The 271,818-nt window shown below is 54.9% G+C and overlaps 21 protein-coding genes across 40 annotated transcripts; 10 read left to right on the forward strand and 11 right to left on the reverse strand.

The window, feature by feature from the left end:
• Nucleotides 1–1,847: 1,847 nt before the first annotated feature.
• On the reverse strand, nt 1,848–52,265 carry NRTN (neurturin). 8 transcript variants are annotated; one of them, XM_085040341.1, is made up of 7 exons: nt 52,138–52,265; nt 34,288–34,669; nt 33,435–33,532; nt 27,947–28,115; nt 26,838–26,996; nt 3,838–4,096; nt 1,848–2,788 (listed from the first exon to the last, which is right to left on the reverse strand). In XM_085040341.1, the coding sequence occupies exons 6-7, from the start codon at nt 4,067–4,069 to the stop codon at nt 2,340–2,342; spliced, it is 681 nt and encodes a 226-aa protein (XP_084896467.1). In that variant the 5' UTR covers nt 4,070–4,096; nt 26,838–26,996; nt 27,947–28,115; nt 33,435–33,532; nt 34,288–34,669; nt 52,138–52,265; the 3' UTR covers nt 1,848–2,339. The 8 variants fall into 8 exon arrangements, 7 of the variants coding, with proteins under 7 accessions (XP_084896467.1, XP_084896468.1, XP_084896466.1 ...); XM_085040342.1 differs by lacking the exon at nt 52,138–52,265 and adding an exon at nt 49,307–49,434; XM_085040340.1 differs by lacking the exon at nt 52,138–52,265 and adding an exon at nt 47,781–48,166.
• DUS3L (dihydrouridine synthase 3 like) lies at nt 48,271–53,431 on the forward strand. Its single transcript, XM_085040315.1, has 13 exons — nt 48,271–48,332; nt 48,637–48,928; nt 49,386–49,976; nt 50,133–50,174; nt 50,273–50,425; nt 50,517–50,633; nt 50,968–51,033; nt 51,106–51,216; nt 51,666–51,762; nt 52,195–52,270; nt 52,567–52,755; nt 52,838–52,966; nt 53,249–53,431. The coding sequence occupies exons 1-13, from the start codon at nt 48,289–48,291 to the stop codon at nt 53,319–53,321; spliced, it is 1,980 nt and encodes a 659-aa protein (XP_084896441.1). The 5' UTR covers nt 48,271–48,288; the 3' UTR covers nt 53,322–53,431.
• Nucleotides 53,432–54,155: 724 nt separating this feature from the next.
• On the forward strand, nt 54,156–57,674 carry MPV17L2 (MPV17 mitochondrial inner membrane protein like 2). Its single transcript, XM_085040348.1, has 6 exons — nt 54,156–54,323; nt 54,572–54,750; nt 54,963–55,133; nt 55,567–55,643; nt 55,722–55,850; nt 55,928–57,674. Exons 2-6 carry the CDS (start codon nt 54,594–54,596, stop codon nt 55,967–55,969), a joined length of 576 nt encoding a protein of 191 aa, XP_084896474.1. The 5' UTR covers nt 54,156–54,323; nt 54,572–54,593; the 3' UTR covers nt 55,970–57,674.
• RAB3A (RAB3A, member RAS oncogene family) lies at nt 57,102–61,030 on the reverse strand. Its single transcript, XM_085040346.1, has 5 exons — nt 60,945–61,030; nt 59,542–59,769; nt 59,154–59,272; nt 58,953–59,077; nt 57,102–58,585 (listed from the first exon to the last, which is right to left on the reverse strand). Exons 2-5 carry the CDS (start codon nt 59,767–59,769, stop codon nt 58,395–58,397), a joined length of 663 nt encoding a protein of 220 aa, XP_084896472.1. The 5' UTR covers nt 60,945–61,030; the 3' UTR covers nt 57,102–58,394.
• A 1,437-nt stretch (nt 61,031–62,467) lies between these two features.
• PDE4C (phosphodiesterase 4C) lies at nt 62,468–72,104 on the reverse strand. Of its 6 annotated transcripts, XM_085040311.1 has the most exons (17): nt 71,996–72,104; nt 71,455–71,504; nt 70,716–70,930; nt 67,100–67,288; nt 66,980–67,016; nt 66,806–66,870; nt 66,655–66,704; nt 65,996–66,111; nt 65,786–65,879; nt 65,196–65,374; nt 65,014–65,112; nt 64,772–64,936; nt 64,589–64,688; nt 64,352–64,506; nt 64,146–64,268; nt 63,787–63,969; nt 62,468–63,715 (listed from the first exon to the last, which is right to left on the reverse strand). In XM_085040311.1, the coding sequence occupies exons 1-17, from the start codon at nt 72,087–72,089 to the stop codon at nt 63,200–63,202; spliced, it is 2,430 nt and encodes an 809-aa protein (XP_084896437.1). In that variant the 5' UTR covers nt 72,090–72,104; the 3' UTR covers nt 62,468–63,199. The 6 variants fall into 6 exon arrangements, with proteins under 6 accessions (XP_084896437.1, XP_084896436.1, XP_084896434.1 ...); XM_085040310.1 differs by lacking the exons at nt 70,716–70,930; nt 71,455–71,504; nt 71,996–72,104 and adding an exon at nt 68,950–69,156 and having other exon boundaries at nt 65,996–66,108; XM_085040308.1 differs by lacking the exons at nt 70,716–70,930; nt 71,455–71,504; nt 71,996–72,104 and adding an exon at nt 68,950–69,156.
• Nucleotides 72,105–72,290: 186 nt separating this feature from the next.
• Nucleotides 72,291–74,822, reverse strand: LOC146426073 (uncharacterized). Its single transcript, XM_085040336.1, has 4 exons — nt 74,708–74,822; nt 72,854–73,675; nt 72,494–72,642; nt 72,291–72,396 (listed from the first exon to the last, which is right to left on the reverse strand). Exons 1-4 carry the CDS (start codon nt 74,763–74,765, stop codon nt 72,349–72,351), a joined length of 1,077 nt encoding a protein of 358 aa, XP_084896462.1. The 5' UTR covers nt 74,766–74,822; the 3' UTR covers nt 72,291–72,348.
• Nucleotides 74,823–76,254: 1,432 nt separating this feature from the next.
• Nucleotides 76,255–77,868, reverse strand: JUND (JunD proto-oncogene, AP-1 transcription factor subunit). Its single transcript, XM_085040338.1, has one exon. The coding sequence runs from the start codon at nt 77,721–77,723 to the stop codon at nt 76,779–76,781; it is 945 nt and encodes a 314-aa protein (XP_084896464.1). The 5' UTR covers nt 77,724–77,868; the 3' UTR covers nt 76,255–76,778.
• Nucleotides 77,869–82,119: 4,251 nt separating this feature from the next.
• LSM4 (LSM4 homolog, U6 small nuclear RNA and mRNA degradation associated) lies at nt 82,120–89,397 on the reverse strand. The gene is made up of 5 exons (XM_085040350.1): nt 88,928–89,397; nt 88,693–88,734; nt 88,446–88,544; nt 85,696–85,879; nt 82,120–83,532 (listed from the first exon to the last, which is right to left on the reverse strand). The coding sequence occupies exons 1-5, from the start codon at nt 88,928–88,930 to the stop codon at nt 83,444–83,446; spliced, it is 417 nt and encodes a 138-aa protein (XP_084896476.1). The 5' UTR covers nt 88,931–89,397; the 3' UTR covers nt 82,120–83,443.
• Nucleotides 89,398–89,432: 35 nt separating this feature from the next.
• On the forward strand, nt 89,433–105,181 carry PGPEP1 (pyroglutamyl-peptidase I). The gene is made up of 5 exons (XM_085040347.1): nt 89,433–89,535; nt 92,444–92,496; nt 96,925–97,041; nt 97,824–98,056; nt 99,063–105,181. Exons 1-5 carry the CDS (start codon nt 89,502–89,504, stop codon nt 99,253–99,255), a joined length of 630 nt encoding a protein of 209 aa, XP_084896473.1. The 5' UTR covers nt 89,433–89,501; the 3' UTR covers nt 99,256–105,181.
• Nucleotides 105,182–109,314: 4,133 nt separating this feature from the next.
• Nucleotides 109,315–114,203, forward strand: GDF15 (growth differentiation factor 15). Its single transcript, XM_085040322.1, has 3 exons — nt 109,315–111,354; nt 111,631–112,041; nt 112,663–114,203. The coding sequence occupies exons 1-3, from the start codon at nt 111,270–111,272 to the stop codon at nt 113,439–113,441; spliced, it is 1,275 nt and encodes a 424-aa protein (XP_084896448.1). The 5' UTR covers nt 109,315–111,269; the 3' UTR covers nt 113,442–114,203.
• A 739-nt stretch (nt 114,204–114,942) lies between these two features.
• Nucleotides 114,943–118,026, reverse strand: LOC146426078 (uncharacterized). Its single transcript, XM_085040337.1, has 3 exons — nt 117,144–118,026; nt 116,035–116,968; nt 114,943–115,715 (listed from the first exon to the last, which is right to left on the reverse strand). The coding sequence occupies exons 2-3, from the start codon at nt 116,943–116,945 to the stop codon at nt 115,595–115,597; spliced, it is 1,032 nt and encodes a 343-aa protein (XP_084896463.1). The 5' UTR covers nt 116,946–116,968; nt 117,144–118,026; the 3' UTR covers nt 114,943–115,594.
• A 638-nt stretch (nt 118,027–118,664) lies between these two features.
• On the forward strand, nt 118,665–130,016 carry SSBP4 (single stranded DNA binding protein 4). The gene is made up of 17 exons (XM_085040335.1): nt 118,665–118,820; nt 120,370–120,442; nt 120,550–120,611; nt 121,382–121,466; nt 124,432–124,521; nt 124,992–125,051; nt 125,145–125,214; nt 125,319–125,389; nt 126,322–126,389; nt 126,471–126,516; nt 126,619–126,654; nt 126,748–126,802; nt 127,122–127,192; nt 127,300–127,378; nt 127,803–127,831; nt 129,224–129,325; nt 129,646–130,016. The coding sequence occupies exons 1-17, from the start codon at nt 118,765–118,767 to the stop codon at nt 129,673–129,675; spliced, it is 1,083 nt and encodes a 360-aa protein (XP_084896461.1). The 5' UTR covers nt 118,665–118,764; the 3' UTR covers nt 129,676–130,016.
• A 2,082-nt stretch (nt 130,017–132,098) lies between these two features.
• ISYNA1 (inositol-3-phosphate synthase 1) lies at nt 132,099–136,947 on the reverse strand. The gene is made up of 11 exons (XM_085040320.1): nt 136,643–136,947; nt 135,673–135,797; nt 135,432–135,593; nt 134,674–134,803; nt 134,407–134,600; nt 134,174–134,323; nt 133,879–134,094; nt 133,643–133,807; nt 133,453–133,566; nt 133,125–133,342; nt 132,099–132,458 (listed from the first exon to the last, which is right to left on the reverse strand). Exons 2-11 carry the CDS (start codon nt 135,784–135,786, stop codon nt 132,248–132,250), a joined length of 1,674 nt encoding a protein of 557 aa, XP_084896446.1. The 5' UTR covers nt 135,787–135,797; nt 136,643–136,947; the 3' UTR covers nt 132,099–132,247.
• A 3,388-nt stretch (nt 136,948–140,335) lies between these two features.
• Nucleotides 140,336–208,654, reverse strand: ELL (elongation factor for RNA polymerase II). 3 transcript variants are annotated; one of them, XM_085040317.1, is made up of 13 exons: nt 208,472–208,654; nt 176,170–176,217; nt 166,934–167,055; nt 166,201–166,364; nt 163,433–163,686; nt 159,371–159,495; nt 156,705–156,801; nt 151,946–152,444; nt 148,611–148,677; nt 145,377–145,548; nt 144,501–144,545; nt 143,252–143,379; nt 140,336–141,911 (listed from the first exon to the last, which is right to left on the reverse strand). In XM_085040317.1, the coding sequence occupies exons 1-12, from the start codon at nt 208,604–208,606 to the stop codon at nt 143,275–143,277; spliced, it is 1,833 nt and encodes a 610-aa protein (XP_084896443.1). In that variant the 5' UTR covers nt 208,607–208,654; the 3' UTR covers nt 140,336–141,911; nt 143,252–143,274. The 3 variants fall into 3 exon arrangements, with proteins under 3 accessions (XP_084896443.1, XP_084896442.1, XP_084896444.1); XM_085040316.1 differs by having other exon boundaries at nt 140,336–143,379; XM_085040318.1 differs by lacking the exon at nt 208,472–208,654 and adding an exon at nt 207,291–207,489 and having other exon boundaries at nt 140,336–143,379.
• Nucleotides 208,655–209,712: 1,058 nt separating this feature from the next.
• Nucleotides 209,713–215,507, reverse strand: FKBP8 (FKBP prolyl isomerase 8). 2 transcript variants are annotated; one of them, XM_085040897.1, is made up of 9 exons: nt 215,402–215,507; nt 214,635–214,925; nt 214,301–214,470; nt 213,961–214,049; nt 213,519–213,736; nt 213,276–213,448; nt 213,107–213,184; nt 211,004–211,141; nt 209,713–210,539 (listed from the first exon to the last, which is right to left on the reverse strand). In XM_085040897.1, exons 2-9 carry the CDS (start codon nt 214,909–214,911, stop codon nt 210,453–210,455), a joined length of 1,230 nt encoding a protein of 409 aa, XP_084897023.1. In that variant the 5' UTR covers nt 214,912–214,925; nt 215,402–215,507; the 3' UTR covers nt 209,713–210,452. The 2 variants fall into 2 exon arrangements, with proteins under 2 accessions (XP_084897023.1, XP_084897022.1); XM_085040896.1 differs by lacking the exon at nt 215,402–215,507 and adding an exon at nt 215,211–215,309.
• Nucleotides 215,456–217,517, forward strand: KXD1 (KxDL motif containing 1). Its single transcript, XM_085040898.1, has 5 exons — nt 215,456–215,593; nt 215,883–215,991; nt 216,089–216,241; nt 216,505–216,551; nt 217,072–217,517. Exons 2-5 carry the CDS (start codon nt 215,897–215,899, stop codon nt 217,305–217,307), a joined length of 531 nt encoding a protein of 176 aa, XP_084897024.1. The 5' UTR covers nt 215,456–215,593; nt 215,883–215,896; the 3' UTR covers nt 217,308–217,517.
• A 1,110-nt stretch (nt 217,518–218,627) lies between these two features.
• UBA52 (ubiquitin A-52 residue ribosomal protein fusion product 1) lies at nt 218,628–219,827 on the forward strand. Its single transcript, XM_085040899.1, has 5 exons — nt 218,628–218,767; nt 219,113–219,231; nt 219,311–219,397; nt 219,486–219,588; nt 219,687–219,827. The coding sequence occupies exons 2-5, from the start codon at nt 219,129–219,131 to the stop codon at nt 219,778–219,780; spliced, it is 387 nt and encodes a 128-aa protein (XP_084897025.1). The 5' UTR covers nt 218,628–218,767; nt 219,113–219,128; the 3' UTR covers nt 219,781–219,827.
• A 573-nt stretch (nt 219,828–220,400) lies between these two features.
• REX1BD (required for excision 1-B domain containing) lies at nt 220,401–222,792 on the forward strand. The gene is made up of 5 exons (XM_085040370.1): nt 220,401–220,453; nt 221,004–221,086; nt 221,580–221,784; nt 221,864–221,952; nt 222,293–222,792. The coding sequence occupies exons 1-5, from the start codon at nt 220,451–220,453 to the stop codon at nt 222,363–222,365; spliced, it is 453 nt and encodes a 150-aa protein (XP_084896496.1). The 5' UTR covers nt 220,401–220,450; the 3' UTR covers nt 222,366–222,792.
• A 587-nt stretch (nt 222,793–223,379) lies between these two features.
• Nucleotides 223,380–232,013, reverse strand: CRLF1 (cytokine receptor like factor 1). 2 transcript variants are annotated; one of them, XM_085040369.1, is made up of 8 exons: nt 231,788–232,013; nt 226,760–227,038; nt 225,188–225,317; nt 224,720–224,889; nt 224,356–224,513; nt 224,106–224,274; nt 223,682–223,858; nt 223,380–223,546 (listed from the first exon to the last, which is right to left on the reverse strand). In XM_085040369.1, the coding sequence occupies exons 1-8, from the start codon at nt 231,867–231,869 to the stop codon at nt 223,530–223,532; spliced, it is 1,182 nt and encodes a 393-aa protein (XP_084896495.1). In that variant the 5' UTR covers nt 231,870–232,013; the 3' UTR covers nt 223,380–223,529. The 2 variants fall into 2 exon arrangements, with proteins under 2 accessions (XP_084896495.1, XP_084896493.1); XM_085040367.1 differs by having other exon boundaries at nt 223,686–223,858; nt 231,788–232,012.
• A 4,249-nt stretch (nt 232,014–236,262) lies between these two features.
• Nucleotides 236,263–241,904, forward strand: TMEM59L (transmembrane protein 59 like). 2 transcript variants are annotated; one of them, XM_085040295.1, is made up of 8 exons: nt 236,263–236,503; nt 237,923–238,028; nt 238,275–238,372; nt 239,646–239,792; nt 239,885–240,002; nt 240,303–240,414; nt 240,511–240,652; nt 240,856–241,904. In XM_085040295.1, exons 1-8 carry the CDS (start codon nt 236,336–236,338, stop codon nt 241,015–241,017), a joined length of 1,053 nt encoding a protein of 350 aa, XP_084896421.1. In that variant the 5' UTR covers nt 236,263–236,335; the 3' UTR covers nt 241,018–241,904. The 2 variants fall into 2 exon arrangements, with proteins under 2 accessions (XP_084896421.1, XP_084896423.1); XM_085040297.1 differs by having other exon boundaries at nt 236,264–236,503; nt 240,535–240,652.
• An 8,595-nt stretch (nt 241,905–250,499) lies between these two features.
• On the forward strand, nt 250,500–268,414 carry KLHL26 (kelch like family member 26). 3 transcript variants are annotated; one of them, XM_085040195.1, is made up of 3 exons: nt 250,502–250,834; nt 262,296–262,478; nt 265,602–268,414. In XM_085040195.1, exons 1-3 carry the CDS (start codon nt 250,788–250,790, stop codon nt 267,181–267,183), a joined length of 1,812 nt encoding a protein of 603 aa, XP_084896321.1. In that variant the 5' UTR covers nt 250,502–250,787; the 3' UTR covers nt 267,184–268,414. The 3 variants fall into 3 exon arrangements, with proteins under 3 accessions (XP_084896323.1, XP_084896321.1, XP_084896322.1); XM_085040196.1 differs by lacking the exon at nt 250,502–250,834 and adding an exon at nt 255,897–257,774; XM_085040197.1 differs by lacking the exon at nt 262,296–262,478 and having other exon boundaries at nt 250,500–250,834.
• Nucleotides 268,415–271,818: the final 3,404 nt, after the last annotated feature.

Below are 271,818 nucleotides of genomic sequence, written 5' to 3' on the forward strand. Positions count from 1 at the left end.
TTCTGAGCTGGATTTACACTGGGAATGGGGGGTTTGGCAATGGGAGATGTCCCAGCTGAGCCCCAACCCTGCTGCTCCCATGTCCTCTCATCTTCCTGCTGCTCCCACCACCACCCTGCAGAGAGGAGATCCCTCGGGCCAGGTGGCTGCCAATCAAGGCACCCTAAATCCCTGGATTCTGCCAAAAAATGTCCCAAACCAGGGTGCAACCTCTCCCTGTGAACAGAGGCAGCTCCTGCTCCAAATCCTCCTCCAGGCGCCAGGTCCTGCTCTGCTCCCACAACTCCTTCCCTGCCTTCATTGCTCTGCTTCCATTTCTTTTTTTTTACTGCAACAAAACGAATTTCAGTTTTATAGCAGCGAGCCCTGGAAAGCACCCAAGCCCTTGAGAGGACAGTTATTATTATTATTATCATTATTATTATTAGATTTGGGTGCTTTTTTTTCTCAAACTCGAGTGAGCCGCTTATCCACCACGAGCCCGGCGAGGCTCCCGCTGCCCATCTGCCGTTCCCTTCCTCCAGCTGATTATTTTGGGTCACTTTTCCCATTTCCAGCCAAAAACCAGGGCTGCAAGCTCACACCTTGGTTCGGGAGCTGCACCTGCAGAGTGGAGTTTATCCTCTCTCTGTTCCCATTTCCCAGGGCAGGTTTCACACCCCAAACCCACGGCTGCCTCCTGCCTCTCCCAAAATGCAGGGAAAACTCCATGTTACAGAGTCCAGGCTGCCTTCCCGGGACGCCAGCCCTGCTGAGGGATGGTGTTTATATTCCTCCACTACATCCTGGCTCCACTCAGCCAAGAGCTGCGTTTGGATAAAAAGCAAAGAAAAAAAATCCCCACCAGCCTGGCCCTGTGTGGAGGTCGGGAATGTGGCTGGCCACACTCTGGAGATGCTGTCCCATCCCATCCCATCCCATCCCATCCCATCCCAACCTGCTCAAACCCCAAATCCTGCACCGCTGGGATCACCAGCACAGCCCTCCTCCTCCTCCTCCTCCTCGGGATGAAGGCACACTGGGATTTTCCCCCGTTCAGGGGTGGCACACAGAGTGTTTTCCCTCACGTTGGTTAATGCCCAGGACATGACACCAATATTCTCCTTCTGTTTATGATTTGCTTTTTCTGGGAAGGGAGCCAAGGGGAGAAAACCCATCAATCCCAGGCAGCAAATCGAGCCTGCCCAGGGAATGTGAGAGGCTGTGGGCTCATTTATTTCCCCGCAGAGTAAACAGCAGTGACACTGCTGTAAATGCGAGCAGAGCCAAGGCCAGGCCTGAGCCTCCTCTCCTGCAGGATTCCAGCCCTGACCAGGGGATGGGGGATACACCCGGGAGAGCTGGGGGGATTTTGGGAGACCAAAACCAGGGATGCTCCTGCCCATGCCGCTCTGCTGGTGGCCTGCAGAGGTTGTGTCACCTCCCTGGAGGTGGCCAAGCTCCAGCCCAGCTGCCCGAGGCAGGGCGCAGGAGGTTAATCCAGTTACTTCAGCTTATCCCGAGTTTTAAGAAGCAAAGCCCCAGGGCTGCAGGAATGAGACGACAGCAAAAGGGGTATGAGCCAGAGGGAGTCAGAGCCACTCACAAAGCACTGCTGCTGCTTCTGTGCCCCCAAACACGGGGATTTTGGGGGGTTGAGTGTCCCCCAGCAGAGCAGGGTGGTCACAAATCCCGGGAAACTCCAAAGCTACAGAGAGAAGGACTGAGCTCTCACCCTGGGGCAGCACAGGGCACCTGCAGCTGCCTGACACACCCCAAACCTGTAACACACCCCAAAACACACCCGAGTGTGATACACACCCCAATACACACTCTCAGTGTGCAGCTCACCCCAAATCACACCCAAGTGTGCAGCACAGCCCAAATCACACCCGAGTGTGCTGCACACCCTGTCTGATACCACACAGCACCAGCACCACTCACAACACGCCCTGCACTCCATCACACCCCAGCCTGTGCCACACCCGTGTGCCACACCCTGACACGGAACCCCTGGCACATGTGGGTCCCCCCATGCCAGGGACACCTGCCCTGCACTACCCACCATGTGGGTAGCACAGCCCGTGACACATGTGACACGTGTGACACGCATGACACACAGTGCAGCTGGTGCACACTGAGGGCTGGACACACCCTGCACACGCTGCACACCCACTGTCACCTCGGCAGCGCTGGCAGGGACCCCCCGAGCCACCCACGGAGGTGACACCAGCCTCGAGCAGCCATCACCGCTCCAGCCACCTCCGCCACAGCACCAGCCACTTCTCTAGTCCTCGGTGGCACCGAGCCTCTCCTCCTCCATCACGGTCCCCGTGCCACACGCAGCCGGGGTGGCCCCGTCACACGCAGCCACACTCCTTGGCCGACAGCTCGTTGACGGTGTAGTAGCGATTGTAGGCGTCCAGGAAGGACACGTCGTCGTCGTAAGCCAGCGGCCTGCAGCACGGCCTGGCCCTGATCTTCTCCTTGCGGATCTTCCTGCGGCTCCGCATGGACTTGAGCGAGAGGTCGTAGCTGCGCACGGCAGCCTCGCAGGTGCCGCTGCAGTAGCGGAACAGAACCGTCTCGTCCGACTCGTAGCCCAGCCCCAGCTCGCTGACGCTGACCTCCAGCTCGCGCAGCTCGCAGGGTTTGTGGCGAGCTCTGGCGCGCTTCCTGCGGCTGCCGGCGCGCGGGAACAGCGGCAGCTCGTGTCCTCCCGAGTTCATGGCCTGCCGGTAACGCTCCACCAGCGCCGCGATCAGCTGCCGCAGCTCCCCCTCCGTGTAGCTCTCCAGCAAGGCGCTGTCTGCAAGAGGAGGGAATGGGGTTAGGGGTGTGCGGGTGGCTGGGGTGGGGGGATGGCCGGTGGGATGGAGGTGGCCTGAGGTGGGAGATCCTCTGGGGATGAGGGTCCTGGGATCCTCCAGGATGGAGGAACTCGGGGTGGGTGGGTGAGCCCTGAGATGGAGATGCCCTGGGGTAGGTGGATGTCCACCCAGATGGAGATTCCCTGGGGTGGAAAGATATCCACCAGGATGGAGATTCCATGGGGTGGAAAGATATCCACCAGGAAGAAGAAGGTTCCTTGGGGTGGATGACTCCCACGATGGAGATTGCCTGGAGTGGGTTAACCTCCACCTGGATGGAGGTCTACCTGGGATGGGAGATCCTCCATGGATGAGGATCTCAGGATCCTCCGGGATGGAGGTCCTTGGGGCAGGTGGATTTGGGGAGAAACACCAATAAATTCCACATTAGCACTGTTTCACTATGGCCTGAGGGCCCCAAGACCCTAAAGGCTACACCCAAAACCCACAAACTGTGCCCAGCCGCCTCTGGCAACATCCACATCCCTTTGTTCCAACCCTAAATCCAGGGTTGTTCCAGCTCAGCTCCGTGGGAGGCACAGGAAAGACAGAGGAAAGCATGATTTGACAGCTTGTCATCCATTTCCAAATTTCCACCCAAAAAAAGCAGTTCCTCCGGTTTGGAATCAAAACAAACACGTGGGGATTTCCAGCCCTCAGGGAGCACCAGGGGAGCTGCTGCTGTGCCCTCCTCTTCAGCTCCCGTTTGACATTTTCCATTTGTAAAAAATAGCACGGAACTTAAAAAAGTTACCAAAAAAAAAGACGTTTGGAGGGAAAAATAAAAGCAGCTTCTTTGCAGTAAATGAGTAACAAACTTCTCTCTCTGTGGAGAGCTGCTGCGTTCACACCAAGGTCTGGCACCCAGAGCCCCCAAGTTTTTCTTCAAATCCTCCTAAATGGGATGTTGGGGTGCAGGAGAGGGCAGGGAGTGACCCCGCAGGGATTTGGGGGGACAGTGACCCCGGGCTGGAGGAGCAGAGCTTACACTGGGCCAGCAGAGAGCCGCGGCGTTGCAGGGCCCTTGGGGATCTCCGCCGAGCCGCCGGCAGCGAGGAGGAGGAGGAGGAGGAAGAGGAGGAGGAGGAATCCCGTGAAGAAGGTGAGGAAGGCAAGGGGCTGAACTCCTGGCTCCCGCTGAACATGTCTCTACAAACCAAAATGGATAACACGGAACTGAGGAGCATCGATGCAATGGCTGCAAACTTCCATACCTTCATCTTAGAGCAAGTCAGAACATTGGAACTCTGCAAAACAGGCAAAACAAACATCCTTAATGCACCTTAATGCGTCCTTCATGCACACCTTGCACCCCACAGCTCCTGCCCTCCATCCCTCCCACCCTCCCCACGGCTCGGGATGTGGGGATTCTCCCCATGGGATCACCCCTTGGCTCCAGCTCCTCCCCTCCCAACACCAGCCCGGTGCTGAGATGGGGAAACTGAGGCACGAGGGATGTGCTGGAGTGGGAGATTGGCCACGGAAAAGGGGGTTTGGGGCTGGAGGTGGCAGGGGGGGCGAGGTGACAGCAATGGGGACGAGGTGGAGGAGGATGGAGGATGATGGAAAATGTTGGAGGATGGATTGAAGATGATGAAGGAGGATGGAGGATGATGGAGGAAGATGGAAGAGGATGGAAGATGATGGAGGAGGATGGGGATGTTTGGTGTGTTCACATTCATGTTCATTATCACGACAGGACAGAGTGGGAACGGTGATGGGACACAGGGAATGGCTTCCCACTGCCAGAGGGCAGGAGTGGATGGGATTTTGGGAAGGAATTCCTCCCTGTGAGGGTGCTGAAGCTGTGGAATGGAACTCCCAGAGAAGCTGTGGCTGCCCCTGGATCCCTAGAAGTGTCCAAGGCCAGGTTGGACAGGGCTTGGAGCAACCTGGGACAGTGGAAGGTGTCCCTGCCCATGGCAAGGGGTGGGAATGGATATTGAAGTTCCCATTCTGGGATTCCATGACAATACCAAGCCTTAAGTTCAGATTTTGCTCTGGAAACAAGAGCAGGAGCAGGGAACAGGCACTGAAAACTCCCTGGCACCCAAACCCTTCCCAGCAAGGCATCAGGATCAGTGCAGGACCAAGGAAATCCCAGTTTGTTCCCAGACAGGTTCCAAAACCCCTGGAAATTAAGGATTTGGGAAGAACCAGCAGCCCCAGGGGAGGGGGTTGGCAGGAAAGGACACTTAGGTCGACTCTCCAGGAGGACAAACAGCTTTTAACAGATTTTTTTGGGGTTTTTTGGGGGTGAATTCCACGGTGAACAATTCCATGGGATCACACCAAACCCTGAGCTGAACCTTCACCATCCAGAGGGGCTCAACCCTCTTTGTCCTGCTCTGGGGAGGAAAAGGAGCAGGGCTGTGACACTCGATCCCCCACCTGAGAAAGGGCCTCTGGCTTCTTCCAGGCCCATAAAATTTTAGGAGAGCAGTTCCAGTCCCATAAAACAGCCTCCCATTCCGGCAGCCAGAAATTCTGGCCCCCACCCACTCGCCTGTGACCTTTCAAAAGGCTCAAATCCCAGCTCCAGTGCGGAAAACAATAACAACAAAGTTATTTCCAGGCCTTGCCGTTGGTTTCTTTTCTCCAAAAAAGCCCCAAGCCGCCCAGACCAGCCCCGTCCAACCTGGCCTTGGACACTCCCAGGGATGTCGGCGTTTCCACTTGTTTTTCCTGATAAATCAAAAATCCAGCAATTCCATCCCCACAGACGTTTTTCGCCCACAAAAAATGGAGCATTTGGGGTTCTCTGAAATCCCTCACTTTTCACGCTCTTGTTTTTTCCCACTGCTCTTGTTTTCCAGCCCCACTCCCAGTTTTTCCAGCACACTCTTGGGATTTGTTTCCGATATCCACCAACTCCTTAAAGCTCCCGGAGTCATGAGATGAGGGAGGAAAAGCGAATTTTTTTTTTCCCCCTAAATCCTCCTCACTGAAGGGTTGAAAAAGGAGAAGCCAAAACTTTCAGTGCCGATGCTTCAAAGCAGAGCACCCAAAAAGACATTATATCGTAAGTGCGCCATAAATTTCCCGTCGATTCATGTTTCCGGGCATTGATTCATTATTTTCCAGAGCTCAGCCTCAAGAATGGATGAAGCCACGGTGTGGCCGAGGGATTTTTGGCAACACAAAACACTTGGAAAGACGGAGGCCTTGGGACATCAGAGAGAGCTTCCACCTGCCACACTCTGTTTATTTGAGGGCCTTACATGGGAGCCAAGCGGCTTTGAAATCGCGGCTCCTCATGACTCATCCCGCAGGAATTAAACAATTTCCATCCAGGCAGCAGCTCTGGAGTTTGCTCCTCCAGCAGCAGCTCCGGCTCAACGCCTGGTCCTGTGCACAGGATGGGCCTGGATTGTCCTGGAGGGAGAGACTGGTCCCAAAACTTCCTCAGACCTTCCCCAAAATGTCCTCAGATTTTCCCCAAAACTCCCTCAGACCATAAGAAAAACTCCCTCAGATTTCCCCCAAAACTTCCTCAGACCTTCCCCAAAATGTCCTCAGATTTTCCCCAAAACTCCCTCAAACCGTAAGAAAAACTCCCTCAGATTTCCCCCAAAACTTCTTCAGATTTTCCCCAAATCTCCCTCAGACCATAGGAAAAGCTCCCTCAGACTGTCCCCAAAACTTCTTCAGATTTCCCCCAAAAACTTCCTCAGACTTTTCCCAAAGTGAGGGAACAGAGAGGGAGATGGGATGGGGAGAGGGAGATGGGATGGGGAGAGGGAGATGGGGTGGGGAGAGGGAGATGGGATGGGGAGAGGGAGGAAGGAGCTCCAGCATTCCCAGAGCCCCAGGGCTGCGCCGTTCCCACGCTGCCATGACATTTATGTTTGGGCTGAATTATGGCAGGTTTGGTTTACATCTCTCCCAACAGCTGGAGAGCAAAAAACCCACCCCAAACCCCCTCAACGTGGTGAAAATAATAATGAGAAGCATCCCTCACTGAGGCTGTGGGAGGTGGATGGATGAGCCAAGTGCATCCCATGGTGTCAGGGGCAATGCTAGGGGTGGCAGCTCCAGGAGAAGGAAGCCTGGAGAAGTTCCATCCAACAGAGCAGCTCTTGTGGTGTCCTCATCCACATTCCTAGAATTTCATGGAATGATGGAATGGCTGGGTTGGGTTGGAAGGGACCTTAAAGCTCATCCAGTGCCACCCTGCCATGGCAGGGACACCTCCCACTGTCCCAGGGTGCTCCAAGCCCTGTCCAACCTGGTTGAAATTTCCCCCCATTTCAGATTTGGCAGAGCCAAACCAGCTCCAAGGGCTGAGGGCTGGAGGTGGCACCAGGACAAGGCAGGAATTTTGGGATATCAGCTCCATATCCACATCCTGGACACAGAAGGGCATCACCTCTGGAATGAGCAGGCACAGAACCCCCAGAGCCCCCTCAGCACAGGCAGACCCATCCTGAGGAGGAGATGTGCTGTGATCCTGAGCTGGGAAAGCCCAGGGTGCCAATGGGAATGGAGCAAATCCTGCCCGAGAGGGCTCTGGGAGCTCTTCCAGGAGGAACAACAGCACAGGAGAGGAAAATCCCAGTTTGAGACAGGGCCGAGGGGCACCTTGAGCCATCCCTGCCTGGCAGGGACAGCATCCTGTGCTGTCCATTCCCCCGAGATGGAAACCCAGCACCAGTACAGCCCCAGTGCCCCCCAACCCAGAGACCCCTCCGGCCGCACCCTCGAGTCTCTCCCCACGCCCTGGACCCATTTTGGGGCTGGATTTGTGCAAGGAATCCTCAGGACAGAGCCCGGGGTGCTGCTGAGCCGTCTCACCGTGTCCCGTGCCTCCCTCGGGCTCGCCGTTCCCTCCATCCCCCCGCACGGCTGCGACCCGCCGGCATCAATCCGTGCCCCGGGAAGCTGCGCCGCAGCCTTTGATTCCTTCCCCGGAGGTCTCGCGTGGGCTTTCATGTCATTAATTAACGCATCCGCAGCGGGCGCCCGGCGGGGAGGAATCCCGCTGGATGCCGAGCCGAGCGCGGGGATTTCCGCCGCTGGGACCAGTCTGGGACCAGTTCAGTCCCAGTTCAGTCCCAGTTCAGTCCCAGTTCAGCCCCGGCTGGGTTTAGCTCGTCCAGAGCTGCTTCCCCTCCAGCCTCGGCTTCCCTCGGTTCCCCCATCGCCGTCCCCGGGACACGCCGGAGGCTGGGAATGCGGCTGCAATATAAATCAGCAGGAAATAAAAGATGGTTTGATGCCGCACAGCTCCCGCAGTGCCACCCAGCCCGGCTCGGGGACACCCGCGGTGTCTGTGCAGAGCCTGGGGACACCTGGCCGAGAGCTGCCCCGCCACCCGCAGCTCTGAGAAACATCATTACAGCCGCACGTTTCGGGGAGATTTATTCCTCTTACAGCTAAAAAGCAGCTAAAGCGTTTAAAAGTCCTTGCGGGGTGGACATGGGCGGTGTGGTCTGAGCCTGGGATCCCAGTTTGTGGTCCCAGTTTGAGGTCCCAGTTCGAGGTCCCAGTTTGCGGTCCCAGCCCAGTGTCCCCACCGACGCCGACAAGGTGTGACAGCTCCGCCAAGGTCACCACGGCTGCAGCAACCCAGAAACCTCCCTAAGCCGATTCCGCCAGGTCTAAGCAGCAGCAAGAGCCGCCCTTTATGGGAAGAGGTGAGTAATTAGAGATTAATTGCTGATAAAATCCCTCGCGGTGCTGCCCGGCGCCGCAGCGGGAGCGGAGCGTGGCTCGATGTAACACCGAAACGGGAATGAGGAGGGAATATCTGCAGGAAAACTCCCTGTTTGCTGAAGGGCAGAGAAAATCAAAATATATCTCTGAAATCCCACCAAATTCGGGATGGTTTGTGCAGCCATGGAAGAAATTAGGGATAGAAAACACCAATCAAGGACTCCCCACCCACTGCTGAGCGCCCTTGGGTGCTGCTGTGACGACCTCCTGCACCCCTGATGCTGCTTTTCCAGCCTAAATTTTCCCTCTCGTGCCAAAACCTGAATGTCAATTATTTTTGAATCCGGAGCGACGCTCCCACTCCCCGGAATCCCCCCGGAATTAATAACCCTCCCGATGCCAAAAAGGGGCGGTTTGTCAGAGGAAACTAATTACTGTGGCTTGTTTGAACAATCCCAGTGCCTCGGGAAAGAGGGTTAAAAGCTCAGATTTTGGCAGCGAGACGGAGCCCAGGCCCCAGATGTGCTTTGCTCTGGGCCCGTTTCGACACCGCTGGTATCTGAGAGCTGCCACGGCGGCGCTGGGGGCAAAATCTCCCTTTTTCCCAAGAAAGGAAAAGTCGTCGGTGGGATCAAGGGGAGAAAAATACCCCAGAGGCAGGAGGGCTGCCGTGACAGCGTCACCTCCCACAGCACAGCGTGGCCACTTTCCCCTTGCCTGTTTTGTAGGGTTTTTCTCCTTCGTGGATTCCCCAAACCCCTTGGGGGGACGGGGTGATGTTATTGTTCTGCTGAGTGCCTCAGTTTCCCCTTTGGAAAAACACCCAGGAAGCACCATGAAGGACTCCAGGCATTAACTCCTGATTTTCCCAGGGTTCCACCTCTGCCTTTTCCACGTGTCTCAGGTGTGCTGGCGCGATCCCTTCGGCTGTCAAATTGGTAATTCCCACCCTCATCCCCAGGGAAACAGATCCAGGAAGGAGCGGTGGGGTCGGGGAGCTCCATCCCTGCGGGATGAGCATCCATCCACCTGCATCCCACAGCAGCATCCCGAGCGAGCAGCACGGGTGATGCCGGTGCCTCCTCCGGCACGGAGATGGGAATTCCCCCGTTATTCCCGGGATCCATCCCGGATTCCCGGCTGCACAGAAGGAGCTGGTTTGTCCCGGCGCCCGCCGGGGATTAGGGCGCTTTGCTGAGGGCACCGAGACCTGAGCGAGGTTTGCAAATCCAATTTGCGCTAAAACCCTTCCAGTGGGTTTTGGCCGGAGCGCGGACTGGGATCCCATTAGGATTTACTGTCCGACTCCAGCGGCAACTGCCAACATATTGAACCACTTAGTGCTGCTCCGGAGCGAGCAGATGAGGAATTCCGCCCGGGGCAGCAGCGGCAGAGCACTGGGAATGGGGATTTAGCCGGAGGGAGTTCAGAACCGGGAGATGCTGGGGAGAAAGGGAGCTGGAGGTGATGGGAAGAGCTGATAAAATCCCTCAGGAAGAGTCTCCGAAGGGCAGCAGGTCAGGTCAGCTGGACATCTGCACATGGAGATGCTGATCCCGTGGAGATGGACACATCCCTGAGCTCTGTCCCTGCAGGGAAAACCTGCTGGGATCCCTCAGGGACCTTCCGCTGGGAAGAGCCACACGGTCTCCAAAAAAGCAGTTTTCCCTCCACTCCAAAAAAGCAGTTTTCCCTCTGCTCCCAGCCAGGACAAGGTGTGCAGGGAGAGCTGTGGCCACACTGCCCTTCCCACCCCACTGCCATCTCCCACGGCTCCAGGTCAGACCCGGCCAAGCTGTGGGTAAAAGATTGGGATCGTTTCTCCTGCTGCCATAAAAACACTGATTGCCATCGGAACACAGCCACCCAAATCCTGCCCACATTCCTGCAGAAGAGCTGCCACCAGCAGCGAGGGGAGGGCAGGTGACACAGACAGGGACAATCTGCACCTTTGCTGCCTGTTTTCTGCCTTTTCCAGACCAGAGGATGCTCAGAGCAACAGGGAATTAAGGAAAGTGCTGCTGGAAGATCATGGCATGGCTGAAGAGCTCCGGAAAAAAGATGGATTGGGGCATTTCTCTCTTGCTGCCCGTGGGAATGGGGTTGGCAGCTGGTCCTGTGGGAATGGGAGACCTGCTCTTGGAGATGATGGAATCAGAGCATTCACACCACCCAAATTCCATCTGGATCCTTCCAACCTCTCCTTTTCCCCTCCCCAAACTCTCCTGGGTCCCAAACAGGTGGGATTTTCCCCCAGTTCAGGGCGATGCTGTCCATGCCCAGCCAAGCTCAGCAGAGCTTCACTGCCAGCAGCCACCTCCAGCGTCCTTCCCCACGTGCAGTGGCTCCAGAGCTGGCACTGTCCCTCCCCGATGGCTCCGAGGAGCTGCTAAGCCTCAAAAATGTGTTTTTAATAAGCCAACACCACTTAACAAAGCCAGCGGCTGCCCTGGGGAATCACAGGCGAGCTCTTCCTCGAGGAAGGACGGGATGGGTGTTCCCAACTGCGACCTTCAGGGTGAGGAGTTTTGGTTCATACCCGAGGTTTTGGGTGGTTTTGGGGTCCCCCTGTGCGGCACGAGGATACAGCATTGGTGGCTGTCTGGGGAAAGTTGCAGAGAGGGAAAAACCCAGGGAAAACCAAAAAGCCACTGCAGCAGCTCACTGGGAACGTTCCCTGCCTGTTCCTCCCAGCTTGGGGAACACAACCACTGGGATGGACCCCACAAGGATTTGGGATTTTGGCCTGCAGACCCTGCTCTGCTCCAAGGCAGCAGGACTGGGGGCTCTGCCCTCTGTCACTGTGCCTTCGGCCACCAGATGCCATCACCAAATCCCAGAGCCCTGGTGGGAGTGACAACAGAAGCAATAAACACACCCCGAGCTCCCAGGCAGCTCCTTCAGCCAAAACCAACATTATTAAAATCAAAAAGGCCCCACAAGCCACAGGGCTTGGTCAGCTCTGCATCGCTGCCATCGCCAGCAAGACCCAGACACAGCAATGATGGAGCAAAGTCGTTTTCTCCCTGGGAAGGACCAGGGCTGGGTTTACAACCACCTCTAAACCAGGCCAAGATTTAATTGAGGGATTCCTAAAAAGCCTGGAGCCACAAAAGCAGGACCCTGCTCCTGAATTAGCTCTGTTCTCAGTGTCTGGGAGAGCACCGGGATGCCATTCATCGCCCTGCCCCAAGCACCACAGGTCCCTGCGCTGCAAAAAAAGCTGCTGAAACGGAGCAAAATGCAACTCCTGCTTCGGATTATTGCAGCCTGGGAGTGATGCTAAAGGAGGAACTTCACCTCCTGGGATATCTCCTGCTGCGGGGTGGTTGAGTCCTCGGAGAGCTGCGAGAGCCGGGCAGGGCTGCCCTGCCTCCCTCCCCTCCAACACGGGGCTTGGAGGCAGTTCAAAGGGAACCTTTTTGAGGGAAAACAAATTAAATGTGGTTACATGCAAAGGGAAACACTCCAGAAAGCTGGCGCTGGCGCGAGTGGCATCGCCTGACACGGCGCTGATGCAGCCTTTGAGCAGCGGCAGGAGGAAACGCTTTTTGGAGAACAACGCGGTGGCAAAGAGATTGTTTCAATTTAGCTCTGGGCTGGTGAGCTACGAAGTGAGCCTGTTTTGGGTTTTGTGAGGGAGAAGTGAGGGGAATGGAGCTGCTCGTGGCATTTCCCTTCCCAGGGTGGCTGCAGAGGGGGAGGCTTTGCTCCGATGCACTCGGGATGCTCGAGAGCAATGCTGCACCACAGCTGGCACTGCCAGGAGGGAGCTTCTCCTCCTCCCCTTCAAGTTTCATGGGGCAACTCCACTCCAAACTGGGCAGTTCCTAGAAAAATCTGAATGGGATTTGTCCAGTCCAACCAGTTAACGGTGCTGGAGCAGATGGCTCAGCTTGACCGAGGGGCTGCACTCCTGGGATGCCCAACGACCCCAGGCAAGGTGGGAGCAAGGAAATCACCCCTGGCACAGGGGGAAAACCCTACACTTGTGAAACCCTCACCAGTAAAACCCACACCAGTAAAACCCTCACCAGTAAAACCCACACCAGTAAAACCCTCACCAGTAAAACCCTCACCAGTAAAACCCTCACCAGTAAAACCCACAATAGTAAAGCTCACACCAGTAAAACCCTCACCAGTAAAACCCTCACCAGTCTGACACTACTGCACCTCCTGATGGAACCCACACAGGGCAGCCTCCCCGTGCTGCACTGGGGACAGCCAAGGTGACACCTGCTCTGGCCACACGACCGGTTGAGCTGTTTTCAGAGCACGCGAGATGTACCTTGACCGCAAAAAGGGGATACTGCAAATATTCAATCCATCCCTGAAGACCCCCAAAGCGCATCCTGGAGCCCCCGCGCCCTGCACGGCCCGAGGGAGCTCCGGAGGGAGGTGGCAGAGTGTGATGTGATTCATGGCGGTGCCGTGGGAGGGCACCGAGTGCCACCAGAGCCGGGCCGGTGCCACCCGCCCTTGGCACGGCCACCCGGGGATGCCCACCCACCAAAACCTCGTGTCCCCCCGGCTCTGCCACCACAAACCGGACCAGCTCCCTTCATTTCCAGCCCACCCGCGAGGCCTGGAAGGTGCAAATCGCGGGGGAGCCTGGCCCTGGTGCCGCATCCTGCTGGGAAGTCGCTGCAGGCGAAGCGGGAGGGAAGCTCGGCATTCCCGGGATGCGCCACACCTCCCGTGCGCCTTCCAACGGCCAGGACGAGCTGGACCAGGGCTGAGCCAGCTCTCCGAGACCCAGCGCTGCTTAAAAACTTGGGATGTGGGAGCAGGAAAGGCTAATCCTTGTCCCCAGCCCCGGAGCTGCTGGGGATGGAGGCGCTGGACGGAGCCTGTGGTGACACGGAGGACACTCACAGCGGGGCACTGCCACAGCTCGGAGCAAATCCGAGGTGTCGCATCTGCAACCTGGAGCCAGCGCCGCAGCGGGCAGATTGGGGTCGGAACCAAAGGGTTAAACCCAAACCCAAGCGCTCACACCTCCTAAATTTTGGCACAGAGAAGCCACTTCCCTGCTCGGTTTCTCTGCCCTGTGCCAGGCAGAGGCTCGGCTGCTTCTGCCATCAAATCCAGCAGTACCACGGGAGGATGAATTTGGGATCCGCTGCGATCCCGGCTTTAGATCTGGGATGTCAGCACACATCCAGGACTCGCACGCCACTTCCAACAGGCAGCAGCCCCTTCCCCCGCCGGGATAAGCCGTGCCCTTCACGCAGCGCCTGATTGCGGATCGGCTCCCGGAGCGAGGATGGGATTTAAATCAGTGCTGGCTACAAGCTACCATATATGTGCAATAAAGACACCCGAGGTCTGCCTTGTTTTGTTAAAGCCTTCGGAGAGACCGCAGCGAGAGGGGGAAATTCCCTCCCTCGAGAATGGGGGGAAATTCACCCCCCAGCCCCTGCCGAGCTCTGGACATGGTCAGCACTGCGGCGCGGCCGGAGCCGGGAGAAGGTGACGGGGCTGGAGATGCCGGCTGGAGATCCTTCCGTTCCTTAAACTAATATTTAGACAGGACCCATCTCCTCCCTCCTGCGAGCGCTGCGCGCCCGGAGCCGTCCCGCGCCGTGTTTGTGTTCCTGCGTGGCGGGACGGGCTCCAAGTATGAAGCAAAGTCCTGCGGCGGCCGCACAGGCCGCCCCGACCCCGGGACGGTGCTGGGCACCGGGGCTGGGATCCCCCCGCTTCTCCCATCCCCCGGGGAGCCCGAAGGCTCCGGTTCTGCCCCGTTCGGCCGTGGCAGCATCCGATCCGCGGGGAGCGGGCGGCGGGGAATGAACAGCGGCGAAGCCCTGGGGCTGAGAGCGGGCACGGCGCGGGTCCCCCCGGGGGAAGGAGGCTCCACCGGGACCCCCGGAGCCGCAGCGCCGGCGCGGGGCAGGAGCGTCCCGGGCGCGGGCAGGTGTCCGGGGCAGGCGCTGCCGAGCCGGGGCCGCCCGCGGCGCTTACCTGGACGCCGGGCCGGTGCCGGTGCGCAGCGCTCAGCGGCGGCTCCGTGCCGGGGCCGGGGCACGCGTGGGGCCGGGGGTCGCCATGGGCGAGCGGCGCGGGTCTGGCGCGGGTCTGGCTCGGCTGGAGCGCGGCGGGGGGGCTCGGCCACCGCCTCCTCCCGCGCCGGGGGGCGGGTTTGGAGCCGGCCGGTTCCCCCGCCCCGCCCGGTCCCGAGCCGGGCTGCGCTCCGGTGCCGCTGCCGGTGCCGCTGCCCGCGTCGCCCCGGTGCCGCTGCCGCTGCCGCCCGCGCCCCGCAGCCAGGCGAGTCCGCGGCTCCCCCGGAGGAGGCACCGGCTGCTTCTCGCAGCGGAGCCGACGGGGCCGCCCGGCCCCGCCCCGGTCCCTCCCGGTGCCGCCCCGGTCCCTCCCGGTGCCGGTCCCGCCCCGCCCGGGCTCAGCCAGACGCGCCGACACTGCCCCGGTGCTACCAGCCCCAAGCCCCGGTTCTGCCCACGGCATCGCCCCGGTGCCCAAACCTCCCCTGGCAACGCTGCCCAACGCCCCCGGCCATGGGCACATCCTTTCCACGCTAATTGGGGTCGTTTTTCAGCCGCCCCTCGAGCCGGGCTGGGCACGCCGGGGCTGTCAGCAGCTTCCCGGCACAGCCATCGCTCCGTTTCCATCGGGGCTTTCCCCACACGCTGGGAGCACAACAGGGTCACCCCCTGGCATGGGACCGGCTGGAGATCGATGCCAGCCAGGAGAGACTGATACATGCACGGAATGAGTTGTCTGGAGATGGGGAGTGATTCTGTACTTTCTGTGTGAGAATCAAACTGTTTGATTGGATTCATGGAATCATTGAGTTTTTTAGGTTGGAAAAGCCCTCTCAGATTATCAGGTTAAGCCACTGCTCCACCCATGTCCCCAAGCCACTTCTGCACATCCTTTAAATCCCCAAAGGGTGGTGACTCCACCACTGCCCTGGACAATCCTTTCAGTGAAGAAATGGTCTTTAAGGCCACTTCCAACCCAACCTTCCGAGTCAAACCATTCCAGGATTCCATGCTTATGAGAGGCTCAGCTGAGCCGCCGATCCTGCAGCATCTCCCACTGCCATGCCATGTCTCCTGTGGCTTTGGCTCCTCTCCTCACTGTCCTGTCCAAGCAGAACTTCACCCTCCTGGAATTCAGGATGCTGCTTTGCATTGTGAGCGCTGGAGATGCTGAAGAGACCCCGCAAAAAAGGCAAATCTGGCCTTGGGAGGGGTGTGGGTGCCCCTTGAAATGAAGCCAGGCTGGGACAGACCTGCTTGGGGACATTTCCAGAGGCTGCTCCTGGCACGGGGACGTTCAGGGAGCCAATGGCTGAAGGAAACAGAGGGATCAGAGTTTAGAGAGGAGAGACCTAGCGCTCCCTAAATGCCTGGCTCCTTCCTTCTCCCATCTTCGCGGTGTTTGTTTTTGCAAGTATTAATATGCTGGGACTGTTTTCTTTAGCACACGTCGGGGCTGCAGGGGGTCATGGGGGCTCTGGGATCTGAGTGACCTCGGCCCAGCGGGACACCTTCCCAGGAGGGGTCCAGGGAGCCTGACTCGTGGTCCCCACGGCCCTGGGGGAGCCACAAAGACCCCTGGCCTGAGCCCCAGGGCGCTGCTGGTGGGGCAGTGGGTGCTGTGGCTCTTCTCTCTGGCGTGAGGAGGATTCACCCGGACGTGTCCAGCAGCTCTGGGACAGCACTGCAGGACCCCTCCTGCTCCACAGCCCCACGAGGGAACAGCTGTCCTGCCAAAAACCCCAGTAGCTGCTAAACAAACAACTTAATGCAAAGCAGCCTCGGTGGAGAAGGAGCAAACGTGCCCAAGGAAGCGTCGAAGCCATTAAGGAGCCGCAGCAAAGGCAGCACAGCCTGGTACAATTTGCATCTTTTGTTTTAATTAACGTTTCACTAATGACTTGTGTAACATGGCTGGTGATAGGCAGCTTCCATCTATCCCCTGGTGCTTGCTCAGAGCCCAGAATGTCAGCCTGCCTGGTTGTCATGGTGGGATTGTCGGGGTTGTCCTGACTCGATGATCCCGGCGGGATCCAGGGAATATTCCACGATTCCCTGCTGTCTCTAGCTGAGTGAGCATCAACACCAAAATCACAAAACCCAGAGTGTAACTGGGAGCCTCTGGCTCGTGGAGGAGGTTTGGGAGTCGCTCCTGTTTGGCTTGGCTGCCTCTCCTTGACCAGTCAAGCCACCCTTGATCCACGCGGATTTAAAGCGTCTCCAGGCTGGATGTTTGCAGGCTGATCCTGGAGATTCCCCTTTGCTCTCCCAGTGTTTTCTGCTCTCAGGCACTGTGCAGTGACATCTCGGACATCTTCCTTGTGCAGCATCCCAAAAAATCCCTGAAGAGCCCTGGATTCCCGTGATCCTGGCACGGGGAGGGATGAACTGCAGGCTGGTGGGACTCCCAACACTCAGGATGAGTGGGATTGGATGCAGCATCCAGAGGGGATGTTGTGAACCACCAGGATGGAGTGAGAAATTGGAACCAGGCGGAAAATCCATGGTACAGAATGTCACACACAAAATCCACGAGGAACAAGTGTCCGTAAACACTGAGGGGGAAAATCTAAGCAATTAAGTCATTTGAAAAGTCAAATAGCCCATGGACCCCACATTTGGACATGACAGATGAACGAAAACACAGACATTAAAAATTCCTGAAAACTAACAAAGGAACTATGATTAATTTCCCTCTGTTCCAGGGCAATCGCATTATATACACACAAAGGAGTCATAAAAATTCCAGGATGACGGAACAAAATCCTTACAAGAGCTCCACAGATAAAATACAACCATACTGGAGGGAGCTGGAATGGTGCAGGGAAGGAGCATGGCTGGGGTTGGCTCCTACACATCCCTTTGGATAAAAGACCTTTCCCAGAGGATGAGACCACGAGGTGACACCTGCTGAAAGTGCTGCTGGACATGGATGTTGTGTCCCAGCTGGAGAAGGGACAAATCCTTCTTGGGGACAGCAGCAGGTCCCTTGTGGCCCCTGCAAAGGGACACACGTGGGATGAGCTGGGCTTTGAGAAACCCCACGGAATTTGGGATGTTGATGCATCAGTGCCACAAACAAGGATGGTGCAAGGATGGGCAGGAAGGAGGCAGGGAAAAGACTCAACATCCTTCCCTGCCACGGCCAATTTCAAACTCCTGTTGAGTCCCAAGTGTCGGAACTGAGCATTTAGGAACGAGGGAAAATGAAGGGATAAAGTCAAATCGTTGCAGTCCAAGAGGCAGGCGGCTTCCTTCAGTTCAGAGGGAGATATTCCAAACCAAAACCACAAAGAAAATATCATTAGAAGAGGCCGCAGTGTTGCTTGGTGAGTTGTTCATTGGCTGTTTGTGGGATGTTTTTCATCAAATCCGGCTGTGGAGTCTGCAGAATTAATTAAGGAGGGGCTGAGCTGTGCCAGGGGTTTAGGGGCTGCCCCTGTGTGAGGAGAAAAACCCTCTGAGGTCAGCAAATCCCCACTGCAGCTCTGCATTTTGGGACAGGCAGCAGCCAGGGATGGAATCCTAATATCCCAACATCCCAAGGAATGCTGATCCCGAGCAATCCCATCCTCGCTGGAGACTCCAGCCCAGCCCGGGGCTGCTCATAATTCACTCCCCTCTGCTCGGCAGCCCCGAGCGGTGACCCGGCCATGGGGACGTCATTCCCACATCCTAATGGGCCGTGAAACTCCAGCGCGCTTGGGACAGCCGGAGTCCTGCCTGGGAAAAGCCGGAGGGGGAAAAAAAAATGTGGGGATTGTGGCAAAATGGTGAGAAATACCAAAAAAGCAAAGAGATGACAGGGTTTGAGGGAGGGATGGCGGAGGGAGTGGCACTGCCGGGTGTCCCCGCGCTGTCCCCGTGTCCCCGCCTGGCCCTGGCAGGTGATGGCAGCAGCCCTGCTCTGTGCTTTCCCCACTCCAAACCCCGATTTTCCAGCCAGGAGAGGTGTGGAAAACAAAAGATGCAAATTGTACCAACTCTTCCAGCCAGGAGAGGTGTGCCGGGCGAGAGCCATGGCAACTCTTACACAGAGCGTCAACAAAAATCAGCTAAATAATGGCTTTCTCCTTGAAATCCCCGGGGATGGGGGAGGCTCCGGGCCAGCTCTGCCGGCCATAAAAAACGTTTTAAAATTTTTCAGTGGATGCTGGAGCGGAGCTGAGGAGAGACCCTGCTCCAGCTCAGCCACAGCCCAGCCTGCCGGGAGCGAGGATGTCTGGGACAACACAAATCCGTGGATGTCCCATTCCCTGTCCTTGAGCTGCCTCATCCCCTCTGCATCAGCCTCAAAACAGCTGGATCTTGGAATCTGGCCTGGATAGGTGGGAGAAGGACACCTTGGATTAATCCTATTTTTTTGTTTGACGTACATATTAAAAAATTTCATTTTAAACCCAAATCCAGCCGTTTCCAAAAAAACCCTTTTTTTTTTTCCCTTTGATAATGGAAAAATTCAGCTCGAAGGCAGCTCTCTGAGCTGGATGGGAAATTCTCCTGTGGGGAACTGTCCTCCACCTTCCTCCCAGCAAAGACAACCCTCCCGCCTCGCCACTCAGCAGGGACTCAATTACACATATGAGGCTGACCCAGCAAAAAGAAGAGTTTGACACAAAATTGGGAAGCTGCCAAAAAATTCCTAATTGAAAGTGGTTCCTGCCGTGGGGTCTGCGCCCGGCGACCCCTCCTCTGTCACCGTGAGTTACGAGCGCGCTCCGGCTCGAAACGAGGCAGAGGAAATATTTTTATGAGCCTCTTTTCCTCCTGCCTTTTCCTCCTGCCTTTTTCCAGATCCATCTCTTTCCTTGGAGCGACACGACACGCTGGATCGTGAACAGATTAAAAGTTCAAGCTCTAATAAACTGAGTCCCCAAAAGCGAGTTTAGAGGAACAGATGGGATTTCCAGAATCGTGGATGTGTCCTGCACTTTCTCCCGCTGAGCTGGTCCTGATGGGATGTTTGGGATGGATTGGGATATGGAGATTTTGGGAGATTTTGGGGGGCTAGAGCCACGAGGGGCTGAGAGGAGTGAGGTGAGAAGAGAGGTGTTGTCACATCGCCGCTGCTCCCGTGGGATCTGTCCCAGCGTTGTCCCACACATCTGCATTTCTCCCTGTTCCACCTGAACCCCCAAATTCCGGGGATTTTGCCCCAGGCTGTGCTCCGGAGCTGTAACAGCCACTGTTCAGCATCCTGCCTGCTGCCGGGATATCTCCGCAGGGTCGTTTCACACCTCCTCGGGCGCCGAGGTCACGAACCAGATGTTCCCCATCAGCGGCACATCCAAGGACATTTTACACCGGATTTGAACAGCCAAATTGCCTTCATTTTCTCCGAGGCAAGTGATACTTGTTCTTGGAGCAGCGTTTGGCTGGGAGAGGGATGAATGCTGATGCTCAGGGAGGAGGATCCATGGAATACAGAGCAGAGCCTGCCTTCCTGAGAAGTGCTTTTTCCAAAAGAACCGCTGGCAGCTGGAGGTGCTAGCAGGAAGGAGGCTGACATCCAGGACACTCTGCTGACCCCCAGGACACTCTGCTGACCCCCAGGTGCCCAAACCCCTTCCACTGCCCACCCTGGCAGAGCAGGGATGCCCAGAGGGGCAGCTGAGCTCTCCTGATTCCACGAGGAATGTCCCAGCTGCTCGTGGGCTCCTTCTGGAAGTCTCCCATGGGGAACAATCCTTGTTCTGCCACCCACAACCAAGAGGGATTTGCTCTTCCAGCCTCATCCCTGTGCTGCAGCCACAGGAGAGCACGGATCTGTGACCCACAGGCACATCCAGGGGAAAAGAACTTTGGATAAAATCCTTGGGAACTGATGTCATTCCTCCTGGCAAAGCAGGGTGGGAGGACCCACCTGGGGGCTCAGGAGGGCTCAGCCCAGGAGCTCTGCTGTCTCCTCCCTCTCCATCCCATCCCAGCCAGGTAAAATCCTATTAAAAGCTGAACTTTGAGTGAGGCCATCCCACCTTATGGATCACATCCCGACTCCAGCTGAAGGTTTGCAGCTGGAGCTGCTGGCACAGTTCAGCTTCCGACTGCTGCCGGTGCAGGGAGAGCTGCTGGGGCTTCACTTCAAAGCTGTTTCGCCTTTTATAAAAACCTCTGCCACGGAAATGGGGATGCCTGGAACTTCCAGATGCCTGGCAGGGCTGCAGATAAAACATTTGGGTCGCTTGGCTGGCTGGGGGGTGAGGGAAGTATGGAAATTTGGTAACATATGGAAGCACCAGCCCAGAGCAGAGCCTTGACTGCTCACAGGGCTGGTTTTGCACCAGAGGGATGGGAAGGAGCTGGAGAGAAAGACCTGGAGCATCAGGATAGAGGAATTAGGGACATCTCCCATTATCCCAGGGTGCTCCAAGCCCTGTCCAGCCTGGCTTTGGACACTTCCAGGGATGCAGGGGCAGCCACAGCTTCTCTGGGCAGCCTGTGCCAGGGCTTTGCCACCCTCATTGTGCAAAGCTTCTTCCTCACATCCAACCTAACTGGGCCCTTGGAGGCACAGGAATGAGCTGCTCCCAGTCAACAGGAACACCAAACACAATGGATCCCCTGAAATCCCCCACAGGACCACAGCCAAAGCCAGCTGCCCTAAGGCCCCATCAGCAGGAGCTGTTCTCCCCCTCCTGAATGTGCCTCTGTTCCCAGCACAGCCTTCCCTGGAGCCCACGAATCCCAGCACAGCCAGCCCTGCCCAGGGTTGGCACAAAGAGTCCACGCCATTCCTGCTCCTGGGGTTTTGGAGATGTTTAGCAGCACTCTGGGAATGCTGGTGCTGGAGCAGGGATAGGTGAACATCCCCAGGGTCACCTCTGGAGGGGATTTACCCTCGTGATTCACCCTCTGGACACAATGCATTTTAATCCACACATTTCCACTAAAAAGGATCCACCCAGAAAGGCAACTGAAACCAGTAGGGAAAGTGATTTGCTCCATATTTATACCTCAAAAAAAAACAAGGGGATTTAAGATCCAGCCTTTTCTATCCCACTGGGCTGGCATCCACCTCCCTCTCCTGCCAGGCAGCCCTGCACACCAACTCCCCAGCCAATAAATCCTCTTCCTCATTAAACATTGCGGGTCTCAATTAATTAAATGAGCACAACAACCACGGTCCCTTCAGCAATTAGAGAAGTGGCTGAGTAATTAGATGGAATGTTAATTTAATTTCCAGGAGGGGGGAAGAAAAAGGAAGAAAGGAGAAGGAGCAAATGAGATTACGTTTGATGAGAGGGAAATCAAAAGTCACTTAATCATGGGGCAATTAAAGTTCCCCAAACTGTGCAGCTGGAAAACAAACCCTGGAAGGACAGGACCACCACTGTGTGTTGGGAATGATGCTCATCCAGGTGAAATTCCAGCAGAATCCATGCTCACATGGATTTGTGTAACACCCATCCCAGCCTGGCCTTGCCTTTTCCCTTCATTAGGGAGCAAGAAGGATATTGCCTTGCAAACAACAGCTTCATCCTGCCCATACCTCGGGATAATGCTCTTATCAGCCTCCCTCAGCTCGGGCAGATCCTCCTCTGCCAGGAGAAGCTGTGAAGGGAGAGCTCCCTGCAGCTCTGGGCCGCAGGGAAAGCAGGACTAGCATTGCAGGGCACGGGCAGCACGGTCACTCAGCGCTGCCAGGCCCCATCCTGGCAGGCTGGCTCCTCTCTGAGGGGTTTTTACATCCCTTTCTGGTTTAAATATTGCTTTCCAGGTGTTTGGGGCATCAACAGGTGCCAGGTTTCAGCCAGGACCTTCCCATGAGTGTGATGCCCAAAGCACATCCAAGGGTTTTCTCCAGGGATCATGGAAAATCTCCCTTTGGGCATAAAATGTGGGCAAGGGGGAATTTTCCACTTCATTCCCCAATCCCTCCGTATTATGGGGATATTCAGCACCAAATTGGCCTGAGATCTGCCCAAATCCCCCCAAATCTGGTGCTCTCAGAGGGGCTGGAGCCCCCCAACCCCTTTCCCTTGCCAGACCTGCCTTTCAGGGCGTGGGATCCACATTCCCAACCCTCTCCGTGCTCTGCCAGGCTCTGGGCACGATGAACTCAGCCTGAGCTCAGCTCCCCGTGGCCTCCTGCCTTATCCCAGCCCGCGGCAGGGTTTGCAGATAAAGGTAGGTTTTGTTGGGTTTAATTAGCGCTGGCGTGGCAGAGCTGCCGCCTGCCAAGGGCTGACAGGCAGCTTAATTAATCCGCTCACCGCTGTCACCGGGAGACGGGGAAACGGGGGGAGAGCCCTGGAGAGGAGCAGGGAGCCTCGGCAGCGCGGAAAAGCCGGTGGGGAGAGGGGATGGAGGGAGATGTTTTCTCCCTGATGATGTTTTTCCCCTTTCCCCCCCTCCCTGGCATCAAATCTCCTCCTGCTCCGGAGCTACGCTGATCTTCAAACGGGAGAATTCCTCGAGCTGCAGAGCTGGAGGATTCCAACCCTGCACCATGAAACCTGGAGGGACCATGGCAGGGGTTTTTGGGAGGGTGAATCAGGGAGTCAATGGCCCTGCAGCGCTTTGCAGATGCTCTGCCAGCACCACAAGGCTGATTTTATTCCAGCCAAGGCGTGTGAAATAAAGCAGAGCAGGAGTCTGGTGCGGGCAAAAACCCCAACGAATTCCACTCCCCACAACTCACTGGCTTTTAATTAGGATGCGCTGCGTTCACAGCAATCCAGGAAGGGGAAAAAGATCCTTATTTCCCACCAAACAGCTGGGCTGGAATGATCTAAGGCTGGAAGCAGGCAGTGAGTGGAGGTGGCAGGAGTTTGGAGCACTGGGCTGTCACTTGGGGACAGTGAGATGTCCCCAGATGTTTCCAGATGTTCCCAGCCTGGGCCATGGCACAGACAGGGTTTGCTGCTTCCCATGCCGATGGAGGCAGGTGTGCAGGAAGGATCGTTGGCTGGGCAGGTATGGACTTGCTCATGGAAACAGAGCATCAGGAGAGCTGGGAGTGAGCCTTGGGAAGGCTCAGGGGAGCAGCAGGGGTCAGGAAAAATAAAGGGAAACTGAGATGGATGGAGAGAAAATGGGAATCAAAAGAAAGAATGGCCAGCTGGGCTTTTAGCCTGGAAACCATGGAGTGAGGAGGAGGGATGGAGACATCACCATTCCCTTTTGCTCCACAGATCCCTCTCTGAAGATTATTCCTCATAATCCTGGGGACAGCAAGAGCCAGACCTCTGCTCCTGCCCTCCCAGGTCTCCTATCTCCACACCAGGTCCAAAAATCCCACCTGAATTTGGTGCTAACTCTCCCCATGCATCAGGAAAGCTCACGGAGAAGGTTGTCTCTGGGAATTCCAGTCACTCCCAAAACTTTGCTGGGACATATATAAAATCAGGGATGTGTCACACGAGCCAACACCATGTCAGGGATGAGACAGCTTAATTAAAAGTAAGTAAACAAACTGTATAAGCTGTGGATCTCCTAAGGGAGGTTTGGGTGGGATGGGATATTGGGAAGGAATTCCTCCCAGGGAGAGTGGGGAGGGCTGGGATGGAATTCCCACAGAAGCTGTGGCTGTCCCTGGATCCCTGGGAGTGTCCAAGGCCAGGCTGGAGCACCCTGGGACAGTAGAAGGTGTCCCTGCCCATGGCAGGGGATGGAATAGGATGAGCTTTAGAATCCCTTCCAACCCAAACCATCCCATGATTCCACGATATTCCACAAAACTCACAGATCCCTCCAGCAGATCCACTTGGATTCAAACACCCCAAAATGACATCTTTCCACTTTTTCCTAGGGAGAAGCCATCCTAGCTGTGCAGAACACACCCAGAAAACCCCACTCCCTTCTCCCCGGGCTGCTCCCGTGTCCCAGGGCAGGACACCGTAAAATTAATCATTTTCCCAAGTGTGTCCATCCTCCAGGAGCCCGGGGGCACACACGGGATGCTCTCCGGGGTTCTGCAGGGGTTGCATAATCCCCTCGTGCCCCCGGGATGCTGCTGCCCTTCATTGTTTATTTGCTTAGCAGCAATTAGAGCAGCGTAATTACAATCAGCGCTCGTTTACATAAAGAATCACTTCATTTGGCTTCTGGGCGCCCCTGCGCTCCGAGCCACGTGCCAAGACAAACCTCGGGGAGCGAGGAGAACCTTGGGAGAGCGAAAACGACCGTGACAATGGGTCCGGGGGATGGAAAACAGGAGGGAGGAGGGCGAGGGCCTCCTGGCTCAGGTTTCCCCGGGGATGAGTGGCTGGATGGGGATGTGGGAATGCCGTGGGAACGCTGGGGTGTTTACCGGCGCTGCCAAGGGGACGGGAGGGATACAATCCACCTTTTTATTGGGATTTCAGAGCCAGCCAGGCCCATCCCAGCAATGAATGGGTTTGTACAGGTGGGGATCCTGTGATTGCTCCTTGCTGCCTTCGAACCAAACGTGCTGGTGAGGGATGGGTTTTGGGCAGGGTCACAACTCACTCAGCGGCTGGAGGTGTTGGTTAAGGATAAGGTTAAATAACAGTGCAGAGACACCAATTCAAGCCCAGTTTTCCTCCTTCCCTGCAGCAGCCTGGCTTGGCTTTACTCCCGAGAAATCAAAGGCAAGGCTGTAAGTATTAGGTTGATTTTCTAAACAATTCCCCTCTGAGCTTTTAAATAAGACCCAGGTTTTCGAGTAAGTGCAGTGCAGGGCAGCTGAAGACAGCAGCAAGGGGGAAAAAAAACCACTTTTCATCCACAAAATCACTGAGATGAAAATATTTACATTTTCTTCCTCTGTGTTTTTGAGGCTTGATCGAAAAAAAAAGTTTTTCGTTTGGGAAAGCAGCTTCTCTGCAATTCTAGGGGGGAGAAAAGCAAAACAAAAGTCGATTGACCTTTTCCAAAATTCAATAGGTGAAATGAGGCCAGTAACCAAAAGAATTTTGTTCTTAAAATCAGGTGCTTTGAGAAGCATTTGGGGAGAAAAGCAGCTATACTTGGAGGTTTTACAATGCACACCCTCGTGCCAGTCAGTTCTTGCCTTTCTGATAAAAAATTAATCTGATTTTTTTGGCAGATCTACGAAAGTCAGGAGCACGTGGACTAATTATTATTTGGGCTAATTATTAATATTACTGGAGAGGGCTAAACCTGCCTCTTCAGTCCTCTCTCTTCTTCCTTTCCCTCAAGATTCTCAGATTGTTTCCCCACTGCTTATTCCAAACTCCTTGTGCCACTCCAAGGATCCTAAGCAGAGGATCTGGGGCGCTGGAAAAGACCCCCAGCAGCAGCTCTGCTCCATCCTGTCCTGCCAAACATTCCCTGCTTCCCTCTGCCATTTGGGGACCTAAATGCTGGGAAAAATCCCTGCTGCCTTCATCCTTTCCCCTGGATCCCAGGAGCTCCTTGGTTTTCCTCCTCCAGCAGCCAGAGAGTCAGGGGTTGTTGTTCCCAGGGCTTTTTTTGGGGATGTAAATAGGATCAAGGAGGCAGGAAGAGCTGGTCTCCAGGGAGAGGATGTGTGTGAGTGGCTGCCTCAGGAGAACACTTGTCTGGCCTTCCTGGCTGCTCTGGGATCTGTTCTGTGTCTGCAGAGGTGGTGACAAGTTGTGCCTCGCTGCTGGCAGCCACAGCAGGGAGGAGGATTTGCTCCCAGCTCGGGGGAGATGAGGATGGTTTCACAGGGTTGTGGAATTACTGAATGGTTGGGGTTGGAAGGACCTTAAATCCCATCCTATTCCACCCCTGCCATGGGCAGGGACACCTACTGTCCCAGGGTGCTCCAACCTGGCTTTGGACACTCCCAGGGATCCAGGTGCAGCCAGAGATTCTCTGGGAATTCAATGCCAGCCCTCCCCACCCTTCCAGGGAGGAATTCCTTCCCAAAATCCCATCCAACCCTGCCCTGTGGCAGTGGGAAGCCATTCCCCTTGTCCTGTCACTCCACACTCTTACAAAAATCCCTAAAAACAGTTGCCTAAAAGTCACATCATTGTGTTTTAAGAGAAGACATTCCCAAACCCCACTCCTCCTCCCTCTCCAGAGCCACCTCTACCCTTCCTGGCCCAACCTGATGTGCTGTTTACACCTTGGAGCACAGAGCAGCACCCAGCCAGCCGCTCTGAGTCCCACAGGCGTTCCCTTGGAGCTGGCAGGGATCAGGGTGGGATAACAGGGATTTGATGAGGTGTTTACATGCCAGGAATGTCATCCATCAGCCCGAGACAGCCGGCGTGCGTGCGAGGCTGGCGGGAGGAGGAGGAGGAGGTGCCTGAGGATGAGGTGCAGAGCTCAGTCCCAGGTGATGAGCCACCCCGAGGCTTTTGTTTCGTCGGTTGTGTGTGAGCCTGAAGGCAACAACAGTCGGGAAATAAATCAGGAGAACTCATCCTACCTGGAATTCTCAGGCAGCAGAACCAGTTGGAGGTGATCAGTAGTGGCAATTGGAGCTGGTTTGGGGAAGGGTTGGAGAAAGGCAAGGATAAAACTCTGTGAGGACGCTGTGAGGGTGCTGAGGCACAGGTTGTCCATGGAAACTGTGGCTGTCCCATCCCTGGAAATGTCCAAGGGATCCAGGTTGGATGGAACAACCTGGGAGAGTGGAAAGTGTCCCTAACCCATGGCTGGGGGTTGGAATGAGATGAGGTTTAACATCCCTCCTAATCCAAACACTCTGGGATTCTCTGATTCCATGTCTCCTGCCTCAAAAGCCTTGGACTCCCTAGACACCTCAGGGATTTCAGTGGCCTCACCTGCAGCAGCAGAGAATCCTCTTTCCTGTAAATTTTACTCCTCACACAGCACTTCCCGAATCCCTGGGGCAATTAGCCAAAACCATGCAGGGTTAATGAAATAAAATCATTTCACCCCAGCTCAGAGGCAGCAGCTCCATCCCGAGCTGTGGGGTGTCCCAGGCAGAGGGACAGAGCCAGGATGCTCCCAGTGCCCCATCCCTTCCTCCCTCTCCCTTTCATTAGCATGGCTCATTCCCTCAGGCTCAGAGCCAGAGCCAAAGCTCATCTCCGGAGGATACATTTTTAGACAGTTTACAGAATCTGGCTTCCTGCTTTTAAATATCTGGGGCTCTTTTGTTTTCCATCACCTGGAAGGTAGGTGTGAGAGGAGTCAGTGTCCCCGTGTGACTCTGGGGGAGATCCATAAACAGCCATGGATTCATGGCTTTGGAAAGAGACAGAAGCCAAACACCCTGAGGGCATCTCAGCCCTCTTTTGGGATGAGACACAACCTTCCCCCTGCACGGCAGGAGAGGAGCAGGGACACAAAGCTGGAATAACAAACACTGCAAGGACCCACCTGAGGCTCCACCCCGGCTGCTGTGACATCCTGGGACAATCCCAAGGGCCAGGATGGACTCAGCACTGCTGAGGTGGTGGCAGACCCCAGCCAGTTCCTGCCGGGCTCCTCCTGCCAGGCAAGCCCGGGCCAGGCAGGACACAAAGCGCACACCCTCCCCAGCTGGGCACGCTGGGGGGACTCGCTTACCTCAGGGCAGGAGTCACAGGGGCTTGGCTGTGCTTGGCTTCTCTTCAAAACTGCTGGTGGGAGAAGTCTGGGAGGTGACACTGTGCCTGGACTGTCCCCTGTCCATGATGTTCCTCAGAACTGCGGCGAGTGGTTTTCCCGGTGGTGATTTTATAGAAACTGGTGTTTGCTGCAGCAGGGAAAAAGAAAAAAAAAGGTATTATTTCCACACAGGAATCCTATCAAACCCTCTGGAAATGTGAATACTCTCTATTTACTGGTGCTGGCAGCTTGTCATTGGACTTATCTTCAACTCTGAGCTCAGAAACCCAAGCAGGTTGGCAACAGCCCCTGTGGCAGCTCTTTGGGCAAGCCCAGGCCAGCCAAAGGGGGTAAATCCTGGGGTGCCCAGGCCCCTCCCAGCCCCTGCATTAGGGGGATGCCCCTCTCTGCAGCAGGATCGTGGAGCCGTGGGAATAAGAGAAGTGGGACAGCAGCAGTGGCTTTGTGACCAGGGGGACACTGACTATGGACATCTCTCCTCAAGCCCCAGCTCAGCAGCAGCTTCCACACCACCAAGGGTTAAGCAGCGACTGAACCCAAGGACAACATTTTGGGAGAAAAGTTATTCAGGACCTGGGATTTGTGTGAAGGTGCCTGAGCATCCCTGCTAGATCCCACACAGAATGGGGGTCCCCTTGCCAGGACCCCCAGCACGATGACAAGCCCTGCGAGGGGCCAGAGCTGCCCTGGGCCATGGAGCTGCATCCTGGCCCTTTGTCGTGCAGAGGGAGCGTGCAGGGAGTTGGGTGAGAGCCACGAGAGCTTGTGCTGTGCCTGCTTCCTCCCCTGGCATGCAGCAGGGCTGGGCGCCACTGGCCAATTCTGGGTTGCGTAAACAGCTGAGTAACGAAGATAAACGAGGCTGAGTGGCAGGGAATGCTGCATGGCTGCCTGGGAACCAGGGAATGCTGCATGGCTGCCTGGGAACCAGGGAATGCTGCATGGCTGCCTGGGAATCAGGGAATGCTGCAGGGCTCTGGGGCTGTGCTCTGGGTCAGGGAGGGCAGCATCCCACGAGGTGCTCCCTGAGATGCCTTGGGCAGGCTCCCTCAAAGCACTGAGCGTTTGGTTTAAGAGCTTGGGGTTAAAGGGGTTTTTTTCAGACTGGAGGAGAAGTTTGTGGAGAAACACATAATCCAACTCATCCTGGAGAATACTGAAGGAAGATCTCATTGCAGTTTACAACTTCCTCGTGATGGGAAGTGGAGAGGCAGTTCCACTGGGAGCAGGGACAGGACGCAGGGAATGGCTGGAGCTGTGCCAGGGAGATTTAAGTTGGATATTAGGGAAAAGTTCTTCCCCCAGAGGGTGCTGGGGCACTGAACAGGGAATGGTCCTGGCCTTGAGGCTGCCAGAGCTCCACGACAACACTCCCAGGGATGCACAGGGTGGGATTTTTGGGGTATCTCTGCAGTGCCAGAAATTCCTGATCCCTGTGGTCCCTTCCACCTGGGGATATCCTACAATCCTATGCCCTCCTTGATCCCACCCTGGCAGTGATGCTGATGCTCCCCAGCGATGCAGAGCTCTGAGAGCTGTCCCAACCCCAGGCTCTGTGTCTGGGCTGCAGACTCCGAGGGACACAAGGGGTTAAAACCAACCCCCCCTGCCCTGAGCCCTGCTAATGCCTCTGCAGAACGGAGCACCCCTGCCAAGAGCTTATCTGAGGCTCTTTGTGAACAAAGTGAGCCCTGGAAGGTGGCGAGGCTCGGTGACAGGGAGCAGGGATGGGAGCCAAGATCTCTGCCTCTGGCCACGGGAGAAATTTCCATCTTAGAGAGAGAGGAGCCACCCCACTGATAACCCTGCTGTTCCCACCGCTGGGAAGGGCCTCAGGGGACAGGGACCTTCTTCCCTGGGAGCTGCCAGTGCCATCTCATGGACTGCACAGATGGGAACCTTGGCTGGAAAGCATCCTCAGGCAGGTGTCCAGCCTCTGAGCTCTGCCTTTCTGCTGGCGCCTGCACCTTCTAAACTGGGACAGAAAAGAGCCCTTTTTCCCAGCCTTTAACCCCTGCAGGGACACGGTGTCCAGCTCCTGCAGAAATCAGCAATCACCAGACAGATACCATGAGCTTTTCAACCCTTAAGACCTCTGGAAAAAAACTTGAATGAGCTGTAGGTCTAACGAAAATGTGGGAAAATCTCCGAGTGGCCAGAATTTCACAGAGGCCCAGGCTCAAACTTTCTGCTTCCCAAATCCTCCCGAGATTGGGAATGGAGAGTGACTCCAACCGAGCACTCTTTCCATCCCAAGGCCCAGCCAGGGCTGATAAAAATCAGCTGGGGCCTAGCACGGCCCATCTCTAGCTCTGTGTTTATTTTTAATCGGGTGGATCAAAACTGAGTCGGGCCCCACAAGTTCCTGGAAATTTAATCCACAGATCCCTTCTCTGGAGCTACCGTGCAGCAGCTCTGTGACCCCAGAGCCAGAGCCCTCTCTGTGCAGCTGGGACAGCCTTGGGATTTACTGCCTCTGCAGCTGGAAAACCTGCTGCAGCCCATGGGCAAAATCCAGGGGAAACCCTCTGTCTTTGCACGGAAAGGCAGAGAAAAGCACACACTCTGGGCAGAGATCCTGGGAAAGGATCACTGGGATGGGTTGGGGGTGTGAGAGTTGCATCCCAGTGCTCCAGGTGAGGACACAGCCCTTGTGTGAGATGCAGGTGAGCACTGAGATGCTCCCAAGGGCTCCTCTTCTCCACGGGAAGTGGGACGTGCTGTCCCAGGTTGGCTTTTCCTCTGAAATCAGTGCTGGAGATTCATGATGTGTTTGGTGCTCCCTGGGGCACGAGGGGAGGAACAGGTCTGTCTGTTCCTGGAGAGACTCCAGCAAAGGGGAGCTGGAGGGAGAAGATCCCAATTAGTCCTGGCAGGCAGCACGAGTGAAACTTCCTGTTCTCCTCGTGCCCTGCCGCGGGCAGAGCTCTCCTGCTGATCCTCCAGAGTGGCAGCAGGGTTTAATCTCCATGGAGATGATCTAAAACCTGCCCAGGATCCGACCCAGGTGCTGGCTTGGCCACTCACAGCTCCTGAGGAGCCAGGCCACCTCCTCTCTCCTGTTCTCCATCCCTTTTGGAAGCCAGGAAGTGCCAGGATGTCCAGCCAGGAAGTTCAAGTGCTCTCGGAGCCTCCAGCCTGTGGAGGCCACAGCTCAGAATTCGGCCAGCCTGGAGATGCCACAACTCCTCCTGAGCTGGGAGATGCTCCCCAAACCTCACAGCAGCTCCTGGAGCAGTGCTTGGCATTCCCAAAGGATTCGCCATTAGGGACAGATTTATCTTGGATTTTCCTTGGATTTTCCTTCCCTTCCTTTGCAAAAACCCTGTTTGGACAAGGCATGGCAACATCCTTGCTCAGCACAGACAGGGATTACAGCAGCAGATGCTTCTCTGCCTGCACTGACCAGGGAAACGGCTCTGAAACCTCCACCAGACCACAGTGAATCCCCAGTGCCCCTGGCAGCAGGGATTTGGCATTCCCAGCCCCACCACAGCTGGCTCCAGGACAGAGCCTGGCACAAGTGGCTGTGCCAGTGCCAGGCCAAGCCTGTCAGTGTGACAGATGTGTCCAACCCACTGTGCTCCAGCTCTCTCTGGCTGAGCCTCCTCAGGAAGCACTGGTGGGATAATGGTCGTGTCTGAAGGCATTATCCAAATTACTCGCTGCACTCTCTGTTTTCCTGGAGCCCCAGCCAGACCCCGGGAATATTTATCCTATTTATCTTGGCTGCAGAGCTCCCGCCCCTCTTGGAGCAGCAGGAGCTCGAAACCACAGAGATTTGTTAATAGAAACCAAAGCAGGAACCACCACTGAGCTCGCAGGCAAAGGGCCCTGGAATTGGTGTCATCTGCTGGGATCTCCAGACCTGCTGCTCCAAGGGCTTGGGGTCTCTGCCACCTCCAGCTCTGGGGTTGTTCCTCTGCTCCTGCCTTGCAGGAATGGGGTTGCAGCCAGCCCAGCAGTCAGAGATCTCATCTGTGCCCATTCCTGCCCAGGCTCTCCATGCCCTGCTCTCACTCCATGGCAGGATGATCCCAACAGAGCCCAAATCACTGAACACAACCCCACAGGGATTGCACTCCTACAAGTTAGTCCGGTCTGATTTTAAGCAGCTCAGACTCTGATGTTCCCTTTCTCCCCTGAGGAGGCTCTCAGGCCACGTCTCCATGGCAGATTTTACACAGCTTTTCCTCATCCTCTTGGACTTCGACCCAGCTGAGACCATCTGGTGTCGATGGCTGCGCTGAGGTTCCTGTTTCCCTTGAAACAAGATCTGAGCTTTGCTCAGCCCCTAACAAACATTAAACAGCAAACCCAGGGCAGGATCTGGTTTGAGGGTGAGGTTTTATCCACGAGAACCTCGTGCTGCTCATGGGCAGGGACAGGGAGCAGAGTTTGTGGAGGTTCCCTCCACTGAGGGTTGGGCTTCGTCACCCAGCCAGAATCACAGAATTACAGAATAGTTTGGGTTGGAAGGACCTTAAAGTGTCATCCCTGCCATGGCAGGGACACCTTCCACCACCCCAGGGTGCTCCAAGCCCTGTCCAGCCTGGCTTTGGACACTTCCAGGGATCCAGGGGCAGCCCCAGCCTCTTTGGGAAAGCTGTGCCAGGGCCTCACCACCCTCCCAGGATTTCTCCCAGATATCCCAAAACCTGCCCTCTGACAGTGGGAAGTCATTCCCTGTGTCCAAAGTCCCTTTCCTCAGCTCTGCATTCCTTCTGCCCTTCTCCCTTATCCAGAGGCCACTCGAATCCCACAGATCCACATCTCAGCAGGTTTCTGGAGCAAACAGCAGCCCAGCTGTTCCCTGAGCAGCCAGGTGAGCTGGAGTGAGACCTTCCTGCAGATCTGTGCATCCAGGGCTGATTCCCAGCAAGGCAAGGATCTGACATTCATTCCTCAAAAGTGAAGGAGATCTGCCTTGAATTTAAATGCAATAATCTCAGCCCAAACCCATAAACCACAATTGGAACTCTGCAGCGAAAGCCAGCGTGGTTTGAATAATCAATCCCTGAAGGTTTCCCAGTCCAGAACATTCCCAAGCCAGTGCAAAAGGCAGAGGGATCCATGAGAGGGAAGCACTGGGGCTGTTTTTCATTTAGAGCCAGGCTGGAATCCCTGCAGAGCAGGGCTGGAATGGGCTCCATCAGTTTTATCCTCTCCCAGGACAACAGCAGAGATCCTCAGCAGGTGGAGCTCAGCTGGAATCATGGAATCATTCAGGTTGGAAAAGCCCTCTGAGATCATCAAATCCAACCATCAACCCAGCACTGCCAAGGCCACCACTAGCTCATGTCCTCAAGTGCCAAATTCACATTTTTTTTTAACACTTCCAGGGATGGCAACTCCAGAGCCTTTCCCTGAAGGAATTTTCCTAATATCCAATCTAACCCTCCAGGGAAATCCTCTTTTTTACAGCCATTTTCTCAGCCATTCCTACCTGTTCCCAGAGCAGGGTCATGTTGCTGTTCCCAAGGTCAATGTTTTTCCCATTTCTGCCCAATCTTTCCTCAAATCTCACATGCTGAAATCTTGTGCCTGGAGTGAAATGGAAGAATTGTGTTAGATTTTCAGGAAAAAGGCAACGGGAATGCATGAAGGGAAGCAGAGAGCTCTGCACAGACAAGCTCAGAGACCCTTCAATGGTCAAACTCAGCCCAGCACCCAGGAAAACACCTCTAGGCTGGCTGAAAAACAGCTCTGCTGGCTTTGTTACAGTGTGAAATACAGTTTGGATTATGTTATACATTAAAGAATTCCTCCTGCTGCGCTGGGGCTTTGCACAAAGTGTTTTTCTCTCATGAACTGAAGCACCAGAGCAAGGTGAAAGTCTCTCAGTTGCTGGAGGGGTCACTGAGGAGATCAATACCTTGCCCAGGCCATCCCAGTTCTGATCCCTGCTGGAAAGTGGCATCCAGGAGCTTTGGAGCTTCCTTCTCCCACAGATTCCTCACTTCCCAACAGGGATGGAGCTGGTTCCTGTCACCCTGCAACTCTCACCAGTGAGGTCATTTTATTTCCTGAGCAAGAGTGGCCAAAGCCATCCCCACCCCCACCCTGCAGCAGCTCACAAACACCAATTTAATGAAAATTTTTGTTCAAAATGTAAGTCAGAGCTCATATCTGGCATGAAACACTCCAAAGAGAATGTGCAGATCCCAGCCCTGAGCAATGGAATAGGAGCTAATTTCCTTTTAGTCCATACCCACATGTTCACATATATATAAAATGTAAATATACAGATGTAGTCACACATATTCTTATATACAGAGCAAGAGAAATCTTCTACAAACCTGCTCAGACTCCTTAGATGTCCAAAGTCACCAGGACAGCAGGAATTCATGGGAAAAAAATCTTCCTTCAGCAATTTTCAGAGCTTCAAGAAGCTCCAAGGGGAAGCCCCTGGTGTTTGCCAGCCCCTCCAGAGAGAAGGGGCGAGGACATCAATCCTCATCCCAATTAGTGCTGGAAAAAATGTCTTAACTGCATTTCTGGTGGGGAGCAGCATCTCACAAGTTACGGGTTGTTTCCTCGGCCATAAATCTGTCAGCACCATGCAGCGTATCTGGGATGCTTGGTTTTCCTGAGCTGTGCTCACCAGGCGTTTCTGTAAGGTTCATCCAAACAGAGGAGCTCTCACTTGCTGCACACAGGGCTGGGAGCAGATTCAGCTTCCTACAGGGTGTAAGAGAGGAGTAAATCAGCACAGGGCGTGGAGGAGAGGAGGTTGAGCTCTGCAGGGTGCAGGGATGGAGGGATGGTGGAGCAGGGCCTGGGAACACCTCGTGGGGACACGCTGGTGTCAGTGCCACCCTGCCCTCCCCAGTCCCTGCCCCACAAATCCTCTCCCATGCCAGGACAGGGTTGGTTCACACGGTGCAGGGAGCTGGGACAGCTCTGCTCCCAGCCCTGGGGAGAGCTGCAAGCACGCTCTGCCCCTCAGCTCATTAAGCACATGACATTTCTAGCAGGAAAAAAATATTAAAAATAATAATTCAGGCTTGTTCCTAACCTTGGGTGGCTTCACTTTCTGCTTTTGCCATTCTCCTCTTAACGACTCCCAGAGCTGGGATGGCAGGGAAGGATTGATATCCAGACTTTGTTCAGGGAGATTGGGCTGATTTTTTTATTGGAGCCAGGAGTAAAGATTTCTATTTTTCCAAGACTAGGGAAAGCATGTTCAGGCTGATAAATATCTGTCAGCAAAAGCCATTAGCTGATGGAGTCAACTAGAGAGGGAAAATAAAAGACAACAAAGCCCTGCCATTCCCAGTGGAACAGCTCAATGGCCTTTTCCTCCATGCAGGATTTCTAATGGATTTCTTGGGGTGTTTGCTGCAGGTCTGCATATGTGCTGCTCTGGTAAATTATGGACTATCAGAATTTCATTTGAATGAACCTCATCCCTGGGAATCACAATTCAGGAGCTGCCCAGCAGCAGTTTCTCCTTTTGGCTCTTCCTCATGCCAGGACTGGGATCACCAGCATGAGAAACTGTCAGCATCCTGTCCAGCACAAGCAGTGGGGCAGTGTAAGGAGACCTTTTGGGCCAAACATCACACGAAATCACAGAAATCCTTACTTCCAGCAGTTCTGTGCCTAAGCTTCCTCCTCTGTAAAATAAAAACTGTGATAACTCTGTCCAAAGCATCATCCAAGGGATGGAGAGTCCCTTTAGCTGCTCCCTACATGTTTCAATCCCATGAGTTCTAGGGCCAATCTCAAAACCCCCATTCCAAAGTGATCACACGCCTCTTAGGGTCAGAGAAAAACCTCTGAAACATCACCCCAAAATCCCAAGAAATTAAAAAAAACCCCAAAACCAACAAAAACCCAACCCAGTGCAAAAGGCTGTTTGTTATTTCCTCTTTAACCTGGTTGGTTTTCCAGGCAGTGGAGCAGTTTATGGCAGGCCAGGGACAGGTGGTGGTTTATCACCCCGAAATAATTGGGGTCAGCAGTGCTGCCACGGGAAACGCCGGCTCCGCCGCCTCTCCTCCCTGCGTGGCTGGCAGCAGTGAAAAATGTGATTTACTGCAGCAGCAGAGGTTTATATCTAATCCTTTCTGTAATCCCTTACTCCAGGAAACTTCAGGATATGGTGGCTGGGAAGCTGGCTCGACCTGAGCCTCGGGATTTGCTCGAGAGCAACAGGTTCCAGCAGGATGGATCCTCCACGGATGTGGATTGAGCTCCTGCAGGATCACACCTGAGCCTGGGCTCTCTGCAGGCACCAGGGAGAGGGAGGATGGATGAAAAACTGGACTCAGCACCTCCTGCTTCCCTCCCTCCCTCCTTCCCAGATGTGGCTGGAGAACCAGCCCAGCCCCAGCCATGCCACGTTCCATGAGAAAAGCCAGGATGTCATAAAACCGAGAACTAATTGCCCCCAGATGCCTCATTAAGGCCGCAGGAAAATTCTTCCAGGGTCAGGAAAGCACTTGTGGAAAGCACCAGGAGGTCACACTGCCAAAGCTGCCCCGGGACTACAGCTTGGGGACACCTGAGCACGGAATGGCTCCATGAATCCACGGCTCACCAGGAGCAGCCTGCAAGTAGGAGAAGCTTCCCAATGAGCAAAGCAGCAGCTCCATTTGCTTCCTAGCGAGAATATATTTATTTTCACAGAAAATCACAGAAAATCCCAGACCTTATAGATGGCTTGGGACATTCCTGCTGACTTTTGCATTGCTGGAAGCAGGGTAGGTATTCCAGAGGGTCCAAAACTCTGCTCCCACTGCCAGCACCTTTCCAACAGCTTGAAACCCCTGCTAATCCTGCTGTCACCAAATCCAGGCCTCTCAATATCCCTCACCCCATGATTTCAGGCAGGTTTCCCCAAATTTCCCCCCAAATATTCCTGCTAAACCAGAGGCTGCTGTAACCCCACAGCAACCAACACCCCACAGGACAATGGCCCAAGGAAGCCTTGGAGTTTCTCCTGCAGTTTGCTCCATCTGCAACTCGTCCTGTGCCAGAACAGCAGCAGGAGATAAGGAGTCTCAAAGGTCTCACGGAAAACTCTGACAAGCAGGCTATTTTCAGCTGGCCTGGCTCGCCGGACGCTTCCCTGCTCCAGCCATGGGGTGAGCTGGACTTTGTGTCTCTGGAGGACAGGAGGGGACAGAGCTGTCCCCTTCAAGGATCCCTTTCCAGCAGCAGTGGGCTCTGATGTCTGTGGGAACACTTGAATCACAGAAAAGGATCCTGAGCCGGTGAGCAGCTGCCTGGAGCTCCAGGATCCCACTGGAATGACCAGCGGGAAAGACATCAAACAGTGCAGTGTCCTGGTGTCCATCTGCAGAATTATTTCAGTTCAGATGCTTTGCCTGGGGAAGGGGAGGAGGAGGACAGAGCCAGGGGCAGGAAAAGTGCAGCAGTGAGGAAATTTCAGCTCAGGAAAATGAAACTCTGGGTGTTCCTCTCCGGAGGGCCTGAGCTCACCCTGCCCACGCTCAGCCTCAGGGGCAGAGCTGTTCTCATCCAGAGCATGGGGATCTGTCCCCACAACCTCAGGCTCCACGACGTGCTCTGTCTCAGCCCAAGGCATCCCACATCCTCATCCCACATCCTTATCCCACTTATTTTCTGTCCATTTGCCCTCTGACTGCTTCAGTACTCACTGGTGCATGAGCATCAGCTTCACTTCTCTTGCTGGGACACAAAATGGGACTTGAAAATTCAGTTCAATAAAAACAACCCCAAAAAAATATTATATAAAAAACCCCACCCTGGTCCAGGAGCTCCTGGAGGGGAACAGAGCTGGGATGCAGCCAGCACTCGCTCCTCACCCCACCCCTGGCTAGATGGGAATCAGGGCATTTGTGCTTTAGACCTATTTTGGGAAGAGCTGAAGGGAAACCAGGAGCAAGGCTGATATGGAGAAGTGGACCCAAAGCAAGCTGATGGCATTTACTCGGTGCCAGGGAGATAAGCCCAGTGCCAGCATGTGCCAGCCAACACCTCCACGGCTCCCAGAGCAGGTGGGATGCCCACACCAGGAATATCCTGGGAATTTTACAGGTGACAGGGACATTCCTCAAGGCCGTGCTGAGCTTGGGAGGCTCGTGAGAGAGGCTGACTCCAGGGAAAGGAATTTTGAAGGGATGAGAAAGAGAAGGGTTTGCGACTGAGGCACTGCAGTGTCTGGGAACAGGATTCCTGGGATATGGGAACTATGCAGCAGCCAGCTGGGGACAGGGACTGTGATTCATCCTGGATACTCTGGAAGCAGGGAAAGGGCACAGGCAGCCAAGGCAGTTAAGTAGGGATATAAGAAGGAGAATAAGCAACGGGCCTGAGGCTTTATGAACTGTAAACACTGTGATGGAGGAGCTTTGTATTCAAAATAAGCAAAGGCAAATTAAAGGAGGGAATTAGGGGAAGGGAAAGGCAGAAGTGAGGAGAGAGAGAGAGAGAATGAGCAGAGATCTGTGCCCAGTGCCAGGTGAAGAGAAAGCTCTTCCCAGGTTCTTTCTGGGAAGGAGAAGCCTGAGAAAGTGTGTGGAGAAATGAGTGAAGGGTGGCAGAGGTGGTGTGAGAAAAGAGAGGTCCCCAGGAGAGTCCTGGGTGCTCAGGCAGAGGGGAAAGAACTGGCTTAAAGGAAAACTGGGACCAAGGAGACAACTTGAGAAGCTGGATCTTCCCTCCTGGCTGGAAAGCAGCCACTCCACGTGAAATTACTCAGTGCCCACATATTCCACAGAGTCCTCACCATGCTGATCCCAGCAGGCTTGGAGGAAGGATAGAAATCTCCTTGCCATGGTTGGCAGCCTCAGGAATCCAGGGAGCAGCCCAGCAGGGAAAGGACACTCCAGCCTCTCCTGCTCCTGAGGACAAACCCAGTTTTGTATCAATGACCAGGCTGCTGAAGCAAAATCCCCAAAAGTGCCAATGGATGGTTCTGTGCCCAGCAGGGACATTTGCTCCTTGCCCCCAGGAAGACAACAAGGTCACCTCCAAACCCTACCCTGAGCACATCCTTTCCTTCTGCCTACAAGGATAAGGAAAAAGAAGGATGCACCAGGAGCTTGGCAGCATTCAGGGGAAAAGCCATTCTCCTGGGATTGCTCCAGGTGCAGAAAAACCTGCTCCCACAAGACCTGTTTTCCACTCCCTTGGCAATCCCAGTGTCACACGGCTTGGAGAAGTTTCCAAACTCTGCATCCTGATTCCCAAAACAAACACCAGTGGTCCATTCCCGTTTCCTCCAGCTCCATCCCGAGCCCTCAGACAGTGACCAACAGGTCCCACACATCCCAGTTCACCTCAGGGAGGGGCAGAGTGGCTCCTTTGGATGCAGGAGGCACCGGCAAGGCTGTTGTGAAGCCTGGGAAAGTTTCATCAAGATATTCATCAGCACCAAAGAGCTGAGTCAGGAGAAGTGATGGATGTGCAGGAAGCCAAGTGTCAGATGCCTCCACATGTGCTCCACTTTCACCCAGCCCTCCAGGTTCCACGACCGCGGTGACACATTCCTGTGTCCCCAAACTCCCATTCCAGGGCAGCTCCTTCCCCCAGACCTGCCTCCATCCAATTACTCATCCCTGCAAGCTCTCAGTGATGCGTCTGTATTGATCCACCCCAGCTCCAGGGTTTCTATCTCCATTTATCAGGCCTGCACTTCTCTTAATCCCATCTCAGCCCTCCCCAAAGTAATGAGATAAGAGGCAGGCTGGAAAGGCTGATAAAAAGGAACTGAACAAATCCATTAATGCTGTTTCTGTGCCAGGAATTACAAATCCCAGCCCTTGGTAATTAGGGCTCTGCCAGCCAAAGTCCCAGCACAGCAAAGCCAGAGAGGAAAGTCAGGCTCGCTAAAATGTATCCTGAGAAAAAAGCAGGACCAGAACACCTTGGATAATGTGCCAGGTGTGGCACTGAGGTGCTGTTTGGGGACAGGGGTGGGACAAAGTGCTCCAACCTGAGCAGCTCCAGCCTAAAGCAGTGTGACCAGTGGCTATTCCTGCCCTCTGGCAGTGGGAAGCCATTCCCTGTGTCCTGTCCCTCCATTCCCTGTCCCCAGTCCCTCTCCAGTCAAATTCAGGACATTTTGTTGAGGTACTGAATCAGAGAGTGAGGAACAACCGCCCAGGATAACTGGGACACGTTTTGATGGTGACCTCTGGAAAAAACTTCCCTTGCATAAACAGAGATTAATGGACATTTCAAAAGACAGTTGCTTTAGCTTAACCCATCCCCTCCATGCTTTCCTTGGGATGGGACCTGAGGGATGCATCAGCAATGTACAAACTAACAAATACTAATAAAATAAATAAATCGAGACGCTCATCCAACCAACACCCTCTCTGGAACAGATTCAGATTCTATTTCAATTGACATCTTCTAAAAAACAAAGCCTTTCTCATGAAAAATAAACCATGGCCACTTCAGAGAAAAACACGGCAAGAGCTGCCCAGGATCTCCCAGTTTATGGGAGGCAGAGGCAGGAAAACAGGTCAGGAGCAGAGAACTGAGCAGGGAGTACCTGATTTCACCTAAAGCCAAGGATTTTCTGCTTTTTGAGCAGATTTTTTGGGCTCCTGATGTTTGTTGGGATTTCCCAACCCACCCTGGAGCCAACGCCAGCCCTGGGCAGGATCTGCTGGTCCTTCTCCCTCCTGGAAGTGCTGACAAGGTGCTCTGTCTTCCCTGAGCTGTCCAAAGGCTCGTTAGGAAATGACCCTAATTAAGTTTGATGGATGGGGACTGGGGATTATTCCTAATCTCCCTGCAGCAGCCAGACCAGAAAGGATATTTCACACAAGAATTCAACTGCAAATGCTGCAACTGCACAGCACGTGCATGGCCTGAGTCCACAGACCCAGAACCTGCTCCCAAGGCTTCCAATCCTGAGGAAAAAGCCATGAAATGAGGAGAGCTGGATTTTGATCCTGTGGATTGTTCCTCCCTGGAGTCATCCCTGCTATAAGGTGGTGTGTTGGATAAAAATAATTTGGTTTATGAAGGTACATAACAGGCCAAAGTCACAAAACGGAGTCCAAAATTTAAAGTCCGGTGAATGTTGAGGATTTTCCTCCTGAAAAAATAAGATGGAGGTTTTCTTTTCCACATTTCCTTCCCTCCTTCTCTGATGTGGGAGGGAATATTCCACACAGGAGGATATTCAAACATCCAAACCCTTCCTTGAGCATTTCAGTCTTTGCATGTGGGTATGAAACTGCAAAATAACGGAAGGGATCAAGAGAGAAAACACATAAACCAGAAAAAACTCCAGGTTTCTCAACTGCCAATCCGAGTTCAAGCTGAAATCAAACAATTTCTCCCAGCTTTCTGTACATGGATCTGCCTTGATGACCTGGAGATCACCCAGCAGGAGAAATCCAGGCTTTTGATGTCACAGCAAAGTACAAGAGAATAGCTGGGATAATTGAACAGCCAGGCTTGCTCAGACCCCAGGACACAACATGCTCAAGCAACACCTGGGAAAGAAATGTTTCTGACCTGGGAAAGGGGGGAAAAACAATTGGGATGAGCCAGATCAGCTCCTCAAACCGGTTTTCTGCAATCAGCACCACAAACAGTTGCATCAGTGCAAAAGGGAAAACGACAGAGGTCAGTGGGGACAGCTGATGGGGAAAACACCGATTATCCAAGGAAAATGATGCTTTAACCACACCAGAGAGCAGGAGGGCTGTGCACAGCATTCCCTGCCCAGATTGCAGCCGGGAAAATCCCTCCTGCTTTAGCTCTCCCACAGCCGGGAGCAAATCGCCGTGGGCTGAGCTCCTCCCTGCCCAGGTGAGCTCCCGGCGCCGATCACAGCCGAGCCGCTGCCAGCCCTGGCGACACGGGATGGAGCTGTGGCAGTGCCAGTGCCACCCCAGCGCCCACGGCTGGGTCCCGCGGGCTCATACCCCCCTCTCGTGGCAAACGCACGGCTCCCTGACCCCACACGGGAAAGGCTTTCCCAGCCCTGCATGCAGCTCCCGATTTCCAGAGCTCTTTCCAGAGGCTCTGCTGATGAAGCACATGAATATTGATGATCTGCGGAGATGCAGCACAAAAAGCAGCTGTGGGGAGAGGCTCTCCAAGTTCAGCAAGTGCTGTCGAGTGCAGAAACCTCCGGGGCAGGGGAAGAAGAGGGAGATTTTGTGGGGAGAAACAGGACAAGCTGTTCAATCATGCTTAGGAAACCATGATTCTATGTTTAACCAGGAAAGGGCAGCCCATTCCTCAGATTAAAGCTTTGGAAAAGTCTCCACCTGTTCTCAGAATGGAATGGAGCAGCAGTTTTAAGCTGGACAGCCCTGCATGGCTTCATCATGGAATATCCCATGTGGGAAAGGATCCACAAGAATCAGAATTCTGCTCCTGGCCCTACAGACACCCCAAAAATCCCTGGAAGCATTGTCCAAAGGCTCCTGGAGGTCTTGAAGGGTTGTTGCCATCCTGCCTTGTAGGTCAAAATGAGCACAGATGGCTCTGGCTGCCCTTCCCTGACCCAGTTTAGGGTGTTTTTTGGGGACATGGACGTGTTGGAGCAAATCCAGAGGAGCATTAGAGGGGTGGAGCACCTCTCCTACATGGAAAGGGTGGGTGATTTGGGATTGCTCGGTGTGTAGAAGAGAAGCTCTGGGGTGACCTCATTGTGGATTTCCAGAACCTGAAGGGGCTGACAAGAAACACGGAGAGAGACTTTGGACAAGGGCCTGGAGCGACAGGACAATTTGGAATATGGAATTTGTCCTCTGCTCAGCTGGAAGCAGGAAAACCCCTATGGAATGACAACCTATAGCTCCCACATCCTCACACGTCACTAATCACAGCTCCTTCCCAAGAACCCCCTCAGAGGGACACAAATTTGGGTACTCAACCAAACCACCACCCCCACGAATTCTGGAGGAATTCAATGGGTTTGAGACATTTCCTCCCTGTCAAAAACTGCTGGAATGAGTTGGGATTCAGCTGTGGTGAGCAGGGGGAGGGAGCTCGTGTAATCCCAGAGCAGAACTAAGCCAGCCTGGAGAGCAAGTGCATTAGTCCCTGCTGAGAAGGGATCTGGGGACAGAGGGGGAGAAAGAACCGGGAAGGAGTTTTCCAGCTCAGGAAGGGGAATGCCAGGACTCACCGCAGCCTCCTCACTTCCCTCCAGGACACAGAGTCCTGGTGGAGCTGCTCACGTCCAGGCTGCAGGACCAGCCAAAGCCTGTTTGCTTTCCCTGCACTTCCCACATCCAAGCACAGCCAAGGTCTGCTTGGAAAAAGCTGCTCCTTCGCCCTCCAAGAGCCCCAGCAAGGCTGCCAGAGCTGTGCAAGTGCAGCAGAGCCAGAGGGGACAGTCTGTCCTGCATTAACACCCTAAAGCTCCCTCAGGATCTTTATCAGGGCTGATAAACCCGAGCTGGGTCACTCCCTCCCTCGTGCCAGGTGACATCTTTCCATCTCCACAGCAACACGATTTTCCAGGGACAACACCACCGGTTTCCTTGCCTCTTTTCCCACTGATTCTCACAGAACCATGTCCACAGGAGATGGACAGCTGCCTTGCTGTCACAAGAGGGCTGAGTTAGGCTGAAGTGACAGATCCTGGCCAAGCTGATGCTCTGCTGTGTTGCTGAATGCAGGTCACTGCACAGCACAGCTCCCTGAGGCAGCAGGAGCAGCCTGGAGTGGCACAGCTACACAGGACACAAATTAAACCACCTGGATAAATCCTAAGGAAAAGGGAGCACCCCTCAGCAGCAAGGTCACAGCCCCAGGAGCTTCTCTCACTCAAGGCAGGGAAGGGCAAATCCTCCAGATCCGTTTTTAAGGCAATGGTGAGTCTTCCAGAACAAAGACAGGATGGAAAACTGGCACAGCCTCGTCCAGGGGAAATCTGGGGATGGTTCTCCTTTTGCAAAGCCTCCTCAGCTGCTGCAGCTCCAAGTTTAGATGACATTGCATCAGTCCTCTCCACCTCTCAGTCAGGAGGAGGAAGAGAAAAGCCATCTACCCTTAGTCTGCAAAAATCCGGTGTAAGGGAGGGCTGTGGATAAAAATAACACTGAGGTTTTCTTTTTCCAGAGCTAAATTTAATTGTGGGGTTTTTTTTCCTTGTGATTCTGCCCCTCTGCTCTGCTCAGGTGAGACTCCACCTGCACAGGAGGGATGTGGAGATGTTGAAGCAAATTCAGGGGAGGTCACCAGGATGATCACAGGGATGGAGCAGCTCTGCTGCAGGGAAAGGATGAGAGAATTGGGATTGTCCAGAAGAAAAGAAGACTCTGAGGTGACTTAATTGTGGCCTTGCAGGGCCTGAAGGAGCTGACAAAAAAGATGGAGAGAGATGATTTCCAAGGGCCTGGAGTGACAGCATGAGGGGGAATGGCTTCCCACTGCCACAGGGCAGGATGGGATATTGGGAAGGAATTCCTGGCTATGAGGGTGCTGAGGCCCTGGAATAGAATTCCCAGAGGAGCTGTGGCTGCCCCTGGATCCCTGGAAGTGCCCAAGGCCAGGCTGGAGCACCCTGGGACAGTGGAAGGTGTCCCTGCCATGGCACCAAAAGGCTCCATCCACCTGTAAGACACCCCAGAACACACCTGGAATGAACAGGAATGCAGGGCAGGGATCCAACTTACTCATCAACAACAGGAAAAGTCCCCAAAATAGCAGTTTTGGAAGGTTCCAAAGCTATTTGAGAAGCCAGGCCAGATTTGACAAATAGCTCCAGCCAAAATGGAGAAAATAATTAGAAAAACATTGAAACGTGTCATTTTTAGTCGTTGTTCTTATTTTTTTTTTTAACTGAAACATTTTACTTCGGAAATGATGAAACATTTTAGTCCCAGCAGGATCTTGGAGCCTTTGTCCCGGCGAAACAGGAATGTTTATTCGGTTTGTCACTGACTGACTGAGTTAAATGTCAGGAGGAAATTTCAGTGTTGCTTTTTCATGTAAAAATAAAAATTTTAAATGCACACAAGATTTTATCTGGTGGCACACAGGGCATTAGAAGAGGCCAGATAAAGGGTTGAAGGCAAGCACCTTTCCTGTCCAGATCCTCAACTCCCCTAATTCCCAACAGGCTGAGCCATCAGGGATTAGCCAACCTGCACGGAAAGGGAACAGGGTGACCTCAGGTGACAGCAGAGGCCAAAAGAAAAGGTTCCTTTTGGGAGCCTCCCATGGAAAATGCCCCAAAACAGCCCTGGGAACAGCAGGGCTGAGGGTGATGAAGGCTGGGAGGGACAAAGGCTGCTGAGAGATGCCCCCCAGGAGTTCCCAGAATGGAGAATTGGGAACTTTTCCATGCCCAGGGCACTGGGAAAAGCCACATCCTGCCTCCTCCATCAGCAGAGCAGCCTCTGCCAAGGAATCCGCCTCTCCCGTGACTGGGGCCTCTAATTTTAGGGTCTGATGAAAAGACTTGGGGTCTCCTCCAAGCTTTGCTAACAAAGGGCTGAGTGCCACAGCCAAGGGCCCCAGGATCCCACAGTGCTCCCAGCACTCCCACGTGAGCCCAGATGTCCTGAGCCTTTCCCTGCCCACACACCACGGCGACGCCGCAGATCCAAGGATTCATCACCATGGATAATCATCCCAGCTCCGGGAAGGATCATTCCAACATCCACACCAGACCCCCAGCTCCAGCCCACTCAGAGCTCATCCCAAACCCACAGGCCTTGCCCAGATAATGACATTTAGCTCCTCCAAACGCTAAGTCAGCTCTTAAACCAGCCAAGAGGGACCTGCAGCAGGAAGAGCTTTCCAAACTCCATGACACAAAGCCTGGCACGGCCGTTTCCGAGCATTTGAGGTGCACACCCCGATTCCAAATTGTCCCAGCACAGGTTTTCTGGAGCACAAAGGGCTTTTGGGGGCTTGGTGTGAGGCACAGAGACCCCAGTGTGCGTCCAGATGGAGGGGATGGAGTGGTGATTACGGCAGGGAGGGAATTGGGAGCTGGGACATGAAACCAGAGAGGGGAAACGTTTAAAGCTTTAATCTTGGAAACAGCTTCCTGATAGGAGATTTATGAGCGATGGGAATAGTCTCCTTTGCAGAAGGCTGGAAGCTGTGCTGCTGAAACAAGACCGGATAAAAGAGGAGACAACACATGAGGAATGGATTTGGTGTGAGCAGAGGACAGGAGCCGGAGGTTCACTCCCAGCCCCAGCCACCTTCCCACACATCCAACCCCACACCTGGGACAGGCACCCCATGAACCAGCAGAGCTTGTCACAACATTCAGCACCAAATCTCCCTCCTCGTGGCAGCTGTGGGGCTGCTCTTGGGGCTGCTACAGAACCTCATTTTCTGGCTAATTCCTGGTGTGGTAGCCAGACCCCAGGGCTTGACACATCCGACTTTTGTGTGGGAGCCTGTGGAAGGGGCAGGTTCATTAATACATGTTTAACTTGGACCTTGAAGGAGCTGAACTTTTCCTGACTTAGTTCTCCCTGTATCTATATCCCACTTTCCTGTAATCAACCTTTCCCTTTTTCCTGCCTTGGCCTTTCCCAGTGAGTTTGTGGGTATTAGTTTTCTCTAAAGCTGCTTTAGTGCTGCTGGAGGATGTGGGAGTGACAGCTCTGGCCTTCCAAACTCTGTATTCACCCCACATTTATCCAGCTCCTCGTTCCCCTGGCTCTTTTTCCAACCTCAGCATGACCTGAAGGGGTGGAAAGATGAAGGAGACAAGAGCAGCACCTCTCCACACCTAGCAGAGAGTCACGGAATGGTTTGGGTTGGAAGAAGCCTCAAAGCCCACCCATTCCCACCCCCTGCCATGGCCAGGGGCATCTTCCTCTAGACCAGGTTGCTCCAAGCCCTGTCCAATGTGGAAAAGGGTTTGTTGGGAAGCTCATCCAAGGCTCAGCCTCGTAAAGCTGCTGAGCCAGTGCCCCGAGCAGGGATTCAGTGCTGAAGTCTGACCTCAGCCGGGTGCAGCCAGCCCAAAGCACTCTGACTTCGGGCTTATTGCCCCACAAAAACAGCAGTGAAATCACTTCATTAATCCCCCGAGCCTCGTTTCCTTCCTTCCTTCCTCCAACCAAGCTGAAGCTTAAAATAGTATTTTGCATTCCTCATACTTCACTCCAAAACTAATTAACACCCAATCAGCCCAAAGCTCTTCCCACAGGCTCCACCGTGCAACCTGCCCACCCTTGGCAGCAGCAGGAGCAGGAGCACCCACCGGCCTTCCAGCTCCTCCCAAAAGCCAGTTCTGATGGAGGATCTGGGAAGAACCGTGCTAAAGCAGGAAAACACCGGAATTCAAGCCCCACGTGCAGTTTTACCTCCACCCCACAACCCTGCAGTGCCCATAAACAAGCACAGGGTGTGGGATTGGAAGGATGGAGCCCAGGTCGTGCTTCACTTGGATTTCACAGCCTTTTCTCACCCGAAAAGCCCCGGCCAAGCGTGAGTCAAACGGGGCTGTGGAGATGATGGAGCTGGAAAGGAAACGTCATCCAGGAGAGCTCCAAATACGTCACCCGTGAGACATCAGCCCCCTCACCCCAGCATCTCTCTTGGTCACACATCAGGCTGGGAGGGAGGACCACGGAGGGGTTGTGGATCAGGAGAACGTGTAAAGAGTGGCCCAAACACAGGGGAGACATGGCAGCTACAGGTGAGGGAGAAAAGGTCAAACACACGACGCTTGATGTGTTAATTTGGTTTTCAGCCCAAACTTCCACCACAGACCAAAGGCAAGGGCGGCTTGAACACTCCAGGAAGCTCATAAGCAAGAGCTGGTTCATCCCTTTAGCACTGTGCAGCCAGTCATTGTGTTTACTGCTTAAAAATAACCCTAAAAATAAAAGAAAACCCTTACCAAGTATCCTACACCTCTGCAGAGTTTCATCCTCTCCCTGACAGCTGTGAGGAGGCAGGAGAGCCAGACGTGCACCCCAAAACCAGGGAATCGTTCAAGGGAAGACAATGTGCCACTCTGTGTGTCTGCCTGACATGGTGCCGCTCAGTCACAAATGGAAGGCAGTGATCTCAGGATCATTCCAGCCATGCCCGCCCTCAGGGGCCAGGCCTGGGGCAGCAGCTCTGACCCCATTAACGTGGACCCCTAACACCCGCGCGTCCCCAAAGAGAAGCCTTAAGGAGCTTCTCCCTGGTACAAGGGCTGCGCCCTGGCCTTCTCGCCCTGCTTGGGCAGCCCTGACGGCCATGAGGGGCTGTGAACCCTTCAAAGGCCCAACCGCACTCATCCGCGGCTCCCGCCGTTGTGAGGGGAGCGCTCGGCGGCCGGGCTTTTTATACCTCCCGCCGCGCGCGCGCCGCGTCACGTGCCCCCGCCCCGCCACGACGTCATCGCCGCGCGCGGCAGCATGGCAGCGGTGGTGGCGCCCGGCGTGGCGCCGGTTCGAGCCCGGTGAGTGCGGGATTGCGGCCTCGGCGCTGCCCGGCCCCTCCTTAACACCCCCGGGACGTGCCCCAGCCCTCCATAACCTCCCCAGTACGGGCTTGGTCCCTTCAGGACCCTCTCCGGTACGTGCCCGATGTCTTCATAAACCCCCCGTACATTCGCGATCTCTCCATCTCCCACTCCGAGTACATTCCCGACCCCTCCAAAAATCCCCCCAGTACATTCCCGACCCCTCCATATTCCCCCTAGTCCATGCCCAGATCCCCTAAACACTCCCTCCTGACCCGTTTTTCCACTCCCCTTCCCCTAGGTTCCTCACCTCCAAGGAGCAGTTCCACGCCTACCTGCGGGCAGGGGGCGAGGAGAAGGAGGAGGAGGAAAAGGAGGAGAAGAAGGAAGAGGAACAGGTCTGCGACTCCCAGAGTGAACCCCCAGCCAAGCGCCTGAAGGCCGAGGAGCTCAGCCAGGATGGGGAAAGCCAAGCTGGAGAGGAGGAGAAGGAGCGTCCGGAGAAGAAGAGAGCCCGGGGGCAGAACAAGAGCCGCCCGTGTATGAAACCCAACCACTACGAGCAGAACAGGCTGTGCCCCTCGGTGACACAGGTGGGGCACAGGGCCCTGCTCTGGATGGGTTGGATGGGATATTGGGAAGGAATTCCTCCCTGGGAGGGTGGGGAGGCTCTTGCACAGGGTGCCCAGAGAAGCTGTGGCTGTCCAAACCCTGGAAGTGTCCAAGGCCAGGCTGGACAGGGCTTGGAGCACCCTGGGATAGTGGAAGGTGGGACAGGATGAGTTTTAAAGTCTTTTCCAACCCAAACCAGTCTGGGATCCCATAAAAACCAGCTGGGAGAGGATGACATGGGATGAGCTGGGTGGGACAAGTGAAGCATCACCTTCCCTGAAGCAGCAGCACTAAAACACCCCAAACATGTCCATCACTCCCCTCCTGCAGCACATTCCTGGCTGCATTCCCAACCTCACCTGGGGATCTCAGGTGCTCAGAACAGCTCTGGGCTCTGCTGGTCCATCTCCACCTTGCCCTGCTCCGTGTTGTCCCCAGGGCTGTGCCGGGCAGTGCCACTTCGGGTCACGCTGCCGCTTCCTGCACGACGTGTCTGAGTACCTGGCGGGGAAACCAGCTGACCTTGGCCAGCATTGTGTCCTCTTTGACACCTTCGGCCGCTGTCCCTACGGTGTCACCTGTCGCTTCGGCCAGGCCCACCTCGGGGACGGCCACCAGAACCTGGTCAACGCCGCCCTGGCCCAGCAGTGGGAAGGGAAGCTGCTGGTGAGGAACAGCCTCTCCAAGGAGCTCCAGCAGCAGTTGCGCAAGAGGAAGTTCAGCTTCCAGAAGGCTGAGGAGTTCCTCCGTGGGCTTCGTGGTGGGAAGGGAGGGAAAGCCACAGGGGGCTCCACAGAGGGGTCCAACTGCACTGCACCCCAGGAGGGCCTGGGAGACAGCCCTGTGCTGCAGGAGCAGGGAGAGGATCCCAAACCAGACACCCTGCAGAGCTCCCAAGGGGATGAGGATGCTCCCAAACCAGAAACCCTGCAGAACTCCCCAGGGGATGAGGATGCTCCCTCCATCCCAACCCTGGGCCCACTGACAGATGAAGATGTCACAAAGCTGCGGCCGTGTGAGAGGAAAAAGGTGAGATTCCCTTCTGTCCTGATTAGGTCCCATGGCAGGGGCGTGGAATTGGATGATCCTAAAAGTCCTTTCCATCCCAAACTATTGTATGATTCCATGATCTTAACCACTGCTGGTTCAGCTCTGCTAACCTGCTCCTCCATCCCTCTTTTCCAGTTGGAAATCCAAGGCAAGCTCTACTTGGCTCCACTGACCACAGTAGGTTAATAACTCCCTCCTTTTGCCAAAATTTGGTGCTGACACGGTGGGAACAGAGCAGATCTCCTGACAATCCGTGTCCCTCCCATCCCTGGCAGTGTGGAAACCTCCCTTTCCGACGGATCTGCAAACGCTTCGGGGCAGATGTCACCTGTGGGGAGATGGCTGTGTGCACCAACCTGCTGCAGGGCCAGTCCTCCGAGTGGGCTCTGCTCAAACGCCACCACACCGAGGACATTTTCGGGGTGCAGGTGAGCGTTGTCACCCCATAACCCACCAATAACTCGCTTCCCAGGGGAAAAGCTGCCTCTGGAACTCAGGGAAGCTGTTTCCCTCTGGCAGCTGGAGGGAGCCTTTCCAGACACGATGACCAAGTGTGCAGAGCTCCTGAACAGGACAATCGATGTGGATTTTGTTGACATCAACGTTGGCTGTCCCATCGACCTGGTCTACAAGAAGGTGAGAAATTCTGTTTTGTTTCCTTTCATGAATCCTCATCTTTTCCCTCATTCCCTGCTGCCTGATTGTTCCTTCCAGTCTGATCCAGAGCTCCCAGTTCATTATGGGCAGTAGATCTCAATGAGAAGGTGAATAAGGTGCTCAAGGAGGAGGGCATGGCTGTCTCTGCCTGGCAGGATTTGCGAGGGAAAGGCGCTGTGGGGTTTTCTTGTCAGTTGAAGGACCCACTTTCTCCAAGCTTTGAGATGCTCCAGGCCATACCTGAGCAACTCCAAGGACTCTCCACTGTGTGAGGAAGAGGAAAGTCCTGACTGTGCCATGTTTTGTCCCTCAGGGAGGAGGCTGTGCTTTGATGACTCGCTCCAACAAGTTTGAGCAGATTGTCCGTGGGATGAACTCGGTGAGTTGGGAGCACCTGGAGGTGAGCTGGTGGAGCCCAGTCTGGTCTGGCCTCATCTTCCAACCTCTGCAGGTGCTGGATGTCCCACTGACGGTGAAGATCCGGACTGGGGTGCAGGAAAAGATGAATGTGGCTCACAAAATCATCCCCAGGATCCGGGAGTGGGGAGCATCCATGGTCACGGTATGGGGACAGCTGTGTGGGATTAGTGGCTGGGGAATTCTGCCTGGAGACCAGGTGGGGGTGACCTTGCCCTGCCTTTTAGTGTCCTCTGCTGATAAAAGAGGAAAATCCAGGTGCAGAGGGTGTTTTCCTACCTGCTCCTGAGCCTTGAGTCCATGATGATGGAATCCCAGAATGGTTTGGGAAGGGACCTTAAAGCCCATCCTGTTCCACCCCTGCCATGGGCAGGGACACCTTCCACCATCCCAGGTTGCTCCAAGCCCAGTCCAACCTGTCAATACCCCTGGCTGTAAATCCAGAGGTAGATCCAGAGGTAGATCCCAAGGGATCCCTTACCCAGATGTGTCACAGATCCCAAGGCTGATCCCAAGGCTCTCTTCCCCCATCCCAGTGTCACTCCCCTGTCCCTCCCTGCCTCTCCAGCGAGGTGTCCCTGGCTCTCTCCCCAGCTCCACGGCCGATCCCGGGAGCAGAGGTACACCCGCAGTGCTGACTGGGAGTACATCGCTGAGTGTGCCCGCATCGCCAGCCCCATGCCTCTCTTCGGTACGTGGGGCTTCTTTTGGCACTCTTCTCACTTCAAATTCCTCTTAAAATGGGAAAAAAAACCAGCTCACCAGGCTGGGGGAAGGGTTGGAGCATCCCTGGTGATGTGGTGACAGAGGGAAGGGACAGGTAGGACACAAATCACTTGGGTTTTACCAGGTGTTTTCTTCCCTCTGGGGCACAGAATTCCCTAAACCTTCAGGGAAGGGAGCTGGGAGTGAAGGAGAGCAGAAGGCTCTTCTTTTCCTTGTAAGGGAACATCCATCAGAAACATCCCTGGGAATCCAAACCAGGAGCCCCAGAGCCTCTTTGGACCATCTGGCCCTTGGACACTGTGTCCATTTTGTATTTTATCCCATGCCTGGATTAACTCACTTTGACTTGTCCTCACGGATCACTTTGACCTCTGGCTTCTCCCTCCTTTCCGGGCAGGAAATGGGGATATTTTATCCTATGAAGATGCAAATCGAGCCATGCAGATGGGAGTTTCTGGAATCATGATTGCAAGGCAAGTGCCTGTGTATCTCTTCACTCCTGAGCTCTGTTGGTTCAAGAGCTAAAAAAAATTTTTAAAAAAGGGATTAAAAAACTCACTATAAACAAACCCAAAACGTGAGGTTTTCCTCTCAGTGAAACCACTCTGAAAATTGGTAAAATCTATTTGTATCATTGGGAGCTTCTTGGTGGAGTGGAAAAGGAGATTTAAAGCAGAGTTTGCTGGGAAATCAGTGCTGGGAAGTGTCTCAAATTTTCAGGAGCATCAGTGATGGGAATAACAATCCTGTTTTTTTATTTTGGCTGCAGAGGGGCACTCATCAAACCCTGGCTTTTCACGGAAATCAAGGAGCAGAGACACTGGGATATCTCCTCCAGTGAGAGATTCGACATCCTCAAGGACTTCACCAACTATGGCCTCGAGCACTGGGGGTCAGATACTCAGGGAGTGGAGAAAACCAGGAAATTCCTACTGGAATGGCTCTCCTTCCTGTGCAGGTAACTCTGCCCAGCCAGGAGGATCTTCAAACAATTAATTAAACCCCAGCCGTCACTGCTGTTACATTTAATTTCATGCCAGGTACATTCCAGTTGGATTATTGGAACATCTACCTCAGAAAATCAACGAGCGGCCACCCTACTACCTGGGGAGGGACTACCTGGAGACACTCATGGCCAGCCAGAACGTGGATGACTGGATCAAAATAAGGTAATAAAGCAGCAAATTTCATTTAAATTGCTAAAAAGGGACGTGGCAGAGCCCCTATAGAGCCATAGGGTTGTGTGACAGCTGAGGACAGAACACAGACCCCTCCTTGAGTTTGGGTTTGTTGTTGTCCTTGTCTTTCCTTTCCCTGGAAATGTCCAAGGCCGGGTTGGACAGGGCTTGGAGCAACCTGGGATAGTGGGAGGTGTCCCTGCCATGGCAGGGGTGCAATGGGATGAGTTTTAAAATCTCTGGATTGATTCTATGACTGAGTCTTTCTCCCAGTGAGCTGCTCCTGGGCCCCGTCCCGCCCAGCTTCACCTTCCTGCCAAAACACAAGGCCAATTCCTACAGATAGGGCTGGCCAAGCCCTGTCCCGCAGCATCAGGAGGCGTTTGGATGGGGTGTGAGGAGGAGCAGGGCTCCTCAGCTGCACTCCGAGTTGGAATAAAGCTGATGTTTTTAGAAGCTGGTGAGTTTCTTGCCTTCCTGCCCCACAACAATCCTGGCAGACAAACACCCATCAGTGAGCATGAGGGATCTCTGCCTCCAGTTCACAGCCAGAGCTGTCCCAAATGCCCCACATCACTGAGCAAGAGGCCTCAGATCCTGCCAGGATGCCCGTGAGAGTGACAAACACCCAGGACGAGGAGCAGCAATGTCCCCCGAGCCCTTCTGCTGCCCCTCACAACCCAGGTGACACAGAGTTGATGTTCAGGCTCCAAAGAGGAGCTTCTCAAAGAATTCTGAAAGCTCTGGGGGCAGCCTGGAGGGTCTCGGTGGTGTCCTCAGACTTGGGGGACCCCAGTGGCACCGGCAGAGTGGCGAGAGTGGTGATCCCAGCCCCCTCAGCACTGTTGATGCTCCTCACAGCCACCTCCACAAGCACATCCCAGGGCAGTGACAGCCCTCCAGCCACCCTGCTGCCCCAAAACCAGCGTGTCAGGGACAGGGCAGGGCTGTCCCACCGCGGGGACCCCCTGGATCATCACATCATCGCCATCTCCCCTCACCACAAGCACCTGGACGAGCAGCTACCTCAGTGGGTGTCATGGCGGCTGCCTGTGCCTCAGTGGGTGTCATGGCGGCCTCCCGTGCCTCGGTAGCTGTCATGGCTGCCTCCTGTGCCTCGGTAGCTGTCATGGCGGCCTCCTGTGCCTCGGTAGCTGTCATGGCGGCCTGCTGTGCCTCGGTAGCTGTCATGGCGGCAGCAGGAAGCGGAAGCAGCTGTCAGGTGACACGCCGTGAGGGTGGCGGTAACGCCCGGTGGTGGCGGGGGGAGTGCGGGGGGAACCGGGAGGGACCGGAGGCACCGGGAGCCGCGGTGCTGCCCTGGGAGGGGCGCTGGGGACCCGGCGGGGTGAGTAGAGGGGTGTAGAGATAACGGGGGGCACTGGGGTGGCGGCAGAGGGGAGCGGGAGGAGCAATGGGGGGACTGGGAGGGTGTGGGTGGGAGAACTGGGGGACGCTGAGGGGAGGACTGGGGGGCACTGGGAGACGAGGAGAGTACCCTAGCGCTAACCGGGGGGCACTGGGAGGGTACCCTAGCGCTAACCGGGGGCACAGGCTGGCTGTGACTGCGGTGCTGACCCCTCCGCCCTCGGGCAGGGCCGGGCGGTGTTCCCGCAGCATGCTCCGGCGCTCCTGGAAGTCGCTGTTCACCGGCCGGCTGCTGCTGCTGACCAACACCCTGAGCTGCGGGGGGCTGCTGGCCGCCGGGGACTCCCTGCAGCAGGAGTGGCACCGCCGCAAGCAGCCCGAGAGCCAGTACCAGCTGGGGCGAACTGGTGAGGACTGGGCAGGGTGGGCTGGTTAAATCCCATTGCCACAGGTTGCTCCCAGCTTGCTCCCAGCCCTGTCCAGCCTGGCTTTGGACACTTCCAGGGATCCAGTGACACTCTGTACCAGGGCATTCTCACCCTCACAGAGAAGAAATCCTTCCCAAAATCCGCCCTAACCCTGCCCTCCCCGTGTAAACCCTCCAATCTGTTGTTTCCAGGCCGGATGTTTGCCGTGGGCTGCAGCCTGGGGCCGCTGATGCACTACTGGTACCTCTGGCTGGACAGAGCCTTCCCAGCCCGGGGCGTGAGGAGCCTCAGGACAGTGCTGAAGAAAGTCCTGATCGACCAGCTGGTGGCATCGCCTGGCATGGGAGCTTGGTACTTCCTGGGTACGTGTGGCACTGGGCTGGGGTGGGATTTAGGGAGTTGTGGAATGTCCTGAGGTGGGAGGAACCCGCAGGGATCATCCAGCCCAGTGTCAGCCCCAAAAATCCCACCCTGGGAGCATTGTCCAAACTCTCCTGGAGCTCTGGCAGCCTCAGGGCTGTGCTCGTTCCCTATTCAGTGCCCCAGCACCCTCTGGGGGAAGAACCTTGCCCTGATCTCCATCCCAAATCCCTGACACAGCTCCAGCCGCTCCCTGACAGATCAGTGCCTTCCCTTTCACTTTCCACTTCCTGGAACTCCCTCCCTACGGCTGGTGCTGGCGCTGCCCTCCCCGCCCACACTGGGAGGGGTTTGGGGCATTTCCCGGCAATTCCCATCCACATTCCCAGCATGGAGCAGCCCTCCCATCCCCACTGACCCCGCCTGTCCCCGCAGGCATCGGCACCCTGGAGGGCCAGTCCCTCCAGGAGAGCTGGGACGAGCTGAAGGAGAAATTCTGGGAACTCTACAAGGTAACACCCATCCCAGCCTCTCCCCCTTCCCTGTTGGATCCAGCAGGACTCATCCAGCTGCTCCTCACTCCTTTCCAGGCTGACTGGTGCTTGTGGCCCGCGGCGCAGATCCTGAATTTCCTCTTCGTGCCTCCCACTTACCGCGTGGTTTACGTCAACGTGGTGACCCTGGGCTGGGATACATACCTGTCCTACCTCAAACACCGGGTGAGCCCCACACCTCAGCCCCCCTGCAGGCCCCGGGAGCGCCTGGCTCATCCCGATATTGTATCCCTGTTTTCCAGCCCCGCAGCACCGAGCAGAGCCAGCGCAGTGCCGGAGCCTAGAGAGGAGATGTGAGCTTTCCCGAGGCTCCTGCCTGCACCAAATGGATTTCTGGGCATTGTGGCCAGTGTGGATGGACCCAGCCAAGGGAGGGGACTGTCAGAGCCAGACCCCCCTGTGCCCGCTGCTGATTAACTCCTCTGCTAATTACAGCCATGGGTTGGGGTTGTAACAATCCCTTCTTGCAGGATAACCTGTAAAGTGATTTCTTCTGGGATTTGTCCACAGAGCCAGGGTGAGGAGGAGCTGCTGCAGCCCCTGGGAAGGGTCCTGGTGCTCCTCCTGCTGCTCCAGGCTGGATTTGTTCCCTCTCCAGAGCAAACCTTGCTCCACCTTCCTGCCACTTGGATCCCCATTAAATTGATACTGGGAAGAAATTCTTCCCAGTGTGAGAGTGGGGAGAATGGAATTCCCAAAGAAGCTGTGGCTGACCCTGGATCCCTGGAAGTGTCCAAGGCCAGGCTGGAGCACCCTGGGACAGTGGAAGGTGTCCCTGCCCAGGGCCAGGATGGCACTGGACCAGCTTTATCTCAACCATTCCAACCCAAACCACTCCACCATTCCCTCCAGCTGCCCCTCTGCTCTCCCTGCATCTCCTCCTTCCTTCCCCTCCTGCTTTTTCTCTTCCAGCTCAAGGATAAAATCACTCCACTCCCCCCCTCTCTGCCTCAGCTCCCATTTTCCCCCCCGGCGGGGGCTGCAGCCACCTGGATCCTCTATAAATAGGGCTGTGATTGCACCCGTCGGCTCTGCGGCGCTCAGGAGGCGGAAAGGGGGGGCTGCAGCCAAATTTTGGCAGAGTTTGGAGCATCACATCCCTCTGCTCCCAGCCCTGGGCAAGCTGGACACTCCCTGCAGAAGCCAAGAACTGAATTATTTCCACTGTCAATGAAAAATGCCTGAATGGGATTTTTTTTTTTTTTTCCTGATTTTTAATGTTGTGCCTTAATTTTCTGCACTGGTCCCTGCTGTCACATCCCCGGGGGGACAAAATTCCTCCCTCTGCAGCAGCAGGAGCCCTGTGGGGGATGATAATCAAAAAAATCAGATTAATTTTGCTCCTCTGAGGTCACGGACACGGAGCAGAGGGAGCATCCCAGTGTCCCCTCTGTGCCCACAACGACCCCGAGGAACTTCTGATCAGCATCGATTTATTTCTTCACAACATTTCTTTTAATACAGTGATTTTTAGGAAATTGTACTCTTTTTGACACTTTTGACATTTGTACAGTACAGTGTAACTCTTCCATAAGTAAACTTCACAAAAAAGAGAGGGGAAAAGGGGGAGGGAAGGAGATGGAATCATGGTGGGGGGAAGAGAGGGAAACCTGTAAAATAAAGACACAGCGCTCCAGGAAAAATAAATAAAGGGCAGCTCTGTCATGGCTACGGGAATATCCACTTATTCACAGTCTCCACAGAAGCACGGAACTACAGGAACACGAGATCCCAAATCCCTGGAGCAAACCAGCCACGCTCCCAGCCCTGCTTGCCCCCCACTAGCCCAACCCAGTCTCCCCCAAACCAGGGCCGATTCGCTCCAGTCGGCTCGGCCTCGCTGACGAATTGAATTAATTTTTCTTTTTTAAATCTTATTTAAATAATAAGAGTTTTGTTGTTTTGTTTTGTTTTGTTTGTCTTTTCTTTTTTTTAAAAGTGATATTCACAAGCAAGGTTACCACACTGAGAGAGAGAGAGAGAGAGAGAGAGAGAGAGAGAGAGAGAGAGAGAAAAAAAAAAATAAAAGAAAAATCCGAATATATATATATATAAATGCACCACCACGGCCACAGCACAGCAGGTCACGCGCACAGCGTCACTTCCTACGCCTATTTACAAGGAATTTCTGTATGTACAAGGAGGAAGACGGCGGGAGCATAAATTAGCATCTATTTATACAAATAAACAAGAGTCAGGAAATATCCATCCAGCTGGAGGGGCAGGAAAGCCGGGCAGAGAGAGCTCCCTCCGCCAGGAGCTCTCGGGGTAGAGGGGAGCTGAGGGTGGGATGGGGGGTTTTGAGGGTCCTGTCGCAGCACCCACACGCTGGGAGGGGGTCCCAGGGCAGGGGGATCCCCAGGACAGGGGTTCCAGAGCAGGGCAGGGGGTCCACAAAGCAGGGAAAAGGGTGAGGGGCACCAGGACAGGGGGTCACCAGGGGGAGATGGGGCTGGGGGTGATGGTTTCTTGACAGTGATTAAAAGCAGAATGGGGTGGGGGGGAGTTTTCTACCAGCCCAGGCTTAAAAATAAATTAAGGGGTGGGGGGCACAGCCTAATGAATTGGGGTTGGGGGGCTCCTAGAGGGGCCGCAGCCCTTTCGGAGGTATCAGCAGCAAAAGCCCCGGCGGGACCCCCAAGAGGAGGAGCTCGGGGGGGGGTTGGGGTGCACTGACCGGTTTTTGGGGGATTTTGGGGGGGCTGGCCCCTAGCAGGCACAGTCCTGGTGAGGGGGGGCCTGCTGGTCCGTGAGCTGGGGGCCCTGCTTGGCCCCGGTGACCGCGGGGTCGGCCGTGTCCAGCGACTCCGACATCTTCTCGCAGATGATGTCCACCAGCCGCTCGAAGGTCTGCTTCACGTTGATGTTGTCCTTGGCGCTGGCCTCGAAAAACTCAAACCCTGCGGTGGGGACACGCCGTGGGGGGGCACAGAGGGACAAGGGACACGCACACACATCAACGCTCCGGCCCTGCGACAGACCTCGTGCGGCTGCTCCTCCTCTCATTAAATATTTAAAGAGTTTGCAACCTTCCCCCACCCACAAAATCCCATTTTTCCCACCCACAGACCCCCCCAGTTCCTCCCTCAGAGGGTTTAAGGTGTGCAATAAACCCCCCCAATGCCTCGGTGACTCCGTGGTTTTCTCACTGGGTGCCAACTCAACACCGGTGTCGGAGCGGAGCGATTACAGGGAGGGAATTAAGCCCTTAATTAAATTAATTGTGGGCTGGCGGCCGTGGCGGGGTGTCCCCCCTCCCCAACTCACCCAGGTGCTCGGCGAGCTGGCGGCCCTTCTCCGAGGAGACCACGCGCTCGTCCTCCATGTCACACTTGTTCCCCACCAGCAGCACCTGGGCGTTGTCCCAGGAGTAGGTCTTGATCTGGGTGGACCTTGGGGAAGGAAAAGATGGATGAGAGGTGTGGGGAGGGGAGGTTTGGGGTGCCCAGAGCCCCTCGTGGTGCTCACCAGTCCTGCACGGCGTTGAAGGACTCCTCGTTGGTGATGTCGTACATGAGGATGAAGCCCATGGCCCCACGGTAGTAGGCGGTGGTGATGGTGCGGTATCGCTCCTGCCCGGCCGTGTCCTGCCCGGGGACAGGGGACAGCACAATGTCACCCCTGGGCATGCAGTGACACCCCCAGGGCCACCAGGTCCATGGGGGCACATCCACCCCCACCCTGGCATCACCCCGGTGGGACACCTCCACACTGACCACCACCCAACTGACCATCACCCCACAGCGACCATCACCCCCCACACCGCCAAACCATCATCCCACACCCTCACCCCTCACTGACCACCACCCCACTCCCCCACACCCCACAGGGGCACCCCGAGGGTCTCCCTCCTCACCCAGATCTGCAGCTTGATGCGTTTGTCGTTCCGGTAGATGGTCTTGACCTTGAAGTCGATGCCGACGGTGCTGACGAAGGCGGGCGTGAAGGAGTCGTCGGCGTACCGGAACAGGAAGGAGGTTTTCCCCACGCTGCTGTTGCCGATGATCAGGATCTTGAACATGTAGTCGAAGTTCTGGTCCGAGGATTCCTTCTGCCCATAGCGGGAGTCGGTAGCGGACGCCATCTGCAAGGTGGGGGACAGGCTGTGACAGCGGCCGCAGCTCAGCAGTGCCAGGCCTGGCTCAGAGCTGCTCCCCAGTGCCACAGGCACGGATCTGGTGTATTTTGGCTCAAGATGGGTGATGGTCACCCATCCATGGGTCACTCAGAGAGGCCACCTCCCGTCACCCCCAGCGCAGCGACCCCACGGCATGTCCACGGTAAATGTGGGGCACGTGGCTCCGGGGGTTTGCCACAGCTCCGGAGATTTGTCACGGCTCCCAGGCTTTGTCACGGCTCCCGGGATTTGCCGTGGCTCCCGGGATTTGCCGTGGCTCCCGGGATTTGCCGCGGCTCCCCGGATTTGCCGTGGCGCTGGGGGTGCGGCCGGGGCGCCGCAGCCTCTCCCGCATCTTCCCGACAAAATGGCACCGGCGGCGGTGCCCCCGCATGCCGCGGCCAGCGCGGTGACACGGAGCCGTGGGGTGGCACAGGGCGCCGTGGGGACAGTGACACCAGGCAGAGGGGCACAGAGGTGGCTGCTCGCCCAGGCAGAGGGTGGAGCGGGGGATGCGGGATGGAGCACAGGGATGCAGGGGGCTCCGGGGGGCGCAGGGCGCTGCAGGGAGGGGGTGCAGGGTGCTGCTGGGGGGCTCAGGGCGCTGATGGAGGGGAGGATGATGGGGGGGCTCATGGGGGGTGCAGGGCAATGCAGAGGAGGGACGCAGGGTGCTGACGGGGGTCAGCATGCTGGTTGGGGGGTGCAGTGTTGCAAGGAAGGGGTTCGGGGTGCTGGGGGGGTGCGGAGGGTGCTGATTGGGGGGTGCGGAGTGCTGCGGGGAGGGGGTCACGGTGCCGATGGGGGGGTCAGGGAGCCGATGGGGGGGTCAGGGCGCTGAACGGGGGTGCGCACGGTCATGATGGGGAGGGGGTCACCCCCTGCTCCACCCCGCAGGCCTTACCCCGCTGCACCCACTCGGTCCCCGCCGCACCGAGACCCCCCCGGGCCCTGCGCAGCCCCCCCCGCGCCGCATCCATCATCATCATCATCATCCCCCCCCCCGCCTCCCGCCTCCTCCGCTGCAGCCGCCCCTCCCCTCCCGGTGCCGGGGGGCTGCGGAGGGGGTGCTGGGGTGTCCCTGCGGGGGTGTCACCGTGGGGTGGTCTCGATGGGGGTCCCGGTGAAGGGGGGGGTCTCACCTCTGCCGCTCTCGCGCCGCCGCCTCCTCCCCGCAGCGACTGCAGCAGATGCGGAGCCCGGGTGACGTAGGCTGAGGGGCGGGGTTCTCTATGCAAATGAGCCCTGACGTCACGGGCGCGCCCCGGAGCGCGGCGCTGATTGGCTCGGCGGCGCGCTCTGACGGACAGCGGGTGGATGGGGGGGAGGAGACCCCCCTCCCGCCGCGGTGGTGGGCGCCGCCCCCTCCTCCGGCACGGCGCGGTGGTGCGGTCCGGCCGCGCGCTGCGGGGCGCGGGTTGAACCACCACCTGCGCGGCGGGGGTGTGGGGCGAACCATTCCCGCTCACACGGGGGGCGAGCTTTGACAGCCTCCCTGTCGCGACATGGCGCCCTGTCGCGACGCCTCCCGCAGGCCTGCAGTCGCGGGCAGCCTGCTCCTTCCCGTGACAGGGCGGCTGGCGCTGAGCTGGTGCGCAGGTGGGCGGCCATGTCCTCCCTCGCCCTGAGGCTCCAGCGGGGATTAGGGCCGGCAGCATATGGCGGCCCCGGGGCAGCGGCACCGCCCTGCCCTGCCTGCCCTGCCCGGGGCCCCGGGAGCCTCCTGGGCTCTGCCCTGCCCTGCCCCGCCCGGGGGGCTCCATGGACTCCGTCCCGGTGCAGCTGTTTGCCCTGCCCGGGCTCATCCCGGACCCACAGCCCCGGGAGGAGCGAGCCGGACGGGGTGGGCAGTGGCTGGGCAGTGGGGACACTGACCACTGACCACAGCAACAGCAGGGTGGCACGGACAGTCCGGCATTTGTGATCAGGGTGATCAGGGGGCAGGGATGGACCCAGCCATGGGGTCAGGGATGGATCCAGGATTTGGGATGGACCCAGCCGCGGGGATGGATTCTGGCTCCCCCAGGTCACTGCCCCACTGCCCTCCTCGTGCTGCAGCCCCTCGGCCAGGAATGGAGGGGGGGAAAGGGTTTTTTCCACCAATTCCTGTCCTGCTCCAGCCCGGCAGAGTCTGGGATGGATCTGCACTCGAGGGGTTCTGGAATCACAAAGCCTTGGCCGATCCCTACCAACACGGGGAGACATGGAATGACATCCAGCACCCACCAGGGATGGCACGGAGCCACCACCACCACCCTGTGCAGGGCCAAGCCCTGGAAAATGTCCGGTCTGGGAGAGAACCATCCATCCCCCGAGGCTGTGCTGCTGCCAGGGGAGCGCCGGGCGGGCAGGGGGTGAGCGCCCCACGTGCCAGGGCAGTGCCACGGGTGGGGACGTGTTTGTGGAGATAAATCACCGTTGGGAGCAATGCGGAAGAGCCGCGAACGGGCTCCACGCCGCGCCAAGCCGGCGATTAAATATTTACCTTAGCAGGTCGTGTTTGCCAGTGATGGATCGGCGTTTCCAGGGAGGAGCTCGCTTTTGTTCCAGCGCAGAGCCAAGCCCTGCCCGGTGCCCGGCGGGAGACAGGGCCACCAACCACGCCGCTCCCTGGGGACATTGGCTGCGGCTCCCGTGACACAAAGAGGCGCTTACAAGGCTCAGGTTTAGGGTGGAACAAACCGGGTTTAATCTCTGGAAGGTGAAGGGAGAATCCCAAAGGACCCTGCCCCGGGCGGGACACCGGAGACGTGGGGGGGTGACAGCACCCGCCAGGGTCCGAAATGTGAAATACAAATGGCATTTTGAGTGATCACTGAGTAGAAATGCAGCTTTCCGCCCCAAAAAATGCGTCTTTCCGCCCCTAAGACGTGTGGGAGCCTCGGAGAGGCTCGCAGTAAAAAGTGAGCTACAAAAGGCTTTAAAAAGTGAACCTATCCCCAAATAAATAACCCGCGGAGTCGTGCCCGTGCCGTGCCCGCTGCCTGGGGGTGCCTCATGCTGGGGGTGTCACCAGCACCCTTCGCCCACCTCGTGCCACCACGGGGCTGCTGTGCTGCGAGGGAACACCTGGAAAGGTGCTGGAATGCTCCTTCCTGGAGCCCTGCGGGGCGTGATGTCCCCAGGGCTGGGCTGGGGCCGGAGCACGGTGTCCCCACGCCCTGTCTGAAGGGAGCAAGGACCTTTCCCAGCAGCCGATGGGAGCAGGGAGAAGACAGCAGCGTCCTTGTGCCTGTCAGGACCTGCCCAGCTCCCGCACGGGGCACAACCTGGGTGCCTCGGTGTCCCTGCAGTGCCAGTGCTCCCCAGTGCCAGCTCCCCACTGTCCCCAGCACTGATCGGGGCAGTGCCCAGTCCCACATCCCCCGGCAGCGAGGGGACACGCAGGCCAGTGCCGCTACGTGCCCAGGGACAGAAATGTGACGTTGCCCTCGGTGTCCAGGCACAGCCCCTGGCTGCCCTCGGGCCCTGGCACGGAGCACCCGCTGCCACCGTCCTTTGGCAGCGTCCCCTCCAGCGCCCGCCGGTTATCCACGTCCCTGGGGCGGGGCACAGGCGAGTCCCGGTCCCCGGGGCCGGGGGACAGGCGCTTGGTGTCGGCCGACTCCGAGTCATCCGTGCCCGGCGTCTTGGAGCCGCTGTTGTCCTCGTCCAGGGGGCTCTCGGCTCCCTCCAGCTCCGTGTCCGACTCGCCCTCCTCCTCCTCCTCCAGCGTCAGCTCGAACTGGAACTTGTCGGTGGTGGCAGGGGACAGCGCGGGGCCCTCGGGCGGAGGGGAGGGGCTGCGCGGGATCATGCTCTGGTACCATTCCCGGTTGTCCTCCAGCGTGTCCAGCAGCTCCTGCGCGTCGGGGTGCACCAGGTCTGCCCACGTCTCCCACAGCGGGTGGGCGATGAAGTCGATGAATCCCACCTGGGGGGAGGCAGAGTTGAGTCCCCTGCCCTGTCCTGTGTCCCTGCCCTGTCCCCAGACTGCCACCCCACCTGGGACTTCTCCACGGAGGCCGTATGCTTGTCGCACATGGGGCTGATCTCCATGCCCTTCTCCCGTTCCCGGTCTCCCTGCTGGAAAAACTCCTCCATGATCCTCTCGGTCCACTGCCGGTAGAGCTCCAGCGGCTTCGTGGGGTTGCTGAGGTCAGCGCAGTGCACCATGTTCTGCAGGACCTGCGGACACAGACACCGTGCCCTCTGTCCCCCAGGGCCACCCACACTGTGCTGGGAACTCACTCGGTGCCCCAGTTGGGGTTGGGAGGGTGGTGGCACTAAATGGGACATCCCGGCAGGCCAGAGCCTGGATGGACACCTGCAGTGCCAGGAAGGATTCCCAGCCGTGTTCCCACCTGGATCCGGTCAGAGTAGTTGTCCAGCAGCAGCACCCCCAGGCTGGTGACCTTCTTGGTCTCCACCATGGTCTTCAGATCCGCCAGCAGGTTCATGTGCTTGGACATGTCTGTGGCCAACACCTGGGCAGGGTGAGGTGGGAATGGGGCTCAGCCTGACCCCTCAGCCCAGACCCCCACCCTGGGGTGGTCCAGCCCTGCCATACCATGTCGATGACCATTTTACGGAGCGTCTGCCTCTGCTTCCTGCTCAGGTTCTGGAAGATGTCGCAGTTCTCCTCCTGGAGGAGCTTGAAGCCCACAGCCAGGTGGTGATTCTCCAGCACCGAGGCGTCGTTGTACATCAGCGCCAGCTCCGAGTCTGTGAGATGGCACTGGTCACCCCGGGGTGACCTCTGGGGTCCCCCGTTATCCCCCAGCCACATCCCTGCACCCCAGCTCACTGGTGTTGATGAGGAACTGGTTGGACACCCCAGGGTGGTCAACATCATGGATGGCGCTGGCGAAGATGGCAGCCATGATCTCCAGATCCGTGAAGACAGCCTAGGAATGGTGGGAAAAGGTGTTGGGGACACGTTGTAGCCCTGCCAGGCACACCTAGGTGACCTCAGGTGACAAGGGATCACCTCCAGGGCAGGTGTGGAGAGGAGGACATGCGTGGACTGTGCCACGTCGGCGGCGTGCAGGTTGTTGTGGTAAGCCACGTCGGCGTGGTAGTGATCCTCCAGCGTCAGCATGTAGGTGATGAAGGTGTTGACGGGGATGCGGAAGGTCTTCATCAGGTCCCTCTCCTGCGGGGAGGGGGGAGGTGGCTCGTCCCCATCCGGGCTCGGGGACAGGGACAGGGACATCGCAGTGGGATGCTCACCTGGAAGATGCTGTACATGATGACGGTCAGCGGGTGGTTCCCTGAGTACTCGGCCACTTTGAACACGTTGAGCCCCCACTTGTTGGTGTCCTCCAGCTCCTGGGGACCAGAGGGACAGAGATCCATGGGGCACCGGCGCTGGGGACCCCGTGGTGGGGTGGTTCCCCCCTGCCAGGGCCCACCTTGGCCAGCAGCGCCTCGTGGTCTGTGCGCACCCCGAAACGGGGGATGCCGGCGGCGGCCAGGTTGGAGCTGTGCTTGAGCTTCCTGACGCCGCTGATCTGGGACATGGGGCGCTTCCTCCGCTCCTTCTCCTTGTCCTTGGCCAGTGCTGAGGGGATCTCCACCTCGTGCTGCTTGTCTGGGGTGACACGGGGACTGTGAGCAGGGTGGGATCCCAAATTCCACTGCCAGCATCCCCCCCGGTCACACTGATGACATGGCATAGGTCACTCTGCGACAATTTGGGGGGCTGCAGCGCTTTCCCTCACCCCCTCCACAGGCCACACATCTGCCAGGAGACCCCTGGACACTCCTCCAGGCACACCAGCACACACCAGTATACACCAGTATACACCAGCACTCCCAGCCAAGACAAAGGCTGTGACACCCTCAAGGCAGCAAACCCCACTGGGAAAACCCCCTGTGCCCCCATTCCATTCCTCCACAAAAAGCAGGTGTGACCCTCCCCTGGCATCATCCCTGTGGGCACCCCAGGTCCCTGGGGACACGAAGCCCACCCTGCTGCCACCCTGGGGTGGGGGGTCCTCACCCAGGAAGGTTCTGGAGATGTACTCGGACACCTGGTTCCCGGAGCGGCTGGTCTCCGACAAGTGCGACAGCTCTCGGTTCAGCATCCGCTTGAACTGTGGGCAGTGGGCAGCTCAGTGGTGTGGGGGGCTGGCAGGACCCCCAGCTGCCCAGCCTGGGGGGGTTCTGAGGTCCCCATGCCCTCCAGGCTGACCATGACAGCGACCCTTACCTTGTTGGAGGCCATCTCGCTGACCGAATGCCTGGTCTGCAGCGTCTCCAGCTGGTCCAAGCACCAGTCCAGCTCCTCCAGGGTCTCCCGCGAGAGCTTCTGGTGGGCATCTTCTGCTGGGGACACCCGCCAGCTTGGCAAGGGACCCGCCAGCAGCGCGGCCACCCGGCACGGGGGGGCTGATGCCACACCAAACCCCGGGGCTCGCCGGCGTGGGGGGTCACAGCACCCCCCGAGCGGGGCGGCCGGGGGCACGGGGGGACGCGGGGGTCGGGGTCAAGCATCCCTGGGCAGCGGGGCTCAGGCCCGTCGCAGTGTCCCCATGGTGTGGCAGCCCCGGCACGCGGCGTGCCACGCTGTCCCGTGGGGTGACAGCCAGCCCCGGGGGCAGCCGGGCTCCCGCGGGGCCCCGCTCACCGCCGGGCTTTTATTAATGGAAGGTTTGACGTCAACGGGAGCTTTTCCACCGCCGCGAAGGGCGGCCAGGCGGGAGGAGCTGCCGAAAACCAGACATGGATCCCAAAGGGCAAAGCCGCAGCTCTGCCTTGGCTTGGGGGGGGGGTTGCTGAACCCCCCGGGGCATGGCGGGACACACCCTGGGGACATGGGGACAGCCAGCTCGCCCCAGAGCCTCCCCACCGGCGTCCCCTGGCACTCACCAGAGAGGCTGGCCTTGCTTCCCGAGGGCAGGCTGCTGCTCGATCCTCGCCTGGCAAACACGGGGGGCTGAGCGGCAGGGACCCCACAGCGGGGGCAGGGTTGGGGTCCCCACCCGGGTGACATTCTCGCCATCCCACCCTCCCGACTCACTTGATGCCACCGCGCTCCTGGAGGTGGGTCAGGTTGCTGCGGACAGTACGGAGGCTGGCCAGGACCTGGGGGGCGACAGGAGGCTGGGGTCGGGCGGACCCCCCCGGGACACCCAGCCCGGTGCTGGGCGCAGGCAGTGTCCCCTCCCGGGCAGGGCACAGCGGTGGCACCTACCTGGGCGAAGGGTGTGACGATCATGTCTTCTCCATGCCTGCGGGAGCACAGGGAGGTGAGCCTCGGGAGGGGAGGGGAGGTGAGGGGGTCCCAGGGGATGTGGGCTGGGGGGACACTCACAGGTCGCTGGCGATGGAGGAGTTGCGGGACATGGCTTTTGGGGACAGGTCGTAGTCGCTGTCGGAGCGGTACAGGAAGGACTCGCGGCGCTGGCCGTGCGAGAAGGTGCCCTGCAGGACCAGCCCTGCGCCCGGGCTGGCCTGGGGGTCCAGCGCGCCCCGGCCGTGGGGGCCATTCTCCAGGTCAAAGCTGTGAGGGGACAGGGGACAAGGCTGGCACCGGGCGGGTGGCACAGGGACCTCAGCCCAGGGGATGTCAGGTTCTCTGTGCCACTGTCCCGCTCAGCCCAGCACACTCTGGCTTGGTGACCCCTGTGGTGACACTGCCACTGCCCAGCCTGGCCCTGCTGGCTCCTCCACCTGCAGCTGAGAACGGGCACAGCTCTGTGCACATGGACTCTCAGCTCCCTGCTGGCATAGCGGGTCTGGAATTTGGGACACTGACTGGCAGAGCCAGGCTGTCCCATGTCACCCAGCTGGGACAGGACCCTCTGCCCTGAAGCTCCCAGCTCCAGAGACCCCAGGAAGGGCTGGCTCCTGCCTGTCCCTTCCCCTACCTGTCACCAGCACGGTGGTCCCAAGTCCTCCAAAGCCCCAAAGCCTCCATCAGCCCCGTGTCGGGGTGCTGTGTCCCATGGAGGGGACAATATCCCAGCCACGGCACGGAGCCAGGGGACATCGAAGGACAGAAACCGACGCGAAAGCCAAGCCCTGGCCCCTGGGGACATGCTGGCGGCAGCCCAGGGGCACCCCGATCAGAGTCACCTGGCAGCCGTGTGCATCCACGGGGGGACAGGGGGCCGGGACGGTGACCCCGCAGTGTCCCCGAGCTGGCCGCGGCCGCCTCACCCCTCCTCCTGCACTGCTGGCCGCAGGGTCATGGGAAAGGCTGCACGCAAGAGGGACACAGCGAGGGCCATCCAGCTCGTGTCCCCTCCCGCAGCCGCCACCGCCGTGGGGAAGGGGACAAGGCACCCCAGAGCACCCGGAAAGCGCAGATGGCACTGTGGCCAGCGTGTCCCCTCGGGAGCGCAGCACCTACCCGATGCAGGAGTGCCTCCGGGACGGGCACCGGCTGCCCGGCAGCATCGTCCCCTCCGGCAGCCCCGCTCGCTGTGGCGCGGCCGTCCCCGGCAGTGGCAGTGCCAGCCGGCACCGCGTCATGCCATCCCGCAGCCCCTTGTTTTCCTGCCTCGCCTTCCCATCCCCGATGGTACCGGCGACACAAAGCCGCATTGTCCCTCCGACGGCCCCGCCGGGTGATGCCCGCGTCTGTTCCCGGCCCCGTGCCACCACCCCTGACCCCGCTGCCACCGCAGGGGACAGCCCCGGGGGACACGAGCCCCCGCCACGGGGCCGGTGCCCAATTAACCCCCGGCGTTTCGGCGTTAATGACCTCCGAGCGGTGTCCGGGGCCGGGGGGGGGGGTGGCCGGGGCGGCTATAAATAGTTGTTGTCGCTGCTCAGGAGGGATGTGCTGAGCCTCACGGTGCCCACGCAGGTACCCGGGAGACCCCAAAACCAACCCCACGGAGCTGCGAGGCGGGGCGGGCAGGGAGGAGCCGCGGTGGGGGGGTTGGTGTCCCCCTCCGTCCCCACCGGGCCACCCCCCGGGGGTCCCTGCTTGCCCATCGCTGCCGTGAGTGTGTCCGTGCTCAGCCCCGCTCGTCCAGCCGCTCCCCCTGCCCGCCTCAGCCTCTGGCCGTGTGAGGACACCCGCTGTCCCCTCCTCGTCCCCGTGGGCCCGCAGCCCTGAGGACGTGCCACAACTCCGGGGGGGCCACTGCCCCCATCCCGGCAGCACAGCCAGTGCCACCCCCCCGCGGGGACCCACCAGCGTCCCCCCCTTACCAGAGGGGATGCGCCACGGTGAAGCGCCGCTGCAGGCGGATGCTCTGGTTCATCAGGAGCTTCCTGAAGAGGACGGGGGAATTGCGGGGCGAACTGCGGGGGGACGCCGCCGGAGAAGCCCCCGGCGAGCAGTGCGCGGTGGGCAGCATGGCCCGGCTCAGGGACCCCCGGGCGGGCGGCGAGGCCCCGCTGCCCCCGGTGCGGAGCAGGAAGCGTGCGGCCGTCCCGGCCCCGGCAGCCCCGGGAAACTTTCCATCCCCCTCCCGCCCTGCGCCTGGGAAATTAAACAACTGTCTGGCTCCGGCAGCCGGCGCAGGGAGCGGGTCCCCCCCCGGTGTGCCTGGCGGCCCGGGCACGTGGCCCCTCGCTGGCCCGGTGCCACCGGCCACCCTGCTGTCCCCGAGGCGGCAGCTGCTCCTGAAAGGGCAGGGGTGCTCTGCCTGGACACGCGGAAAAATACCCCGCGGAGCCCCCAGGGACCCAGATGTACGGAGTGGATGTGCCGTGGTGGCACTGAGGGACATTGCTGAGCGTGGAGCATCCCGGGCACGCAGTGTGGACATGCCGTGGTGGCACTGAGGGGCACAGCTGAGCGTGGAGCATCCTGAGCTTGCAGCGTGGCTGTGCCATGGTGCCACCAAGGGGCACCGCTGAGCTTGAAGCATCCCAGACTCGTGGTGTGGACATGCCACGGTGCCCCTGAGCGACCTGTGAGAGCCAAACCCACCCCACACCGAGCCCCAGCCCCTCCCTGGTGCTGTCCCCTCCTGGAGCCACTCCCGAGCGGCACAGGGAGCAGCAGGATGAGGTCCAGCTGGTGACAGTGACACCGTGGGGGACCCACTGGGCTGGCCGTGGGAGCTGGCCTGTGCCCAGGCTGATGCAGCAGGATGTGGATACCTGCTGTTCCCGACGGTCACAGAAATATCCAGCAGCCGGCAGGGAGCCAGGAGGGACAGCAACAGGACCCTCCTGCCGTGACAGCACCGGCGGGGACCCCAAAACCCACCAGATGGGGGTCCTGGGGGTGTCACCTTTGCTTTCAAGGAATTGCCGAGCACGACCGTGGGGAATCGGGGCAGAAGGGTGCTGGGACAGAGGGACAGCAGGGAATGTGGGATAGAGGGAAGAGTCCCCCTGTGCTGGCTGGCAGCCAGTCCCTGTCCCAGGACAGCCAGTCCTTATCGCAGTGTCACTGTCCCCACGTGTCTGTGCAGGGGTGGGTGACAAGTGACACCAGAGCCATGTCCCTCAGCTGTGCCAACTCCTTGCTGTCCCCACAAGCCGGGCTGGGAGAGGCACGGGACAGGGGGAATGGCCCAAAAATAGCCCTGCAGCAGCACAGCCGGGCCCGAGCCACCGCGGGAGGGACGGAGGTCACCTCGGGCAGGGGCAGGCCAGCCATGTGGTGGCTCTGGCTGGGACACGGGATGGGGACAAGGAGGGGGTGAGCAGGATGGGGACAGGGATGGGTTGTGCTAACGGGGGTGATGGGGATGGCGGTGATGGGGACAGTGTGGTGGGGACAGTGGGGACTGGAGTGTTGGGGGGTGACAGGGACAGACAGCGATCAGAGCGGACATCCCGGGGCTGGAGCAGTGACAGAGGGGTTTGTCCCCAACCCACCGGGTGCTCTGCCCCGGTGCCGCTGTCCGGCCGCCGGTGCTGAACCCGGGAGTGTCCCCGCCGGTCGTCCCCTGCCCAGCAACCTCCTCCCGGTGCCACCGGGCCCGGCATCAGCTCCCCGCTCCCCGTCCCGCCCTTACCGGGGGGGCTCGGACTCATCGCCGCTGCTCGGGCCGCTCTCCTCGATGGTGAACACCACCCGGGTAGCCTCGGGCTCGGGGGCGCGGGCCGCCTCCGCCAACCGGCAGCCCAGCGGCGGCAGCAACGGGGTCCCGGAGAAACGCCGGCGCACGGCGCCCACCGCCGCTGCCGGGCCCGGTCCCGACGGGGCGGCCTCGGCGGGGTCGCGGCAGCGCTGCCGGGAAACGGAGCTGCCGTGAGGGGCGCGGGGAGCGGCCCCGGGAGGGTCCTTGCCCGACCCCGGCCCGAGGGTCCCTCCCGGGCAGCGCCCCCCCCCCCTGTACCGAGCGCCGGTAACGCGCTGGCGCCCCCTGCTGGACACGGTGCGGCGCTGCAGGCGGGGGTACCGGGGGGTTACCTGGGCGAGGGGGGCACGGGAAAGGCACAGCCGGGGCACCGGGAGCGCTCCGCCCGCAGCGCACGGAGCCACCGGGACTCCCCCCTTCCTCCTCCTCCTCCCGCCGCCACCGGAGCGGACACCCCTCCCTTTCCCCGGGACCCCGCCGGAAAAGCCCCCGGAGCCGGCGCGCGATTACGCAGAGGTGAATAATAATTAACCGCCCATTAAGAGGATAATTAACTCCCTCTCAGCGCCGCCAGCCCGGTTATTGCTGCCCGGGGGGCCGGCGCTGGGACGCTCAGACCGGGGACACCCCTCGCCCCCCGGGACACCCCGGTAACCCCCGGTGCCGCTCTCACCTCCGCGCCGAGGAAGGGCAGCGCTGTCCGGCTCCGTCTCATCGCCGTCCCTGCGGGGGGAGCTCCGGGAGCCGCGGCCGGGGGGGACTCGCCGGTGGGGATCCCCCTCCCGCCGCTGGGGACACCCCGGGGACAGCCCGGGGCCGCGACACGCGGGTTCCTCCCCCCCGGTGGTTTACCGGCGCCACGGCTCGGCCAGGCTCAGCCCCTACCTCGGGTTTCGGGGTGCCCCCGCCCCACTCCCGGTGCTCCCAAGGGCTGGATGGGGACAGGGACGTGGATCTGAGGCCACCGGGGTGGCGCCCAGCCGCAGCACCCACCGAGTCGTGAACCCACCGGCGCCACGTTAACGATCCACCACGGACCCCGAGGAACCGGGGCACACCGGGGCGCACGGCGACACCCGGAGCCCCCCAGGACCGACCCCCCCGCGCCTCGGCCGGCACTTGGAGCAGCCTCATCCCGATCCCAGGAGCTGCCGAGCCCCGCCACGAGGGTCCCCGCCGCCGCCAGCCCCCCGGCCTCGCCCGCAGCCCCTTACCGGTGCCCGGTCCTCGCGGCGAGCGCGGCCTCGGCCGAGTGCAGCGGAGCAGAAGGAAGGCGACGTGCGTGCCTGGCCGCTCGCTCCCTCCCATCCCACCTCGCCGGGGGGGCTGCGCGGCTCCCCCCAGCCCGGGCAGCACCGCCGCGCACCCCGCACCCACCCCGCCGGCCCCGGAACACCCCGGCGCCGCCAGCCCGGGCGGGGGGACCCCGAAAGCGGTTGGGGACTCCCCCGGGAGTTGGGGTTTTCCCCGGGCGGGCTGCAGAGCACATGGCAGACAGGAAAGCACAGCTAGGGCAGGAGGTTCTTTATTCAGCAGCGTGGGGAGCCCGGGGGGCTGCGGCAGGGGGTCACCTGGGGGTGGGGAGGGTGACGGGGGACACCTCCTTCACTTTGCTCTGGGGAAGAAGAGAGAGAGAGCGGGGTGAGAACCCACACCCTGCACCTGCTGGCCCCCCAAATCCTCCCCTCGCCACCCCCGGCCCCCCCACGCACCATGGGCACCTCATCCAGGCGCTGGAAGGGGGGAGTCCTCCCGCGCCGGCACAGCCGAACCAGCAGCACTGCCGCCCCACCCAGCAGCAGGCAGACCGACAGGGAGATGACAACGACGGCAGCAGGGCTCAGCTCAGTGGGGTGCAGCTCTGGGGGGGCGAGACAGGCACCCCGTTATTCCCCCTGCTATTCCCCCTGCTGAGATTCGTGCCCAGCCTCGGAGAAAGAGGTGGCTCCAGACTGGCTCCAGTCACCCGACTGCCACCACCCCACCCACCCCAGACCTGCCACCGAGCTCCTGTGTCACCTCCACGCCTGGGGGACCAGCGCAGCACCCTCCCACCCCAGCCTGGCTCTCACCGGGGTTGCCAGCCGTGCTGCCAGTGGCTGCTGTCGTTCTGGAGCTGTTGGTGACAGGGCTGGTGCTGTTGGTGACAGGGCTGGTGCTGTTGGTGACAGGGCTCATGGTGGGTGTGGGGGAGCTGGGAGGAGAAGCAGACCCAGAGGGCCTGGGTGAGGATGGAGTTGGTGCTGTGGTGGCGTTGGATGTCAAATGTGTTGTTGATCCTGATGTCCTGGCTGAAGATGGTGCCGTGGTGGTGGTGGATGGAGATGATGGAAGTGTTGTTGATCCTGAAGTCTTGGATGGAGTTGTTGCCATGGTGGTGTTGGATGGAGTTGGTGCCATGGTGCTGTTGGATGGAGTTGTTACTATGGTGGTGTTGGATGGAGTTATTGCCATGGTGGTGTTGGATGGAGTTGTTGTCGTGGTGGTGTTGGATGGAGTTGTTGTCGTGGTGGTGTTGGATGGAGTTGTTGCCGTGGTGGTGTTGGATGGAGTTGTTGTCGTGGTGGTGTTGGATGGAGTTGGTGTTGTGGTGTTGTCAGATGGAGATGGTGGAGGTGTTGCCACTGTGGTGGTGTTGGATGAGTGTGTCAAAGGTGCCATTGATCCCGAGGTGTTGGGTGGAGATGCTGAAGATGTTGTTGGCTGTGGAGTTTTGGATGGAGTTTTGGATGGAGATGCATTGACCGTTCCCAACTCAGAGCCAGCTAGGGTCACACTGGGAGTCTCCTGGCTGGTGGCTGTGGCTGAGCTGGATGGAGATGATGCCACAACTGTCCCTGAGCTGCTTACAGACACTCCAGTGGTGGCATCATTGCCACGTCCTGGCTCTGGACCTTGGAGGAGAGAGCTGGTCAGCGAGGACACGGCAGCAGCACCTGCCCCAGCTCCCGGCCCCACAGGGCTCATTTCCAGGTGGTTTTTATCACACACAGAAAACTGGGATTTAGCCAATATCAGATCCCAGAATCGCAGAGCCAGAAGTGATTCCCAAACTGTCACAGCATGGGCACAGCACTGCTGGGGACGAGCAGAGCAGCGTGGCAGCAGCGGGCAGTGCCACCGCACAGGGACATGTGCCAACCCAGCCCTTGTGGCACCCACCGGACACCCTCGGGGCCGGGCGTGGCCACGTGGGACAGAGCGGGTTTGCCGGGCAGCGCTGGCAGTGCCCCTTATCCGCCCAAGTCCTGTTTGCACAAGAGGAGGAGCAAGTCCAGACTGGCCCCAGGGGGACAGCGGAGACAAATGCCCCGTGGCAGAGGCAGCACTCAAGGGCACAGCGGGGGTGGGTGCTGGGGGTCCCCACAGCTGCCAGGCTCACCGGGATGGGCTGTCCCCAGCCAGCTGGCACCATTTGCCAGGGTGGCATTGATCGCTGGGCCAAACACCCGGTGAGCCGAGGCCCCTCGGGGTGCGGAGAGCCCGCGGGGAGCCCAGGCTGGAAACGAGGAGCCCACGGTGGCCCGGGATACCGGGGAGCCCTTTGGCCCGGGAGTGCCGAGGCGGTGCCAGGGCACCCATGCCGGATCGTGCGGGAGGGGAAGAGTGCTCAGGTCCAGCCTGGCACCGCCGGCGAGCAGGAGTAGCCCCGCCGTGAGTGGGACCCCAGCCCCGGGAGGGACACGGGACTCCCCCAGTGCCCCACCGGGCTGCCAGTGCAGAGCGCGGAGCAGCACATGGTCACTTCCCCGAACTTCCCCGGTGTCCCGGAGCACCTGGATGCCCCTCCCGCTACCGGGAATGGGCGGGGGAGGCGACAGACCCACCCGCCGGTGGCAGCGGGAAGCACCCAGCCCCCCGGTGCCGCAGATCCCATGTGCCGCCGGGACCCCGCGGACCCCCCGGTGCCCCCCGGTGCGCGGTACCTGCAGCAGCGAGCAGGGCAGCGGCGCAGCAGAGCAGGCGGAGCGCGCCCCGGGCCATCCCGCCCGGTGCCGGTGCCGGTCCCGCCGCCTTTATCCGCCCCGGGGAGGCGGGGCGCCCCCTCCCGCGGCGCCCCCTGTCGGTACCGGGCCGCGCCGCAGCGCCGCGACCCCGCGGGCACCGGGAGACACCCCCCCAAAAAAAACTCCCCCCACTCCGGGCCTCAGTTTCCCCCGCGCACCTCCCACCCAGAGACCCGCGCCCCACCGCGGCACCGGGAGCCAGCCCCGCCGGGAGCATCCCGCGGTCTCCGGGGACACGTGGGGACACAGGGATCTGGGGACATCGAGATGCGGGCACAAAGGGATCGGGGAATGTGGGGATTTGGGGACAAAGGGATCTGGGAAAGTGGAGGCATCGGGATACAGGGACATCGGACCGTGTGGATTCGGGGACAAAAGGACCTGAGGCTATCAAGATGCAGGGACAATGGGATCTGGGGCCATCAGGATGGGGGGACTTGGGGACACGGGGATCTGGTGACACAGGGCCACTGAGGCCACGGGGCCAGACAGGTGGCTGTCCCGTCCGTCTTTGTGCCGGAGCTGCACATCCGGGGCGCAGCACAACCGCGCCGGGACGGTGCCGCTTCCGCGCGGCGGGGAAGGCGCTTCCTCCGGCAAACCGCAGCCGGCTGGCACCGCGGAGCCACCCACGGCACGGTCCCGAGGGACGCCACGCTCCCCCACACTCCCCGCCACCCCCGGGCTCCCCGCCAGCCCCCGGGAGCGGGGAGATCCCGCTGCCGGAACGGGCTGGAGCTGCCGCCGGTAGCGTCCCCAAACGCTGCGGGGACACAGGGTCGGTCCCCTCGGGTGGGGATCCCCGGGATGGAGCAGGGACGGGGACAGGGAGGTGGGGACACGGAGGAGGAGCGATGGCAGTGCCGGGAAGCACAGGCTGTTGCCGAAGTCTGGGAGGAGCAGCGGAGGCTCGGCCTGGCTGGGGGCCGTGGGGTGACCCCGGGGGGCAGGACAGGGGGGTGTTGGTGAACCCCCCAACACGGAGAGGGTCTGGCAGGGCAGAGCCGCAGCCAGGACCAGCAGTGGGGTCCCCTCACCCACCTCCTCACACATGGGGATCCCTCAGCCTCAGGGGAGCCCAAATATACCCATATTCCCCCCAAGAGAGCCCAAATAACCCCAGAACCCCCGCAACATCCCAACCTTCCACTACCCCACTCCCCACAATACCCTCCATCCTTCCCAGCAACCCCAAAGCCCCCCACCCAAAAAACAATACCCCCACGGACCCCCTCGCCCTCCACCCTCTCCAGTGAGTCCCAGAGTCCCTTTGCCAGCCCCGGGAGGACCTCACTCCCCGCTCCCCGGCCTCCATCATCCCCTAAAACTCCCCAAACTCGCCCGGTCCCCGCTCCCCCCCCGCCCCAAGATGGCACCCGGCCGCGCCGCTTCCTGCCCGCGCCGCCCCTTCCCTTCCCGTCCCATCCCGTCCCTCCCCGGCGCAGCAAACAGCGAGAGGCCAATACTCCGTGTCGCGGGGTTTTACTGGGACCTGACTGGAATGTGTGGGGCGCGGAGGGGCCGGGGGGGGCGGCCCGGATCCCCCTCAGTCCGTGCGCGGAGGGAACCCCCGGCTTCTCCCTGCCCGCAGTCCGTGCGCGGGGAGCGGGGCGTGCTCGGTGCCCACCGTCCGCAGCCGGTGCCGATCCTCCCCTCAGACCCCTCAGTCCGTGTCCGGGGAGATGGAGGAGGGGGCGATCATCGCTCTTCTTCCTCCCCTCGGGACCCCTCAGTCGATGCCCGGGGCGGGCAGGGCGCTTCCCCCAGTCCCTACCCGGGACCCCTCGGTCCATGCCCGGGGCAGGGCGGGCGCTTCGCCCGCTCCCTTCAGTTCGTTCCCGGGACCCCTCGGTCCGTTCCCGGGGCGGGGTGGGCGCTCCCCCCGTTCCCCTCGGTCCATGCCCGGGGCAGGGCGGGTGCTCCCCCCGCGCTTCCCTGGGTCCTTGCCCGGGATCCCTCGGTCCGTGCCCGGGCTCGGGCCCGCCCGGGGTCAGTACGCCGGCACCTGGTGCTGGTGCTGGGGCAGGAGCTGGCAGCCGCTGTTGACGTGGCTGAGCACCTTCTGCTTGAGCTGGGCGACCTGCTCGCGGAGCAGGCTGGCGGTGGAGGCGAGCTCCGTGTTCTGGCTCTTGAGGCTCTTCACCTTCTCCTCCAGCCGGGAGATCCGCTCCAGCTTCCTCTTGCGGCACTTGGAGGCGGCGATGCGATTCCTCAGCCGTTTCCGTTCCGCCTTGATGCGCTCCTGCGTGTCCATGTCGATGGGGGACAGCGGCGGGCTCTCCCCGAAGCTCGGCACCTCCGGCACGATCTGCGGCTCGTCCTTTAGCGGCGGCGGGGGCGGCGGCGGAGGCAGCCGCGGCGGCGGCGCCGCGAACGGGCCGGGGTCGGCGGCGTAGCTGACGGCCGGGTAGGTGCTGAGGTTGGCGTAGACCGGCGGCTCCGGGGCCATCCCGGCGCTGGGCAGCTCGCCCGCGCCGCCGCTTCCTCCCCCGCCGCCGCCGCCCGCGCCGCCGCCGCTCCCCGCCGCGCCGCCGCCCAGCTGGTTCTGCTTGTGCAAGTCCTCCAGCGCCTTCACGAAACCCTCGGCGAACTCCTGCTCCTCGGAGGCGGCCGCTTTCGGGTAGAGGAACTGGCCGCTGGTCGGGGTGGTGGTGACCAGCCCGTTGGACTGGATGATGAGCCGCTCCAGCTCCGGGGACGCCAGCTTGAGCAGCCCCAACTCGGCAGAGCCCAGCAGCCCCGCCGCCTCGCCGCTGGCCGCGCCGGGGGCTTTCAGCGCCGCCGCCACCTGTTCCGGTAAGGCCATCCCGAGCGCGTCCTTCTTCATCATGCTGCCGCCGGGGAAAGGCAGGAGGAGCCCGCTGCTGCCGGAGGACGGGGCGAAGCCGCTGCCGAGGCCGCTCAACACATCATCATGGTAGAAGGGTGTTTCCATCCTCCTCCCCCGCCCGGCTGCGGGGGAAACGGCGCCGGGGCGGGGGGAGGACCGGGGCGAGCGCGGGGCGGGGAGGGCGGGGGAGGCGCCCGGTGCGCACCGGCCGCGGCCCCGCTCCTGCGCGCGCGCACACGCGTCTGCCGCCGCCGCGCGCCCCGCGCCGCCTTAAGTACGCGGCGCGGTCGCGGTGACCTCACCGCGTCGAACCGCCATTGGCTGCAGATGACGTCCTCGCCCGCCCTCGTTTGCATAAGGGGCGTGGCCTAGCCTCGCGGAGGCGGTGCCACGCCCCCTCCCGGCCACGCCCCCTGCCCGTCGCCGCGGCGACCGGCGGGTAAACGGGACAACAGCGCGCGGGGCCCTGGGATGACGTCAGCGCGGGGGAGGGGAGGTCACGTGGCCGCGCCCCGGCGGGGCTGATGGCACAAAGGGAGGGGCGGGAACCGGGAACGGCACCGGGAACGGCACCGGGAACCGGGCACGGGAACCGCGTACAGGGCACCGAGAACCGGAGCCGGCAACTGGGCCCGGGAACCAGACGCTGGGAGCTGGGATCGGGATAGGGAACTGGGAACTTGGCACGAGAACTGGCGACAGGGCGCCGGGAACTGGGCATGGGGACCAGGCACCGGGAATGGGAACCGGGACCGGGAATTGGCCAGTGGGAACCGGCACCGGGCACAGGGTACCGGTAACTGGCCACAGGGCAGAGGAACCGGCCGCCTGGCACTGGAGTCCACAACTGGCCCTGGCATGGGCACTGGGCACTGGGCACCAGCCCTGGACACTGGCACCGAGCTGGCCCCGGGCTGTAAAAGGGTGCGACAAAGAAATAAACAAACACACCGGGCCAGTCACCGCCACAGGGCCCCACGGGAACCTCCGGGGACAGCCAGGCCACCACCCATGTGGGTCACACCGGGACAGGCCACCGGTCAGTCCCCAGGCACGGCAGTTTGTCTGGGCTGTACCGAGCTGGGACAGAGCCACCACTCCTGCACGTCCCCACACCGCCGTTGTCACAGCCTGTCCCGTGCCACCGCCCCGATGTTTGTCACCGGCGCGTCCCGGTGGCACCGGGGTTTGCCCAGCCGCTCGCTCCGGCCAACCACGGGTCACCGGGGGGAGGTCACACCGTCACTGCGCGGTCACTCCGGCCGGGCGCAGCACGGTGGGTCAGCCAGGGGCACAGCGAGCCCCGTTCAGGCGGCACCGGGGAAGGAGTTAACGGCGGTGGCGGTGGCGGTGGCGGTGGCAGACGTCACGGCCGGCCAAGCCCGCGGGCGGCTGAGGGGGCGGATCGGCGTCAGCGCTTGACGTCACCGGCGGGGGGAGGCAGCGCCGGTGGCCGCCGATAACCCCCCCGCCACGGGCAGGATGCAGCCCCCGCTCCGCCGGCCCAGCGTCCCGGCACACGGTCGGGGCACACGCGGGACCCCGGGGACAGCGGGGCGGGTGACGCCGAGCTGGCCCTAATTGCGGCCAGATGCTCGCAGGCGTGCGCTAACGAGGGCGATAAATCAGCGGTGTCAGCGCCGGGGGCGTGGGGGGCTCGGGGGACTCGGTGCCGGTGCCGGGCTGACCCCGCGCCCTCGGCTCTCCCGGTGCCAGGAGCTCCCGCCCCGCCGTGTCCGTCCCGGCTGCTGCCCACAGCCGGCGGGGACGGTGTGGCACCGCGTGGGGCGTGGGGACACGACGTAGGGCACGGCACGGGGTGTGGGGACAGCGCGGCACGGGGGACAGCACGGCCCTGGCTTCAGGGGACACGGATGACACCCGGGACAGGGCTGGGGCAGCGCCCGGGGCTGGGACATGTGGTGCTGGCGCTGGGGAAACTGAGGCACGAGGGAACAACTGGGATCTACCCTCCCCCAACAGCTGCAGTTCATTAAATCCCGAATAAAAGCCGTTTATTAAATCTCAGCTAAAGCAGAGCAGACCCGGCCCTGTGTCCCGTGCTGTCCCCAGCGTCCTGACCCAGGGTGGGTGACAGTGGCGGTGCCAGGGCTGTGTCCCCAGGGGCTCGGCCGGGGAGCAGCTCCCAGGTGAAGCCACCGTCCGCGTTTCCGCTCCAAACCCGTCATTAGGGGCGCGGCCGCGGCCGGACCGGCAGGTTCAGACTTTCCATCCTGACCAAACCCGGCCGGACAGGGACAGGGACAGGGTGGGTGGTGAAGGCTCCCCTTCTCCCTGCCCCAGCCCTGCTTGGGGACCCCAGGCTGGGGACACACCTTGGGCACGGCCACCTGTGCCACACAGGCACGGGGTGACCCACACGTGTTCCCCACCGAAACTGGGACAAGCAGAACCAGCTTTGGCTGGAGGTGCTCTCAGCAGTTCCAGGGAGGAACCAGCAGGCCCTGGGGCTTCCCGGGAAGAGCGGCTGGCCAGTGGCCAGGGATGAGAGCCACGAGCCACGCGCTCCAGCTGAGCCCCACCAGCACAGCCCCACCATCCCCAGCACCCCACCCTGCCAGGGTCACAGCACCCCAGGGCTCGTCCTGCTGTGTCCCCCCACCTGCTCCCAGCCTGTCACCACTGCTGCTCGTCCCCAAACCAAGAACCCAATGCCTGCAGCGAGCCAGCAGCTTCATTTTCTTAATGAGCCTTTAATGAGGGGCATGAATCAGTGACCCCTTCCGCCTCCCGCCAGGGCAGACCCGTGGGGAGGTCCCCGTGCAGGGAGCTGGTGGCAGTGCCACCATCCCCAGGGTGGCTGGAGCTGCTATTCCCGGAGGCTTTGAGCGCCCACTGAGTCACAGTGTCCTGCCACCTGCCAGCCGGGCTATATTTACCCCGGAGCAGGCGGCGAGGATTTGGGATGAGAGGCACAGCAAGCCTCCAGCGAGGCCACGGCCACCAGAGCATCCTCACTGCTCCTGTTGTCCCCATCCCCTGGCACCACCAGGATCATTCCGTGTGCCACCAGCAGCCTGATCCTGCTCCTGAGCCAGCTGGACATTGAGAAGCTGGGCTGGACACAAGGTGCCCACGAGCTACCAGGGCTGATCCACACGCCAAACCCCCCCTGGAAAAGGGAACAAGCAGGGTTTGCACCCCAGGATTTGCACAATGGGCACGCAGGGGAAGCTGCCTGTTAGTCATTGCTACAGGGAGAGAGGAACCGAGCCGGGAAAACGAGAAGTCACAGCTGCCAGCGCCTGTCCCCAAACCTGCCCCCGTCCCCGAGGAACCCCCGAGGGCCTCCGACAATCAAAACCAAGAATTAAGCAAAAAAAAAAAAAAAACAAAAAAAAAAAAAACAAAACCACCAGAAAGAAAGAGAGAAAGAAAACAGATTTAAAAAGGAAAAAGGAGGAGGAGGAGGGTTTGACGTGTATTTTTAGTTGCTTAGCACAGCCCTGAAATATTTCGGCACCACTCCCTCCGCGTCGCTGGTGTGTAACTATTCCTGTGCTGCCTCCTCGGCGAGGCTCAGAAGTTATGAGTCACCGTGGGGCAGCCAGAGAGACACACAGAGACACCGAGAGGCAGTGCCACCACCTCCAGTGCCACCAAAATGTCCCGGGAAGGCTTTCCAGGGTGGCCTTTGCTGGGTCTTTCCGTGCAGGACGCGCTGGCCCTGCCAGGCTCTGCACCCACCCACGCCGGCAGCCAGGCTCAGACCTTTTTTTCCTCCTCTCTGGCTGTTGCTTTTATCTCGCTCCTCCCTGTTTTGTTTTTTTAGGGTTTTTTTTTTAATTATTTTTCAGCCTCCCTGCCCTGCCACGGGGCAGCGACAACCCCAGACACTCATTTTTTGGGGCTGAAAAGCCCCAAAATCCCAGCTGGGCGTCACATCAGTGCTCTTCCACAGAGCCATCTGCCACCCAGCTGCCCTTCAGGTGGGACAAAAATACTCCTACCGAGGTGGAAAAAAGGAGGGAGAAGCAGGCAAGGAACGCTGCTGAAACCCGTGGTGTAATTAAACAAATGCAGAACTTAACGAGCTCCATCACCTCAGCCCAGAGCTTGGCTGGGAGATAAGGAGCACTTGGAGGACTCTACCCCGAGCTGGAGCCAAAGGTCCCATTGTTGCAGTGAGGATTTCTCCAGCCAGAACAGACCTGGAGCTGTTCCCCTTTTCACCAGGGAGTCTCTGTGGCTGGAGGGATCCAAAGGGAGGGAGCAGGTTGGGAAGGGAAAGTCTGACACAGCCTGGGCTTTGTTAAAATGCCACAGGAGTTTTCCAGGAGGGAGGACACATCACCCCATTCCCTGGAATTGGCTCCTCGGGATGAGCAGGGAGTGCTGATTGTGGCCTCAACAAGCAGCTCGGCAGAGAACACGTGGCTGGTGCTGGGAGCTGGAAATTCAGGGATTTGTCCCCAATTCCAGGGCTCAGGGAAGGGTTCTGGGTCGGGCAGAGCCCAGCAGCATCACAGACACACACAGCTGGAAGAGGCTGGAGATTTATTCCCACTCACCACTGCGCCCAGGTCTACAAACATTAAAAAAATAAGTCTATAAAAGCATGTTCTTCACTCCTTTTCAGTGCAGTGGCGACAGCAGAGGCTCCAAGGCGAGAACCAATTGTACAAACCCAAAACCTGCTCAAAACGAGTCACAAAATCAGTTTTTCCCCCTAAAATTCAGCTGTTCCAGAGGGCTGAGGCACACCCAGAACTGTTCCTTCCCCCCATGGCCTCATGCTGATGCTCAATTCAGATATTCTCAGGGTGGATTTTGCTCGTGGGATGGAAGACTGGAGCAACCTGGCCTGGGAATTCCCAGGAGTTTTCTGAACCTGCAGGAGGGACACGTTCACACGCTGGCCTGTGTCCCCAAGGGAAGATAATTGGTGGCTAGGGGAGGAAGTGACAGGTCCAGCCAGTGAGGTCAGTCACCAGGTGCTGGAAGAAATTAGGTTGAGAAATATTGTCAGAGTTCAGTTCTGGGTGTCACAGAAGGGAGAGAGAGTTTTCAAAGCAGGAGGGGGAAATAAATCAGTGTAAATCAACTCAGTTATTAAAAAAAATTAAAATTAAAAAAAACCCTGTGAGGAATAAGGGGTGCACCAGCCTCATGCAAAAAAAAAAAAATACAGAAGAAAACCTGTTCCTTTGAAGGAAACTTCTAATCTGAAGTCAAATTAGCAATGAACTAATTGGGAAACGCTCATTTGTCACAAAGCTCTCTTGGGAACGTTGAAGTCCAACGTTCATCCCAAATTCTCCTTTAAGCCATTGGAAAAACAGAACTCACTGGCCAGGAGAAAGAGAAGAAGTTTGTTGGTTTTTAAAAAAAACCCCAAACCTTTAGGACTATTCATGTACAGAAAAAACATCCTCAAGTTCAGTGCTTTTAAACCAAAACACTCACATCTGTTACAAACAAAACAAGTTTCCCGAGTTTCAAGTATTAAAAAAAAAAAAATCCAAACAATCCAGAAAGTGTTTGTTTGCCTTCGTTCTGGTACCTCTGAACAGGAAAAGATTTTAAATTAAACCTGGTGACCCTGAAAAATCCACTCCTGGGAGAAGGCAGAACCTCGAGCCTTAACCACGAATGAATTTTTAAAAAAATAATTCCAATGATTTACTGACTGCAAGGAGCGAAAACTCCACTTCACCAGATTAAAGCACGCTGGGCTTCCAAAGGAACATGATTTGGGCTCTGATGCTGATGGAAAAGTGGGAAAGGGAACCTTTTTTTTTTTGGACACGTGGCAACCCTGAGGTGACAAAACCCAAACTGTCCCCTGCCCGGCTGCAGCCACCTCACTGCTTGGCTGCTTGTCTGCCTGGCTTCTTCTCCTGCTGGCCTCTGCCACTGCCTGGAATTCCTCTGCCGCGGCCACCAAACACACCTGTGGGGCAGAAAGGGAGAGGTGACAGCAGCTGAGCTTCGGTTCTTCGTGTTTCACCCAAAAATTTGGGTCTTTTTGAGCCTTGGAAGCAGAAATGGGACTTTTTGACTTCTGCCTTTCCACTCTCAGGAGGTGTGTGGATTCGTCTCCCCCTCGCAGCAGGTTCAGCAGTATCTCTGTGGTGTTTTAATTTCGTGTTTCATGCTAATCTCGTGGTAAACTGAAGTTTCTTCCCGAAAAATGGAAGCAGGGGAGCGATAAGTTTAAAATCCAGGTTGTGAAGTGTCCCCTGAGAGCTGTGGGGGCAAACTAAAAGCTTGGAGAGAGCAATCCTTGGCTCTGGAGAGGGCACTGGGCACAGCAGAGCAGGGATTTGGGAGGCTCTGGTGAGATGAGCATCCCCAGACCCTGCCAGGGGAGGTTTTGGGGGATCACCCCTCAGGTTTTGGGGGATTTATCCCCAAAAATCCACCCTAGGGATAAAGGGCTGTGGATCCACCCTGCCACACAAAAGGCAGAGCCCAAAGGAAACCCAATCCAAGCACCAGGCACAAAAGCTTTTCAGAGGAGGAGGAGACATGCCCAGACCAGAGGCAAAATATAAATTATTCCCAACCCTGCAGTGCTTGGGATGCTCCTGGAGCAAAGGCTGGCAACTTCTGAGTTTGGCAAGCAAGAAGTCAAAGGAGGAGGATTACCAGTGTCAGAAACAATAATCCTTTCAACTGTGAGCACAATTACAGCCTCCCTCCTGCCTCTTGGCCTCCCAACAAAATTGTCCTGCCTTTATTTTTTTTTTTAATTTTTTTTTCCCCCCTTTCCCTCCCTCCCTCCCTTCGTGTCTCGGTAATGAGAGCCAAACCTCTTTGAGCTAATTAGCAAATGCTGGAGCTTCCCTTGAAAATATTCCACCAGCGAGTGGAGGAACAGCAGGAGCTCCACCTCAGAGCTCAGCCCTGCTCCCCACAAGGTGGGTATTTCCACAGCAGGGGAAAACAGCATTTTATCCAAACAACCCCATTAAATAAAAAAGTTATGCCAAGTGCGCTGGAGGGAAGGAAGGGAAAAAAATAAAAATAAAAATAAAGGGTGACTTCAGATTGGGAAAGGTCACTCCTGCTTGCTGGGAGGAATGGTGGGGATTTGGGGAGAAGGGATTTGGGGAGAAGGAATTGTTGGGAAGCACAGGATGAGTCCTGGTGTGGCCTGATGGCCCCAGGTAGATCCCACCTGTCCTGCCAGGATTCCTGGCATAGCCAAAGCCCAGGCAGCTCCTTGAGGCAGCTCTCCAGAGAGGCTTCACATGTCCCTGTCCCTGTCCCTGTCCCCAGGGCTCCTTCTGAAATTTAACTCAGGATTTTCAAGCTCTGACTGCAGGCAAAGCTGAGAGCAGCCCTGGGGTTGTGAGGTGACCACAAACCCCGAAGATGTGGCATTAGGGGTGAGCAGGAGCAGAGAAACAGCTGCCAGGCTTCCACGGGGATAATTTGGGGGAAAAGGAGCAGCACATCCCCCAGCTGGAGTGCCCTGGGATCACCCAACCCCGGGAAATGGGAAAGGCTGTTTTGGTGACCTATTTCTTCCCAAGTGGCAGCCTCCCATTTTATCAGAAACATGAATTATTCACGTTTCACGAGGAACTCCAACCCTCAGACAGTATTTTTGTTTTTACAAATATAAACACATATTTGTTTTCACAAATATAAACACATTAACAAATCAGGAAATCCAAACCCCCTTTTAATGGGGGTGAAGACTATTTTTTCCTCTCACCACCACGGGCAGAATCTGATCTATTTTCACCATTTTCACCCAGAACAGCCACTTGTTTTCCCCCCTCAGACTTGCTGAGCTGCAATCTCGCAGGGCCACGCTCCCCAACGAGCCAGGAGGAGCTGAAACAGTCAAGATGAGACTCTCTGAAGCTCCTGCCCAGCCCCAGGAACGAGGGAGGCCCATCCCTGGCACGAATCCTGCCTGTTCCTTGGCAGAGGCTGCTTTGCACACTCGCTCGACTGGATCAGACACCAGAGCAGCTCAGCTTCTCCCAGACACAGCCCCGGGTTTCAAACAGAGCTGCTCCTTGCACAAGAGGGGAAAAATTTGAAATCCCATTCCTCCCTCTGCTCTCCAAGCTGGGGAAAAAAAAACCAGGATTTTTACCTCGTCCAGCTCCTCCAACCCCACGGCCTTTCTGCTGCTTCTGCTGCTGCATCCCACCACGGCCTCTGCCCTTGGAGACCACCTCCTCCTTCACCATGTCAATGATTTCGTCGGGGATCCGCAGGTATTTGATGGTGCTGCCGCGGATGTAGCACTCTGGCATCCTCCAGAACTTGTCCCCGTCCTGTTGGGGAGCAACACGTGAGGTTATGAGAGAAACCAGCTGCTTTTGGGTCACTTGTAGGGTTTTTGAGTGTTTCTGGAGAGCAGTTTTTGCTGGGAGGATTGTCTGTAAGCAGCTGTGGAAAAGGGGTTTTCCTCCCCAAAACACACAGCCCCGCAGAGAACTGCAGTTTCACTTTGTTCCACAACTACCTCAAGCACAGAAAATGGCAGAAGAAGAGGGAGAGGAAACAAACCCTTTCCTCCCTTCTCGTGGCAGAAGGGAATTGAAAGTGGGACGAGAGATCTGAGTTAAAATGGTGGTGGAACAACCGATCCTGGTAAGAAAAACGCAGCTGTTTTGTGGCCAGGATTCTTCTCCAGCTGGGAGTCACCCCACTCCTTCACTCCTCTGGGGTGTGGAGGGAGCAGCGAGGCAGCCCTGGAGCCAGCTGGCTGTGGGATGTGAGCCTCCAGAGCAGCTGAGGGAAAGAAGGAGCTCACACATTATATATTTATTAAATAAATCTGAAAAAACTCTTCTGAAAAATCTTTCAGAGCAGCCACCTCCACTCATTGCTTTCAGGCAGTTTTGGGGTTTTCCTGGGATGCCATGGGCTTCCCTGGGACTCAGCCCAGCAGGATTTCAGCGAGTGTCTGTGGGAATGAGAACCACGGGCTGAACAACAACTCTGTGACCATGATGTAACTGGGAGGAGGGACTGGGACCCGCCTCGTCCCCTGCTGCAGCTGGGATGGCTCCACAACATCCATCCTGGTGTGAACGAGGCGCCTGCCGTGTCCCAGGAGAGGAGGTGAAACCAGCACGCCCCGTTCCTCCTCTCCCGGGACAAAGCAGTGCTTTTCCCCCCCCTACACACCCCGTGAGTTATTTGGGGCAGCTCTGCCTGCACGGGCAGGCCCGGGACAGGGCAGAGAGCAACAATTCCCTTCCCAGAGCCACCCGGCAAACCCCACCCTGCCTTGGATGTGCCTGGCTGCTCCTTGGCTCGGGATGCAGGAAGGGATGGAAGCTCCCAGCTCCTCGGCTTCCTCGTTCCGGCCTCCCCGCGGTAAACAGGCGGCTCCCGGCTCGTTGTCCCGTGCCATCTAGTGGCCAGTGCCACCAGTGCCACCAGTACAGACCAGCAGGGCCACGTTCAGCCGGGATTTGGGGGCGTTTGGAGGCAGCCGAGTGTGTGCCAGGTCATAGAATCGTGGAGTCGCAGAATGGGTTGGGTTGGAAGGGATGAAAATCATCTAATTCCACACTTTCTGCTATCCCAGGGTGCTCCAAGCCCTGTCCAGCCTGGCCTTGGACAGTTCCAGGGATGGGGCAGCCACAGATTCTCTGGGAATTTCATCCCAAACACTCCCCACCCTCCCAGTCAGGAATTCCTTCCCAATATTCCATCTAAATCTCCCCTTTTCCAGCTTAAAGCCATTCCCTGTGTCCTGGCACTCCATCCCTTGTCCAAAGTCTCTCTCCATGTTTCTTGTTGGCCACTTCAGGCACTGAAAGGCCACAATTAGGTGGCCCCAAGGCTTCTCTTCTCCAGGCTGAGCAATCCCAACTCTCCCAGCCTTTTCTCACGGGAGAGCTGCTCTGATCATGCTGGTGGCTTCCTCTCAACAGTTCCATGTCCTTCTGGGTGATCCTTCCAGATCCCCCACAGGGAATAAAACCTGAGCTGCTGCTCCTCCCAGGCAGAGCTCTGAGCCTCTGGAAGCAAATTTCCAAGGAGAAGGGCAGCATCACCTGTGCCATGGGCACGGATGAGGCTTTGCTGTCACCTCCTCTGAGTCCTCCTCCTGCTAAATTCAACAGAGCCACAAATTCAGCAGCCAGAAATTCCTAATCCCTCTGCTCCACCCCAGAATTCCTTCCCAAACCTCGCTCAGGGTGTCTCCTCTGTCACCCTGATGTGTCCCAGCAGCATCACTCCAAATTCCTGTCATGGAGACAACAGAACTGGGGGTTTGCAGAGAGATTTTTGGAAGAACAAGGATCCCTGCCAGCCTCTCCTGTAGAGATCTGAGATTCCAGAGCTGGGAAGGCACAGAAACAGCTTGATTTCCATCCCTCTGCACTTCCCACAGGGACGAGACCAGACATTTCTGATGGAGGTCAAAGCCCAAAAAACAGATTCCAATCTCCTGGAGCAACTTTGGCCAAGGGCAAAATCCCAGATGGCCTCAGAGGGTGAACCCCAGCTGGATGTGGAGAGGGAGAGAGGAGAGACAGGCAGGGAATAAAAGTGATTGTGGTGTTTGAGGCTGCTCAGGCAGCATGGGACACGTTTCTCCATTTTTTGGGAAACCTGGATCAGCATCACAGCCCGTAGCCTCCAGCCCCTCATTCTGTGATGTGCAGAAAGTCACCAGCTGCTCCTTCATCATGAACATTATCAATAATGATATTAAATTCGCATTTCAGGCAGAGATCACGCTTCCAACAGGAGCAGTGGCCTCTGAGCTATAGCAGAGCCAGCCTGGCTGCAGGGACAGAGCTTGGGGACCCTTGGGGACAGTGCTGGGGGGCACAACGGGGGGGTGACCCCTGCCCGGAGCCGGTGCTCCCGCCTTACCCGTGATGTGCAGATGACCTCCCGCAGGTTGATGTTCATCCAGTTGTCGCAGCTCACCAGGTGCCCGTTGTAGGTCTCCCCGTTCTTCAGCTCCACCAGCTGCGGGAGAACAGCAGTCACGGGGCGCCGGTCCAGCCCCGGTACCGGGATGTGGCCGGTGTCACCCGCACGGTACCGGGACGTGCCCGGTGTCACCCGCACGGTACCGGAGAGGGGAGCGGGGCTGGGCCGCGCGTTCGGTACTCACCATGGGGTGGTTCTGCGCCGTCTTCAGCAAGGACAGGGGCAGCTGCGAGGGGAAGAGAGGAGAGAGGCCTCAGGCACCGAGCACAACGGGACACCGGCCGGGGCACCGACCCGAGCACCGAGCGGAGCACCGGGCACGCCGTCCCTGGCCGGGGGAGAGATGAGGCAGGCCCTCCCCACCGCTCCAGCCTCCTCCCGACCCGAGCCCCGCTCCCCGGCCCGGCGCCGCCGCTCACCATCGTGCCGAACCCTGCCGCCGCAGCCGCGCCGGGCGCTGCCGCTCAAACCGCCCCCGGCTCCGCGCGGAGCCAATCAGAGCGCGGCGCCGTCGCGCCGCAGCCAATCGAAGCGCGGCGCGGTCCCGCCGCAGCCAATCAGAACGCGGATCGCGGCCCGGCCGAGCCGCGCCGCCCGATCCGCGCCTTTGCGGCGGCACCGCCCGGGACGGGACGCGCCGGGACGGGACGAGAAGCGCTCCGGACCGTCCGGTATGGCGGCCCCGCTTCGTGCTTCCGCACAGCCGGGCAGGGAACCCCCGGGGAGCTCAGGGTGAGCGTTTTGCCTAACCAACCCCCCCCCGAAGCCCCGCGCTGAGGCGGGCGGGCGGGAACCCCTCAGGCCGCGCCGGGCACTGGAGATCCCGGCGAACGGTAACGGGTAAAAAGCTCCGGGCCGTCCCGCTGCGGGACTTCCGCCGCGGCGGCGGAAGCGGCGGGTCCGGGCGGCGCGGGGCGGGGCGGGGGCGCGGGGCGGGGCCGCGCTCAGTGCCGGGCGGCGGCGGCGGGACGGGACGGACGGGACGGAGCCGCGATGGAGAAGCCGCGGCGGGCGGTGGTGGTGACGGGTACGGGGCGGCTGTGCTGAGGGGAAACGGGGGGGATGAGGTGGGGGAGCCCTTCGCTGAGGGGGGCTGGAGGGGGCAGTTTGAGGGAGCTCTGCCCTCAGTGAGGGACCTCTTCCCTCAGTGAGGGGGAGCTGAGGGACTCCTTCCCTCAGTGAGGGACTCCTTCCCTCAGGTGAGGGCGGCTTGGAGGGAAGGGTAGATCTGAGGGTAAAAGAGGTCTGGGGGGTGTAGATTGGAGGATCCTTGCTCTGTGGTGAGGAGCTCGGTGGGCAGGGCAGGTTTGGGGAGCTTTTTCCTGAGCTAAAGGGGTCGGGGGTAGGTGGGAGATTCCTCCCCGAGGTGAAGGGGGGCTTGGAAGGGTCAGAGAAAGGCAGGCTCTTTCTCTGTGGTGAGGGATCTGGGGGAGAGGGGTGATTTTGGGGACCACGGGGCTTGGAGGGGTCAGTGAGGATCCCCATCCCTCAGGAGGTGGGGGAATAAATGAGGAATCCCTTCCCTGAGGTGAGGGGGCTTGAGGGGTGTAGGTAAGAGGGGAGACCCCCTTCCCTGCGGTTTTGGGGTCTGCTGTCCCATCAGAACGTGGCTGAGGGAATGGAGACCGGCGCTGTCCCCTCGAGGGGCTGTTTTGGGGGGCTGTCCCCTGTGTGGGGTGATAAATGGGGTGAAGGGCAGAGCTGGGGGGCTTTAGGGCTGGATTGCTGTGGCTGGGGGGTGTCAGGAGCTGGGGGGGCTACAGTGCTGAGGGGCTTTGCAGGACCTTTCCTACCACTTGTCCAGGCAGCATCCCCTTTTCCCATCCCTCACCCCATCCCAGAGCTCTGCTAGTCACAGAAAGAAGCAAACCGACCCTCCCAAGGAGCAGAAAAACCAATTTGGGGCTCAGCGAGGGGGAAATTCCTCTCTGCCCACCCCACCCCGAGCCCCCAAGGTGCGAAAGCAGCTCCCCAAAGCACCCCCTCGGCGTGGCAGAAGCGCCTGGGGGAAGAATGAGCGCGGAGAACGGGAGGCCCCGGCGTTGTCAGCCCCTTCCCGGGGTACAAAGGCCGCTCGGGGTGATTTGTGGGTGAGGCCGTCCTGTGACAAATGGGGAACTCGCCGAAACTATTCAGGTCTCTCCCCCAGCAGCTGAAGTTGAGGCCGTTTGAATAGCGGAGGCTCGGCGGAGCGGTTGTAATCGCAGGCAGAGTGCCTTTTTCCCTGAACGGCTGTGGGGAGCCGAGGAGCAGGTGGCAAATCCTGCCTTCCCCAGCCCCAAACCCGGCGCAGAACGGCCGCGCTCGGCGGTGACTAAACAGAAAACTTGCGTCAGGAAACGTTCTGCTGCTTGCAAGGCTCCTCCACGCTCTTTTTCCCTTTTTTTTTTTTTTTCCTCTCAGGGAAGTCTGGTTACAAAATGTAGTGGTTGCCTCGTCGGCTCTGCCCCTGTTTGATAATGTCATCGGTGCCACGCTGAATTCTGTTTAAAACAGGGGTGGTGTCGTGTTGCCGTTGGGTTCCCAGGCTGTGCTGGCCGAGGATAAGCATTATCTGTGCACAATTTCTTTTTTAGAACTCGTTAAGGAGATAATCCCGTCACGATCCCTGCAGCTGGTTTACTGCTAATGAGCCTTGGAGGGCCCCGTGGTGGATGTGCTGTGCTCCGTGGGGTCGCTTGCTGCTCACAAAGTTCCTTATATTCCCAGGAAGGGATAACACCAGGGATCTGGGCAGGAGATGAGTCAGAGCAGCGATAACCCTACTTGTGTTTGTGCCAGTTTGCTTTGATTTGGAGTGAGGGAATCATGTCCTGTGCCTGAGCACCTGTGGAATTTCAGCCTTTCCGTGGCTGAGTTGTTGAAATATGGATTTAATTTCTAAGGTTGTTACGCTTTATTTGGGAATTTAGCTTAGCACGTTGCACTGCTTGCTTCCAGAGGGTCGTGTGGGACTTGCAGAAATGTCTGGAAAAGCATCAATTCGCCTTGTTCCCCTGTCATAGCTTGTCCCACACCCTCGGAGTTTTGCTCGCAGGAAAACACCCCCAGCATTTTTGATTTTGTGGGAATATTTATTCTGGCAGCGCTGGGATGAGATCCACAGGCGTGGACAAACCCACGCTTGGGAAATTCCTCCTGTGCAGCATCACCTCAGCCCGGCTGGGGAGGGCAGATACAACATTTCCATTAAGGTGTCACCCGATATTTGTGGTCCCTCTCGGATCCTTTCAGGGGCTGGGCAGAATTTATGTCCCCTAATTGCATGAGGCTCGGAGGGCAACGCTGACATTTTAAATTAAAGCATATCGACGTTACGCCCAGATAAATTGCCCAACCTTTGTGTGCTCGCTCAGGAAAAAGATATTATGGATTACCAGTTAACTCCAAAGTTATTCATCAGGAATTTAGAGGTGCTGAAGGAAGTATTTTTGATAAATCCTTGCTAGCCTTTGCCGGGGTGTGGGTGGGTTGTCAACAGCTCTGTTTATTTCCTTGGGAGGTGTAATTAATGCTAACGAAGATCTTGGAGAAGACCCTGAGCGGAGAAGGAACATTTGAGACAGGCTTGTGGAAGCATCTGCTGTGGGCTAAAGCAATCAGGAATAGAAAATCCAATCATGATTCTAATTCCATGGCATTGGGCAAGTTAGCTGTTCATAACAAGTTTTTCTAACCTGGGCAGGAAGGGGAAAAAATCTTCTCCCTTAGAAAAAAACAGAGTTTCTTTTCAAGCAAGTTATTGTTTTCCTTCACTGGACAAGGCTGTAGTTGAAATATTTCAGTGCAGATGTCTTGTTTGATACTCAGATGTAAAGAAATGAGGATTGAGTGGTAGAAGTGGAGGTTTTTTCCCAGGCGAACTAAACCAGGAAAATCCAATCATCTTTGCAACTTGAAGTTGAGTCAAATCTGTGAATTTTTCTCTCTTGCAGGGTTTGGGCCGTTTGGAGAACACGCTGTGAACGCCAGCTGGATTGCAGTGCAGGTAACCCCTGAATTCTCCTCTTAGGAAGTCAAACCAGATAGGAGATTTCTACAAATTTGGGGGTTCAGCTCTTCTATAAAACTTACAACTTCTTCCCGGTTTATTAATGGAGCTCACTGCCGATCTCCAGATGGTCAGCTGGATAATGTTTGATTCCCTGCTCAGGAAACAATCCCTTAGCTGGTAGAGTTTAATGAGATTGAGTTAATGTAGCTGAGGCAAGTAAGGAATTCCTAGCTTTGGATGATTTTAAATGGGGCAGGGAGGCTTGGAATCTTCCTCTGCCCTGGAGAATTCAAAATAAACAAACCAACCGAGCGACCCAGAGGAATTTGGATGTTTTCCTCTCAGTTCTGACTTGAAGCTGGGTCAGTTGGTTCACCTTTAGATTGAGTTTCATCTGTGAGAGGAGACTTCCAGCTGGTGGTTTTGTGGAGTTGTCTGGGTGTCAGGAATGTGATTCCAAGGCAAAGGAATCAGCCACTGCTGCCTCTTTTTTCCCCTTGGATCACTTTTCTCTGCTTGGCTGATGGGACAGGAGAGTTCCTGGGGAAAAGCTTTTCCTGAAGGTCCTCCCTGTTCAAACCAATCAAGTTTTTGCCACTTGTAGCTCTGTGTCTGCCTGAGCACATTCCTACAATCCTGGAATATCCTATTTTATATATATATAATATATGGACTATATGTGGGTTTTTGCAATCACAGGAATCATCCAGTCCAACTCCCCACCCTAAAAATCCCACCCTGTGCCCACGAGTTCATCTGTGTGATGCTGATACCTCACAAATGAGGCAAGAAGAAGGAATTAAGCTCTTTGAGATGGAATTAAGGTTTTCTCGCTGTAAAAACACTTTTCACAGGGATGATGCTGCCACATTATCCCACTTCTTCCTTCTTTGTCCCTTCTGGATGGGGTTTGTGACAAAGCTACTGGGAATTCCTCAGTACCTTTTAGTACAGTTGCCCAGGGAATTAAATCTATTTTTCTCCCCAACACATCTCTCTCCCCTTCAGAGCTCTGAGATTAATATCTTCTTTCGAATGCTTTTAAATTAAATCACAAACTCTAATCAATTACAGCCAACTAATGTCCAGCTGTCTAATGTGTTGGAGAAGACAAAACCTTTGCCTCCCAGAGCTTTTTTTGGGAGCGAATATATTTGAGTTTGGGTCAGTTGGAGGAATATGCAGGTTGTGGATGGGGGGGAAAAAAAAATATAATTCCTAAAATTCAGAAGCGAGGCTCCTGGATTTGGTTTGCTCCTGCTGGTGTAGTGTCAGCTATTGTAAATAGCTGCTTTTATTTTAGAGGAGACAGACAAAAGGGTGTTTCTGGAGCAGAAGGACTGGTGGGTGTTGTGATGTTGCTTAAAAAACACAAATCTAAAGAGAAGCTCGAGGCACCGGCGGCTGCTCAGCTGTGTGGCTGACGGATGAAGTCATCACCTGGGTTTAAAACCCATTTTTAGGGGCTTTGGGGGATGTTTTGAGTGGCTAAAACTCCGAGCTGGGGGTGTTTTGAGTGCAAACCGGAGGCGCGTTGGAAGCTCCGCGTTCTGTTCCGTCCGCCGGCGGATTATTGTGACTGAAAACATCAACTCGGAGGCAGCGGGGAGGATTTGCCTTTCCTTGCCCTGTCTCAGCCCCGAGAGGCCCAGACAAAAAGGAACAGCATGTCTTTGAGCCCAGGCGAGGTGGGCATTGTGCAAGTTTCAGACGGGGACTTCATGGAGCGGAGTGGACACAAAAGCGTGTCTGAGTTCCCGAATCCCAGACGGTGTGATCTGCATTTTAATAGAAGAAAAATCAATTAAACAATCTTTGTAAATCCTTCCTAGCTTTAGGGCTGAGCTAGTTCTGGTTTATTACATCTTTTATTGCGCTGCATCCCGAGGATAAAATTCTTTTTTTGGTTTTTTTTTTACCTCCCTGGTTTTATTCGGCTTCTTCCGCGGAACGGTGTGAGTTTTCCCTGGAAGTGCAGTGAATTTCTGTCTGGTTTTGCAAGCTGACTGATTTTTACACATGGGTACCTTAAAGAGTGGCAGCGGCAATCTAATAATGCTACTGAAAGGAAACGTTTGGAAATTTCATCCCAAAAAAAACCCCCCAGTGAAATGTTTCGGTTTTTACTCACGGGGGAGAGCTTCCCTATAAATTCAGCGGGAAGAATAATTCCTTTCTGCTTTATTTTAAGCCTTGCAGCAAAAATACTCCTTGTGAAAGCAGTTTTGTGCTTTTATAATTTCAGTTTCAGTTCAGGATTTCTTGGTTTTTTTTGTTACCGACGCAGTTTTTGCTGGGGAGGGAATTCCGAGAAGAAATTCCCAAAATCTGCTTTTCTCAGTGCTTTTTCTGCCCTCCCTGCTGTGACTTAGGTGTGGACACAGGTGTGACCTGTGCTCTGTGAAGCTGCTGGGCTCCTTCATCCCCCCCAAAAACGCTTCTGGCTGAGGAGGAGGAGGAGGAGGAGGAGGAGGAGAGAGGTCAGAGTGCGTTTTGACATTAGGAAGGACAATTGCTGTCAGGGTGTCTAGACAGACCTGATAAGGATATTAGAGGCTCACAAAGAGCAGCATTGTGGAGGGGTCAGGGAATCGGTCACACATGTTCTCTTTGCTGTGTTTGTCAGGTAGCCTGGGCTGGGGGGAAGAAATTGTCGGGCAGGGGGGTCACAAACATCTTCATTATGGAGAGCTGGGGTTGGTTAAAAGAAAGTTGTGGTTTGGTAAAATAAGGTTTAAGTGGCTGGAGGAGGTGGCTGTCACTGGGGAGGTTTCTCTCTGCTGATGCTCATTTTTCTAACCCAGCAAAACTTTCCACCCTCAAATTCGTCTTCCCTTCCTAATCCTTCATCTTCAGGAGCGTCACTCCTCGTTAGAGAAGTGGTGATGAATTCCAACCAATTAACGCTGCTAAAGAGTGTTTATTCTCTTCCTAAAGAGGCTGACTGGTGTTTGAATACTCTCATTTGTAAACTCCTGTACTTTATTAAGGCTCCACACAAACCGGGGGAGGTTTTGAAGGCAGATCTGTGATGAACCATCCCTTCCATCCATCTCTGGTAATGAATGTCTGAGTGTGCCAGACGCTAATCAATACAGCAAGGCTTTAATATCAGCCTTGCCCTGGGAGCCAGAGCCAGTGATTTATCATCGTTGCTCATATCTGCTGCCCTGTGAAAGTCTCACTCTTGCCTTTCTGGGTGTTTGAGTTATCTTAAATCTTGTTACATCGCCATGGTTTGGCTGTACAAGTGTGAAAGGGGTTTTTTTCCCTCGGTGGAAAACCACTCATGCTGTTAACAACACAGAAAAATGATAGCATGACACTGCTCACGTTTATAGAGGGGAGGCCTAAAGCCTCAACTTGTCTTCTCCTTTCAAGTGTCTTTAATTTTTAATTTTTAACCTGGGGGAATACAAGGTTTGAGAGTAAAAACAGCTGATCTGCACTCCTTGGCCTGAAGAAGGAGGGAAATAAAACCTGAGAATTGCTTCAAGGAGCAGCTCGTGGCTCTGATCGCCAAATCCAGGCCTGGAGCAGAGATAACTCAGTTGTTCCAGGATGTTTTGAGATGTCCTTGAGTTCTTGGAAGTTTGGGGTTGATGGCTCTGAGAGGTTTCACTGCTGAAGTACCAACTGGAGCCTTACTGGTGGGACTGGAGAGACCAAAGCAGAGCAAGGGAGAATCATCCAGAACCATAGGGGGAACTCCCAGTTTTGGGCTCAAACAGTGCTTTCCAGTCAGGAATACTGGGGAATAAAAAAACCTCACCCTTTCCTCTGGTTTTAAAGTCTCTGCAAGGTATTTAACTGACACTTGGTGTTTTAAAAGGTTTGAAGGAAATTGGCTGAGTTTATTGCCAGGATATTTGGGATGTTTTCAAGTTGGAGAGGGAGAAATAATTCACTGGGTTAGTTGAATCACCAGTGCTGTCACCCAGCCCCGAGAGCTCTTCACCTGGAAATAAATGTGAAATTCCTGTCCAGGCCAGCAGTCCTGGATGATGGATATAATCCTTCCAGCCCTACCTTCTCTCGTTGTCACTCCTTGAAAGAAGCAGGGATTGTGACTCTCTCCCTCTATAAATAACAGAGCCAAGATTTCCTTGGGAGTGTGGGTGTTGCTGATAACTATTGTCAGTTAAATGTTGATTTCTTTGTTACACACACATCAGAGCCAGACAAACGGTTCTGTGGGTGAAACTCTTCACACAGGTGGAGAGATGCCTTTGTTGTTCCCATTATGGTTGTTTTTTTTTACAGTAGTTGCTGTAAACTCACCCCAGGTGCTGTTTACGAGGTTATACAACCTGGTGTAAACTGATATTAGCCCCTCACTCTGCCATTAAACCTCCCAGGAGTAAATCCTCTGCTCATCTCGTGTCTGACCATCTTGTTTTTTTGCTTTCCTGATGTTTTTAGGAGCTGGAGAAGCTGGGGCTGCGGGATGATGTGGATCTGCACGTCTACGAGGTCCCTGTTGAGTACCAGACAGTGCAGAGACTCATTCCTGCCTTGTGGAAGAAGCACAGCCCCCAAGTGAGTGAGTAAAGGGAGGAGGAAAAACCACCCAGCAAAGGGTTGGAATCTTTTTTAGTGTATTCCTTCAGCCTGGTGATCCCTGGCTGGGTCTTTTCCTCTTTTGTCGTGAGAAGATGTGAATTTTGTAGGATTTTACAGCTCGGAGTGCTCCAGTTCCCAGGAGCAGTGGGTGTGAAGGGGCCACAGCAAAGGGCTGTCTAGACAGCTCGTGGTTTGTCTGTGCCACCTGGGCTCCTCCAGCAGCTGTGGAGGTGCCAACGTTCCTTTTCACCCTGATTAAATCACAATTTAGGCCAGGAGGGGGTGGAACGAGAAGAATTCTGCTGTGCTGAGCCCATGATAAAAATGCCACCTTGCTCTGATAGTCACAGAAGAATCCCTGTAACACCTCCATGGCTCACTGGCAATAGAATCATGGAATCCCAGAGTGGTTTGGGGTGCAGAGGACCTTAAAATCATATCTCAGATTAATTTAGGCTGGAAAATTATCGAAGAACAAATCCAACCTTTGACTGATCAGCACTGAGTGCCACGTGCAGTCCCTAAACCCACAGCATCCCCTGATTCCACAAACACAAGGTGACAAGGTTAAGATGTCACCAAAGCTTCCAGTGCCTCAAGGAACCCCAAGAGAGCTGGAGAGGGATTGGGGACAAAGGATGGAGTGGCAGGGCAGGCAGAGAAATCAGAGATACCCCGAGCTGGAACGACGATCCCATAAGGATCCAGGCTGTGGGTTTTCCACGATCCACAATCCAACCTGTCCCTTTCCCTGGCAGCTGGTGGTTCACGTGGGAGTGTCTGGCATGGCCACAACTGTCACCCTGGAGAAGTGTGGCCACAACGTGGGCTACAAGGGGCTGGACAACTGCCGTTTCTGCCCTGGCTCGCAGTGCTGCATCGAGGGTGGCCCTGAGTGCATCGACTCCATCATCGACATGGACGCCGTGTGCAGGAGGGTGTCAGCGCTGGGGCTGGATGTCACTGTCACCATCTCCAAGGACGCTGGCAGGTAGGGTGATCCAGGGGATGTGGTGAGGTGTGTGGGGTCAGGGGATTCTGGAATGGCTTGGGTTGGGAGGGGCTGTAGGGGTCTGTTGGTTGTGTCCCACTGTCACTGTCCCAGGTCTGCTGGTTGTGTCCCACTGTCACTGTCCCAGGGTGCTCCAAGCCCTGTCCAGGCTGGCCTTGGACATTTCCAGGGATCTAGGGGCAGCCACAGCTGCTCTGGGAATTCCATCCTAGCCAGGAATTCCTTCCCAATATCCCACCCAAACTCCCCTTCTCCAGTGGGAAGCCATTCCCTGTGTCCTGTCACTCCATCCTTTGTCCCCAGTCCCTCTCCAGCTCTCCCGGAGTCCCTTAGGCACTGGAAGTGTGGTGACACCTTAACACCACCTTGTCACCACCTTGTCACCACCTTGTCACTGTGTTCATGGAATCAGGGAATCCCAGAATGGGTTGGGTTGGAAGGAGCTTAAATCCCATCCAGTGCCACCCCTGCTATGACAGGGACACCTCCCACTGTCCCAGGCTGCTCCAAGCCCAGTCCAGCCTGGCCTTGGACACTTCCAGGGACCCAGGGACAGCCACCACCTCCTGTGACCTTGTCCCCACGTGTTCCCTTCATGCTCAGCTCTTGAAGCCCCCACAATCCATACTCATGGGGTCGTGAGGATTGGAAAAACCCTCTGAGATCAAAATACAGCCATTCCCCAGCCTGCCAAGGCCACCCCATGTCCCCAAGTGCCACATCCACGAGGAGTTTGAACTCTCCCACACTCTCCCACCTCAGGGCTGGCAGCACCACCTGTTTTTCAGTGGCCAGGGGAGAAAAAAAGAGAAATCTTCACATTTGTTTGGTCCTAAAATTTGGAGTCCCAGCCTCCCAATTCCTGCCTCATATTCCACATTACTCCCCTAAATCCCAGCCTGTCGAACAATAGGAACACACAGCTCATTTTATCTCTGTCTATCCCTTTTTTTTTTGCTGAATAATCTCCGTTTTGGGGTTGCAGGTACCTCTGTGACTTCACCTACTACACCTCCCTGTACCAGAGCCGTGGCAGGTCGGCGTTTGTCCATGTGCCTCCACTGGGGAAACCTTATTCTGCAGAACAGCTGGGCAGAGCCCTGCAGGCCATCATAGAGGAAATGCTGGATGTTTTGGAGCATTCTGAAGACAAAATCAATTGTCAGCATGAACACTGAAGCTGGGCAGGAGCTCTCCCTAGTATTGCACTTCCAAAATTTTCCCTGCTGCCGAAGTATCGTGGGGGAAAAACAAAAAAAAAGATGGTTCTGGACCCAGAATTGGAGACTTCAAGGAAAAAAAAAAAAAAGGAAAATTCTGCAAATTCCACTTCTAGAAAATAACTTTTTTTTTTTTGTTTTTTTTGTTGAATCTGTGAGTTTCAGCCTAAGCAACAAAGGATTCAAAGTCTCTCCTCTAAAACACCTGCAGCATTCTGTGTGTGCTGGGAGCTTCCAGGGAATGGATCCGTGGATCCTCACCTGCTGGATCCAACAACCACGGGAAGTTCCTCACCTGCACTTTGCCTTCAGGTGCAGGGAATTGCTCCCCCAGTCTCCCCACGACTAATTCTTGAGCTGAAAGGTTTGCTTCCAGTTGGTTTCGGGTTTGTTTTCCCCTCTCCTGACCCAAATTCGAGGTGATAACGTGGAAGGACAACGGGAGAGAGTCGGGATGGTGTGGGATTGTCTTGGAAAACAGAGTTTGGTGGGGATGAGGAGCCTGAAATTGCTTTGCTGAAAGGCAAAATGATTTTAGGCCCTGATTCCTCACCCCACATCCTCCAAATATCTGTAGGGTCTCTGTAGCTGCAGTAGAAAGGATGTGTTTGGGGTTCCTTTTGGAACCCAAATCCAGCTGGATTTATTTTTTTTTTTGACTCCTAAACCTTCCCAAATGTCTTTTTCCTGCCTCTCCCTTGGCCACCTCCTCCCCTCGAGTCAACCACGTACCTCTTGTACCAAACATTTGGGTTCAGGTGTGTCTAAAACCAATCATTAGTGGGTAAAGAGCTTTGCTGAGAGCCACTTTCTCCACTGGAGATCTTTATCCTGGACTCTTGGTGCTCCCTGTTGTTTTTGAGGCGAAGGTTGAGTAATTTATAACCTCCTCAGCTGCAAATTTTTCCCCTCTTGTTGCAGCTTGGGAGAGTAATGTTTAACTGAGATTCCAATTCCGCCTTGCTGGAGTGGAGGCATGAAAATGCAGATGGAAAAAAACACTTTTGCCAAATCAAATCTCCAGTCTTCAGCCTGATCCCACTGCCTGGAAACCAGAGGCAATGATTTGAAATCAAGGAATTTTGTTTGGAGTGAGGATTCCGGGAGTTTCCCCTCCCAATGGGAGGGTGCTGCTTGTGGGAATTTTTCCCAGGAATTATTTTGGGGGAAAAGGTCCCTGCAGGATCTCAGCAGGTGGGTGATGCTGGTCATTTACTGCCAAATGATGCAAATCCAGCAAAACTCATGAAATTCCAGCAGGAAGTGACACAAAATTGATAACTGAGGTCCTTTGAGCGAAGCAGGCTGTGATTCGAATGAATGCTTTTACAAGTATATATAAATATATGTAAAGAAACCAACGTTTTGGAAGGTTTTAAAACCCCCTGATTCGAATTTCTCTGGTGCTGACTGGCTCTGCTATAGTAACTCTCAGTGAGAGCTGCCCTGAGCTCGCCAGGAGAAATCTGGTGACAAAAGGACAAAACCACTCCTTGTAACCCTTGAGACAAGACAGAGCAAGAACTCTGCTGAGGGCACCTGGGCAGGAAGATTTTTTTTGGATAAACCCAAGGAAATTCCTTCTCTGGTCACTATCCAGGCTTTCCTGCTCGCAGGAATTTGCCTTCAAATGAAATATTTTCGTTCCCATTGAACCCGAGGTAGCACTTGTCAGATGTCCTGATTAGTAATTTATTCTATTTAATATTTTTGTTGGAATCTTCGTGCTTTGACCCAGGTTTTGGTTTGTTTGTTGGGTTTGTTTTGGTTTTTTTTTGTGCTTAGTTGAGCTCCTTATCCCTTAGGATTATCCCTTTGTTGGTGAGTTTTTTGTTCCTGGGTGTTTCTTAGCTGCTAAACTTGGGAAAGAGGAATATCCCTGGGGTTTGGTGATGGAGAAATTCCCAAAAAAAAAAGCTGTTTAATTTCACTTTTAACATAGCTGTGGATGAAATGGAAGCGGAAAACCAACAGATTGGTGATGCCACCCCAAAATTCCAAGCGTGGAATCTCAGCAGGGGTGGTTGGATCCTCACCCTGGGCTGGGCTCTGCTAGGAATCAGTGAGATCTGACATCTCCAAGTGAAATATTCCCTATTTCTGTATCCCCTGGAGATCCCCTGGAGGAGGCTGGTGCCTCCAAGCCCCTCGGCAGGCAGAGCAGACAGCAGCAGTTCCGTGGGCAGAGCTCTTCCCACACGGATTGATCCAGCCTGGGGAGAATATCCTGTTCAGCACCCAAAAATACTCCTTTCCCGGGTGCTTCTCTGCTATTCCAGGGGGAAAATCCGGAGCCAATTTCCGTGCCTGGTGGAGTGTGAGGACTGCACTGCTTGGCCTTGGGTGTGGCAAGAAAATTCCCATTTTTTGGGGATGTTTTGGGAGCTGTGCTTTTCCTCCTGAGCTGTTTTTGGGAAGCTCCACGTGATGAGTTCCTTAGAAAATATTATTTATTTTATACTCTTTTAAAAATTTTTTTGGGGAGGGTTTTGGGGAATTAGTCCTGAGGTTGTGTTTATGAAAGTTGTCTTGGTGGTAGAGGAATTTCCTGTAGGCCAGCTTGGGGAAAAATGGCATTAAACTAATTTTATTTAATATGACCTAAATTAAAATACTTTGGGTTTGTTTCTTTTTTTTTTTTTTAAACCTTTTTGTTCAAACCACAAAGCTTTTCCTACAGATCCATATTTTCTTTGGGAATAGGACATCAAACTGCTGCAGAGCTTCAAAAAGCTGATGCTCTGAGTAATCCCATTTGCTTTCCACATCGTCAATTAACAGAATTTGCTAATTTGCACTTGACTGGGAGACCTGTTGCCAACCCCAAAAAAAAACCTTGTGCCAGTGAGTCAAACTGTAGGAAGTTCAGGTGATTCCCTGTAATTTGGGATAATTAAAAAAAAAAAAATTGTTAAATTTTAGGATGCTGCCACTGCAAAATTACCTCTGGGGATAAAGGTTCAGGGGGAAACAGGGCTGAGGATTTTTTGGTGTGGAAGAGAGGATTTGGGAGGTTCTGCTGGATTGGGTCTGATGTCATTTATCTGCTTGGGAAGTGTTTGGGGTGACAACTGAATTGTTCCAATCCTGAAATGCTGCAGAGGATTTTGAGGAGCTCCAGAGGCTCTTAAATGTCTCAATTCGGTGATGCTGCTGGCAGGAGTTAAACTGGATTTTTTAAATTAATTTAATTCAGTTTGCTGAATTAAGCCCAGGAAAAAGGGAGCTTGGAAAGCTCTTGACCTCAGGGATTCCTGTGGGATTTGATATCCTTAGGATCCTCCCAGCCTGTGGGGTGATTGAAGGTGTTGGTTGGAAATTTTTTTAGGGAAAATCTCAAGGTTTTTGGGCTCCTGCAGAGCATTTCACCTTCTCTGGAGCATCCTCCAACCTCCCAGAGCACGGGAGAGGTGGGAAAGGATGGAAAAAAGGTCATGAAGAGGGTCTGAGGTGTTGAGTGAGGTTGTGACATGAGGCTGCAGCCCAGAACTGCTGAGCTCCCAGAGTTATTCCAGGAGAAACCTGGCTGGGGCTTTTTTTAATTAAAAACCCTAAATAATTGCTCTGCTTTGGGATAAATTTTAGGGATGGTGTTTGGTTGGGTGATGCCCACAGCATGAAAACATTCCTTGAGCCAGGGATGTGTAATAATTATGTGATAATTATTAATTATCATGGAAAATCCTGTAGGAAAAGGTGATTTCTGAATTACCTGGGCTCAGGTGTAGGTGTCCCAAGCAGGTAATATTGAACATTTCAGTGCCTCAGCAGCTGGAAAAAGGGGATTTATTCCAGGAATAAAAACCCAGGAGCTTCCAGACCTGCTTGGGTGTTGTTGGTTTTGGTGAGGAAAAGTCAAAAAAAAGTTTAAAAATCCACTGAAGTTTCTCCTGATGATAATAATGCTGATTTGAATTGGAACTCAGTGATCTTTAGGGTCACTTCCAACCCAAACCATCCTGGGATTCTCTGGCTCTGGAGAGCTGAGATTCCTTGAGGGATTTTTGTAGGAATTGCAGGAGGAGGAGCTTCTTGAAACCAAAAATGGGAAAACCCTGGGAAGGAGGAATTGTTGAGTCCCCAGAGCTGCAGCAGCAATGATGGTCTGGCTGTGTTTTCATTCCTTGTGGCTCCTAAATCTTTTTAATTTCTGTTTTTCTCCTGATTTCTCACCCCAGCCAAGGCTCAGACATGGAGCTGCTGCAGGAGGGAGTGGTGGTGTCTGAAATCTGACTGAAAATTGGGATCTTTACACTTAAAAATTGCTTTTTTTCGTTCTGATTTTCAGATTTTCACCCCGCAATGCAGAAAAAATTGTCTGTGATGAATTTGTACAGATCCTTTCCCAAAGTAACTTCCTCCCTCTTACCTCCTTTACTTTAACACTTTATCCAATAATATTTTAATGATTTAATTTTATTTTAATGATAGGAATTTCAGAGTTGCAAAGGCTCTTTCTAACTTTATTGACTTCGAGATAAAACCTCCCCCTTGTTGATACCATAAATACTCATCTTGATGCAGATGGATTTATTATTTTTGCACCAGAATCCCTGATTTTTTGCAGTATAAAGTGCACTTTTTCATAAAAAAAAAACAAACAACAAACTTATATTCCTGTTGGATGAGTGTCTTATGTGCTGAAAGGGATTTCCTGCCAAAGCTCCAGAGCTGAGGACGTTGTTAATTCTTCGAGGAATTCACTGAAACCTGGGACCTCCTTCTGCTCAGCTTGTTCTAAAATAGGAATCCAAGATGGGAAATGAAACTACCACTGCCCTTCAAGAAAACTCCGTGGTACTTCAGTCAGGTTTTCTCTTGCACCAGCCTCTTAAAAAAAATCACAAATGTTTACTTTGATGATCAGGGAGTGCCTTGTCCTGTGCTGAGCTCACGTTTGGGGTGCAGAACGGTGGGGATGGGATGGATTTGCCCACTGTGGGGTGGAAAAACTGGGCTGGAAACCCCTGAATTGGTGGGAATCCTTATTATTATTATCCGTGGATAGTAATAATTTTATTATTATTATCTGTGGATAATCATAATAATAAGCTCCTCAGAGCTGAGTTCCCAGGTTTGCTGACACTCACAGAGGGAGCAAACAGAATTTGCTATTTTCTGGATTTGCCCAATGTGGGGTGGAAAAATTGGGCTGAAAACCCCTGAATTGGTGGGAATCCTTATTATTATTATCTGTGGATAATAATAATTTTATTATTATTTGTGGATCATAATAATAATCATAATAATAAGCTCCTCAGAGCTGAGTTCCCAGGTTTGCTGACACTCACAGAGGGAGCAAACAGAATTTGCTATTTTTTGGATTTGCCCAATGTGGGGTGGAAAAATTGGGCTGAAAACCCCTGAATTGGTGGGAATCCCCATTATTATTATTATCCATGAATAATAATAATAATAATAATAATAATAATAGTAATAATAATAATAAGCTCCTCAGAGACTGTGCTGAGTTCCCAGGTTTGCTGACACTCACAGGGAGCAAACAGAATTTGCTATTTTTTGGATTTGCCCAATTCCTGAGGGTTTTGCTGTCTCCTCTCCGAGCCAGGTGTTCATCCAGACCCTTCAGCGGTGTCACTCAGCTCCTCCGTGTGTCCCTCGTGAAGCCACCAGTGTCCCTGTGGGTATCTCAGGTTGTCACCACCCTCGTGCTTGTCAGGACTCTCGGAGCTCCCGTCCCAGCCCTGTTCTCTCCGTGTGTTCTCGCAGTGCCTTGTAAATCCCAACGAAATCCCGAGTGTCCCGCGGGGCTGTGGGGTCAGGGACAGGGACAGGGACAGGGACGTGCTTGTACTGCCAGGCTGGACTTTGTAACTGAGGATTGAAAGCCCTGTTTCAAAGGAAATAAAGAGTTTGACTCTGATTCCCAGTCTCCTGTCACCCTTTTTGGATTTAAAGGTGGTGGTTGGGACAACTGTCCGCCCTAAATGGTGTCCCCAAGTGCCACATCACATGTCCTTTACCCCCTCCAGGGGTGGCAGTGCTGTGCTGGTGGCTTTAAGGCTTCTCTCTCGCTGCCCCTGCTGCCACTGGTCCTGACTGGGAGCAAACTGGGCTGGCTGGGAGGCTTGGTGCCACCAGATGGTGCTGCCACGTTGTGCTCGGTGTCACCTCGGGGACAGCCGAGGGTGTCACCTCTGCAGGGCTCCGGCGTGATCCGGGACAGGGGCAGGGTGGGACACCTCAGGTCCTGAGTGATCCGGGAAAAGGGAGGGTGAGGTCTCTCCTCAGGTCCTCAGTGATCCAGGACACCCGGAGGGTTCAGCACTTAAATCCAGCTTGATCCAGGACCTGGAGAAACATCTGGATGACTCCACATTGATCCAGGACTTGGAGAAACATCTGGATGACTCCACATTGATCCAGGACTTGGAGAAACATCTGGATGACTCCACATTGATCCAGGACCTGGAGAAACATCTGGATAGCTCCACGTTGATCCAGGACTTGGAGAAAACATCTGGATGGCTCCACGTTGATCCAGGACTTGGAGAAAACATCTGGATGGCTCCAGATTGATCCAGGATATGGAGAAACATCTGGATGGCTCCACGTTGATCCAGGACCTGGAGAAACATCTGGATGGCTCCACATTGATCCAGGACCTGGAGAAACATCTGGATGGCTCCACATTGATCCAGGACCTGGAGAAACATCTGGATGGCTCCACATTGATCCAGGACAGCCAGAGGGTAAAACCCCCACAGCTCCAGCACAGTCCTGGAGGTTTCTCCCAGTCCCGACTCTCCTGGTGTGGCAGAGGTGACAGGGAATGTCACCGGAGGAGGGACAGCAGCACAGCCTGTGCTGGGTGTTGGTGTCAGCCCTCTCCAGCAGTGCCACGGTTTGTGGCTGGAGCAAGGATCAGAAAGGAAAACCTCACTGTTCCTCCAGAATCCCTGCTTTTTCTCTGTCTTTTATATGCCCTAATTCTAGAATTTTTAATTTTTTTTTTTCCTGAGCTGCCATGGTGATCCTGCTGAGCTCTCCAGCCTTCTCTTGGAGATGGAGCTTTCATTCCACCCACCAACACCCAGCACACGCCTGGCACTGAGATTTGGGATGTCCCTCCCAGGTGAGTCAGGATTTGATCTCCTCGGAGAGGAGCTGAGCCAAGCCCTGATGCCATCACTCCCCTTTTAATTCCCTTTATAAGGTGAGAAGCTTTTCCTGCGCGGTGTTCCCGCGCTGATGTCATCCTCGGCTAAGTCATGTGCTGCCGATGAGGTCATTTTACAAACAGAACTCCCCGCGGGGACAAATCAAGGTTTTGTCCGCCGTGAGGAAGCTCCTCATGGAGCATCCCGCTTGGATTCCTGGGTGGAGATCCCCAAATTCACCGAGAAGATCCCTTTGGTGGACAAACCCCTCACAGATTTTAATTATTTCTTCTTCCCCACTCCCATTCTTCCCTCCTCCCAGCTCCTCCAAGCCTTTCCTAAACGAGGTGGGATTTTTGGACAGCGTCCATCTGGCAGGCTGCTCCCTTCTCCGTGTTTTCCCAGCTCGCAAATCAGAGCCGAGCTGCGGCTGAGGTTCTCCCCAGAGCTCCCCAAACCCCAAACCCGGGAATGGCTGGAATTTCCTGCCTTCGGTGAGGCAAGTGTGGACTTGTCCCAGGGCACATCCCAGGGCAAAATCCGCTGCCTCTCACCCCCGGGATGGATGGATGGACGGATGGATGGACGGATGGACACGCTCCGGGCACAGAGAATTCCCAGAATGAGCTCCCCGTGCCAGCGATGATTCTGGCCGAGCATTTCCCCATTCCAGGGCTCCTCACCGCGCTGCCCAGATCCAGGAGATGGATATTCCTCAACAACCTCTGCTCCGGGATGGGATTTTTCTCGGCCAATTCCCAGCCGGCACCACAGCTCCCGCCTGGGGGGAAATCCTCCCCGCTCTGCTCCTCTCCAGCTGCTTCCCGCTGCTGCTGCCGGGGATGCTCCGTGCGGGAGCGACGTGCCCTGTGTACACAACCCTTTCCCGAGTCACGCTCCAGTGACTAATTCCCTCCTGACGGGCACGTGGAGCCTGAGCCCCGGCCGGGTTCACAAATAAATACGTTTATTCCTGCTGGAGGTCGGACAGGAGGCGATTTCCCCCATTTTCCAGCAGCTTCCATCCTCTTTTCTCATCCAAAATTGTGCCTTGTGCTTCAAAAGCCATCCAGACCCTAAACCCCTGCAGTTTTAAGGAGGTTTTGGGGTTGAACTTCTGTTGCAGCATCTTCCTTGATAAAAGGGATGCTGTTCTGGGATGTGCTGGGTTGGATTTGGTTTCCTCCATCTGTTTTCCCATGGTTTAAAGCATCCAGACTCTTAAAAATCGTACAGTTTTAGGGAGCTTTCAGAGTTATCCTTCCCTTTTATAGTGTCCTAAGGGTTCCCTTGGTAAAAGGGATGCTGCTCCGGGATTTTCCCAGGTTGGATTTGGTTCCCTCCATCCGTTTTTCCCTCCTGCTCAGCGCTGGAAAGCTTTTTGGAGGGAGGATTTAGAGCTCATCTGGAGCCTTGTGCTTCATTCCTGGGCTCAGCACCACCATCCCAAGGGATCACTGTGCTCCCAAAAGTCCTGGCCTGTGATTTCCTCCTGGATTTACACCAAAAACGGAGAGAAAAGGCTGTTTTGGCACATTGGGAGGGTGAGACTGAACAGAGAGGTGTTCTCAACATGGAAAAGCTGATTTTTAAAGCTTTCACATCAATCCTTCCCAGGCCAAGCTTGTTCCCTGCTGACAATCCTGAATATCCTCATCCTGAATATCCCAAGCTGGAGGTGACCCACGAAGATCAGACCAACTCCACGATGCTCTCAAGGGATTCTATTTAATGTCCACACACCAAAAATCATCCTCAGCAGAGCACAGACCCTGCCTGGGCATCCCTGCCCGGTGAGCCCATCCAGGAAAGATCCTCCTGGGGAAGCAGAGAAATCCTGGTGGCGAAAGCATCACCACGAGGAAGGTGTTTGTGGGGTGAGCATGGGGCGATTTCCATTTTTGGTGGTTGGATCAGGAGCATTTCCTGCACTTTCTGGGCTGAGGGGGCTGGGAATCCGAGTTAATCGTTGACCGCTGGTGCAGATCAAGGCAGGAATGTCTTTGTCCAAGTGGAGCAGAAGTCTCATTTCTGGGAGATGCCGTAAACTCGCGGCAAAGACAGAAAAATGCGATTCCCGCTGTGACGGAGCAAAAGCTGCTTTCTGCTCGCCTGACCCATCCTGGTTTGTCTTTGATTTAGAAACATCCAGAGGTCACCACAGCTCCCACTCTGCCGATTCATCATGACAGCGCTGGGAAAACTCGGGATGAGGCTTCCCAAACGTCCCACGCTGGCAGCAGAGGGACAGCCCCGTCTCCCATCCCTCCCTGCTCCTTTCCAGACCTGAAATCTGGAAATCTGGATGGAGCAAACCTGGCCTTGGATGTCATCACCCTGGTTTTGCTGCATCGCTCAGGGATTTGTCACCCCGAATTTATCCCTGGAAGCTCCAACGTCCCTTGAGGCCAAACCCTAAGGGCTGCTTGGTGCTTCATGGGGTGGCAGCAGCCAGGCTGCTCTTCCCCTCTTTGGTTGAAAAAGACACCATGGGAAAGTAGGAATTGCCTTTTTTACCAGGGAATATCCTCCCTGCAGCATCCGACTTGCTCAGCCTCAGTGATTTTGGGGAGCATTGGGGTCTTGTAGGGTGTGGGGAGCACCTGATCCTGCTCTGTTGCTCCCAGGGTGATCCCCACACATTCTGGGTGCTTTTTTGGGATCCCTTGCTCAACAGCCGTGAGGAACTGACAGCCCTAAAATCTGGAGGGCAGCACTTCCCCTCTCACAGCTTGTGATAAGGAACTCTGCAAAAACCCCCAGGGTTTCTGCTGCCTCGTGCAGCTTGTGGGGAATTTCCTGCTTTTTGGGGAATTTAAGCCCTCTGGAGACCCCAATCTGTGTCCTTACCGTGCTCCCACCAGGGTCTGGAGAAGGGAAAAACATTATTTATTTGGAATCACGGAATGGTTTTGTTGGGAAGGACCTTAAAATCCATCCCATCCCACAGTCAGGGACACCTTCCGCTGTCCCGGGTTGCTCCCAACCCCACCCAACCTGGCCTTGGGCACTCCCGCACCTTTCCAGGCTCAGCATTGCACAACCTGAGCTTTTCCTGCACTTCCCAGCATCAACTCCTCACCTTCAGCCCATCCCAGCTGCTCCGAGATCCCTGGGAACAGCAACCCCATGGGCATCCCTGCTCTAAATCCGTGCCAGAGCCGTGCCGGGATGAGTGATCCACACGGGATGAGTTCACCGCAGAGGAACCTCCATCCCGCTGGGGAAAGGCACTGGATAAACCTGAATTTCCAACGGATGTGTCCGGGAAGAGCCAAGGAAACGAGGGATTTCCACACTTCCTGCGCAATCGCCTCTCGCAGCCCGGTGAGGACACGCCGGGGCATTTCATCATCGCTCGCTCAGGATTCAAACCCCTGCTCCCAAAATCCTCTTTTATGGCTCCTGCCGGACTGTAAATCTCCAGCTTCCACGGCTGGCGCCTTTCTGGGGGAAAACATCCGGCTGCAGCAAACTTTGATGCTCCGGGAGTGCGTCACTCCTGGATGGGGCTCGAGCCCACGGGGGCAGAAAATCCATTGCAAAAGCAGAACTTGGGGATTTTGGGGTTTCTGCCGGGTCTTGCTCAATGTGGTCAAAAAGGTCAGGGCTCCTTCCTGTCCCCGGACATGCTGAGGGCTCTGGTTGGGCTCTGGATCAGCAAATTTGGCGCAGTGGGGATGGTGGAGAGGGCTGGTGGCTGGGTTGATGCTCGCTATGGACATGGAGATGTCCGGAATGGTGTGGTGGTTCTGCCCTTGTGGGGTGATGCTCCCTCTCCTGTCTCCCTTGGATTGTCAGGGCTGGAGGTTTGCAGCTTCCCTAGCCGATAAAATCCCTGTTAGAGGAATCCCAGCGGGCTCAGGGATCTGGGAATTCCCTGTGGGAGTTCATGGGGTGATGATGTCTCACTCGTGGTGCTCAGATCCGCGCGGGGTGAAGCCCTGGAGATAAACCTGAGGTTTCCTTGCGAGTCACGCGTGGGATTTCCTTCCCAGCTGGATGCTCTGGGAAGAGAAAGGCAGTGAAATGGGGAAGGGGTCTGGGTGGGATCTGTTCCTCCTCACCCATCCCGATGCCAGGATGGATCCAGAGCTGGGCCAATCCCCTCCACACCACCCTTCTCACACTGAAAAACCTCTTTTCCCCCGTGTTTTAGGGTGAAACATCACTCCGGGCTTTGCCTCAGGCAACCCCTTGAGAAAACGGGTGAGCAAAGCCGGAGCAGCGTCCCGAGGAGGAGCGAGGGATAAACAGCCCTAAATCTCGGGATTAGCCCACGTTCCTCCCTGGCGGGAGCGCGGCTGAAGAACAGGCGCTCGGATCAACTTCAGGACATTTGGGAATGGCCTCGCCTGCCCCGGGGGGATCTGCCCGGTCCCTCATCAGCTTCTCATCCCTCCGCTCCCGTTTTTCGCTCCGAGCACCCCCGAGGAGAAGCCGGGACACCGGTGGTCCTCTGCTAGCCCCCGTGGCTCGTTCCCACTTTGGATTTCCTGCTCGCCAGCCCAGCTCTGGCGCGGTGCTGTCCCGCACACGTGCTCCCACTGGATCGGTGCCCACTCGGCGTGCCCGGCTCAACTCCCGGCTGGCTCCGTTTGGGATGATGTAACCCCGGCCCGGGTTGCTTCAGATGGATCCGGACCATCCCCTGGCCGCACCTGTGGTCCGGTGGATCAAAGTCCAGCCTTGATCCCTTCCGTCCTCCGGCCACGCGCCCGGCACGAGCCGCAGCCTCCCTGCCCCATCCCTGCTCCCGGCGGGATTTTGGGAAGGGATCAGCTCTCCCCGATCGTCCCCGAGCGACCCGCGGGCAGGGGAGGTGGCTGAGGATGCGGGGATGGAAAATCCATGTTTGAAACGCTGCCTGCAGCTCTCCCGCCTCGCACATCATCCCCGCTCCATCACCGCGCTCCGCCAGCACCGGCGCATGGAGGTGAGAGGGATTCCCCGAGCCGCGCGATCCGCGGGGAAAACGGGACGTGGAAGGGAAATGTTTGTGTCTGAGGAGGAGAATTCCATATTTTTTATCTCCGCAGTTGCAAAGCAGCTAGTAAACCAGCCTGCTCCAGCGCTGTCCGAGCTCCTGTAGGAAATCCTAGGCAGACAGATCCCTGCTCCGGCGTCACCGGGGAGGGGGAACCGGGGGGGCGGGCAAAGTTCGGCCTTCTATAAAGTCAGGTCTGGTCCTGTTCATTCATTCCCCTGGCAGCACCGCCGGCAGCAGCACTTCCAGCCTTTGCACGAGATCTGGGGACAAATCCTGCCCTGACAGCGCCGGTTTGCCGCGGGATGATGAGGAGGAGGATGCCGAACGCGCTGCGCGGTGTCGCTGCCGCCGTCACCTGCCTGCAGCTCCTGCTGCTCCTGTCCCGCGCGGATTCTCGGCCCCACACGTGGGACCAGGACAGGTTCCAGCTGGAAGCGGCCAAAAAGGCGATCCTGGAGCGGCTGGGAATGTCGGCTCCCCCCGTCATCCCGCGCCAGCTGGACCCGGAGAGCATCCAGAGAGCGCGGCGGCTCTACCGGCACAAAGTGGCGGAGCTGGCGGGGAACCGGAGCCGGGAGGAGGAGGAGGAAGAGGAGGAAGTCGTGTCCAGGACGCGGCGGCTGCACCCCACCTGTAAGTGGCTGTGGCTCCGTGGCATCCCACGACCCTCGTCCCCCCGGGACATGCGTGTGTCCCCGCGTGTCCCGCGCTCGGGAATGTCACCTCGCTGCCTCGGGACATGACCGGGCATGTAGCACGGTGGCCACTGGCATCCTCATCCCGCTGCCTCCTTTGCCCTGGAAGTGGGGAGGAGCCACCGCCCGAGCCGTTTTGATTAGGGACACAAGAAATCAGGGGATTTGGGATGGAAGCTTTGATCAGCGGCAGCTCGGGGGGTCGGAGTGGGGGGCGAGGGGTTTGGGGTGAGCGGAGGGGGCGAAGGGAGGTGCAATCCCTCGATTTAGGGAAATATTGCCCTCCTGCTGCCCGGGCTGGGAGGGGACAGTCTCGTGTGGGGTGTGGGTGCTCTCGGGGGTCCTGGACAGCTGCTCTGGCACCAGGAACGCTGAGACCCCCCAGCCTGGGGGTCGCGGGAGATGGTGGATCAGAGGACAAGGATAGGGATGAATCTCCAGCATCCCTCAGGATGTGGGGGATTCCCCGGAAGCGATGGCTTGGCTGCCTGACAGGAGCCAGCCTGGGCTGGTGGGGACTTGCTGGCTCTTACATCAGCTGTCCCTTCTGTCCCCGCAGTGCTGCGCTGGTCGGACATCCCCGAGGGACACCAGGACTCCCAGGGACACCGGGACGCCCGCGGTCCCCACCGCTACCTGCTGCTGCTGTCCCGCACCGAGGATTTCCACCGGCAGCTCCGCGTGGTGCAGGCGGAGCTGAAACTCTTCAAGCAGTCGCTGTCCCTGCCCGGCGCCTCGGTGCCACCGCGGGTCACCATCTACACCCTGCGGGGGGCTGGCGGGACCCCCCAGCTCCTGCGCAGCCAAGAGCTGGACCGAGATTCCCAGAGCCTGGACCTGACGGGAGCCATCCAGCCCTGGGTTGCAGGGCCCGAGGCCACGCTAAGCCTGCAGCTGGACTTCACCGCCAACATCTCGGCCTCCCTGGCCACCTCCGGGGACAAAACGCTGGTCATGGAGGTGCAAAGCCAGGAGAAGCTGGGGCGGGCGGCCAGGAGAGCCCGCGGGCTGGAGGAGGAGTGCAGGAAGAGCGATGGGAAGTGCTGCCTGCGGTCGCTGAGGGTGTCCTTCCAGGACATCGGCTGGTCGGACTGGGTGATCGCCCCCAACAGCTACTACATGCGGTTCTGCGAGGGCTCCTGTCCCCACAACTACAAACCGGCCAGCATGCACACCCAGATCAAATCCCGAGTGCATTCCCTGTCCCAGGCCACCCCTCCGCCCCGCTGTGTCCCCGCCGGCTACGACCCCATGGTGCTGATGCACTACGACAGCGAGGGCAGGTTGGTGTCCAGCCTCTTCGAGGACATGCTGGTCACAAGGTGCCAGTGTGCCTGATGGTGGCACCGCCAGCTCTGACCGGGGTGTGTCACCTTCTGGGCGGGGCAGAGTCATCTCGGCCAATCGCAGCGCCAGCATTCCAAAATCCACATGCCGTGGTATGAAGGACTCCATGCCAGCCCTGGATCCACCACTGAGCTCAGCCCCTCAGCATCCCAAAATCCACATGCTGTGGCATCAAAGGACTCCATGCCAGCCCTGGATCCACCACTGAGCTCAGCCCCTCAGTATCCCAAAATCCACATCCTGTGATATCAAAGGACTCCATGCCAGCCCTGGATCCACCACTGAGCTCAGCCCCTCAGCATCCCAAAATCCACATCCCGTGGCACCAATGACTCCAAACCAGACCTGGCTCTGCTCCCCAGTTCAGCCCCAGGTCTCCAACTCTGCCACCCAGCGCAGCCCCAGCATCTCCAGTTGTGAATTCTCCCCCAGGATAACTTATTCCCCTGTCTCTTCTCTTATTTAAATCCATGTTTTATTGAGCAGGTGGATCCTTCCCACCCAAGAGACCCCAAATGGGCTGGGGTGGGGCTGTGCTGGGTGTCCACATCTCACTCCAAACCCCCTTCTCTGCTCAGAGACTTGTTTTTAGAACACTGTTATTTATTTCTAACTTGCTGTATTTTACAGCAAGGCATCCTTTTTCTTGGGGAAGGAGGGAAGGTCTTTTGGGTGTTTTTATTTTATATATTTCTATGGAACAGGAAGGGTTTGTAACAATAATGTAAATTAATAAAGTGATTGTAACAGGGATTCTGTCTGCTCCTCCTGCACAGCCTGGGGGGTTTCTGACTGGACCCTTCTCCTCAGACCCTCAGCACCTCTGGGATCTCATTCCATGTGGATTTGTTGGTAAATCCTCACAGCTTCCAGTGCCAGCGGGTGCGTAATGCCTGGGCACAGCTCCAGCGACCTTTGAGTTGTTTGTGTCCTTGGGGAGGCTGCTGGGCACAGCCCTGACCCCCAGGGGTGACCATGCCCCGGGCCATGTGGCCACTGTCCCTTTTCCATGTGGCTCCGGCCCTGGGACCCCATGGGAAAGCCACCAGAGGTCGGTGGCACACCCCGTGTCCCCAAGGGACACCCCATAGCTGGATGGGGTGGCTCTGCTGGTCCCAGCTCCCTTCTGTCCCCTCTTCCAGTGCCATCCAGGGGTGTCCTGGGCTGTCCTGTCCCTCTCCAGCTCCTGGTGGGGACCTGGGTTTGAGGGATGTGGAATTTGGGATCTCTGTTTTGGGGTGGGGGGTTTTGGGATTGAGGGATGCAAGCAGTGGAGATGGCCTGTGTGGGGACAGGGGTTGAGGGACCTGGCTTGTGGTCCCTTGTGATCCTCACTGTGGGGACAAAGGCTTTGGGGACATGTCCTTGAGGCTCTTGGCCCCTCGGGATCCCCACTTTGGGGACAAAGGCTCTGGGAGCGTCAGGGACTTTCCCCAGGGAAAGCCTCCTGTCCTGCCCAGGGCTCCCCACAGACCACGAGCCACGCAGGTAATTAGAGATAATTAAACAATTTAATGGGGCGCAGCAAAGCCTCCCAGGGGCTGCGGGGACACCCAGACAAGCCGTGGGGTCCCCATGTCCCCACGGTACCCAACAGGGTGTCACCGGGAGAAGATTAAAAAGGGAACTTTCGCTTTGTTCCCCAAAGCGGCCGATTTCTCAGGAAAGGAGGGCGCAGGTGGCACCGGATGTCCCCAACCGCCGGCACGTCCCCAGGCTGGCGCGCACCCGACGCTCTCCACCGGCCCCAAAAGGGGAAGAGGAACCCAAGGCCGCGGTCAGCTCCAGCTCCCCCAGCCCCGGGGGCCCCACGCGTGTCCCGCCCGGAAGGCTCCGGTGGCGGCAGCAGGCGGATGCGGCGCGAGGTGTCCCCGCGGGAGGTGGCCTCAGCCCCGGGAGGAAATGTCACCTCAGCCCTCGGGCCGGGGTGACAATTGGGGCTAGGGAGGCCCTGGGGCTGGGGGTGTTAAAAACACCCCGCAAAAGGTGTTCCAACAGGATGTGTGCGTGGGAACCACGCGTGTCCCTGACACGGACCTGGGGGTGGTCAGCTCTGTCCCCTCTGGGCTGGGGGACAGCAGGGAAAGGGCGTCAGTGGGGGACAGAGCGTGTCCCCCCAGCCCTCCCAGAGTCCTCCCAGCCCCTCACTGGTCGGGAACGATGTAGATGTCCTCGGCGGGGCCCAGAGTGTTGGCGTAGATGGGTTGATCGCCGGGATCGGCCGCGCCGTCCAGGAAATAATCCTTATCCGCAGGGAGCTGCGGGCTGGGGACAGCAGGGTGACAGAGAGGAGGGAATGTCAGCGGTGGGGTGGGAAGGATGGAGAGGGTGAACAGGGTGGGATGGCAAAGCATGGAATGGGATGGAAAGGATGGGATGGGATGGGATGGGATGGGATGGGATGGGATGGGATGGGATGGGATGGGATGGGGTGGGGTGGGATGGGATGGGATGGGATGGGATGGGATGGGATGGGATGGGATGGGATGGGATGGGACCTGGCAGGACAACACCTCCGGGCACAGCACAGCAGGGAGAGGACAGGACATGCCCGGAATGTCCATTCCCCGTGCAGTAACCTCACCTGTAGCGCTGCTCCTGCCATCCCGGTGTCTGCTCCTGCCATCCCGGTGTCCATCCCTGCCCGGCCGCCGGGGCCGCGCTGCGGCTCACGAAGACATTCTCGTAGTCGGGAGCGTCGATGCCATCGGTGCCATCGGTGCCATCGGCGGTGCCAATCCCGGGGTCCCGGCTGACGTAGCGAGGCTGCCGGAGGCCTCCAGCCGGATCCTGCTTCCCCCACGCCACTCCGGCCACCGCCGCTCCCGCTCTCCTCCGCCGGTACCAAACCGCGGCAGCGCCCACGGCCACCAGCACGGCCACCGCGGCCACCGCTCCGGCCACCGCCCCGGCCACCACCCCCGCGCCCAGCCCGCACTCCCGGCCGTGGAATTCCGTGACGTTAAAGGTACTCCCGTGGTTCGTGCGGCAGACGCAGTCGATCCCCGGGCGGGCGCAGGGGGTCAGGATGGTGCCCACGACATCGCAGCGGCACGACACGGACAGGGAGCTGAGGCTGGGCTGGAAGGCGGCGGGGGGCACGGCGGGCAGGGGGTTCCCCTCCAGCCGCAGGCTCCGCAGGGCCGTGGCGTTGGCGAAGAACCCCCGAGGCAGCTCCCGGAGCTGGTTGTCCGCCAGGTCCAGCTCCACCAAGCCCGGCCCCACGCCGGACGAGGGGCTCAGGGCTCTGATGCCGTTGTGACTCAAATTCAGCCAGCGCTGCTCGTGGAACTGACTCCAGTCCAGCTCGGCACACCCGCGGCTCCTGTTGCTCAGGTCCAGCTCTTGGGAAGTGTTCGGCCGCAAGGCCAGGCAGGGGGACTCAGTGGTCACTGGGGGGGTCACGGGGGTCACGGGGGTCACGGGGGTCACGGAGGTCACGGGGAGCAGCGGCAGCAGCAGCAGCAGCACGAGTGGGGTCGCGGGAAGCCCCATGGTCACCCCACTGCACCCGGAGCCTGGGTGGGAAAGAGCAGTCAGGACCCCCATTGCCGCCGGATTGCCCCTCCCAGTGCAAACCAGTGCAGCCCAGTTTGGCCCCCACCCCGCTCCCAGGCTGGGCAGCTCCTGGGGGTCCCGGCAGGGCATTTCCTGTGCCTCCCCTCCCCGCAAAACCGCAGCACCCCGACTCGCCTGCGCTCCGGCCGCTGCTGCCTGGTGTGGGGAAGAGGAACAGGCGGGTCCGGCTGTCCCGTGTCACCCTGCCAGGGCGTAGCCGACCCCGGGGGGGGGGCAGGGGGCAGCCCCCCCAAATCAGCACCCCCGCTGCACCCCTCGGTCATTTCCTGGGGTGCTGAGCGTCCCCCTGGCACTGGCTGGGTGTCCCTGTGACCCCAAGGGGTGGGGGACAGACGGGGGAACACAGGGACACCCCCACGTGTGGCGCTGCACGTTTGCACACGCGTGTGCAGGGGGTTCACACATCCCCCACGCGTGCTCGCAGGGACCCCCCGTGCGCGAGGAGACCCCGGGGCTGCGTGGGATGGGAGGACTCTGTGTCTGTGTCCCCTAGCAGGGTGGGTGTCCCCATCCCGCTGTCCCCCCGTGTCTCTGTCCTCCCCGTGTGTGCAACTGAGTGTCACCCGTGCCCCGAGTGTGCCGTTGTGTCCACTCCCCATGTCCGAGCCCCTCTGGTGTCCCTGTCCCTCCATGTCCACCCCGCCGTGTCGCACCGTGTCCGTGTCCGCCCCCTGGTGTCCGAGTCCCTCCGTGACCACCTGCGCACATCCCTGTCCGTGTGTCCCCTCCTCGTGTCCGTGTCCCCTCTCGTGTCCGTGTCCAGGTATGCCCAACCCCTTGCATGTGTCCACTCTGAGGTGTGTCCACCCTGGGACACTCCTGTCCCTCTGTGTCCCCCGTCTGTGGTCACCCCCTTGAGCCCCTCCATGTCCATCCTCTCAAATCCATGTCCCTCCATGACCATCCTGGCTCCATCCTCTCGTGTCGCTGCCCCTTTAAGTCCACCCCATCGCGCCCGTGTCCACCCTGTCACATCCGTGTCCCTCTGTGTCCCCCGTGTCCCCCTGTGTCCCCCCCTCCCACGTCCACCCCTTCATGTTCGTGTCCACCCTTTCGTGTCCGTGTCCCTCCGCTGCCACCACCTCGCATCCGTGTCCACCCTGCCACACGCCCACCCCCCGTATCCCCCGTGTCCCTGTCCACCCCCTCGTGTCCCTCCGTGACCACCGTGTCCCCTCGTGTCACTGCCCCTTTAACCCACCCCCTCGTGTCCCTGATCCCCCGCGTGTCCCCATCCCTCCACGCCCACCCCCCTCGTGTCACTGCCCCTCCATGCCCACCCCCTCGCCTGTGTCCCCCGTGTCCGTGCCCACTCCTCCCCTCCGTGTCCCCTCGTCCCCCGCGCCCACCCCCTCGGGCCCGAGTCCCCTTGTCACATCCGCGTCCCTCCGTCCCACTCGTGTCCACCCTGTGACCGCTCCTCACGTCCCTCGTGTCCCCGGTGTCCCCCGTGTCCCCCTCTCCGCGACCACCCCTCTCCTCCTCAGCGCGGTCCCCACCGCCTCCCCCCGCCGCCATCGCCCCTTTAAGCGCGGCGCGCGGCGCGGGGGGGGTGGTGGCGCCGCTGCCGGAACAGCCGCGCGGGGGGGGCGCGGCGGTTTCAAGCTCCCCCTCGGGCGCGCGGCCGCAGCCGGCGGGGCCGGGCCGGGCCGGGCCGGGATGGCGGCGGGGGCGGCGGGGGCGGCGGGGGCCGCGCGGGGCCGGGCCCGGGGCCGCTGACAGCCGCCGCCGCGCCATGTACGCCAAGGGCAAGGGCTCCGGCGTGCCCTCGGACGGCCAGGCCCGCGAGAAGTGAGTGCGGAGCCGGGCGGCGGCGGGGGACGGCCGGGGCGCGGAAGTTTTTGCCGGGGCGGGCGCCGGGGGAGCGGGGACGGAGCGGGAAGGAAGGGGGGGGAGATCGGGAAAGCGGGGGGGAGATCGGGGGGCGGGCGGACCCCCCGGCCCCGCCCCGCCGGGGAGCACCGGCAGCCGCGGGGCAGCGGGAGCTGGCGGGGGTCAGCCGGGCACCGGCAGCCGGGATGAGCCCCCCGTTCTGCGGCATCCCGGGGGCACCGGGAGCCGCGCTGATCCCCCCGAGCCGCGGCATCCCCCGGCGCACCGGGAGTCGGGATGATCGCCCCGCTCCGTGCCATCCCCCGGGGCACCGGGAGCTGCGGGGGCACCGGGAGCCGGATGGTTCCCCCCGATCTGTGCCATTCCCCGGGGTACCGGGAACCGGCGTGATCCCCCCGTTCCGTGACATCTCCCGGGGTACCGGGACCCGGGGTGATCCCCCTCGGTCCGTGCCATCCCCCGGGGCACCGGGAGCCGCGATCGCAGCCGGGATGTGCCCGCGGGCATTGCCATCCCCCGGGGCACCGGGAGCAGCGGGATGATCCCCCCGGTCTGCGGCATCCCCGGGGGCACCGGGCTGCCCCTTTCCCGACCGCGGCACCCCCGGAGCACCTGGAGCCGGGATGATCCCGCCGCTCCGTGCATCCCCCGGGGCACCGGGAACCGCGAGCGCACCGTGACCGCCGGGCAGCGGGCTGTGCCCCCCGCTCTGTGCCATCCTCCGGGGCACCGCGATGATCCCCCGGGCATTGCCACCCCCAGGGCACCGTGACCCGCCATGGCACCGGGGCTGCCGGGAGCCGGGCTGTGCCCGGTGCGCAGCATTCCCGAGGGCACCGGGAGCTCTCCGGCCGAGCCATCCCCGGGGCAGCGGGGGGACCGGAATGGCACCGGGGCTGCTGATGCCTCCCGGTCCGTGTCACCCCCTGGTCCCCAGGCTGTCGCCCCTCCGTTCCCGGCTGTCCCTGTCCCGCTGGGTCCCAGTGCCCGAGGCCACCGCGGTCCCCGCAGAGCTGCTCCCCCGCGGGGTCCCCGCAGGTCCCGTTGCTGCTCCCGGGAGGGGATGGAGCACCGGGGCCAGGCCCGGCGGGTCCCTGAGTGTCCCCTGCGAGGGGACACACGTGGTGGCCTTTGCCGAAGGGCCACATCCTGCGTGGGTTGTGTCACCTGTGCTGGTCTGTGTCCCCTCCCCATGTCCGAGACACCCTGTCCTGGAGCCACCCCACCGTGGGAACCGGTTACTGTGGAGGGTGTGCGGTGTCACCGGTGGGAGTCACTCGGTGTCACCGGTGGGAGTCACTCGGTGTCACCGGTGTCACCATGGGGTCCCTCGCAGGGAGGTGACATCGAATCTCCCTCATTAATTCTGCACTAATTAACGGGGGGCTCCGTGCTGAGCGCTCCCCGTGTCCCTCGGGGTGCATGGCATGGGTGTGACACCGCGGGGGTGACACCGCGGGGGTGGCAGGTCCCTGACCCCTGTCCCTGTCCCCTCCTGTCCCCCCAGGCTGGCGCTCTACGTCTACGAGTACCTGCTGCACGTGGGGGCTCAGAAATCTGCCCAGACCTTCCTGTCGGAGGTAAGGGGGGGGGACAGCACCCCCAAACCCCCCCATTGTCCCCTCCGGGGGTCCTGGAGCTCCATCCCGGCCGGGGGGTGCTGAACCTCCCCTTTCCCTCCCCGCAGATCCGATGGGAGAAGAACATCACTCTGGGGGAGCCCCCCGGCTTCCTGCACTCCTGGTGGTGGTGAGTTGGGGTCCGGGGGGGTCAGAAAGGGGGGGAACAAGGGGGGAACCCCCCTATTGCCACGGCGGGGGGGTTGGGAAGGGGCTGGGAGGTTTCCCCCCGCCCCATTCTGCCCCCACATCACCTCGGACCCCGTAAAGCTGTCCCTCTGCTGTTCCCATCAGCGATTCGGGGGGCTTCCCCCTCCCATCCCGGCCCCCCCGCCTGGCTCCTCCAGATGGATCCAATTTGGCACTGAGTGAGGAGCTGGGGGGGCTCACAGCCCCGGGGCTGGACCCCCCAGCAGAGCCCCCCGGGGGGTGATGGACATGTGGGGGGACATCCCTTCTGGGGGGCTCAGGGGGACCAGCACTAATTTGGGGGTGTCACACACACTGGGGGGCTCTATGCCATCCCACCCTTTAACTGGGGGTTAATCTGGCACTCAGCCAGCACCCCCAAACCGGGGGGGGACACCCCGAAACACCCCCAACCGCCGTGCTGCCCCCACCCGGGGCGGGGGGCGCGGGCACAGGACCCCCCCGGTCCATCCCGCCCCAGGATGCTGCAGCCTGATGTAAAGTCCCAGGAATTTGGGCTCGGGCCGTAGCGACCGTTTCCAGGGAAAACAGGCGGCAGGCTGGAGCGGGAGGCCCCGGCCGAGGGGGGGGGACACAACCCAGACCCCCCCCGGCGACACCAGCGTGGCCGTGGGGCTCGGAGGAGGGGGACAGGGGTGTAAATCGGGGGGGGATCCTCACCCGCTGCCCCCCCCACCCCGGTTTTCCCAGCGTTTTTTGGGATCTGTACTGCGCCGCTCCGGACCGCCGGGAGACCTGCGAGCATTCCAGCGAGGCCAAAGCCTTCCATGACTACGTGAGTGCCTCGGGATGGGGGGGTCCGAGCCCCCCCGAGCCACCGGGACCCCCCCCAGCCACCGGGACCCCCCCGGCGGGGCTCCTGCACGCCGCCAGCCCCGGCTCTGTGGGTGACCTATTTCACGGGGCGGCGGCGGGGGGGTTAATCCCTGGGGGCCTGGCTCAGTGTCACCCCCCCTGGGGACCCCGGCGTGCCCTGGCGTGCCCATCCCCCACTGTGACCCCCCCCAGGGGACAGGGACATCCCCCCTCCCCCCTCACCTTCCCTAATCCCACACTGTGGGCACTGTGAGGCTCTCAGTGTCCAGCCAGGAGTGTCCACCCTGTGGCCTGGGGTCACCGCGGGGCTGGGGCTCGGGGGGATCACCCCACATTTAGGGGACACCCCCACACTGAGGGGACCCCCCAGAACAGCTCTGCTCCTTCCCAGCATGAGCTCTGGGGTCAGTCATTGGCACAGAGTCAGCAGCCCCCGGTGTTCCCGGTGTTCCCAGTATTCCCGGTGTTCCCGGTGTTCCCAGTGTTCCCGGTGTTCCTGGTGTTCCCAGTGTCCCTATATCTGCTCCTGCCAGGGCTGGGGGCACAGAGGGACACGGAGGGGTGGCAGGGGGCACCGTGCCCGGGATGGGGAGTGGTCCCTGGGATGTGGGATGCTGGGATGTCCATGGTGCTGTGGGATGTAGGATGATGCAGGATCCTGTGGGATATAGGATGAAGCAGGGTCCTGTGGGATATAGGATGAAGCAGGTCCATGGCCCCATAGGATGCAGGATGCTGTAGGCTGATATAGGATGAAGCAGGGTCCATGGTCCCATAGGATCCTTTGGGATGCAGGATGCTGTGGGGTGATATAGGATGAAACAGAGTCCATGATCCCATAGGATGCTGTGGGATGATGATGCTGCAGGGTCCATGGCCCCACAGAATCCTGTGGGATGTAGGATAATACAGGGTCCTTGTCCCACAGGATGCAGGATCCTGTGGGATGCAGGATGCTGTGGGACGATGTAGGATGATGCAGGGTCCACAGTCCCACAGGATCCTATGGGATGATGATGTAGGATGATGCAGTGTCCATGGCCCCACAGGATCCTATGGGATGTAGGATGATACAGGGTCCATCTCTTACAGGGTACAGGATCCTGTGGGATGCAGGATGGTGCAGGGTCCATCTCTCACAGGGTACAGGATCCTGTGGGATGCAGGATGCTGTAGGGTGATGTAGGATGATACAGCATGCACGGTCCCATAGGATGCTGTGGGATGGATGATGATGCAGGATGAGACAAGGTCCCTGTCCTACAGGATGCTGTGGGATGCAGGATGATGCAGGAGGCTGTGGGATACTGTGGGATGCTGTGGGATCCATGGTGCTGTGGGATGTGGGATGCTGTGGGATGCTCTAGGATGCAGGAGGCTGTGGGATGCTGTGGGATGCTGTAGGGTCCACAGTCCCACAGGATGTGGGATGCTGTGACGTGTAGGATGCCACCGTGGGATGCAGGAGGCTGTGGGATGCAGGAGGCTGTGGGACACACAGTGACACCAGGGTGGACACCGTGGGGACACCGTGGGGACACCGTGAGGTGCAGTGGGGACACCGTGGGCTGCAGGATGACCCACCACCCCACGGCTTCAGCACGCTGTGTGACCCACGCTGCCCCCCAGGCCACCCCTCACCCCCGCGGGGTCCCTCGGGGTCCCTCGGGGCCACACGAGGCTGCGCCGGCGCCGCGGGGGCTGCAGCAGGACCCCCCCCGCCCCCCGCCGCCCCCAGCCCCCGGCGCTGCGCAGAGCTGATTTCCATGCTGGAATTAATGAGGCTGCCGGTGCGGTGACGGTGACGCCGGGGACATGGCGCGGGTCAGGCCACGTTGCCATGGCACTGCTGCCTGGCAGAGCTGGGGAGCGCTGGGGGGGCACCCCACGGCCCCCCCCCGCCCCACCGGGGTGTCCCACCCGGTCGTGGCTCCATCCCAGTGCCCGGCTGGGCTGAACTGGGGGTCCCAGAACCCCTCATGTCCCCACGGGTGATCCCCACTGTCCCCCCAGGCACATGGGGACCCCCCTGAGCATCCTGGTGACCCCACAACACGGGGGGTCCAGCCTGGGCACAGTTTGGGGGGGATTGGCAGCAGCCACCCCACAGCGGGGTCTGGGGTCTGTCTGGGGTGAGCAGCCCCCAAGCTGTCCCCCACATGTCCCCCTGTCCCCAATTTCCCCAACCTGGAGCCCGAGGGAGGAGACAGAACTCCCCAACCTGTTGCCATGGCAACTCAGCTTTGCATCGCTGAGTGAGGGGGGGTCTGGGGGTCCCCATTGGGTCCCTGCTTTGAGGGGGCAGTGCTGTCACCCCCATGGGGCTGGAGCTGGGGGGCAGCGGTGGCCCCAGTGTGTCACTGTCACTGTGTCTGGGGCAGGAGTGGGTGTCCCCAAGAGGGGACATGGCCTGGGACCCCCAAGGACCCCCATGGATGCCCCACAGGCTGGAGACCCCCATTAGGGTGTCCCTGGGCTCCTGGCGTCACCCCAAACCTGACTGTCACCCGTGTCCATGGCAGTGTCACCGTCCCCATCCCCGTCCCCAAAGCAGCCCCACCCACCCTCTGGTTCTGCCCCTAAAGCACAGCGGGACCCCCAACCCCACCGAGCCTGGGGGCCCCCCGGGCGGAGGGGGCAGCGCGGGGTTCCCCCTTCCCCTGCTTCCCTCCAAATTGAAACCATTTGTGGCTCAGGGGCCGAGCCGGAAAGGAGCCACATTCCTTCCCCTAACAGCTCCCCTCGGACGGGGCTGGCCGGAGCGCGGGGCTGGGGGCCTCCTGCCCGCCCCCCGGACCCCCCAGCCGGGCTGGGAGGGGAGTGTGGGGCGAGCTGGGACCCGGGGATGGGCTGGGGGTGATGGGGATGGCGGTGGGGACAATGGGGACACCCCGAAGCCGCACTGATGTCTCTCCACCCCGCAGAGCGCGGCGGCAGCGCCCAGCCCGGTGATGGGGAATTTGCCCCCCGGGGATGGCATGTCTGGGGGTCCCGTGCCCCCCGCCTTCTTCCAGGTACAGAGCCATGCGTGTCCTCGGCGTGTTTTGGGGGGTCACACCTGCCAGGCCACCCCAAACCCAGGCTGGGGACAGCCTTGTGCCCCCATACCCCCAGAAAGGGAAATCACAGTCCCCCCAAACTTCCCCAGGGTCACAAATCTCCCAAAATCACCCTCCCAGTGGTCACAGGCACCCCAAAACTCCCGCCCAGGGGGTCACAGGGGTCACAGCGTCCCCAGAATCACCCTCTCAGGGGTCACAGTCACCCCAAAACCCCCGCCAAGGGGTCACAGCCCCCCAAACCCCCAACCCATACCCTGCTGTGTTCTCTCCGAGGCTCCCACGGGTGTCCCCCCTCTGTCCCCCCACCCTCGGGGTGCCCCCTCACAACCCCCCAGGACCCCCCCAAGGTGACACCGACCCCCCCAAGGTGACTCCGACCCCCCCCAGCCCCATCTGACCCCCCAAACCCCCCTCTCTTGCAGCCCTTCATGTCCCCCCGCTACCCCGGCGGCCCCCGGCCCCCCCTCCGGATGCCCAACCAGGTGAGGCGGTCGCTGCCGGGACTCCCCCCTCCCCAAAAAAGGGGTGCAGAGCCCCCCCAGCCCCCTGACCCACCCTTGCCCCCCTGTCTGCAGCCCCCCGTGGGTGTCCCCGGCTCCCAGCCGCTGCTGCCCAACGCCATGGACCCGGCTGCGAGGTCACAGGGTGAGTTGGGGGTCCCTGTCCCCCTCCTGGTGTCACCCCCGGACCCCGTGGTGGGTTTGGGGGGCTCAGGGGGTCTCACATCTCCCCCTCCCCGGTTTGTGCAGGGCATCCTGGCATGGGGGGCCCAATGCAGCGCATGAACCCCCCCAGGGGCATGGCCGGAATGGGGCCACAGGTAGGGGGTGTGGGGTTTGGGGGGTGGGATGTGGGAATGGGGCAGGGAGATGGGGATATGGGATATGGGATATGGGATATGGGATATGGGAATATGGGGATGGGGATGGGGCAGGGAGATGGGATATGGGGATGGGAATGGGATGGGATATGGGAATGGGGCAGGGATATGGGGATGGGAATGGGACAGGGAGATGGGGATGGGAATGGGGATGGGATGAGGGAATATGGGGATGGGAATGAGGCAGGGAGATGAGAATAGGGCAGGGATATGGGGATGGGAATGGAAATGGGAATGGGGCAGGGATATGGGGATGGGGCAGGGACAGGGATATGGGGACGGGAATGGGGCCACAGGTCTGGGATACTGGGAGTGTGGGATATGGCAATAGGGCAGGGGCAGGGATATGGGAATGGGAATGGGGATGGGATATGGGGACAGAAGGACACAGAGGTGTAGTGCAGGGATAAAGGGATAAGATTGGGGATACGGGAATGGGGTCAGGGATACGGATGTGGATGGGGACAGGGATGGGACTGGGAATGGGGATATAGGGATGGGGATGGCTTGTGGGGACAGGGATGGAGCTGGCAACAGGGATGGGGACAGGGATACAGGATTGGGGACAGTGATATGGGATTGGGGCCAAGGATATGGGGCTGGGGACAGGGATACAGGATTTGGGACAGGGATACAGGGTTGGGGACAGGGATACAGGGCTGGGGACAGGGATGCAGGATTGGGGACAGGGATGCAGGATTGGGGACAGGGATACAGGGCTGGGGACAGGGATATGGGGCTGGGGACAGGGATGCAGGATTGGGGACAGGGATGCAGGATTGGGGACAGGGATGCAGGATTGGGGACAGGGATGTGGGGCTGGTGACAGTGCCAGGGCTGTCCCAGCCCCGCTGACCCCCCTCTCCCGGCAGAGCTATGGCACTGGGATGCGCCCTCCCCCCAGCTCTCTGGCCGGCCCTGGAATGCCCACCATGAACATGTAAGACCCCCGTGTTCCCCCCTCACCCCATAAACCCCCCGGGAGCAGCAGGACACCCCTCACTGTCCCATTGCCTTCCAGGGGTCCCGGTGGCCGCGGGCCTTGGCCCAACCCCAACGCCAACTCCGTAAGTTTTGGGATTTGGGGTGGGGTGGGATACCTTGTGGGGGTCCTATGGGGGTGCTGCCCCCCTGTCCCCCACCATGCTGACCCCCTTTTGTCCCCCCAGATCGCCTACTCCTCCTCATCCCCTGGGAATTACGTGGTGAGTTTTGGGGTTTGTTTTGGGGTGGGAGGGACTGCAGTGACACTGTGACCCCCCAAACCCACCCCACATCTTCTTCTTCTTCCCTTCCAGGGCCCTCCTGGGGGCGGCGGCCCCCCCGGGACCCCCATCCTGCCCAGCCCCGGAGGTGAGTGGGATTTGGGAGGTTGGATAGGATTTTGGGGTGTTTGAGTGGGATTTGAGGGCATATAAGTGGGATTTGGGAGTGTATGAATGGGATTTGGGGTGTTTGAGTGGGATTTGAGGGTGTTTGAGTAGGATTTGGGGGTCTATGAATGGGATTTGGGGGGGTATGAGTGGGATTTTAGGGTGTGAGTAGGATTTGGGAGGTTGAGTAGGGTTTTGGGGTGTTTGGGTGGGATTTTAGGGTGTGACTGGGATTTGGGGGTGCTGTGAGCAGGGTTTAGGGGTGCCACACTCACCCCCACGTGTGGTTTTCCCCCCAGACTCCACCAACTCCAGTGAGAACATGTACACCATGATGAACCCCATCGGACCCGCGGGGAACCGGCCCAACGTGAGTGCGGGATGGGGACAGGGATGGGGACAGGGACGGGGACAGGGATGGGGACAGGGATTGGGGTCAGGGGGTCCCTGCCATTGCTGACCCCCCTTTCCCCACAGTTCCCAATGGGCCCAGGACCCGAGGGACCCATGGGCGGCATGAGCGCGATGGAGCCACACCACATGAACGGATCCTTAGGTGGGTGACACCTTGGGGACAGCGAGTGTCCTGTGTCCCCAGCACCCCCAGGACCCTCAGGACACCCATCCTGCTGGATGTGAGCCCCATCTGTGGCTGGATGGACTCAGGGGGCACAGGGATTGGGATGGGGAACGGATTTGGGGACATGCAGAGCTTTGGGGACACAGGGACTGAGGGGACACACATGGACTGGGGGACACAGTTTGGGGGATGCATGAATTGGAGGGACACACGGATTAGGGACACACATGCATTGGGGACACAGTTTGGGGGACACATGGATTAGGGACACACATGATTTAGGGACACATATGGTTTAGGGACACATGGATTAGGGACACACATGGATTGGGGGATCACACAGAGTTTGGGGGGACACACGGCTCGGGGTGTCACTAACGCCCCACTGTCATCCTGGCAGGCTCCGGGGACATGGATGGGCTGCCAAAGGTGAGCTGGGGACCCTGGGACCCCATGGGGCTGGGACCCCATTTATTGGGACTCTGCAGTGTCCCCCCATGCAGTGCACCCCTCCCATATCCTGGACCCCATTTATTGGGATCCATTTATTGCCCCCCACCCCATATACTGTGACCCCATTATTTATTGGGACCTCCCATATATTGGGACCTCCCTATGGACTGACACTCCCCCTACACTGGAACCCCATTTATTGGGATCCCACATACAATGGGAGTTCCCCACACACTGGGACCCCATTTATTTCTGTCCCCCTCCCATATACTGGGACCCCATTTATTGGGATTTATTGGGATCCCCCATACACTGGGATCCCCTCTATACTGGGATCCATTTATTGCCCCCCACCATGTACTGGGACCCCATTTATTGGGATCCCCCATACACTGGGATCACCATGTGGACTGAGCCCACCCACATGCTGAGACCCTATTTACTGCCCCCCACCCCATATACTGGGACCCCATTTATTTATTCTCCCCCCATATACTGGAACCCCATTATTTATTAAACCCTCCATATACTGGGACCCCATATATTGGGACCTTCCTAAGAACTGAGCCCCCCACACCCTGGGACCCCATTTGTTTCTATTCCCCTCCCATATACTGGGATCCCATTTATTGGGATTTATTGGGATCCCCCGTGCACTGGGACCCCCCCTATACTGGGATCCATTTATTGTCCTTCACCATATACTGGGACCCCCCATGTACTTCAACCACCCCAAGAACTGAGCCCCCCACACACTGGGACCCCGTTTATTGCCCCCCACCCCATTTCCTGGGACCCCATTTATTGGGATCCCCAATATACTGGGACCACCCTATGGACTGAGACCTCCCCATATACTGGGACCCCATTTATTTCTATCCTCTCCCCCACATACTGGCACCCCATTTATTGGGACCCCCATATAGTGGGACCCCATTTATTGGGATCCCTCATATAGTGGGACCCCATTTATTGGGATCCCAAATATACTGGGACCCCATTTATTGGGATCCCCACACACTGGGACCCCATTTATTGGGATCCCCCATATACTGGGACCCCATTTATTGGGACCCCCATATACTGGGACCCCATTTATTGGGATCCCCCATATACTGGGACCCCATTTATTGGGATTCCCCATATAGTGGGACCCCATTTATTGGGATTCCCCACACACTGGCACCCCATTTATTGGGACCCCCATATACTGGGACCCCATTTATTGGGACCCCCACACACTGGCACCCCATTTATTGGGACCCCCATTTATTGGGATTCCCCATATACTGGGACCCCATTTATTGCCCCCCACCCCCCAAACCCCCCCAAACCCCCCCTAACTCTCTCTCTCCCCTCTCCCCGCAGAGCTCCCCCAGTAATTTGGGGGCCCTGAGCAACCCCCCCGGCACCCCTCGGGACGACGCCGAGCTGAGCAGCAATTTCCTAAATCCCTTCCAAAGCGACAGCGTAAGGGACCCGGCGGGGACCCCCGCGGACCCCCGGGGGGGCAGGCGGCGAGGCGGGCGGGGGGCCCGGGGGGGTCGCGGCGGCGGCGGCGGCCGGGGACGGGGGGGTTCAGCGAGCAGCAAACCCCACTGGCGACCCCCCGAAATTGTGTCCCCAAATCCCCAAATCCCGCCGGCGGGGTCGGCGTGGCCGAGCGGCCCCGAGGCGTGACGAAAGAAGGGGGGGGGACAGCAGCGTGTCACCCCACCCCACCACCCAGGACACCCCCCAGGACGCCCCCCGGACCCCCTAACGCTGTGGTGTCTCCGCTCTCTCTATAGTACTCGCCCAGCATGACAATGAGCGTGTGAGCCCCGCGCCGAGGCCGCCGACAGCCAGACGCCCTCACCCAACCACCGAAACAAAAAACAAAAAAAAAAATTAATTCATTAATTTTAATGATCAGCCCCACCCCGTGTCCCCCCACCCCCACCCAGAGCCCCCCCACCCACCCCACCAGTTCCACCCCTGGGGTTTTTTTTTGGGTTTTTTTGTTATTTTTTTCGGTTCTGAACGAACACTAAAAAGCGAGCGGAGAGAGCGCGGGAAAGGAAAACTGAAAAAAAAAAACAAAAAAAAAGAAGAAAAGAAATAATAATGATGATTAGAAATAAGTCATGTGACTTATTCGCTGCCCCCCCACTCACCCACCCCCCCCAAAATTGGGGTTCCCCCCCATTTTCCAGCACTGGGATCTTCCTTTTCCAGCCCTTCGCAATTCCCCCAAACTGGGAGTGCTCCCAGCACTGGGATTGACCCCAAAAAATGTGCTGGGACCCCTTTTATTGTCCCCCCAGCATTGGGATTGACCCCAAAAATGTGCTGGGATCCCATTTATTGTCCCCCCAGCACTGGGATCCCATTTATTGTCCCCCCCACAGGACTGGGATTGACCCCAAAATGTGCTGGGACCCCTTTTATTGTCCCCCCAGCATTGGGATTGACCCCAAAAAATGTGCTGGGACCCCTTTTATTGTCCCGCCAGCACTGGGACCCCATTTATTGTCCCCCCAGCATTGGGATTGACCCCCAGAATGTGCTGGGACCCCAATTATTTCTCCCCCCATGTGCTGAGATCCCATTTATTGCCCCCCAGCACTGGGATTGACCCCAAACTGTGCTGGGACCCCATTTATTGCCCCCCCGGCACTGGGGTTGACCCTTCCCCACAGTACTGGGACCAGTTCTCCCAGTGCCCCCCAAGCCAGAGCCCCGGGGGGGTCAGACCAGCCCAGCCCCCCCAGAGCGAGTGCAGCCCCCTCCCCAAATCCAGGCTGGGCTGGGGGAGGGGCAAGGAGCGGGGGGGGCCAAGCCATATTCCCCCCCCGATATGGAGCACCCCAAAAAGGGTCTATAGGGCAAATCCCAGCGCAGAGCAGCCCCCCAGCCGGGGGTCTCAGCCCCCCCAGCCCCGTCTGTGTGCTCAGCCAGCACTGTGATCCCCCAGGCCCCCCCCGAGCGCCAGACCGGGGCCCCCCCGACCCCCCCAGGGACCACTTTAATATGAAGGAATTTTTTTTTTTTTTTGTGTGGTTTTGGGTTTTTTCGGGATTTTTTTTTGGTTTTTTTTTTCTTGTTTTGTTTTGGTTTTTTCTTTTTTTTTGGATGATTTTTTTTCCTCTTTTATAACAGAAAGGACCTCAAAGCCCCCCCTCCTTGCCCTCCCCCACCCCAAAGAACCCCCAAAAATGCCCGCCCCGGACCCCCAGCCCTGTACAGCCCCCATAGGCATAGTCGTTCTGTGTAGGGACCCCCTCATTTCTAAGCCTTTGGAGCCCCTCCCCACATTGCTTATCAAACAAAATGGAAAAAAAATCCCTCCCTCAAAAAAACCAAAAAACCAAAAAAAAAGAAAAATACAAAAAGAGCGAAAAAAGAAAAAAAAAAAAAAGCCCTAAAATGACAAAAAAAAAAAAACAAAAACCACCCCACGATTCTCCCCCGACACCCCCACCCCGCATCAATAAATGTAATTTGATTTTTTTTCAGAAGGCGACGATATTTGGGTCTCGCTGGGGGTGGGGGGAACCCAAAACCAGGTGAGGAAGAACCCAAAACCGGGTGAGGAAGACCTCAAAACCATGGGAGGAGGAACGAGGTGAGGGGGAGCCTGAAAACCAAGTGAAGGGACCCCAAAACCAGGGGAGGGAACCCCAAAAGTGTGGTGAGGAAGAACCCAAAACTGCAGGAAGAGGAATGAGGTGAGGGAGACCCCGAGAAGCAAGTAAAGGGACCTGAAAACCAGGTGAAGGGACCCCAAACCCCAAGTGAAGTGACCCCAAAACCAGACAAAAGGACCCCAAATCCAGGTGAAGTTCTCATGACCCACTTGGACAACCCCAAAGATCAGATGAGGGTGACCCCAAAACCAGACAAAGGGACCCCAAACCCCAAGTGCAGTGACCCTAAAACCAGGTGAAGGGACCCCAAACCCCAAGTGAAGCGACCCCAAAACCTGACAAAGGGACCCCAAATCCAGGTGGAGTTGCCAGGACCCAGCTGGGTGACCCCAAACCCCAAATGAATTGACCCCAAAACCAGACAAAAGCACCCCAAATCCAGGTGAAGTTCCCAGAACCCACTTGGATGACCCCAAGAGGGTGACCCTAAAACCAGGTGCAGGGACCCCAAACCCCAAGTGAAGCGACCCCAAAACCAGGTGGAGTTCCCAGGACCCAGCTGGGTGACCCCAAAGACCAGATGACCCTAAAACCAGGTGCAGGGACCCCAAAACCACGCTGTGCTCCGGGTTTATTGCTGGGTACAAAGCTTCACAGTTTGGAGTCGCCATCAGCATTTGGGGTCGGGGGGCACAACACCCCCCCACGCCCACCCCCCAGCCCCCCACCCCCCTAAAAAGCTGCTCCGGGCTGCCACTCGGGGTTAGTCGGCGCCGTCGATGTGCAGGGGGGCTCGGGGGGGTCCCGGCCGGGGGGCACAGGGGTGCCCGTTGAGCTGGGCGGGCGTCGGGCTCTTTTTGGGGAGCAGGGGGCACGCGGCCCCCCCGGGACAGGCGCGCTTGGGGCTCGGCGCTGGCCGCTGCATCTTGTGCTCCAGCAGCATGTGGTTCTGGGGGGGCAGCCCCAGGCAGGCCCTGGGGACACACGGGGGGTCAGGGGGGGACAGGGGGGACTTGGGGGGTGTGGGGTGGGATAATGGGTGTTGGGGGGTGGTGGTGGTGAGGGACGGGAGTGGTGGGGAATGGGGGAGAATGGAGTTGGGAACCCCAGGAAATGGGAACCCCAAGCACTGGGGACTGGGGACACTGGAATTGGACACCCCAGGAAATGGGAACGGGGATCCACTGGAATGGGACAGCCCAGGCACTGGGAACTGGGACCCACTGGTGCTCAGATCCATGAGCATTGGGGACTGGGGGACAATGGAGTTGGGAACCCCAGGAAATGAGAACCCCAGGAAATGGGACCCTGCTCCCCATGGGCACCCCAGGACTGGGAAATGGGGACACATCCATGCTGGGACATTGGTCCTGGGCACCTCCCTGGGCACTGGGGCCATCACCCACCAGGACATGCCAGCACCGGGACCCCACTGGTGACACTGGGACCCCACTGGTGACACTGGGACCCACCCACTGGGCACTGGGCACCCCAGGCCTTGGCCACCCCACGATGGACACTAGGACACACTGGCACCCCGGGTCCCCCAAACTGGGACCCTGGCCAGCCTTTGGGTGCCACCGTGGACACCAGGGGGGTGGTGGCACTCGGTGGCCACGAGGACAGAGCCCCTCGGGTACCTCAGGATGTTCTCAATGCAGCTGCGCTGGCGGAAGAGCGCGTTGACCACAGGGGTGCCCTCGGGCACCAGCGGGGCCTTGCAGAGGAAGGCCAGGATGGAGAGGACGCTGTGGAAACCCTGGAACTCGGGGTCAGCCTCGGTGCAGAAGGTGATGCGCTGGCACAGCTCCGTCAGGATGGCCAGGTCCAGGATGATGGGGCTGGCCAGCAGCGAGTCCTGCGGGCGGCGAGGGGGTCAGGAGCCACCCTGGCACTGAAGTGACACCCCAGGGACACCCTGGGGACACCCTGGGGAGATCCTGGGACACCCTGGGACACGCCACGCACCTCGCAGGTGTTGTGGATGACGATGGTGTTGGTGCCACCCATCATGATCTCAGAGGTGTACTCGTCCAGTGCCCGCTTGCTGTCCCCCACGTAGGGCACGTACTTGATCACCACCTGCAAAGCCACCCCGTTGTCACCCCCACGGTCACCTCCGTGCCTGTGTGACCCCCCCAGAGCCACCCCAACTCACGCAGTGGTCAGGTTTGTCCTGGGGGCCGTAGAGGATGGGGTTGGCCTGGACAGTGTCGTCCACCACGTTGCTCTTGGAGATCTCCTTGGAGCGAAACTGCTGCGGCGCCGAGAGGTTCTTCCCGTCGTTGTTGCCCAGGTGGTTGTAGCTCACGATGGACTTGGTCTGGGTGGGGAGGACAGGCAGGTCACCCCCTGTCCCCTGCCGGGGGGGACATCCCCGCTGACCCCACGTACCTTGAGCCCTGCGCCCACCAGGAAATCCACCAGCACCGACTTGAGCTTGGTCTGCCCCGACTTGAAGTCGTCGCCGCCGATGAAGACGCCGCGCTGGGCAGCCAGCTCCACGGCGCCCGGCACGAAGGTGTTCTGCGGGGAGCCGTTGATGTACGCGCAGCCCTCCAGGATGCTGGCCACGGCGAACAGCGTGGATGGCGACACCTCCAGGCCTCGCTGCGGGGACACGGGAGAGGTGTCACCCCCCCCCGCTCAGCGGTGCCACCCTCCCGCCCCCCTCGGCCGCCCCCCTGACCTCGATGGCCCTCAGCAGGTTGTCGGCGGTGTCGTTGAGCCCCGGCACGATGTCGCAGAACCTCTCCGTGTTGGCGGTCCACAGCACGATGACCTTGTCCACCCCGCTGCTCTCCCTGAAGTCGCGGATGTCCCTGCGGATCTGCTCCACCTGGCACGGAGCAGGGGAGGTGTCAGCGCGGTGGCACCGCCCCCCGTGGCCCTTGTCACCTCCCCTCCCCGCCCCGGCAGGACCTGCTCGGCCATGGAGCCGCGCAGGACGTTGTCCGCCCGCTCCTCCTGGTTGGCGGCGATGAACTCGGGGATGTAGATGGACGGTCGCGGTTTCATCCTCTCCATGTGCGGCCACAGCTGCTCCTGCAGCGGCCACTCCAGCACCTCCGCGCGCCGCATCGCCTCCGCCAGGTTCAGCGACGAGATGTCCCAGCCTGGGGGACACGGCGTCACCCGAGCGCTCGGGGTGTCCCGCCCCGCCGCGGGGTCCCCCCGGGTCCCACCTACCGTCGAAGACGATGTCGTTGGGGTGCACCATGGGCAGCAGGTCCCGGAAGGGCACGTAGACATCACCGGAGGGCCCCGTGCCCAGGCACACGGTGGAGGCTTGCAGCAGGGAGCCGTAGTAGTTGGCTTTCTGGGGTGGGGAGGGCACGGCTGAGGCGCTGGCAGGGGGAGGGGGCGTCCAGCACCCCCGAATTGGGGGGCTTGGGCTGCAGAGCCCCTCGGCGGGAGCAGGGAGGAGATTGGGGTGCAGGACACTGGTGCAGATGGGAGCTGCGTGTCGCCTTCCCTGTGGGGTGACCCCGAACCCCAGGACCTCGCTGGGGACATTCTGGGGACACTCACCCTGCTGGGGTCCTTCTGGGGACACCCCGGGGACACGAGCCTTGCAGAGGTCACATCGGGGACACCCACCTGGCTGGGGTCACGTCAGGGACACCCACCCTGCTGAGGTCACACTGGGGGCACCCTCTTCATTAGGGTCACACTGGGGACACACCTCTCGCAGGGACCCTGCTGGGGGCACCCCACCCTGCTGGGATCGCCCTGGGGACACCCCCCTCACTCAGGTCACTCTGGGGACACCCACCTCGTTGGGATCTCACTAGGGACACCCCCTCACTCAGGTCACCCTGGGGACACCCACCTCGTTGGGATCTCACTAGGGACACCCCCTCACTCAGGTCACTCTGGGGACACCCACCTCGTTGGGATCACACTGGGGACACCCCCCTCACTCAGGTCACTCTGGGGACACCCACCTTGCGCCCCGTCTTGGTCATCCAGGACAGCCCCAGCTTGTTGGCCAGCACTGCCGCCGTCACCGTGGTGCCATTGTTGCCCCCCCAGCCCACCAGCATCACCCCCAGGCGCGGCACCTGCCGCCCCGTGCGGAAGGTGAAGCGGGTGGAGCACGGCCGCACCTGGGGACAGAGAGAGAGGCGACAGCTGGGGACAGCGGCGACGAGCAGAGCCCCCCCGAGCCCCCCGCCGCCCGCCCACCTTGGTGACGCCGTTCTCCTTGCAGACGTGCACCGTGCTGTAGGTGTACTTGGCCTCGATGAAGTCCTTGCTGTAGGTGACGTTGGGACTCTCCACGAGGAATGGCTCTGCCATTGTTCCTGGAGCTGGAATTGGAGGAAATGGGTGTCAGCGCCGCTGGCCTGGCACGCCTGGCCACCCCCCCGGCCCTCCCCGGGCCCTCCGCCCTGCTGGGACGTGGCTGTGCCGCCCGTGGGGACCTTGGCTCCCTGCCCTCCCGGCGCGCTGGTGGCGCTGGGACGGTCACTGCAGCCACTTCCCAGCCGCGTCCAGCACCGGCCGCTGCCCTCCGGACAGGCGGGGAGTTGGGGGGACACCCTCACCCTTACCCCAGGAGCTCACGGAGTGCCCGGAGAGCAGAGGGGTGCAGGGGAATCGTCCTGCTCAGGGCAGGCGGGGACTGTCCCTGGTGTCACCTCGCTGCGGGTGGCAGGGGCACAGAAAGGCGTGGGGCACTGGGGATGCTGCCAGGGGACAGGGGGTGTCCCTGGGGGGGCAGGGGACGCTGCCATCCATCCCAGGGGTGGCAGAGGTCGCTCCCAGGTGGCGTGGGGACAGCCCCGACCAGGGGTGTCCCTGCTCCTGGGGGACTCAAAGCATGCAGGGGACATGGGGACAGAGGCTGTCCCAGCTCCCAGGAGTGCAGGGAATTTGGGGACATCGGGACCGAGACCGCCCCTGCCCCCGGGGGTGGCAGAGGGGACACGGGGACAGGGGCTGTCCCAGCACCGCGGGGTGGCACAGGGGACGCGGGAACCAGGGCTGTCCCTCTTCCAGGGGAAAGGGGATTTGGGGACAGCGGGTGTCCCAGCGCCCCGCGGCGCCGGAGGGCACGGGGACGAGAGCTGACCCCGCCGGGGGCACGGGGGGACACGGATCGGCGAGCCCGAAGCTCTCCGGGGGTCAGTCCCGCCCCGCCGCGGGCACTCACCGGGCCGGGCCGCGCCGGGCGCGCAGGAGCCGGAGCCGGTGGCTGTGTCTGTATCGGTGCCGGTGCCCGGTGCCAGTGGTTGTGCCCGGTGCCCGCTGTCCGGTGGCGGAACGCTGTGCCCGGTGTTCGGTGCCCAGTGCCGGCAGCCGCTGTCCGGTGCTCAGTGTCCGGTGCTCAGTGTCCGGTGCTCAGTGTCCGGTGTCGGTGTCCGGTGCTCCGTGCCCGCTGTCCGGTGCTGCCCCGCGGGGACGACGCGATCGCGCTGCTGCCGCCCCGGCTCCCGCCGCTTAATCGGCTCCGCGGCCCCGCCCCGGCCCCGCCCCCGCCCTGCCCCGCCCCCCGCACGTGCCCACCGGCACCGGCAGCCCCGGACCCCCGGACCCCCCCGGAGCCCCCGACCCCCGGGCCCGGGGCACGTGCGGGGCTCCCCTTACCGGGGGGGCGGCGGGAGGCGGCGGGCGGGAGGGGGAAGCGGCCGCTGACCCGGGAAGGGGAAGTGTCGCCGGGGCCGGTCCCGGGCCGGGACCGGGGGTCCCGCCGCCGCCTTCCGGCCATTGACAGCCCCGGGCCGGCGGCTTCCTGCGCCCGGGACCCGCGGGCGCCTTCCCACGGCACCGCTCCGGCGGGGCTGCCAGCCCGGCACCGGCACCGGCACCGGCACCGCACAGCCCCCGTTACCCTGCTGCTGCCCCCGGCACGGGCACCCCGAAAGTCACGGCAGCCCGGAGCCCCCGGCATGGGCACCCCGAAAGTCACGGCAGCCTGGAGCCCCCGGCATGGGCACCCCGAAAGTCACGGCAGCCCGGAGCCCCCGGCATGGGCACCCCGAAAGTCACGGCTCGCTGGAGCTCCCGACAGGGACCCCCCGGCACCCGGGGAGGGACACAGCCGAGCCGCGGTGTCCCCGCCGCCCCTCCAGCGCCCACCGCGGGTCCCCGCAGCGCTGCCGGGGGGCAGCGACCCCCGTGTGCGGCCGCACCCCCCATGTGTGCCCGGGGCCGGAGCACAGAACGCCCCCCCGCTGGCGGCCCCCGGGGTCCCGCTGCCTTTCAATGGCCCGCCCCGCTTCAAAGGGGCCCCCGGAGCCGGAGCAACGCCCCGGCCCCCTCCCCACCCTCGCTCCCCGCAGACACGGCGAGGACAGCTCTGCCCTCCTCCGCCACCCACCCCGCTCCTCGGGGCTCGCTGCCATCGCCACCCAGCCTCCGGCACGCAGCGGGACGGGACCCACCGGGACCGACCCCGGAGGGCACCTGCGGCCGGGCGGCCGCGGGGAGAGGCGGCGGTGGAGGGCACGGCGGTGCCGGGGGGCCGCGTCCGGCCCCTTGGCCGTGGAGGAACAATGATCCCTTGGTGCCGGGCTGGAGGACAAAACGAGCCCCGCGCTGGAATGCCAGTGCCTCAGCAAATTATTGAAACAAAAATAACATTTCTTTGTACAATAATCCTGGGGCGGGGAGGGTCCGGGCAGCGCTGCCAGGGGCCCAGAACTGGTATTTTTCCACTGCTTTCCTCTTTTTTTTTTTTTTTTTTTTCTTTCCCCTCCTTATTTTTTTCCCTTTTTTTTTTTTTTTTTTTTTCGCCCCCCTCCCATAACTCCCACCATTGTTCCTTCCCCCACTCCCTTCCCACTCCTCCCACGCTCGGCACCGCATGAGCGGGGCTCCCTTGTTCCCGCTCGCCCAACGCGTCCATGGGCCGGGAGCCCGGGCCGGCCGCCCAGTGCCTTCGCTCCCCAGCTGCCGGGGGCTGGCGGAGCTCCAGCCGAGCCCCAGCGCAGCCATAGCGACCGGCCCCGCTCCCCCAGCAATGGTGTCACCCCCCGCTCCCCGCAGACCCCCCGCTCCGTGGATTTCCAGCCCCCCCCGGGGGCTCCCGAACTCCGCCGAGATTCATTCTAAGCAGGTTCAGAGGTTGAAAGCGCGGTGATGCTCGGAGCGCTGGGAAGGGCCGGGATGGGGGGTCCTGCCCCTGTCCCCCCCACGCCACCCCGAATTTATGCCTTGCGGCAGCCTCGGCCTTCCCCTGCCACGTTTTGCTTCCTCCACAGTTGGGTTTTTTCCCCTGGTGTAACACAATCCCGAGCTCCGGCCCTTCATTATCCCAGCTGGCAGCTCCTCATCCTCCTCCCTCTCGCTGTTTCGTCGCCCTCGGGGCGCTGCGTGCCCAAGGTCGGACCCAGGGCTGCGAGGGAGGGAGAAAGGGGTGATTTTGGGGGTCGTGCCCGGCAGCTGCTCCGCGAGAGGGACAAGCGCCATCGGAGCGTGGCGAGGACAAATTATTCTAATGAGCTTCCTCCTGTAAACGAGCCGCGGGGAGAAAAAAAAAGGTGCCCGGGGAAAAAAAAACACGGCGGGAAAAATCCACAGGGGAAAAAACCCACCGGGGAAAAAAAATATCAACAGGGGAAAAAACCCACGGGGGAAAAAAACCCCACGGTGCTGTCCCAGCGTTTCCAGCATCCCTCAAACTCAGCCAGGGCCTGCCCGGGGCTGAGCTCAGTTTGGGGGCAGTTTGTGCCCGAAAAGGACACTTTTCCCAGGTGTGGTGTGAATTCTCGGGGGATTATCAGAGCGCTGAGCTCCTGCCCGGCCCGCGGCTCGGGTTTGGCCGTCCGGGAGGACTCGGGGATGCTCCGGTGCCGCGGTGCCGATAAGGAGGAGGTGGCGGCGGCAGCCCGGGCGGCTCTGGCACGGCGAACGCAGCCAGTAAATTTCCACTGGGGCAGCTCCGAGTTAATGAGCTCAATGCGTGACCCCGGGCAGCGCCGAGCTGCCAGCGGTTGGGAGGAATTCCCCAGGAAAGCTGGGAGGGGATGAGGACCCTTCCTGTGCGAGCTGCTCGCAGAGGGGTGAAGGCAGCCCGGGGTGCAAAGTTGGGCTCGGAAAAGTCACATCTGAAAAGGAAAACTGGAGATTTTGGGGATTTGCAAGAGGCTGGCTCAGCTCCTGCTCCACAGTGAGTCCCACCGGTGACTCCTCATGCCAGGTCAGCTCCGAGGTCAAGGACACCTTGAAAAAAAAAATAAACCGAGACTCTGTAAAATGGTATTTGACCCCTGGGTTATTGTCACCTTCTCCACAGTCTGCTGGCTGGGAGGGACAATCCCAAATCCAGCACTTACTCCGAGTTTATTATGGGATAGTGGATGCAGTGCCAGCACCTGTGGCCTCCAGTCTGTGGTGTCACCCTCTGCTCCAGGAAAACAGCTCTTCCAAGGTTGTTCAGTTCTGAATATCCCGGATTTTTTTATCCTGGATTTCACTCTGCCTGCTCCACCCAGCCCCAGGGATGCTGCAAGGCAGGGCCAGAGCAACCCATGGTGACAAGGGACAATCCTGACCCGGCCCAGGTGCTGTTTGCATCCGGATATTTTGGTAGAAACTCCACGCCAGGCTCATCAGGACCCTCCAGGCTGACACCACCACCTCCTCCAAAGCCGTTTTTCTCCCCAAAAAAAGCAGTGGGAAGCTCCCAGCTCGTGCCAGCGCGGCGTTCCAAGGAGCTGCCCTGCTCCAGGCACCTCTTCCCTCTCCTCTTTCTTACCTACTCCCTGCTCTGACACTTCCAACTCACTCAAGTGACCCGGTTCCTTCCCGTTTCCTGCTTCCAAAGCTCCACGCCAGCCATTTATCACCTTTCCCTTTTTTGAGTTTCCTTGCAGGGAGAAGCACTGAAAAGAAATCCACAACCTTATTGTCTGCTTGTTTTCCAATACAGTGAATTTATTATATGTTGCAAAATCAGCATTCAGCTTTTTTAGTGTACAAAAAAAGGACACTAGCTCTTAAGAAAAAAGATTAGGAAAGCTGAAGACTATGCTGCCTTGAAATTGTAACATTTTGGCAAAGTGAAAAGCTCTTTTGTAAACTCCAACTCCATGGCTCAATATAGTTTTTTTTATCCACAGTACAATATTACAAAGTAAAACACAGTATCAATAAGTTAAGATCATACTTAATCACCTAGAACTGGTTTCTATTAACCCAAAAAGCACAAAATTTTGCCTAAAGCTTCATTGTCTTAAAAAAAAAAAAAAAAAAGAAAAAGAAAAGAAAAAAAAAAAAAAGGCAGATTTGACTACAATTCTTTAACACAGTCCGAAAGAAAAGTGAAGCAGGAAGTTGGTGGATGCTAATTGGGTCTCACAGTTTGGATAATTCATTAAATATTTTCAGGGTTTTTTTTTTTTCCTTTTTTTTTTTAATATTCAAATTTTTTTAGAAGTTCCAGAATATACATGTAAATGTACACAATACATCTTTGTATACAACTCTGTTTGCAAAAATATCTTATAGCAGATGTATAAAGATTGAGATCCATCTCTCTATCCCCCCCCAAGCAACAACAACAACAAAAAAAAAGAAAACAAAAAAAAAAAAAACAAAACAACCAAAACTTCCTTTCGAAATATTAAGGATCAGAAGTGTTTCCACGGAAGAATTTACTCATCCTGGGTTTGTAGCTGCTGCCTCTTCTGCCATCCCGAGTTCTGCCTCTTCCACAGTCGAAACGAAGCCCCCAGCACTGGGGAAATGCAGATTTTTCCACCCCAAAATCCTGGAGTTGGGCTGTGTGGTGACAAACCTCCCGGGATTTGTTCCATCCCAGGTCCTCCTCATCCCCTCCCAGACCCCCCCAGCTCCCACCCACCCCGCTGGGGGAATTCCAGGAGGGTGAAGTTTTCCAGGAAAACTTTCCTCCTAAACTCCCAGGGGTTTTTCTGGGTTTTCCCAGAGGCTGGTGGTGCTCTGGGTTGGCTTTGGGAAGGGAGGGATGGAGCAAAGCATTCCTTACACCCTGAAATTCCCACTGGGAATGGCCTGGGGGGGTTTGGGGTGCTGAGGATCTCTCCTCACCCTCCTTCTCCAGTGGCATTCCGAAGCCACCGCGTCCCCCTGGCTGTCACCTTCCCCTTGGAGAAGGTGATGGCAAAGTCCTGGATGCACAGGGAGAGACCTCAGAATAAAGTGACAAAGCAAAAGCAGTGGCCTTGGCCGTGTGACAACAACAAAATTATAATAATAATAATAATTATTAATAACTGTATCTCCTATTTTTAATAATAACGGACCCACGTTTTGTCCGGGGCGGGAAAAAAACCTCAAAATATTCCTCTTTTTAAGTGTTTTCCTCCTTAACTCTGCCATTCCTCTCCTTCAAAGGGTGAAAAGCTCTTCAGTGCAACCTCCAAGGGAAGGAGACTCCACAGGGAAGGAATCCTTCACTCTGAGATAAACGGAAGCGGGAAGAAGTCAAATCCCACAGGCTGGCAGGATTAAAAAGGGGAGAGGGGAGAGAAAGAAAGCAACAGCAGAGTTAAAGGACACCTTTGTGCTTTTTGGAGTGTTTCTCACACCCTGGCCATACTCTAAAAACCTTCCCCCTTCAATCCAAAGTAAAGAATAAAATAAAAAAAAAAAAAAAAAAAATTCAGGAAGCAGGGAGAAGATAAAGCACACCAGTGGAAAGGATCCGCGTGGGAAAACACCACCTTACTGCTCTCACAAGGATTTGCTGCTGCCTTGGAAAGACACAGCAAAAAAAAAAAGGGGAAAAAAAAGGAAAAAAAATATCCCAGGAGAAAGCAGAGCACCCCCCACCCCCTCCTCTCGTGGATCAAGGGATAAAGTCACTCCTAGGGGTGACTTTTGGATGAAGTTTTAGTAATACTGTTAAGGAAAAAGTCCCAACCGCTTGGCCTGGAAGGAGAAGTGAGGCACGGTTTGGGGAAAAATAAAAAATAAAATTAAAAAAAAAAAATATTTGATTTTCCCTCTCTTTTTTTTTGATACAAAAATAGACCACAGTCTCATTAGCAATTAATAAAACTGGCAGCCTCGGTAGAAAATTAGAAAAGTCAAAGCCAGACAGATCTCCATCTTCCCAGCACGAGGTGAACTGGGCAGACTGGGCAGGTCGGTGCTTGATAAATGCACAAAGCAGTTTTAAAAAAAAATGGGATTTTGGGGTTTTTTCTTTTTGGGATCCCAAGGTGCTGAGCCCGGGGGACACCCCTGTGCCACCACCACCCCCCCAGGATGACAAAGCAGGGCCAGACAAGGAGAGCTGAGGGAATTTTCGTGGTGTATTTCCGCGGAGTTCATCCCGAACAGGCAACTCCTAGCAGCAAATTCCAGTTCCTCCCCATCTGCAGGACAACTGGGAACCCACGTGGAGCTGGGCCAGGGGGGAATTACAACTTCATGCCAAACTTTTAATCCACGAAAAACTACAGGTTCTTATTCGGGAGCTTCGGTCACTTTTAGGTAATTTTTTTCCCTTAAGTGTCAAACGCTGGCTTGAAATAAGCAGAATTTTTTTTGGGTTTTTTTTTTTTTGGGGTTTTTTTTTTTTGTTATCCGTTTGTTACATTCCAACATTCAGAGAGGCTTTAAAAAACAAAAAAAAAAACCAACTCAGGAGGAGCGTGCTGGACGTGGAACATGACAGATGTGGCATCCTAAATTCATCCCCAAGTTCTTCAAACCACGAGGAATTAACGCTCGTTTCTCTGAAAGGGATTTTTTTCTTTTTTTTTTTTTTTGGGTGTACAAAAGGGAACGTAACGTCCAGGGCTGACTGGATTTTGGTGGATTTTTGCCCTACCCAGTCCTGGGGTTGAGTGGCAGCTAAAACTGCTGCTGGTCATACTCTGCTATCAGTTTTTTGATGTGGGCCAGTTTGTTGTGGAGGTATTCGCAGCGGTTCTTCTCTTGGCTGTAGTTGGGGTTTGTCTGCAAAACAAAAGATGAAAAGGGAAATTAAAAGTTGGGGTTTGTCTGCAAAATTAAAAATGAAAAGGAAATAAAAAGTTGGGGTTTGTCTGCAAAATGAAAAGTGAAAAGGGAAATTAAAATGCAGAGGTGGGAGAGGTGCTGGAGAAAGGGAAGTTGAGTGTGTTGAGCTCGACAGCATGGAGGAGAAAGGGATTAAATTGTGGGGTGGGTTTGGGGTTGGGAAGAGTTTTTAGGGTTATCTCATTCCACCCTACACCTTCCACCATCCCAGGGTGCTCCAACCTGGCCTGGGAAACTTCCAGGAATGGGGAATCCACAGTTTCTCTAGGAATTCCATCCCAAACCCTCACCACCCTCACAGGGAAGAATTTCCTCCTAATATTTCACGTAAACCTCCTCTATTTCAGCTCCAAGCCATGGCTATGAACAAGGGAAAATGCTTTTTTAAAAATGGATTTTTTCTGATTGAACACAGCCAAGGATGAAATCCTTTTCCAGCATTTTCCAGCCCCAGGAGGCTCCAGGAGCACACCTGAGTTGGGCTCAGCCTGAGTTCCCAAAAATCACCCTTTGCTCTCTGCCCCAACCTCACAGCCTCTGGGATAAAGATGAACTTCCAACATGCAGGGAGTTTCCCCAAAAAGTTCCTAAATCCCTTAGGATAACAGGGATCAGGACCATATTCACTGATTTACAGGAAAAAAAACCCAAATCCCCATGGGTGTGTGGATGCTTTGCATAAAAACACTGTGATTTAAGGTATTTTAGGTGCTCCACACCCCAAAAATCTGGGGGCAGAGCTCCAGGGATTGATCCCACGTCCCCAAATCCCAGAAAATCCTGTTATCCCTGGTGTGGAACACAAACTGTTCCTTCCCTGGAGAGATAAAGGTGCTGTGTGAACACAAGCATTGTCCCTCAGCCACGGCTCAGCGATCCCCACCGTTCCCAGCCACCCCAAACCCTCTCAGCTCAGCTTTTAGGGACGAGCTGGAGACAAACAAAGATCTGCTGGAATTGCCTCAGAGCCTGGGCTTGCTCTTGGCAAGGCTTCATCTCTTTCAGTCACACCAAGAGCACCACCCAAAAGTTTTCTGTGACCAAGGATGTTTGCTTACCTTTTTAATTTTCCGATATTCCTGTAGAATTTGATCGTGGATGGTCTGGAAAGGAAGGGAAAAAGCAGAAGAAAACAGGGGGTTATTTTTAATTCTGCAGGAGGTGTTTGCTGATGGCTGGATGGGCAGAATTGCTCTGAATTCCAACCAAAATCTGCTCCCTCCAGGGCTTCCCTGGGGAGCTCCAGTGGGTACAACCAGCTCCGAATTCCATGGATATTCTGGAGCTGACACAGAAGGATGAAACCCCAATCTCCAGCCATGAGAACCACCTGGATTCCAGGATAATTCCCTTTTCCAAAGCCCCTCAACCCCAAGATATAAAAACAACCCAGCAAGGAGGAATTTTGCAAGGAGAAAGGCAGGAGCTCCGAGGGGAGGAAGCAGCGCTGAGCACAATAGGTGCTCTGTAAAAATCTCTTTCTCCTCCTCGATGAGACTCACTTTTCCAAGCTCACCAACAGCCAGAAACTCTTCAGAAATCACCCTGACAAGCCCAATAACGCTGCATTATTCAGATCAAAGATTGCAGGAGGAGCAGATGACCCCGTGCTAACTCCCCTCGCAGCCCCGATCTGCTCCCATATGTGCAAATAGGAGTTTTTCTGGCTGGGATACACTAATAGCTTCCAGCAGCTTTTGGCTGAGGACACCAATTGTCTCACTGAGGCCTTTCCTTGTCAACAAGTCCCATGATGTGGCTCCAGCCTGAAAAAGGAGCAGCTCAGAGCTGGGTGAGGAGAATCCCCCCGAGCTGTCAGCCGTGCACGTTCCCCACCAGCTCCGAGCCTGGAATTCCAGCGAGGATCAAACAACTCCAGCTCTGCCACGTGCAGAAAACATCTTTTTTTGGGGTGTTTTTAGTGCTGCTCTTACCTTGTATTCCTCAGAGCCCTGCAGGAGCTGCTTCAGCTTGGCGTCCAGCTGGGTGAACCGTCGGGTTATTCGCTCTATCCGGGCGTGCAAATCCCGATATTCGTTGTACTCCGCGTTGAAGTCGTTCTTGTAGCTCTGGCGCTGCTCCGAGGAGGAGATGGCTGCGTATTTTCTGGGAGGGGAAAAGGGATTTTGAAAATGGGGTTTTGGGGGGGATTGGTTGTGGGGAAATTGGGTTTGGTTTTGGGGATTTGGTTTGGTTTTGGGGAATTTGGTTTGGTTGGGGAATTCTCACCGATGAACCATTAGATTAGGGGAAAAGTTTTGAAAATGGGTTTGTGGGGGATTGGGTTCAGGGAATTGGGTTTGGTTCTGGGAGATTTGGTTTGGTTTTGGGGGAATTTTACACAAACGTGACTGGAAACTGGGGGTGATTATGGGGAAAGGGATTTTGAAATTGGTTTTGGGGGGATTTGGTTTGGTTTTGGGGGAATTCTCTCCAGGATGTGGAGGTGTGGAGACTGCTGGGGATGATTTAGGATTAGGGGGGAAAAGGGGTTTTGAAAATGGGGTTGTGGGGGGATTGGGTTCAGGGGAATTGGGTTTGGTTGCGGGAGATTTGGTTTGGTTTTGGGGGAATTCTCTCCAGGATGTGGCAGTGCAGAGACTCTGGGGTGACTGGGATCAAAGCTGGGGGTGATTATGGGGGGAAAAGGGATTTTGAAAATGGGGTTTTGGGGGGACTGGTTTTGGGGGGATTTGGTTTGATTTTGGGGGATTTGGTTTGGTTTTGGGGGAATTCTCTCTAGGATGTGGAGGTGCAGAGACTGTGGGGTGACTGGGAGCAAAGCTGGGGGTGATTTAGGATTATGGGATTGTTGGAATGGGATTTTGGGAAGGGATTCTTCGCTGTGAAGGGTGTGGGATGGAATTCCCACAGAAGCTGTGGCTGCCCCATCCCTGGAAGTGTTTGTGCCACCCTGGGACAGTGGAGGTGTCCTTGTCACAGCACTGGGTGAGCTTTAAGGTCCTTCCAACCCCCAACCATTGTGGGATCAAAGTTGGAAAAGTTCTTCTGAAAAACTCTCTTAAAGTAAGAGAAAAATCCCAAACAAAAAAAATCCCAAACTCTTCAGCAAACATCATCCTAGCCCTGAGCACACTTCAATTTTCACACACAATTTCTGTGTGAAATTGCAACAGAAGCGTCGTTCAAATTGTACATTAAAGAACTGTTTAAACCTGGGAAAACTAATCTACTGAATTTCAAAGTCTGATATCTAATCCAAGAGCCACCTCCACATGGCTCAAACCCCTCCAGAATGGTGTTTCCCTATCCCAGAGTGAAAAAATTCTCCCCAAAAATCCCACCCAAACCACCCCTGGCACACCCTGCAGTCCTTCCCTCTCACCCTGATCGCTTTTAAAGTAGCAAATCACGGAGGCAACCGGCAGGGATTGTCGCCTTGACCTCCCAAAACAAACAATGCCTGCTCCCAAAACTGCCCTATCTCAGCCAGATAGGGTGGGATGGGCAGGTCCAGGCAGCCCTGGGAGCAGCTGGGGCTGTGGGAGGAGGCTGATAGCTCCCCTGACTCCTGCTGGCCTGCAGAACATGCAGTTCTGCACCAGTGCCAGCCGTTGGAACAGCAGGAATATGATGCTTTTCCAGGGCTAGGAGCCTTTGAAGAGCACAAAAAGCGTTGCAAAATGCTCGCGGGGTGATTGTGTGGCAAAGGCAGGGTGAGGAATCACGGTGAGGAGATTTATTCTGGTTTTTTTTTTCCAACTAACAGATGTGTTCCCAGCACCTTCTGGAGATACTGAGCTCAGGTTGTACATCTGGAGGACTTTTGGAAATTATTCTGCTCGATAAAAAGCTATTAAAGGTGATATTTCCAGCTCTCTCTGAAGGTAAAACTCACCTTTTGGTAGGTGAAGCTCTAATTTGCCTCCCTGCTCTGGCTGCAGCAGGGCCAGCTCGGTGCAGAGACATGGAAAAGCTAATTTAGCCCTCAAATTAGGGGGAAACTTTCAGTTTTTAGCACTTTTTAAGAGATCTGAACTTCTAAGTGCACAAAAGTGGAAAAGCCAATTTAGGCCTCAAATTAAAGGGGAATTTCCAGTGTTTTTTAGCACTTTTTAAGAGATTTGAACTTCTAAGTGCACCAATGTGGAAAAGTTAATTTAGGCCTCAAATTAAAGGGAACTTTCAGTGTTTTTTAGCACTTTTTAAGAGCTCTGAACTTCTAGAACTCACTCCTTGGGTTGGGATAAGGAAGCATCAAAGAGCAGTGACAGCTCTGATTTTCTGAAATCTCTGAAATCTCTCCCTGTTTTTTTTGCAGAGGGCCCAAGGAGCTGAAATATCCCTTTTTTTTTTTTTAGGAGGGATCTGAGAGAAAAACCACCCAAACCCTTCAGAATGGCCCTAAAAATACCACCTTGCAGGGGGTGTTTGTCTGGCTGACCCACCCCAAAAAGCAGAAACCACAGCAGGACTCTTCATCCCCTCCAGACCTTCCTCCTCCTCCTCCTCCATCCCTTCCCTCCCAGAGATCCCAAACCAGATCTGCTGGAAGCAAACAACCCCCAGGCTGTGAAAAGCACAGAGAATTTCCCCCAGCTATGATTTTTTTCCCCACCCTGAAGCTTTGCTCAGAACAGGTTTGGGTTTATGCAGATTTTGGGGCTTCCTTGGCAGGGATTTTTGGGTTTCAGCTGTTTAATTAACCTCCAGGGGATCTGATGAAAGAGTGAAGAGGTGAAATAACTCCCCTCCTGAGCCAGGGGTTATAACCTCTCAGTAAAGAATATTTCAGTGCTTTGTGAGGATGATCTTGGCTCTGGAGAGGGGAAGAATTAAGCAAACCACCCCAAATCCTTCCTCGCCCTGTCTGCCACAACATTAAAGCAGATTATTCCCTCTCAGAGTTTCCAGCTGGAACGTGGAGATGTTTAATCCTTTCAAACCCCCCCAAGGTATGAAATGTTTCTTAAAATGCTTCGACAGTTTACAGGAGATAACCTTGAACTCCTTAAGGAGGTAAAAAAACCAGCTTTGGTATCGAGTTTAGTCTCAAAAACCAACCTGGTTTTGCTCTTTTTTTCTTCACCTCACCGAGTTCTATCGAATGACACAAAAAACCCAACAAAAATCCCCAGCATATTGTGATTTTTTTTAGCTTGAAACACGAGCCCAAAAGTGATGGAGCAACCGATAAACATACTTACAATAAATAATCTGGCATTTCTGAAGTTGATGTTGGTACACTAGAATTATTGCATGTTCCGTTTAGACCTGAAAAAATAAAGATTTGTTTACAGATGTTCTTCAACTTCAAAGCTCCCTGCAATTGGGCTTGGAGCTCGTAAAACTCGTCTGCACTACAGAGTTTGTGGAATTGTAGAGGATTTTCTGTTTTGCTTGGAACTGAGAGAGGCAGAGGAGCCACAACAAGGTGGTTGAAAGTTCAAGGCTCCTCCAGTATTTGTCTGTCAGCAAAACAACACCAACAGCAGCCAATGCACCGAGCAGCAAAAAAAAAAAAAAAAATCTGAATTTAATTGGATAAACAGTGCCTGGAGTGGGATAACACTGATAGCACCACTGGGAATGAGGGAAAAACATCCCTGAGCCTGCAGAGCTGAGCTGGGCTGAGAGGAACCTCCTTTTCTGCTCTGTGGATGCTCCAGGGTGAGATTCCTGAATTAATGACACAAAGTCCTGCAGGGCAGCACGGAGAGGATTTTAGGGAATGCAGAGCTCACCTCTGCACACAAATCCAAGTGGAAGCAGAGGGAATGAGGAGCTGGGGATGTTCAGGAACGGAAGAACAGAATAAACCCAACAAATCCCAATTTGTTACCCCAAAACAGCAGCAGGAGCAGAACCCAACTCCTGTTAATTAACAAAAATCCAGGAATTGAACTGTGAGGTGAAGCAGGGAAGGTGGTGGAGGCTGCAGGAGGAATGTGGAGAGAGGAAGCAAGCTGGATCCACGTTTGGAAAGGGATATTTTCCACCAGCTCTGAGTTCCATTCCAACTCCTCAGCAGAGTCAGCAACAAGCTGAATGTTTCCTCAAAAAGATGGATTTTCCCCCCCAAATTCCCACAGCGAGGCTGTCCTGAGCAGGATGGGAGAATTGCACAATCCCAGCGTTTCTAAAAACATCCCAATCCCAAATTCCTGCTGCAGCTCATCCTCCTTTTCCTCCTTTCCTGACCAGGGCGAGGAAAATGCAGAGCAGGGTTTGAGGGTTGGGGAAGAAAACGATTTATTTTGCCTGTGAGTGCCACCTACTGACTGAAAGAACCCCAAAAAGTCCCTCCAGAGCCTGTGGAATTTTCAATTTTTTTTCAACTTTCCCAGGAGAAACTCCCACTCCTGGCAGGAGGAATCCCTGCCCACGGCAGGGGTGGAACCAGAGGAGCTTTAAGGTCCTTCCAAGCCAAACTTTTTGTGATTTTTCTGCTTCCCTACAGCCCCAGAGGGAATTGGGGAAGGAGGAGGATGAGGCTGGAGCTACCCACAGCAAGGAACAGAAGGAAAACATCTCAGCTGAGGATCCCAGCAGGACTGACCACATCCTGCTCGGGATTGCTCCCAGTCCAGCTCGGATTTGTTACCTCAAAACAGCAGCAGGAACAGAATATAAATCCTATTAATTAACAAAAATCCAGGAGTTGAATTGCAAAGTGAAGCAGGAAAGGTGGTGGAGGCTCAGCAACTTTCCAAGGAAAGAATGTGGGATGTTTATCAGAAACACTGACAAAAATATATTTTAAAAAAGAGAATTTCTGTCTCTCCAGAGGCTCATGGGGAAGAGAAACAACGTGGAATGTTGTGTCAGTCCCCGAATAAATAAATTCCCAGCCCCAGTGGGATGCAGGGAAGCTTTTCCAGCCTGGAAGAGCTGGTTCTCCACTGCTTCACCAGCATTTATCACCAGGTTTATCTATCATTTCTTTTGTAGCCAATATTAAAAGCTTCTGTGAGTAACTTTTCATTAAAAACCCAACCGAGAGTCAGCACAACACCCAACAAAAACACTGCTGCTCTTCCCACTGCTCCCAGCCTTTCATCCCCACAGATTATCCCAGCTTTTAATTTAGCCAGGAGAAACATGACACGCTGTGAGGCTTCCAGAGAGCAGGAAGGTTAAACAGGAAAAACCTGATATCCTCTGTGCACAGGAAGCACCTCTGGGGATTTGCAGGGAGAACACAGAGCTGGCATTTGGTTCCCTACAGCCCAGGATGTGCTGCCTCATCCCAAATGGGATCCTGGGATCAGAAATGGGATTTGGGGCTGGGATCACAGTCAGGATCAGAGCTGGGATCAGAGTTGGGATCAGAAATGGGATCAGAAATGGGATCAGAAATGGGATTTGGGGCTGGGATTGGAGCTGGGATCAGAGTTGGGATCAGAGTTGGGATTTGGGGCTGGGATCACAGTTGGGATCAGAGTTGGGATTTGGGCTGGGATCACAGTCAGGACCAGAGCTGGGATCAGAGTTTGGATCACAAATGGGATCAGAAATGGGATTTGGGGCTGGGATCACAGTAGGGATCAGAGTTGGGATCACAGTCAGAATCAGAGCTGGGATCAGAGTTTAGATCAGAAATGGGATTTGGGCTGGGATCACAGTCAGGACCAGAGCTGGGATCAGAGTTTGGATCACAAATGGGATCAGAAATAGGATTGGGGCTGGGATCACAGTTGGGATCAGAGCTGGGATCAGAGTTTGGATCACAAATGGGATCAGAAATGGGGTTTGGGGCTGGGATTGGGGCTGGGATCACAGTCAGGACCAGAGTTGGGATCAGAAATAGGATTGGGGCTGGGATCACAGTCAGGATCAGAGCTGGGATCAGAGTTTGGATCAGAAATGGGATCAGAAATGGGATTTGGGCTGGGATCACAGGATCAGAGCTGGGATCAGAAATAGGTTTGGGATTTGGGCTGGGATCACACCTGGGATCAGAATTGGGATCCCAACTCTGGATAAACACTGCCTGGAGTGGGATAACACTGATAGCACCACTGGGAATGAGGGAAAAACATCCCTGAGCCTGCAGAGCTGAGCTGAGCAAGGGGAATCTCCTTTTCTGCTCTGTGGATGCTCCAGGGTGAGATTCCTGAATTAATGACACAAAGTCCTGCAGGGCAGCACGGAGAGGATTTTAGGGAATGCAGGGCATCAGAGCTGGGATCAGAGATGGAATCACAGCTGGGATCACATCTGGAATCACACCCAGGATCAGAGCTGGGAACGTATCTGGAATCACATCTGGGATCATATTTGGGATCACACCTGGAGAATTACAGCTGGAATCACAGCTGGAACCACTCATATCTGGGATCACACCTGGGATCCCATCTGGAATTATACCCAGGGATTCCACCTGGAATCACACCTGGAATCACACCCAGGATCACACCTGGGATCATATCTGAGATCACACTTGGGATCACATCTGGAATCACAGCTGGATCACAGCTGGGATCACACCTGGAATCACACCTGGAATCACACCCACCACCCCTCTCACCCCCCAACTCACCTGTAACCTGCTCCTGCGCAACGCTACCTAAATCAGCATTTTTTATTACTTCACAGTTCTGCTTCTCCTCTTTGCACTTCTCCTCGCCCTTCTTCTCCTTCCTCTCCTTCTCCTTGTCTTTGTGCTTTTTGGATTTTTTCTTGGATTTGACGTAGGAGCCGCAGTTGTGTTTGCTGCTCTGGGCACAGTCTGTGGGCAGGGGGTGACTCAGTCTCTCGGGAGGCTCCGTGCTGTCACAGTCTCTGCCGTTGTGAGTCAGGTCGTTGCTGACATCCGCCAGGGGATCGTGAGGCCTGGGCAGCTCCAGGGCAGGCAGGGAGGAGCTGGAGCTGACAGGCTCGGGGAGAGCTTGGGGTAGGGCAGGAGGGGCTGGGGTGTCCTTCCCGTTGGAGGAGTTCAGCTTCCCGTTGAAGGTGGGTTGAGTTCTGTGAGCTAGATGGGAGATCCTGGGCTTTTTGTTGGCCAGGGGGTCGATGAACTCCAGGGGTTGGGATCGTTTCTGTTAAAGAGGGGAAAAAAGGAGAAATCAATGGTGGTGAAGATGGAACTGATGAACTCCAGGGGTTGGGATCGTTTCTGTCAAAGAGGGGAAAAAAGGAGAAATCAATGGTGGTGAAGATGAACTCTAGAGGGAGAAAAAAGGAGAAATGGTGGTGAAGATGGAGTGGAGCTGGTGAACTCCAGAGGTTGGGATCGTTTCTGTTAAGGAGGGCAAAAAAGGAGAAATAAATGGTGGTGAAGATGAACTCCAGGGGTTGGGATCGTTTCTGTGAAGGGGGAAAAAAAGGAAAAATAAATGGTGGTGAAGATGAACTCGAGAGGTTGGGGTCATTTCTGTTAAGGGGGGAAAAAAGGAGAAATTTGGGATCATTTCTGTTAAGGAGGGAAAAAGGAGAAATAAATGGTGGTGAAGATGGAACTGATGAACTTCAGAGGCTGGGATCATTTCTGTTAAGGTGAAAAAAGGAGAAATAAATGGTGGTGAAGATGGAACTGATGAACTTCAGAGGTTGGGATCGTTTCTGTTAAAGAGGGGGAAAAAAGGAGAAATAAATGGTGGTGAAGATGAACTCCAGAGGTTGAGATCGTTCGTGTTAAAAGGAGGAAAAAGGAGAAATAAATGGTGGTGAAGATGGGAAAAAAGGAGAGATAAATGGTGGTGAAGATGGAGTGGAGCTGATGAATTCCAGAGGTTGGGATCTCTTCTGTTAAGGGGCAAAAAAGCAGAAATCAATGGTGGTGAAGATGCAGAAGTGTCGCCACTAGGTGGTGGTGCAACACAGGGGAGAAGGGAATATTCTCTGGAAAAGCAGTTTATCCATCCCGAGGTGCTCCCCAGAGCCCACGGTTTGGTGGGAGAGCCGAAAGGATCCTAAAATCCCATCAGCAATTCCTGACCTCCCCTATTAGCCATACCCAGGCTGCTCTCACTGCGGCTTATTTTGGGACTCAAACCCTTCAGCCTCCCCCTTTCCCAGCCAACTGGAGAGTGGAAATAATCCTGGAAATGCTCAAACACAGGGTTTGGAGCACCATGGGACAGTGCTAGGTGTTCCTACCCATGGCATGAAGCTTTAAAATCCCTCCCAACCCAAACCATCCTGGCATTCCCTGATAAAAACATCTCTCCTGAGCACCCCAAACTCCCTGCCAAGGAAAAACCCCAAACTCCCTGCCAAGGAAAAACCTGCTCAGCCCCCTGCAGCAGGGAGGGATCCACCAGTTCTGCATTTTATTCCCAGCTCTGTGCTGAAGTTTCCCAGTTCCTTCCTCTTCTCCGGAACGAGACTTTGCCCGGAAGAGAGGAGGAAGTGCAGAGCTGCTCAGTTCTCAGAATTTCAGGCAAAAGGGGACATTTGCAGCGTTTCAAAAAGCCACGTCACGGAGCCAACGTGACCTGAGCAACCCTTTTCTGCAGCAGGGCAGAGCAGGAAGTGGTTCCCAGCTGTGCCCACATCTCCTCCTCGAGCTCCTGGAAAAGCTGCTCCGTGGAAGAACCCAATCCATCAGGCTCAGCCCAGCCAAAAACCACCTCAGCCTGTGCCCACCTGGCAGCTCTGGGGCTGCAGGAGCTCCGAGCCAAAGATTATTTAGTGCCCAGAGGAAAACAAGCGATAGCTCTGGGTATTTCTTTTGGATAATCCATTATTTTCCTTCTGTCTCAGGCGTGTTTGCGAATGGAAATGTTGTTCCATCGCCGAGCACAGATGGATGATGGCTGGAGGAGCCCCTAAATCCCCTTTTTTCCCCTGTTTTTTGCTAACTCAGGGGTCTGGAGGACATTGCTCAGTGCCAGGAATTCTTTCTACCTGTCAGGCTAATTAAGGAAGAGCTCAAGGGGCAAGGGCAGCACGTCTGACCGGCTTGGCAACATCACTCCCCCTTGTCCACCTCTGCAGCTCTCTGAGCAGGTGACAGAGCTAAAAAACTGCCAGATTTTACCACCTTTTCTCTAAAAACAACAAGTATCAGCTTCTCCCAACTCATCTCTCTGGTTAGGAGGGTGATATAGATCTTTTCCCTTGAATTACCATCCCAATTCTTTTTCACCTTCATTCCAACAAGTGAGCTTTCCCAAAATATTCTGCATTCCAGCCCTACCAAATCCCAATCCCCTGCTGGCACTGCACCCATTAACAACCATTTCTCGAAATAGAAACTGCAGCCAGAGAGTATTAAAGAACTGACAGCTCACAGTGCTGCGGTTTGCTGTCTGACACGACACAATCGTGATGGAAACATTTCTATTCCACATTGGATTTTCTCTATTTCACCAGCTTTTCCTAAATCCAAACCAACCAAACACCCCAAAATTTCAGCTGGGTCATTCTGAGAGATCAAAACCTCACCCTAAAGTGCTCTGAGACACAATCATGCTGGAAACATTTCTATTCCACGTCGGATTTTCTCTATTTCACCAGCTTTTCATAAATCCAAACCAGTCAAACACCCCAAAAATTTCAGCTGGATCTTTTCAGAGATGAAAAACTCACCCTAAAGTGCTCTGAGATTCAATTATGCTGGAAACATCTCTATTCCACATCAGATTTTCCCTATTTCACCAGCTTTTCCTAAATCCAAACCAACCAAACACCCCAAAATTTCAGCTGGGTCATTCTGAGAGATCAAAACCTCACCCTAAAGTGCTCTGAGACACAATCATGCTGGAAACATTTCTATTCCATGTCGGATTTTCCCTGTTTCACCAGCTTTTCCTAAATCCAAACCAACCAAACACCCCAAAAATTTCAGCTGGATCTTTTCAGAGATCAGAACCTCACCCTAAAGGACTCTGAGATTCAATCATGCTGGAAACATTTCTATTCCACGTCAGATTTTCTCTATTTCACCAGCTTTTCCTAAATCCAAACCAACCAAACACCCAAAAATTTCAGCTGGGTCTTTTCAGAGATGAAAACCTCACCCAAAAGTGCTCTGAGATTCAATCATGCTGGAAACATTTCTATTCCACATCGGATTTTCTCTATTTTACCAGCTTTTCCTAAATCCAACCAACCAAACACCCAAAAATTTCAGCTGGGTCATTCTGAGAGATCAAAACCTCACCCTAAAGTGCTCTGAGACACAATCATGCTGGAAACATTTCTATTCCATATCTGAATTTTTTTGTATTTCACCAGCTTTTCCTAAATCCAAACCAACCAAACACCCAAAAATTTCAGCTGGCTCATTCTGAGAGATCAAAACCTCATCCTAAGGGGCTCTGAGATTCAATCATGCTGGAAACATTTCTATTCCACATCGGATTTTCTCTATTTCACCAGCTTTTCCTAAATCCAAACCAACCAAACACCCCAAAAATTTCAGCTGGGTCATTCTGAGAGATCCAAATCTCACCCTAAAGACCTCCAAGCCTTTAAAATATGGATAGCCAGAGAAGCAGGATGATTTTCCAGCCTTTAAAAAAAAGACACAAGCCTAGAACTGTGTCTTTCCAAGGCGATCATTCCTCATTCACCAACAAAATGCCCACAGCAGAGCAGGAGAGGATTTTGGAATTAGCTACCTGGCAAACAAGTTACACAGTCCTCGTTCTCAACCAGAGAATTGCCTCCCTCCCAGTGCCAGAGAGCACATAATTTCTTTACCTGCTAATATTCTTTGCCACTAATCCTCGGAGCGTCTGTCCAGACAAGCAGGCATTACACATTCCACTGGCAGGAGGAGAATAAATACTCAACTTGTCTGGGCTGACCCAAGCTGGGAGAGGGGAAGGCAGCAAAATTTCACAATTGCTGGGAGATACTGGGAGAAATGGGGATGGGGTTCTGCCTGGTGTGGTTTCTGGTTGTGGAAAAAGCTGTGAAAATCACATTTTCCTGCTTTTTTTCTGTGCTTTGGTATCTCCTAGGAGGGAGCAGCCCAACCTGTCATGGCAATTAGGCTGCGAAAGGTCAAGGATTTTTAATAACTCAACCCTGTTTGGGAGCTGCTTATTACAGCTTGGTTCCACTCAATTATTAGTAATGAGGAAAACACAAGCTCGTTCTCCCAGGAACTCCAGGAGGGATGGAGGCACTGAGAGAGGAATTCAACCCTTCAAACTCAACCTGAGCCTCAGGGTCACAGATCCGCCGCCAGAGCAGAAACAGATGCTGAGCAAAGCCAGAATCAGACTTAATAAAAAAGAAATAAAACCCTCAGGACCTGCTGACCCTCCAGCAGGTGGTTACAGGCTGCAGACAGAGGCAGCCTGGGTTCACAGCCAGCAGCCAAAGCCATCAGGGGAATCACCCACCTGAGGGGGAGAGCTGGAGTTGATGGTGTCCTTCGGGGGGCTCAGGGATGGTGCTTCTCCCTGGAAGCCACTGCTGTTCTGGGGCTGGCAGAGCTTCCTGGAAAACACAAAAATCAAGGGTTAGTCACAGCCTGGGACACTTCATGGGGCAAAGAGCCTTCCCTGGGCTCAAAGACATCACGAAATGACCTCTGATCTCTGATAAAATCCATAAAAACAACACTGACAAGTTGGGATTCTTTATATCTTCCTTGCTTTCTCGTGATTTTTGTGGCTCTCTGGCAACAACTCAGACCCACATGAGCTCCTGGACACATGGAAAGATTCCCTTTTGAGATTTCAACTTATTTTGCAACGATTTTACCTTTTTTTCTCTTAATCTGATGAGGTAAGAATTCAAATAAATTAATTCCAGCCTCGGAAACATAACTCACGTGGAGATCAGCAAAAGTGGCATTGAATTTTAAGGTGTAAAGGATATCATATATTATTCTTGCTGATTGAAATACAGCTCAGGAAGACATTAATTAAACAAATTTCTGCTGAGTTTTCGCTTTCTGAGACAACTCAGAAAGCCAAGCTCACCGAGAAGGGGCTGAAGCTCCAGCTCAGATGTTGAGGAATAAGTTCTCCCACTCATTAGCATCATTAAAATAAGATTTTATGGCAACAGCAGCCCTTTCAGCAGTGAACTCCTCTGGGTCCAGGAAAAGCAGGATTAGGACAGGAACCACTGAGGTATTATTGGTCCACCAGGATTTACATTTTGGGCTTCCCAAGAACACTTTCTGATTGCATCATGCAAAGCAGAGCAACCCTGGGCTGTGTTTGTGGCATTGGGTAAATAATAAAAATGTTCTGCAGCAACAAAAAGCACAGTTGGAATGATTTGAGTGCCTCAATTCCCCTCCAGATCTCAGAGTATTTTCCCAGCTTTGCCCAACAATTCTGACACCAGACTGCCACTCCATTAATCACCCAGAAAAAAAAAACTACTCTTGCATCAAGTTGCAGCTGACAAACTGAAAAAAAAACCAATAAAAAATTCAGGGTTAAAGGTTTTAATAAAGCAGCTCTGCAGTCAGTTTGTCAGGAGCTGCAGAGCCTGAATAACCCACCTTTAAATTCTTCCCCAAGAAACTGGAATCAGCGTGAAATATCCATCATATCCTTTAAACATTGGGGAGATTATCTGGGAGATAACGCCCAGGACTTGACAAGATTTGGCTTTTAACCTGAGCTTGAACCTTGGGCTGTGTTGCAGCAATATTTAGATGTTGCAGTGGCACCACTGCCTTTGTTTGATTTTATTCAGGACAACCACAGATCAACCCAGGAAAGGATTTGGGAAAATGGGAAAGGACACTGATATTGCCTGAATATCCCAGTGAAAGTGGTTTTTGGTGGGTTTGTTGTTTATCCTGAGCAACCCTGTCACACTTTTAATTGTTAATTGTGGATTTAAGGAGTCAGTGGAAGTGTTGAGTTAAACAGAGGAAAAAATTCTAGAGAATCCTGGAATGGTTTGGGTTGGAAAAACCTTGAAGCTCATCCAGGATGGGACAACTCTGACCAGCCAGGCTGCTCAGCGGTGACAAAACGATGGAAAACACAAAAAAAAAAGAGGAAAAACAACCTGGCCTGACCCAAACTGAGCTGCTTTAACCCCAGCCCAGCCCAACCCACCTCCAATACCTGCAGATATGTTAATTCCTGCAGCTGCTGAGGCACTCAGTGGTCACTGCAGACCCAGGAGGACTTGGAACAATCTTTTGGCTCCAGGCAGCGACAGCGACGTAAAACCAACGTCTGCTGCCTCCTGTGCCCTTTTTCTGTCCCTGTTTTTCTCCTGTCCTCAACCCCACATGCTTTTTTAATTTTTTTTTCCCCCATTTTGGGGCCTCATTACCTGCACTGGCTTTGTTTGTACAGTTGAATACATCCTTTCCAAGGTCTATTTTTAGACCCTCGCCCAAGCTGAATGCCACAGTTCTAGAAAAAGCAGTAAACATGGCTTTTCTACAGGGAGAAATTCACTTTGGGTTTGGTTTTTTTTTTGGTTGTTAAAAGCCATAAAGACTGCATGGCAGATGTAGTTTGACTTTTAATTGTAGTTTTGCATCAAGGCCATTTAAATGAGTTTTGATTTTCCTTGAGCACTCGGAGTGGAAGTTTTCTGTTGGTTTAAAAAAGTCTCATCTTCTAGTCAATTGTGCTTTTAAATCAACTTCAGCTTAACCAGAAGTGCAATAAAATAAAGCACAAGTAAATGTTCTGTCTGCACTGCAAAATCTCTACTGAGGCACCGAAAAATATCCACATTTGGAGCAGAATTCTGTAGAAAAATGGGGGATTTGGTATTTTTTCTTGCCAGCCAGAAGCTTCCAAACTTGGATTTTAAAACAACTGTATTAACTCTACCAGCTCTGCCTCCATCCAGGTTTTTCCTTTCATTATTTAAAGACAACCCAGGATGATCTGAAGGGTGAATCCACTTGGATATTCAAGTTCAGTCCAACCCTGCAGCTGCCTGGGTGATGGGAGAGCTTAAAATGATGCTAAAATAAATGAAATACTCAATTCACAGACCCTGATTTACAGCACCTCTCCTGGCCCAGCATTCCCAAGCTCTGGAGGGAATCAGAGGGAATAAAATAGATAATTACCTAACGAGGATCCTCTTCAACAGCTGCTGATCTCCTTCTGAGTAGCCAGGCCAGTCCTTCTGCACCTCCTTGTAGACACAATCTTTCAGGGTGAAAGTGCTGTCCTTGGCACTCAGATTTGCCACCTGGAACAGAAGGAATTTGGAAAAACCATCATTAGGGTTTGATTTTCTCCTTTACTCCACCAAACAAGAGTTAAGATGAGGGCAAAAATGTGAGCAGCTGTTAGTAGTGTTAGAGAACAAGGAGAGACTTTAATATTTCATTTCCTCATTATTAAGGTTATTTAATCAAACTGTGCCTTTCTCGCCTTGTCACTGCAATCACTCATCATGAGCTCCTAAAGCATACCCAGTTGAGTGGGGAAATAAATCATATCTAAGAAATGTGATTTATTTTATGATTATTCAGCTTGGGGAGTCCAACACCACTCGATGGAAACACCTGGAAATAAAGCCTAATGGGAACAGGCAGCTCACTTATCACACCTGTCCCACAGCCAAAAATGGGGCAGTTTGGGGCCAAAGAGGAACTCTTGGGGTGATAAATTGGGTTAACAATTGCCAGGAGATAATTTCTCACTCATGAGCCAAGAGAACAGGCAGAAAGTTGCTTTCTCAGGTAGCTGTGAGAAGAATGCCATGGGATCACCTGGATTTTGTGGAGAACTTTTCCAGGGCAGGGAAACCTGGGATTTGCAGCTTCAGAGCACTGTGGGGAGCTCAGCCTGACATTTTATCCAACCCTACAAAATCATGATTTCCCCCAAAAAACCCTGCGTGGTGCCTGGATGGAGAGGAAACCCTGATGGGATGGGCAGAGCTGGATTAGAATGGAAACAACCTGGGAGAGAGTTATCCCCCTTGGATCAATCTTTCCACAGCCTGGCTGAAAATCTGACTTTCTTGCTGCCTGAAAATCCGGAGTTGGCACAAAGCAAAACCCCAGAGAGGATTTCACAGAGAGAAAAACCTCTCTGGGGTGATCCAGGAGACATGGGATGGTTTGATTCCACCTAATTCCATGGGCAGGGAATTCCATTATCCCAGGACAGGGAATTCCACCATCCCAGGACAGGGAATTCCATTATCCCAGGACAGGGAATTCCACCATCCCAGGACAGGGAATTCCACCAGCCCAGGACAGGGAATTCCATTATCCCAGGACAGGGAATTCCATTATCCCAGGACAGGGAATTCCACCACCCCAGGACAGGGAATTCCACCATCCCAGGACAGGGAATTCCATTATCCCAGGACAGGGAATTCCACCATCCCAGGACAGGGAATTCCACCATCCCAGGACAGGGAATTCCACCATCCCAGGCTGCTCCAACCTGGCTTGGGACATTCCCAGGGATGGGGAATATTCTCTGGGCAACCTCATCTCGCAGAATTCCTAATTAAAATAAAGCTTTCTGTGTGTTTTTGAGAAGGGCTAAGGAGGCCCAGGTGCCAAATGCTTTGCCCAGAGGCAGCAGCTGCATCCCAAATTCCCTGCTGGAGTCCCTCAGAGTGGGGATTGCTACCCCTGGGAGTGGGAAATGCTTTTATTCAGGGCGTGGAGATGTGTTTGGGGATTACTGTTCTCCATTCAGGACGGGGCTGGGCTCAGGGGTTTCTATTATCCACGCAGCAGGAAAATGCCTCAAAAACAGGCAAAGGAATGGGAAGTCTTGAATGGACTGGAGATGCTGCTGATTCCTCTTTTTTTTTTTTCTTCAGGGAGATTACAAACTGATGTAAAAAATATTAAAAATCTAGGAATTTCGGAGCAAAAAGCTGCACAACCAACACGGCCAAAACTCTCCCGATAAGCGAAAAATAGAAAGTCCATTATCAGTTTACATGACAAACACTTTGTTTTTCCTTTCAGCCCTGTCAGCTTTCCAAAACCCTGTGCCAAAAAACCAGAATTTGAGCTGCGTTTTACATCGAGGTATCCCACTGAACACACCCAGGAGACAAAAGCAAAGCCAGCTTCTCCTTTACCTAAAAAAAAATTTAAAAAAAATCTCCCAGAATTTGGAGAAATTCCTGAAGCCTGGGAAGAACAACTCGCATTTTTTTTTTTTTTTCTCTGCACAGAGGCTGAGCCAGAGCTGCTACCTCCTTGTTTTGCTCGTGTGGGACTCTGCAAGCTCCACCCCAAGCCTCCCAAAAATAGAAACCTTGCAAAATTGAGGCAAAAAGGCCGCCAGGAACACGGAGTCCTGCGAGAGATGATGTGAGAGAGAGAGAGAGAGAGAGAGAGAGAGCACAATGAAACCCACACCTAGACGGATTTAGACGTGGAGCTTTAACACCACAGCCTGTAATTTTTAGCTTATCTTGTGTCTGCCTGTGGGATGGGAGCCCTGGGAGGGCTGAGAGGGATTAAGTTGATGAGCAGGAGGTTTGCAGCCAAATCAGCATTTAGCCAGGCCAGGGCTGGGGCAGAGCATCCAGCAAAAGTGATTGTCACAAATGGAGTTTGCTGCTCTGGAATTTGGGGAGAGCAGGGGAAAAATGCACCAAAAAAAAAAAAAATTGATGGGAAATTAAGGGTTTTTTGGGATTAAAATCGGAGTTGTGGCAGGTGGGTTTTTCAACTACCTGCCCTGAGCAAAATGAACTCCTGGAAAGTTATGGAAAAGAGTAAAAAAAAGGGAAAAAATAAGGAGTTTTTTCCAGAATATATTCCAATACATCAGAAGGCAGATGCAGCATTTAAATAAATAGCCACGGTGTGTTTAATAAAGCAATGAAGGTGTTTACTGCCAGGCCTAAAATGGCACCTTGAATGTGACTCAAAGTGCTAGGAACTGATTCAGCTTGGAGACAGCTTTCGCACTTGACATCCAAATAATGTGCTTGGCAAGGAGCTGCATGATCTTCACACCTAACCAGGGCCACTTCCAAGCAGGAAAGGCACAAAAAATACCAGGAGGGACATCTTTTCCTTCGTGTACAGAACTTGTACTGATACAGAGTGTTGCTGCTTTACGTGCAGGAGAATAAAATTGAGATTTTATGTATTTTTTGTAACCATACAACAGCAGGGAAGGCAAAAAAAAACCCAGAGGGGAGATCTTTTCCTCCATGTGCAAAATCTGTACCAATACAGAGTGTGGCTCCTGCATGTCCATGAGAATAAAATTGAGATTTACAGGTTATAACCAACCAACAGCAGGGAAGGCACCAAAAAACCCCAGAGGGGAGATCTTTTTCCTGGTGTTCAAAACTTGTACCAACACAGAGCATTGCTCCTTTACATCCAGGAGAATAAAATTGAGATTTACAGGTTATAACCATACAAAAAAAAAAAAGGGGAGATCTTTTTCCTGGTGTACAAAACTTGTACCAATACACAGCATTTCTCCTTTACATCCAGGAGAATAAAATCCAGATTTACAAGTTATAACCAAACAACAGCAGGAAAGGCACAAAATAAACCAGAGGGGAGATCTTTTGCTCCATGTACAAAATCTGTACCAATACAGAGCGTGGCTCCTTTACATCCAGGAGAATAAAATTGAGATTTACAGGTTATAACCATACAAAAAAAAGAGGGGAGATCTTTTCCTCCATGTACAAAACTTCTACCAACACACAGCATTGCTCCTGCATGTCCATGAGAATAAAATTGAGATTTACAGGTTATAACCATACAAAAAAAAAAGGGGAGATCTTTTTCCTGGTGTACAAAACCTGTATCAATACACAGCATTGCTCCTGCATGTCCATGAGAATAAAATCAAGATTTGCAGGTTACAACCAACCAACCTGTGGATCCTCTGTTAAGAGAATCCTCCCCATGACCAAGCAGAAGTGTCCCTCTGAAAGGGACTGATCTGGTGAGCCAAAACCATCCCAAATTTGGCTTCACCCCCCTCACCCAAGGCGTAGCCAGGGGAGGCTCCTGCTATCTCTGCAGCAGCACTGGGAGCTCAGAGCTGCATCCCCCACAGCCTCTGGAGTCACATTTTCAGCTGCAGCCTGCAGATAACAGCTTCCCCTGCCACCAGGGCAGCTCTGAGAAGACCTTTTTCCCCCTTTTACCTAAAAACCCGACAGTACAAACCTGCTGCAGAAGGTTATCCAGCAAATCCTTGTCCTGCTGAGAAAGTCCATCCTTCTGCAATCTGAGAATAAGTTCGGGTTTCTTATAAGGCTTTAGTGCCAGTAAGTGCACAACCCTATCTTTGAAGGGTCTCTGGGAAATCGCACTATTGCCTCTCTTTATTGCACTGGCAAGGTTGACGGGCGTTGGGCGCTTCCTGGAGGGAACAGCATCGGAAGCTCCTGGGGCAGGTTTACGCACCTGAACCTTTTTGCCTAAAAATGAGACGAGAATAGTGAACTGCAGGACCCTGCACAGGCTGGAGGGGGTCTGTCAGCCAGCCCTGGGATGTGGCACGAGGTGACAGGGAGGGACAAACACCGCCAGCACACCCCCTCGGCCCCGGAACGAGCAGCCCGTGAGGTTTTTTTATGGTTTGTGACAACTTTTAATGGGTAAACAGCAACACCAAGCTCTGGAAACCTGAGTGTTATTGGCCAGCAGTTTGTATAAAGCTCCCTTTGTCTGCCAGCTTTTCATTTATCCCAAGTGCACGGATTCCCCCGCGGTTAATCGAAGCGGTTCTGCCCTCCCTACGAGGAGAAAATTCTGCATTATTGTGTTGGGAGAGTGGAAATGCAGAGTGGAAAGAGCAGAACTGGTCAGCGAGAGGCTCCCCGCTGCTGAGCTCAGCAGAAACGCTCCTCCAGCAGATGTTTCTGCTTTTAGAACAATAGGAACTTTATGGGGTTGGGTCCACCTCCCTTCCCCCTCTGAAGGCCATGAATGGGGCTGACACTGGGCCATCAGCCTATTCATCAGGGTGCTGGGGGAATAACCCCTTCACTGCAGGGGAAGGACAATGCCAAGCTGGCTCTGAAGTGTATCTCAGCTCCATCCCCACGGTGGGTTTTGGACCCAAAAATTCATTTTTCCCCATTCGAACCCTCGTGCCATCACTGAGTGGAGCCCAAATCAGAAAATTGGGAATATTTCGAATACAGGAGCAGCTCCCACAGGCAGGTTCCTGCTACCAACAGCAAACCTGAAAATAAAATGTGTTGGTTCCAAGGTCTAACAACCTGGACATCCAATCAATAACTGCTAAAGCTGGAGAAAGTGACCTTCTGCTAGGACAAACAACATCCAGCCTGTGCTCTGAGCGTTGGGGAGGTTTTTATTCCAGCATGGCACTGCTCCACTGCTAGGAAGCCACGTTTTCAACTGAGTCATCTGAAGATACTGGGGATTGTCTGCACTGTTTGTTTTACTGAGCTGCACATTGCGTAACCCACATTTCCTGGCTCTTCATTACACACCACGGTGCTGGGAGAGGAAGCTCAACCCATCCTCAGCAGGGCTGAGGGAGGTAAATTCATCCACTGAGGTGGGCAAATTCTCACGTTAAAACATCCCACAAAATCCAGAGGTCAACTGGGTTTTGTTTCCAGAAATGGGACAGGAGAGGATTCGTCAGCTTTCTAGAGCTGCCTTAACTCTTGCCAGGTCAGGAACAGTGAAAACTGTTGGTCATGAACAGTGAAAACTGTTGGTCATGAACAGTGAAAACTGTTGGTCATGAACAGTGAAAACTGTTGGTCATGAACAGTGAAAACTGTTGGTCATGAACAGTGAAAACACCACGCTGGGAGGTTTCCACTGAAAGGCTGGAGCCAAAATGGGCAGGGAGAGGGGGAAGAAAAAACTAAATTAAGCCAGGACACAAAGGATTTTCAAATATTTAGCCACGTGCATGTGTGTGGATATATTCAGATGAATTTAGTGTGGCTCTAAGCACACATCCCCTGCAGCTTCACCTGCAGCTCTCTGTTTACATATCTATTTTTTCAACTGTCAGCTCACATCCCCAAGCCCTGCCGCTCTCCAATTTCAACATTTCGTATAAATTTTTCCACATCTGAGCTGCCTGGAATGATTCCACTGAAGTGCTGAGCTCTGTGTTCTCCTGGAAATGTGAGAGGAGGCAGCCCTGTCCCTCCAGCCCAGCCTGCAGGGAATCAGCTGATGCTGCTGGCACACCACGACCTGCAGATCCCACACGAGGATTGTCCTTCCAAGCCCTTCCTCCTTGGAGCAGAGCTCTCCTCCTTTACACTGATATTTCATCTAGGAGCACAAGCTCTGCCCCTCCTGCTCTGTCTCCATTTCGAGCCAGTAAAAGGTTTTGAGGAGTGGTTTTAATTTTTTAAAAAAAAAAATAAGTTTTGCTCCATTTTTCCGGGAAGCAAATGGTTTTGTCTTCTCCCTCAGCAGCTTTAACTTCAGGCACTTACTGTAATGTTCTCAAAGAGGAGCTAAACAAAATAATCTCCTGGTCTACAGGAAATCAATGCATTTCCTTCCTGATTACTATCTTGTTTCTCAGCTTTGAGCACTTGGCTGCTGTGACAACGAGTCAGGGTCAGCTCTGCGTTTTGCAACTCAAACCCTTCTCTCGTCACAGATCCTCTGAGAAGAGACTGGCTGCACATCACATGGGCTGCAGGAAAAGCAGCTGCCTCGGGGAGAAAAGAAGAAAAAAATGGTGAAATTCTGCGTTCTGGTTAGTGTTTGTGGCCCTGAATTTGTGCTCTGAGAGCTCCAAAGTGATCATGGACGCTTCCAGAGATGGGGAAAAAGTGAAGACAACACAACAGCTCCTAAACCAAACACCCATGAGAACTACCAGGAACTTTCCACACAACCAAGCCAACACTCCAGGATTTCCCTCCACAACCTGCTGAGCCCCAAAAGGAGTGGCAGAGCCCCAAAGTGAGTTGGCTGCTTACCTACATATCTCCCCCCAGGTTTGATGACGATGGCGCTGCGGCTGCGAGTTTCCTCCTCGGCCTGGGCCATGCTCTGCCTCGCCTTCTGGTAGGAATCGTCAGTAGCACACACGGTGATTTTATCCTGGATGCTCCCCAGGCAATCCAAATGGATGTTGCCATTGCTGCAAGGGAAATGTGATGGGTTAAAGGTACTCCTGGTGCTGTGAGGGGACGCTGGGGTGGCGCTGGGGACAGAGGTGGGTGATATGGGGACACACAGAGGAGCTGAGAGGGTGTTTTCCCCAAAAAAAAAACAAATGGAAAGAGTCTAAGAAGGAATAATGAGCATTTAGCTTGGTCAGGGAAGAGATGCTCCAGAAGAGAGGGTAAAAAACTGGGTTTTTCCCCAAAAAAACACATTGGAAAGAGTCTAAAAAGGAATAATGTGCATTTAGCTTGGTTAGGGAAGAGATGCTCCAAAAGAGAGGGTAGAAAACTGGGTTTTTCCCCAAAAAACACATTGGAAAGAGTCTAAAAAGGAATAAGGAAGAGATGCTCCGGAACTGAGGGTAAAAAACTGGGTTTCCCAAAAAAAACCCCACTTTGGAAAGAGTCTAAAAAGGAATAATGTGCATTTAGTTTGGTCAGGGAAGAGATGCTCTAGAAAAGAGGGTAAAAAACTGGGTTTTCCCAAAAAAACCACATTGGAAAGAGTCTAAAAAGCTGTGTTTTCCTTGGGCGTGGCACTCACCTGGACACATACTGCTGGATGCAGTCGAAGCTGCCCTGGGGGCTGTCCTTGCCGATGTTGGAGAGATAAAAGGTGAAGGTTCTCACTTCTGCAGGTCGGTCAGGCCTGGGGATGGCGATGTGCTGCTCGGGAGAGGGGAGGACATTGGTCACTTGGGTCACCTGGGGCACAACCCGACTGTCCTGAGGTGTTTTGCAGCCCAAAGGCAAGGAAAGCACCTGGGCTTTCCAGGTTATTCAAGTTATTTCTGCAGCCCAAATGCAAGGAAAGCACCTGGGCTGCTGCACAGAGAATTCAAGTTATTTTTGCAGCCCAAATGCAAGGAAAGCACCTGAGCTGCTGCACAGAGAATTCAAGTTATCCCCACTGTGTTCAGGGGGAAGGAAAGGTAACGAGAGAAGAAGAGAGAGAAGAAGAGAGAGAAGAAGAGAGAGAAGAAGAGAGAGAAGAAGAGAGAGGAGAAGAGAGAGGAGAAGAGAGAGGAGAAGAGAGAGGAGAAGAGAGAGGAGAAGAGAGAAGAGAGGAGAAGAGAGAGGAGAAGGAGAGGAAAAGAAAAAAAAAAAAGAAGAAGAGAGAGGAGAGAAGAAGAGAGAGAAGAAGAGAGAGGAGAGAAGAAGAGAGAGAAGAAGAGAGAGGAGAGAAGAAGAGAGAGAAGAAGAAAGAGAGAAGAAGAGAGAGAAGAAGAGAGAGAAGAAGAGAGAGAAGAAGAGAGAGAAGAAGAGAGAGAAGAAGAGAGAGAAGAAGAGAGAGAAGAAGAGAGAGAAGAAGAGAGAGAAGAAAGAGAGAAGAAAGAGAGAAGAAGAGAGAGAAGAAGAGAGAGAAGAAGAGAGAGAAGAAAGAGAGAAGAAAGAAGGAGAGAAGAAAGAAGGAGAGAAGAAAGAAGGAGAGAAGAAAGAAGGAGAGAAGAAAGAAGGAGAGAAGAAAGAAGGAGAGAAGAAAGAAGGAGAGAAGAAAGAAGGAGAGAAGAAGGAGAGAAGAAGAGAAGAGAGAGAAGAGAAAGCAGCTGAAGCTGGCTGTGGCTGTGACAGAACAGAGCCCACAACCACCCTTTTTCAGGAACCTGACCCAATTCCATCGATCCAGGCTCAAAACAGACTCACTCCCACCGTTAATATTCCATTTCAACCACTCCAGGCTCGTTTCTTTACAATTACTGATCCAGCACTAAACATAGCACAAGCCAGGTCACTAGGTAGCAACCTGCTCATTCTTTTTTAAGAAATTATAATTCCATAACGAGATTTCATGGCTCACAGTAGAGTGTGACGCTGGCTGCTAAATTAAATATTTAATCAAGCATTAAGTGTGCTCCACAGACAACTCCACAGCCAGCCTGCATTGTTTTTTATTTTTTTTTCAGCTCCCCTCTCTCTCCCTGCACAGCCATTCATTTTTCAAAAGGGAAAAAACTGTCTCTCCCCCTCTGCATTCAGGATCCAACCTAAATGCCAGTATCTGAGCTCTATTTCCCATCAATATTTGATAATTCAGATGGTTTCCAGAAGCAGGAGGAACACCAGCTCTCCCAGTTTATTTTAAGGCAGGCTTTACACCACATGGGTTTATATTTACCCAGATTGCCACATGGATGCAGAAAATCCAGCCTGCTGCCAGCAAACCAGCCCGTGGTGTCCACATGCAGCTGGGCTGGGCAAGGAGGGGATTTTGGGGAGGTTTCCTGCAGAGCTCAGATGTCTCCAGCAGCCTGGAAAACCCAGGGGTTTGTGTCCTTCTGCTCAACCACAGGGGTGTTCTTGGAGGCACTGAAAAGCTAGTGGAACTCAAACAGAGCTCCCTTCTTCTCAAAAACACAGATTTTTGCCTTGTTTTACCCAGGAAAATAAATTATCCACGGAATTTAGGTCTGAAAATGCTGGGAATAGATTTTTTGGGTGCTGCTGGACCCTAGCTGTGCACAGGAGGATAAATTATCCCCAAAATTCGGATCTGAAAATTCTGGGAGCAGATTTTTGGGTGCTGCTGGAACCCTTGTTTTACCCAGGAGGATAAATCATCCACAGAATTCAAGTCTGAAAATGCTGGGAGCAGATTTTTTGGGTGCTGCTGGAACCCTTGCTTTACCCAGAAGAATAAATTATCCCCAAAATTTGGGTCTGAAAATGCTGGGAGCAGATTTCTTGGGTGCTGCTGGACCCAGGAAGATGAATTATCCCCAAAATTTGGGTCTGAAAGTGCTGGGAGCAGATTTTTTGGGGTGCTGCTGGACCCTCCCTGAGCAGCTCCTTTATCTCCTCTGCCAAACATGGGCTGCAACCCTCGAGAATTTTTAATCTCTCCTGTCATCCTCTCTCCCCACCCAGGCAGGGGCAAGAAAATTCCCTTCTTTACCAGAAAAACTCAGAGTTGTGTAAGAAGCAGATTGGGGGGATTTTTGCAGCTGGAAATTTGGTGGGAATCTGGGGAAAAAAGGGAAAATCCAAAATGTTTTGTTTTCCGGGAGGATTAGCTGAGCTAGTTTGGAAATAAATTTGGAAATAGAATTCAAATTATATTTTGGAAAATAAAACCTGCAGGATGTCACCAAATCACACCTCCACATGCTGAAAGGACTTTTTTCTTGTTCCTCTTTACCACTGGAAAAAACAGTAAAAAAAAAACAGAAAAAACCCCAAAAAAACAACAACAACAACAACAAAAAACCCAAACAAACAAACAAACAAAAAAAATTGCTCCAAAAGCCCCAGTTTTGGATTTTTACAGGATTTTTGCCCCAATTTTGCATTTTCATAGGATTTTTGCCCCAATTTTGCATTTTCATAGGATTTTTGCCCCAATTTTGCATTTTCATAGGATTTTTGCCCCAATTTTGCATTTTCATAGGATTTTTGCCCCCATTTTGGATTTTCATGGGATTTTTGCCCCAATTTTGGATTTTCATGGGATTTTTGCCCCAATTTTGGATTTTTATAGGATTTTTGCCCCAATTTTGCATTTTTATAGGATTTTTGCCCCAATTTTGGATTTTTACAGGATTTTTGCCCCAATTTTGCATTTTCATAGGATTTTTGCCCCAATTTTGCATTTTCATAGGATTTTTGCCCCAATTTTTGATTTTCATAGGATTTTTGCCCCAATTTTGGATTTTTATAGGATTTTTGCCCCAATTTTTGATTTTCATAGGATTTTTGCCCCAATTTTGGATTTTTACAGGATTTTTGCCCCAATTTTGGATTTTTACAGGATTTTTGCCCCAATTTTGCATTTTTACAGGATTTTTGCCCCAATTTTGCATTTTTACAGGATTTTTGCCCCAATTTTGCATTTTTATAGGATTTTTTCTGCCTTTCCAGAGGCTGCAAATCGAGGCAAAGTCACTTTAGTACTGAAAAGTGTCTCATTGCAGCCCTGGCCGTTATCTAGGAATTATTTTTAGCAGAAAAACAGAAATTTTTCTCAAAGCACTGCTTTGAGGGAACCCTAATTTTGGTGTTGAGGGTATTTTGCATTTAAAAACAGCTCAGCCCAGCTGTGACTTCTGGTTTTCTTCTTTCAAGTAACACTCATCTGTGGACAGAGAGATTTCTATTCTCTTCTCTCTATTTAAATACCAAAACTCCCAGCTCAAAAAAAAATGAAATTTTTGACATGAAAAAAATTTAAATTTTCCCCCCAAAAAAATATGGGGGAAATGTTGTATTTTCCAATCACAAAAAAAAGATGTTTTGCTGCCAACGGTCGTGTTAAAAATGTGGGTTTGGCACCTGAAGGGTATTTTTTTGCTCCATTAATTTGGTTTTTTCTCTGCTCTCCTCACCCCACAAACACCTGCAAATTTCACCCTCTGGTTCTGCATGTCTTTTTTTACCAAAATAGCAGCTTTTTTGGTATTTCTAGCACAGTTCTGCATTTAATTTGCAATGCTGTGGTGCTGCAGGTCCTAAGTTCTAATTGATGTGCATATTGGAAAAACAGCAAAACTCTCAAAACTCCATAAAAATTTATAAAACCACCCAAAAAAATCCAGATTTTGAAGGAAAACTGACAGGCAGGTGCTGCTCCTGAGGAATATCCATTTTGGAGGAACATTCTGGTAAAAACAACCTGATTTTTACAACTGAAATTCTGATTATTACACAGAATAAAATCCATCAGGGAAATGCATTCCAAGGGGAAAAAAAATCCCAAAAATTTATTTTTTTAATGTGAGATTCAATCATGCAGGTTTTGTTCCTTAGCCCTGAACAGCTAAAATGTTTTATTTTGGGTTAAAATCACTGATTTCCTCCTTTCCTGGGTTTTTATTCCCAACAATTCCATTTCCTGGTTAATTCATGTCTTAAAACATGGAAGTTTTTTGGTTTTTTGGGTTTTTTGGGGTTTTTTTCTTTCCTGTGAGTTAGAAACTGAAAGTCTCCTTGACAATTTTCCATTAAATAACTCTGCAATAGGTGAAACCACATGGAAACAGGAATTTAAAAAACCTCCCAGAGTTTTTAAAAAAACTCAATTTTTAAAATTTTTTTTAAAAAACTCAATTTAAAAAGCAGCAGTTTGGTTGAAATTCTTATTTTTTTTTAAGTCCTGTTTGCCCCTAAATCACCCAGTGGAGTTTTTCCCCTCCTGAGAGGAGAATGTTGGCAGAGAAAATTCCCAAATTAAAACCTCACAGTGCTGCTTTAAATCGCCCTGACACTCGGGCTGGGAGCAAAATTCCCACCCTACAAATTTAATGGGATTCTCCACGGCTGGTTTTGGGGAATTTTGGGGTTTTGGGATTGTCCAGAGCTGCATTTTGGGGAATTTTGGGGTTTTGGGATTCTCCACGGCTGTGTTTTTGGGAATTTTGGGATTTTGGGATTCTCTACAGCTGTGTTTTTGGGAATTTTGGGATTTTGGGATTGTCTACAGCTGCATTTTTGGGAATTTTGGGATTTTGGGATTCTCCAGAGCTGCGTTTTTGGGAATTTTGGGATTTTGGGATTCTCCACAGCTGCACTTTTGGGAATTTTGGGATTCTCCACGGCTGCGTTTTCAGGAATTTTGGGATTTTGGGACTCTCCTCAGCTGCGTTTTTGGGAATTTCAGGATTCTGGGATTCTCCACAGCTGCATTTTTTGGGAATTTTGGGATTTTGGGATTCTCCACAGCTGCATTTTTTGAATTTTGGGATTCTCCATAGCTGGTTTTTGGGAATTTCAGGATTCTGGGATTCCCCACAGCTGCAGTTTTGGGAATTTTGGGATTCTCCACAGTTGTGTTTTTGGGAAATTTGGGAATTTTTGGATTCTCCACAGCTGCATTTTTGGGATTTTGGGGTTTTGGGATTCTCCACAGCTGCATTTTTTGGAATTCTGGGATTCTCCACAGCTTCATTTTTGGGAATTCTGAGATTCTGGGATTCTCCACAGCTGCGTTTTTCAGGAATTTTGGGATTTTGGGATTCTCCACAGCCACATTTTTGGGAATCTTGGGATTTTGGGATTCTCTACAGCTGCAGTTTTGGGAATTTTGGGATTCTCCACAGCTGCATTTTTGGGAATTCTGAGATTCTGGGATTCTCTACAGCTGCAGTTTTGGGAATTCTGGGATTCTCCACAGCTGTGTTTTTGGGAATTTTGGGATCGTCCACAACTGCATTTTTGGGGATTTTGGGATTCTGGGATTCTCCACAGCTGCATTGTTGGGAATTTTGGGATTCTCCGCAGCTGCATTTTTGGGATTTTGGGATTCTTTGCAGCTGCATTTTGGGAATTCTGGGATTCTCCTCATTTTTTGGGAAGCAACCCAGGAATGCACCAAACCAGTGAACTGAGGAAGAACGGAAACAACAATTTAAAAAAACCAAAGCAGGTTAACCAACACCCTTCACCATCCTCACCCTGCTCTGAGAGAATCCCAAATTCCCAGAATGACCCCAAGGGCTGCAGAATCCCTGGGAAGCACCTGAAACCCCAAAAAGCAGGAAAATCCCAAAAGAGCAGCCAGCAGAGTTTTTCCTTTCCTTTCCTTTTTCCTTTCTCCTTTCCTTTCCTTTTTCCTTTCCTTTTTCCTTTCCTTTCCCCTTTCCTTTCCTTTTCTTTTTCCTTTCCTTTTTCCTTTCCTTTTTCCTTTCCTTTCCCCTTTCCTTTCCTTTCCTTTTTCCTTTCCTTTTTCCTTTTTCCTTTCCTTTCCTTTTTCCTTTCCTTTTTCCTTTCCTTTCCCCTTTCCTTTCCTTTTTCCTTTTTCCTTTCCTTTTCTTTTTCCTTTCCTTTCCTTTTTCCTTTTCTTTTTCCTTTCCTTTCCTTTCCCCTTCCCTTCCCTTCCCTCCCTGCAGCAGAAGGTCCCCAGCTGGCAGCTGATGTCCCCAGGGTGTCACCAGAGGGACAAAGAGCTCTCTCTGCTCTCCACCTTGGTCACTCATTAACCTGCCAGGAGGTCACTTTGCTGTCCCACTGTCCTGCCTGCTGTCCCTGTGCTCCTGGGGACACTGCAGGGGACAGAGGTGTCACCACACTGTCCTGCCTGCTGTCCCTCTCCTCATGGGGACACTGCAGGGGACAGAGGTGTCACCAGAGCTGTCCTGCCTGCTGTCCCTGTGCTCCTGGGGACACTGCAGGGGACAGAGGTGCTGTCACACTGTCACACTGTCACACTGTCACACTGTCCTGCCTGCTGTCCCTGTGCTCCTGGGGACACTGCAGGGGACAGAGGTGCTGTCACACTGTCACACTGTCACACTGTCCTGCCTGCTGTCCCTGTGCCCATGGGGACACTGCAGGGGACAGAGGTGCTGTCACACTGTCACACTGTCCTGCCTGCTGTCCCTGTGCCCATGGGGACACTGCAGGGGACAGAGGTGCTGTCACACTGTCACACTGTCACACTGTCCTGCCTGCTGTCCCTCTGCTCCTGGGGACACTGCAGTGTCACCCGAGCTGGCACTGCAGGGGTTAAATGCCATTGATACTTTCATTTTTTTAGTGATTTTTAGGCCATTATTAAAGGTTGTAATTGAGTTATTATCGATTATTATAAGTGAATTTAAATTATTAAAATGATTTTTAAAGTAGTGAAATGACGTTGAATGTTAAAATGAAATGGTATTTTAAATTGTTAAAATAATTTAGAAAACATTAAAATAAAAATGGTAATTATATTATTAAAATAACTTCAGAAATATTCAAATACTTTGAAAATATTAAAATAAAAATGGCAATTAAATGATTAAAACAAGTTTAGAAATATTCAAATACTTTTAAAATATTAAAATAAAAATGGCAATTAAATGATTAAAATAAGTTTAGAAATATTAAAATCCTTTTTAAAATACTAAAATAAAAATGGTAATTAAATTATTAAAATAAGTTTAGAAATATTAGAATAATTTTTAAAATATTAAACTAAAATGGTAATTAAAATTATTAAAATAGGCTTTAAAATATTAAAATCATTTAAAAATATTAAAATGAAATATTAATATTAAAATGAAAAGAGGTATTAATAAATAATAACATAAAATATAAATACATATATAAAATAATATATAAATAATTAAAATTCATAATTAAAAATAATTTGATTTTTTTTACCAGGAGCAACCACAGCATTGGAAAATATTCTTTATATAATAAATATATCCTCATATATCCTATATAAATATAATAATAATATAATGAATAATAATATAAATATAATAATATAAATAATATAATATAAATATATCCTACATTAAATATATCCTATTAATTATAGGATAACTATCCTAAGGAACTGCATGATTTTAAATGAATATTTTTGTGATTCTCTTCCACATCAAATCCATCTGGAAACCTCATGAGCAAAGAAAAGGAAAATTAGAGAATTTTAAATTAATATTTTTTGTGAATTCTCTTTCCTACCAGATCCATGTGAAATCCTCATGAGCAAAGAGAGGAAAATAGAGAATTTTAAATGAATATTTTTGTGAATTCTCTTCCCTATCACATCCATGTGAAATCCCCATCAGCAAACAGAAGGAAAATAGAGAATTTTAAATGAATATTTTTGTGATTCTCTTCCCTATCAAATCCAGGTGAAACCCCCATCAGCAAAGAGAAAGAAAATAGAGAATTTTAAACTATTCTGATTCCTTTTCCTGCATTTCCCTCAAGGAAAAGCACTGAGAGGAGAAATTCCCAAAACCTGAGCGGCTCCACAGGGAAATCCAGGTGCAGATTTTGCATCCAAAAAGAAAAATTCCCACTTTTTAGCTTCTTTATTCCACACAAAACTCATCAAATAAATCAAATTTCCCTCCTGATTTCTGACTCTACCCAAACCAGCTGAGATGTTGATCTTTTCCCACTGAGTTTATGGGAAGTTGAGCTCTAAACTGAATTAAAAAAGCTGGAAATTGCTCTTTTCTTTATTTCCCAGCACAGGCAGAGTTTGTGTTTTTCTCCTGAACTTACAAAAACAATCATCTCTTTCCTGCTGCATTTTCTGGGAGTTGTTGGTGAGAATAATGGCAGAAAATAGGATGTGGGGAAGGACTGAGTGGTGGATTTAATAGCTTTTTAAAGTTTTAATGTGCCAGTGCATTAAAAAAATAAATATATATATATATATATATATATACATATTTATACATAAATATAAAAATATATTTATATACATATATATATATATGTATATATTATGTATTGTAACATACATAATATATATAATATCTATTTATATATAAATCTAAAAATATTTATATACATATATAAAATATATATAATATATATATATATAATATATATAAATAAAAATACATGTATATATCAGAAGTTATTCATGAGTTCAGCTTGTTGCAAAAAAATTTTAAAAATAAAAAATTTTTTAAAAAATTAAATAAATTTTAAAAATTTAAAAAGTTAAATTCCCTTCTTTATGCAAAAACCTGAAGTTAAACACAGGCTTTTTAGAAATATATATATATATATATATTCAGAAATACATATATATATATACATATATAGATAGATAGATATAGATATATATATATATATCTCAAGCAGAAGTTATTAATGAGTTCAGCTTGTGGCAAAAAAAAAAAATTAAAATTTTAAAAATTTTTAAAATTTTAAAATTAAAAAGTTTAATTCCCTTCTTTATGCAAAAACCTGAAGGTAAACACAGGCTTTTAGAAATATATATATAAAATATATATATAAAATATATATATAAAATATATAATATATATATAAAAATATATAAAATATATACATAATATATATACAAACTCAGGAAAGGATTTTCCAGGATCAACTCACCCCTTGGCTCCCTTGAAACTGGATGACAGGTTTGGAGGTCACAGCATCCTAAAAAAAATAAGAGAAAAAACCCAAAATTATCTCAGAGAAATTCAAAGTTCCAAAGTTCACCACCAGGATGTATCCAGCTGGATTTTTCACCTCGATTTTTTTACTTTTTTTTTTTTTTTTTAAAGGGGAAAGAAATAGTTTTTTATTCTAGATTCGGAATGAATTTATTTGTTCTAAATTCTGAATATTTTTATTCAGGGAAATATGTATTTCAAGCAAGGAAACAAACATAAAAAATAATCTTGAAAGGATGATTTGTGGCCAGAAAAGGGATAAATGAAGGGTCAGGAGAGGAGTTTCTCCCAACTCCTCCACCACATTTTGGGCACATTTTGTAAGTTTGTAAACCCAAAAATCACCTCAGAGAAATTCAAAGTTCCAAAGTTCACCACCAGGATGTATCCAGCTGGATTTTTCACCTCGATTTTAGAAGAATTTAGAAGAATTGAGAAGAATTTTTTAGAAGAATTGAGAAGAAATTTTTAGAAGAATTTTTAAGAATTTTTAGAAGAATTTTTAGAAGAATTTTTAGAAGAATTTTTAAGAATTTTTAGAAGAATTTTTAAGAATTTTTAGAAGAATTTTAAAAAGAATTTTTAGAAGAATTTTTAGAAGAATTTTTAAAAAGAATTTAGAAGATTTTAGAAGATTTTAAAAAGAATTTTTAGAAGAATTTTTAGAAGAGAATTTTAAAGAATTTTTAGAAGAATTTTAGAATTTTTAGAAGAATTTTTAGAAGAATTTTTAGAAGAATTTTTAGAAGAATTTTTAGAAGAATTTTAGAAGAATTTTGAAGAATTTTAGAAGAATTTTTGAAGAATTTTTAGAAGAATTTTTAGAAGAATTTAGAAGAATTTTTAGAAGAATTTTTAGAAGAATTTTTAGAAGAATTTTAAAGAATTTTTAGAAGAATTTTTAAGAATTTTTAGAAGAATTTTTAAGAATTTTTAGAAGAATTTTTAAGAATTTTTAGAAGAATTTTTAAGAATTTTTAGAAGAATTGAGAAGAATTTTTTAGAAGAACTTAGAAGATTTTAGAAGATTTTAGAAATTGGTTAAAAGTGTCATTTAGAAGTGAAAAAGTTCCCATTTCCATGGGAAAACCAGCAGGAATTTGGGAGATAAAACCCAAAGGGTGACTTATTTGTGTCACCCAATTTCCAATGGATTAGAGAAACAGATATTTAGATTTAAGCAGAGAAACAGATATTTAGATTTGAGAAGAGAAACAGATATTTAGATTTAAGAAGAGAAACACATATTTAGATTTGAGTTAAATGACTTGAAACTTATTCAGTTTATAATTTCTCATAAAACTTTTCCAGCACGAGTGAAGCACCTCAACCATGACATCAACCAAAAAATTTATGAATTCACCAAAAAAATAAAAATATTTTCAGCCCAGATAAACTTGAGATGGACAAACCCAACCCAGGAGCTTTGAAAAGCCAATCCAACAGGATTTCCCAGATCTGCATCACATCCATAAACCATCCTGGGACATTTACCACCCTGAGGAAAATCATTACTTTTCCAATGGATTAGAGAAACAGATATTTGGATTTGAGAAACAGATATTTAGATTTAAGCAGAGTTATTTAGATTTGAGTTAAGCAACTTGAAACCTATTCAGTTTATAATTTCTCATAAAACTTTTCCAGCATAAGTGAAACACCTCAGCCACAACACCAACCAAAAATTTGATGAATTCACCAAAAAAATAAAAATATTCTTTTATTTTGATAAACTTGAGATGGACAAACCCAACCCAAGAGCTTTGAAAAGCCAATCCAACAGGATTTCCCAGATCTGCATCACATCCATAAACCATCCTGGGACATTTACCACCCTGAGGAAAATCATTACTTTTCCAATGGATTAGAGAAACAGATATTTGGATTTGAGAAACAGATATTTAGATTTAAGCAGAGTTATTTAGATTTGAGTTAAGCAACTTGAAACCTATTCAGTTTATAATTTCTCATAAAACTTTTCCAGCACGAGTGAAGCATCTCAGCCACGATACCAACCAAAAATCTGATAAATTCACCAGCAAAATAAAAATATTTTTTTATTTTGATAAACTTGAGATGGACAAACCCAACCCAAGAGCTTCGAAAAGCCAATCCAACAGGATTTCCCAGATCTGCATCACATCCATAAACCATCCTGGGACATTTAGCACCCTGAGAAAAATCAATACTTTTCCAATGGATTAGAGAAACAGATATTTGGATTTAAGCAAAGAAACAGATATTTAGATTTAAGCAGAGAAATAGATATTTAGATTTAAGAAGAGAAACAGATATTTAGATTTAAGAAGAGAAACACATATTTAGATTTGAGTTAAATGACTTGAAACCTATTCAGTTGATAATTTCTCAAAAAGCTTTTCCAGCATGAGTGAAGCACCTCAACCATGACACCAACCAAAAATTTGATGAATTCACCAGCAAAATAAAAATATTTTTTTATTTTGATAAACTTGAGATGGACAAACCTAACCCAAGAGCTTTGAAAAGCCAATCCAACAGGATTTCCCAGATCTGCATCACACCCATAAACCATTTTAGGACATTTACCACCCTGAGGAAAGCAGGAAAACCCTCAGAGCTCTGGATAAGGAATTTTATAAAGCCAGGACAGCTTTTAGAAAAAAACACCAATAAAACAACATCTTGCTCTTGGTGCAGAGATCCCTGAATTCCTCGAGTGCCACGACACTGCATTCCACAGCGTGCTGCTCATGGACAGCCTGGCCAGCTTTTTGTGTCCAGAAATTCACAGGAACATACTCGAGCAAACAAGCATTTGAAACATGAAAAAAATCTGGATTGAAGGGGAAAAAAAATTAAAAAAAAAAACCCAACACAACATGTGGTTCTTGTATGGTAAATTACAGATTTGGGAAGTTCTGCTGTTTGGTCTGGAGAGTTTTAAGGGGAATAAAAGGGGTGAGGAGGATGGAATAAGGAGGGAGAAGAGAAATCCTGATGCATAAATCAGACTTGGTTTAATTACAGAACTTCTAAATCCCACAGCCTGCAAATAAACCCGTTGGAAGGGTGTAATATCAGCTTTACTCGAGGGAAATGGCAAACTTGGGATGTATTTCTCAAAATTTAGCCTTTCTGGCTGGTTGTGATCCAAAAAGGGGGAATATCAGTGCTGGAATTCCCTGCCCTGGATGGACACTGCAGCATCCCAGCTCCTTTTTTGGGTCAAAAAGGGGATTTTTTGGGCATCTCAGCAGCACCATCCCTGCACCTCCACAGGCATCATCCCTTCCCTGCTGCCCAAATGCTCGGCTGCAGCTCGTTTGGAATGTTCATGGCAGAGGAGAACACTCTGCACACCCTCAGCTCATTAAGGAGGTGACTCTGAGCACCTTCATTAGCTGAAATTAAATCCCTGCATGGACTCCCTTCGTTCAGAATGAGACAGAGCAGAAGAACGACGTGAAAACCAAATTAAAACCACATTTCCATTTGTATCTTCGCTTGGATTCACTTCCTTGGATGCTCTAAGGGTGGAAAACCCCAATTTTAAGGAGGTCTCGCTGCCCTTTCCAAAATCCCTCTGTCATTTTTCTGAAGAGTCACCTCAGAGTCACCTAATTCTCCTTCCTCGGTGATGCCATGAGTGAACTTCCTGCTTTTCAGTTCCTAGAAATGTCACTCCATCCCTTTTTAGTGGGGAAAAGTTCTTTCCCTCTGTTTTTCCAACCAAACCGAGTCACCTCCTCAGCCTCAGGACAGGAGGAGGCAGAAAATCCTTGGAAAATCAGGGATGCTGATGAAACCTCACAAGAGGAAAAAGAAGATTTCTCCAAGCATTGGGGCAAAACCTCATCCCCTTCCAGCTGGGAAATTCCAGCTTTATCCCTCCATGAGACACACTGGGGTTACAAACAGCTCCTGGAAGCTGATTGAAGATAAAAATCGAAGGGAGAAAAGCAGATTTTGGGTATTTGGTGGTCAGGTGAGCAGGTTTGGTGCTGCTGGCAGGGAGCAGATGTTCAGCCCTGGAGGAAATCCACTCAGCCGGGAGGGTGACAGGGATGGAGAGAGCAGAGGGTGGAGTGCAGTTCCTGGGACGGGAGAGATGCAGGAAGGAACACAATTTCTGGGATTTTGTGGGATGTGGAACACACAGGAAGGAGAACAGTTTCTGGGATTTTGTGGGACTAAGGAACATACAGAAGGAGCACCATTTGTGGGACCAGGGAACATGCAGGAAAGAACACAATTCCTGGGACATGGAACACAGGAAAGAGCAAAATTTCTGGGATATTATGGGACCAAGGAACATACAGAAGGAGCACAAATTCTGGGATGTGCAGGACCAGGGAACACACAGGAAGGAGCAAAATTTTTGGGATATTGTGGGACCAAGGATCACGCAGGAAGGAGAACAAATCCTAGGATATTGTAGGACTAAGGAACATGCAGGAAAGAACACAATTTCTGGGATATTGTGGGATCAAGGAACACACAGGAGCACTATTTCTGGGATTTTGTGGGACCGAGAAACACACAAGAAAGAATACAATTTCTGGGATATGGAACACATGGGAAGAAGCACAATTCCTGGGATGTACAGGATCAGGGAAACACCCAGGAAGGAGCACAATTTCTGGGATGTATAGGATCAGGGAAACATCCAAGAAGGAGCACAATTTCTGGGATGTGTGAGACCAAGAAACACACAAGAAAGAACACAATTCCTGGGATATGGAACACACGGGAAGGAGCACAATTCCTGGGATGTACATGATCAGGGAAACACCCAGGAAGAGACACAATTTCTGGGATATGAGGGACAAGGAACATGCAGGAAAGAACACAATTCTTGGGACAGAAGACATGCAGGAAGGAGCACAAATCATGGGATGTGTAGGACCAGGGAAACACCCAGGAAGGAGCAAAATTTCTGGGATATTGTGGGATCAAGGAACATCCAGGAAGGAGCACAATTCCTGGGATGTATGGGACTAAGGAACATGCAGGAAAGAACACAATTTCTGGGATGTATAGGATCAGGGAAACACCCAAGAAGGAGCACAATTTCTGGGATATGAGGGACAAGGAACATGGAAGAAAAACCACAATTTCTGGGACATTGTGGGATCAAGGAACATACAGAAGGAGCACAATTTCTGGGATTTTGTGGGACCGAGAAACACACAAGAAAGAACACAAATTTCTGGGATATGAGGGACAAGAAACACACAAGAAAGAATACAATTTCTGGGATATGGAACACATGGGAAGAAGCACAATTCCTGGGATGTACAGGATCAGGGAAACACCCAGGAAGAGACACAATTCCTGGGATATGAGGGACAAGGAACATGGAAGAAAAAACACAATTCTTGGGACAGCAGACATGCAGGAAGGAGCACAAATCATGGGATGTGTAGGACCAGGGAAACACCCAGGAAGGAGCAAAATTTCTGGGATATTGTGGGATCAAGGAACATCCAGGAAGGAGCACAATTCCTGGGATATGAGGGACAAGGAACATGCAGGAAAGAACACAATTTCTGGGACATTGTGGGACCAAGAAACATACAGAAGGAGCACAAATCCTGGGATATGCAAGACCAAGAAACACACAAGAAAGAACACAAATTCCTGGGCTATGAGGGACAAGGAACATGGAAGAAAAACCACAATTCCTGGGACATGGAACACCCAGGAAGGAGCACAATTCCTGGGATATTGTGGGATCAAGGAACATCCAGGAAGGAGCACAATTCCTGGGATGTGTAGGACCAGGGAAACACCCAGGAAGGAGCAAAATTTCTGGGATATTGTGGGATCAAGGAACATCCAGGAAGGAGCACAATTCCTGGGATGTATGGGACTAAGGAACATGCAGGAAAGAACACAATTTCTGGGATGTATAGGGTCAGGGAAACACCCAAGAAGGAGCACAATTTCTGGGCTATGAGGGACAAGGAACATGGAAGAAAAACCACAATTCCTGGGATATTGTGGGATCAAGGAACATACAGAAGGAGCACAAATCCTGGGATATGCAAGACCAAGAAACACACAAGAAAGAACACAAATTCCTGGGATATGAGGGACAAGGAACATGGAAGAAAAACCACAATTCCTGGGATATGGAACACATGGGAAGAAGCACAATTCCTGGGATGTACAGGATCAGGGAAACACCCAGGAAGAGACACAATTCCTGGCATATGAGGGACAAGGAACATGCAGGAAAAGAACACAATTCCTGGGATGTATAGGATCAGGGAAACACCCAAGAAGGAGCACAATTTCTGGGATATGAGGGACAAGGAACATGGAAGAAAAACCACAATTCCTGGGACATGGAACACACGGGAAGGAGCACAATTCCTGGGATGTATAGGATCAGGGAAACACCCAGGAAGAGACACAATTTCTGGGATATGCAGGACCAAGAAACACACAAGAAAGAACACAATTCCTGGGATATGGAACACATGGGAAGAAGCACAATTCCTGGGATAAACACCACGCAAGAACCTTCCCCGAAGCAGCAAAGCCCCTTTAAATCCACCTCAGCCGCAGGAATTCCACCCCTGCCCGTGCCATTGTTCCAGCTGAAAGCTTCCTGACGCAGCTGGGAGGTTGGCAGAGCTGTTCCTGCAGCTCCAGGGGCTGCCAGGTCCCGCAAGGACTGCGTCAAACTTCCCCTGGAACGGCGAAGGAGCAGCCAGAGCTCCATCCTGCAGCCCAGCTGGCTGCTGGGTCCTGAAATTCTGCAGGAATAAAATCCCAAAGGAACGTCCAAAGCACAGCTTGGAGATCTAGCCAAACTGGAATGACCAGCTTTGCCACCTGGCCTGGAAAACAGACCCTCGAAAAGGGAGTTTACTCGGTAAAATTTTATTTATTTGCTATCTGGAAGGAGAATTTCCTCATTTCCATGCTCTGTTTTTCCCTGCTGTATTCCCTGGGAATTCTGAAAAAAAAATAAAATCCCTAAAGTTCAGCTCTGGGTTGCCAACATGACTAAAACCCCACAGACCCAAGTGTTTTTTTGTCAGCCCTCCACACGCCACAGGATTATTTCAAAAGTCACGAGCTGAAACCAGCAAAACCCCAAAACTCATCCCTCAGAGCTGCCACAAGATATTTGGCTTTTATCATCACAGCATGAAGCTCATCCTTCAGCTTCCCCCAGGCTAGAGGAGAGCAAGAAACCCTAAAGAGAAACTCAGAAACTGAGTAAAAAGTAGAGAAAAATAAAAAAATTTCAATAAAACACGGAAGAAATGAATGTAAAACGAATAAAGTATTTTATCAGGGATAAAATACTTTAAATAAAGTGTTTTCTCAGGGATGATTGGAGCTGGCAGGAGGGTTTAAAAACCTCGAGTGGAAAAGCTGGATGGGATGTTCCTCCCCAGGATCACAAAGGACACTGGAAATCCTCAGGTCAAGCTCCCAGCTGGAAGCCTCCCTGTTTCTTCAGGGAAATACAGATAATTAAAGAATATGTCGTTGTGGGAAGTTCTGTCATGGATTTACTGGAATTCGTACTGCAGGCTGTGCTCTGTGGAAAATATTTGCCTAAACTTGGGATTGATGGGTTTGTTTTGCTCAGAATCAGTGAGAATTTACTCTTGTTTGTGTTGGAACAAAGGGGTTATTCTCAGCATTTAAAGCTTCTTAAAAACAATTAGAATTGTTCAAAGAGTTGCAATAAATATAAAGAAAAACTGTAAAATCCTGCTGGGATTAATGGGATATTTTCAACCATTAATTATTATTAATTCCAGGTAAAACCAGCGCCCAGGTAAAGCTGCTGCACCTCAGTTACAAAAATAAAAACAACCAGAAATTGCTTAAAAAGCACAAAATTCAGATTGTAATGCCCCAAACTCCAAGTTCCTCTTTAATTCTTGGGTTATGACTGGTTTATGTTTCTTTAACCCACACTGAGGTCCAAATACAGGCAAAGCTCTCTCTCCTGTTTCCTCTGGATTCCCAGCTGGGCACAGGTTGGGATGAAAAGGATCCCAATCCATAGATTTTACTGTCCATTTCTATTTTTCCATTTCTATATTTCCATATATTTAAATATTTTATAAATAGATAAATAAATATAAATATTTTATATTTATATTTTATATTTATATTTACATTTTATATTTATATTTTACATGTTGTGTTTATATTTATATTTATATCTATATTTATATTTTATATTAATATTTTATTTTTATATTTATATTTTATATTTTATATTTTTGTTTTACACTGCACAACTCAGCAAAAGGTGAGATAAAAAGGATCTCAGACCAGGAGGATCCTCAGTTCAAGCACACCTGAATAGAGATTTTACTTTCCATTTACAGATTTTACTTTCCATTTCTATTTTTGTTTTGTGGGATTAAAAGGATCCTAATCCAGGAGGGATCAATTCAAGTGCACCTGGAAACAGATTTACTTTCCATTTACAGATTTACTTTCCATTTATATTTTCATTTTACACTGCACAACTCTGCAAAAGGTGGGATAAAAAGGATCTCAGACCAGGAGGATCCTCAGTTTAGCCACACCTGAATATAGATTTACTTTCCATTTATATTTTCATTTTACACACCACAACTGGGTAGAGGATGGAATAAAAATGATTCTAATCCAGGAGGGATCAGCTCAAGCACACCTGAATACAGATTTACTTTCCATTTACAGATTTTACTTTCCATTTATATTTTTGTTCTACAGAGCAGAACTGAGCAAAAGGTGGGATAAAAAGGATCTCAATCCAGGAGGATCCTCAGCTCAAGCACACCTGAATAGAGATTTTACTTTCTATTTATATTTTTTTTTTGCACAGCACAACTGGGTAGAGGATGGAATAAAAAAGATCCTAATCCAGGAGGATCCTCAGTCTAACCACACCTGAATATAGATTTATTTTCCATTTATATTTTCATTTTACACACCACAACTGGTCAGAGAGTGGGATAAAAAAGATCCTAATCCAGAAGGATCCTCAGTCCAACCACACCTGAATATAGATTTACTTTCCATTTATATTCTCATTTTACCCATCACAACTGGGTAGAGGATGGAATAAAAATGATTCTAATCCAGGAGAGATCAGCTCAAGCACACCTGAACACAGATTTATTTTCCATTTGTATTTTCATTTTACACACCAAAACTGAGCAAAGGTTGGGATAAAAATGATCCTAATCCAGGAGGATCCTCAATCCAACCTCACCTGAATACAGATTTTACTTTCCATTTACATTTTGAACAAAACAAGAACTCAGACCTTTCAAAGCCAACCAGAGGCCAAAGGCAAAGCAGCTCCAGACTCCCAGGAGAGATCTCAGAGCTCATCAGCAGCAAGAAACACAAATCCCAGGGGAAAGGAAAACCCTGCAATAAACCCCCAGATCCAAGGATTCTGTCTGAGCTTTCCTGGCAGCAATCAGCCCGAGCTGGCCCAGGAGGAATCCTCATCAGGGAGAGACAAAAAGCTGCTCCCAGGACATCTCAAAGCTTGTGTTTCCCTCCTGGCAGAAACACAGCAGTCAGAAAAACCTCCTGAATATTCCTTTTTTTTTTTTTAACGTCCCACCTGTGATTGGTGGAATTCAAACGTTTTGCCATCTGTAATTTGGGATCCCGTGTGGGGCTGGGGACAGATGGGATGGAATCTGCTGAAAATGACAGTTTTGCTGCTCAAATCCAAGGAAAAAACCTTGGAAATTCCATGGAAATCCACCACTAGTGAGGTTTTCTCCTCCACAGAGGTGCCAATGCTCAGGTGAGACACGAGGATGCTGCTGGAGGATTTGGGATTCACCCCAAATCCCTGCAGGATGGGATCTGCAGAGCTCAGGGAGTGTGAAAAGAGTTCCTCAGCAATCCCTAAATTATCCCATGGATATCTCAACTCCAGGATTTTCCCATTTTTCACCTCACCAAGCAGCCCCACAAGTGTCTGCTGACCCCAATTCCTCCCTCTCCCACCCCAATATTTAAAAAAAAAAAATCCATTTTGGGCAGAAGTGAACTGCAGAACCCAGGGAGTGAGGCAGGAGTTCCTCAGCAATCCCTAAATTATCCCATGGATATCTCAGCTCCAGGATTTTCCCATTTTTCACCTCACCAAGCAGCCCCACAGGTGTCTGCTGACCCCAATTCCTCCCTCTCCCACCCCAATATTTTAAGAAAAAAATCCACTTTGGGCAGAAATGAACTGCAAAGCCCAGGGAGTGAGACAGGAGTTCCTCAGCAATCCCTAAATTATCCCATGGATATCTCAGCTCTACTCAATCCTCTCCAGGATTAACCCATTTTTCTCCTCACCAAGCAGCCCCACAGGTGTCTGCTGACCCCAAATCCTCTCTTTCCCACCCCATTTCCCCTCCCCAATATTTAAAAAAAAAATCCATTTTGGGCAGAAGTGAACTGCAAAGCCCAGGGAGTGTGAAAAGAGTTCCTCAGCAATCCCTAAATTATCCCATGGATATCTCAACTCCAGGATTTTCCCATTTTTCTCCTCACCAAGCAGCCCCACACGTGTCTGCTGGCCCCAATTCCTCTCTCTCCCACCCCAATATTTAAAAAAAAAATCCACTTTGGGCAGAAGTGAACTGCAGAGCCCAGGGAGTGTGAAAAGAGTTCCTCAGCAATCCCTAAATTATCCCATGGATATCTCAGCTCCAGGATTTTCCCATTTTTCACCTCACCAAGCAGCCCCACAAGTGTCTGCTGACCCCAATTCCTCCCTCTCCCACCCCAATATTTAAAAAAAAAAAATCCACTTTGGGCAGAAGTGAACTGCAGAGCCCAGGGAGTGTGAAAAGAGTTCCTCAGCAATCCCAAATTATCCCATGGATATCTCAATCCCATTTTTCACCTCACCAAGCAGCCCCACAAGTGTCTGCTGACCCCAAATCCTCTCTTTCCCACCCCGTTTTCCCCTCCCCAATACTTTAAAAAAAATCAATTTTGGGCAGAAGTGAACTGCAGAACTCAGGGAGTGTGAAAAGAGTTCCTCAGCAATCCCAAATTATCCCATGGATATCTCAGCTCTACTCAATCCTCTCCAGGATTTTCCCATTTTTCTCCTCACCAAGCAGCCCCACAAGTGTCTGCTGACCCCAATTCCTCCCTCTCCCACCCCAATATTTTAAAAAAAAATCCACTTTGGGCAGAAGTGAACTGCAGAGCTCAGGGAGTGTGAAAAGAGTTCCTCAGCAATCCCTAAATTATCCCATGGATATCTCAATCCCATTTTTCTCCCCACCAAGCAGCCCCACAAGTGTCTGCTGACCCCAATTCCTCTCTCTCCCACCCCATTTCCCCTCCCCAATATTTAAAAAAAAATCCATTTTGGGCAGAAATGAACTGCAGAGCCCAGGGAGTGAGGCAGGAGTTCCTCAGCAATCCCAAATTATCCCATGGATATCTCAATCCCATTTTTCACCTCACCAAACAGCCCCACAAGTGCCTGCTGTCCCCAGATCCTCCCTCTCCCACCCCATTTTCCCCTCCCCAATATTTTTTTTAAAAATCCACTTTGGGCAGAAGTGAACTGCAGAGCCCAGAGAGTGAGACAGGAGTTCCTCAGCAATCCCTAAATTATCCCATGGATATCTCAATCCCATTTTTCTCCTCACCAAACAGCTCCACACATGTCTGCTGACCCCAAATCCTCTCTTTCCCACCCCACTTTCCCCTCCCTAACATTTAAAAAAAACCCACTTTGTGCAGAAATGAACACTCGAGCTTTCCAACACCAAAAATAACTTTTTAAAAAGCTGCTTCTGACGAAGGTTTAAGAGCTGGACTCTCACCAATTACCCCAAACTGCAGTTTGCATTTATGATCATTTATCATTTGCCTAATAGGCATTAATGGCCACATTATCACCATAATATCAAAGCACCTCACAAATCCTGCCCAGGAGGACAAGCAGCAATAAAAAACGCTCAAAAGCTTTTATGTCAGCCAAAACGCTGCGCTGCACATTTGCAAGTTTTTTTAATTGCTAAACTGCAAAAGACACACACCACTAGCTTTCTCTGGTTCTAATTGCACCATTTAAAGTGGGTTGTTCCAGCACTAATGTTGCTTCCTCGGTGGTTTGGATTTTCCAGGGGTTAAAAATTCCAGAGTGTTTCCAAAAGAGAGGAAATAAAGGAGTTTAAAGTGTCAGCTCAAAAAAAAAAAAAAAAAACCAAAAAAAAAAACCAAACACCTCGACTTGATTTGCTGAAATTTTTGGTTATGGTAAAGAATTTCACCATTCCAAGCTCCTCAGTTACAGAATTTCACCATTTTCAGCTCCTCTGAGTTACAGAATTTCACCATTCCAAACTCTTCAGAGTCACAGAATTTCACCATTCCAAGCTCCTCAGACTCACAGAATTTGACAATTTTCAGCTCTCCAGACTTACAGAATTTGACAATTTTCAGCCCTCCAGACTCACAGAATTTGACAATTTTCAGCTCTCCAGAGTCACAGAATTTGACAATTTTCAGCTCTCCAGACTCACAGAATTTCATTCACCATTCCCAACTCCAAAGAGTTACAGAATTTCACCATTCCAAGCTCCTCAGAGTCACAGAATTTGACAATTTTCAGCTGTCCAGATTCACAGAATTTGACAATTTTCAGCCCTCCAGAGTCACAGAATTTGACAATTTTCAGCTCTCCAGACTCACAGAATTTCACAATTTTCAGCTCTCCAAAGTCACAGAATTTCATTCACCATTCCCAACTCCAAAGAGTTACAGAATTTCACCATTTCAAACTCTTCAGAGTCACAGAATTTCACCATTCCAAGCTCCTCAGACTCACAGAATTTGACAATTTTCAGCTCTCCAGACTCACAGAATTTGACAATTTTCAGCCCTCCAGAGTCAGAGAATTTGACAATTTTCAGCTCTCCAGACTCACAGAATTTCACCATTCTGAGCTCCTCAGTTACAGAATTTCATTCACCATTCCCAAGTCCTCAGAGTCACAGAATTTCACAATTTTCAGCTCCTCAGAGTCACAGAATTCCACAATTTTCAGCTCTCCAGACTCCCAGAATTCCACCACCCTACCCAAATCACCAATTTCACCAGGAAGCATCACCAGCAGACTTTGCCATCGCTCCACCCCCAACACCTCCAACATCCTCCCACTTTGAAACCCAGAAAAAAACCCACATTTTGCGTGAAGTTCAGCTAACAAAAACACGTGATTGAGTTCAAAACCCAACTGTGGCCTGATGGAAACGCTTTGTCCTGCCGTGTCCAGCAGCAATGCAGTCCCTAAATGGACAATGGGCTGTCCGTTTTTGAAAATCAGCAAAGCAGAGAGCAATTAAAACTCCAGTGTCATCAAGATGTCACCCCGGAGGCACAGAGCTGAGCCAGCCGGGCAGGCTGGGCTGTTCTCTCTCTCTCGCATGCCTGCAGCCTCTGAGCTCAGCTAATTCGGGATAAAAAGCTCCTCCTGAATGAAATGAGGTGTGTTTGGTGGTTCTCTGCTGGATTTTGGGGGTTGAGAGTTTTGGGGGTTCAGAGTGAAACCACTGAGGTAAGTCCCTGCTGAAGGTAGGGGTAGAGATTCCTAAAATCAGGAATTAGAATGTTAATATCCTAGTAATTCCTTAATAATTCCTAATATCAGAGTTATTAGTACAGTAATAATTCATAATATTAATTAGGAATTATTACTATACTAATAATGCTGATATTAGGAATTAACATCATAAATGGGATATATGGAACCCCCTGGCTCCCCAAATATCCATCCCAAAAACTCAGGACAAGGGATGGAGGTGGAGACTCACCAGCCTCAGTTTTTGCCAGATTCCCACTGGGGTTTTTTTCATGAAATAATGGAATAATTTGGGTTGGAAGGACCTTAAAGCCCATCCAGTTCCAGCCCTGCCATGGGTGGAATTATTCCATTCCACTCTCCCATTCCATTCCACTCTCCCAGGTTGCTCAAGCTCAGCAAAACTTTTTTTTTTTGTTTCAATTTGGTAACTCCCAAGTAAAACTTTCCAGTGCTTCAAAGGAATCTTTGCTTTAAGTGACGTTTTTTTTCTGTATTTGCAAAAATCAAGTTTTAAACTCCCCAGGAACAGAAGGTTGTGACACTCTTGGATGGAAAATTCCGATTTTAAGGGGTTCTTGCTGCCCTTTCCAAAATCCCTCTGTCATTTTTCTGAAGATTCATCTCAGCATCACGGGAAAGGTGGATTTGGGAAAGGAGCTCCAGCTCCCTGCAAACCCTCAAAAATCCCAGGATAAACCCCCAAAAAAAATCCCAGGACAAACCCCCAAAAATCCCAGGACAAACCCCCAAAAATCCCAGGACAAACCCCCAAAAAATCCCAGGACAAACCCCCAAAAAATCCCAGGACAAACCCCCAAAAAATCAATCCAAGATGTTTGGCACAGTAGTTTTCCACCAGGAAGGAAAGCTGGGCACAGAGGTAATTTGGGCAATGGCTTTCAGGAAGAAAATTAAAAGGAGGTTCAAATCCTTGGAGAAATAATTAAAAGTATTGTGAATTGGTGTGGAGTTTGCTCAGCCCACTGTGGAGCAGGAGAAGAGAAAAGAAAAGAACCAAAAAACCCCAAAAAAACCACTCATCCTACTGGGCTGAGCCCTTCCCAAAAGCAGGAACCACCAAATGATTTCCTGAAATCATTTTCCTAAATTCCTACAGCAGTGAAATTTAGAAATTTCAACTCTTTCAGGAGCACAAGGATTTGCTCTGGGATGAACACCAATAAACACTGAGGCTGACAGGGGGAAATGCTCTGATCCCAAAGAAAATTCCAGTTAAATTCACTTGTCTCCAGGATGGGTTATGGCAGGAGAGATGGGAAATCCACCCCAAAAATCAGAAGGGACTCCAAATTCAGCAGAAAAACTGAGAGGATTCCAAACCCACCCCGAAAAAGGAGGAGAATCCAAACCAACCCCAAAAACCAGAGATTTGAAATCCAGAGGAATTGATTTGCAGGTGGAAAACAGGGGAAACCCACCCCAAAAATGGAGAGGAGTCCAAATCCAGCACAAAACCGAGAGGATTCTAAACCCACCCCAAAAACAGAGGGGACTCCAAATCCACCTCAAAAACGGAGAAGGGACTCCAAACCCACCCCAGAAACTCAAAGAGCTCCAAACCCACCCCAAAAACTGAGAAAGTACTCCAAACCCACCCCAAAAACTCAGAGAGCTCCAAACCCACCCCAAAAATAGAAAGGACTCCAAATCCACCCCAAAAACTGAGAAGGGACTCCAAATCCACCCCAAAAACTCCAAAGGGACTCCAAACCTACCCCAAAAATTCAGAAGGGACTCCAAACCCACCCCAAAAACAGAGATTTGAAATCCAGAGGAATTGATTTCCAGGTGGAAAACAGGGGAAATCCACCCCAAAAATGGCGAGGACTCCAAACCCACACCAAAAACTGAGAAAGTACTCCAAACCCACCTCAAAAATAGAAAGGACTCCAAACCCACCCCAAAAACTCAGAGAGCTCCAAATCCACCCCAAAAACTCAAAGAGCTCCAAACCCACCCCAAAAAAGGAAGCAGTCAGAGGTCAGGCAGAAGGTGGATGGCAAGAAATAGGAAAAAAACCCAAAGATCAGTTGTGTTCCCAATGAACTGATCAGACCTCAGGGGTTGCCTCCTCTGGGAATCCCAATTTGGAGACTCCAGGCTCGTCTCCCAACGGGACAGAAATCCTTTTTTTAAACTTTGCTGTTTTCCCTCTCTGCTTTTCCCGGGGAGTCAAGGGAGAGCTGCTCGTTAAGGAGAGAGATAATCGTAAAAATCTCCTCAGCAGGCTGCCACGAGGGCTGTGATGATGATTATCTGCACTTTAATCATGACAAACTCCCACCAATTCCAACTGGTGACAGGATGGAGCTGCTCTGGGAGGTTTGGTCACTCCAAAGGTTTGGGGAGGAAAGGTTTTTGGAAGGAAAAAAAAAAAAAAAAATCTGCTTTGCATCCCTGTGCAGCTTCCAGGGTTTGGAGATGATCAAAGCAGTTGAAATCAATTCAAAACGTCCATAATGAAAGGATTATTAAGGCACAGGATACAGTGGCTGGTTTTTGGTGTAATAAGCCAAGAGTTTCCTTCCTCCGAGGAGAAAAGGCTCCCGGTTTTGATACAATTACTGCATCTCCCCGAAAAGGAAGTTGTGTTTTGTGGGAATGGATTTTCTGCATCCGCTCCTCGCTCCAGAAGGGAGTTCCAGACCCTCCCTGACACCGAGAACCAAAAAGCTATTTTAATTTTATTACTCAGCACTGCATTCTTGAGTCAAAACCGTCCATTCAAACATTACCTGTATTTCTATTTTAATTTTATCACTCAGCACTGCATTCTTGAGTCAAAACCGTCCATTCAAACACCTTCACCTGTATTTTAATTTTAATTTTAGTACTCAGCACTGCATTTTTGAGTCAAAACCATCCATTCAAACACCTTTACCTGTATTTCTATTTTAATTTTATTACACAGCACTGCATCCTTGAGTCAAAACCATCCATTCAAACACCTTTACCTGTACTTCTATTTTAATTTTATCACTCAGCACTGCATCCTTGAGTCAAAACCATCCATTCAAACACCTTTACCTGTATTTCTATTTTAATTTTATTACTCAGCACTGCATTCTTGAATCAAAACCATCCATTCAAACACCTTTACCTTGATTTCAGATTCATCTTGTCCTCTCCAATTCAAAGGTTCAAGGATCCCTTTCCTTTTTCAGCAAGCACACCAGAAAATCAGGGAAATTCTGCACTAACTCTTCCTTTTATCACCATTTTTCCCAAAGGGATTTTTTTCTCCTCTAACTCCGACTAGAAGCAATAAAAGGCGAAAGTGGGAAAGCATAAAACAAGTTGCAACAACATTTCCCAAAGCTCTCCTCCAAAGATAATGCTGGGCTGGCAAATTCATTGCAAAAAAAATAAATTTAAAAAAAAATTAAGCACAAATCTAGAAATAAATCCTATTGTTTTCTGCCTTGGAACTATTTTGGGGAAGAGTTAAATGAACAAATCCCAATGTTCACCACCTATTAAAAAGTAGAAAATCTAGAGCAGGTTGCTCACACAGGAGGAAAAGAGTGGTTTAAGTGAAATTAATTTTGAATTTAAACCTGCAGGAGCAGAGCAGCACTGCGCAGCTTTGTGCAGTTACAGTAAATTAAAGACAGGCTAGAAAAAAGGAAGGTAAATATTGGTATTTCTAAAGTGCAGACAAAGGAAAGCAAACCCTTCGATTTGTTTTTCAAACACGTGGATTTGCTTTGAGGCACTGTTTCCAACAAAAAAAAAAAAATATTGCAGGGAGAAGTTTCCTGTTCTGCCTCCCTGTATTGGAAATAATAATAATAATATTAAATATAATCTGAAATATAATCTCAAATATAACCTGAAATATCTGAAAAACCAAAAAACCAAAACAAAAACAAAAAACCAAAACAACAAACCAAAAAACCAAAAGATATAATCTCAAATATAACCTGAAATATCTGAACTATAATCTCAAATATAACCTGAAATATCTGAACTATAATCTCAAATATAACCTGAAATATCTGAGATATAATCTCAAATATAACCTGAAATAGATATAATCTCAAATATAACCTGAAATATTTGAACTATAATCTCAAATATAACCTGAAATATCTGAACTATAATCTCAAATATAACCTGAAATATAATCTCAAATATAACCTGAAATATCTGAGATATAATCTCAAATGTAACCTAAAATATCTGAAATATAATCTCAAATATAATCTGAAATATCTGAAATATAATCTCAAATATATTTCAGATATTTCAGGTTATAATCTCAAATATAACCTGAAATATCTGAAATATAATCTCAAATATAATCTGAAATATTCCTTTAAATATAATCTGAAATATTCCTTTAAATAGAATATTTAAACATCTAAATATTTAGACATCCAAGCCCAAAATTCCCTGGGTAATCATCTCTCCCATGCAACACTTCTTGTTTGTGCAGCAGCATTTTATTGCATTTTATTGGAGTTATCAGATGATCCTGGTAAATTGGGAAAGGACTCAGAGAGGGGAAAAAAAACAACAACAAGGCTGGCAGAAGGAAACTGAATCATCCAAAATTCCCAACTCTGCTAAAGGTGACCAGCAGGGTTGGTTTTCCCTGAAGGATTTGCTCACTGCCAGCCAAGAATTCAGGGGGTTAGATTTTCTCAGATTAATATTTTATATTCTATTTCTCAGATTAATGTTTTAAGAGTCGTTTTTGCCAAACAAACACCTTGAATGAAGCTTTCTGTGGCAGTTTGCTGATTTGGAGGTGCTGGAGAAGTGAATTCCTCTGCAGCAATCCTAAAAACTTGGGATTTTGGGAAAATCCCAAAAGGATTTCGGGAGGAAAACAAATTTCCCATGTGGCAATGGCTTGGCTCGCTGCTGCCCCTGACAGAGATGACACTTTTCCCTGATTTTAGCCTTTCTGGGGCTGTTTTGACAACAAAACCAGCTCTGGGGAACGAGAGGATGGGAGGTCTTTTAGGGTCTGATTGCCCAAAAAAGAACCACAGGAATTTCCCAGGGTTTCTATTCCCCACCTCGATGGGATTTGACACGTGGATACAACTGAAAAATCACGATTTTTACAAATCTCACTGCAAAGATTGAGACCTAAGATGGGGATGAAAATCTCACCCTCACATTTCAGAGGGAAAAACAATTAAAAGCTTTTCCAGGACCAGCTGTATGGAGTGAATCCACTACAAGTATTTTGCTTTTTGCACTGTGCAAAAACCCCCAACTGCCAGAAGAAAACGCTTCCCAAATTAATACAGAAAAGTGTGTCACGATAGCACATCTGAAACAACTCCCCCTCATCCCCACCATGTAAAAATAAAGTTTCCAGAGCTGATTAAGACACTCAAGCTCCTCCATCCCAGGCTGAGGGTGACAGAAGTGACAACAGAACCACATTTAGGGCTGGGATTTGTTCCATTGGCCACTCCAGAAGTTTTCCTTCAATAAAGCATAATTTCACCTCTGGTTCAAACTCCTCCACCTGTCAAACACAGGGAATGTTTCCCAGGTGGGAAACAATAGCCCTGTAGTCCAGGGATTGTAAAATCCCAGAAAAATCCCAGAAAAATCCCAGAAAAATCCCAGAAAAATAAACCCCAAAATCCTTGACCATCCTGAGCTGGAAGGGATTCCTCACAAGGAATTCCTCACAAGGAATATCAAAGCCCAACAATCCCACTCTGTACCTTGGTTGAGATCCTTGAAAATAACCACAGAGCAGCAGGAGACACATGAAAGAAGAAAATTAAGTGTATTAAGAACAGCTTAATAAACAACTCGGAAAACTTTTTAGAGACAGCAGCTCAGGCAGAGTTTTTAAAACCACAACTTTTAAGTCAGGCTGAAAAGTAAGGATTCATTTAAATCCCATTTATGCCAGAATGCCCAAGTATTCCAGCATTCCAGGTCTGCCTAAGAGAAAGGAAAAAGGAGACTCTTGAATTACTGCAGGTGGATTTCACTGAACACTGAGGCACCTCAGCTCAGACTTCAGTCACCATTCCAAGAATAGTTTTCTAAAAACGCTGAATGGATCCAGTCAGCTACAACTCAGTTAAAAATAAATCTCTTCAATGCCTCCCAATCTACCTGCATCGCTGTGCTCCTCGCCAATCTCCTGGTTTCCAATTATTGTTATTGTTTTTCAGCTATTTTTCTGTCACCCATCAGGTTCAAAAGCCACACAGGCACAGAGAGAAGCTGGCTAATTACAGCCAGAAAACATACAGCTAAGACAGAGCTGGTGGAAAAATCTGTCAGTTTGGCATCTCCAGCATTATGTGTAGCAAAAAAAAGATAATTCACCTTTTCAGCCCCAATCAAGGTAACAGAGCTTTTCCAGCCAGGCTGTTATTGGGAGCAGTTTGACTGTGTCAGGCTGAGCTGAGACATTTAATACTCCAAAATTAAAGCGAGAGATTAAACACAGCAACACCGGCTTACAACTTATAAAACAGGAGCAGTGAAATATCAGAAGCTGACAGTTGTTCCTGACCTAGTTTTCACTGGAGAACAGTCAAAGAGCCGAAAAGACTGAGGCGAGGCTGAAGGTGCTGAAATTCCAGTAGTGCTGGGGAACTGGATTAGAGGCAAAGCCTTCAGACATTCAAAGGACTCAGGGAGTGTCGTGGGGAACAGGGAGGTTCAAGAGCTTTGCTTCGGTGGCAAATGACATCCTGGGGAGGAGGGTTGAATCGAGGTGGGGATGAAGTCAGAAATGCTGCAGGACCTCCCCAAAGGGGCAGCAGGAAGGGGAGGAGGAGAGAAAACCTCAAAACGCAGGAAGGAATAATTTTTTGAAAAACCTGCATTTCAGGAAGGATTTTCATTGCTTTTCTTTTTTCATTGCTTTTCTTTTTTCATTGCTTTTCTTTTTTCACTGCTTCTTTCACTGCTTTTCTTCTGAGAACAGAAATGTGCTGTCAAACACCTGTGCTCATCTGAATAACAAGAGGAAAAAATTAAAGCCCTTTATGCAAGAGAACTGCAAGTACCCAGAGATCCGGGGAGGGGGGGCAAGGAAAGCCAGGTGATCCCATCCCAGTAAGCTGTTCACATGTCTCCCTCTGTTCTGCAGCTCCAAATTTATTTCCACCAGGCAGCTCCACGCTGGTTTTAAGCCTCATTAAGAAGCAGTATGTTGCCGGGCTGACATGTCAGATTTTTAAATGACCTTTGTACCGACAAACGGCGTTACCAGGCTGCTAAGAACGGGGGAAATTAAAAAAAAAAATAAAGCCAAACGAGTGGTTTTCCACGATTAGGAGAGGTACGTGGTGGCTGTTTGCATTTATCTGAGCTCCACAAAAAAAAACCTCCACCTGTCAGTAAAGCAAGCCATAAAAAAAAAATAAAAAATAAAGCAATTCTCTCTGAAGGGCAGCTGTGACGGCATCAGCACTGTTGGCCATTCTCAACGTGGGACTTATCACACAAGGTAAACAGGAGTGACTATCAGTTAATGAACAACACAACCCCGAGGCTGAATTTTAAAGAGCGTTTTTCTCCGCTGCAATCTTTTAATGAAAATACAGCAGTTCAAACCCACCGAATTTGCTTACGAAAGTCTCATTTATTTTAGGACGTATTAAGACACCAGGGCTGATTCACTTGCCTGTGTGCTCATGAGGTGGCTTAAAGGAGCTGCTGAAACATCACAACGATCTTTATCTTGCACAGGGCTTTACTCCTTTTCTCGCAAGAGGAAAAAAAAAATATATAGGAGGACAATTGAGAGATCAGATTGACGAACTCGTTCAACCATCCTGGAGCAGATCTCACCTCGCAGACACACTGCTGAGCCCAGGAAAACAAGCCTGGACCAGTTCTTTTTTATTTTTTTTCCTTGTGCCCAGCTCTACCCTATTGACACTTGAAGGGAAGAGTAATTACTAGGCTGAGAAAAGTTCTGCTGGAGATCAGCCTCAGATGTTCCTCAAGAGGCTGGGATGAACCAAAATCAGAGCCTGGATGCTGAAGGAATGCCAGAGAAATCCCAGCAGCAGCACCCCAAAAGCCAGGCTGACCCCAAAAGCTACAGCAAGATGTTTAGATGTGGTTTCTCTTGGTCTCCAGGCAGACAGAGATGCTCCAATGCCAACCAGGAACACAACCTGACAGAAACTCAGCATTCAGCAGGGATGTCACCCAAATTTCCCACCACCTTCATGGGGGACAAAGCAATACAGCAGTCGAATATTTCAGGTTTTATTCCATCACTGAGGGAAACTGCCCAAGAAAAATCCAGATGAAAACCCTGAAAAAACCTCCAGATCTCCTACCACGATAGAACCTTGTGGTACATACCCTCTGCTAACAGCCTCCTCCAGCTTCCAGGGATGCTTTCTCCAGGAAAAAAAAAAGGGAAATCAGTTGCCTGAAGAAGTTAAATTAGGTGCTGCCTTTACTTCAGCAAGGAGCACAGAACCTGCAGTGTTTCAGCTCCCTCCCTATTTGCACTGCCAGGCTGGTCAGTAACAAACCTGCTCCAAAAATAAAGCGACAAACAGGCAAAGAAAGAGCACACTCTTCTCAGCTGGCAAAAATCTACCCAAAAAATAAGTCAGATGTTTCTTTGCTCTCCGCAAGGACACCTGAGAAAGTTCAGGTTACGACGAATTCCAAAAATAAACACGAAAAGTTTTCAGATAAGAAGAGGAAAAACATACCAGGGGCTGCTGACTAAACAGAGAGAGACCACAGTGCCACGAAAAGACTCACCGGGTCTGAGCCCAAAAAACCCCCAGAGAATTCAGACATTCAGACAGAGAATCTCTCTTGCCTGACAGAAGCAGCTCAGCCAATTCACACATGCAAAAGAAGTGGTGTGGCCACTGAGCCGACACTTAATTGTCTGACCAGAATTTTTGGTCTAAATTTAACAATCCAGGCCAGCCGTAGTTAGCTGGAACGTTTTGCTCTCTTAGCCCAGCTGAGTTAGGATAAATGTGTTTCTTCCTGCTGTCAGCGTCAGTAAATTTAGTCTTAATGACAAGTAAAAGGCCTTTAGATGGAGTTAAATGGCTTTAATTGTACGAGGGAGCTCAAATTTGCAGCACCTCCATTAGGTACAGCTCCAAGTGGTTGCAGGAAGGTTGTGGAAACATGCCTGGAACCATAACATCCAACTTTCCAGGTAATAAATCTATTTCTTGTCCCCCTTCACGTTAAGAAACCCCGAAGTGTTCTAGATTTTAATGCACTGAGAACAAAGTCTGTAATTCATGAGCAGAAAAATGTTTGCCATTGGTTTTAATCACCACGTCAAGCTGTTCCGAACAGAACCAAGATATCCCATTTACGTCCCTAGAAGTTAAATATGTTTTACTTTATCCATTACTACCTCCCTTTTCCCATTTCCAAAGATTAAACACCAAGCCGCTTCCTCAGCAGGGCTGTGTGTTTTGGGACTCTGCAGCAACTCCAGGCTGGGAGAACTGGTTTGTGACAATGCACTCACTTAGCTGCATCATTCCCCTTTGGAAAAAACCCACAATTTCTGGAATAAAAACCACGACTGGGAGCTGTGACATGTGGCAGAGCACAGCTTTGAGATGCTGTCCCTCAGCCACCCCAATGGCATTAGGGACCTCAGCGAGGCAGGAAGCATTTGGGATTTGCAGCAGGGAAAACACCAGCAGCTTCCCACAAAACACAGAGATAACCAAAAGTTCTTTTTCAGTGCTGATTAAACGGGAGAGGAGGAAGCAGAGCTTGTGGCCAGGACCACCATCAAAACACAGCTGCCCTGCAAGGCCACCGAGTGGGAACAGCCAGCAAGGTCACAGCCACAGGTGTCACCGAAAGCACTTTTCAAAAGAAATTGGTCACGGAGCTCCTACGCACTTCTTAAGGGACTATTTATGGGAGCAGAAGTTGTTCTTAATTCTGCAAGAAGCAGAAGCAGAGGTCACCATCGGGGCTCCGGCGGCTCTGAGCGCCGAACATCCCTGCAAGTGGGAACAGGTGCCGCCAGGCTGCTCAAAAATCTATTTTAATGCCGCAGGAACTCTCATTTCAGAGCAAAGTCCTGCTCGGCACTGCCTGCAGTCAGCAGGATCTGCCTCAGACACTGCAGAGCGACATAAAGCCACCCTGTGACAGGGTGACAGAGAGACTCCGACCTTCCCAGCTCCGTCATTTTACAGCAGTTTCGCTCTGAATCACGAATTTCCGCCTCCGTCCGGGGCAGCCTGCTGGAGCCCCGCAGCTTAATGAGCTGCTGCCACCTAATCAGGGCGGCCACACCGTCCCTCTGGCAAGTGACAGACGCACAGGGAGCACTTCAAAGGCCGTGAAACTCTCCCTGCGAGCGAGGGCTGCTCCCTCGCCCAGCATCCTGGTGGAAAGGTGAGCCCAGCCAGGCTCGCTGGCCTTATATGGCTTCCGAGGCACGATTTCCGCTTGCCCAAGCTCAGGCAGGGTGGAAAAATTTGCTTCCTCCCTACTCCGCCCATGCCGGGCTTTGAAAAGCATCCACCGAGTCCTGGATGGGGAAGGAATGGAAGAATTGACACTGCTCTGCTCCCTGGAAGAGGTGAAGCCACGGTTTTGGCAGCACCCTGGGGAACCTCAGACTCTGGGGGAGAAGGGGGAGATGACACATGAGCAGGGGTGCAGAGAGAAGTTGGAGCCACAGCTGTTATTCTGAGCATTCCCTATGAAAAATTCTGATTTTTCTGGCTATTCGGCTGTACTTTCACATTTAAAGGCAGTGAGGTTTAGGGGTTAACAAGTTGGGAATAGTATTTCCTTTCACTGGTTTAGCTATAATACACTTTATTATATACCAGGAGCACAGAAAACAGCTTTGGCTCAGTTTTTCACCCTGTTTTCCGCACAAATCAGTATTACTGTGAACAAATCTGAAGCCAGTTCTACCTTTTGCTCACAGTGAGGTTTGTGTTACCAGGTTTGGTGTCATTATCAACTTCTCTGAGCATCACAGACCAACCCCTCCTACTCACTAAACAAACACAGCCACATCCATCATCCTCAACAGCCACAAAAAAACCCTGAAAAACAAAGCCCAGTGCATGCAGGCAATTAAAAAGCTGCTTCACTTTCAATAAATGCTCTCCTCTTGTGGATTATAAAGTTGTTTTTTTACTAAAAACCTGTGCATGGTCACTTTTTCCCAGCTTTGCTGGGCTGTATGAAGATAATCCCTCTTTTCACAGATTTCTCTCAGTGCAAGAAGCACTGAGATTTCTCTCCAGCCATCAGAGGTTTTCCTCACTCTCACCTGCTGGCCACCAAATGGCAGAACTCAGCACAGATTCCCCTAGAAGAGAGAAAAATGGTGGCAAAAAGGCTTATAAAATTAAAATTCTGCCCGTTTTCTCGCTCCCCTCTTTTTTTGGGGAAGGCAGAAACACAGCCCGTTTGATTTTCTCATAGAAAACCAGGAGCCAAAACCAACTGAAATCAGCGCCGGGGCTGGAAAGGTACAACAAAACTCACACAAACATAAAGTCTAGACACTGAAATGTGGAAATATGATTCAAATAACCACAACTGGCACATAACGCACTGATTGCAGAACGGGCCTCAGTGGGGAGGAATATAGAAGAAAGATTAAATTAGTTCTTCCACCTCGGTCGTAGGAAATATGGATCCTGTGGGCACAGTGATATGGATTGAGATGGAGTTTCTTCCGTCCTGCTGGGATTTTTGTTAGGATTTTAAGTAACAAAATAACAGCATTGCTAAATAACAACAATCAGCTGAAACTGTCATAGAATCACAGAATGGTTTGGGTTGGAAAAACCACAAAATTCCGTTTATTCCACCCCATGCCACAGGTGGGAATAACTTCCACTGTTCCCAGGTTGCTCCAACCTGGCCTTGGACACTTCCAGGGCTGAGACAAGACATAATTCCAGCCCAGGTTCCTCCAGGAAAGCTGTTCCTGTCCTCCCACCCCTGATCCCACATGAACCTGCCCCAGGTGTCACATGGCTGCTCTTATCAAAGCGTGGCTGAACTCACAGAGACTCAAAATACAGAGCCAAGTAGCCAAGAGGATGTTTGTGCTGATGAAATCTAAACACTGCAAAGATTTCGGCAATTGGCTGCTCTCAGGAAGTTCTGTGGTACCTGAAGTGCATCACAAACCTGAAGGGCAAAGTCTGTGTCTACCAAAAAAACCCCAACAGCGCAGAATGGAGCCCAGAAGGAAAAAATAGCTCAGTTTGCCACAAAAATTTGGGCTGGAGTGCTCTGTCCTGCATAAAAGAGGGAGAGCAGAGGGTTAACCATGATCCAGGGAAGACCCCAGTTGGGTGGAGGTGGGCAGCTCAGTCAAGCCCTGCTCACCAGCAGTGACCTCTTTTTGAGTTAAACAAATGCTGGTTTCTTTAAATTCCAAAAAGGCACTAGTCCAATGTAAAGAAAGGAGAGAGCGAGAGCACGGAGAGGTGTTTTTTCTAGACTGTAATGCAAAAAGGATCGGATTTTGGGAAGTCTGCTCTCCCAGTGCAGCAGGGATACACAGCAAACTGACTGCTGAGGGGTTTAGCACGCTCTTTAGTAAATAAATGCTTGTAAAAACTACCAAAAAAACACCAAAATCCCCAGCCAGAAGGCAACACCGGGTTACCATGGTGTGCAAAAGTTGCCTTATGTACTTGGGATGTCTCTAAGCAACACGTGAGCTACTACAGAAAACTCTTATCAGCAAATCCAAGCTCCTCTCCTGGATAATTCATCTGGGTCAAGCTAAGGCACGTTGAACACCAAAGCCCAGTTTTGGTGATGCTTCCTCTGTATCCACCCTGGATGAAATATTAGCACAGTTCAGGTTATCAGACTGTGTTTTCATTAGCGTTGGGTTCACTGAAGATAATGCTTCCTCCAGAAACAGCATTAACCTTAATTATTCAGAGGCAACTCGATCCCAACCTTCCTGATGTTACAACTTTTTCCCCCCTCAACTTCTCCTTCCCCAAACCCAAACCCAATTTGGGATATTACACTATTATGATCACAAATTAGGGTGTCCAGCACAGCATCCCAGACACAGGGCATCCCTTCAAAATCGACCTAAACCCGTGCAGCCACTCCATCCATTCAAACGCATTCTCCTGTGCATTAGCAGCAAAACCACTAAGTCAGCCAAAATGTATTCTTCTCCCATGGATTAGCTGGCACAAATTAGTAGGGGAGTGACGCATGCAGTCTGTCCCTTCCCATTTTTCAACATGCACAAACACCGGGGATTTGGAGACGCTCCGCGAGTTTCTGCTTACGAGTTGCGGGCAGAGTTTAAATGGTCTGAAAAGTGCAAATTGTTCGGGAGATAACACGTTGAGACCTCAAATGCTCCCTCCGACAAAAGCTCCCCTCCCTTGCAGCGATAAAGGCGCTGCTGCTGTCCCAACAGAGCCAGCACGACGGGAGGGAGTTGTTTCGACAGTCCCCAGCCCTCTGCCAAGCTGCAGCGGGACAGAAACCAACTGAACAGGACAGAGCACTTCAGAAAACCAGAAAATTTTTCTCCTGGTGGTGAGGAGCATGCTGAGCTGACCGGCAGGAGCCACATGGGTCCTTGGGAGACTCTTCAGACCTGAAGTTGAAAAGGTATTATAATAGCTTTGCTTTCGGCTGTTTAAGTGGAATGAGAAATCAGGATGTAGTGGAGAAGAGAAAGGGTTTCATCTTGCTGGGTGATGAACACAATCGCCACATCTAGCTGCCATTGGTACAACTGATGAAATATCTCACTTAAATTAAAAAAGAACAACTTAGCCTCACATAAATAACATAAAGGGTTAATCCTCTAGCTTGCTTCCCCCAGTAATGCCAGAGAGCAAAAATTATTAATTCAAATTCAACCTCTCCAATTAATGGTGATGTACATTTTGCTGATAAAAAGCAGATCACGTTTGATTAAAAATAAAAAACCAAAAAGCACCATCAGTCACAAGGATTCTGTCACAAACTTTCTATTTTCCCCTGGCACATCACCAATTAGACCTAGTTCTTTAGTCTGCTACCACCAGTATAAAAAAAAAAAAAAAGCATAATGGGTTTATAATTTGCCACCGAATCCCATAGCAACTGTACGTCACTTTAGATGTAAATTACAGACAATTCCTTCCAATGCCGTTCGAAAACTATAGAGATGAATCTATAATTTTGAGCAGATCCAAAATGCTATACGGTCGAGAGGGAAAAAAAAAAAAGCTTCCCTAAATAATTGAAAGAAAACCGCCAGGGGCCAAAACATTCCTCGTGCACAACACTCAACATCTCTTTGTCCCCTTCCTTCCAACAACGGGAGGTGCCACATTCAGGTCAACGTGAAGAACACTGAGCAGGAGTTGAGCAGTTCAGGGTGTTCTGCAGATCCTGTCCCATTTTTGCTGATGAGACGTACGTGTGCGATGAGCTTCCTCTCCAGCCTCCTCTGATTCATTCAGTCATGTCACCGACTCATGTTCCCGATGTCGTAAGAGCCTCAATTTTGACGGACTACAGCATCAGTGAATTAATAGGACAGGAAAAAACAGGTTACGGGGAAGGAGGAATGATGCAAAAAGCTCTGAGATAATTCAATGAATTCTGATTCGAAAGCCGGATTGTTCTTCTCCTCCTGACACCTGCAAGCAGCTTTCAATTCTCAAGTCAGCATGAATACGCATTACCCTAAAGACCCTGTAATGACAGCACAGCCTTCATTTTGTGTTTCGTGCTTTGAACGCAGCGAGATGAAGGAATCTCCACAACCTGCTCCAAGAGCCAGGGCTGGAAAGTTATTTCAATATACAGCGACTCCGAGGGGTTGGGTTAACCCTCATTTTCAAGGGGTTGTTTCTCTCGTGGTTGGTTTTGGAGCAGCATGGGGAAGATGGCTTGGGAAGCCACATCTATCAGACCAGAGTTCCGAAATTCAGCTGGGTGAGCACAGGGACAACACTGCAATTTGGTTATCTCAGCTTAGCCCCCAATAAATATTTGTGCATCTGCCAAAGTTCACCAGTGAATCAACCGGTGGCTTCAGTTCAAAACACTCCGGGGTAGCAGGGGGAGAGAGGGACAACAGGAGCAGGAGGTGCTGCTCAGCCACATCACCAAGGGATGCTACAACTTTTTGATATCCTCCTAAATCCACCAGGCAAGGCAGGAGCAGAGCTGAGCTTGGCCTCCATCATTAGGTCAAAACATAAGCTAGAGATGATAGGAAAAGGTGTGCAACTGTGCAAAGTTATCCACCAACAGCAAGCTCGCTGGTTGGGCTCCTCCAGGCACACAGAGAGGTTTTAAAGAAGTAGGTGAAAGCTGGGAAATTCCCAGGTAAGGGTTCCAGGAACAGCCCTAACAGTGTTGACGTGCCGTCGGCACCTTCACCACAAGGGAGACAGAGTCACTGCCAAGGGACAGTCGGGTCTGCCGTGTGGCATTTGGGTCCTGCAGGAAGATGGTGACTTACCCAGGATGCTGCTAAAAAAACAGGTGTGGAAAAAAAAAAAAGGATGAATGGTATCGAAGGGTGTTGGGTGAGGATGGTAAAATATCTCCTCGTTGAGGATAGGAATGAAAGAGGAATTCTCCTGTACCTTGGCAGGGCAGCAGGAAAGTTGGGGGCAGACAAGAAGAGGTGGGAAAAGTCATGGAATCATCTAATCCTAAAATGGTTTGGGTTGGAATAACCTTGAAGGCCACCCAGGTCCAGCCCCAAGGCAGGGACACCTTCCACCAGAGCAGGTTGTTCCAAACCCCATAAAACCTGGCTTTGGCCATGCCCAGCTTTTTTTGGGGAGGGAAGACTTAACCACATACACACCCCCAAAAGGAAGGCAGCAAACTGCAGGCTGCTCTAGAATTACACTCCCCAGAGAACCCAGAGCTGTTTTAGGTGAACACACCAGCCTGGCTCCCTTTCATCAGTGGACAAACCAACTCGGGACACACTTGCCACGGCTCAGCCCTCAGAGCTCAGCAGCCAGAGCTCTCGGTTTCACAACTGTGGGGAAACAGTTTCGGGGGCAGCAAGTTTCACAAGGAGCAGCTGGGCGACATCTCAGTGTCCCCTGTGAAGCCAGTGCTGATTCTCTTTTTAAGGCTCCTGTTTCTGTTCAGAAGAAACCTTTCCCAGGACAGGGAAGAGCCAGCAGCCCTGAGAGCAGGAGCTCCTCAGCAGCAGCTCCACGTCCTCTGGACATGACCCAGGAACAGCTTGCTGGAACACAGGAGTTGGGGATCAATACCACAGAATCCCGGAATGGTTTGGCCTGGGAGGGACCTTAAAGCTCAGTTTGGAAAGGACTCCTCCCACTAGACCAGGTTGCTCCAAACCCCATCCAGAGTGTGGATCTCTGACCATTTTGCCCCCCAGGACGCAGACAATCCAGCAGAAACCCAAGAGCACAGCTCAGCAGAGACCCAAGAACACAAATATCTGCTCCTCCACAGCCCTGCTGCCTGATCCACACATGGTGCAGCTCCACACCAAGCCTGCAACTGCTCTGGCACCAGGGACACTCCAAACAAATGGCAGCTCGCCCGGCTGGGTGATCATTTTTGGATTATGTAATCCCAATACATTATTATTAGACCAAGAACAAACTCAAGCAAGGAACTGAAGACATTTCCCTGCCCGTCCTGGCAGAGGGACAGAGCCTTGTCGCAGGAATCGCACGGACGTGCTCCCCCAGAGCCCCAAACAGGTCAGACTGCACATGTTGGACTCCAGGTAACACAAACAGCAGGATTGGATTCCAGGCCATTATCCATATTACACAACGCTGCCGTCAGTTCCACCACATTTCAAACCAAACCGAGCAGAAGGAGCCTGAGCGAATTTTTTCCATTTAACTGCTGCAGCCCAAAATTAAAGCGGAGCTGGGCTGGACAAACACACACACACACTGCAAAGGTGTGTTGGAGGCGTTGCTGGCAGGACTGGGGCTGAGTGCTTCCGAGGAAGCTGAGACGTTCAACAAGCTGGGGAAACTGTTTATAGAACCGATGCAGAATGAGCATATGTGTTTAATAGCCCACTAATTGTTGCGTTATTCACTACACAAACAAGCAGCTCTTCTGCCCTTATCCCTTCCTGCCCAGTTAATCACCACGAGCCTCTGACTATTTCTCTTTTGGGTGGTGGTGAAGGAAGCAAAGTTCATTAGTGGCCGTTGGCCACCAAACAATCCCGAGCCCAGACTTCATTTAGAAAATAAACACCACTATTCATGTGTGACATGGACTCGGAATAGCTTCCCAAAATATTTTAACGCAGCTGCTTGTAGTCTTCCTACTCTACCTCCCCCAAAATAAAAGGCTTTCCCAATATATAGGAAAGAATTCTTTAGATTATTTGTTTCATTTCTCAGAGGGGGAAAAAAAGCTAATAATTCAGTCTACCCAAGTCACTTATTCCTCCTGACTTCTCATAATGCTGATAAACACTCATTAAAATACAAGTTGATAAACCCTGGTACAGTCATTACCTTCGTCCTCATACAGAGATTGCCCAATTCGGTGATGTGATGTAACCAACACCCTAAATTAAAAATAGTGTTGTGACAACATATGGTTTATCCTACAGAAGCTGGCAGGCAGGACGCTCCTAATGACAAACGGGTTTAGGCTCCCAGCTTCCCCCAGCAAGGTGAGGAGACAGAAATGCCCGTCGCAGGATCAGAGGCGGAAAGGAAAAAAATGAAATAAAAATAAAAATGACACTAAAAATGACACTAAAAATGACAGTTTCGAGCCCCTCTCGGGTCCATCCCAACACCAGCTGCTGAGCATTGCCATTATTCTCTATTTACATGACTAATAAGCTCTCTGGATGCATTTCAAGGAAAACGGCACAGAAAAGACAATCTGGAAATTTCAAAATACAGCCTGAACGTGCCTCCCCCCCCAAACCCCGGGAGGGGACGCACAGCCGGGTGTCCCGAGGAGGGGACAGCGACAGAGTGACCCCCGGGATGTCCAGCACGGCACCCCGGGGATGGACCCGCCGCCCCCCCGGCTCTGCAAACCCACGTCACGTTCACCGGGGAAACGGGGGGAGCACCGCCGTGCCTTTCCCCCCTTGCCCGGCCACTCACGGGGACTGACGGCAGCTTCCCGTCACCTCCCGGGGGGACAGCCAGCGCCACCCCCGCAGCGACACCGCGGGCCGCCTGTCACCCACCCGGGGGGCACGCCGGGGGTCTCCGCTCGGCCACCGCGCTGGGGACGCAGCGGTGTCCCCGCAGCGATCAGCGGGGTGACACCGACACCTCCCCGTCCTTCCCGGAGGGTCGCGACCCCTCCCCGGTCACCCACCGGGGGGATCGCAGGGAACATCAAACACCGCCGGGGACGGGGAGCCCAGCGGGGCGTTACCGGGAGGGGCACGGCGAGTCCCCCGCGGTGTCCCTCAGGCACCGGGATCGCCCCCCCGCCGCTCCCGGCTCTCCGCTCACTCACGGAGCGGGGGGGGCCGGCAGCCTCCGCACCGCTCAGCCCCTCACCGGGCAGCCCCGCCGCGCCGGGCCCGCCCCGCACCGACAGCCCCTTCCCCGGCAATCCGCCCTCCCTCACGGCCCCGCAGCGCTCCGGCCGGGGGCCTCGTGGCGGCCGGCCGCCCTCCCTCAGCGGGGCCGTGCCCGCCGCCCCGCGCCCGCCAGCCCCGTACCTTACAGGCCTGGTAGCTCTCGAAGGCGCGCAGGGCGCTCTCCGTGAGCTTGACGTGGAAGACGGAGACGCGGGTGCCGCGGCCGAGGCGGCCGCAGGACAGCCCGTACCCGCGCTCCGCCTGCAGCGCCGCCATCTTGGGACCGTCTCCCCCTCCGCGCCTGGGCCGCCGGGGCCGCCCGCCGCCACCACGCCCCTCTTATGAATTATTCATGAGCGCCGCTCCGCCGGCCACGCCCACGCGGGGAGCCTGTTGCTGGGGCGAGGAGGTGGGTAGCGCCCGCGCTGATTGGCTGCGTCGTGAGGGGCGTCGCGTGGGATTGGCCGGTGAGGGCGGGGAGGCGGGGATATGTAAATAGGGCGCGGGGCATGCTGGGGAGGGTGGTCTGGTGCGGCCGGAGCGCTGCGGGAGCGCGGGGAGGGGGCGGCGAGGGGCGAGAGCCACGGGAGGAACCGCCTGACCCACCCCGGGCTGTGAACCCTCTGGGTGTGAACCCCCCGGGAATGACCCCCCCGACCCACCCCGGGAATGAACCCTCTGGGTGTGAACCCCCGGGAATGACCCCCCTGACCCACCCCGGGAATAAACCCTCTGGGTGTGAACCCCCGGGAATGACCCCCTGACCCACCCCGGGAATGAACCCTCTGGGTGTGAACCCCCGGGAATGAACCCCTGACCCCGACCCACCCGGGAATGACCCCCCTGACCCACCCCAGAAATGAACCCTTCGGGTGTGAACCCCTGGAAGGACCCCTGACCCGCCCTGGGCAGTGAACCCTCTGGGTGTGAACCCCCTGGAATGACCCCCCTGACCCACCCCGGGCTGTGAACCCTCTGGGTGTGAACCCCCTGGAACCCCCAGGTATCAAATCCCTGGGTGTGAGTCCCCCGGGCATGAACCCCCTGGACACCCCCAGGGTGTGAAACGCCTGGACATGAACCCCATGACCCCCCAGGCATGAACCCCCTGGACATGAACTCCCTGGATGAGCATCAAATTCCCAGCCATGAGCCCCCCGGGCATGACCCTCCAGGCTGGGAACCCCTTGTACTCCCCTTGGGCATGAACCCCCCAACCCCATGGACCTCCCCTGTCATCAGCCCCCCAGGCATGAACCCCCTGATCCCCAGGCAGAGCCTGCAGGTTCCAGGCTTCCCCCAGGGCAGATTTTGGGGTCGCAGGCTTCCCCCAGGGCATCCCCCCGGTAGACTGCATGCGTGGCAATAAAGAGGCTCGAAGGTGAAGGAATTGTCCTTTATTTGGGAGGTTCACAGTCAGTTTGGGGTGCAAGGACAGTGCTACAGCCCCCCCACGAGCAGAGCTGAGGCTGGGCAGCGGCGGGTGCTGGGGGGGCTGCAGGGCAGGGAGGGACCCCCGATGGCTTGGACCCACAGCAGACAGCCTGGACAGGGGGTCTCCATCCCTCCCCTCCTCCATCCCTCCCACCGCGGGTTTCTTTGGCTTCCTTTGGACATTGCACGCTCCGGGGATGTGCCCAGGAGGGCAGCAGGTGCCCCCGGGAGGGCTGAGCCCCCCAGGAATCTGGGAATGTCGCTGCATCTGCCCCTGGGCACATCCACATCCCTTCCCACAGCTTCCTACCGTGTGCCTCCCCCTGCCCGCCCTACCCCGGCGGCAGGACCACAGCACCCGGGGTGGGCACGGCCAGGACGTACCGGTGTGAGGGACCTCCCGCTCCCCCCGACACTCTCGGGGCTGGGGGCTGAGCCCCTGAGTGCCGGGAGGGTGCCCGGGGGTCCCTGCTCTGCCGGGGTCTCCATCCCCACAGCTGCACCCCTGCGCCAGGAGGGACACAGGGAATATCGGGAGAGAGATCCGGCACCTCCAGCAGAGAAAGCATCCGTGTTCTAGAGCTGCAAATCCGCGGGAAGGGGTGGCAGAGCCTCGGGGGAGCCCCTCGGCGGGGACAGGCAGGACCTGGCGCCGGTCCTGCGCCGCGGGGCCACCCCGGTGCCACCCTCAGTTCCTGGCCGCGATGACCACGGACAAGGCCACGCCGCCCAGCGCGATGGCCGTCGCGCCGAAGAGCCACTTCCAGGGGATGGACTGCGGAGCAGAGCACGGGGACGTGAGGGGCTGTGCCCGTGGCAGGGGACACGTGCCACCCTGCCCGCCCTGCCCCCTGGACAGGGCATCCCAAAAAGGCTCTGCCCGGCACGTGGCCGGCGCGGCCGCGGGGACAGCGTGTGCCGCCAGCTGCCCAGCTGACAGCGCTTCCCAACGGGCAGCTGGGAGCAAAGTCCGGACCCTCCAGCTGGCGTGGCTGGGATCCGGTGGACACAGCCAGCAGCACAGGCTGTTATCAGAGCTTTCTGGGCACGGCTCCCGGAGCACAGCCCCCTGCTCCCAGCGGGATCGCTGTCCTGACACAGCCCAGCCACATCCACATCCACCCCGCTGGGGAGCAGGGCTGTGTCACTGCTGGGGGACAGTGACACATCCCCTGGGGATCCCAAATCTCCAGGGGTGACCCCCACCTGCTCTGGCACCCCCCAGGAGCTCAGCCTTACCCAGGGCAGTTTGTCTTTGCACTTCCCGGGGGTGCTGGCGGTGCTGGGATTGCTGAGCATCTTCCTGTACATCTCAGTCTCCACGTTCCTCTGGTCGGCGTGTTTCTTCACCAGCTTGGAGAGCTCGGCGTGGATGGTCTGGGGAGGACAGCGTTGGTGTTATCAGCCCTGCACCATCCCTGCCTGCCAGGGAGGGGACGTGTCACCCAAGAGCAGGTCCCACCACCCCTGGGATGTGCAGAAACTTCATGAAAATGCTCAGAAGCAGCTGAGGGAGTGATAAGGCCTCATCCTGCCACATTTCCCAACACCATGGGGCTGCACCAGGCTGGCATGGGACACCCAGGCTGGCACGGGGACACCCTGTGGGTCCAATGTCCCTCTGTCCTTCTTGGCTGATGAGCCACTCCCGGCCTGGCAGCAGGGAGCAGAGCCCAGGGCTGATGCCAGACATCAGGAAAAGGATTTTATCCTTTAATCGAGACAGGAAAGTGTCTGCCTTGAGGACAGACAAGCCTGAGCTCTCCCACTTTTGTCTGGCAGCAGGCTGGGAAAGCGGGCTTCAAACCCAGCCTGGTGTGAAGTGGGATTGCAGCAAGACCCACAGCACGTCCACACCTGTCCTGCTGGGGCAGGAAAAGGCTCAGAGTCCTGTGCAGGGCTCACAGCCACCCCAACAGCAGCAGGAAGCACCAGGGAGCCGAGCAGGGCAGGCTGGCAGGACGCTGTGGTGGCTCTGGTGGCACGGCTGTGCTGTGCCCTCTGCTGGGGGACATCCCGGGAGCACAGGCTCTGCCAGCCTGTGCCACGCTGGGAAAACCTGCCTCCAATGTGAAAATTGGGATGTCTGGAGGATGGAACACTCCTTCTTGGGAGCTCATGAGGGCTGTCACATCAGCGTGGGACAACCACCAGCATCCCAGCGTGCTCCCAGAATATCCCCAAGGGGTCAGGAGCAGGGATGTTGGTGACACCCTCACAGGAGGCAGGTGGAGCCCAGCATTTCTGGGGTGTTTTCAGCACCGGTAGCCGTGGCCCCTGAGTCACCCACGCCGCCACTGGAGCGGCACCACCACTTCCCCAGGAGCCCCAGCAGCAGCCTGAGAGGGCAGTAATTTGCTGTCCTTGTGGTTTCACTGGACACGTCACTGCCGGGCATTTGGATTTTCCAGCCCTCTCCAATTAAAAGCTCCATCGGAACTGGGAGCAGCCGCCCTGCCCAGGGACGTGCCAGGGGAATGGTTCCTGCTCCTGCTGCTCCCTCTCTGCCCTAACCTGGCTGGGAAGGGGTTTGGGGTCTTGCTCTGCATTCTGTGGGGGCTCAGACCACACCTGAGGGTGCTGTGAGGTCACCAAGCACCTGCTTGTGCCACATCCCACCTGTGACCTTCAGGCAGTGGATGGTGACACAAATCCTGCTGGTGTGGTGAAATCCCCAGGGAAGAAATGGATACAACAACAGATCCAGACAAGGATTAAAGCCCATCTGGAGAGCCAAGACTCCCCCAGCTCGACCCATGCAGGCAACACCTCCCTGCCTCCTCCCAGGCTTGCTCCTGCTGGGGCCATTTCCTGGCACTGGTTTTTGATTTCTCCCGAGGCTCCAGTCCTGCAGCTGATCATTAACTGACAGGAAATTCCTGACCCAGAGCTCGCCCTGTCCGGGTGCTGGACTGAGGTCTGGCTGCTCCCAGCAGCTGGTGATTCACTCCTGGGGCTGCTCGGCGAGTTTGTGGGGACTCAGCTCTGCTCCACTTCCCTCAACCACAGCACGAACTGCCCCAGCCACCTGGGGAACCTGGAGCAGCCAGGATCATCCCCAGAGGATGGCCAGAGCACGGACAGGCTGGCAGGGAGTCCAAAGGTCAACGAGGAAACCTCGCAACGTGGAGATAAGAGGCAAACCAGCCACACTCGGGTGTTGCACCACGTGGTGCATCATTCCCCAGGCTCTGGGGGTTATTCCCAGCCTTCCTTCATGGAGCTGGGGACAGCTCCAGGGGGTTTCAGCCTTCCAGAAAGGTCTACAGTGACGCAGAGAGGGCAGGAGCACCCCAGAGACCCCCAGCTCAGCAGCATGGGGATCACACACCACCAGCCTACCTTGTTTGAAGGCTCCAGCTTCAACGCTGCCTTCAAGATGGGAATGGCCTCCCTGTACTCTCCCTGCTGAGCCAGCACCTGGAGGTGACACACGGATGGAGAGGACGCTGAGGCCTGGCCCTCGGTCCCCTGTCACACTGCAAAGGGACTCCATCCTCTCCACCCTCACCTTGCCCTTCCGGAAAAGAGCCTTGATGTTCCCTGGCTGGTGCTCCAGCACGAGGTTACAGGACTTGAGAGCTGCCTTGAAATGGTCCAACTTCAGCTGCGAGGCCGCCAGGTTGTTGAGACACTTCACCTTCACGTCCAGCAGCTCGGCCTCCTCATCCGGGCTGAAATCCACTGAAAGCCCAGCGCCAGGTTACAGCAGGGCCAGCAGCCCAGGTGGCCCATTTGAGGGGGGAAAAGGTACCTTTGGAGCTGGAGCCCACGATCCTGAGGGCGATGTCGTAGGAGTTGATGGCCAGCACGTAGTCTGCCTGCTGGTAGAAGAAGTTGCCGCGCTCCCGCTTGCGGTTGGCCAGCTGGATCTTCTCCTTGCCGCTGAGCAGCTCCAGGTCTGGTGCGTCCTGAGCTGCCAGCAGCTCCACCTCCAGCGTGAGGGACGTGTTGGGGGCAATGTCAGGGCTCCTGTGCAAAGCCACGGGAGCACTGTCACCTCCCAAACGTGGGGCAGTGTGGATTTAGCGCCGTGGCTCAGAAATCAAAGCCTGGGAAGCTTCCCAGGGCAGGGGATGATGTGGATTTTTCCACCCCAGGCAGGACACGCTGCACATGGCAAGCTGGGCTGTCACCAGGAGAGCAGGGGACAGCTTTGGGACCACCCTGCTGCACCTGAGAGCCTCCCTGCTCACCTGCCCTGAGCTCCGTAGCAGTACTTGGCGTCTGACACGATCAAAGCTGTCTCCCCCATCTCCAGGAGCTGCACACACAGGTCCAGAGCCTGCAGGGGACAACATGGGATCATGGAAGGGACTGTAAAGATGAAGGTGATGGGCAGGGACACCTTCCACTAGACCAGGCTGCTCCAAGCTCTGGCCAACATCATGGGGAGGGAGCAGAAGCAAGGGCAGAGGGGCTACTCTGACCCCCAGACGGGATGTCACCAACCCCAACCCTCCCTGTGCCCCCAGAGGAGAGATCCTGCTCTGCAGGGCAGCAACAAAGCCAGGTGAGCTTTGTCCCAGCGTTCACCTGCAGCACATCGCAGTCCCCCAGCGTGAAGGTGAGGGCAGGGTCCTCCTCCACCACAGTGCCATCCTCCAGCGTGGCCTTCAGGCGGATTGTCACATCCTGGCCCTTTCGGGGACGGCTGTCCACGCCCTGGCCGGCCACCAGCGTCTTCTTCTTGAGCAAACCATTCCCTGGGCACGGAGAAGCCGGAGAGGCGTCGGGACACGGCGGGGAGGGAAAAGCTCGCTCCCCCCACCCTGCCCTGCCTCCTGCCCGGCCTTCACGGCACCGGGAGCACCGGCAGAGCCCCCGGGAAACCCGGGAGACCGCAGAACCTCCTGCCCGGGGCTCTCACCCAAAACATCGAGCCACTCCTGGGGTTCCCCGGCAGAATCCCCCGCGCCCTGCTCCGGGGGCTGCGCGTCCTCCCGCGGCGGGGCTGGCGGCCGGCCCACGTCCTCCAGCGGCGGCAGCTCGCTCAGGTCATCCTCATCCTCCTCCTCTTCCTCTTCCAGGACCTCGAAATCTTCCGCCGTGTCCAGCTGAGCCGCGTCGGCCGCCGCTGCCGGCTCTGCGCCGGTGCCCGCCCGGCCCGGGGAGCCGCTCCTCGGTTCCTCCCCGCTGGACGCCATGGCGGCGGAGCGACCTGGAGCGGGGAGAGAGGACAGGGATCGGGCTTGCTCTTACCGGGAGAGACGCTCCGCCGGCCCGGGGAGCGCCGGGACCCTTCGGGAACGGGGGATGCGCAACGGGACAGCGGAGGCTCGGAGCGCCGGGGCGGGCTGGGGCCGGGCGGGGCGGGGGCTGGGTGCGGTGGCACGGGGAGGCTGTCCCGGTGCGATGGGGGGGTCACAGCCCCGGCCCGGTACCGAGGGGGGGGCAGCCCCCCGCCCGCCCCACGTGACCGCCGCGCGCCCCCCGCCGCTCCCACCTGGCCCGCGAACGCGCGGGCGCAAGCCACGCCCCCCGGCTCCTATTGGTCCGCTCCCGCCCACCGCGCGACGCCATTGGGCGGGGAGGACGCTCGTCAGCCGCGCGCCCGCCGCGCTCCCGACGCCTTAAAGGGGCCGCGCCACCGGAGCCGCGCTGACAAGGGGGGCTCGGGGGGCTCAGCACCGGTACCGGGGCGGATCCGCGATGCCCGCGGGGGTCGCGTCCCTCTCCCCCGGCCGGTCTCCGGCACTTCCGGCTCGGCGCGGTGACGCGGCGGGGTCGCGCCTCACGTGACGGCGCACCCGGAAGCGGCGCGGAGCGGCAGCCGGTGCCGCCCCCGGTACCGCTCCTGCTCCCGTCATGTGAAGCGGCGGGACGGGCTCTGCAGGTGCGCGGGCATGGCTGCTGGGAGGCTCCGGGGACACCGGGGGGGCGAGTCCCCGAGGGAACGCGGGGCTGGCGGCGCTACCGGGGCCGGGGGGGCGGCGGGCGGCCGGGGGACCTCCGTTACCGGCGTGTCAGGCCGCCCCGGGAGCGGGCACGGCGGCGGGGTACCCCGGTACTGGCTGCACGGCAGGGAGGAGGGTGCCCGGCTGTCACGGAGGGGAGCGGGAGTGTCTCCGTTACCGGTGCGGGGAGCTCCCGTTCCCCCGGTGAGCCACCGGCGCCGTCCCGCAGGTCACGATGGAGCCCACGGCCTCGCAGGTGTTCTGCGGGAGGGTGCTGGGCATGGTCAACGCCGAGGACGTCAACGCCATCATCCTGGCCCAGAAAAACATGTGAGTCCTGGGGGAAGCGGCCCGTGGGAAGCCCGGTAAACCGGCACCGGGAGCCTGCCGGGATCTCTACCGACCTCCGTCTGCCTCCTCCGCGCAGGTTGGATCGGTTCGAGAAGACCAACGAGATGCTGCTCAACTTCAACAACCTGTCGAGCGTCCGCATGCAGCAGATGAACGAGCGCTTCGTGCACCACACCAGGACCCTGGTGGAGATGAAGAAGGACCTGGACAGCATCTTCCGGAGGATCCGGTGGGCAACGGGGTGGGGACGGGCTGGGAGGTGGCCCAGGGGGCTGGGAGAGGTGGCCCAGGGGGCAGGGAGGTGGCCCAGGGGGCTGGGTGGGGTGTGGAGGTGTTAAAGTAGCCCACAAGTCGGAGTTTTTGGGGGAAATGAGAAGGGAAATCTGCAGGGGGTTCTGTTGGGATTTGTTTGCATGACTGTGGGAGTTTTGGGGTAGCTCAGCTCTGGATTCCTTGGCTCCTCAAGGACTCAGGTTGTTCTTTCCTTCCCAGGACACTCAAAGGGAAGTTGGCCAAGCAGTACCCTGAGGCTTTCAGCAGTGAGTCATTCCTGGGGATTCACAGTTGTGGGATGGGTTGGGTTGGAAGGGACAATAAATTCCATCCAGTGCCACCCCTGCCGTGCCCAGGGACACCTCCCACTGTCCCAGGCTGCTCCAAGCCCTGTCCAGCCTGGTTTTGGACACTTCCAGAGATCCAGGGGCAGCCACAGCTTCTCTGGGCACTCTGTGCCAAGGGCTCACAGCCTCACAGGGAAGGATTCCTTCCCAATATCCCACCTGCCCGTGGGAAGCCATTCCCCCTTGTCCTGTCACTCCACACTCGGTTGTCCTCCTGTGGGAAGAGTCAGGAATCAGGAAAAGTCCACCTGCTGCCCCATGGCTGCTTCCCTAAAAGCCTGGAAAACTCCTTAATCCAAATAAACACAGTTGCAAAAAGTTCCAAACGACCACTAATTTACACGCTGGCGATTTAGGGATTTTTCCAATCCCTGCTCCAAGCAGAATTAGGGAATTACTCTCCCAACAAACCTCACCCCTCTCTCTCTCCCCCCTCCAGACATCCACGAATCCCCCATCCTGGAGGACGACGACGACTTCGACCCCGTCCCCAAGAGCACCACAACCACCATCGCTACCTCTGAGCAGAGCACGGAGTCGTGTGACACCAGCCCCGATGTCATCTCCCCCACCACCAGCCAGGACTTCGAGGATTTGTCCCAAGGCCAGTACGACGGGCCGGCTGTGAATGGACAGAGTCTCACAGATGAGGACACGGCCAACGGCCTGGACTAGGAGTGACCTCCCATCCCACCCCTGGAGAACTTTCTATCCTGTATTTATATTTGTGTGTAGCTTCTTTTTTTCTTTTTTTCTCTCGGGAAGAGGGAAGCGAAGGCTGGGAGAAGCTGAGGGAGGAAGGTGCTGCCCTTCTGCCTTGAGCTGCTGCTGAGGTGTGAACCCACAGCTCGCTGCAGGGGGAATCAGTAAACCCTGGGTTGGAAATGCCTCTTGTCCTTCCTCGTCTCTGCGCTCAGGAGAGAGGCCAAACCCCACTGCCCACGTAGATTTTTTTGGTGCAGAAAAGCCGGTTTTGGGGCACAGGTGGTTGTGTTTCATGTGGAATGGTGTCTCTGAGTGCCCACCAGCTCTCCCAGGGTCTGTCCCTGCTGCTGATGGACTTTCTGCTGTGTTTTTCACCACTGGGATGAGCCAGAGCCGGGTTTGCCTTTGGTTCTCACCCTCAGGTGTGTTTTTCACCCCTGGGATGAGCCAGAGCCGTGTTTGGCTTTAGTTCTCACCCTCAGCTATGTTTTCTCCACTGGGATGAGCCAGAGCCGTGTTTGCCTTTGTTCTCACCCCCAGCCCCTCACACGGTGCTGCTGCTCGCTCGACAGGCACCCTGCAGGGACAGGAACTCTCCACATCCTTCTTTCCAGCATTTCCAGCATTGTGGTGTGGTGGAGGAACCACTTGGGGCTGAGGGAGAGTGAGGGACTGCAGCACTGGGGTTTGGGGTCAGTCTTGGGGTTTGGGGCTGAGGGAGAGTGAGGGACTGCAGCACTGGGGTTTGGGGTCAGTCTTGGGGTTTGGGGCTGAGGGAGAGTGAGGGACTGCAGGACGGGGGTTTGGGGTCAGTTTTGGGGTTTGGGGCTGAGCTGTGGGGCTGTGGCCTGGCTGGGCTCCATGGGGTCAGTGTGACCGCAGTCCCGGCGCTGTGGGGCTGCTTTGGGGTCAGTTGTGGGGTCGGTTTGGGGCAGGCCTTGGCGGCCAGTCCTGTGGCCGTGGGGTCAGCGCAGGGCCGGTGCTCAGTGGTCAGCCCTGCGGTCACTGCTGGCTTCACGGGGCTCGTAGGCTCGGTAAGATCCCGTGGCCGTGTGGTCGCCGTTAGTTCGCTCCCGGCTGCCTGCAGACCCTCCCGCGCTCCGTCCCGCCGTACCGGGCCGGTGTCACCCGGCAGTGACGGGCCGGCTGCGGGGCGGTGCCGGTGTCGCTCCAGCCGTGACGGAGCCCTGCCGGTGTCACCCTCAAGTGACGGAGCCCTGCCGGTGTCGCTCCAGCGGTGACGGAGCCGTGCCGGTGTCGCTCCAGCCGTGACGGAGCCCTGCCGGTGTCACCCTCAAGTGACGGACTGCCGTGAGGCGGTGCCGGTGCCGGTAGTGACGCACCGATCGGGGCGGTGCCGCTGTCCTTTCGGAAGTGACGCGGCCCGGTCCCGGCCCCGCCTCTCTCTCCCTCAGCAGCGAGGCCGCGCGGTGCGGAGCGGGCCGGGCCGGGCAGGCGGGCTGGGGGGGCTGGAAACCGGGAGGGGCGGCGCAGCCCGGGATGGGCACCGGGATCCGGGAAGGGGGCTGGAGCCCGGGCTGGGGGCTGGAACAGCGGGAGGGGCCTTGGGTCCCCGGGGACGGGGCGGGATCCGCGGGAAGGCCGCGAGTCCCGGGATGAGGGTGGATCCCGGGAGGAGGGTGGATCCCGGGAGAGCGGGGCTGGATCCCGGCAGGGTGGCTCTGGAACGGGAGGTTTGAGGGGTCGGGGAGCGGCGGGGCCCTGTCGGGAGCGGGACACGGCGACACTGGGTGACACGGCCGGTCCCCCCGCAGGTGAGAAGGCGCCAAGATGCAGATCTTCGTGAAGACCCTGACGGGCAAAACCATCACCCTCGAGGTGGAGCCCAACGACACCATCGAGAACGTGAAAGCTAAAATCCAGGACAAGGAAGGTAGTGGCGGGGCCCGGAGCGGCGGGGTGGCCCCGCGAGGGTCCCCCGGTGTCCCCAGCACGGTGATTGTGTCCCGCAGGGATCCCCCCTGACCAGCAGCGCCTGATCTTCGCGGGGAAGCAGCTGGAGGATGGCCGAACCCTCGCCGATTACAACATCCAGAAAGGTGCTGGCACCCCGGGGGTTCCTCGGGGGTGTTTTTTGGGGTGCCGGGTGGTCCCTGCCCGCCGTGTGACACCCATGTCCCCTTCCAGAGTCCACCCTGCACTTGGTGCTGCGCCTGCGAGGAGGAATCATCGAGCCCTCCCTGCGCCAGCTCGCCCAGAAATACAACTGCGACAAGATGATCTGCCGCAAGTACGACCCCGTGTCCCCTGCCCGTGTCCCCTGCCCCCCTTGCTGCTCCCAGAGCCCCTCCCCAGGGTCACAGGGCTCTGCTGACCTGTCCCCCTCAGGTGCTACGCCCGCCTGCACCCCCGTGCCGTCAACTGCCGCAAGAAGAAGTGTGGTCACACCAACAACCTGCGCCCCAAGAAGAAGGTCAAGTAGAGCCTCCAGCCCTGCCTGCGCTGGTTAATAAAGTGTTGCAATGTTCAGCCCTGTTTTCTGGTGGTTTTTACCCAAACTGGGGTGGTTTGTAATGAAGGGAGGCTGTGGGGGAGCAGGGTAGGGGGATCAGGGGAGCAGGGAGGGAGGTGGTGGTGCAGGGGGTTGGTGGCTGCAGCCATGTGGGCACAGGTGGCCACCGCTGGGACACCCCTGCCCACCCATGGGGACCTAGGGGGACACAACAGATGGGCACGGGGACTTAGCCACGGACTGGACTGGCACCAGGACCACACAGAAACCCCCCTGCTGGTGCACTGCGACCCCCCCAGTCCTGGGGCTGACTGTCACCAGGACCCCCTACAGCCCCTTGGTCCCGTACTGGAGCTCTCCGGTCACTACTGCAGGGTCTGGATGGACACCGGGACCCCCGGCCGTGCTCACACAGCACAGATGGGCACCGGGACCGCCCCGGGATCTCCCTGATCCCCTACAAACACACCGGAACCCCGGGCCGTGCACTCACAGCACACACGGACACCGGGACCCCAACCGGCGCGGTACCGGGCAGGGAGCGGGGCTGGCGGCGCTGCCGCTCGGTGCCTGCAGGTGGCGGAGGAACCGCGCTCCACCCCGTGAGCCCCGGGCCTGCGCCGTGCGGCCGGGCCGGGCCATGGTGAGCGGCACCGGGAGCGGGACGGGCACGGGCACGGGCACGGCCCCGGGGGGACGGGGAGGGTCCCGGCACCGAGCGGGTCCGTGCGCCTGGGGTCACGGGGGGATCCCTGTCCCCGGACACGTGGAGCTCTCGGTGCGTTCGCAGCGGGCTGGGGACATCCCGGGGTGGGGACATCCCGGGGCCGGGCCGGTCGGTGCGGGCGTGGCCGGGGGGTCCCGGTGTGTGGGCAGCAGGATGGGGGTTCCGGTGCCGGTCTCGGTCCGGTCCGTGCACACAGGGACGGGGAGATCCCGGTGCCCGCCCGGTTTGTGTGAGCACGGCCGGGAGCCCCGGTGCCGTACGGAAAGGTCCCGGTGCGCGGGCGGCAGGGCGGGAGCGTTCCCGGTGCCGGTGCTGGACTCACCACGACCGGAACCCTCCTGGGACCCCCAGAACCGGAGCTGGGCAGCTCGTGCTGCCTCCCCCCACTCCCGCTCTGCCCGGAGCCCGGTACCGGTCCCCGGTGCCACCGCGTCCCCCAGCGCCACCGTCCCCTTGTGTCCCGCAGACGGGCGAGGCCGTGCGGGCTCTGCTGCAGCGGCTGCGGGAGCTGCAGGGCGAGCGGGTCGAGACCTACCGGCTCTTCGAGGAGTGAGTACCGGCAACGGGACCCACCAGGGCAACGGGACCCAGCGGGGCGGGCAGGGGCGCACGGGGCACCCCCAGCAGGAGGCAGATCCCCCATCCCGATTGTTTTGCATCCTGTTGGGATGAGGCCGGAGGGGTGGCTGATGAGCTCCAGCTGGCAGCAGGACTAGCGCTGGACACCTGAATCCTATTTCAGCATCCAACGGCAGATGGTGGAGTTCCCGGGATGCAGTGTTGAGAGTGGAATGGATGAAAAAAAATCAAAACCCCAACTTTCCCCCCCCCTCAAAAAAGTAGTTTCCAGCCCTGTTCCGTGCGAGGGGTGAGGCTGCCCAGTGATGCTGCCAAATCCAGGCAGGAAAAGGCAGGAAAAGGCAGGAAAAAGGCAGGAAAGCCCTGCTGGTGCTGCCCGTGGTGGGTGGCAAAGGGAGCTGAGCTCTGCCACGGGCACCCCAGGCACGGTGACAATGACATCTCCCCCCTGACCTGTCCTCAGGGGCCACCGGGCGTACCTGAGCAGCGCCCCCCACTATGACTTCCCGCGGTACCGGCAGCTGGTGCACGAGGTCACCGTGGCCTTCAGCGGCATCTCCCGGGAGGTGCTGGACATCGCCGGCCGCCTGCGGGACGAGCTCGGCCGGCCCGACCTGGCTCAGCACCTGGTCCGGCTGCAGGAACGAGAGCAGGAGAAGCTGCAGCTGGTGGGTGCAGGGCTGGGGGGTCCCCGGGGCGCTGCTGGGGCTGGTTTGGGGGTCTCAGCTCCAGCGGTGTCCCCCGCAGACGGCGCAGCTGCAGCTGGCACGGCAGCAGGCGCAGGACCAGCCCGAGGTGGATGCCCATCAGCAGGAGGTGCGGGAGCTCAAGCACAAGTAGGTGGTGGCCCTGCTGCTGTCCCCCTAGCCCAGAACCCCCTCTGCCATCCCCTTGTCCCCCTATTTCGGGGTGGCACCCCAGCTGGTAGAATCCTGGAGTTGGAAAGGACCCACAGGGATCATGGAGTCCAACCCAGGAGTCCCTTCCCTGCGTTTCCCCTCCCTCCCTGCGGCCCAGGGGGGCCCAGATGGTGCCTTCGGGGTCTGGCGGGCTGCGTGGCCATGTCCCCTCGGCCTCCCCGGGCTGAGTGTTTCATAAACAGCACGGGGAAGGCGAGGCGGCCCACATAATACGCTCCATATGGGCTTTATTTATAGTTTCCATCCGCTCTCGTAGGCTAATTAAAACCATTGAGGCAATCAGCGAAATTCTCCAGGACCTGAAGTACGATTCGGAAGAAGTTGAGTGATGGGTGTCCCCGTGGGAACGGCTGGAGGGGCCGGCTGGTGGAACGGGGGCCCTGCTCACCCCCCTCCCCTCCCGGTGCACCTCGGCAAGGTGGGCATTGTCCTCTCGGCCCTTTGTCTGGAAGGGGTGAAGAAAACCCCTCCTGGGACAAGTGGGGTCCCCCTAAATCCTGAGTGTCCCTCAGCAGAGGGCTGTGGGGTGGGGCTGGTTCCCCTCCCCGGCTATGCTGGGGTTGTGCCAAAGGCAAACCACGACTGCAGTGCCAAGAACTGCCATGGGCACTGTCCTTGCTGCCAGCTGGAGCCCCACGGGCAGCAGGAACCCCAAAACCATATCTTGGAGAGCGGCTGAGCCCTCAGCCCCACAGCAGCTCTGGTGCTCCACGAGTGCTTTTTGTATGGCCATCCCGAATAAACTGTCCCCACAGAGCTGTCCTGAGTGCTGTCATCTCAAGGGTTCGTGTGGCCCCCCTGGCCCAGTGCCACCCCCTCCACCTTGGCCCGGTCCCCTGGGAGCCGCGGGGTGGGGTGACAAGGGCCACGGGCCCCATTTGGCTGCCCGCTGCATCCCCGTCCCCGCGCAGCGCTGCCGCTCCGCTGACGCAGACCCCGGTGGGGTTTCAGAGGTTTATTGGCATTAAGCTTAAATCTGTTCCTAATTGACTGAAATGGAACCAAAATAAGGCTGGTTTGAATCAAAATTGGAGCAGGCACTGGGCAAACCCCAGCAGCCTCCAATCAGCCCGCGTGGCTCCCCGGGGACAGAGCCCCCCCCGCGCACTCGCACGTGGGACCCCCGGGGACAAAACAGCCAAAATCGCTTCCCGGGGGGAGCTGCGGCGAGGGTTGGGGTCACCCGGGAAGCCCCCGCCGCCCCTTTCATCCCAGAGGCTGCTCCGGCTGGCGGAGCGAAGCCCCCGTGCTCCCCCCGGCCGGGCAAGGCTGCGGGGTCCCCCGGCTGCCGCGGGGCTGCGATCCCCCAGGGCTGGGCCAGCCCGGCCCCGCAACCTCACCCCACCCCGTCCCCCAGGGCTGCGGGGCCGCACTGCGCCCCGGCCGCCTCCCGGCTCCCCCGCGGCGGGGTCGGGGCGGGCGCGGGCGGTCCCGGCTGGCCGCCGGGCGCCCCGTGCCATCCTGCCGGCGCTCGGTCCCCCGCGGGCTACAGCTTATCGCCGGGAAGAACCTGCGGAGAGGAGCAGAGCCCCGCGTCGCCCCGGGGTCGGCGTCACCCCCCAGCATCCCTGGGGTGGGGGGTCACCCCGCGGTCCCCCCCCCGTCCCCACCCAGCCGGGGAGAAGAAGTGCGAAAGGCTCCTTACCTACCTGGTTGCGTGTTTTGTGCGATTTCTGCAGCCACACGCGCCACTGGTCGTAGAGCTTGATGCCGAGGTTGGAGCAGCCGTAGGCGTGTTTCTTCACCCACCCGAAAAACTGCTTCAGCTCCCTCCGCAGCGTCGTGTTCTGCTCCCCACCTTTGGCGTCGCAGGCCACTCGCTCTGCGGGGACAGAGGGGTCAGCGCGGGGACAGAGGGGTCAGTGTCGCACGGCGGCCACGCCTCAACCCCCGTGCCGTGAATCACGAGGGCCGAGAGGAAAACGAGCAGGTTTTGGCTCCCGGCTGGGAAAGCCGAGCTCCGAATTGGCTCCTTTGCAAGAAATCCAGGTGTCGGGGAGGGATTGGGGGAAAAGTCCCCGCATGTCCCCCGCGCACCGGGAGGGGAGCACGACACCGGCGACACTCACCGCTGCGCGGGGTGGAGGCGGCCGTGGGGTTGCTCCAGTCGCTCCAAATCCCGGCTTTCTTGGAGCCGTAGATGCTGAAGGGGTTGCAGCGCACCTGGACGAAGTAGACAGTGCCGGGGCGCAGGCCGGCCAGGCGGCAGGAGGTCTGGTTGCCCACATCATCCACCACCTGCGCGGGGAGGAGATGGGATGGAGGTGGTGACCCTCGGCCACCCCGCGCTGTCCCCACGCCCCGGCGGTGCTCACCCACCTTCCACTCGGAGCTGTCCTCCACGCGGTATTGGATTTGGTACTTGGCTTGGAAGAGGAAATCCTTGAGGGCCGGCGGCGAGCTCCAGCGCACGCTCAGCTGGTCCTCCAGGTCGCCCACCCTGCTGACGTGCACGTCCGACGGGGGGTCCGTGGTGACTGCGGGGACAGGGCAGGGCTGGCGGGGCCGGCTGGGCAGCACCGCGGGGGTTAAGGAACCGCGGATGTAAAACCAGCTCGGAGCCAACAGCCTAATTCCATTAGGAGCAATTCCGCTCGCATATCGCCCATTTCCTGCCGCCCCAGCCCGGCCCCTCCCCGCGAGGTCACCCGCACGGTGGGGACACCGCGGCGGCGTGGCTCACCCACGTCGAGGATGTCCAGCATGACCACGTCGGACACGGCCACCCCCAGGCGGTTGGACGCCTCCACCCAGATCTCGTAGGGCGTGAAGAGCGCCAGGTCCTCGGGGATGTGGCAGGAGTAGGTCCCGGCCGTGTGGTACTCCTGGCAGGTGTTGTCCTGGCCGTACCACCTGCGGGCAGGTGAGGGGTGAGGTCCCAGCACGGCTCCCCCACCCCCGGGATGCTCCAGTGGCTCATTTTTGGCCATTCCCCACCATTGGAATTGAGGAACCAACCCTGTGGCTCACCCAGCGATTCCCAACTCAACCGAAGCTACAGCAGCTTCTCCTCACCCTCCCCAGCTCCAGCACACCAACACCATCCCCAAACAGGGACCAAGCAGGAGGAACCAATCTCCCCATTCCCCGTTCCCCAATAAATCCCACCCCAGAGTTTCTAACAACAACAGGAATGAAGGTGACAACCCACCTGCGCTTGTACTTGAGGGTGTAGTTGGTGTGCAGGAAGGTCTCCCCCTCTGTCCCCGGAGCCCACTTGCAGGTCAGGTCCTTCATGTTTTTGGACCAGCAGCTGATGTTGACTGGTTTTTCTGGTGGCACTGGGAGAGACAAAAACCAAAACCCAACAGGTTCCAGAGCTGTTTTTTCCAGCCACAGAAACCCCAAACCCCAAATCCAAGCTGCGTTCCCAGCTGGGTTCCTCTGTATTCCCAGGACACAGCGACCCAAAACACAAATCCAAAGCCACATTCCCCAGTACAGTTCTGTATTCCTGGGATGTAGCACCATCCTTAAAATAGCCCGAGATAAAATCTTACGATTATTGATTCGGACAAGCGCGTTTTAACCGAGGCTTTGCCAAAGCAGCCTCTCAGCTCACGCCGGTCAGGGTTCCACCAGACATGGAATATTTTGGCATGTTTTGGTGACAGCCAGGGTGCTGATCCCTCTGTGGGATCCCTGGTTTCTCTCTTGTGGGAGAGGCTGGACTCTGGCAGAGAGCAGCCGGACTTTGGCACAGAGTGGAGAGTGGCCAGACCCCAATACAGAGTGGCCAGACCCCAATACAGAGCAGCCAGACCCTAATATCGAGCAGCTGGACCCCAATACAGAGCGGCTGGACACCAACCCCAAACCAACACACCCAAACAACCCAACCCCAAACAAACCAACCCCAACAACACCAACCCCAAACAACCCATCCCAATACAGAGTGACCAGACCCCAATACAGAGTGGCCAGACCCCAATACCAAGCAGCTGGACCCTAATACAGAGCAGCCAGACCCCAATACAGAGTGGCCAGACCCCAATACAGAGCAGCCAGACCCTAATACAGAGCAGCCAGACCCCAATACCAAGCGGCTGGACCCCGACACAGAGGAGCTGGACCCTGGAAGAGAGCAGCCAGGCCTCGGCACAGAGCAGCCATGCCCTGACATGGAGTGGCCAGAGCCTGGCCCAGAGTGGCTTGACCCCAGCATGGAGCGACTGGACTCCGACACAAAGCAGATCAACCCCAGCCCAGAGCAGCTGGATTCTGGCCCAGAGTGACCAGACCCCAGCACAGAGTGACCAGACCCCAGCACAGAGTGACCAGACCCCAGCACAGGGCAGCCAGACCCCAGCACAGAGTGGACAGACCTCAGCACAGAGTGGCCAGACCCTGGCCCAGAGCGGCTGGATTCTGGCCTAGAGCAGCCAGACCCCAGCATGGAGTGGACAGAACTCGGCCCAGAGCAGCTGGACACCAGCACAAAGCAACTGGACATCAGCACAGAGTGGCTGGACACCAACACAGAGTGGCTGGACACCAGCACAGAGCAACTGGACATCAGCACAGAGTGGACAGACCCCATCCCAGAGTAGCCAGACCCCATTCCAGAGTAGCCAGACCCCATCCTAGAGTAGCCAGACCCCATCCCTGAGTAGCCAGACCCCATCCCTGAGTAGCCAGACCCCATCCTAGACCAGCCAGACCCCAACCCGGCTCAGCCACACCCCACCCCGGCTCAGCCGCACCCCGGCCAGCACCGACGTACATCCAACGTAAAGGCACGAGCCGGCCAAGATGCCACCGTCTCTGCTGTGACACACCAGGTTGTCCCCCGACTGCTGCCTGGAGCCGTTGAGGCGAGCGAGGGCCACGCTGAGCGTGGAGGGACCCAGCGCCGTGTAGGAAGCTGCCGGGAGGCGCCGCCCGTTCAGCGTCCAGTACAGATCCTCGGCTCGGAGCGGGAAGTCGGCGCTGACCGTGCAGGTGGCCACCAGCGAGGAGCCGATCAGCAGGGTGGGGTCTTGGGGGGAAATCACGGCGGGGTCTGCAGCCGGAGAGACAGAGAGCGAGGGGAGATCAGTGGTGGGGGGTTGGTGCTGAGCTAGCCGGGTTAAAGCTGTTTAAATGTGTCTTACGTCTTATTAAATGCATTTTATATCTGATTTATATTGATTTAAGCACCTTCGTGTCTCTTCTGTATTCATTTAAATATGTTTTATAGCTGTTTAAACGCGCTGTTTAGCTATTTTACATCATGTAAATTATCACGTCTACATCAATTTAAATCATTGTGTATCTATTTTATATCAATTTAAACACATTGTTTATCTATTTTACATTTATTTAAATCATCACAAGTCTATATGAATTTAAATCACCTATTTTATATAGATTTAAATCATCACTTCTCTATTTTATATAATTTCAAATCATAGCATATCTATTTTACATCAATTTAAATACACTGGTCTCTATTTTACAGTGATTTAAGTGCGTTTCATATCTAGTCTTTACTTATGCACATTTCGTATCCATTTTACATCTAAAGATATTTGATATCTTTTATATCTATTGAAACAGTTTTTATATCTATTCTATACCTAAATACTCGCCCATTTTTTCTCTATTTAAATACAATTTATACCTCCTCTATATCTAAATACATTCTGTATCTATCTAAATACTCTTAGTATCAATTTTTATATCTAAATCCATTTTGGAACTTCTAAAATACTTTTTATATCCACTTCGTATCTCTTTTTCCCAGGGCTGGGGCGGGGCTGGGCTGCGCCTTCGGAAGATTTTCCACCACAAAAGGATTTCAAAAAAGGAAAATTCGAGGGGATTTTTAATCCCCCATTCCTTTTCCATCGCTGCCAAAATCCGGCATTTCCCCTTGGGTCTTCCCAACCTCATCCCAACCATGTGCTCCCAAATCCCATCGCTCTCCCCTCGACATCCCGAGGGTGGGAGACCCGCGGGGAATTCCTTCCACGGTTCATCCCGAGACCCTCGGCCACGGGGAATTCTCTCCCGGTTAGTCCCGGGACTCCTCGGCCACGGAAAATTCCTTCCCCGGTTCGTCCGGGGACCCCTCGGCCACGGGGAATTCTCTCTCTGGTTCATCCCGAGACTCCTCGGCCATGGAAAATTCCCTCCCCGGTTCTTCCCGGGACTCCTCGGCCACGGGGAGTTCTCTCCCGGTTAGTCCCGAGACTCCTCGGCCAAGGAAAATTCCCACCCGGTTCTTCCCGGGACCCCTCTGCCACGGGGAATTCCCTCCCCGGTTCATCCCGAGACTCCTCGGCCACGGAAAATTCCTTCTACGATTCATCCCGGCACCCCTCGGTCAAGGAAAATTCCCTCCCCGGTGCTTCCCGGCACCCTTCTGCCCCGAAGCTCCGGATCCGCGCTGCCCCTGCCCCTCTCCGGGGTGTTCCCCGTCCGTCAGCCCCTTATCGGCTCCATCCGCACGCGCCGGGCTAATATCCCAAATTACCTCCCGGAAAGTGCCGCGACCTCCCCGCCCCTCCGCCCTCCCGGCCCCGATCGGCTTTCAGCGCCGAAATCCCCGTCACGCCGCAGAGATCCTGCCGAGGGCTCCCCGCCGCCCGCTCCGCCTCCCTCCCGCCGCAATTAGTGCTCCCAAATCCTCGTTACGCCGGGGAGGTTTAATTAGGGATCGCCGCCTTGCTCGGGAGATGGGAGTGAGAGGATCCGGCGGGGAGAAGCATCCTGGGGTACCCCAAATATCCGTGGGGATCCGGATACCCCGAGGTGCTCTGTGGGGTGGTGCCAGCTACCCCAAACACCAAGGGGTTGGTACCGGTACCCCAAAAACCCATGGGATGCTGCCAGGAAACTCGGGAACCTCAAACACCCATGGGTTGCTACCGGTACCCCAAAAATCCATGGGATGGTGCCAGGTACTTCGGGATAATCCAAACATCCATGGGATGATGCTGGGCGCTCTGGGATACCCCAAAAACCCCATGGGATGATGCTGGGCGCTCCAGGATGCCCCAAACACCGACGGATGACGATGGATCCATCCCACCCCCCAAAACAATCCCTTCCCGAGGCCACCGAGGCCTCCCAAAATCCCATCGCCCCTCTCTGCCAGGGAGATCTCCCAAAATCCCACCCCGCCACGAGCCGAGCCCGAGAACAGCCCCAGCACTCCGAGCCCTGATTTTCCCAAATCTTCATCAAAACAGCCCCAGAAACTCACACGAGCGCCGTAAACCAGACACGTTTCCCATCCTCTGAGCAGGACGCTCTGGAGGGGCCAATTTTCTCTCTATATATTTTCTTTTCCCTGGATTTGGGGTTTTTTTTTCCTCCTCCAAGCAAGACCCTCTGGAGGGGCCAATTATATCCACATATATATTATGTTTTTTTCCCCCCTGGAATTATTTTCCCCCCTCGGCGCGGCCGCAGAGCCGAACATGTGTTTTAAAAGGGAAAAGTGTGAAGTTTTCCGATCGGGGAGAGGAAAGGGCCGGAGAGACGCAGGCAGGCTGTGGAATGTGCGAGTTGCAACGAAAATACCTGCTCGGGGGTTTTATGGCTTCTCTATTGCAAAAAAAAAAAATGCTGATCAGGTGCTAAGTAATGCTATAAAGTAAAACCACATTTCCAAGGTGTCGGGAACGTTTATGCTTTTCTTCCGAAGGGCCGGATTTCATTTTGGTTTTATATCGGAGTTTTAAGGGGTTGGGAAAGAAAAAGCGGGGAGGGGGAGGAAAAAAAAAAGCTCCGATAAGTGTCAGAGATCACGCAGTTAAAAAAGATTTATTGAGCTGTGCAGGGGGCTGAAGGAAAATAGAAATAATTGCCCTGAAGAACAAAAGGGAATTTGGGAAGCTCTGAATTCCACAGGAAAAATAAAATTAAATCTGTGTGTATAGGCAGAGCTCTTCCAAAGCTCGAGCAGCGAGGTTTGCGGGCAGACGAGGCACCCAAAAACGCTTTATCCCTCTTTTCCACTCCGCTTTCCACTCTTTTTTCCCCCCTTTCTCATCCCCGGCTGGCATTTCTCGTGCCCATCCCTGGGCTCGAGGAAGGATTTATAAAAAGCCCAAGCATTCCAGCGCGGCCGAGCTGCACCGAGGGGAAACTTTCGCTCTCTAAAAGGAGATTTGGCTTCGCCCTCGCCAGCGCCGCACGTCGAGGGGCCGCGGGGCCAGCGCTGCCCCGGACCCCCGGGGGAAGGGGGAAAATGGGGTGCTGGGGGGGATCCGGATGGTTGGGAGGGGAAAGATGTGGGGTCAGCCCCGCCGAGGGTCCGGCTGCGGCCTCGTGGTGTTCCCGGCGGGATCAACCCCTCCGGACACCGGGTGGGCACTGGGTGGGCGCTGGGTGGGCACTGGGTGGGCACTGGGTGGGCACTGGGTGGGCACAGCCAGCCGCCGGGATTGGCTGATGGCCGCTGAAGGGATTTTTGGAGTGTTCCTTCTCCCCACCCCGCGGCCGCAGCAATTCCTGCCCAATTAACGCCCCCGAGGCTCCTCGTTAAGGTCAGCGGTCCGGCCCGGTGGTCGGTAGCCCGCGGTGTGAGCGGGGAGGGGCGGCGGGAGCTGCCGGGCGAGCGGTGGCGGTCGTGGCGGGTCCGGTTGGCGCGTCGGAGCGGGGAACATCCATCGCCTTGAGAAATTCCCATCATAGGGAGGAAGCCAAACTTCCTGCCGCGGGGAGAGGGATCGCGCCCTGCCTCGCCTCGGGCCGCAGGGGGGGCAGCGGGGCGGCGGCCGGGCCGGGGGTCCCTCGGGTTTGGGGCGCTGTGGGGAAGGGGGACACCTCCTCCGAGTGTCCCCAAGGCCGGGGGGGACCGCGATCCCCGCGGGGCTGTGGCCGCTCCACAGGTGGCACCTCCCGGACCTGCCACCGCCGGGTGGGACCCCCGAGTTGGGCATCACCGCCGAGCCCCCCAGGGAGGGTTTTTTGGGGGGTCGCTGTTTGTGGGGCAGGGAGGCGATCCCTATTGTTCTGGGTGGGAAAAGGGGACTCATTGTTCTCCGGGATGGGGGGGGCTGCTCTCGGGGGGGAAGGGGGACCCCCTTGTTCTCCGCAGGGGGAGGGGGGCTCTCAGAGGCTTTGGGGGGGGCAGAGGGGGGCGATGGCTCCCGGGGGGGCGAGGGGGTCGCGTGGGGAAGGGGTTGGCTATTGTTCTCCGGGCGGAGGCCGGGGGTTTCCATTGTCCTGGGTGGGGAATGGAGCCGCATTGTTCTGCGGGAGGGGGGGCAGGGGGCAGCGGCCCCTCTCGGGGTCCCTCTGCTCCGCGGGGACGGAGAGCCCCGGCCGCTCCGGGGGGGGCTCGGGGGGGTCTCCCCGCTGCTCTCGGGGCCGGGGGGAGCGCTAGAAAGGTTCCTCTATTGTTCTCTGCGGAGAAGGGGCGGGGGGGTCCCGGCTGCGCTGCGGGGTCGGGGCGGGGGGGTCCCGGCTGCCTGCGCGGAGGGGATGGGGGGTCCCGGCTGCCCTCCGCGGGGGGGTCCCGCTGTCCCTCCGCAGCAGGCGAAGCGCAGCCCCGAGGTGCGCCCGGCGCTGCCCCCGCCCCGCTCCGCATCCCGGGGCCGGGGGGGAACGCGACTCACCGAGAGCAACGGGACAGCCCCGGGGGGCTCCGCATCCCGGCACCGGGGAGGGGCACGGGGAAAGCGGCGGGGGAACCCCGGGGGGCTCGGCGTGCCGGAGCCGGACCGGACAGCCCCGGGGGGCTCCGCGCGGCTCCCGCGTGGCCCCGACGGGACCCCCGCCCGCCCCGCGCCCACCTTGCGGTGCCGCCGGTACTCACAGGAGAGCGGCTCGGCGCGGGGCAGCCGCGGGCAGAGCAGCAGCAGCAGCGGCAGCAGCGGCGGCAGCGGCGGCGGCGGCATGGCCGGCTCCGGTGCCCGTCGGTGCCCGGGGCGGCGGAGCGCACCGGCACGTCCGGGGAAGTCCCGAGCAAGTCTGAGCAACCCCCGGTTACCAAAGCCCCAACTGCCGCCCTGGCCCCGCCCCGGGACCGCCCCCGGGGGGGCAGAAAGCCACCGGCCCCGCCGCCCCCCCCCCGTCCCGCTCCGGTGCTGGCCCCCAGACCGACCGCCGGGGCGGCCCCGGGACTGCCCCCGCCCGGTGCCCGCGGGATGCTGGACACCCCCGGCCCTCCCCGGGCCGCTGTCCCGCTCCCCCCGACCCCCCCGGTAGGTGAGTAAGAGCCGCCCCGGGGCCGCCGGCCCACGGGTGACTCACGCGCGGCCGCCGCGGACCCTCCCGCGCCCCCGGGGCTGCGATCGCCGCCGAACGAACCCCCCCGCCGCGGCTTCCCCGCGCTGCAGGCGGCTGGGAGACCCAAACCCCTGCCAGTCCTAAATTTTGGGTGGAAAACAGGAATATCACCCCGTAAATCCCGAGGTTTTCTATCGAATCCATCAAATCTGGACTTTTCTCTCCAAAACTCAAAAAAAAAAAAAAGTGGGAAAACCACTCCAAGCGGCTCCAAGTCCCCCCAGCCTGAGGCTGCGTTTGTCCCCAGGGGTGGTGGCATTTCCGGCTGTGCCACCAGCAGCGGTGCAAAGCCACCCCTTTGGACATCCCCCGGTGTCCCCCTGTGTCCCCACCCAGGGTCTCGGTGGCACCGAGAGCTTTGCAGACCCCCAGACATGTCCCAGACCCCCGGGACAGCAGGTCCTGGTCGTGGCAAGGCCACTGTCCCCACCCGCGGCGTGTCCCCAGCTGTGAGGAGAGGGGACAGCATTCCCTGCCGCGGAGGGTGGCAGGGGACACCTGGGTGGCCCGGCGTGCCCCACAGACTCGGGGGGGGTGACACCGCGTGGGGCTCCGAGGTGTTTGCCACCAGCGGGGATTGCAGGGCTTAGAAAACACAATAAAAACGAGCGGGGGGAGGGAGCCCAAACAATGCCTTTTTCCCATCGTCCTGTTTTTTTGGAAGCTTCTGAACTGTTTCTGTTGAAATTTCCCAAAAATGTCAGGCTCCGGGAGCCACCCAGCCTGAGAAACTTCAGCCCCAGCGGCCGCAGTCTGGCCGAGTGAATCACGGCTGCCCCGGGGGTTGGCGGCCGCCCGCGATCTCCGCGTCCCCCCGGGAAGCCACCCTGGGAGGGGAGGAAAAGGAGGAAAAAGAGCTGGGAGAAAAGGAGAAATTCCCCCTCTGGAGCTGGGAAAAGGAGAAAATCCCCCTCTGGAGCTGCAGCCGACACCAGCGGCCACCCCGGCTGCCCACCTGCGCTGCCCAGACCCTTCCCCTATTTTTTTCACCCCTGGACGAACTGCTCAGCTTGGGGGATTTGGGAGCCAGGATTTGGGATGGGTGGGATTTGAGTGGGATCCCATAGGGGTGCTGGCAGGGGGGACACGGGTGGCTCTGGCAGAGGGGACATGGTGGGCTCTGGCAGAGGGGACACGGGTGGCTGTGGCAGAGGGGACACGGGTGGCTCTGGCAGAGGGGACACGGGTGGCTCTGGCAGAGACATCATCAGAAGGTGGCTTGAGGCTGTGCTTGGGGTGCAGGGGGAAGATGGGGGACAGTGGCATCAGGAAGGGAGGGGAGCGTTGGTCCCCTCTGGTGTCACCCCAGGCGGCACTGGGACATTTGGGTTCCCAGCTCACAGCAGCACCTGTGGGATGGGGACAGGCTGGGGGGACAGAGTGGTCCCCAAGCCCGGGCAGTGCCAGGGTGGCGCCAGGAGCACCGGAGGTGACCAAGCCGCTCTCCCGCGCTCTGAGTCAGCGGCGGCCGGGCAGCGACAGCTGTGGTCAGCGCTGCCCTTTGACAGTGACCTTTAAAGCTGCTCCCTCCGGCCCACGAGCCGCCGCACTCAAAGGCACGGCCAGCGGCAGCACACAGCCCGGAGTCCCCTGTGACCCCTGTCGCCGTCAGCACGGGGGTCCCCCGGGGCTGGAGCAGTCCGGCTGCCCCCCGGTGCGGCTCCGTTCCCAGGGCCTCCCCGCCCTGCCGCGGTGCAGATCTGCCCACGGGGCTCTGCTCCCTGCCCCGAACCCTCTGCTCTCCCCCCTGGTGACCCGGGTGACCCTGGTGACATCCCAAACCCCGCTCCGAGCATCCTCGGCGCTGCTTCCCACCAGCCATCACCTTCCCGCCACCCTCCGTCATGTGTCACCAGGGCCCTGAATTAATCTAATTACTTGATTTCCCAGCCAGAGCTCACTCCATAAAATCCTTGGACGCAGACAGCATCTGGCTCAAGGGCCAGGGTGTAAAAAACAAACAAGGAAAAAAAACCAAACCCCGGGAAAAGCGGGAGGAGAGGCGCGGCGGAGCTGCCTCGACTGCCTGCATCCTTTTAAAGTGACCTGGGGGAAAAATAAAGAGGCAAGAAATGCAAGGAATCCAGCAGGCAGAGTTTGCTTTCTATTCCTCTCAGTCGCATTTCCACATCCATGGGTAATTTATAACCCGCTTAACCCCTTCCCTGCCGCCCCCCCCACCCTCTCCCTGCAGAGCATCCTCGGGGTTGCCGCACCTTCCCGCCTCTGTTTGCTTTGGGAAGCACAAAAAGTCCCGTGGAGGAGTTCGAGGAGCTCTAGAGGAGGGGGAAAAATGTCGAGAGGGTGCTCGAGCACGAGGGATGGGCTCTGCGGGGTTGGGACATGGAGTGAGGGGTGTCCTGCCCGAGGAGGGGACAGCGGTGACACCCCGGACAATGCGGAGGGAGCCTGAGGCTTCCCGAAAGGCTCCGGGAAAAAAAAAAAAATGTAGGTCAGTAGTGATAAATGCGAAAGGCATCGAGCGTTTCTGGAGAGGGGAGGAGGGAGGGCAGCAAACATTTGCCAACTCGGATGTTTTCGCCTGCGAAAGGCTTTTTTCCCGTGGCAAGGTGAGCGGATGGAGCTCGGGCGGTGCGGGCAGGTGCGGCGGGGCGATGTCACCACTCCGCCCGGAGGGTCCCGGTGTCCCCCGGGGGTTGGCTCCGGGCTCGGGCTCCGTCCGGCCGGCCGCTGGGAGCCCCACCTGCGGCGCGGGGCTGTGATTTACGGTGACAGCCCCCAATCTATCCCATTCACTCGGCCATTCGTCAGCCGGGCCGGACCCGCGGCTGGCCGAGCTCCAGGAGGGGGAAGGGGAGCGCAGCGCCCTGGCAGCCCCGCCGGCCCGGCCGCGGCTCGCTTTCTGCCGGCCCGGCTTTGATTAATAAGATGAATAAAGCGGCGGGGCCGGGAGAGGCCTCTCTCTCCCGGGGGGCACCGGCTGAGCCCCCCAGCAGCACCTCCACCCCTCTCTCCCCTCCCCAGGGCGCTCAGCACCCCTCAATCCCGCGCTGGGACAGGGACATCCCCTCCCCTCCCCGCGCCGGGGTCTTGCCATGTGTTCCCCATTAGGGCTGGAGGTTAGCGAAGCCCCAACCCTCCTCCTCCTCCTCCCCCCGGGCCCACTTTGGGGTGCTGCCGCCATAAATGAGGGTAACGGGCAGGGCAGGGGTGAGGGGGGCTGTGGGGCCCAGGCGGTGCCTTTGATGTCCCTTGAGCCCTGCGACATCACGGCTGTAAATCTGGGGTGTCCCGGAGAGCCCAGAGCCTGCCGGGGTCCCTGCAGGGTGACTGAAGGGACACGGAGGTGGCACGGTGCGGTCTAACACTGCTTGGGGACACGGGGGACATGGGGTTTGTCCTTCCTGAGGGCCACGCGGGTGGCACTGAGGCAGCCCTGTGTGGCACCAGTGCCAGTGTGACCCCGGTCCTCTTGTCACCCCCTCAGTCCCCCTGCTCTCCCAGTCCCTCCGTGCTGGGGTGACCCCGGCAGGTCCCACTGTGCCAGGGATCCAACATCCCCTGGTCCCCCTGAACCCTCCTGCATGCCCAGTGCCCCCCTGAGCCCACGGTCCCCGTGAATCTCCTGGTGCCCATGTCCCCTTTGTCCCCTGCATTCCCTGCTGTCCATGCATCCCCCAATCTCCGTGCATCCTGGTCCTCGGACCCCATCCTCCTCCTGCATCCTGGGGGGCAGGAGCATCCCCCGATTCTGCTGCATCCCGGGGCACCCTCACCCTCCCAGGGCACCCTCATCCCCCCAGGGCACCCTGAACCCCCAGGGCACCCTGAACCCCCCCGGGCACCCTCATCCCCCGGGGCACCCTGAACCCCCAGGACACCCTCATCCCCCAGGACACCCTCATCCCCCTCATCCCCCATCCTCCCGCACCCCTCGCCCCCCATCCCCGCCCGGTGCCGGTGCCAGTGGATCTGCGGCAGGCTGCGGCGGCTCCCCCCGCCCCCGGCTCCCCCCGCCCGGCGCACGGCGCGTCACGGCGGGGCTGGCGGCGGCGGCGGCGGCGGCGGTGGGTGCGCTCGGCTCCGCTCCGTTCCGCTCCGCTCCGCGCCCGCCATGGCGGCTCCGGCCCGCCGGCCCCGGGCCCTGCTCGCCCTCGGCCTGGCCCTTCTCGCCGCCGCCGTCGCCACCGCCGCCGCCACCGATCCCTTCTCGCCGCAGCTCGGAGACACCGGCGGGTGCCGCGGGCAGTGCGGCCGCAGCCTGCAGCGCCGGGCCGCCGCCGTGAGTCCGGGGCACCGGGGCACCGGGAGCTGGGCGGGCACCGGGGGCACGGGGAGCATCGATAACACTGCGGGTACCAGGAACATCGGGGGTACTGGGAGCACTGGGAGCACTGGGAGGCACCGGGGGCATGGGGACCATCGATAACATTGGGGGTACCAGGAATATCGGGGGAACTGGGAGCACTGGGAATATTCAGACATGGAGACCAGTATGATTGGGGATACCGGGAGCATCAGGGGCACTGGGAGCACTGGGAGTACTGGGAGGCACCAGGGGCATGGGGAGCATCAATAGTATTGGGGGCACTGGGAGCACTGGGGGCACTGGGAGCACTGGGGGCACTGGGAGCACTGGGGGCACTGGAGGCACTGGGAATATTCGGACATGGAGACCGTCGGTAAGATTGGGGATACCAGGAGCATCAGGGGCACTGGGAGTACTGGGAGCACTGGGAGTACTGGGAGTACTGGGAGGCACCAGGGCCATGGAGAGCATCGGTATATTCAGGGTACCAGCAGTATTGGGATCACTGCGGGGTACTGGGAGCATTGGGAGCATCGGGAGTATGTGACACACCGGGAGCAGCAGGGGCACCGCTGGGGACACCGGGGGCACCGCTGGGGACACGGGGGGCACCAGGAGAATTGGGAAGGACCGGGAGCAGCGGAGGCACGAGGGGCACCAGGAGCAGAGGGGACACGCCTCTGCCACACTGCCCCACACTGGGCCACCCTCCCGGGGGAGCACCCTGGGGACACTGGGGGGACCCGGTGGTCTCCTCCAGCAGCTTTGGGGTGTCCAGTGAGGCCATCCACGGTGATTTGGGGTGCCCAGTGAAGCCATCCAGGCTGGTTTGGGGTGTCCCCAGCGAGTCCACCCACGGTGATTTGGGGTGCCCAGTGAAGCCATCCAGGCTGGTTTGGGGTGCCCAGTGAAGCCATCCAGGCTGGTTTGGGGTGTCCCCAGTGAAGCCATCTGCAGTGATTTGGGGTGCCCGCAGTGTCACCCGTTTACCCCAAGCTGCACATCCACGGTGACCCCCATGTGGGCTCCCTGCGCCCCCCACACCCCCTCAGCGTGTTCGCAGCCCCCAAATCTTTTACTCTCCCCCCAAAGCACCCCCAAAGCACCACCACCTCCTGCCAGCCACGCCAGGGCCTGGCTGGTGCCGATGGAGCCCCCAGGGACCCTCCAGGCCCTCCAGGAGGATTTGCCCGGGCAGCACCCCGGGGCTGTGGGGCAGCTCTCTCCTTCCCTGGGAACGCCAGCTTTGGGGTGCCAGCCCTGCCCGCGGCCCTGGGGGTGGGCAGCGCTGCCCGGTGCCCCCCAGCTGGGTGCGGGGGGCCGCGGGGGGGTCCGGCACGGCGCGGGGCTGAGGCCGGTGCCAGCTCCGCGCTCTCCTCCTCCTCGCCGCAGGATGCTGTTCTCAACGCCTGTTACCGGGGCTGCCGGCTGTTCTCCATCTGTCACTTCGTGGATGCGAGCGCCGAGCTCAACACCACCAGGGCCGAGTGCGAGGCAGGTGAGAGGAGCCGCTGGCCGAGCTGTCCCCGAGCTGGCCGAGCTGTCCCCGAGCTGTCCCCGAGCCCCCAGTACCATCCCGGGGGATCCCCACGTCCCACCGGGGCACCGTGACACCCTCCGGAGCGTCCTGCCCCGCTCGGCCCCGCGGACAGTGGGGTGGATGGACACCCCTGGGGGTCAGTGGGGATGGGGTTGGGGGTCCTGGGACTGAGCAGCCCTAACGCTGACCCCTCCTCTGTCCCAGCGTGTGCCGAAGCTTACGGCAATGCCGAGGAGCAGTTTGGGTGTGTGACCGGCTGCCGCAAGCAGCTGCCCGAGGTGGAGGAGAGCAGGAAGGAGAAGGTGAGAGGCCCAGAGATGGGGAAATGGGGAAAATTCTTCCCACAGAAGCTCAGCACAGTGTTTCCTCTCACTGGGGATTGGGGACACCCCATATGTGCAGCCCATCCATCCATGGATCCATCCATCATCCATCCATTCATCCATCATCCATCCATCCATCATCCATCCATCCATCCATCCATCCATCCATCCATCCATCCATCCCCATTTCCCTCCTTCCATGAGGATGGGAGCTCCAGGTTGATCCAAGCCACCACCAGCCCAGGGCGCTGCTTTGTCCCAAGCATAAAAAGCAAGCTAACTGGGCTGGACTGGGTTGGATTTGGCTCAATTCCCACTCCAGGGAATTCCCAGGGTGAGAGGAGCTGACTGGGGATCGCGGCAGATTCCCCCAGCTTCGATTTGTTATCCTTCCCAGCAATTAGCAACGCTTTCCCCTCCTACATTTAATTAATTCAGCTTTTGCCCAATTAATTAAATTAGACTTTGGCCCGAGGAAGAGGCTTTCGGCTCCGTGCACGTGCAGGCAAGGGTGAATCCGAGCCGTGAAAAGAGTCAAAAGCTCTTTTGAAAAAACCACTTTGCAGCCTGGTTTTCAGACCTTCCCGGCGCTGATCCCATTTCCCAGCCCCTCTCCAAGGTCGGGGATGAACATCTGGGGGTGACCGAGGGTGACAGGGAGGGGCCATCACCCCCTTCACCCACCCAAAGCATTTTTCCTCGGGTTCCCAGACGAGCAGGCAAAGCAGATTTAGCATAATAATTAGATACAGAATCTGACCTATTTATTTCCTGTTTGCTGGTTTGACCGTGCAAGGGGCTGTCGGAAAATGTTCGGAGCCAGTGGCAGGGAGCAGCCAAGCGGATTCCAGCAGGGATGCTTTAAAAATAACAAACTGCCGCGACGGCCAAGAATCCAGGGCACCGAGAGGCTGCCAGGAGAGGAACGCCCTCGGCATCGCGGCTGCTCCGCTCCCATTGTCCCCGGCTGAGGAGGGTGATCCCACTCCAGAGGGATGGTCCTGGGGCTGGGAAAGGTCCTCTGGCTGGTCCAGAGCTGGGTGGTCACCCCAGGGAGCACAGCCCTGGCTTGGTGACCCTCCCGGTGACCCTCCCTGCAGCCGTGGCACATCCATTCCCATCCACGGGAAAAGCAGGATGAGCTCAGATCTGAGCACTCGGCTCAACCCGGCCATGACCTCGGGGTGGGACATTGTCACCAGGGTGGGTGACGAGGGGACAGTGGTGATGTGATGTCCCTGCTCCTCTGCAGAGCCTGGAGCTGAAAGCGCCCTCGTTTTCCATGCTGGATTTGGTCTCCACCTTCTGCAACGACATCGTCAGCTCCGCCCAGAGCTTCATCTCCTCCACCTGGACTTTCTACCTGCAGGCGGACGATGGCAAAGTCGTGGTGTTTCAGGTGGGGGTGGCCCGAGGACCCTCCCTGGGGGTGCCAGGAGCGGTGGGGACCTCCGTCCTCACTGCCCTCTCCCTCTCTCCCTGCCGATCCAGTCGCAGCCCGAGATGGAGTACCCAGCCCCCGAGGCTCTGGAGATCCAGCCAGCCCAGCCGGCATCGGGATTGGGATCGGGATCGGGATCGAACCCTCGCGTCCCCCAGCCCCACACAGGTGCGGGGGGTCCGGGCTGCTGGGAGGGCGCTGGGAGCCTCCAAGCCCTCCTGGCTCCCATCCGAGTTCTCCAGAGCTGAACAAATTTCCCTCTCCTCGGGTCTGATCAGCTTCCCACACCCCCAGCCGCGCCGGGGGGCTCCGGATGGGGTCCTGCTGCACGGAGCTGCTGGGATCCTCAGCGGGCAGAGGGTCCCCGGGGGGACAGGGGACCCCAACCCCGTGCTGGCAAGGGGATGGGGAGCACGGAGGTTGTCCCCACATTGGTGCCCAGGTTCAGCACGGCCTCTCCCCTCGCAGGCCCCCGGGCTAAGGGGGACAAGCCCCCCGTGAAGGAGCCGCGGGGCAAAGGCAAGGCGAACCCCCCGGAGCCCCCGCAGCAGGAGCACGACTTCCTCGGCTGCATGTCCAAGTAGGTGGTCTGGGACCTGCCGGATGGGGCAGAGCATATCCCCCCCAGCCCCAATTCCCAGCCCGTGCCCTGCCATAAACCCGTCCCTTCTCTTTGGCGGGGGGTGGTGGGGTGCTACAGGCGCTCGGGCCTTCCTCGCTGGATCCTAGCCGCCTGCCTCTTCCTCTCCATCATGGTGATGCTGTGGCTCAGCTGCGCCAGCCTGGTGACAGCCCCCGAGCAGCACGTCAAGACCCAGGTGAGGGGTGGACACAGCGCCCAGGGTGGCAGGGACACCCGCCATGGCTGGGTGGGACATCGCAGTGCCCTGTTTGAGGTCACCAGTCACCCCACAGGGTGTAAGGGACATCCCCAGCCAGCCCCGCGGTGTCCCCAAACTGGCAAGGAGGGGGTCCTGCCCTCTCCTCTGGGGCTGCACGGTTGTCTCTGCCTCTTTTCCAGCCTCTGAGCATCAACGGCGACAAGGAGTACCTGGAGGACCTGGATGGCCCCGGCGCCTTCCCGCTGCCTCCTGTCATCGCTGTCACCCTGTGCCCCGCGCACGGCGGGGAGGACGCGGGGCCGCTGCCCCTCAAAGTCGACCTGGACAAGACCATCCTGTAGCTCTCCCACCCCTCCCCATCACCGCCACCTCCCTGTCACCGTCCCCACTGCCCATCGCCCCCGCTGCCCCTCCGCTCTCCCCGGGAAGTCACCCCCGGTCACCCTCTGCTCCCCGGGCACGGCCGCTCCGGAGGAAGCTCCAGGAGCCGGACAGCGGCTCTGCCTCCTCCCGGGATGTGCTGCTAGCTGGATCCCGCTTCCCAGAGCCAGGAGGGGAGCTGCCAGAGCGGGGAGGCCGGAGGGAGCCCATCCCGGAGCGGGACTCGCTGTCTCCTCCCGCCCGGAGCCGCCGGGGCCCCGCAGCCCTCCGGGCATGGCTCCAGCGCTGGGCAGGAGGGAGGCGGCTGCGGTGGGGGATGGAGAATGTCTGCAGCCTTCTGAGCTTTGGCTCGGCACATCCCCGGCCTCCCACCTTGGCCTGAGCCTCCGAGGCGCCGGCCCTGGCCCTGGGAAGTCCCTTCCGCCGGCCGGAGCCGATTGCCTCGGGGAGCCGAGACGTGGCGAATGGATTTGGCGTTGGCAGCCGGAGCCGGGAGCGGATCTCGCCGCCTCCGTGCCCACGCGAGCACCCAGCCGGCTCCTTCCCGGAGCTGCGGAGGGGCCCGGCGATGGCTCCTCGCCCTCCCTGCTCCGGGGTGCATTTGGGGAGGTGGTCCCGGTGCCAACAAGTGGCTGGTGGGACCGAGCAGGGCATGAAGCGGCGTTTGGCTGACTTCGAGCTCGGGCAGGAGGTGGGAGCTGCTGGGACGGCTCGGCATCCTGAAGGGATGGCTCCATCCTGGGCTCCTCATCCTGCAGGGATGGCTCCATCCTGGGCTCCTCATCCTGCAGGGATGGCTCCATCCTGGGCACAGAATCCTGTAGCAATGGCTCCATCCTGGGCTGATCATCCTGTAATGGTGGCTCCATCATGGTGATGCTGTCATCCTGCACGGATGATCATCCTGCAGGGATGGCTCCATCCTGGGCTCACCATCCTGTAACGATGGCTCCATCCTGGCTCAGCATCCTTGCCCGGTGCTGGGAGCAGCCTGCCGGGCTGTAGCTGAGGCAGGACCCGCTGTGTCCCTGGGCTCACAGTGCTGCCCTCAAAAGGGGCAAATGGCACCAAGCAGGATCCCCTCGGCTCCCCCTGGGCAGGAGGATCCCCTCCCTCCTCCCCTCCCTCCCCATCTCCCCCCATTCTCCACCACTCGATTTCACGCCTCGTTTCGTGGTTTGATTTGCACCGGCATGTGGCTCCTGAGCCCCCGGCGCCCCGCGGGGACACCCCGCTGCCGGTAGGGACAGTCCCGCCACCCCCGCGTCACCTAACACGTCTGTACAGATTAACTTATTGCCCCCGACCCCCTCCCCTGGGTTTCTGGGCTCTCTCCGTGTGGCGGTGGCTCCCGGGGGGCGCGGCGTGGTGGCCCGGGGGGCTCTCGTCCCCATCGCCACCGGTTTTGTGCTGCTCTGTATCACTTTCACCCATCCAACATATCTGGGTTTTGGGAAGCGGGTTGGGGGGTTGCGGGGGGGTCTCGTGTCCGTTTCGGGGTCCACTTTTCGTTGTCGCTTTTCGGCCGCGTGTGAAGCTCGGTGGAGTGTGTGACGTTCCGGCCGCGGCAGCTCTCCCGCTCCCCTGATGCCATGTCCCAGCGCGGGATGTGAGCTCCAGGGACAGGACAGCCGTGGAGCTCTCCGAAGGGCAAACCCAGCCCTGAGCTGGGAGGGGGAATAGAATAAAAGGTTTGTACCAGAGGTGGGCGAGTTGGTGGCTTCGTGGGGTGACTGTCCCCGGATGGGAGCAGCTCTGATCCCCCATGGGGCTGGCAGGAGGGCGCGGCGCTGTTCTTGTTCCAGAAACTGCGCCAGGATGGGACCTCTGGCAAAGCAGAGAGAAATCCCTGCTGGGCTGCTGGGAGCAAAACTCCTCCCAGGGTTGGGATGGTTGGCATCAAGCGGGGAGGAGATGCTGTGGGAGCTGCTGCCAGCACCCCTGGGTGGGTGGGTGGGCTTGGTGGGTGCTGGAGGGTGGGCAGGGGGTCTCTCACCCCAAAACATCCCCCTGGAGCTGCAAGGAGGAGAAAGCAGGGATGCAGCAGCGGGGAGGGTTGGGAGACGAGGGATTTTCCCACTGCAAACCACCCGCGGACACCATTTCGAGGAGGGAAAGTGTCAGTCGGGCCACCTCGCACTTGTGTCACACAGCTGTGTCACACACGAGTGTCACAGGGCAGTGTCACACAGCAGGGCCCGCGGGCTGGCGTGTCCCACCTTTCCCCCCTGCACGCCTTTGTCCTGGCACGGTGCCCCCGCCCGCACCGCAGCCGAGCTCTCCCGTGCCAGGCACGGCAGGACAGCTCACGCGAGGGGCTGCAGCCTCGTCTGTGGCACTTCGGGAGCTCAGCAGGGTCCCTTCCCCGGAGCCAGCAGCGGCTCGGGGCCCCCGGCATGCGGAGCCAGGGGTGCGGAGGTGCCGCGGATGGATGCTGGGCTGCTCGGCAGGAGGCACAGCCAAAGAAGGATCTCCAAAGGGTCTCCAAACCGCGGAACAACGCGTGATCTCCCGCTCTGCTCCCTGCCAGCAGCCGGAGCACGTCCCCTGCGCGTCCCTCGATGGGGGGTGCGGTGTCACCCCCTCAGGGCGCTGGGGAGGCGGGATGGGACACGAGGGGGTTTGCCCTAAATGGAGAGGAGAGGGATGGCGTTCCCAGATCGCTGCCGGGCCGGGAGGATGCTCCGGGCAGCCTTGGGTGGTGCGGGAGGCAGAGTGGGCACCGGGGATGCGTTTTTCCAGCCGATAATGGGGTCTGGGGGCTGCACGTGGATGTGTCTTCCACCAGATAATGGGGTTTGGGGGCTGCACGGTGCCCTCAGCTGGGTGTCTCGGGGTGGGCAGAGGAGTGGCAGGGCAGGATGAGAGGGAAGGGATGGGAGATGGAGCAGCTTCTGAGGTGGGAACAACCTGAGGACTCAGCGACAAGCACCCCCCCGGCAGCGACACTGCTCGGTGTCCCTCAGAGAGCACCTCAGGGGTGTCTTTCTGCAGAATTCTCCCTGCCGGTGTCCCCCGCGGGGTGGGAAGGCCCCGGATGGGTGCAGACAGCTGGCAAACGCTGCCCGCCGCGGGCTCGGGACGCTGCCCCTCCCGGGCTGCAAACCGGCGGCGAGCTCCTCGCCTTTAAACCGGAGTCAGATTGCTCGCTGCTGGCTCGGGGCGCAGGAAGCTGTGCCCGGGAGCAGGTGAGGAGGGACCCCACTCTAGCGAGAAGGAGACGCATGAAATTCGCTGGTTCCACTCGCCCCAGCAGGCAGCCGGAGCCTTTTCCATCCGACGCCTTCTCCGTCTCGCTCCCCTCTTTCATGTTTTCGCAGGGGTAGCAAAATTCGCGGTGTGTGGCCCCAAAAAAAGTGGGCGAGGCAGGCTGGGGTGGGATCACAGCCTCCGTGGTGGTGGTGAGGGGACAGGGGGACCCTGAGGCCATGGTGGGTCAGGTCCTTGGGGGAGTGTTTGTGTGTCCACACTCATGTTCATTTGTCCATTTTCGTGTCCTTGTGTCCATCCTCATGTCCTTGTGTCCATCCTCATGTCCACATGTCCATCATCATGTCCATGTGTCCACACTCATATCGATGTGTCCACACTCATGTCCACATGTCCACACTCATGTTCACGTGTCCACACTCATGTCCACATGTCCACATGTCCAGCCACAGCCCCACAACCAACCACAGATGGCTCTGTGGCAAGAAGTAGCCTCAAACTGGGAAAAACCCAGCATGTTTCCCTCCACACCCCCAGCACAGCCCCTGCAGCATCTCCCCCTTGGCTATCGCTCTGTGTCCGTGCCAGCAGGGTGTGAGGGTCTCTCTGGCTGCATTTGGGGTCGACAGCCCCCCTGGCAGCTCTTGGTGGCTGTGCTGGGCTGCTGCTGTCCCCTCCAGAAGATCTCAGCTGCTGGGAGCTGGCCTGGCTCCACCAGGCTCACACTGCAGAGCAGGAGCTGGGCCAGGCATGGATTTCCCTCTGCTGCTGCCATCTGCTCCCGACGGTGCCACTTGTCCCTATTCCTCACCCCATTCCCCTGGGCCTTGTCCCTATTCCTCACCCCATTCCCCTGTGCCCTGGGCTGTTTCCCTATTCCTCACCCCATTCCCCTGGGCCCTGGGCTCCTTGGGACGGTGACAAGGGCAGAATTTTCCAGCAGCTCCTCCTGCCTTCCCTGTCCCAGCTCCTGCCAGCACGAAGCTGTGATCCTGAACTCCTGACCAACACACAGAGCTGTGAGTTTTAACCCCAGTGGAGATAAATTCCCATCCAGGGATGGAAGAGGTGAGGTGGGGAACTCAACAGGGGCTCAAAGCACTGTTTCCCTTACAAATGCTCCTCCAAATCGTGCCTGCAGCCACCACAAAGCTCCCCTGGCCTTCAAAGATGGAAACCTCACGGTGGTGCCAGAATTGGGCAGGGAAACACCGTGCCAGGGACAGGGAAACACATCCATGGGCTTTGTCTCCTTGCCCTCCTTCCTCTGGCCCACGCCAAGGAGCAGCAGCCATGGGCCATTCAACAACAACACAACCAAACGAAAAACAATCTCCTCGTGCTAATGGGATTGGTTCTGTCCCTACCACGCACATTCCAGCCCGGCTCGAGGGACCGCTCCGGGGCAGGGGGGGGAAGGGGAGGATAATGAAGCCAAATTATTCCTCCGTCTTCAAATGTCAGGGTTGAGCGCGGTGCCGCCTGGCGCAGCTGCTGGGTCCTGGCGGTGCCGTGAGGAAGCAGAGCACCCTCGGAGCACAGCCAGGGACAGGCATTTTCCATCCCCTGGCCTTCATTACTCCTTGGAACGCTGGGCTGTGAGGGGCTTCACTCCTCTCTGCGTTTATTCACGCTGCTGTGTGTTCTCCTGCCAGGTGAGGAGAGCAGCCAAGCTGGGATGTGTGGCTGGGGTTTGGGATGGGAAGAAGCTCCCCGATGGGTTGGGGTGGTGCTGCAGGACCTGCTCCCTTCCAGAGCTATCCCTGCTTCCAGGGGGATGACATGTGTTGGACATGGAGGAGATCTGCTGGATTGTGGCCTTGCTGGAGTTCCAGGAATGGTCAGTGCTGCCAGGAATGGCCAATGCCACCGGGAATGGTCAACACTGCCAGGAATGGTCAACACTGCCAGGAACGGCCAACACCGCCAGCTGAGCAGGATCCAGCTCCTGTGGGACTCAGCTCGCCATATGGGAGTGGAATGAACCCAAAATTCCTACAGGAAGGTGTTGATCCTTCCCCCAGGCCAGACCCCACTCTGCACTGCTCATTCCCGCTCCTCCTGCTCGCACGCCAGCATTCCCACACTGTGGTTTACCCGTGCTGCAGAGCGTGGCACTGCTGCTCCGCAGGGTGGGTGACACTGCCTGGGGGTGGGTGACACTGCCTGGGGGTGGGTGACACCGCCTGGGGGTGGCAATGCTGCCGGAGGATCCAGCTGGCTCCATCCCAGCAGGGAAGGGATGCTGCTTGCCCGGTGTGCTGTGCCAGAGCTGGGCTGGTTGTGTCGGATCGGCGCTGGAATTGGGGAATTGGGGAATTGCAGGGCTTGTCTGCAGCCCGGGATGGTGGGGCTGGAGAGCAAATCCTGTGGGACTTGGGTGTCCCACATCTCTGGGGTTCCACGTCCCTGGGTGTCCCACAGCCCTGGGTGTCCCATATTCCTGGGGTCCCACATCCCTGAGGGTCTCACATCCCTGAGGGTTCTACATCCCTGGGTGTCCCACATCCCTGAGGTCACACATCCCTGAAGGTCCCACATCCCTGGATATCCCACATCCCTAGGTGTCCCATATCCCTGGGGTCCCTCATCCCTGAGGGTCTCACATCCCTGGAGTCACACATCCCTGGGTATCCCACATCCCTGGGTATCCCACATCCCTGGGGTTCCACATCCCTAAGAGTCCCACATCCCTGAAGGTCCCTGGATATCCCACATCCCTGAAGGTCCCACATCCCTGAAGGTCCCACATCCCTGAAGGTCCCACATCCCTGGATATCCCACATCCCTGGGTGTCCCACATCCCTGAAGGTCCCACATCCCTGGATACCCCACATCCCTGGGTGTCCCACATCCCTAAGAGTCCCACATCCCTGAGTTCCCACATCCCCGGGCTGCTGGCTGCTCTCTGCCGTGGAATTCTCTGCAATGAGAAGCAGCTCCAGGTGCTGCTCCAGAGATGAGGAGAGGATGATCCTCCTCCATCAGCCCCCAGGAGATCAAACACCTCCATGGGGAAATGCCTCCAGTGGGGCAGGATAAAAGGCAGGGAGAAGGGCTGGACCATCATCCTTGGCACTCAGACACCCCCAGCCTGCATTTCTGACCTTCTCTAGGCTCACAGGCTTGCCAGGATTACACAGGGATTAGCAGGGAGCAGAAATCCAGAGGGAATAAAACCAGGGAGAAGCACTGAGAAAGCTCAGCCCAGCCTGGGAGATGGAGCTGGAACATCACTGAAGAAGAGTGAGGGAGGTCACTGCAGCCTCCTCAACAACAAGGAAAAATAAACCAGCTGAGAGATTTGTTGTGCTGAGAAAAATCTAACAAAAATTAGAAAAAAAAAAAAAAACCCTGGATGTTGGGAGCTGTGAGGAATTCCTGCTCCTGAGCAGGATGAAATGAGGAGGTCGAGGGAAAAAGGCAGAGCTGCCAGCTCATGATTTTGTCATTACTCTCCCAGTGTTGGCCGTGGGTTTTAAAGCCCAGCTGTGGGAGCCGTGGGATACACAAGAGCTTGGCTTGCAGCGAGAGGTACATGGAGAGACCTCATGTTTTGCAAGGGGGAAAAAACCAAAAAAAAAAAGAAAAAAAAAAGGTGAAAATATGACTCAAATACATCCCAAAGGCTTGAAATCAAGATCAGAAAGAAGAAGAATGTAAATAGTTTGGAGTTTATTCCTTTTTTTTTTTTTTTTTTAAACCCAGTCTGGTTGGAGTTGTGATTTTCCAGGCAGACCACCGCTCTCCACGGTAGGAATTCCAGGCCTGCCTGGATATATCCTGCATGGGATAAATATTTTACAGTTGTGTGAGTTGCTCAGATTGCTGTGCTAACACTGGTCATAAAATTCACCTTAGATATAAGGCAGGCTGCTCGGGGAAGGGGGCTAAGTGCACTCAACAAATAACGAAGAGAAATAAAAATAAATATCAAATGGCCCATAAAAATCAAACAATAATGGTTACTAAAAAGTTCCTGGATTTGCTGCCAGAGGTAAAATCCCATCAGCAATATGAAATAACAAGAAATACCCCCTCTTGGTTCCTTCTCCACATGACACAAGTCAGCACGCCTGGTCACCAGAGTAGTTATGGAATACATCTTCCTCCCAGGGTCTTATAAATGCATTTTTCCTGCTTTGAGAGACCTTCTGGGGTTCAATTTAACCGGGATCTGGGGAACATGTGAAAGGCATTTGCAGCATCCAGCCCAGCCCTGCTTTTCCTGCAGGGGAAGCAGAGGTGTCACATTCACAGCTCCCACCTGGGGTGGATAGCTGCACCTCAAATGTCAGGGTGGGACCTAAAAATAATAAAGGGAAAGTGTTTGTTTGAAGTGTTTTATGGATCAGGATGTGCTGATGGGCTGAGGGAGATGGGGAAGGGGCTCAGCGTGGAGAAAAGGGGGATCAGGGGGACATTCCCAATCTCCACAAGTCCCTGACAGGAGGGGACAGCCAGGCTCTGCTCCCAGGGGACAGCAAGACAGGAGGGAACAGCCTTGAGTTGCACCAGGGGAGGTTTATGTTGGATATTGGAAAAAATCTCTTTTTGGGAAGGGTGGTGAGGCGTTGGAAGTTTGGAGTCACCATCTCTGGAGGTGTCTGAGGAATTCCTGGATGTGGCACTCAGTGCTCTGGGCTGGGGACAAGGTGGGGAGCAGCCACAGCTTGGATTCGATGACCCCAGAGATTTTTCCAGCCTAAAAAACTCCATAATTCCACAAAGTGACCCCTGGAGAAAAGGGAAAGTATCAAACGAAGCCGAGCTGGAAGTGAAACAACCACAAGGTGTTGGGAAAGAGAGGCAGGAGCTCCCCAAACACCCGTGGAGAGGGGAGAGAACCGGGTGGGAGCTCCAAATTCCAGAGGGGACAGGGGATGGAACACCAGGAGGGTCCATCCATGCTGACATCTCCTCCTCTGTGCAGGTCGTTTCAAAAATAACAAGACCCCGAGGTCCTGGCCAGGGTCTCCATGTGCTGCAGCAACACAAAAAGCAAATTAATAAGCACTGCTTCCCTTTCTCCCCAAGGTTTCGCGAGGCTTAATTAATGAACGTCTGTAAAACGCATTTGGAGCTGGGAATGAAATGTGTTGTGGAAATGCCAAATATTTTTAATGCTCCAGCAGATTTAGAAGGTTTAAATAAGAAAAATACACAGCTTTTTCCTCCCCGAAACAGATTGCTCCCCTTGAAGCAAAGAGCTCCAGAACATGAAGTTTTCATCAGGCTGACTTGAAAGGGAGTTTTCACGGCTTTCCAAGCGCGTTTATTCTCATGGACGAGTTCCCTCCTTCCCCTTCTACAGATGTGGACGCGGAGCATGGGAAATCAAAGAAATCTACCCCCGGCCGTTGGCAGGGCCAGCGCTATGAATAATTTCCTGATTCCCACTGATGCCTGGAATGCCCTCTCGGCCAGATGCGCGCCGGCTTTGGGAATTACACGGACCTCTCGTGGCCTCGGTGGCTTCGGGGAGAGCTGGGAGGGTTCTGCTGCCGAACATGTGTGGGGACAGGGGAGGTTTTGGCACGGCGGCGAGCAGGGATCTCCGGCGACAGGACTGCACCCTCTGGAGGGTACTGCTGCTCCTGCACGGGGAGATTTTGGCCAAAAATCCCTGTGCTGAACAGCCCAGGTGGCCTGGCGGGTGATTTTGTCTCCATCAGGGGTGGCTGAACACGGAATGGGCCCAGCAAGTGACATGTAGTGACCCGCAGGTGACATTTAGTGACCTGCAGGTGACATTTGGTGACCCGCAAGTGGAATCCTGAGGGGAATTCCAGTGGTTTTCCAGGGCAGGCTGCAGGAAAGGACATGGGCTGGAGAATGCTCGGTTGGAAGGAGCTGGTGGCCCGTGGGGTGGTGACAGTGACAGCCCCTGGGACAGCTGAGGGATGGGGACAGAGCCTCAAGTCCTCTCAGCTGTGAGGCAGTGACAGAGCCCCAAACTCCTCAGTTGAGGGGTGACAGACCCCTGATTCCCTCAGCTGAGGGGGTGACAGACCCCTGATTCCCTCACTGTGTGGAGGTGACAGAGCCCCGATTCCCTGTCTTTTGAGAGGTGACAGATCCCTGATTCCCTCAGTGTGGGGAGGTGACAGATCCCTGATTCCCTCAGTGTGGGGGGTGACAGATCCCCAATTCCCTCAGTCTCAGGAGGTGACAAATCCCTGATTCCCTCAGTCTCGGGAGGTGACACACCCCCAGTCCCCTCAGCCCTCGGATCCCCTCAGCCATGAGGGGGGAGTGTCACAAACCCCCGCGGCCACAGGGAGGTGACAACCCCCGTTCCCCCAGCCCCACAGGGAGGTGACAGCCCCGTTCCCCATCCCGGGGGAGGCGACAGCCCCTCAGCCCCGCGGGGCGGTGACACGGCGGTGGCGGTGGCGGCGGGGCGGCGCCAGGCCCGGCGGGCGCGGAGCGGAGCCCGCGGCTCCCGTTCCCCGCCGCTCCTGCGCCTTTAACGCGGCGGCCCCGCCGCCCTCCCGCGGCCCAGCACCGGCGCTCGGCGATGGCGGAGTCCGGCGGGGCCGAGTTCGGCGCGGAGCGGCCGAGCAGGTGAGCGGGGCCGGCGCGGCCTAGGCCGGGCAGCGGGGCTGGGCCAAGCGGGGCTGCGCCGCTCCCCTCAGGCCCGCGGTGTGGAGCGGAGCGCGGCCCGGGGCAATGGCGGGCGGCGGCACGGCCCGGTGCTCGGTGCTCTGTGCCCGGTGTTCAGTGCTCTGTGCCCGGTGCTCGGTGTTCAGTGCTCTGGGCCCGGTGTTCAGTGCCCGGTGCTCGGTGTTCTGTGCCCGGTGCTGTGTGCCCGATGCTCGGTGCTTTGTGCCCGGTGTTCGGTGCTATGTTCCCGGTGCTCTGTGCCCGGTGTTCGGTGCTCGGTGTTCAGTGCTCTGTGCCCCGTGTTCAGTGCCCGGTGCTCGGTGTTCTGTGCCCGATGCCCGGTGCTCTGTGTCCGGTGCCCGATACCCGGTGCCCGGTGCTCTGTGCCCCGTGTTCAGTGCCCAATGCCCGGTGCTCGGTGCTCTGTGCCCGCTGCTCGGTGCCCGGTGCTCGGTGCTATGTTCCCGGTGCCCCCGGAGCCGGGGCTTGTCCTGAGCAGGGCCCACGGGAAGGGAACGATCACGGAGAGCAGCGACTCTGTTGCTCGTGGGGTGTGTGAGGAGGGAGCCTGAGGGGTGGGGGAGGCTCTGAAGCGGAAAATAGTGAATCCCACAGTGAGTCCCACAGTGAATCCCATAGAGAATCCTATAGTGAATCCTACGGTGAATCCCATAGTGAATCCCATAGTGAATCCTATAGTGAATCCCACAGTGAATCCCACAGTGAATCCCACAGTGAATCCCACAGTGAATCCCACAGTGAATCCCATAGTGAATCCCACAGTGAATCCCACAGTGAATCCCATAGTGAATCCCATAGTGAAGCTCACAGTGAATCCCATAGTGAATCCCATAGTGAAGCTCACAGTGAATCCCATAGTGAATCCCACAGTAAATCCTTTTGGGGTGATGCTCAGGGTGTTGCAGGTGGTACCTTTTGGGGTGATGTGGTGGAGTTTCTATTCCCAGGGTTTCCCTGTCTGTCACCATCCCAATCAGTGTTGGACAGTGCAGGGAGCTGTGGTGTCTGTCTCAGGGATGTTTCTCTGTCACTGTCAGCCTGTCACTTCCCTTCAAAGCATCATTTATCCTCAGCTTCACTCGAAATAACCTCCTGAAATAACCACACTGTGGAGGGGAAGCTCTCCCAGGCATTGTTCATCTTCTCTGAATCCCCACCTACAGACACATCCTATTTATTTCCCCCTAATGACCTCCTGTGCTCCGTGCTGTGTCACCTGTGGCATCTCATTTTGTCCCTCTGCACCTCCTCTTCCTCCCTCTCAGGCAGAAATTCCAGCCCTTCTTGCTCCAGGTGTTGGTAGCACTGCTCCCCTTGGCACTTGGGAGTTCTCTGGGTGTGCAGCAGCGAGAAATGGAAGCAATTTGTTCCAGGGCTGTGATAAATCACCCAGGCTGGAGCTGCAGCAGTTTTATTCCCCGAGCTGCAGCTCCATCATATTCCCTATCGCCGCGGGTTTGTTTTCTTTGTTAATTTTAAAGCAAAGCCCATTGAAGTTTGGATCCTGCTTCTTGCTGCTCGGGAGTTTAAAGGTTTTTTTTTTACTAGTTTAAAGGTGGATTTATTGAGGGAATACGAGGAGAAACCTGAAGGGGGTCTTTGGGTGTGCTGTAGGGCACGAGGAGGATTCCAAGGGCATTCCCTGCCGGCAGTGATTCCTTGTTGGGTGCTTCCACTTGTGACTCTTCTGCACTTCTGATTCACTCCCTAAGGCAGGAGGACAGAGCCTCTGGGGCTGTTTCACACATGCCATTGGGATGGTGCACTGCAGCTCCAACGCCACGGGCAGAATTTCCATCTTTGGAATTGCTACTGCTTGCCCGGGAGCTCTGTGGCTGCCCTGACACAGGAAAAATCACTTCTCTGCTGGGATTCTGCTCTTTCATTCAACACCAAACAGGCTGGGCGAGGTGATGGGGACAAAAGGCCCTGGACATGCTGATGACACGAGATAAAGCCACTCCTGGGCATTGAAAAGCAAACGGCTCCAATCTTCTGGTTTGAAATGAACTTGGGGTTTGGTTTTCTTTTTTTCCCCCCTTGCTTCCTCCTTGGGTGGAATTTCGTGGCTTACAAATGGGTTTCATATTTTACTGCCAGTCCTCTTTGTCACCTAGAGGGAGAGTTTGGGGCTGCAGGACTCACTGGGGATGTGCTTTGGGGTTGAGGAAACAGAGGAACTCTTCAGGACCCTCAGCAGGAGAAGCTTCTGTGCTTGGAGCAACCAAGGCATTGTTGCTGCAGCATTGGTGAGGTGGGATTGGGCCAAGCAGGGTCACAAAAATCTGGGAAAAACATCATTCCAGATGCTGGAGAGGATGTTCCCATGCAGGCCTTTCCTTGGGAATTAATTGAGGTGTCCAGACAAGCTGTTAAGGAATTAATTGGGAATAATCCCTTGAAGGGAACGCCAGAGTGTTTGCTATGAAAACCAGGATGAACAGGCAAACATCACAAATGTCTGATTTCCCATCAAGGGAATGCTGACCTGAACTTCCCAAACTTTATTCCTTCTGAGAAAATGGTGGGGAGGAGAGAAATATCCAGGAGGATGGAGTAAAACCACAAATGGGGAGGATAAGGGCTGTGAGTCTGCCTTGCTCTTGTGTTCCTGTCATCTCCCACAGCCTCACCCTTCAATCAGACTTGGTATTTTTTCCCCTTTTGGAGCTGAAGTCGAGTTTTTGTGGGGTTTCCATGATCCATCCTCTGCCACATGGCAAGTCTCAGACAGATTTAGTCGTTAGATCTGGTAGACGTGGTGTAAATGTTTATGCTCCAACTGAATCACTGTAAAAATAACTGCTGCCTGCTTCTGCAGTGTTGGGAGAGCCCCGAGCTGGGGGTTTTATTTAGACTGAAAGGAAACTTGGGGGATGCTTTAAAGGTTCCTGTCCTACCTCCAGGTGTTGTGTGGCTTTGTGAGGAGGAGCCTTGCACAGCAGGATGGTAGTTAAAGCATCTTTCCCACTTTTTCATTTATTAAGAAACTCTGGAATTGCACAGAAATTCGGGATATTTAAGAAAAGCTGTTCTGGTGGCCTTGGGTGACTCTGTTAAGGCACAAAAGCTGTTCAGGACAGAGCTGGGAAAGAGAACAACGTTAGGATTGGGACAATCTGAGTGCAGAGGGTTCGGGTGAGGAGAGGAAAGGGCTGCAAACAGATCTGAGCTGGAATTCGGTGCAGAGTGCTGGGAATTGGGAAACTCCAATTCCCTGCTTTCCGTGAAGGGCTGGGGGTTTGCTGCTGCTCTCTGCTGTTTCATCACACTGAGCTTCCCCTGACTTCTCCCAGCCTCTAATCCTGGGTGGAGGTGCAGGGAGGGCAGAGCTGCACCCTGGAGCACCTACTCAGCGTGTAGCTACTCCTGCTGTGCTATTGCCACACTGCCCACGCCGTGCAATCCACGCTGCAGGAGCAGCCTGGGACAAGCTCTGCTCTCAGGACCTCTGGAAAAGCTGGAATTATTCCTGAATTCTTCCCAGGTGTGGAGTGGAGGGCCTGGAGGTTGTGTGGGACAAGGTGGGGAGTGATTTTCTCACTGTGGGGATCTTTCTTTTCTCGCTGGCACAGGCTGGTCCCAGGGGTTGCTGGTGGATTTTTGGTCCTGACGGATTTTTGGATGGCCACAGTGCCATGGGTCAGCTTTTCTCAGCTCCCAGGGGTGACAGGGTGACACCAGAGCGGGCACAGGGGAGGAGGGCAGCGTCCAGCAGGGCAGCAGTGCCTGCCTTCCGGCCAGGTGACACTTTTGGGGTGGCCTTGGTGGCTCTGCTGTGCTTCCCGACACCACTAGGTGCCTCCCGGCCTTTGCACTGCTGGGAGAGGCGCGGGAGCACCCGCTGCTCCCTCGGGCTGCTCCGGGGAATGGGGCACGGATGGGATTTTGGGATATTTTGGATTATTTTGGATGCTGCACCGCCGTAGCCTCACTTTTCACACAGCTGGGGCTTGGCAGGGTTTGACCCTAAAGCACGGAGCTGTTTAAGGCAGAGCTGTCAGGGAGAATTGAGTGTGTAATGAGCTTGAACTTCGGGTGTAGAGCGATTTTATGGGAAAAAAAAATAAAATCCCCACCCTCTGGGGGTCCCTGTGTGCCTGGCTGTGTCACTGCTGTCACACTGCCACGGTGATGGACACGCTCTGAGTGATTTTGGTGTTTGCTCCGTTTGTTCCTGGCTCTGAGGGATTGGGTTTGGGGCTGACAGGGACAGAATCACCATCAGGTTTGTGGGGTGAAGAGAATCTTCCCATTCTCGCTGTGACAGGAGCAGCCTGAGGTGGTGTTGGTGGCCTCGGGTGATGAGTGTCACCTCTCCAGCTGTCACCTCTCACTGGGACCAGCTCTGGGCAGGACTGAGGACAATCCCAGTGAAGGACAGGCAGCTCTGGGTGTGGGTGGAGAGAAGAGAAATGGCAAATCCTTGTCAATAATGTGACATTTTGTGCCCCAGAGTCCAATCCTGACCTCTCACCTCAGAGCCCCCTGTCCCTTTCAACTGTGAATATCCAGCACCAAACTGCTTTTCCCAGCAGTTTCACCCCTGGCTCTGCGACAGAAACATCTGAAAAATCCAATTCTGGGGTTTTTTTGTTGCTGTTTTTCTTCCCCCTACAATTTTTTGGGTACATCACGTCCTGCCCTGAGCCTGACATTGAAACTCCAGGCAGTGGCACGGAGCTGAACGTGTTCACATCTTTCACCCTCCACTTTCCTGCTGCTCTGTTTCACCAGGCCAGCCAGCTTTTTGACAGCCATCCAGTTTTATTAGTGCAGAAACCAAAATCCCACCTCCTTTGGCTTGCAAACAACCTCCTGATTGATGCCTGGGAGCAGAATAAATTCGTGTGTGTGTCTGCTTGGGCCTCGGCTCGGAAGAAAAAGGAAAACAGAGATTTTTTGGAAACGCCTGAGACTTCTAACGGCGTGAAAAAATAGCATTTAAAACGAGAAATAAATTGAAAAGCTTCTTGCAGGGTGTGCTTGGTTGCAGTTTGGGAGAATTTGGATGCAGATAAGCTCATCAGGGGGTCAGGAGGACGTGGGTCAGAACTGGAAAATGAACCAGGTGCCTCCTGGCTGCTGTGAAATTCAGTTTAATTGCTTTTTCACCAAATTGCAAGGCCGAGGCAGGCCTGGGCTGGCTGGCAGAGGTCAGTGGGGTCACACAGCAGTGCCCAGTCCCATCCCAGTCCCACCCCAGTTTGGCTGCTGGGAGAAGCACCAGCCTTTGGGGCCCTGAAATAGAACTGAAAACCAGCTTTGTCTGCTGGGCTTTGTCCTTTTTCTCTTTTAAATACTCAATGCTCCTTGCTCTCCCTTTGCCAAACATTAAATTCCCTTAAATTTTGATGCTGGAGACTTTTCAAACTTTCCTCTTCCACTCGAGGCGTTTTCCAGAGGAAACCATTATTTTCACACAAAGTCCCTCTCCTTCTGAAACTCCAGCCCCATTTATAATCTCTTTATTTGAGCCCTGCAAATTGCCAGCCACTTCTAAATGGCGATATTAGTTTCAGGCTCTCTCCTTTTATTTATTGCTTTGATGAAAGAGTTGGTGTCAGGAGTGGAAAATGAGTGGAGGCAGAGTAGGGGAAATGGGAGAAATTAAGGGAAGGAGTTGGAGAAGGGAACAAAGAAATCGATTAAACGCCTTTTTTTTTTCTTTTTTTTTTTTTTCCTCTCCCATATCTTTCTTGAGGATGATTATGTTTGGCTGGAAAACATCCCCTTCATTCAGCGCGTTAATATTTAATTACTTGCTGATCACGAAGTGCTTATTGTGGTTGTTAATTTGGCCAGGAAATGTTGTAAACGCTGCTGGCAGCAGAAGTAGGTTAACAGGGCAGGTATTTCTGTGCCTCACCTTCCTTGCCCCCAAACTTCCAAGGAAACTTCTTGCCATTTGTTCTTAGAGGGATGCAAAAGCTGCAGGAACATCATCCCAAAATCCCAAATGAGAGCCTGGGGAGCAGCAAATCCTCAGTGGAGGGCTCAGCCTTTTTGCCCCAACGTAACATTTGGGAGTGTGAAGTGCTGAAAACTCATTTTTGTCGTTTGGGCATGTGATAGAAAGCCTGAGGATCTGAAATATTACAGTCGCCATGGCTACCAGTGACTTATCTGAGGGAGTTTGACTTTTGTTTTGATTTTAAGTGTCTTAATTGTAGTTTAAAAATCAGAATCTAAATGTGTTTTTTTTTTTTTTTACTTAGGCATGAAACTAAAGGCATTAAATGATTTGCATTATTAAAATATCTATAATGCTGCCTGTCAAAGGTTCTTAAAGAAAGTCCTTAATATTCATACCTTATGTTCTAAATAAAGTCACTCCCCAGCTTTATGGCAGCTCTGCTTTCCTCACCTCAAAAAAAATTCCTCGCAGGTGCCTCTCTGGCTATTTTGCAATCCCTAAATTTTTTTTTTGTTTGGCCTCAAAAAAGCTCTGCCACTCCACGCCTGGTGCTTGGGAACACAAATCCACACAATTCTGCTGCTTTTCCTCCTTCCCCCCTCGTCCCCCAGCCGTTCCCCGCGGGGTCCCACCTCTGGAGCTGCTGTTTATGGAAGAGTTTGCCTCTTGGAAGTTTGCCCTGCTCAGGAATCCTGCCAAACCCCCTCCAGTTTCTCCTGGATGAAAAATTACCCAGCACCACCTGCCCAAAAAGTGGGGAAACGTGGGGTGGAGAGCACCAAACTGCCCCTCCTTGCGTGTTGTAAAAGGAGAGGAGAAACAAGACAGGCAGCGGCGCAGCCAAAGATTTTTTTTCCTCCCTTAATTCAATCACTGAAATGTTACAATCTGTCCTGCTCTAATTCTCTCCACTTGTACTTGGTGCAGCGGTTGCAAACATGCTGAAATACGAACTCATGCTCGGTAAGCCTTTAATTCCAGCTTTGATGTTTTTAATCATCAGGACAGATTTGGTAAAAAATGATTCATTAGCTCGAAACGCATCTCGGGCTCCACGTGACGCCGCGGGGAACGGAGGAGGCTGCTGCTGCTTTGGGATGTTCTTTGTGCCTGAGCTGGTGCTGGAAGGGTGGCCATGGCCATCCCAGCTTTGGAGGCCTCCTGGGTGTCCAGATGCCTCCTCTCTGCACTGGTTTTGGGTATGAAGTTGTCCCAGAGTGTTTCTTGCTCAGAAATGTGAGCAGAGCTGTGGTCAGTGGGGTGAGGGTGAGCACTGCTGGCTCTTCTCTGGGTGCAGCAGCAGATTTCTGACCCTGTTTGCCTCCTGGGTGTCCTGATGCCTCCTCTCTGCACTGGTTTTGGGTATGAAGTTGTCCCAGAGTGTTTCTTGCTCAGAAATGTGAGCAGAGCTGTGGTCAGTGGGGTGAGGGTGAGCACTGCTGGCTCTTCTCTGGGTGCAGCAGCAGATTTCTGACCCTGTTTGCCTCCTGGGTGTCCAGATGCCTCCTCTCTGCAGCTGGTTTTGGGTTGGAAGTTGTTCCAGAGTGTTTCTTGCTCAGAAATGTGAGCAGAGCTGTGGTCAGTGGGTTGGGGTGAGGGTGAGCACTGCTGGCTCCTCTCTGGGTGCAGCAGCAGGAAATTTCTGACCCTGTTTGCCTTCCCTGCTGCTCTCTGCCAGAACCACTCCTTTAACCCTCTCTGGGACATCTCCACAACCTCCCTGAGCCCTAAAGTTCATCTTGGGGTTGATTCTCCTCACGCTGAGCTCTACCCACAGAGGATTGAAAGCAATCTGGCTCTGGAGCAGCAGCTTGGAGACAAATCCTCAATCCCATTACTCGTTCCCTGGCAGCCCCGGGGTGGAACTGGGGTGCCAGTGATGTTATCAGAGCCTCAGGCTGCTGCCCAAAAGGCATCAGCTCTGCTGGATTGCAGCTGCCCTGGCCCTGCATGGATATAAAGATCCTTTTCACAGCTGTTTCCATATGGAAAAGTGGGATTGCTGCTCCTGCAAAGCCACCTTTGTGCCAATAGATCCACGGGAGAGGTGTGAAGATGTCGGGATCCCCACCCTGGGACGTCGATTTGAGTGTGATTTTTGTGTTTTTCCAACGGGTAAATTCGGCTGCAGCCACACACCTGACCCTGCTCCAAGCCGAGGTGTCGAGGGACACTCCAGCCACAGAAACCCCCAGGAAACTCCAGCTTTTTGAGGACAAAACCAGCATCCCGAGGAAAATTCCAGCAGCTCTCCAGCCCCCGGAAAGGGAATGAGCAGAACAAACACTTTCTCCCCGTTGTGCTGAAAGGCTTTTATCTCCTGGGCACGTTGGGAGCTGCAAGGAGGAGAACTCAGCTCTTCCCAGGTTTTGTCTTCCAGGCTGTTCCTGCTGTAACAAATTGTTGAGCAACAAGTACACGGCGTTTGGAGATCTGGGATGAGATAGGGACAGCCTCACACAGGCGCTCTCAGATGTTCAAGGCTTCCTTTTGTGCTCGGGGGTTTTTATATATTTATTTTTCACTCTCTGACATCCAACTGCTGCTGCTCTTCTCCCTGTGTTCCCGGAGCTGGAGTGGGAGCCAAGGCCATGGATCCAGGCTGCTCCTGAGTCCAGCCAAGCCTGCTCTTAGCACAAATCCCTTTTTTCTCCCTGCAGAGCAAACACTGCTTGGTGCTGTTCTCTCACCTCTCCTCCTCCCGCTTTGTTTTCCGTAAATCCCTTCCTTGATTTCTCATGCTTTGTGTGGATGTTGTTTTGTTTCCAGCTTAATTTTTTTCTCCTTAAAATCCTTTTTTTTTTCTAGACATTAGCGATGCTTTTCTTTTGTTTTGCTCTTTTTTTCCCCTCCTCAGAGTATTGTGTAATCATTGGATCCTTTTATTTTATCCCTGTAAATAGAGAAAGGAACCAGAACAGGGAGTTTTTCCTGGAGTAGCTGTTCCATCACCTGTTGAAATGAATTCCACATCCAAATACTTTGGACCAACCCAGCCTCAGCTCATCCTGGACAAGTGAAGTGAGGAAAAGGAAAAGAAGGAGAATATTTGGGCTGGTGAAGCTGGGAGGGCTGTGAATCCAGCATTCCAACAGGGATGAACCCCAAGGCTGGGAAGAGGAATGTTTGAAATCAATACAAAAAAAAAATCACTGAGGAAAACTCCCAAGAGGAGACTTCTGCAGGAGGTTGATCTTAATGAAGTGAAACAAACTTGGGAATTATCCTGATTGATCTGCCGGATCTTCCCTGTGGGTTTTACCTGTCCAGAGTGGCTTTGCTGGGCGGCTGATGCTGTGTCCAGAGGGAACATCCCTTCCTGGCTGCTGCTGGATGTTTCCTCCTTCCTGCCCAAACAAATCCACGTTCCAGGGAGGAGAGGGAAAGGGTTTGTCACACTGAGAATCCACACCTCGTTCTCTCCAATCCCTTCCCTCTTTTTCCTCGGGAAGAGCTGGGGTGGACAGACATCCCTTGGCTTGCAGAGTGTGGATAAAGATCCTGTCAGCAACTGCCTTCCTGCTAATCCTTTTTATTCCGGCAAGGAATGCTCCCTGCTCTGCTCTGAGGCTCTTCAGATGGAGGCTGGGGATTTCAGCCCACCCCACAGAGCACCACCAGCCATCCCAGCGGGAATTCCGGGATTTGAGGAGCATTCCCAAGCCTGAGGAGCTTGAACCAGCCTGGCTCTGTGCACCCCAGAGCTCCCAGCAGCTCTCCCAGTGCTCTGATGGACATCCCAGATTTCCCCTGGCTCCCTCTCCCTAAAGCTTGCAGGAAATTGCAACCCGATAGGAGCGAGCCCTGTGCATTGTTCCTCATTGTCTGAGGATTGTTTACATCCCCGTTTTTGTTATCCCATCTCCCTGACTCTTCCCTGACCTCGCCGGCTCGTTTGGTCCATTGTGTGTGGCTGTTGTTGTTCCAGGAGGTTCTGAGGGAGGAGGGTTGGAGCAAACCCTGGGATTACTCAGCCCCAGCCTACTCCTTCTTGGCTTCATGGCTTTATTCCACCGAAATAATAATAATAATGGTGCTGCTGATGATGATAATTCCCTCTAAGTGCAGTCCTGAGTGCTCTCTCCCACTGTGGGTTTGGGAGCAGCTCCCCAGACTCGGGATAATCTCCTTGGGATTGTTTTAAATGTCACTTTTCCATAAAACATCCCTCAAAAAACTCAGGGACCAAACAGCAGAATGCTCCTGGAAGCATCAACCCCATCCTGACTATTGGTCCTTCTGCTTTCTCCGCAGGGATCTTGATCCAAAAACTCACTCAGAGCCGGATAAAATTGGGAAACAAATTCAAAAACAGGGGAAACGGGCTCGGGGAATCTTCCAGTCGGTCCTGAAGTCCTCCCCAGAGCATCCCACAGGCTCTTCCCCTGGAGCAGGGATCCTGCGGGCTGCGAACGCTGCGTTCCCACTGACAAGTGCATCTGAGGCCAGGCAGATCCCGGGATGCTGCTGGGAACACGTGCGAGAGGCATTGGGGAAAGCGAGGAAATGTTTACGCTGGGAGGGGACTGTTGACAGCGCGGTTCAAACGGCTGACGTTATTCAGGGCAGCCGTGCAGTGTTTTTGGTTTTCTGCTCCTCTCCTGGGGGTCAGGCAGGAGGGGAGGACTGAGTGGGGTTGGCAGGGTTGTGCTTGGCCGGAGTGGGGAGTCCAGCAGCTGCAGGCTGGGAAGGTGGTGAGGACTTTGGGACTCAGTGTGGGGCTTGAAGTTGAGGTCAGGGTGGATTCTGGGGTAGCTCAGTGTGGGGACACCAACAAATTTGTCTTATTTTATATATATCTATATCTATATATCTATATCTATATCTATCTATCTATCTATCTATATATCTATATCTATCTATATAATCTATATCTATATATCTATATCTATAACATATGTATAATATATATGTATTAACATATAATTATATGTATATATAGCATATATAATATGTATATTATATATATATATTATGTAAGCCATTGGGCCTTAATTCTCCAATCACACCCTCAGGTGATGATGTCAACCACCCCAAACCTGCTCCCCCAAAATTTTTTACATATTTTGGGGCTCTAAGGCGATGAACACGTCCTTGGATTTCCATTCAGAGGAATTATTTTGGCTAAAGGTGCTGGCAGCAGAGGTTTTTGGGGTTCACACGAAGCCTAGAACTACACACCAAACCTGCAGACACTTGGAGAATAGAATCTAGAAATTCCTCAGGCATCAGTGGCCCCGGGAGATGTCTGGCTGGGCTCTGAATCCCATGTGTGCTGCAGGGCTCTCAGCAGTGCCAGAGCACCCAAAAATGTGGAAGTGTTTTGTGCTGGGAGAAGGAAACACGAGGTGCTGATGCTCTGGGTGGCTGCTGAGCTGGGAATTTCCTCCCAGCTGGTCCCAGTTGCCTCCCCAGCCCTCTGGGTGGGTATCTGACACTCTGCTTGCATCTCACACCAGCCTGTCTCTCTCGTTCTGTTTTTAGCATGGCTGACAAGAACAGCACCCTGAAATGCACGTTCTCTGCTCCTGGCCACAGCACCACGCTGCTGCAGGGACTGGCCTCGCTTCGAGCTCAGGCTCAGCTGCTTGATGTCATCCTCACTATAAATAATGAAGTGTTTCAGGTTCATAAAGTTGTCTTGGCTGCCTGCAGTGACTATTTCAGGTGAGAATCCCATAGGGAAGCAGGCATTTTCACCTTTCCTGTGGGTTTGCCATCTCCCCATCCTCTCCCTCCCCACCACACCCCAAAATTTCCACCCCACAGAAGCCTTTGGGGGTTTGGCTTGTCCCACAGATAGGCTGAGGTTCAGGAATTGTCCCTTTGCCCTCAGGTTTGTTCAACCACAGCTGCTGGGCCAAGACATGAATCCAAACCCAGGTTTGGAACCCACCTGGGCAGGTGTTGGTGCCACTTGAGGAGATTTGGAAGTGCAGAGAAGGCTCAGAAATGAGTTTTTCCCATTGTAAACACACTCCTGTTCCCTTTAACCACCTCTGATGTGTCTGCAGTGCTCCCTGCTCCTGGGCTGAGGGCACCAAGGTCCTCCTCAGACCCCAGAAGATCCCAGAAGATCCTGGAGAGTTGTCCCAGCTGGTGTGGGTTGAGAACCAAAGCACTGCAAGGAGTTTCTGCAGCCAGATGGATGCAGAGGGAGCCAATGGCAGGGCAGGGAATTCAGTCTCAGGGAATTCAGTCCCAGGAAATTGAGTCTCAGGGAGTTCAGTCCCAGGGAATTCACTCAAATAGGTGTTTATCCATCTCACCTCTGGCACAGAATCACGGAATTGTGGTTGTGGTTGAGGTTGGAAAAGATCTCCAAGGTCACCAAGTCCAACCTTGTCCCCAGCCCAGGGCACTGAGTGCCACATCCAGGAATTCCTTGGACACCTCCAGGGATGAGGACTCCAAACCTTCCAACCCCTGACCACCTTTCCCATGAGGGAATTCCTGCTGATGTCCCACCTGGCACAGCTTGGGGCTGTTCCCTCCTGTCCTGTTGTCCCCTGGGAGCAAAGCCTGACCCACCCTGGCTGTCCCCTCCTGTCAGGAGCTGTGCAGAGCCACAAGGTCCTCCCTGATCCCCTTTTCTCCAGGCTGAGCCCCCTCAGCTGCTCCTCAGGACTGTCAAACTCTTCTGGAATGGCTCTGACTGGGAATGCCTTTGGCTCTGGGCTGTTTTGGGGCAGTGTGGAGTGAGGGACATGCTGGGGACACCAGGAGCAGGGAAGCCTCAAACCCACAGAGAGCTCAAGCTGGCTGTGACTCCAGCCTCTGGCAGAGGTGGAAAAAGGGCTGCTGATGGGATTTGATCAAACAACACCAAGAGGCTTCCCCTGGCACCTCTTGGTGTCCCTTTGCCCATTCCTCTGCTCTTCACTCCCATTTTCCAGGCTGTTCCCATTGGTGACACAAACCTTCCTGGCTCATCCCTCTGCTGAGGAGGCACAGAGTTCATCCTGGAGCTGTTTTCACCCCAAAACCCACATGTTTTGTCCCTCCCTGCTGGCTGCAGAGCCACTGCCAGGGTAGTTTCACTGTCAAAATGTAATTATTGAGTAAATTCCTCCTTAGAACTTCAGTGGTGCTGGAGAAGGTTGTCCTGGGGAACAATGGCAGAATAATCCAGCTTTTGAAAACACTCTGTGGATTCTTTTTCTCCCTGCAGGAAGGGGGAGGGAAAAGAGCAAAAATGGAGGCATTTATATAATCAGCATTTTAGAACCACAACACTTTTTTTTTTTTTTTTTAAAGAGAATTGCATTCTAGAGGATGATTTCTCTTCAGCATGGCAACAATAAACGCTTTCCTTTCGCTGCTCAGCTGGTTTGAGGAGCTCACACGTGGCCTGGTGTCCTCTGGGGCGAGGGATCAGGGCTGGGACATGGGATATGCAGGGATTTGAGCAGAATTCTCTCATCTGCTGCACGGACAAATAATTGGGAACAGCATTGCTGGTCACTCGGTTACAGCAGGCTGATTTCACATGCAGATATTTCCTTATTTAGGTCATTTAGGATTTCTTGGGTTTAATGCTGGACCAGCAGCAGGTTTTCTAGCCCGGTTTGGACAGGAAACTTGGAACTCCTGTCTTCATTTTGACAGCGTTCCCAAGATATTCCTTTATTCCTGTGTGGATCAGGGTCTGGTCAGCATTTTTTCGGGCTGACTCGCACCTTGGAGTCGGCACAGGCAGCTCTGGTGACACCACGGATTTACCTTTCCCATGGAAAAGAGTGGGAAAGGTGGAAATGATGGGGAAAACCAGCCTGAAATGGGAAGTTTTAGGGTTTTTTGTCTTGACAGTCCATGACAATCCATGTCACCCTGTGTCACCTGCTCTGATTTCTCCTGACCCACAACTGCTCTGCTGCTGCACCCTGACCACCTCAAGGTGCAAACCTTTCCCCCAAGCCACATTTGGGTGACAAAACCCTCTGAAAACCACCCAAACCCCAAAAGCTCAGCCCAGTCCCACAGCCCTCCCCGCGGCCTCCCGGCCCTTGGCGTGGAATGTGCTTCCTGTGGAATTTAGGAGCCTCCCGAGGAGGTGATCCAGGGCTGAGCTCGGCGTGGCCCGGGCAAGTGATGTGCTCGCAGCTGTGCTGTAACTGAGCCTTTTTCCCCCCGAATTTTGTTTAATTGCCTGTCAGCCCCCTGCCGCCGGCGTGGCTGGAGGGGCTGCAGCTCCCATTTTTTATCGGGAAGGAGGAGGTTCTGCTGCATGGCCAGAGCTGTTCGTGGGATGTGTTGCACCTGCAGTTTTGAAGCCATTTCGTGGTTCCCTGCCGAGGTCACAGGATGGGATGGGTGTGCTGTGCTGCCAGCAATCACCGAGTTCCCAACACAGGTGTATTCCTTCCTCGTGCTCCCAAATCCTGCAGACCTAAACCTAAAACCCTTCAGGGTGCAGCTCCCAATTTCTTCTGGTGCAGATCCTTTCTTGTTGAGTTTTTTGAATATCACAAATTCGTTGGTGTCCAGAATTCTCCACTCCCCGCTCTGGTAGCTCTGCCTCTCCTTGGAGCTTTGTCCCGTGGTCTGCTCTTATTCCTGCTGCCAGTGGGGTTGAAAAACTTCTCCAACAGCTGAATATTCCTCCTCAGTGCACTGTTTATGCAAGCCTTATGTAAGTCATCGCACACTCTCATTTCTCCTGGCTCGTAGAGATTTAGCCTTGATTTATTCCCCCCTCTTCCCCACCCTAAGCATGTTAAATAAACCCCAATTCCGAGGTGCTGCATCATTTATTTAAAGCTGGAATTTTTTTTGTGTCCTGACCTGCAGGGCGATGTTCACAGGTGGGATGAGAGAGGCCAGCCAGGACGTGATCGAGCTCAAAGGTGTGTCTGCCAAGGGCCTGAAGCACATCATCGACTTCGCCTACAGCGCCGAGGTCACCCTGGACCTCGACTGTATCCAGGACGTGCTGGGAGCTGCTGTGTTCCTGCAGATGGTGCCGGTGGTGGAGCTGTGCGAGGAGTTCCTCAAGTCGGCCATGAGCGTGGAGACGTGCCTCAACATCGGCCAGATGGCCACCACCTTCAGCCTGGCCTCCCTCAAGGAATCCGTGGACGCCTTCACCTTCAGGCACTTCCTGCAGATCTCCGAGGAGGAGGATTTCCTCCACCTGCCCCTGGAGCGCCTGGTGTTCTTCCTGCAGAGCAACAAGCTCAAGAGCTGCAGCGAGATCGAGCTGTTCCGCGCCGCCGTGCGCTGGCTGCAGTTCGACCCCGCGCGCCGCGCCAGCGCCAGCCGCGTGCTGTGCCACATCCGCTTCCCCCTCATGAAATCCTCCGAGCTGGTGGACAGCGTGCAGACCCTGGACATCATGGTGGAGGACGTCCTGTGCCGCCAGTACCTCCTGGAGGCTTTCAACTACCAGATCCTGCCCTTCCGGCAGCACGAGATGCAGTCGCCGCGCACGGCCATCCGCTCGGACGCGCTGTCCCTCGTCACCTTCGGCGGCACTCCCTACACCGACAACGACCGCACCGTCAGCGCCAAGGTGTTCTGCCTGCCCGACGCCGGCGGCCGCCAGTTCCGCGAGCTGACCGAGATGGAGGTGGGCAGCAGCCACTCGTGCGTGGCCGTGCTGGACAATTTCGTCTACCTGGTGGGCGGCCAGCAGCTGCAGTACCGCAGCGGGGAGGGCGCCGTGGACGTTTGCTATCGCTACGATCCCCACCTGAACCGCTGGCTGCGCATCCAGGCCATGCTGGAGAGCAGGATCCAGTTCCAGCTCAACGTCCTGCGCGGCATGGTGTACGCCACGGGCGGCCGCAACCGCTCGGGCAGCCTGGCCTCGGTGGAGAAGTACTGCCCCAAGGACAACGAGTGGACCTACGTGTGCTCGCTGAAGCGCAGGACGTGGGGACACGCCGGGGCCACCGTCGGGGACAGGCTGTACATCTCGGGGGGCTACGGCATCTCCGTGGAGGACAAGAAGGCGCTGCACTGCTACGACCCGGCGGCGGATCAGTGGGAGTTTAAAACGCCCATGAACGAGCCCAGGGTGCTGCACGCCATGGTCAGCGCCAACGGCCGGATTTACGCCCTGGGAGGCAGGATGGACCACGTGGATCGCTGCTTCGACGTCCTGGCCGTGGAGTATTACGTCCCCGAGACGGATCAGTGGACAACGGTGAGCCCCATGCGGGCGGGGCAGTCGGAGGCGGGCTGCTGCCTGCTGGAAAAAAAGATTTACATCGTCGGGGGTTACAACTGGCACCTGAACAACGTCACCAGCATCGTGCAGGTCTACAACACCGAGACGGACGAGTGGGAGAGGGATTTGCACTTCCCGGAGTCTTTTGCTGGGATTGCCTGTGCCCCGGTGATCCTGCCGCAGGTGACGAGCCAGAGGTGACTGCGGGGTGTGCTGTGGGGTTGGGGAGAGGGGAGGATGGAAAGTTTTGTGCTCCAGAGAGTCCCTCCTGCTGCTGTGGAGTCCTGGCAAGCGATTTCCATCGGCAGCGCTTGTCAGCCAGGCAGACTGAACAGATGTTACAGCTGGGAAAAGCTTTTCTCTCCTCTCTCTCTCTCTCTCTGTAATTTTATTTTTTTTTTGTGGGGGGTGAGTTTTGCCAACTTTTCATATTTCTAACACTGCAAACATTGGCAGCTCAGGAGCCGCTGGGCGCTGGGGTTTGGTTTCCAGGAGATCAGGTGGGGTTTTTTAATCAATACCTCCCTCAAAAAAAGGAAAATCATCGCGTGTCACTCCGTTGTTTTTTTTAGCAAACAACAAAAGCCAAAACCTGTGTAACACACTGACCTCCAGAAGCAATAAAGGGACAGTGGGAGCTACGAGAGCTCAGGTGCTTGGGTTGTGAAAGCATATTCCCGTTTTTCAAAGGTGAAAAACTTCTCTTTTTCACCTTTTTCTCCCTCCCTGGAAAAGGGAATATTCATCCCTGCACACCTCTGGTCCTCACTGCTTGGATCACACTGCGATTCCTCTGCCCCTCCAGCTGCTCCAGAGCAGAAATTCTCCCTTAATTGGGGCGTGCAGGGTTTGCAGCACTAAAGCCATGCTGAAAGCTTGATTATATATAAACAGGCAGGATTATTTGGGTTTAGAAGTGCCAAAAAATTTGGCTGCCCTGGCAATAAGAGCTCTGCAGTCGTCCAGCAGTGAAGCCAAGAGCTCCTGCCGTTTCTGGGTCAGGATTTTCACCTTTCCCATCCCCACCAACACCTTCATCCCAACTTTTCCTCTGGGAGAGGAGGTGGGTGCTGCTCTTCCTTTCTTCCTGGCCACGGGAATCATCCCAGAAGGATGGGATTCCCAGCAGAATGTGGTTTTGTTGTCGTGGTGGTATTTTAAATTAAGAGGTTGATTGAAGATGGCTCTGTTGTGTTTTTTGTAAAATCTTCACTGCACAGAACAATTCCTGAACTTCCCTTCCCTCCAAGCCATTTTCCCTGTTTGGTTTGATTGAGAGAAAATCCCTGCTTTTGTCAGGAATTCTGTTTCCAAGGGCTTCGTTTTGTATCTGTGTCAGCTTGGTTTGGATGCACACGGCTCTTCTTTTGTAGAGAAACTGTTGCATTCTGCTGCCAAATAAATCCTGGGCTGTGACCTTTGGTGACAACTCCTCACGCCTGCTGTGTGCTGATGAACCCTTGAGAGGTCTGTGGGAAGCGTGAGCTCCACACCTGGGAGATTTTTCTGGAATTCACGGGATCAGAGCATTTTTGGGTTCGGTGCAGGGCGGGCATTCCGAATTTCACATCAGAATTTCATCTGTTCCTCTCCATTTGCCGTTTTGCCGGCGATAAATGGATGGGAAGGACGAGGTGGTGTGTGGAATGCTGGGGTTGGAGGACTCTCCAGGCACTTAATTGACTCCTTTTCTCTGTTCCTGACTGCCAGGAACGCCCAGGACGGGCTTGGCAGAGAGGCAGATGCTCAGAGGATGGAGTAAAACACAGTCTGAGCTTCACAGTTCCAAAAAAAAAAAAGGATTTTCCTTGGTAAATGCTTCCACATGTTTGGGGAAATGGTGTTTTCTCAGGTTGGTAACAAATGGAGGAGTTCCTCACTTTGCTGCCTGCAGGATCTGCTCAGGCATTGCTTCTTCAGTGGCTCCAGAGGGACAGTGAGGGGGTTTAGTGGGATATTTGGGATAAATCCTTCCCTGTGAGGGTGGGAAAGATTCCCACAGATTCCCAAGAAGCTCTGGCTGCCCCTGCATCCCTGGAAGTGTCCCAGGCCAGGCTGGAGCACCCTGGGACAGCGGCAAGTGTCCCCAAGGCAGGGTGGCACTGGCTGGGCTTTAGGGTCCTTTCCACCCCAAATCATTTTGGGATTCCATCATTCTTCAGCACTTAATTATTCTTCCCTGTTTTATTTCAAATTTCCCTCCCCAAGAGGATTCCTGCAGCAGCACTGGATGGTTTGGGTGTTCCCTAATCCCTGAGTTTTTCTGGATGTGGTTCCATCCCTCACACACCTGGAGATCTGTGTGGAGATCACCTCTGGCATCTCTTCCTGAGAAAAACAGGATTTATTTTTCCCTCCAAGCTTCTCAGGTAGGTGTGTGTGCTGAGGGCAAAGGGGGGAAAAGAGGAGAATCCTTGAAAAAAGAGGAAAAAAACCTGTTTGGTCTCATTTTAAAGTCAACCTTGCAGAAATAAACATAATCCAGGTATTCCTTCCTGTTAGAATGGAATTTTATAATCTAATTCTAAATTCTAACATCGAATTCATTCCTGTTAGAATGGAATGTTGCAATTCCTTCTGGAATTGTATTTATTCAACAATTGCCTGCCATGGAGCAAAACAAACCTGGGATTCCCATTCCCTGCCCCTGAGCAGCAGGAGCTGGGAAAAAGGATCTGGGAATCTCTGGATCAGAGCACCGCAGCTCTTTGTTGCTGGAATGTTCTTTTTATAGCAATGTAAATAATTATTTCTCATCAGGCGAGATGGAAATACTCCGGCTGCTCTAAATTTAGCAGAGAACTGGAATATTTCGGATCCTAAATTTTCCTTGACCCCTCGTGAAGGGGTTGGGCACGACCTCTGTGGTGTCCTGACAATAAATGGGTTTGGTGCTATTCTGGTGTTCTATTTGGTGATATTCTGACAATAAATGGAGGGTTTGAGGAGGTTTTTGCCCTGAATATGGATTGGATTGTGTGAAAAGCTTCCCCAGGATGCCCCACATGGAAATGAGGTGGATTGGGGTCATCCTTTTCCTGGGATGAGCAAAGCCAGATAAATGTCGGATTGTGCTTGGAGTTGTTCATGGCTAAAAATTCTGGGGGTGAATTGGGCAAATTTGGGCAAAACTGAGCAGGATTGAGCAGGTGGGGAGCAGGAGGAGCTGCAGCACCATCAGCCCAGAGCCCTGTGTCCCTGCAGGGCTAACAACCCCTGTCTCCTCTGATGTTTTATGGATCTGAAATTGTGCTTAAAACCATCGAGGCAGCGCTGGGAGTCTTGGCAGGGCGGCGAGCAGCGAGATGGGGAATGTCTGCATCCCATTACTGGTGTCACTGACCCTTTTCCAGAGGGGCTGCTGCCTCCCAATCCCACTGTCACTTCTCCCTATCCCAAAAACCTGATAATTCACACCGACGCGCCTGCGGCCCTGGAAGGTTTTAACAGCAGGGGGAAAAAAATTCAGATTGCTTTGATTCAGACAGAAGGAAGACACTCCCAGCAGCTCCCAGTTAGCCTGGTGCTGGTTTCCAGTGCTGCTGGGGAAGCCACATCAAACCCAGGCTGACATCCCCATTTCCCTGTCTGTGATAAGGGCTGGAGTTGCTGAAACTCCGCAAACTTTTCGGGACATTTATCAGGGAAAGGATTATTGGAGCCAGACTACTGTCAGGATAAATAAAACATGTTCCCCAGTGCAACTCTAATTATGATTTTTAGCCAGTTGTGTAATGTGCAGAACTTTATTTACAATAAATCTTCCAGCCGCTCGCACAAATGAATGGGATTTCATCACTGGTGGCTGGAGGATGAGGAAAAGTGGATGTGGCTGGAGAAATTCAGGCTGGGGGTGCTGGCAGGGCAGGGGAGGAGGGAGCAGAGCTGGTCTGGCTTGCTGAGGAGGGCTCAGCGCTCCTGGGTTCCACTGGGAATGTCCCCAGAGATCTCCAGCGAGGTGTTTGTGCAGATAAAGCTCTGATCGTGCTCTGGGTGAGTGCTGAGTGGGTACAGCCTGATCCTACAGAATGATCCTGCATAATGATCCACAGAATGGTCCTACAGCCTGATCCTACAGCCTGATCCTACTGAATGATCCCACAGCGTGATCCTACAGAATGATCCTACAGCCTGATCCTACAGAATCATCCACAGCCTGATCCCACAGAATGATCCCACAGCCTGATCCTACAGCCTGATCCCACAGCCTGATCCCACAGAATGATCCTACAGCCTGATCCTACAGAATGATCCACAGCCTGATCCTACAGCCTGATCCTACTGAATGATCCCACAGCCTGATCCTACAGAATGATCCTACAGAATGATCCACAGCCTGATCCTACAGAATGATTCCAGAGCCTGATCCTACAGTCTGATCCCACAGCCTGATCCCACAGAATGGTCCTACAGCCTCATCCCACAGAATGATCCACAGCCTGATCCTACAGCCTGCTCCTACAGCCTGATCCTACAGCCTGATCCTACAGAATGATCCTACAGTCTGATCCCACAGAATGATCCACAGCCTGATCCTACAGCTTCATCCTACAGCCTGATCCTACAGAATGATCCCACAGTCTGATCCCACAGAATGATCCACAGCCTGATCCTACAGCTTCATCCCACAGCCTGATCCTACAGAATGATCCCAGAGCTCATCCCACAGTCTGATCCCACAGTCTGATCCCACAGCTTCATCCTACAGCCTGATCCCACAGAATGTTCCCAGAGCCTGATCCCACAGCCTCCACGACTTTTGTTTCTCCTTCCCAACCCAGAGCTGAGCTCCAGTTGGCATTTCTCAGTTTAAATCTCAGCTCGAGGGAGAACTTT

This window comes from Lichenostomus cassidix, chromosome 28, assembly GCF_008360975.1.
Source record: "Lichenostomus cassidix isolate B80296 chromosome 28, HeHo_3.0, whole genome shotgun sequence".
NCBI lineage: Eukaryota > Metazoa > Chordata > Aves > Passeriformes > Meliphagidae > Lichenostomus > Lichenostomus cassidix.

Excerpts from the sequence above, each read along its gene's own strand:
- CRLF1 (XM_085040367.1), bottom strand. The coding sequence starts at position 231,869 with ATGCCGCCGCCGCCGCTGCCGCCGCTGCTGCCGCTGCTGCTGCTGCTC. Across the intron at positions 224,514-224,719 it reads GCTGGACATCCTCGACGTGG|TCACCACGGACCCCCCGTCG; the intron begins GTGAGCCACGCC and ends CTGTCCCCGCAG. Across the intron at positions 224,275-224,355 it reads AGGACAGCTCCGAGTGGAAG|GTGGTGGATGATGTGGGCAA; the intron begins GTGGGTGAGCAC and ends CTCCCCGCGCAG.
- KLHL26 (XM_085040195.1), top strand. The coding sequence starts at position 250,788 with ATGGCGGAGTCCGGCGGGGCCGAGTTCGGCGCGGAGCGGCCGAGCAG. Across the intron at positions 250,835-262,295 it reads GGCGCGGAGCGGCCGAGCAG|CATGGCTGACAAGAACAGCA; the intron begins GTGAGCGGGGCC and ends TTCTGTTTTTAG. Across the intron at positions 262,479-265,601 it reads GCCTGCAGTGACTATTTCAG|GGCGATGTTCACAGGTGGGA; the intron begins GTGAGAATCCCA and ends CCTGACCTGCAG.
- GDF15 (XM_085040322.1), top strand. The coding sequence starts at position 111,270 with ATGTTTGAAACGCTGCCTGCAGCTCTCCCGCCTCGCACATCATCCCCG. Across the intron at positions 111,355-111,630 it reads GCCAGCACCGGCGCATGGAG|CACCGCCGGCAGCAGCACTT; the intron begins GTGAGAGGGATT and ends TTCCCCTGGCAG. Across the intron at positions 112,042-112,662 it reads GCGGCGGCTGCACCCCACCT|TGCTGCGCTGGTCGGACATC; the intron begins GTAAGTGGCTGT and ends CTGTCCCCGCAG.
- TMEM59L (XM_085040295.1), top strand. The coding sequence starts at position 236,336 with ATGGCGGCTCCGGCCCGCCGGCCCCGGGCCCTGCTCGCCCTCGGCCTG. Across the intron at positions 236,504-237,922 it reads TGCAGCGCCGGGCCGCCGCC|GATGCTGTTCTCAACGCCTG; the intron begins GTGAGTCCGGGG and ends TCCTCGCCGCAG. Across the intron at positions 238,373-239,645 it reads AGGAGAGCAGGAAGGAGAAG|AGCCTGGAGCTGAAAGCGCC; the intron begins GTGAGAGGCCCA and ends GCTCCTCTGCAG.
- ELL (XM_085040317.1), bottom strand. The coding sequence starts at position 208,606 with ATGGCGGCGCTGCAGGCGGAGCGCGGGTACGGGCTGTCCTGCGGCCGC. Across the intron at positions 166,365-166,933 it reads ATCCAGCAGTATGTGTCCAG|CAATGGCAACATCCATTTGG; the intron begins GTGAGTGCCACG and ends TTTCCCTTGCAG. Across the intron at positions 144,546-145,376 it reads AGGGCTCTGAGGAATACAAG|ACCATCCACGATCAAATTCT; the intron begins GTAAGAGCAGCA and ends CTTCCTTTCCAG.
- LSM4 (XM_085040350.1), bottom strand. Across the intron at positions 88,545-88,692 it reads CGGCGCAGAACCACCCCATG|CTGGTGGAGCTGAAGAACGG; the intron begins GTGAGTACCGAA and ends GTTCTCCCGCAG. Across the intron at positions 83,533-85,695 it reads GGTTGGAGGAGCTGGACGAG|GTGTGTTTGGTGGCCGCGGC; the intron begins GTAAAAATCCTG and ends TCTGCCCCACAG.
- RAB3A (XM_085040346.1), bottom strand. The coding sequence starts at position 59,769 with ATGGCGTCCGCTACCGACTCCCGCTATGGGCAGAAGGAATCCTCGGAC. Across the intron at positions 59,078-59,153 it reads TTCAACGCCGTGCAGGACTG|GTCCACCCAGATCAAGACCT; the intron begins GTGAGCACCACG and ends TCCTTCCCCAAG. Across the intron at positions 58,586-58,952 it reads CCAGCTCGCCGAGCACCTGG|GGTTTGAGTTTTTCGAGGCC; the intron begins GTGAGTTGGGGA and ends TCCCCACCGCAG.
- PGPEP1 (XM_085040347.1), top strand. The coding sequence starts at position 89,502 with ATGGAGAAGCCGCGGCGGGCGGTGGTGGTGACGG. Across the intron at positions 92,497-96,924 it reads CCAGCTGGATTGCAGTGCAG|GAGCTGGAGAAGCTGGGGCT; the intron begins GTAACCCCTGAA and ends TGATGTTTTTAG. Across the intron at positions 97,042-97,823 it reads GGAAGAAGCACAGCCCCCAA|CTGGTGGTTCACGTGGGAGT; the intron begins GTGAGTGAGTAA and ends TTTCCCTGGCAG.
- FKBP8 (XM_085040897.1), bottom strand. The coding sequence starts at position 214,911 with ATGGCGTCCAGCGGGGAGGAACCGAGGAGCGGCTCCCCGGGCCGGGCG. Across the intron at positions 214,471-214,634 it reads GGAGTGGCTCGATGTTTTGG|GGAATGGTTTGCTCAAGAAG; the intron begins GTGAGAGCCCCG and ends CTCCGTGCCCAG. Across the intron at positions 214,050-214,300 it reads GGGACTGCGATGTGCTGCAG|GCTCTGGACCTGTGTGTGCA; the intron begins GTGAACGCTGGG and ends TGTCCCCTGCAG.
- DUS3L (XM_085040315.1), top strand. The coding sequence starts at position 48,289 with ATGGCAGCGGTGGTGGCGCCCGGCGTGGCGCCGGTTCGAGCCCG. Across the intron at positions 48,333-48,636 it reads GTGGCGCCGGTTCGAGCCCG|GTTCCTCACCTCCAAGGAGC; the intron begins GTGAGTGCGGGA and ends CCCTTCCCCTAG. Across the intron at positions 50,426-50,516 it reads AGGACATTTTCGGGGTGCAG|CTGGAGGGAGCCTTTCCAGA; the intron begins GTGAGCGTTGTC and ends TCCCTCTGGCAG.
- LOC146426073 (XM_085040336.1), bottom strand. The coding sequence starts at position 74,765 with ATGGCCCGGGGCGCGCTCCGCCTGCTCTGCTGCGCCGCTGCCCTGCTC. Across the intron at positions 73,676-74,707 it reads TGCCCTGCTCGCTGCTGCAG|GTCCAGAGCCAGGACGTGGC; the intron begins GTACCGCGCACC and ends CTCTCCTCCAAG. Across the intron at positions 72,397-72,493 it reads GCCTGGATGAGGTGCCCATG|AGCAAAGTGAAGGAGGTGTC; the intron begins GTGCGTGGGGGG and ends CTTCTTCCCCAG.
- JUND (XM_085040338.1), bottom strand. The coding sequence starts at position 77,723 with ATGGAAACACCCTTCTACCATGATGATGTGTTGAGCGGCCTCGGCAGC.
- MPV17L2 (XM_085040348.1), top strand. The coding sequence starts at position 54,594 with ATGCTCCGGCGCTCCTGGAAGTCGCTGTTCACCGGCCGGCTGCTGCTG. Across the intron at positions 55,644-55,721 it reads AATTCTGGGAACTCTACAAG|GCTGACTGGTGCTTGTGGCC; the intron begins GTAACACCCATC and ends ACTCCTTTCCAG. Across the intron at positions 55,851-55,927 it reads TGTCCTACCTCAAACACCGG|CCCCGCAGCACCGAGCAGAG; the intron begins GTGAGCCCCACA and ends CCTGTTTTCCAG.
- ISYNA1 (XM_085040320.1), bottom strand. The coding sequence starts at position 135,786 with ATGGCAGAGCCATTCCTCGTGGAGAGTCCCAACGTCACCTACAGCAAG. Across the intron at positions 134,601-134,673 it reads CAACGACATCGTCTTCGACG|GCTGGGACATCTCGTCGCTG; the intron begins GTAGGTGGGACC and ends CGTGTCCCCCAG. Across the intron at positions 133,567-133,642 it reads AGGACAAACCTGACCACTGC|GTGGTGATCAAGTACGTGCC; the intron begins GTGAGTTGGGGT and ends GTGGCTTTGCAG.
- NRTN (XM_085040339.1), bottom strand. The coding sequence starts at position 4,120 with ATGTTTGTTTTGCCTGTTTTGCAGAGTTCCAATGTTCTGACTTGCTCT. Across the intron at positions 2,789-3,837 it reads CGGCTCTCTGCTGGCCCAGT|ACAGCGCCTTGCTGGAGAGC; the intron begins GTAAGCTCTGCT and ends CTCCTCTTGCAG.
- REX1BD (XM_085040370.1), top strand. Across the intron at positions 221,785-221,863 it reads AGCAGGAGAAGCTGCAGCTG|ACGGCGCAGCTGCAGCTGGC; the intron begins GTGGGTGCAGGG and ends TGTCCCCCGCAG. Across the intron at positions 221,953-222,292 it reads GTGCGGGAGCTCAAGCACAA|GCTAATTAAAACCATTGAGG; the intron begins GTAGGTGGTGGC and ends CCGCTCTCGTAG.
- KXD1 (XM_085040898.1), top strand. The coding sequence starts at position 215,897 with ATGGAGCCCACGGCCTCGCAGGTGTTCTGCGGGAGGGTGCTGGGCATG. Across the intron at positions 215,992-216,088 it reads ATCCTGGCCCAGAAAAACAT|GTTGGATCGGTTCGAGAAGA; the intron begins GTGAGTCCTGGG and ends TCCTCCGCGCAG. Across the intron at positions 216,552-217,071 it reads GTACCCTGAGGCTTTCAGCA|ACATCCACGAATCCCCCATC; the intron begins GTGAGTCATTCC and ends TCCCCCCTCCAG.
- SSBP4 (XM_085040335.1), top strand. The coding sequence starts at position 118,765 with ATGTACGCCAAGGGCAAGGGCTCCGGCGTGCCCTCGGACGGCCAGGCC. Across the intron at positions 127,193-127,299 it reads CCGCGGGGAACCGGCCCAAC|TTCCCAATGGGCCCAGGACC; the intron begins GTGAGTGCGGGA and ends CTTTCCCCACAG. Across the intron at positions 127,379-127,802 it reads CCACATGAACGGATCCTTAG|GCTCCGGGGACATGGATGGG; the intron begins GTGGGTGACACC and ends TCATCCTGGCAG.
- PDE4C (XM_085040311.1), bottom strand. The coding sequence starts at position 72,089 with ATGGGAGGGAGCGAGCGGCCAGGCACGCACGTCGCCTTCCTTCTGCTC. Across the intron at positions 65,880-65,995 it reads GCGAGATGGCCTCCAACAAG|TTCAAGCGGATGCTGAACCG; the intron begins GTAAGGGTCGCT and ends CACTGCCCACAG. Across the intron at positions 64,689-64,771 it reads TCTCCACACCTGCCCTGGAG|GCTGTCTTCACGGATCTGGA; the intron begins GTGATCCCTTGT and ends CACCATTCCTAG.
- UBA52 (XM_085040899.1), top strand. The coding sequence starts at position 219,129 with ATGCAGATCTTCGTGAAGACCCTGACGGGCAAAACCATCACCCTCGAG. Across the intron at positions 219,232-219,310 it reads TAAAATCCAGGACAAGGAAG|GGATCCCCCCTGACCAGCAG; the intron begins GTAGTGGCGGGG and ends TGTGTCCCGCAG. Across the intron at positions 219,589-219,686 it reads GACAAGATGATCTGCCGCAA|GTGCTACGCCCGCCTGCACC; the intron begins GTACGACCCCGT and ends TGTCCCCCTCAG.
- LOC146426078 (XM_085040337.1), bottom strand. The coding sequence starts at position 116,945 with ATGGGGCTTCCCGCGACCCCACTCGTGCTGCTGCTGCTGCTGCCGCTG. Across the intron at positions 115,716-116,034 it reads TGGCAGGAGCAGCGCTACAG|CCCGCAGCTCCCTGCGGATA; the intron begins GTGAGGTTACTG and ends TGCTGTCCCCAG.